Source organism: Odocoileus virginianus, chromosome 9 (genome assembly GCF_023699985.2).
Source record: "Odocoileus virginianus isolate 20LAN1187 ecotype Illinois chromosome 9, Ovbor_1.2, whole genome shotgun sequence".
Lineage (NCBI taxonomy): Eukaryota > Metazoa > Chordata > Mammalia > Artiodactyla > Cervidae > Odocoileus > Odocoileus virginianus.
The window spans coordinates 44,454,291-44,669,200 of NC_069682.1; the positions used below are offsets into that span (position 1 = coordinate 44,454,291).

At 40.5% G+C, this 214,910-nt stretch overlaps 5 protein-coding genes, 2 long non-coding RNA genes and 1 other non-coding gene across 17 annotated transcripts; 4 read left to right on the forward strand and 4 right to left on the reverse strand.

Annotated features, from left to right (window-relative positions):
- Positions 1-35,220: 35,220 nt before the first annotated feature.
- On the forward strand, positions 35,221-50,410 carry CHGB (chromogranin B). Of its 2 annotated transcripts, XM_020883690.2 has the most exons (6): positions 35,221-35,471; positions 35,553-35,619; positions 40,558-40,604; positions 41,055-41,148; positions 47,465-49,131; positions 50,023-50,410. In XM_020883690.2, the coding sequence occupies exons 2-6, from the start codon at positions 35,571-35,573 to the stop codon at positions 50,104-50,106; spliced, it is 1,941 nt and encodes a 646-aa protein (XP_020739349.2). In that variant the 5' UTR covers positions 35,221-35,471; positions 35,553-35,570; the 3' UTR covers positions 50,107-50,410. The 2 variants fall into 2 exon arrangements, with proteins under 2 accessions (XP_020739349.2, XP_070328403.1); XM_070472302.1 differs by having other exon boundaries at positions 35,222-35,619.
- Positions 50,411-70,809: 20,399 nt separating this feature from the next.
- On the reverse strand, positions 70,810-82,430 carry TRMT6 (tRNA methyltransferase 6 non-catalytic subunit). Of its 2 annotated transcripts, XM_020914485.2 has the most exons (11): positions 82,163-82,430; positions 79,319-79,446; positions 77,330-77,439; positions 76,686-76,777; positions 76,475-76,558; positions 76,084-76,208; positions 74,958-75,316; positions 74,490-74,575; positions 73,768-73,870; positions 73,590-73,676; positions 70,810-72,277 (listed from the first exon to the last, which is right to left on the reverse strand). In XM_020914485.2, exons 1-11 carry the CDS (start codon positions 82,288-82,290, stop codon positions 72,086-72,088), a joined length of 1,494 nt encoding a protein of 497 aa, XP_020770144.1. In that variant the 5' UTR covers positions 82,291-82,430; the 3' UTR covers positions 70,810-72,085. The 2 variants fall into 2 exon arrangements, with proteins under 2 accessions (XP_020770144.1, XP_020770157.1); XM_020914498.2 differs by lacking the exons at positions 77,330-77,439; positions 79,319-79,446 and having other exon boundaries at positions 82,163-82,250.
- A 98-nt stretch (positions 82,431-82,528) lies between these two features.
- MCM8 (minichromosome maintenance 8 homologous recombination repair factor) lies at positions 82,529-133,290 on the forward strand. The gene is made up of 19 exons (XM_020914473.2): positions 82,529-82,898; positions 85,475-85,621; positions 85,895-85,978; positions 88,207-88,289; positions 88,700-88,849; positions 90,105-90,208; positions 90,979-91,177; positions 95,825-95,910; positions 100,450-100,601; positions 100,850-101,045; positions 103,983-104,013; positions 104,683-104,823; positions 107,652-107,793; positions 113,256-113,451; positions 115,172-115,391; positions 115,718-115,927; positions 121,671-121,747; positions 132,122-132,311; positions 133,005-133,290. Exons 2-19 carry the CDS (start codon positions 85,477-85,479, stop codon positions 133,095-133,097), a joined length of 2,499 nt encoding a protein of 832 aa, XP_020770132.2. The 5' UTR covers positions 82,529-82,898; positions 85,475-85,476; the 3' UTR covers positions 133,098-133,290.
- Positions 108,974-159,751, reverse strand: LOC110151231 (uncharacterized). Of its 3 annotated transcripts, none has more exons than XR_002317983.2 (3): positions 159,158-159,751; positions 158,623-158,733; positions 108,974-113,415 (listed from the first exon to the last, which is right to left on the reverse strand). It is a non-coding gene; the product is annotated as an uncharacterized lncRNA (long non-coding RNA). The 3 variants fall into 3 exon arrangements; XR_011489506.1 differs by having other exon boundaries at positions 157,878-158,733; positions 159,158-159,555; XR_011489507.1 differs by lacking the exon at positions 108,974-113,415 and adding an exon at positions 135,749-136,133 and having other exon boundaries at positions 157,878-158,733; positions 159,158-159,555.
- Positions 125,327-125,433, forward strand: LOC139036886 (U6 spliceosomal RNA). The gene has a single exon (XR_011489740.1). It is a non-coding gene; the product is annotated as a U6 spliceosomal RNA (small nuclear RNA).
- LOC139036679 (uncharacterized) lies at positions 140,512-157,821 on the reverse strand. Of its 2 annotated transcripts, none has more exons than XR_011489508.1 (2): positions 145,271-157,821; positions 140,512-140,934 (listed from the first exon to the last, which is right to left on the reverse strand). It is a non-coding gene; the product is annotated as an uncharacterized lncRNA (long non-coding RNA). The 2 variants fall into 2 exon arrangements; XR_011489510.1 differs by lacking the exon at positions 145,271-157,821 and adding an exon at positions 145,181-145,264.
- On the forward strand, positions 158,295-180,784 carry CRLS1 (cardiolipin synthase 1). 4 transcript variants are annotated; one of them, XM_020914508.2, is made up of 7 exons: positions 158,295-158,614; positions 161,206-161,343; positions 165,813-165,942; positions 175,089-175,174; positions 176,137-176,205; positions 177,778-177,869; positions 179,791-180,784. In XM_020914508.2, the coding sequence occupies exons 1-7, from the start codon at positions 158,309-158,311 to the stop codon at positions 179,876-179,878; spliced, it is 909 nt and encodes a 302-aa protein (XP_020770167.2). In that variant the 5' UTR covers positions 158,295-158,308; the 3' UTR covers positions 179,879-180,784. The 4 variants fall into 4 exon arrangements, with proteins under 4 accessions (XP_020770167.2, XP_020770199.2, XP_020770176.2 ...); XM_020914540.2 differs by lacking the exon at positions 158,295-158,614 and adding an exon at positions 158,660-158,750; XM_020914517.2 differs by lacking the exon at positions 158,295-158,614 and adding an exon at positions 159,300-159,451.
- Positions 180,785-182,439: 1,655 nt separating this feature from the next.
- Positions 182,440-200,179, reverse strand: LRRN4 (leucine rich repeat neuronal 4). 2 transcript variants are annotated; one of them, XM_070472303.1, is made up of 5 exons: positions 199,998-200,179; positions 198,231-198,903; positions 196,858-197,062; positions 186,680-186,817; positions 182,440-185,309 (listed from the first exon to the last, which is right to left on the reverse strand). In XM_070472303.1, exons 2-5 carry the CDS (start codon positions 198,892-198,894, stop codon positions 184,079-184,081), a joined length of 2,238 nt encoding a protein of 745 aa, XP_070328404.1. In that variant the 5' UTR covers positions 198,895-198,903; positions 199,998-200,179; the 3' UTR covers positions 182,440-184,078. The 2 variants fall into 2 exon arrangements, with proteins under 2 accessions (XP_070328404.1, XP_020769951.2); XM_020914292.2 differs by lacking the exon at positions 199,998-200,179 and having other exon boundaries at positions 198,231-199,052.
- Positions 200,180-214,910: the final 14,731 nt, after the last annotated feature.

The window sequence follows — 214,910 nt, forward strand, 5'->3', positions numbered from 1 at the left end:
TTGTAACCTTGATTAATATCAGTGCTGTGGGTGTTCAGAAAAAAGGTAAACTCTGAAAGCAGAGAATTTAGAAGTCTAAAAGCCAGAATCACTTCAGGATTAAAAAAAATAAAAACAGTGTGGTGTGTGCTTTCTTGTATCTGAGTAAGTGCTTTTGACAGGTCAGTACAAAATATTTGTTTCCCTGCAATCTCACTCCTTAATTTGATCTTCATGCTGTGAGGATGGCCTTTTCCATTTATCTCTGTTTTCCTTTAATATAGACTAAGAGATAAGGATATTAAGACTCTGGTCTGTGGCATCATTGTCTAATTCCGCCCTACAGATCACTTCATTGACATCTTAGCCATTGAACATTCTATCTAGGATATCACCTTTGGTCCATTTCAGAAGTCTATGGGAGGATGGATTTGCTTGCAGAAACCTCCGAACTATAAGGAGGAGAAACATATTTTATTTACTTTTTTTTTCCATTTATTTTTATTAGTTGGAGGCTAATTACTTTACATCATTGCAGGGGTTTTTGTCATACATTGAAATGAATTAGCCATGGATTTACATGTATTCCCAATCCCGGTCCCCCCTCCCACCTCCCTCTCCACCCGATCCCTCTGGGTCTTCCCAATGCACCAGGCCCGAGCACTTGTCTCATGCACCCAACCTGGGCTGGTGATCTGTTTCACCCTAGATAATATACATGTTTCGATGCTGTTCTCTTGAAACATCCCACCCTCCCCTTCTCCCAGAGTCCACAAGTCTGTTCTATACATCTGAGTCTCTTTTTCTGTTTTGCATATAGGGTTATCGTTACCATCTTTCTAAATTCCATATATATGTGTTAGTATACTGTAATGGTCTTTATCTTTCTGGCTTACTTCGCTCTGTATAATGGGCTCCAGTTTCATCCATCTCATTAGAACTGATTCAAATGAATTCTTTTTAATGGCTGAGTAATATCCCATGGTGTATATGTACCACAGCTTCCTCATCCATTCATCTGCTGATGGGCATCTAGGTTGCTTCCATGTCCTGGCTATTATAAACAGTGCTGTGATGAACATTGGGGTGTACGTGTCTCTTTCAGATCTGGTTTCCTCGGTGTGTATGCCCAGAAGTGGGATTGCTGGGTCATATGGCAGTTCTATTTCCAGCTTTTTAAGAAATCTCCACACTGTTTTCCATAGTGGCTGTACTAATTTGCATTCCCACCAACAGTGTAAGAGGGTAAGAAACATATTTTAATGTATTTGTGTAACTCTTTTTCACTTTACTAGTCTGTTTCTTTGCATGACGTATGTATGTAATAGGTCATATTACCGGTAATTAACAAAAAACAATACAATGATACTTTTTAAAGTTTTCAAAATTCAGTTTTTCAATTTTTTATTGGTTTTAGTCATACAGAAGAGTGGTTATAAGTGAACATCTTGAAGATTTTTACAAACTGAACCCAGTGGTCAACCAGCATCCACTCAAGCAACAGATATTACCAGCTAGCCTTGAGTGGAGATTTTCAAAGAACTAATTAGAATTGTTTGCTCAGATCAGTGTTTCTCAAACTACTGGTAGTATACAAAAGAACTTTAGGTGCTGCTAGATGGACAATGTTTATTTTCATTGTTATCTATTCAATTTATGTTGGAAAAATAAAACTACTATGTCAGATCTATACTTTCACAGATATTGTATGTTGTTGTTCAATCACTAAGTCTTGTCTGACTCTTTGCAACCCCATGGACTATAGCACGCCAGGCTCCTCTGTCCTCCACTATCTCCTGGAGTTTGCTCAAATTCACCTCCATTGAGTTGGTGATGCTATCTAACTATCTCACCCTCGGTCACCCTCTTCTTTTGCCTTCAATCTTTCCTAGCCCCAGAGTCTTTTCCAGTGAGTCAACTCTTCACATCAGGTGGCCAAAGTAATGGAGCTTCAACTTCAGCATCACTCCTTCCAGTGAATATTCAGGGTTGGTTTCCTTTAGGATTGACTGGTTTGATCTCCCTGTAGTCCAAAACTACATGTTTTTTTGTTTGTTTTTCAGCAGAAACTCCTGTATATCCAGGCTTCTCCTTACCTCTTGGAATAGTTCCCCAGAGCTATCTGAGAGGCTGCCTTTCCAGGCTATAGTCCTCAGTAAGGTCCCTGAATAATTTTTTTTCCAGTGGTCAGTATGAATAGCTGCTTGATGTAAGTCATCACAGAAATGCAGTTTTTAAAAAGTGTTGCCGTTTTAGAGTCTTTATGGTTGGTAAGAAACTGAAAAGATCAATCCTGATAACAAAGATGTGGGGACATGGCAGTCCGGAATGAAAACACATATCACAATTTGCATTTGAGTAAGTAATGAAAAATTAGAAATATAGACCCAGTCTTGCCACATGCCCCTTCCATGCTTCTTGTTGCCCTTGGACTAGCAGCTGGTCCTGCCCATCCCATCGCTTTGCCTTTGCTACAGCCACAGTGACTTCTCAGCTGCTAAACTTGGCCACCTCCTTAACCAACAGTTTTTGGATAAGACCGTGAATTCCTTAATAAGGCTAACAGTCATTTCAAACACCCCTGTTACTGGCCCCATTTTACAGATGGGGAAACAGACACAGAAAGCTAATAGATAGTGGAACAAGTACCACAGCCCATACCTAACGCCGAGCTATCCTTCTCAGCTCCCTGCTCCAGAACGCTAACCTTCCCCCCACCCCAGGGCCATCCACAGCATGCCTTTCTCAGAGAAGCCTTCATACTCCCTCCACCTCCGACCACAGCTGAGAGGGGCTACCTTCCACGTAGTCCTACGGCACTGAGCGTCACCTTCACAGCTTGATTTCCCAAATGAACGTAATAATGTGCAATGTAGTACAAGGCTTAAGTCTCCTCCCACCTCCCCATCTCCCACCCCCACCAAAGGAATGAGAGCTCTATCTTGTTCACCCATGCCTAGCGTGTCCAGGCTGGCAAACGGTGATGCTCATTTATATTTATAAAATAAAATGTAGAAGAACATCTCTAGTGCTTAGAGATGTGTACTAAAGAACTCAGCAGTAAAATGTCATAATGGTTGTAATTTACTTCTAAATACTTAAATGGAAGCTAGATGAAGCAGGTATGATCAATTTCATTTGTATGCTGCTTTGTATACTTCCAAATAAATGACAAGCCAGTTTGCTTTTGTCTGCATTTTGACTTAAAACATTTTTTTTCCATTTTCTCTCTCTGTTCCCTTTTTCCCTAGGTCACTTTGCAGTGGTTGACTCTCTCAGACTGCACTTTCTCTCACAGAGGAAAACCACTTTCCATACCTATCAGAGAACACAATCTCCATGAGCAAGTTTACATTCAGAGAAAGCCTTTTTTTTTTCCTTTAATTTTTGTTTTTTCTTGGAGTATAGTTGATTTACAATCCACAGTATGTATATTTTTAAAACATTATACAGCTTAATAGAAAAGCAAACATACAACCCAATTAAAAAATGGGGAGAGGATATGAGTAGACATTTTTCCAAAGAAGACATGCAGATGGCCAACAAGTACAGGAAAAGATGCTTAACATCACTAGTCATCAGTGACATCACAGCTGTCACTCATCATTGCAATTTGCATTTGTAAAATGCAAGTCAAATCTACAACAAATACCACCTCACACCTATAAGAATTGTGATTACCAAGTCTGTGTGGAAAAGACGTGGAAAAAAGGGAACCCCCATGTACTACTAGCAGAAATACAAATTAGTGTAGCCACCATGGAAACAGTTAGGTGGTTCCTCAAAAACTTACAACTAGAACTACCATGTAACCCAGCAGTTCCACTTCTGTATCCATCCAAAGGAAACAATAACACTATCTTGAAATGTATCTGCACCCCAGTGCTCAATGCAGCACCACCCACAAAAGCCAAGACATGGAATCAACAAGAGTTCATAAAGAAATGAATGGATTTTTTAAAATGTGGCATACATACAATCAAATATTAGTCATAAAAAGAAGGAAATCCTGTCATTTGTGACAACATAGATGGATCTTGAGGGCATCACACTAAGTGAAATCAGAGAAAGCAAATACCAGTACTGTATAATCTCACTTGTATGTGAAATCCCCCTCCAAAAAAAATGAAACTGAAGCCATAGAAAGAATAGACTGATGGTTGCCAGAGGCAGTGGGTGAAATGCGTGAAGGTGGTCAAAAGCTATACATGTCCAATTCTAAAATAAGTCATGGGGGTGTAATGTACAGCATAGTGAGTATAGTTAATAATACTGTATTACATAATGGAAAGTTTCTGAGAGACTCTTTTTTTGCAATCTTTTACTGTTAATTCTCCATTAGGATATGAAAGGTGCCAGGGAAAGGTCATGGTCAGGAAAGCAGAGTGCACCCTCTTTAGTGGTACTAGCTTAGCTGCTCATGTTTATGGAAGATTTTTTTTTCCCTCTTTTTTTTTAATAACCAGGTTGTGGGATCTTGGGTCCCCACTCAGGGATCAAACCTGGGCCACTGGCGGTGAAACCATGGAGTCCTAACCACTGGACCACCAGGGAATTCACATGTTTAAGTTCCTTGTAAACACAGCAGTAGCTGAAAAGCACTTAAGCTGCCAGCACTATAGAAAGCCCAGCAACAATCCCTTTCTTTGTATTTAAATACTAGTAATACCAGAAATAACCTCTTCAAAATGGTCCAGTAATGTGTTTAGGGATGAAATCCTGGATTAGCATCCAGTGTGGCAGCTACCCTAATTTGACATCCAGGAGTTCCTTCTCCTTCAGGGGATGACTCATGCCATCTTGGAGTCCTGGCTGTTTGCTCCAATATGAACTCTTCCATGTTAAGCAAGGTTTGAGGAGTAAAGGCCTTCCCACATTCTTCATCTTCAAAGAGTTTCTCACACTATGAATTCTCTGATGCAGAAAAAGAGATGAATGTTTTCTATATATAAATGCTTTTCTATCTGATTATTTTATAACTTGAATCCAAATCTGTTCACCAGCTTCTTGTTTCTTTCCTCAAAATAGTCCAGGATTCTTTCCCTAGCTCCAATATCACAATTATGTCTGGCTTAGAAATGCAGTGGGCCCACTGAGACCAAGTTACTACATTTCTCCATCATCACATCGCAGTACCATTTCTTCTGAAGAGGCTCAAGAAGTTTCCACTCATGCTGACAGAACTCTATGGCCACATCTCTGAATGTTATTGATCCACAGGCCATGGTTTTAGACCTGCAGGAGCTAATCAGTCCTTGGGCCTTTCCAGAAAAACACGGAGTCCAGAAAACCCAAACTGTCCCTTGTGGGCTTGGACTATCGCTGCACAGTTGTTTCCATGGCAACCTATCCCAGTTTCTTGCTTGGATCCAGTGTATTAAGGAGACTCAAATGACAGCCCCTTTGTCATAAATGATTCTCTCAGCAAGCAGACTTGTGGACCAGAGTGGCCTGTTTACTTGCTTGCAACCCACCAGCCTTATTCTCTCATTGCTTTTTTCTTAAATACCTGAAAGCTATGCACTGGAGAAAGTGGTTTTACCAGCAGTGGAAGCAAGGAGTCTCCAAATCCACCCAAGAGAATCCTTCCCAACTGCTGTCTCACTGCATGGTGCATTCACAGAAGACATAAGAATTAGGATCCTGCCCTGGCTGTTATTTTCCCCTGGCCTCCTTCAGCATATGCAGCTTAGTGTCAGATGCCTTAAGCATTCTTCATAATTTCGTGAGAATGTAATTCATGTGTATTCAAGCTATGAAAGCGTTCTGGTTACTTTGCAATGGGATGCCCCTGGGATCCTGATTAATGCTTGCCATGCTGACTCTCTAGAAGGTGTGTGGTCCATTTGGATATAAGGTGTGGAGTTCTCAGATGTTCTGGTTCGGGAACGCCTGGGAGCTAGGTTGCAGTGGCTAACCCTCCCCTGATTTTTCACATTCTCTCTCCCCTGTCTTGTATCCTCAGCCCTCTTCTATGGCCTCTCCATCTTCCATCACATATTTATAAGTTTCCTTTACCTTAAAAAAATAACACACACTTATCCATGCACAAACAACAACAACAACAACAAAAAAACCTTTATTTAATCATTTTATCTCTGTTCAGCTCCTCTCTTCCTCTTGGGACCCAGGAAATAGCCAAGATATAAGATGCTGGAGTTTGGAAACAGAGAAGACACTGAGATGGCTCTACTGCTGTTCACCTCCAAGCATGTCCCTCAGCCTCGCTGGGCCTGAATTTACTCCTATGCCAATTATAGATAATAGGTGATTGTTATGTCTCGGAGTCTTTATGAGGCTCTCCTAAGTTAATGAATATTCAATATTAATATAAAATGTCCCTGAAAACCCTTTGTAAATTATAGAGCACAGTGAAACGGTGACACGGCCCCTTTTGCTCTGTGCTCACTGGTTCAGTATCCCTTTCTAATCTGACCTCTATCCTACTGCTGTACAACTGAAGCTCCTCTCAGCAATGACTGTAAATAGCACCTACCTCCCTTGAAAATAAGGCCATTGTCAGTCACCCCCTCAAATCCCAGCAGGGCCTCTAATGTTCCAATGTAAGGGGCCGTCCAATGATGGATTATGGCCTGTCCACATTATGGACCAATATGCAGCTGTAAAAAGAATGAGTAAGTTCTTTTCACTCAAATGTGGAAATACCTCCAAACTCTATTATTAACTGGGAAAAAGAGTATATGTAGTCAATTACCATTTCTATGGGGGAAACAAAGGCAAAAGATAAATGTTTGTGGATGCCTGAAATATCTTTGGAGACATTCAGAAGAAACATAACACTTGCTGCTTCTGTGAAGAAGAGCTGGGAGACTGGGGCATCTGTGTCCAAAAGTACATCCATTAGCTTTGTAACAAACAGAGGACTGTCAGAGAAGGAAAGGTGATGATGGAAGCCCAAGTCAGAGTGATGCCATTGCGGGAAGGAGACCACCGATAGCATTCTTTGAAAAGGCAACGAATAAATTCTCCCCCAGAGCCTCTGGAAAGAAGGCAACCTTGCTAACACCTTGATTTTCTCTATGGATTCATTATTGGACTTCTGATCTCCAATACAACAGATAATATATTTGTCTTGTTTTAAGCCACTAAGGTTGAGGTAATTTATTACAGTAGCAGTCAGCAGCCAATACAGTGGCTTAAACTAAAAACACTTGCCCAAAATCCTGAAGCAACTTCCAGTTCCAGAAGAAGATGATACAGATTTATTTTTCCTGGCTTCTCCCCTCTGAAAGCAACTAAAGGTCACAGAAAGAATTCAAAAGACAATCATACTCTTAAAGACTTTTAAAGATGGAAAGAAGAAAGTGGACTGGCTGGGGACCTCATGACTTGAGGAACAACACCACAGAGAATTCCTTGGGTGTTCTTTTATCTTCCATAGATCCTGGGTACCAGCCAGCCTGTACTTCAAACCAACAACAGATAATAGGTAAAAAAAGACAAAAGCAATAGAGAGAGGAAGAAAGAGCAAGAGAAAGGAATCAAGCAAGAAAGAAGATGGGAAGAAGGAAGGAAAAGGGAAGGAAAGAAGTAAGGAAGAAAAACCTGCTTTCTCTGGATAAAGGACCAGGAAAAGAGAACCATAGCAGGGCCTCAATAAGGAGATACATATTCAATGGTAACAGGAGGCCAAACCCACTCATAGCAATATCAAGAAGCAGAAGTTAATTTCCAACCCATCCTCACTCCACAGTCACAGACAGCAGCAAACTGAGCTACCCATAGCAGTGGCAAAAGCAAAATGCAGGCAGGCCAACCCATTGCAGACCACCCAACCCCCCAGCAGCAGTGGACTCAATCTGCCCACATCAGTGGAAACAGAGAAACAGGAACCGAGCTCATACACTGCCCAACACCAGGTTGGCAGGCAGGGCCCCACACTTGCACTAGCAGTGCCAGCAGGCTGTCTCCAGACCTCCATGCAGTGGCAGAAGGTAACCCAGGGCATCTCCCTACATCTGCCTAATGACATCCAGAAGCCCAGGGAAATACCTTTACTCACACAAGTATCACATGTAGTAAACCAGTGGGAGCTTAAGCAGAGCCAGAAGCACAGAGTGGACCAGAACAACATTGCAAGGACTCAGAAAACTAAACTATCATTGAAATGATAGCCTACAAAAGTAAGCCTCAAAAAAAACTAGAGTGCCTACTAAAATAGATTTATATAAGATCAAGGGTCTTCTAACATTATATGCAAAGTGTCCAGAATGCTATTTAAAAAATCACTTGTCATACCAAGAAGCAGAAAAATAAAAACTTGAATGAAAAAAGATAATCAGCTGACATCAATAGTGAGATGAATCAGATGCTGGAATTATCTGGCAAAGATGTTAAAGCAGTCAAATGGTTTCAGCAAGCCATTATGAAATCCCTAGAAACACGAGAAAATATAAAACCTCAGCAAAGAAATAGAAATTACAAAAAAAGAACCAAATGAAAATTATAGAACTGAAAAGTACAACCACTAAAATAAAAACTCACAGGATAGGTTTAGTGGTAGAATGAAGATGACAAAAGATGGAATCACTGGACTTGAGAACAATTCAATTAAATTCACTCAATCTGAGAAACAGCTAAAAGAGACTGGGGGTGGAGGAACGGACCTGTGGGGCAGTAGCAATAGCTCTTGGTTTTCTGACATCTGTGGACAGTAACAATAGCTCTAACAAAAAGGGCAGGGGAGCGGGGGCATAGTGGGGTTTTTTTCTTTCTTTCTTTTTTTTTTTTTTTTACTTAAAAGTCAAAATTTTCACACCTGCCTTTTCTCTCTCCTCCTTCTGCCATCACCTGCTCCACACTTTCATCTCCTTAGGCTCTCATGGTTCTCCCTGCTGCCAGACACCCTTCACAAAAGCTCACTCCTATATCATCAGGATCCTAGCAGGAGACAAGAAAGACTGTTGGACTAAATGATATTCAAAGAAATAATGGCTGAAATAAGTGGTGAAAAACAGAAACCTACAAGAGCTAAGTGAACCTGAAATAAGATGAAGTGAAAGTGAAAGTGAACTCGCTCAGTGGAGTCTGACTCTTTGCGACCCCAAGGACTGTAGCCTACCAGACTTCTCTGCCCATGGGATTTTCCAGGCAAGAGTACTGGAGTGGGTTGCCATTTCCTTCTCCAGGGGATCTTCCCGAACCAGAGATTGAACCCAGGTCTCCTGCATTGCAGGCAGACGCTTTACCCTCTGAGCCACCAGGGAAGCCCAATAAATCTAAAAAAATTCTCATCAAACACATAATTAAACTTCTGAAAACTAAGAAATGTTAACAGCAACCAGAAATAAATGATGCGTTAGTTACAAGCAAAACCGATTCAAATAATAGCAGATTTCTTATCTGATATCATGGAGGCCAGAATGAAGAGGCACATTTTTCAAGTACAGCCAGGAGGGAATTGGCAACCACGTCTCTCCCAAGTTCCTGTCCTATAGTTCTAAATTCCCATGGGACACTTTACTCAGATGTGGCCTTGTTAACTTAAAATGTATAAAAAACCGGCTACATGTATCTGCTTTCCCCCAAGCAAATATTCTCATTTAATATATCTAACTTGTCAATGGCATTAGCATTTTCTAAGTCACTTGGTCAGGATGGATTCATCATGACTTTTACCTCTAATACCTTTATTTCACTACAGTATGCAGTGGTAGTGAAGAGCTGAGAGCAGTAGACAGACTGCCTGCCTGGGTGTGATCTTGATTTTACTGTTTATCCTCGGGCATGTGATTTAACCTTCCTTGTCTCAGCTTCTTCATCTGTAAAGCAAGAATAGCAATAATACCTAATTCAGGATGTTCGGATTTGTGTGGTGTTAGAACAGCACCTGGCATGTCACATAGTCTTGGACAAGGGGTGGGAGGGTTGATGGGGCTTTTGGTTTGTCTTTTTGTTTTTTTACTTAAAAGTCAAAATTCTCACACCTGCATTTTCTCACTCTTCCCTCTGCCATCACCTGCTCCACACTTTCATCTCCTTAGGCCCTTTTCATGGTTCTCCCTGCTGCCAGACACTTCCACACACTTGGTCTGTTTAAATCCAGCCAGTATTGGATCTTACCTGGTTCCACACAGAAACCTCTCAAGCTCTTTAATATCAACAGGGTGAAGCATGAACCCAGGTCTGTGTGATTCTAACCCAGAGTTCTGCCCTCTCCTTGGTTCTCTGACCTCATGCCCAAGCGCTATGGCCTCTAAGACATTCTGTCCCTTCTCCAGCCCCCAGGGCTCTACCTAGCTAATCCTTTATGCTTTAATCCTACACAGAAAAACCACTCTCTCTTGACACGTGTACACCTGCCTTCCCCAATAGACAGAAAGTTCCTGAAGGCCAGAGGCAAAGAGCAGTGCTGGGTAAATACTAATCATGATATGACTTGTTCTGTAGTCACATCTCCTGTTTAGCCTCCTGGTAGAGTCAGCTTGACAACTTTCTCTTTCCTACATCTGAAACCAGATAATTTTAAGCCAGGAGCAAAGGGCATGGGGTGAGAGGTGGATTTGTATCTTCTGAGAAACAATATGGCAGAAGAAACAGTCCAATTGTAGGCGCTGGAGGCAATAGCTTCGCCATTAACAAGCGAGATGTCCAGCGAGGCTCATGGAACTTCTCTGGCCCTCATTTCTGTTTATAAAATGAGGACATTTTATAAAGCTCCAAGTTCCCTTCAGTCTCAAATGTTCTGTGACAAATCTCCATGAGGGCAGATTCAGGAAACTGATTCTTGAATTGAATGGTATGTTCTTATTGCAGGGAGAATTAAACCACTCTGCATCACAATTCATTTCCTGAGTTTAGCCGGTTAGCCAGGGTTTATTGGATACCATTAACTCTGCAGTACCCTGGGTTGAGTGCTGTGGAGACACAGAAATGGTATCTTACAAGATTCTTGGCCTCAAGGCATCTATTATATAATCAGTTTATTATAGTTATATAATAAAAGCTCACCAAGCTTATCATCTAGCAAATTAATTTGTTTACCTAAGAGTTCTGTAAAATGAAACTACATGTGTTATGTAAGCTATGTGAGCTATGAATTCTGTGTATCTTTCTATATTATGTGTCATTTTTATGTGTGTGAAATACACATGTATTATACTTACATACTGTATGTTTAGATATAAATATATTTATTGACAATGTGTGTTTAAAATTAGCATGTTGGGTTAATTTTAATAAACCAAATTATGTCAATTTTCAAACTTTCCCAAAAATAGAGAGAATTGTGCTATATGCCTTTCACCTAGCTTCAACAGTCACCTGATGTTTGCAATACTTTTTCATCTAACTCTACACCCTCACCCCTCTCTGTGTGTGCTAAAGCATTTCTTCTTAAGCTATCAGTGGTCAAGAACCCTTCTGTTTAATTTCCAGTTATCACGGACCACAGGCTGTTCACCATGCAAGTTCAACGATACCCAACTGGGCTCTGTGCTCGTCAATGAGACAAGTCCACTCATTGCTGCTTGGATGCCATGACAATGCGAAGTGTTATCCCAGGTTCTTGGTCTTCCCAGATGGCACTAGTGGTAAAAAATCTTCCAGCTGATGCAGGAGACACAGGAGACACAGGTTTAATCCCTGGGTTGGGACGATCCCCTGGAGCAGGAAATGGCAACCCGCTCCAGTATATCGCAGTTTCTAAACACTCATTGCCAATGTCTTCACTTATCACAAACTGATAGCACACAGTTGAAAACTGGCACTGATCTGCAGACCACACTTTCAGTAATACTGTGCTAGAGTATTTCAAACAAATCTAAGACATTCTTTTATTTCACACATAAATTCAGTATGTATCTCTAATAGTAAGGACTTGGGAAAAAAACACAGCACAATACCACTAGTACCCCCCACGATATCATCATCAATAACTCCTTAATATCATCTAGTACTCAGTTCATGTTCTTACAGTTTTAGTTGAATCAGGATTTAAGTAAGGATCTACCATTGCTTTTGGTTGACATATCTCTTAAGCCTCTTTCAGTCTATAATAGTCTCCCTTTCCTTTAAGAACTGTTTTGAACCACTCCAAATTGATTGGTTTTACCATTAACTACGGCTTCCCCGGTAGCTCAGTTGGTAAAGAGTCTGCCTGCATTGCAGGAGACCCCAGTTTGATTCCTGGGTCGAGAAGATCTGCTGGAGAAGGGACAGGCGACCCACTCCAATATTCTTGGGCTTCTCTCATGGTTCAGCTGGTAAAGAATCTGCCTGCGGTGCAGAAGACCTGGGTTTGATTCCTGAGTTGGGAAGATCCTCTGGAGAAGAGAAAGGCTACCCACTCCAGTATTCCATGGAGAATTTCAAGGACTTTTTCCATGGGGTTGCAAAGAGTCAGACACGACTGACAGACCTTCACTTTCACTTTCATCATTAACTAAGAAAGTTTCCCTGATCCATAATGTTTCAAATGGGTTTTCCCTGAAACTATTATAATGTGCCCATGGGAACAGCTTAAAAACAATCTGCTCTCCCCACCAAAGCCCATGATCTATGCATGTTATGACCACATTGCCCACTCTCCAGGCTACAAAAATCATTCAGATTACTGAGTAGGTATAAGTGCCAGTCACTCTCCCTGTCTTATCATCTCTGATTCTTTGTCGCCAATGGGGCCATTCATATAACAGACACCTATGAACATTTTTAACTGAACTGTGCATTTTCTTGGCCTTGATATGCCGCAAATATTGTTTATCAGATACAATCACCTCTTTGGGGACATATGCACAATATGGACTTGAGATACTCTGATTATTTGATTTGGACAAGATCCATCTATGGGCTTCACATAATGGCTTCCCCCCTGCCCCAGAAACCCTCTCCTTATCACTAAGGCTGCAGAAATTCAAGTAGTTTTGAGTCTTTCACTGTACAACACTACATGAAGAGTCATAGACTTTTAGAACAGGAAAGGAAACAACAATTATGCAATCAAGCTCTCTGCAGGGAAGGAGATAAGGCCCCTTTGCTAGTTACCTAGACATCTAGATGTTCCCTGGACAAGAGCCAGGTCTCTGACCTACAGGGGAGACTCTGCACACATGAGGATATTGCTGTCTGTACCCCTCAGGGTTCTGGATGGCGCATAACAGGAGTGGACACCTGCTAACTTTAGTAGAAGGATAATGGGGGCTAACAGAATTGACCGGAAGGCTGGTTAACCAGATTTTAAAGAGAGGATCTGAGAGAGGCTGGACATGAGAAACAGCTGAGATCATGCTGCAGGACAGTTTGATTTGAATGCCCCCAACTCTGGCCCTGCTTCCTTTCTGGCTGATGGACACCACCACAGCTGAGGCCCGCAGCCCAAGTGCCTCTGCTGCCGTGGAATTCTAAGCTGTCTCTGAGTCTAAATTAAAAGTCCAGGGCAAGAATGTCTGACTTGTTGAGGCTGGATCCTATGACTGTCCTCTGGCAGACAGAGATCAGAGAAAGGACCATCTGGCTTGGCTAGCTTCTACCATATGACCCACGTCATAGAGGAAAGAGTGTTAGGATGCTAACTATCCGCCCATGATAGCAGATGACCACTCTATCTTTGTGGTGGGCCTTCCCAGGTGGCTCTGTGGTAAAGAATCTGCCTGCTAATGCAGGCGACTCAAGTTCAATCCTTGTGTCAGGAAGATTCCCTGGAGAAGGAAATGGCAACCCACTCTGGTATTCTTGCCTGGAAAATCCCAAGGACAGAGAAGCTTGGCAGGCCTCAGTTCATGGGGTTGCAAAGAGTCAGACACAACTTAGTGACTGAGCACCCATGCAAACACTCTCTCTGCAACTGAACTTCTTCTAGTATAAGGACATAGACAACAATAGTTATTTTATTTCTCCAAAATATGGAGCTATTTCTTACCTCCAAAAATGGACTATGTCCCCAGACAAACAGCATTATTCTAAGAGCTGATTTTGCAAAGACTTTAACCTCACTAAAAGAAAAGCAGTTTAGTCTGTGTCCTAGTGGTTCAGTGATTGTCTCCGGGCCTAATTTTGGCGGGGGTGGAGACCAAAGATCAATCTATCCACCTGATTCACTCAGATGCTCAATGTGAACACAGTGGCTGACAAGGGCATTAAAACTTCTACAAGGATTCCATTAGTGATTAATATGCTTCATATCATGTTTTTACATATCAGATTGGGGCAGAGATGAGCTGAAATGTAGATTTGTTAAAGCAACAGCTAGGATTCTGTTACTGATCTCTCAATGTATTTTTGATGTCTCTTAAATTTGCAATGGGAGGTGCTACTGTATGGTTAAGTAATATGAAGCCAGAGCTGACACTGTGACAGCTGTTCCCAAAGGCAGAATTTTTTTGTTACAAAGAAAAGATGTCTTTGAGTTTTCTGGGCTGAAGAGAGTGCTAGGCAGTCCTGTCTTCTCTGCTTTCTGATAGCCTTAACAGATTACCGTTCAGTTCAGTTTCTCAGCCGTATCCCGACTTTTTGCGACCCCATGTACGGCAGCACACCAGGCTTCCCTGTCCATCACCATCTCCCGGAGCCTACTCAAACCTCATGTCCATCGAGTCAGTGATGCCATCCAACCATCTCATCCTCTGTTATCACCTTTTTCTCCTGCTTTCAATCTTTCCCAGCATCAGGGTCTTTGCCAGTGAATCAGTTCTTCATATCAGGTGGCCAAAGTATTGGAATTTCAGCTTCAGCATCAGTCCTTCCAATGAATATTCAGGACTGATTTCCTTTAGGATTGACTGGTTGGATCTCCTCATAGTCCAAGGGACTCTCAAGACTCCTCCAACATCACAGTTAAAAAGCATCAATTCTTCGGCACTCAGTTTTATGGTCCAATTCTCACATCCATACATGATTACTGGAAAAACCATAGCTTTGACTAGATGGACCTTTGTTGGCAAAGTAATGTCTCTGCTTTTTAATTATGCTGTCTAGGTCGGTCATAGCTTTTCTTCCAAGAAGCAAGCATCTTCTAATTTCATAGCTGTAGTCACCATCTGCGTGATTTTGGAGCCCAAGATAATAAAGTCTGTCATTGTTTCCATTGTTTCCCCATCTATTTGCCATGAAGCAATGGGACCAGATGCCTTAATCTTCGTTTTCTGAATGTTGCGTTTTAAGCCAAATTTTTCACTCTCTCTTTCACTTTCATCAAGAGGCTCTTTAGCTCTTCTTCACTTTCTGCCATAAGGGTGGTGTCATCTGCGTATCTGAGGTTATTGATATTTCTCCCAGCAATCTTGATTCCAGTTTGTGCTCCTTCCAGCCCAGCATTTTGCATGATGTATTCTGCATATAAGTCAAATCAGCAGGGTGACAATACACAGCCTTGACGTACTTTTTTCCCAATTTTGAACCAGTGTGTTGTTCCATGTTCAGTTCTAACTGTTGCTTCTTGACCTGCATACAGATTTCTCAGGAAGCAGGTAAGGTGGTCTTGTATTCTCAACTCTTTAATAATTTTCCACAGTTTATTGTGATCCACACAGTCAAAGGCTTTGGTGTAGTCAATAAAGCAGAAATAGATGTTTTTATGGAACTCTCTTGCTTTTTCTATGACCCAACAGATGTTGGCATTTTGGTCTCTGATTCCTCTGCCTTTCTAAATCCAGCTTGAACATTTGGAAGTTCATGGTATGTACCGTTGAAGCCTGGATTGGAGAATTTTAAGCATTACTTTCTAGAGTGTGAGATGAGTACGATTGTGCGGTAGTTTGAACATTCTTTGCATTGCTTTTCTTTGTGATTCGAATGAAAACTGACCTTTTCCAGTCCTGTGGCCACTGCTGAGTTTTCCAAATTTGCTGGCATATTGAATGCAGCACTTTAACAGTGTCATCTTTTAGAATTTGAGATAGCTCAACTGGAATTCCATCACCTCTACTAACTTTGTTTGTAGTGATGCTTCCTAAGGCCCACTTACCTTCACATTCCAGGATGTCTGGCTCTAGGTGAGTGATCACACCCTCTTGGTGATCTCTGTCATGAAGATCTTTTTTGTATAGTTCTTCTGTGTATTGTTGCCATCTCTTCTTAATATCTTCTGCTTCTGTTAGGTCCATACCATTTCTGTCCTATATTGTGCCCATCTTTGCATGAAATGTTCCATTCGTATCTCTAATTTTCTTGAAGAGATCTCTAGTCTTTCCCATTCTATTGTTTTCCTCTATTTCTTTTCACTGATCACTGAGGAAGGCTTTCTTATTTCTTCTTGCTATTCTTTGGAACTCTGCATTCAAATGAGTATGTCTTGCCTTTTCTCCTTTGCCTTTCACCTCTCTTCTTTTCTCAGCTATTTGTAAGGCCTCCTGAGACAACCATTTTGCCTTTTTGCATTTTTTTCTCTTGGCAGTGGTCTTGATCACCACCTCCTGTACAATGTCATGAACCTCTGTCCATAGTTCTTCAGGCACTCTGTCCATCAGATCTAATCCCTTGAATCTATTTGTCACTTCCACTGTATGATTGTAAGGGATTTGATTTAGGTCATACCTGAATGGTCTAGTGGTTTTCCCTACTTTCTTCAATTTAAGTCTGAATTTGGCAATAAAGAGTTCATGATCTGAGCCACAGTCTGGTCCCAGTCTTGTTTTTGCTGACTGTATAGAGCTTCTCCATCTTCAGCTGCAAAGAATATAATCAATCTGATTTCAGTATTGACCATCTGGTGATGCCAATGTGTAGAGTCTCCTCTTGTGTTGTTGGAAGAGGGTGTTTGCTATGACCAGTGCATTCTCTTGGCAAAACTCTGTTATCCTTTGCCCTGCTTCATTCTGTACTCCAAGGCCAATTTGCCGGTTACTCCATGTATCTCTTGACTTCCTACTTTTGCGTTCCAGCCCCTTATAATGAAAAGGACATCTTTTTTTTGGTGTTAGTTCTAGAAGGTCTTGTAGGTCTTCATAGAACTGTTCAACTTCAGCTTCTTTGGCATTACTGGTTGGGGCATAAACTTGGATTACTGTGATACTGAATGGTTTACCTTGGAAATGAATAGAGACCATTCTGTCATTTTTGAGATTTCATCCAAGTACTGCATTTTGGACTCTGCTTTTTACTATGAGGACTAGTCCATTTCTTCTAAGGGATTCTTGCCCAGAGTAGTAGATATAATGCTCATCTGAGTTAAATCCACCCATTCCAGTCCATTTTAGTTTGCTGATTCCTAAAATGTTGATGTTCACATCAACAGGAGATGATGCCATCTCCTGTTTGACCACATCCAATTTACCTTGATTCATGGACCTAACATTCCAGGTTCCTTGCAATATTGTTCTTTATAGCATCGGACTTTACTCCATCACCAGTCACATCCACAAATGGGTGTTGCTTTTGCTTTGACTCCATCTGTTCATTCTTTCTGGAGTTATGTCTCCATTCTTCTCCAATAGTATATGGAGCACCTACTGACCTGTGGTGTTCATCTTTCAGTGTCATATCTTTTTGCCTTTTCATACTGTTCATGGGGTTCTCAAGGCAAGAATACTGAATTGGTTTGCCATTCCCTTCTCCACTGGGCCACATTTTGTCAAAACTCTCCACCATGACCTGTCCATCTTGGGTGGCCCTACACGGCATGGCCCATGGTTTCATTGAGTTAGACAAGACTGTGGTCCATGTGATCAGCGTGAATAGTAGTCTGTGATTGTGATTTTCATTCTGTCTGCCCTCTGATGCCCACAGAGTTTTTCATTCTCTCTGCCCTCTTGTTCTGATGCCCTCAGAACAAGACCCAGTTTCCCCCTCATTCAGTCTCTCCCATCAGGACACTTCCATAAACCTCTTATCCTTATCCAACAGATTACAAGAGAGAAAAAAAAAAAGCCAGAGGGACCTTCAGAGCATTTGTCCACTGCTTGTGTATCTTAGTTTGGGTTCCCTCAGAACTAGACTGAGATACAAATTCAAGTGCAAGTACTTTGCCTGAGTAGGGAAGTAGGGACCTGAGACAGGAGGGACAGAAGCCTGTAGGAAGCTCATGTTTAAGGAAATTGCCACCACAATTGGAATTCAACCCTACTGGGGAACTTTAGGGGTCAGTGCAGAATGTAAGCCTCAGTTATCCTGCACAAGGAGTTAGGGAGTTGGGATATAAGAGCACCAATTCCACAGTGTTTGGTGGAAGGCTACAGCTGGGAAGGCACTAATTCTCCAGCACTTCTGGCCTGTTGCATGTCTGAAAAGAGCAAACTCAAACCACCAGATGAAGACCTTTGGTAAACAAGCAGATGCTGGCAGTTGGAAATCAGGCTGCTGTGCACAAAATGTCAAGGCCCAGGGTGATACAGGCAGGATATCCTCAGCATCTGCTACACTGTGTCCTCTCATCCTCCAGACTCATGGATAAACTTTCTGTTCCCCATCCATTCAGCCCAGAGTAAATCTTCCCAGAGTCACATCCCAGAGTCACCCAGAGGTGCACATCCTCTGTCTACTCCAAACCAGATTTCTAATTGGTACAGATTACTTATTTCACTATTTATTGTTCAGTGCATCTCCACCCATGTTACAGGGTCACTCTGTGGTTTAGTCCTCTTTCAGCCCTGCCTGGTAACATGTTAGCAGCTCAGACCCTGACCACAGCCCAGGAAATGCTGAGTAAGTCTCACTGACTGACTCACTCCCACTTCCAATTCAGCAACTACCTAGGTGTTTGGAAACTCCGTAGTCCACAAGCAATGTATTTTAGACAGGTCCCTGTTAGCTTTGGTGTGACCATTCACCTAGAGCCAGACATCCTAGATTGTGAAGTCAAGTGGGCCTTAGGAAGCATCACTACAAACAAAACTAGTAGAGGTGATGGAGTTCCCGCTGAGCTATTTAAAATCCTAAAAGACAATGCTGTGAAAGTGCTTCACTTGGTATGCCAGCAAATTTGGAAAACTCAGCAGTGGCCACAGGACTAGAAAAGGTCAGTTTTCATTCCAATCCCCAAAAACGGTAATGCCAAAGAATGTTCAAACTACCACACAATCACACTCATCTCACACGCTAGCAAAGTAATACTTAAAATTCTCCAAGCTAGGTTTCAACAGTACATAAACCAAAAACTTGCAAATGTTCAAGCTGGATTTAGAAAAGGCAGACGAACCAGAGATCAAATTGCCAACATCGACTGGATCATAGAAAAAGCAAGAGAATTAAAGAAAGACATCTGCTTCATTGACTACCCTAAAGCCTTTGACTGTGTGAATCACAACAAACTGTGGATAATTTAGAGATGGGAATGCCAGACCACCTCACCTGCCTCCTGAGAAATCTGTATGCAGGTCAAGAAGCAACAATTAGAACCAGATATGGAACAATGGACTGGTTCAAAATTGGGAAAGGAGTACATCAAGGCTGTATATTGTCACCTTGCTTATTTAACTTCTATCCTGAGCACACCATGCAAAATGCTGGGCTGGATGAAGCACAAGCTGGAGTCATGATCGCTGGGAAAAATAGCAATAACCTCAGATATGCTGATGACACCACCCTTGTGGCAGAAAATGAAGAAGAACCAAAGAGGCTCTTGATGAAAGTGAAAGAGGAGAGCGAAAAAGTTGGCTTAAAACTCAACATTCAAAAAACAAAGATCATGGATCATGGCATCTGGTCCCATCACTTCATGGCAAATAGATGGGGAAACAATGGAAACAGTGAGAGACTATTTTCTTGGGCTCCAAAATCACTGCAGATGGTGACTAGAGCCATGAAATTAAAAGACACTTGCTTCTTGGAAGAAAAGTTATGACAAACCTAGACTGTATATTAAAAAGCAGAGAAATTACTTTGCTGACAAAGGTTCGTATAATCATAGCTATGGTTTTTCCAGTAGTCATATATGGATGTGAGAGTTGGGACCATAAAGAAAGCTGAGCACCAAAGAATTGATGCTTTTGAAGTATGGTATTGGAGAAGACTCTTGAGAGTCCCTTGGATTACAAGGCGATCAAACCAGTCAGTGCTAAAGGAAATCAGTCCTGAATATTCATTGGAAGGACTGATGCTGAAGCTGAAGCTCCAATACTTTGGCCACCTGATGTGAGGAACTGACTCATTGGAAAAGATCCTGCTGCTGGCAAAGATTGAAGACTGGAGTAGAAGGGGACAACAGAGGATGAGATGGTTAAATGGCATCACCGACTCGATGGGCATGAGTTTGAGCAAGCTCCGGGATTTGGTGACAGACTCGCCTGGTGTGCTGCTGTCCATGAGGTCGCAAAGAGTCGGACACAACTGAGCTACTGATCTGAACTAAACTGTCAGCTTTGATCTTCTGAAGAGAGTTACCATTTGCTAAACATGATGATTTCGGTATGTGACCTTGAGGGGATATAGTATTTCTCATCTCCAAGGGAAAAGGTCACATTCCTTTAGGACTATGGGTAGTATCAGTGTAAACTATGAGTCAGCTAGTGGTGAGTTGGCAACTTGGCAATATCTAGAAAGAAAGGCTGGGACATTGGTAAAAGCAGAAACATATACTCAGTTGTAGTCTGGTGTATGAATATCCTGCCAAGATTTATCGAATGAGTTGAAAGGCCATTTGAGTCTTGCCATATGATTTTATATTAATAAAGGGATAGCTTGAGTCTGATGTCTTTCTAATTTTCATCCTTTTTCTACCTCTTTTACCCTGATTATTAACCTTTATTAAAAACTGAGTGATCTCAGAATCAGTTAGTTCTGTTGCAAAGGACCTTAATAGATCATCTGGGAAATTTCTCTGCCTTCAGGTAATACTGGGCTTCCCTGGTAGCTCAGCTGGTAAAGAATCCACCTGCAATGCAGGAGACCCCAGTTAAACTCCTGGGTCGGGAAGGTCCCCTGGAGAAGGGATAGACTACCTACTCCAATATTCTTAGACTTCCCCGGTGGCTCAGCTAGTAAAGAATCTGCCTGCGTTGCGGGAGATCTAGGTTTGATCCCTGGGTTGGGAAGATCCCCTGGAGAAGGAAAAGGCTACCCACTCCAGTATTCTGGCTTGGAGAATTCTATGGACTGTATAGTCCATGGGGTCGCAAAGAATCAGACATGACTGAGCAACTTTCACTTCACTTCAGGCAACACCACACTAAACCATTCCTGAAAGGAATCTACTTACCCTTGGTCTGAAAAGTCTCCCAAAAGAGGTGTGAGAAATGCCACAGCCTCCTTGATCTCAGGGTTTCTCCTTAGTAAGCTCTGGGCTTATCCTTGCTTAAATTTCAGCTTCAATTTTTTTTGAATTTTTAATTTTGTATTGGGGGATAGCAATTAACAATGTTGTGATAGTTTCAGGTAAATAGTGGAAGGGATTCAGCCACACATGTACATATATACATACATATACATACATACATACATACATACATACATATATCCCCTTTAGCTTCAAATTTTTAATAAATGTTATGACAACCTTCCCAATACTACAAAGATTTATTCAGCAGAACTCTCAAGTGGCCTATGACCATCACAAGTAAAATGATAGTATGTAATTATATGAAGTCAAAGCAGTTTTCAGGAATTTAGTCTTCTAGGAAATAAATTAAAAACATGTGCAGGATGTGCTTGAAACGCATCAACAAGTAAGATGGGGTGATGGATGGGTAGATGGTGGATAGATGGATAGACCTGAAATAAGTAAGCACAGTAAGTGTTAATGGTAAAATATAAAATGTTAATTGTAAAATGTGGTGGGTATACAGACCTTGTAAATTTGCATCAAGTTTTTTGCATGTTTGAAAATTTTCATAATAAAATGTTGGGAAAATATATGAAGGATGTTTTAAAAATGTATTTATTGTCTGTCCACATACATTTATTTATAACTCAGGGTTTTAAATTCCCACAAACTTTCCTGAAGATAATCTTTTCTTAATAGAAAGCATACATGAAATACTAAAGAGAACTTTACTGGCTCTGAAGTGGTAGAACTAATTAACCAATCAACAGATCATTAATGAACAGCTTCAAATTGCTTTTGGACATATGAATATCACCTTCAAAGAACTTAAATTCAAATTGAGAAGCATTTCTATTTTAATCTATCTAGATATCTGTCTCATCACCTACACCTAATCTATGTCATCTGTATCATTAGCATCTACATTTTCCTGCCCGGATCATAAAATTTATATTTATGCCATCTACATTGTCCATATCAAATATGTCACCTAGGGACTTCCCTGTGGTTCAGCAGTTAAAAATCTGCCTGCCAGTTCAGGGGATATGGGTTCTATTACTGGTTTGGGAAGATTCCACATGACTGCAGGGCAGCTAAGCCCGTGCCGCACAACTACTGAGCCCATGTGCCAGACAGTCAATGTGCCACAACAAGGCTCCACATGATGCATCAAAGATCCCACATGCCACAATTAAGACCTGACACAGCCAAATAAATAAATAAAAATTTAAAATTACAAAAGCATCTACATCTATGTTTAGAGTTATATAATTTATATCTACTCTTATATTATCATCTATTGATACATCCATATTTGCATATATCAATTATCTACATTGTCTACATCACTGGTTTGCAACCCCAGCAACTTGCACCCAAAAGGCATTTGGCAGCATCCAGAAACATCATTGATTGTCACAACTTGAGAGTAGGGGAGAGAGGGCCCCTGGCATCTAGGACAGCCCCTCATAGCAAAGAATTATCCAGCCCAAAATATCAATAGTGCTACAGTTGAAATTTTTAATCTACATCCATGTTTACAGCTATGTCATGCACATCTACATCTCTAACTGATATCTATCTACATCTGTATTTATATCTACAGAATCTACATATGCATTTACATCTGTGTCACTGATAGCAACTACAGTATCTACATAAACCACATAATCTATATCAGCACCTGCATCTATATAACCTACATCTTTTACATCTACATATACCTTTACATCTAATTAGCAGCTCAGAGCATGTTTGTTACATTGGAATTAGTGGTTCATTTACTCTAAAATTAAAGTTTAATCTTAATTCTCCTCTGACCATAAAGATTCTGATGAACCAATTCATGAGTTTGTTGGCGGGGTGCAAACAAATGGGGTGCAACCCCAATAAGCAACGGTAATACAACAACTAGGAGTCTTACAAGTCAACTCAATTCTGACATTATCAACCAGAGATAGCATCAGATGCCATTGCTGAGGGCTCAGTTCCACGAGGCTGCCCTCCACTTCAGGTGCCTAGGTAGGTATTGTTAGCAAATTCGCAAGTCCGTGTGCCTGACGCACAGTGAGGCCCATCAATATTAGAGTTTGGAACAGAGAAAGGCTTATCACAGATTCATACAAAGGGATGGGTGGCTCAAGCCCTAAGAACCCCAAAGTTACTGAGCGCTTTCTGCAAGTCCTTGTCAAAGGAAAAGGGGAGGGACGGGCATGGTTAATTGTTGTAGACTTCTCGGTGTCAGATCCTCTGTTCTTGAGGTAAGGTCATGGTCAGCTAACCATGTTCCTGTAAATCTCTGCCAGATAAATGTTATTCTCTGTCCTGACAAGAAACGGCAAAGTCCCAAGGCACAACTTTCACCCTCCAAGGTCCCAGTCCTGGCTAAGAGGAGGCAGATCTCAGTTGGCAGCTCCTTTGGGGCCAGATTCTCACAACGTGCCCAACTGTTATTCCTGAGGGAGCCCGGCCCCCAACTGTGATCCCTGAGGGAGCCCTGCCCCCAGCCCAACTGGTCCTCAGTCTCCTCAGGCCACCCAAATGGGAAGGCTAGGTCTCACAGATGGTGACCCAGGCAGAAGGCCACTTCTATTAGGTCTCAGAGACAGGGATAGGGGAGAGGTTCACCACTGCCTCAAGGGCTGGACCAAGGCTAGTGGAGAGCCTTAGTGAGGGCTCTGGAGACCTGCAGGACGTAGTCCCCAGTCTGTTCTCTGGGCCTTCCAGCTCACTCACTGACCCAAGGCTGGGTAAAATAGAGGGCCTCCAGGAGAAGGCCTGAATCTGCCTCTAACCTCACCTTCCACCTGATGACCACCACAACACTGATCCTTGACTCAGTCACTTCCCCTCAGTGGTCTCCCACTGAGTTACCAGTGGGCAGGGCCCACTGTGGTGCTGAACAATTGTTGAGCAGGACAATGAACAGTTGCTCGTTGACAGTTGGTTGCTTGTGGGCAGGGCCCACTGAGGCACTGAGGCACTGAGCAATGGCTGAACAAGACCTGTTGCCTAGCAACAGGGAGCAGAGGAGGCACAGCAATGGCTGCCTGCTAAGAGCTGTGCTCATCCTGCTCTGTTACAGTATCTGTTCTTCTGACTGACTATGAATGAAGGGTTTCCAAGGTGAGGTCTCAGACAAAGGGGCTTCTGTCCTCATGGAGTTTGGGGCTTGATGCGGTGGCACAAGGAAGCATTTTGGTTCACCCAACTAGAAGCTCTCCAAACTCCATGCTTTGGGATTTTTATGGAGGCTTCATTACATAGTCGTAGTTAATTACAGAGTCAAACATAGTCATTACATAGTCATGATGAATTTAACTTCCAGGCTCTGTCCCTTCCTCAGAAATGGGATGAGACTGAAAGTTCTGACTCTCCAATCATGTGGATGGTTGGTTCCCCTGGAAACCAGCTCCCATCCTTAGGTGCTTTCAGAAGTCATCTTCTTAACACAAATTCAAATCAAAAGAGATTTGTTATGAATGTCAAAGCAACTTTATCACTCTTAGGAAATTTCAAGGGTTTTAGGAGCTCTGTGCCAGAAACAGGGACAGAGACAAAAATATACATTTCTTATTACAAATCATAATATCACAGGCCACATACAAAAATGTTTGTTACATCAAAATGAGTGGTCCATTTAATCTAAAATTAAAATTTAATTTTAATTCTCCTCTTCTCTAGCCACATACTAAAATGTGAGTGGAATAGAGCATGACCATTGTTGATCACACTGGCTAAAGTATGAGTTGTGAACTCTTTGCCCGCTTTGCCCTGGCTTCAAAGGACAACTTTGGTTCCTGCTAGGAGAAGCCAAAGAGGCTTCCATTTTGATTTGGATTGAAGCAAGAAGTTAAGCATGTGCTTGATGATTTTCATTCATGCCTTCTCTTTGCTTGCCAGTCTCCAGGACCAGAGGGCATCTGCTGCAGACACAATTGTCTCCAACATAGTGATAAAGAATAATTTATTCTTAAGAGAGCAGTCACTATTCTTTGAGAACTTGATATGGTTTGATCACATCTTGTTCCACCTAAACTGGTCTGGGCTGGAAAATATGCAGTTGGCATGAGAAGCTGCAAATCTTGCTATTTGGTCCTGGGCACTTTCAGCCTCAGAGCAGTTAAGAAACTGTTGATTCTACAACCAAACAGTAGCTCAGGTTGCCACATTCTTTTAAGCCCCCATGAGCATATGAGCTGAATTGTCAGACAAAGACAAAGTAAAATTATGTTTTAAATGAAGTTGAAATCATGGGAGACAAGAAAAACAAAAGCAACTTTCTGTGTCTTCTTTAGCCTGTGACATTTAGTAAATATCTATGCTTCCTGTGGAAACCGATGCCTCATGGAGACCATCATTTGTCCTCCAGGAACAGGTCTGACCCTAGGTAAAGTTTCAAAACAGATCTCACTAACCTTTTTGTATCCTCACTGATTGTAGTGTCTCTAAATTTTCCAAAAATATTAATTTTTAGGACTTGAAAGTGAAATATTAGAAATGTTTTATTCATTATTATGAATTTCTTTAAATAGTCTAATAAATGAGAAACACAGCTTAGTAATATGTACAAAAAACTGTGGCCTAGCAAATATCCAAACATTGTAAATGCCAGTGAACATGAAAGTGAAAGTCATTCAGTCGTGTCCAACTCTGTGACCCCATAGACTCCATGCAATTCTTTGCGACCCCATGGAATTCTCCAGGCCAGAATACTGGAGTGGGTAGCTGTTTCCTTCTCTAGGGGATCTTCCAAATCCAGGAATCAAACCCAGGTCTCCTGCATTTCAGGTGGATTCCTTTCCAGCTGAGCTACCAGGGAAGTCAGTAAACATAATTAAAAGAAGGAAAGAAAGTGAAGTTGCTCAGTCGTGTCTGACTCTTTGTGGCCCATGGACTGTAAGCTACCATGCTCCTCCGTATATGGGGTTTTCCAGGCAAGAGTACTTGAGTGGGTTGCCATTTCCTTCTCCAGAGGATCTTCCCAAACCAGGGATCGAACCCAGGTCTCCCACATTGTAGGCAGATGCTTTACCATCTGAGCCACTAGGGAAGTCGAACATAATTGAGTAGTTTTTAAAAAATAATCTAACATTTGAATTTAACCCAGCAAATGCTACACAATGCCATAGTTTTAATGTTCTCAAAAATAGATCATAATAGACCAGCCCCCTATTGGTTGAATGTCCTCCCTAATAATGATTCCCCCATCTAGTTTTGCATCAGTCATTCACTCAACATGCCCTGAGCAGCCAGTATGTGCCAGACTTTTTCCTAGGTGCCAGGAAAAGTACAGAATAAAATGGGCAAAACCCCCTGATCTCATGGAGCTTGTACTCAGGTGGGAGAGGTAGGCAGTAAATAAATAAGTAAAACAAGTGTGCTGTTTTACTGGTGGTGGTAAGAGCTTTGGAGAACAAAAAATAAGGAGAAAGTATAAGGAAAGCTGGCAAAGTGGGAGGGGGTAGTTCTGGGAAGACCTCACTGAAAAGGTGGCATTGAATCCACAGAAAGCACCAAGGATCTGAGGCAGAAGGGTTCTTGGCATGTTTTAGGAAGAGTACAGAGGCCTGTATGGCTGGGGCACATGGGTGGAAAAGCCAGAGGGGTAAAGGAAGCCAGATCATGAAAGACTGGTTGAATGAGATGGAAGCCAGTTGAACATTTTCGAAGTAGAGTAGTGATATAACACAACTACACAATTCAGTCTCTTTCTGGCTGCTCTTTGGAGGATGGACTATAAAGAGACCCGAGTAGGGGCAGGAAGAGCAGTGAGGTGGACATTCATTTATCTACCTGAGGGATGCTGGTAACTTGTAGCAGCAGCGTTAGTAGTTAGAGCTGGAAACCCGCAGTTAGAGTCTCTACTTATTTTCAATCAAGAGTCTTCAGGATTTTCTAAAGATCAACTAGTGGAGTAAGAGAATAGAGGAGTTGAGGATGACCCCAAGACTTGTGGCAGAGTAGTCAGAAATAAAAAAAATCAAAAAAAGTCAGACTCCAGGTTGAGCTCAACCACATAGAAAGAAACATGGCCTGATGCTGAACTCTGTGAATCTCTCCCAACCAAGGTTGAGAGAGGTCCTGAGATTAAGGCAAGGCTGAGCTCATGGGAGCAGGTAAACTATATTAGTTGTGGATAGTTGAGATCAGCAGAGGCAGTCAAGTCACACCCCAAGATCAACACCTCCTTAATCACTGAAGTTGGATCAAATGCTGTCAAGAGAGAGAGATAAAAAAGACCCGCGCCCCTCCCAGGAGTTCTGGAAGACCCTCCCACCACCCACTTTGCAGTGTTCACAGAAAGGTCCACTTCAGCAGCCCCACCCCCACTCCAAGAATATAATTATGGGAGTTATTGTTTCCTTGTAGAGCAAGAGCACAGTTGGCCCACCAAGTGGGCCACAACCCATAGGCATGAGCTGAGGGACACTGAGAAGGCTCTTCACTGAAGTGGGTCCCTGGGGAACCTCTCATTGTGTCTGACATTCTATTCATGGATTGTCTCCCCTTGGATGTCTCTAGGACAGGTTGCTCTGAAATGGCTCCAGGAATAATATTGGTTTAGTTTGGAGCCTCCTAACATTCATTAGTGCTTTGTAATAGCACATTTTATGCAAATTATCATTTCACTTTTAGAGATAGACTCGTGGGATATTATCAGGTCCTGGGACAGGATGATGATGAAGCTGATAGTCTGGATGCATAAACTGAAGCAGAATGAAAAGGAGACAGAACATGGTCCCCAAGTTACTGCCTCCTAGCCTCCCAAAATTCTCTTTGCACCTTCCTTTCATGTAGAGGGGCAGGGAAAAATGGAAAATAGGCTATGGAAACAAGAGACTCAGGGGCTATTGACTGATTTGGTTTTTCGATGCCTTCTCTGAGGCTTTCATTACTCCTTTGTGACTTTTTCCCTCAAATCAAGATGTAGCAGCATCCAAGAACACCCATGTGTGAATTTACCTAGACCAGAGGGTAAGAACTTGTGTGTATGGCACTTGGTCTCTTAAATACTCTTGTTTTCTTTCTCCCTCCATATTTCCGCTGTTAAAATAGTGTCCAGAGTATCACAATAAAACACTGACTTATTATGCAAACAAACCATTGCTTTAGCTTTTGAAGAAATATTGTCTGTCCATTTCATGCTGTTTTGGGTGAATTCAGGAGTGGGAAGCATTCAAGTTTACTTTTCAGTGACTCAACCATTTCCCTTGAAGCAACTGCTGGCCCTCCTGCTCTGACCTTTCTTCAACCTCTCCTTGGGCTATAAATTCAGCGGGGTCTTTTAGATGCTCCTTTTACCTTCTCTTCGACCTGTAGGCTAGAACTGGCCCAAGACTCCGGTCTGATGAACCCTGAGACTTCTGCTTTAGTCTGTAGGACTCAGGTATAACTGTTCCCCTTGGGTCAAATGTCTACAAGGTTTCTTTGTACTTTCCTAAGTTAGCTCTGAAATTAGCTCTTCATTGTATTGCTGGAGAGAAAGGACCAAATACAGTAAGTCTTCCAATATTTGTTTTCATACCTGATAGGATAATATGCTTTCTGAAAGACAAAAATTCTAAGACTGTCCCATCCATTGGTAATTTACAATTTTAGGCAGTATTGTGCTTATAGGGCAGGATAACATTGTTCAGGGATGTTTTCTTAGCTTTGTGAGTGAATGCAAAAGAAAGGAAAGGCAGCTAGGAAAGTGGGGAAAAAAAGATGGAAAACAACCCTTTAATAAAACGAATAAGAAATGGCCTACTATATGTATATATACATGCTACCCAGAGCAAAAACATGGTCAATTACATCCTAGGAAGTTTCTGATTATGCGTATTTACTTAGTAGTAATGGCTCCTTGAGGACCATTATGAATTACTGAGAAATAAAATATTCATAGGTATAAACCTGAAATTAGCCTACATGGAGTTTTTCTGGAGAATACATTTTTGTAGAGGAGAGGCCTGCCTGCTTGGGAGTTGGTATGCTCTAATATTTGCCATAAATAATTAAAAATTCAGCATTAGCAAAAGAATGCCTCTTCTCAGAGAAAAGAGAACTTGTTAAGTCCAATAGATTTCTTAGAATCACAAGGTGAAACCAACTTACATTTCATGACTCCTGAGGGTGAGCACAGAGAGAAAGGCCAGAGAGAGTACCAGAGGGAGACTTCAAAACAATCAGCACAGGACTGCATCTGATTTCCAGGATCAGACACGCTGACCTGAACTTCCTGTGAGGACCACTATTTCTGGTTTGTTGATAGAAATTCCACAAATTGAAATACATATTTTCAAACGAAACCAAACTTAAAAAAAGTCCCTATGAAGAAAGCCATACAGAGCAGGAATTTTCAGGAAAAGAGAAGAGTCTCCTGGACGTTAAGACATTAGAGATGGAAAGAGGTTGCTCTCAAGAGGTAGAAAGAACCCAACAGAACAGGATGCATGTCCTGACATCTTAGTGCAAATACTGGAGGAGGGGGAAGGTCATGCAATCTATGGGCTTCCTCTAGGGACTCCACTCGAACTCCTCAACATTCACCCCAACATTCTCTGCCTGCTTTTGGGCTTGACAGAACTTCAAACCTCCTTCAATCATTGGTCCAATCTCAGGTGCCCTGTAGGAGGAAATGGCAACCCACTCAAGTATTCTTGCCTGAAAAATTCCATGGACAGGGTAACCTGGTCGTGGGGTCGCAAACAGTTGGACACGGCTGAGTGACTAAGCATGTCTTAAAAGTTGTGATTTTTCTCTTTCAGTCTGTACCCATCTGTTTTTATCTCTCAACGATTCTTCATGATTTCTGGTCCCATAAGAGCATTCCCCCTTATACTGCAGTACTCATATGTGTAAACAATGTTCAAGCATTTTTCTACGCTATGTTACACATAAACCATTTGAACATGACGAACTTGGAAGGTACACTGAGAAAACATCTTCGTTCTTTTTTTTAAGCATTTCTGTCAAGGCTCCCTTCCTGATCCTTGGACTATATCTCAGGCAGAAACAATAGCTTTTCATTAACTCTGAATCTTTACAATAGTCCAAACTTCTATTTTCACCCAATTCAAAGCCTCTCTATCTCCCAGCTGCTGCCTGACCCAGAACCAGTCATAAGGAAGAGGTAAGTACTGGCCCTTGCTTCTTTCTTTCTTACCATACTCCTCCCTTCAGCTCCTGTTGGTTTGGAATGAAGTGGAAAACGAGTGTGATAGTGGAGGTGTCAGAGATGGCCAGCATCATCTGTGGTCCTCTCTTGGTTTTCGGTGCCCTCTGTCATGCACACCTCCAGATGCTGGCTGATCCTTTCCCAAGGGACCTTTGTTGATTCTTCAGAGTCCTCCATGGCAACCTTCTTACTCCCCCAGTCCCTGACAGGTATGATGATCTCTGACCTCTCACAACACCTCTCAGCTACCATCATCAGCACATCCCAGGGATCCCCTTGCTCCTTCAAGCAGAAGCTTTGGGGGATGACTTGAGACCAGTAACATTTCACGGAGTTCACTTGGCTCAGGGAAAATCTCTGCATGTGCAGATGCTCTAGCCACTGTCCTCTCTCCCCAGCTCACCATTGAGGCTATGCCACCTGGCCTCCTGCTCACTTCACTCTCAAAATCTTGGGGCCACAAATTAAATTGCCCTATGATCTCCTTCCCATTCTCCTCTAGTGGCATTGGAGGAAGTCTATGGGTTTCTGCAGTTCAGCAAGCATCTAGCAAGGAAATGAAATGTCAGTCTCCCTTCCTGCATACAACCCCACTTTATGTGAGCTGTTTTTTTGCAGCCCCTGACTTGGCAGAAATAGGAAGAAGCATCACAAAACAGTACAGGGCTCCCTGCAAACTCTCTTCAAAAAAAGTCCTTTCTCTAACCAGTCCCTTTATAGTTTTGCATTTCTAAGTTTGTACGTGTAGTCTTCCATTACATAGTGACACCCACTCTGCTAGTTCAGTCTTGTAGAAATGTGACTGGCTCCTCTCTTTGAAACATGTGGGTACTTAAAACCCACGTTACCTACCTCTGAGGCTTCAGCCAATAATCAATCAGACATAACAAGAAGAATTCTATTTAGGTTTGTGAATATATGTGTCATTGTTCAACTTTTCCCAAAAGCAGACCTTGAAATAAAGACTTGACTTCAAATAATTTATTCTGTAGATAATTCCATGAAACAACAATGGGGAGTGGAAAAGCAAAACAGGAAAAGAAAATCACCCATATATAGCTTGCTATCAAAAACTTCCACTGTGTGTAACTAAATTCAGTCTTGCTGGGAAGCTCTCAGAGCCTATGCAGGGAGCTGAAGGAGCTGTGAGTCTGGGGATTTTATACATCTCACCTTTGGGTGAGGGCTGCTCCTGGGGGCCTCAGTTCCGCTGCATTTTCACGTTGTCATTTTCATAGAACTGTTGGCTCTGGTAACCAGAGAAAGCCATCAGGCAAAGAAATGCAGATTTTGGCCACTGGAAATCAAAGAAGTGTGCTCCAAAATGGAAAGAATGAGGGAAATCAAGGAAATGGGCAGGAAAGTAGGAGTGTCTGCTGCTGCTGTGTGTGTGTTTGGAGGAGGAACATGTGAAGACCAGCAAGCACCCTCCATTCTAAATCCCGGCCATGTGATATGTTACTAACTGTAATAGATTTGTCAAGAGCTTAATGGTCTTATCAACTCACCAGACCCAAATTGTAGTTTTCCCACCTAGTCCTCAATATCTGTTTCTTGCATACTCTTCAGTATATAGACAAATAAGTACACTTGTTCATCTAGTACATCCAATTTTCTGCAAACTCCAAATTCAAGAGGAACATTCCCTGTTCTGTCACACCTGAATGGTTGGAGCTTGGTCTCTTGACCTTTTTTGGGAAATGTTAATTCTTTAAACAGTCCTCCAAAAATTTGGTCCTTTATTTCTACAAAACTAATTATGGTTAACTCCATTCTGAAACACAGCAGTAAACAACTACACACCCATTAATTTCTATAGCTATAAAATGAACTGACATTTAATAAGAGAAGTGTTAATTTTTATTAATATGTATCTTCTTACAAGTTATATGGATTTATATTACCCATAATGTAGTGGGTTAAAAAAGTTTCTTTCTTAAGATGAGAATTTGGACTGTAATTTCTTAATTGTGTCAAAGTGTGTTAGGAATCTGACCTGACATAAGAAACCGGGTACTAAATGTGTTGTAGGATCAAATTATCTAAGGAAAACTACTTATTAACAGGGTACCCTCTATTAGGAAAAAAAAAAAACCCTTAAAGTCACAGAGATAAATGTTTATCTTATTGACCACAAACACAGGGAATTCTGTAAATGTATATCTGCAGGGCAGCAGGTTCCATGATAATGTCATTTTCACAGCATGCATGCTCTCTCCCCATCCTCTGTAGACCTGGCATCTCCCCTCCACCTCTCTCATCTTTACTCTCTGACTAGTGAACTCTGCTAGAGCTGGCAGAGGAGTGTATTTCCTTTCACCATTAATGTTGGGACCAACCCTGTAATCTGCTGTAGCCAATGGAATATGCATCTACCACAGTGCTTGATACAAGCAAATGAAATGAATTAATAAATTTTGAGAGAAAAATCAACATTCAGAACCTGAACTTCTAACCTGTGATTTTGATGCATATGCCTTTTGTTTGTGCTTTGCTTCCTGACTCCTTCCTTGCAAACTATATTTTTTAGTCTCTGTTGTCAGTCATTCCCAGTTATGTGCAGCCACTAAGAGGTACTTGCACTTAAAGAGAGGAGAAGTCAGAGGTTTTCTCCCCACTTCTCTTCTTGGGAGGAGAGGATGCATTTCTAGCAGTGGCTGCTTCTCTTCTGTTATTCTAGCTCCCACCAGACTGCCCTTCCTCCGTGATTCTGTGGCCTTCATAGCCTGTAAAGGTTTCCACTCCTACTGGGTGGTCCATGTTTTGGGGGTCTAGCAAAGACACATCCTTTCTTTATTCTACCATTCCCTAGGGGCATACCAGCTGCCTGCAGCTAACAGTCTTTGGGTTTCCTCATTTTCTCCTATTTGCTTTTCAGCTTTTCTAATCCCTATTTTTCCTAAATTAAATTCCTTCTAGTAGTTTCATTTTATTAGCTGGATCCTGATGGGTAACCTATTTCAGGAGTCATGTACCAAACTATGCTTTTTTCTAAAACCTGGTTTCTAAGGGTTTGTTTTCTTCCTTAATTTTTCTTTGAGAGCATTCCTGAGAAATGTTTTTCCATGTAGCTTCTTTTCTTTTCCTATGGTGATAGCATTTTTTACAAGTTCAGATAAAATTATATCCAGAACAATAACAGCAATCAAAAAACTATCAGTCCGTTATTGTCATTTGTCCCCAAATCAATTCACAGATTAAAGATGTCAGTTATAATCAAATTGATCTATAAATCTGATACAATTCCTATCAAAATCTTAACAGATTTTTTCATGAAAGTTGAAAACTGCTTCTATGCAAAGGGCCAAGAATAACTAATAACTTTGTAAAGAAACATAAGGGAGGAAGAACTTTTCCACCAGATATCAATGCATATTAAAAAAATATGATGAGATGGGGAGGGAGGTGGGAGTGAGGTTCAGGATGGGGAACACATGTAAATCCATGGCTGATTCATGTCAATGTACGGCAAAAACCACTACAATATTGTAATTAGCCCCCATCTAATAAAAATAAATGAAAAAAAAAAGATATGATGATAAAGAAAGTGTGGTATCGCTTCAAGAACAAACAAATAGACCCCTGAAATGGGACAGATTGATATTCTAGAGGAGTCCAGAAACATACCCATTCACATGCACATATGAATTCTAGGTTTTTTCTAAAGTTTTTTTTTTTTCCCCCACCTACACAGCAGGTGGGAAATATGGTCATTTCAGTAAAAAGAAAAAAACAAATTCCCAGAAAAATTTGGTGTTGATATGTTTTTTAAATTAATTTATTTTTTGTTGAAGGATAATTGCTTTACAGAATTTTGCTGTTTTTTGTCAAACCTCAACATGAATCAGCCATAGGTATACATATCTCCCCTCCCTTTTGACCCTCCCTCCCACCTCCCTCCCCATCCCACCCCTCTAGGTTGATACGGAGCCCAGGTTTGAGTTTCCTGAGCCACACAGCAAATTCCCATGGGCTGTTTTACATATGGTAATGTAAGTTTCTGTGTTACTGTTTCCATACATCTCACCCACTCCTACCTAGAGCCTATTATACAGAGTGAAGTGAGTCAGAAAGAGAAAGATAAATACCACATTCTAACACATATATACGGAATCTAGAAAAATGGTACTGAAGAATTTACTTACAGGGCAACAATGGAGAAACAGACATAGAAAATAGACTTATGCTTTCTTTTTTTTTTTTTTAAGTGGGAATTCGTGGAGGTCTAGAGGTTAAGACTCTGCGCTTCCTGCTCAGCCTCCCGCCCCAAAAGTGACCATTCCCCTCTCTCACAGGATGTTTCTAAAGCCCTTGTTCATAAAGAAAATACTGATTTCCTCTGTCATCCTGCTTTGAGAGAATTCATGAGAAATCTTCCGCGCCCCCCACCTCTGCCCTGTATATGTTAATCTAAATGTCAAAAGCAAAAATAATAAAAATATAAAAATTTTTAATAGGTTATAAAATAATGAGAAAAAAAGAAAACCAAGTCTGAATATAGGAACTGGCTATCGGCCAGCTACAATAATGAAAAGAGATACATAGCTTCCCTGGTAGATCAGATGGTAAAGAATCTGCCTGCAATGCGGGAGACCTGGGTTCAAACCCTCGGTCGGGAAGATCCCCTGGAGAAGGAAACGGCAACCCACTTCAGTATTCTTGCCTGGTGAATTCCATGGACAGAGGAGCCTGGCGGGGCTACAGTCCATGGGGTCGCAAAGAGTCGGACACGACTGAAGCGACTAACACTTTCATACACAGCCGCAAACACGTTTCTAGATACAGAGGTTGGCGGCTGGGGTGGGGGGAGGTTGGGAGGTTTGGAGGGGTTGGGGAAGGCGGGATGCGGGGAAGATGAGAAATATATTTGGACAATCTAAGCAGGACTCGCTCCTCTCCCCTCTGGACTCCGATTTGAGCTACCTCCCCTCACCCTTCCACCCTTTCTGCCTAACTCCCCACCCGCGCTGAAGACTCAGAGCACCGAGGCGACTGCACTGGCGTAAATTTCTTCCTACTTGCGCCGCCGCCCCTGAAGGCCGTTTCATGACGTCAGAGCTGAGCGAGGGGGCGCCGCCTCCTGGGTGCCAGCCCCTCCCAGCCCTGCGGCCCTGGCTTGCCCTTTAAAAGAGCAGGGCCTGCGCCAACCGCCCCACACCGCGGGAACCAGGATACAAGGTTGTTTCCCGGAGCATCTTCATCTCGCCCTCCGTCCCCTTCTCATTCACCGCTTCAACTGCTATCCTCTTTTCCGCGCAGATTTGGACAAGACAGGCCATGCAGCCGGCCGCCCTTCTCGGCCTTCTGGGAGCCACGGTGGTTGCAGGTGAGTGGGCGCGGCTGGCCGTTCAGCACCGCGGACAGCGCCAGCCTCTGTCTCCTTGGCGGTTCTGGGCATCTTGGCTGGTGGATACTGGGAGAGAGGGAGGGTTGAGTGGAAGGTCTCTCCCTCCTGATTGAGGGTCTTAATTTCTTCCCTTCCCTGAGTATTTCCCTTCAACTGCCCGCCCCAACATCTGACTTGGAAAAAGCTAGAGGACTTCCTAGCTCATGTCTAAAATGTCACATCCTCTCCATCTATTTAGAGAAATGCTGTTATAGTCTTTCTGTATCTGCAATTAAGTGTTTGGCTTTTTAAAGACAGATGACCACGGAGAGACAGGAGTACACCTATTATATTAGTTGGCAACTGTATAATTTCTACGACATTAATATTATTTAAACATAATGAGATAAAGGTAAGTCTCTTATGCATATATGCATATAAGATATATCTTTTTTCTTAACATATATGTTAAGAAATGACACATATGTATGTTCACATAACCACAGGCTTAATGTAATATTTTTCTGTATTTTATATTTCTGTCTCTAGGCAGAGGTAATTTCACACTCAAATTAATACATCTTTAAGTTATAAATGAAAAGTGCAATAGACATTTTGACTTTTGTGCTCCAGAAAAATAGTGTGTGTGAAATAACCACAAAAATATTCTTAGAGTAGTGAAAACAAATTGTTTTATTCAATTTGGGAGGATGCAATTTTGAGTAGTAGATATTTGACAGTTTCTTTATGTGTTGAAAATTGTGGGATTAATCTTTCAAACTGCTCTGAATCTCAATGATCTTTGGAGATTTGGGCGGGGGGAAGTGTGTGTGTGTGTGTATTTGTGTGCTGAAGTCATTATGAGTTCCACTGAAAAGTCAATATGCTGCCACCAGATTAAACTGGAGGGTTTTTTTTTTAAACTGTCTTAATGACCTCATAGAATATTGTTCTTATCTAAGACTGAGATTCCTAACTAGAATTAAAGCATTGCCATCCATGAATATGAGGGTTTCATTGACAGTATTACTGGATCCCAGATGTAAAGAGAAGACAAAAGCCCGTGGTAATTTTTTAATTGCAAATTCAGAATTTTCAAAAAATTCTTGTCACTCTTACAAATTGCCTATAAATGTTCATGATTTAATTGAAGAAAGCCAAATAAATATTTAGAGTCCTTCCTGGTGAAAAATATTTGCAGAAAGGAATTGCTTAATAGGCTAAATCTGTGCTATATACTTTGTGCTATAGACCACAAAAACAATGTCATTTCTGAGACTTATTTACCTACGTGTGTATTAGTCACTCAGTCATGTCTGACTCTTTGTGACCCCATGGACTGTAGCCCACCAGGTTCCTCTGTCCATGGAATTCTCCAGGCAGGAATACTGGAGTGGGTTGCCATTCTCTACTCCAGAGGATCTTCCCAACCCAGGGATCAAACCCAGTCTCTTGCATTGCAGGCAGTTTCTTTACCACTGAGCTACCAGGGAAGCCCCTGTAAAATATTTATGGCTCTTTTGCAAGATAATATTTTAAGAAGGGTTTATATTTTAATATCAACTAAAATCAAGATAATCTTTAAAAAAGTTTTTTGCTGAGCTATAATTCACACACCATAAAATCTATACTTTTTAAATTGCATAAATCAGTGATTTTTAGAAGACTCACATATTGTGTAACCATTATAACATTTCAGAACATTTTCTCTCACCCCAGGAAAAAAAACTCTATTCCCCATTCCCTCCTCCTTCAAATGCTTGGAAATGAGACACGGTAGCCTTCAAGCAGAGTTTGTTATTTACCAAAATCACAGGAATCCTGCAGAAAACATATGGTTTATTTCCTACCATTATGAGCTTCTGGAAGGAGATCTGTATCTTTCTACAGTAGTTACTATGTATCCTAAAAATTAATATGCATTCAGGAGCTACATGCTATTCATAGTACACTAGGTAAGATGGTTTCTGCATTCAAAAGAGCTTGCTTACTGTATTATTTTATAGCTGTTTTATTTTCACTCTGGGATCAAACCTTAGTTTGTTAGTCTTATTTGTTGTTCTTGTTCAGTCACTCAGTCATATCCAACTTCTTGCAACCCCATGGACTGCAGCACCCCAGGCTTCCCTGTCCTTCATCATCTCCCGGAGCTAACTCAAACTCATGTCCATTGAGTCAGTGATGCTATCCAACCATTTTGTCTTCTGTTATCCCCTTCTCCTACCAAAAAGATCTTAATGACCCTGATAACCACAATGGTGTGATCACTCACTTAGAGCCAGACATACTGGAATGCAAAGTCAAGGGGGCTTTAGGAAGCATCACTATGACCAAAGCTAGTGGAGGTGATGGAATTCCAGCTGAGCTATTCCAAATCCTGAAAGATGATGTTGTGAAAGTGCTGCACTCAATATGCCAGCAAACTTGGAAAACGCAGCAGTTAGTCTTATGGAATACTAATATTTTGGAAGTTATTCTCAGATTTACCATGTGATATTATTTGAAAGTTTTTCTGCCATTTTATTACTTCACTTTTATCATAATCATTGGGTTTTCTTTTGTGCCCCCTAAATCTTAACTTATACAGAAATAAAATAAGCTACATTAGAGGTATCAACATATCTTTGGTTATTACTTTGTTGTCACAGATTCTACTGAAAGAAATACAATGGAACTTAGATATCTCAGTAGATGCATAATATGTTTTCATAAGGAGATCTGAGTTCCATCAAAAAGACATCTGAAGAGCCTCAATCAGGGAAATAGGACTGTTCTATAAAAACAAACATAAGTTACAAATTGTTTAGAGTCACTAAAGAAAAATATTACTCTGCCCCAAATAGTTAATAATAGCAACTATTATACATCTGCAGGGGGAAAAAAAGAGAAAAGCTATTAGCAAGAAAATGAATTACTAAAGAAAGTTTAGTAAAGCTAGAATTTAAAAAGGCAACTTCTAGTTTATTGCAGGAGTTATTCTCTCAGTTATTTCTTTTCAGGGGATTTTCCAGATATCAGGTGGAAAGAGTAAGTGCTGAAGTAGGAATTTTCTCAAATAACAGTCATTTGGGGGATAAAATAATGGCCCAGCATACTGGACTCTGAATGTCAAAGGTGGCCATCCAGAGCTTGTCTGAACTGCATTTCAGGAATATCATGGGGTCATCCCTTGTTAGCCACCTCTCAAATATTTTACCCATGATTTTATTTTAACACATTGCATTACTTAAGTCCCTTGAAACAACTGAAGTAGATCCCAGGCTGTGCTTTGATAAGGAAAATTCACTAAGGTAAGTAAATGAAATAGGAGTTTTATTTCTAAATTGAATGCTATGGTTTGACTAGGGGGAAACAGTCAAAGAGCCTTTGAAAGCAAATATTTGGAAGGAAAGGTCAGGTTGCTGGTAATAAGCAGCTGCATTTGAATAGCTTACATCTCTGATGTCTGAGAGTTTTGCTCTTGCTCCAAATAGCTCTTCACTTGTTTCAAATTCCTAGAAGAATCTTTTGCACTGAGCTTCTCCAGCCATAATAACTGGAAGTGTCAGGAGAACTATGGAGATGGACCTATATGTAAATGCTTTGAACTCCTCCAGTGGAAAGGGCTTAGACAGAACAAAATCAAAGTGAAAGATAAAAAAATCAAAGCAACTGAAAAAGGCATTGTAAAATTAAAAACACCTGAAGCGTTTCCTAAGAAGACAAAAGCACCTCAATCATGGGTTTAAAATAAACAGAATCTCATAAAATTTAATTTAAACAAATGAAAATTTATCTTTTTGCAATATCTCATGAGTTCTTTTAAACACTTATTTGCATGTGCTATCATGGACTTGGTGCTATCTGGTAAAATTAGATACTTTCCATGTTCTTTACCTGGATGCAGACAACATGGGGGAAGGGAAGCAACACCGATACAGCCGCATAAGCATGCTTGTCTAAGAAAAGACTTGGGGTAAAACAAGGTAATTAATTATATAAAATAATCACAACCATGTTTTTGTAAAGGAAGTGAGTTTCAGGGAAAATATTTTCTTGGGGACTGAAGAGGCAGAGGGAATCACATATCTTTACCCATTTTGAGTAGGCAGAAAGGTTGCAGAGGACACCCTGGTTTCCTTTAAACTAGGTTTGCTTTTAATTTTTTTAAATTGATATATACATAGAAAACTGCATGAATCATAAGTTTACAGTTTGGGCTTCCCTGGTGGTTCTGTGCTAGAGAGTCCACCTACTAATGCAGGAGATATGGTTTTGATCCTTGATCCAGGAAGATCCCAAATGTCTCAGAGCAATGAAGCCCATGTTCTGCAACTATATTAAGCCTGTGCACCACAACTAATGTGTCCTTGTGTCCTAGAGCCCATGCTCCACAAGAGAAGCCACCACAATGGGAAGCCTGAGTACCACAAATAGACAGTAGTCCCTGCTCACTGCAACTGGAGAAAAACCTACCCAGCAACAAAGACCCAGCACAACCAAAAATAAATAAATAAACTTCTTTTCAAAAAGACTTTTTTTAAAAAAAGAAAGATCCCACATGCCACATGGCCAAAAAAATAAATAAGTATACTTCTTACTGAATTTTTCACTCATTGAACACACCTGTGTAATCAGTACCCAGATGGAAAATAGAACACTGTCAGTATCCCAGAAGGTCTCCTTCTGTGGATATGATTTATTTTGGATGTAAGATGGCATTTATTTCCAAATCTTGTCTACAACATGTAAAGGGAAAACAGCTGTGTGTGTATACTTCCAACTGGGATGATTCCGGTCCCTGAGGCAGACATCCCCAATTGTCTACACCCTGCTCAACTCTGACTCTGCTCCTCCTTCCAAGTAACATACTAGGGGTGGGGTGATTTTGTGAATTTGCAGACACACAACTTCCAAAAATCAACTCACATCATTTCCCATTCCTTTTCTCCTTCAAAGCTGTCAGCTCTATGCCAGTGGACATCAGGAACCACAAGGAAGAAATGGTAAGTTGAAATGGAATTCTGAAATCTAGACTTTTATCTAGACTCTGGATTCTCCCACTCATTAGCTCATCAAACTAAACAAAACAAAAAGGAAACAACAATGTGGAAACAGGAGTAAGTGATGTCTCTCTTGCCTTCATTTTTTTACCTTCTTCCTGGATGTGTTAGTGCCCATGAGGATAGCTGTCATCACACCATTTTCCTTCTAATCTGTTCAGAAATGGATATTTATTTCTTTCTCTGTATAGTCTTGACCCAGTGCCTTTCTGCATTGCTCTGTGGAGAGGCCTGGGAGGTTTCAGTACAGACCTTGTGAATGTACATTCCTGATCCAAGGATTCTGCATAAGTACAGGTCACATAGTCAAGCTTCTCTCAACAGCAGCTCTGGCTTAAGTAGTCCATCCCAGTGACACCAGCTTTGCCAACCTGATTTTGGGCTCCCCCCTAGGTGACTCACTGCATCATCGAGGTCCTCTCAAATGCCCTATTGAAGTCCAGCGCTCCACCCATCACTCCTGAGTGCCGACAAGTCCTGAAGAAGAGTAAGTATCCTCCACTGCAGGAAATCTTTGTCCTTTGAATAAGGACAAAGATTTGTCCTTTCTCCTGCTCCCTCCATTTCAACTTCCATTTTACTTCCCTATGACCCAGGGTTGTGATGCAATGGGACAGGTACAGGCTCAATCAGTATCTGGGGAGATAAGCTATGGCATTTAGTCCTTGCTATGCCACTTAGTAGCTGGTGTTACCATGGGGAAGACCCCTTGCCTCTCTGGGCCTATCTCCTCAAATTAAATGAGGGAGTTGAACTCAATGATAGTCTCTGAGATGTTTATCAGTTCTTAAATTCCTTGGTTTGAGAGTTTGGAATTTTAAAACAGGCTTTTATTTAGTGGAGGGACGTATGGGGAATGCTTGTTTGTGATTAGACAGAGGGGAGAAGTGTTGAAAGATGAAAGGATAGAAGAAAACAAAAGTTATGCTTCTCTTTGCTTTCTACTCTTCTGACAATGAGGAGTTAGAAACTTGGAAAGGTGACTGGGAAAATTTTGGCTGGTTATGTAACAGATTGGTTAAGCCGTTTTAGTCCATAGTTTATTAGAATGTGTGTGTGTGTGTGTGTGTGTGTGTGCATGCATGCATGCGTGCACATGTGCAACTCTTGGCAACTCCTGCCAGGCTCTTCTGTCCATGGAATTTTCCAGGCAGAAATACTGAAGTTGTTTGCCATTTCCTTCTTCAGGGGATATTCCTGAACCAGGGATAGAACCTGAGTCTCCTGCAATGGCAGGCGAATTCTTTACCACTGCACCACCTGGGAAGCCCATTGTTAGAATGAGTGGTACTACCAAATGGTGTCAGGAGTTTCAGGCCTGAGAATTGGAAAGTGTGGGGACAGACTTAGAGCATCCAAAAAGTCAGAGCGATGGCCTTCTGAGTATAGACTGGGATGTTTCTCTGCAAAACAGCTGATGCTGAAAACAAAATCTGAACAGTGATAATCATTATCTATTGGGAGTTGACTTGAAGAGACAAATTTTACAAAACTATGCATCTCTTTTATCATAAAGTCAAACTGATTAAAAAAAAATCCAAAAAGCTGTGCTCTCTTTAACACCTTTCTCTGCTTTTAAATTTTGAGTCAGGCTATGAACATAAGATTTTATTTTTCTTTTCACCTTCAAAATTTCCCATTGCAAGATAATACTCTTTCCATTGCTGCACATGAGGCCCCATGTATAAAATTATATTTAAAAAAAATATTAGTGACTAACCAAAAGAGTAACCTGGGGGTCTCTATTCACCACTGGGGGCTTCAGGATAACCATAGGAGGTGTGGGAGCTTGAGGCCTTAGGAGCCCCATGCACAGTGGAAGGAAGCTTCCCTACCACTCAAAAAGTTTGAATTAACCATTGCAGGGAATAAGTGAAAGCAGGGTGGGTCTCCTGGCAGGGACTAAAATCTGCTCCTTTGGGCCAACCCATCTTGCTCTCTCCTTTCGCCTTTCTTTGTTTACCAGATGGATGTAGAAGTTCCAAGTCTGCCAGACTAAGTCACCAAAGAGCCATCATTGCTTTTTGTCATTCAGTCACTTAGAAGAGTTATTGATTGTAGGGCAAACTGCTGTTAACTGCCAAGATCAGATTCTTAACCCTCAGGTAGGATTCTAGCTTTTGCTCATCATTGACTGTGCCCTGGGTTTTTTTGAGGTCTCTTGAGAGATCCCTAGGAAAACTGGTAAAAATCAAATGACCCATGTCTATCAGGACCTTAGAGATGTCACAGCCAGAGAGCCATTCAATACTGAGATCAGGAAAATTTGAGCTTCTCCAGGGTGGCAGAGAGGAGAAGGCAATGGTATCCCACTCCAGTACTCTCACCTGGAAAATCCCATGGACAGACGACTGAGCGACTTCACTTTCACTTTCATGTATTGGAGAAGGAAATGGCAACCCACTCCAATGTTCTTGCCTGGAGAATCCCAGGGATGGGGGAGCCTGGTCGGCTGCTGTCTATGGGGTCGCACAGAGTCGGACACGACTGAAGCGACTTAGCAGCAGCAGCAGCAGGGTGGCGGAGAGTCAAACACCAGTCAGGGCCAGATAGACAGATAACAGAAAGGAGTAAAACAGGATAGGAAGTGATTCACAAACTGGAGGATACATGCCCCTTCTAAAGGGGAGTAGACTTTTTGCAGCTTCAATACTATTGTGAGAGAAATATGGATTCTGTTGAGAGATCTTGGGATTTTTCACAAAATTTTAAAGTTGGATTTTTCTGAGCAATATCTCCTGGCATTTAAGTACTGCCTCTGAATTCAAATTTACTGAAAATGTTATTTAGCCCAAATACAACTCACCTCTGGGCTACCAGTTCATAACTTCTGTTGACTGAAAAAAAGAAAAGCACAACCTAAAAGTTGAGAATTATGTTTTATTCCATGGACATATTGAGGACTTAAGCCCAGGAAACAGCCTCTCGGATAGCTCTGAGGGACTATTTTGAATAGGTAAGGGAGGAGCCAGGATATATAGGAGTTTTTGCAACAAAAACCAGGTAATCAGAACTTCAAAAGATTACTGTTAATTGAAGATAACTAGACATCTTAAGTTCATAAATTTAGCACTTTTCTACATATGGGAAGATGCAAGAGTTGGGGATTATTGAAGTCATCCCTTGGATATGTACTTTTATTTTTTCCTTCCTAAATCCCCTCTGGGTACACAATTAGGTGTGGCTGATGGCTTGATGACCATAACATCCTTTGTTTACTGACTTGGCAGGTGACATTCTTTGTCCACACTTCTATCCTATTCTGGTTTTCTCTCTCACTGATATGTCTTATGCTTATCAGAAAACTAATGGAGTTTTCTGCCAGCTAGATGGATGAATTCCTTCATGCAGCCTCCCTCCCATCCCCAGCCCATCTCCATCTCCATTCCCACTCTCTCCAGCACATCTCTGGATGTGCTGAGCAAACGAACATTTGGGGAGTAGAGAGGAATCATTGTTTTATGGTTTGAAGAGAACTTAGGGAATTCATGGTCCGATTTAACAGGTATAAAAATCTATTTGACCTGGTTGATCTGGTCCTCTTTGCCACATGATAGTCAGGGAAGGAAGGTGCATTTTTCCCCTTCTTACTTGAAGCAAGAGTGAGCTTCACACCTTCATTTTCAGATTGACAAAACTGTACACTGCTAATCACAGTCCTCCTCATATCTCAGCTGAAGGGGCTAAAAGCTAAATTTAGGAAGAAGTGCTAAGTCTCAGGCAAGCTGCTATAGGCAGCATACATTTAACCAGGAAAAAATAAAAATAATTCTCTTCCTTACCAGCAGGTAGTAGGAAATGGGCCACACAGCCTGTGCCCAGGGAAGCTGAGATCCTGTTTGAATGATGTCAGTATCTGCTCAGATCCTCCTTGCTTATCTGTGCCTACCTGGTCAACCCTGCCTCAGTGCTGCACACACCATCACTGGCTCATAAAAGGCAGAGGCATTGGGGGGGGGGGGGAGCTAGCCCTCAGGTGTCTGGGTATGAAAGGTCAGGGACATTTCAGTTGCCTCATAAAACATGAGAATATTATTATGCCAGACTAGGCTTTTAATCAGAGAGGAATAGACTGCTTTCATGGACATTTTTACAAAACAGACCAATTTTTTCTGTTTTGCAAATGTCAATTCAAAATGACTCATCAAGAGTTGTTCAGTAGAAATACCATGTGAACCACGAATATAATTTCAAATTTTCCAGTAGCCACATTAAAAAAGTAAAAAGAATAAATAATAATAAATTTAATAAGTAAATAATAATACATTTAATTTTGTCCCATTTATTTTGTCAATATGATTTTTATACATCCAATATATTTATAATATATTATACTATACATCCAAAATATTATCATTTCAACATATAACCAATATGAACATTTGAGACATCTTACATTCTTTTTTTTAATCTGAAGTATCTGACATTTTGTCACATCTTACATTTATGGCATGTCTCAGTTTGGACCAGCCACATTTCAAGTCCTCAATAACCACAAAGGGTTGGTGGCTCTCACCATGGATGGTGCAGAGGTCAGCCCAGAGCCATGAGCGGCCTTGACTTCAGTTGTTCTATCTGAACTCAGTGACATCAGCTGAAATCCAAGCCCTCCAAGCTAACAACTCAGTGTTAACTGTATTATCTCCTTTCGTGGCATGCCCTTGAGTTAAGGGACTTCCCTGGTGGCAAGCTCAGATGGTAAAGTGTCTGCCAACAATGCAGAGACCTGGGTCCAATCCCTGGGTTGAGAAGATCCTCTAGAGAAGGAAATGGCAACCCACTCCAGTACTCTTGCCTGGAAAATCCCATAGATGGAGGAGCCTGGTAAGCTACAGTCTGTGGGGTAGCAGACAGTTGGACACAACTGAGCGACTTCACCTTACCTGACCTTATCTTAGTCAAGAAGCTGTCAACAAATAATGAATTTGAGTCAGTGTAGTGAGGCGGATGAACCTAGGGCTATGTTATATAGAATGAAGTAGGTCAGAAAGTGAAAAACAAATATTGTATATTTAACATATATATGGAATCTAGAAAAATGGTACTGATGAATCTATTTGTAGGGCAGGAATAGAGATTCAGACATAGAGAATGCACTTATGGACACAGCAGGGGAAGAAGAGGGTGGGACAAATTGAGGGAAGAGCACTGAAAGATATACATTACCAAGTGTAAAATAGATAGTTAATGGGAAGTTGCCATTTACAGCAGGGAGCTCAGCCTGGTGTTGTTTGATAATCTAGAGGGCTGGGATGGGGTAAGAGGTGGAAGGGAGGTTCAACAGGGAGGCGACATGTGTATACCTGTGGCTGATTCATGTTGATATATGGTAGAAACCAACACAACATGGTAAAGTGATTATCCTCCGATTAAAATGAAATAACTTAAAAAAAGAAGCTGTCGACATTTGGAAAACATGAGAGAAAACAATATTCAGTTGAAATATTTGTTACACCACCTACTGTTACTGTTGACTTGTGCCATACAAAGATAACTCAGTTTACTGAAGTTCATTCTCAACATTTGAGAACAGGAGGGGCAGATGGGACCTGAATGAGGGAAGGATATGGGCCCTTCCACTGCTGTACAGTTTTTTCAGGGAAGAAATATACACCCTGCTTATCACCAATTATTAAGTTATATTGTCACTTATTGCTAAGTTGCATTTATACAGTTGATTGGATAATTAAAGTCTGATAAACTAAGAGACAAGTCTGAGTGACTGAACAACAACAAACTAATAAAGAAATTTAATCCTCTGTTGAATCTGATATTTCCCATTTTGGCTATTTAACTTTACTTAGCTGGGTTCTGAAGGAGGCAATGGCACCCCACTCCAGCACTCTTGCCTGGAAAATCCCATGGACAGAGGAGTCTGGTAGGCTGCAGTCCATGGGGTCGCGAAGAGTCAGATATGACTGAGTGACTTCACTTTCACTCTTCAGCATTGGAGAAGGACGTGGCAACCCACTCCAGTGTTCTTGCCTGGAGAATCCCAGGGACAGTGGAATGCCTGGTGGGCTGCTGTCTATGGGGTCGCACAGAGTCGGACACGACTGAAGCGACTTAGCAGCAGCAGCAGCTGGGTTCTAGTGGGAGATATTTACACAATGCTAATTTTTAAAGGTTTACTTAGAGTAAATTTGGAAAGAATGGTCCTTAATTACACCTCTCTGAGCCTCAATGTCTCTGTAGTCACAAGGAGGTTGAACTACACAAATTCTAAGGTTTCTTCTGGTTCTAAATTCTAACATTTTATAGAATTTTTATAGTAGTTTATAAACCTATATTTGAGTTTCAATTTGGTCACTGAAAGATGCTCAGGTGATCCAGGGGTTAAGAATCCACCTAACAACGCAGAGGACCCAGATTTGATTCCTGGTCCTGGAAGCTCCCACCTGTCTTGGAGCAACTTAGCCCAATACACCACAACTACTGACCCTGTGCTCTGCGACAAAAGAAGCCACCGCAGTGAGACGCCTGCACACCACAAGGAAGAGTAGACCCCCCAACTCACTGCAACTAGAGAAAGGCTACAGGCAGCAAAGACCCTCCCCCCAAATGTAGCCAAGAAAAGATGCTTATTGGGTGTTATGAAAAAATAAATATGTAGAGTATTTATCAGATTTAAATACAGCTAAGAAGTTTTCATACCATTTCTTTCAAAAGTAATCTTAAAAAATTAACTTAAAAAATTACCCAAGGATTTTCAGGATCTTTAGGGTTTGTAGTGATCACGAGGCTGGTGCTTACTGAACCACAAGCAATTCTGAAGTGATACTCTTTTTTTATTTTCATTATAGATGGAAAAGAGCTCAAAGATGAAGAGAAAAGTGAAAATGAAAACACAAGGTTTGAAGTGAGATTGTTGAGAGACCCAGCTGACACCTCAGAAGCCCCCGGGCTCTCCAGTAGGGAGGACTCAGGGGAGGGGGATGCCCAAGCCCCAACAGTAGCAGACACGGAGAGCGGTGGGCATAGCCGAGAGCGGGCAGGCGAGCCCCCGGGAAGTGAAGTGGCCAAAGAAGCAAGGACACGCTATTCTAAGAGCGAGGGACAGAACAGGGAGGAAGAAATGGTAAAATATCAGAAAAGGGAACGTGGGGAAGATGGCAGTGAGGAGAGACTGTCTGAAGGGCTGGGAGAGGCACAAACGGCTTTTCTCAACCAAAGAAACCAGACTCCGGCTAAGAAAGAGGAGTTAATGTCCAGATATGATACAGAGTCTGCCGGGGGCCTTGAGAAGTCGCATAGCCGGGAGAGGAGCAGCCAGGAGAGCGGAGAGGAGACCAAGAGCCAGGAGAACTGGCCCCAAGAGCTGCAAGGCCGCCCGGAGGGCCAGGAAGCACCCGGAGAAAGCCAAGAGGATGCCAGCCCCGAGGTGGATAAACGGCGCTCGAGGCCAAGACACCACCACGGGAGGAGCAGGCCCGACAGGTCCTCTCAGGAGGGGAATCCCTCCCTCGAGGAGGAGTCACACGTGGGCACGGCCAACTCGGGGGAAGAGAAAGCCCGCCATCCAGCCCACTATAGGGCTTTGGAGGAGGGAGCCGAATATGGGGAGGAAGTGAGGAGACACTCAGCTGCCCAGGCTCCCGGGGACTTGCAGGGGGCACGATTCGGGGGCAGAGGGCGTGGAGAGCACCAGGCTCTAAGGCTTCCCAGCGAGGAGAGCCTAGAGCAGGAAAACAAGAGACACGGCCTCAGCCCGGATCTAAACATGGCGCAGGGGTACAGCGAGGAGAGCGAGGAAGAGAGGGGTCCGGCGCGGGGACCCAGCTACAGAGCCCGGGGAGGGGAGGCGGCGGCCTACTCCACGCTAGGCCAAACAGAAGAGAAACGGTTCTTGGGTGAAACGCACCACCGTTTTCAGGAAAGCCAGAGGGACAGGGCGAGGCGCCGCCTACCAGGCGAGCTGAGAAATTACCTCGACTATGGTGAGGAAAAGGGTGAGGAAGGAGCCCAAGGGAAGTGGCAGCCGCAGGGAGACCCGCGAGACGCTGAGGAGAACAGGGAAGAGGCTAGGCTTCGAGGCAAACAGTATGCTCCCCATCACATCACTGAAAAGAGATTAGGGGAGCTACTCAATCCATTCTACGACCCTCCCCAGTGGAAGAGCAGCCGTTTTGAGAGAAAAGACCACATGGATGACAGTTTTCTTGATGGTGAAGAGGAAAATGGGCTGACCTTGAATGAGAAGCATTTCTTCCCAGAATACAACTATGACTGGTGGGAGAAAAAGCCCTTTGAAGAGGATGTAAACTGGGGGTATGAAACGAGAAACCCAGTCCCCAAACTGGATCTAAAAAGGCAGTATGACCGAGTGGCCGAACTGGACCAGCTCCTTCACTACAGGAAGAAGTCAGCTGAGTTCCCAGACTTCTATGACTCCGAGGAGCAGATGAGCCCACGACACACAGCAGAAAATGAAGAGGAAAGGGCTGGACAAGGAGTTCTGACGGAGGAAGAGGTATAGTGTGGGGCTTCTGCTTAAAACTAACTTCAGATAGCTAATGTTAGTATGTTATGTACAAGATTATCTAATGTTATGGGGAAAATGATGGGAATTAATTACCATGAGACTGTAGACCTAGTAAGGGAATGGTAGAAATCTAGGTTTGATTTCTACCTGGCATCTAGCCGTTGTCCACATCCCTGTCAACTTCCTCCCACTGAAGTGCTTCTCAACCTCAGCCACACACCTTCATCACCTGGAGAGCTTGAAAAATTACTGACATTCTGGGACCCACCCTCAGAGATTCTGTCTGGTACTGGGTGCTGCCTGGGCATCAGGATGTTTTAAAGCTCCCAGGTGGTTTCAGTATTCAGCCAAAGTTGAAAACCACTGACCTAATGTTTTCTCCTCGGTCATTTGACTTTTCATCACTATTTCCTGGGGTAGGAAAGAACAGATGGTACAGAAATTAGCTGCTTTGTTCTCTCTTTATTATCTCCTAGCCTACAACATTCAGACGTCTACGTCTGGGAGAAGTAACATTACCAGAGCGTTACCTTCCTTAACAGTGTTTTTGTTTTTTTTCTCCCAGTATTGATTATGTAGGTTGGCGCTTCCCAAAGTTGAATGTTTATCAGAATCATATGGGATTTCTAGCCTTAGAGTGTCTGGTTTGGTACATAGGCCACAGGTAGGGCTCAAGAACCTGTATTTCTGATAAGTTCCCTAGTGATGCTGATGCTGCTGGTCAAGGAACTGCATTTTGAAAACCACTGATGTAGGCTATCTTCTATAGCCTCTAACATATCAAAAACTCCCTTTTCTGTTCATACTCCCTCAAACTATAAAAAGGTAGGTTGTTTTTTGATCTGGGACCTCATGCCTCCACTTTTCTGTATTTTCTAGGAAAAAGAACTTGAAAACTTGGCTGCGATGGATTTGGAACTACAGAAAATAGCTGAGAAGTTCAGTGGTAACCGAAGGGGCTAATGGTCATTAGAGTAAAGGGCAGATTTTAAGAGAGCCTTCACATGATCTGTTACCCACCACTTCACTGAAAGACCCCATTTATTTACCTAAAGGCAGAAAGTAGAATTTACTCATCCAATGTTTGACACAATTGGAAATGTCTTTAATTTTTGCCAGAATGCTATTGAAAATATGAATAGCATGACTTGTAGTATACTCTTGATCAAAAAGTAGATATATTAACATGCTTGTGACAATGACTGTGCTACTGTCCTTGAAAAAATGTCTTAGTTTGAAGTAATAAAAGATTCACCTGAGGTCAAAAGCGTCATGTTCTCAGCTTCCTTTGGGCTAATAGGAAGGAGTCTGACTTTCAGATCCATTCTTAAGTAAATTCTAAAATACAGCATTAAGATTTGTTGGTTTGTTGGTCTTTGGATGCAGAATAGAAAAGAAAAAAAAAAAAAAGGAAATGAGCAAACATCTGAAATAAAATAATCCTGTGGAGGATATAAAGAGAAAGAGATCAGGAAAAGGCATCTATTCCCCTGGGCTGGAGAAAGGTTAAATAGGCGTAAAGAACCTGTTTCAAAAATGATTATAAGACATTACTTTTAAAATCCTATTACCTGGAGAGCTCTGGGAATAGCTGGCCCAGAGTCATTTTTCAGGGCTGAGGAGAAAGTTTGGATAGTGGGAAGAACTCCTGACTGGGAATCATATCTGGGCTAGGTCAGACAGATCCTTGGAACTTCAGGGCCTGCTTGATTTCTGCTCTTTAAGAAGACAAGGCTCTGATTCTGTAGCTGTGTGACTTTGGGCGAGTTACTTTCCCTCTCTGGAGCTCAGGTACAACAGTAAAACAAGGATATCTGTTCATTGGATTGTTATGAGGATGACTGAGTTTATGCAAAACACTCAGCGTAGTGGCTGGTGTAAGGCAATGGTGTAGGAAACACTGGCAGCTAGCATTTCTATGGCTGCAGCTTCTCCCAGCAAGACTGACAGACAAGATCTATTCTTCCTTTTACTTGTCATCTCATTCCTCACATATGGTGGCTTCTGCTTGGTTTATTACTACTGTTTTGGTAGTTGAGGGAAAGAGTTGTTTTCTGGGCATCAACCATGACTTTTATTCAACTGGAAGGCCTGGTTATCCTCCTCTTGACTAAGTCAAGAATGGCCTGTGACTCAGCCAGATTATTCTGAGGTTAACTCTCAGTGACATTTTTATCATACAGAGAGCAAGCCAATCAGTGTGATGAAACTGACAGCAAATTGTTCTAAATCTGGGCACACACTTTTCAAAGGCTGCTTATTATCTCTTTAGGGTCCTTTTTTCTTGCCATGGGATCATGATAGGCTTCTTTCAGAGGCAAGTGAGAGTGCTAGGTGGCTGCTGAAGGCAGTCCTCATGAGGCAAGGAGTTGATATATAAATGTTGTACTGGTTTCCTGGGGCTGCCATAACAAAGTACCACAAACTGGGTAGTTTAAAACAACAGAAATTTCTTCTCTTGTAGCCAGAAGTTCAACATCAAGGGGCTGGCAGGGCCACACTCCTCCCAGTCAGTAGAAGAACATCTTTCCTTGCCTCTTCCAGCTTCTGGTGGTTTCAGTCATTTTGTGACTTGTGGCAGCATCACTCCAGTCTCTGCCCCCATCTTAACATAACCATCTTCTTTCTATGAGTCTCTCCTGTTCGCACAATGTTCTTTTTATAAGGATGTGAGTCATACTGGATTAAGGGCCCACCCTCCTCCAGTATGAACTCATCTTAACTGATTACATCTGCATCAATTCTATTTCCAAATAAAGTCACATTTGGAGGAACTAGGGCTTGGAACTTCAACATATCTTTTTCTGGGGGCAAAATCTAACCCATTTAAACAATTTAACAGGCAGGCCAGCTCCCACACCCCTCAGGTGGGTTAACTCTGAGCCACATATTCTATGCCTCCCAAAACTTCCTGGGGGATTGAGCCCCAGGTGCCACAGGTGACCTCACTAATGCACCCATTATGGGCTGTGTTTACCTCTCTGTCCTTCTCCTACTGGTGTTTCCTGGGATCACCTCCTAGATTAACTGATTGTCGTCAACTATTTAGTTCAGGGATTGCTCCTGGGAAACCCTAACATAAGAAAATTCAAAGGCAAGCTTATTTTATGGCAAATAATGTAACCATAGTTATAATACATTGCAGTTATAACCACCTGTCTTAATGCATCTTGATAGAAGATACTAGGAAATGCTTAACATATTGCAATATATAAAATGCAATATGTCTCTCCCTTTCTCCAGTGCAGTCCAATAAAAAATAAAATAACTTTCTAAATAAAGAGAACTCATGGGCCCAAAATGAATAGACATTTACTTACTGGATGAGAGAAACACTGCAGTGCATCAAATTCCAGCCTGGCAAGTCTCTCACAGACATGCAGTGGGCACTGCTCATGAGGGGAAGCTGCTGGTAAATGGAGCACAGCACTGCATGATGCCTCAGGCTTGGAGATGGTTCACGCAGCTTCCTTCTGGCCCACTGCCTGGTGAGGTCCTGTGCACAGCCTTTCATCTTAGTTTGCAGACACTTCAGGGCAGGGGAATATGCAGGCACAAATGCCCCATCAGGGATGCAGGAGACATCCAGAGAGTCCCACCTGAGCTGTGGTGCCCAGCAGAGTGCAGTTAGGACCTCTGTGGGGCCACTATTTCTTCAAGAAGTCCAGGACCACCCGGGTCATGTTTTCACCTCCTTTAATCAAAATAATATATGTTTATGGTAAATCATCAAGTAGTCCTAAAAGGCTTACAGTGAGTGTTATGAGTTGAATCATGTGCCTCAAAATGCTATGTGTATTTAATCACTCAGTCATGTCTTACTCTTTGCAACCCCATAGGCTGTATGTGTGAAGCCTGCCAGGCTCCTCTGTCCATAGAGTTCTCCAGGCAAAATACTGGAGTGGGTAGCTATTCCCTTCTGTGGGGATCTTCCCTACTCAGGGATCAAACCCGGGTCTCCCACATTGCAGGCAGATTTTTTACGTCTGAGCTACCAGAGAAGCCCAAAATGCTATGTTGAAGGCCTAACTCCTGGCACTTGTGAATGTGACCTTATTTGGAAATAAGAGTTTCTACAGATGCAATCTAGTTATACTGGGGTCATTAGGGTCCCCATATCCAATATGAAGAGGGAAATTTAAATATAGACACAGAGGAGAATGAATGCCATATGAAAACAGACATAGAGGGAAGATGGCCATGTGAAGACAGTGGCAGAGACTGTAGTTATGCTGACACCAGCCAAGAAACGCCTGGGTTACCAGAGAGGCAAGGAAAGATTATTGCCTAGAAGTTTCAGGAGGAGCGTGGCCCTGCTGACACCTACATTTGGGATTTCTGGCCTCTAGAGTTGTGAGAGACTGCATTTCTGTTTTAAGACACCCCGGTGTGGTACTTTGTTAGGGTACCGTAGGCACCTGATACAATGAGAAACAGATGGCCTTTGCCTCCTCCTCCCAAATCTTTGTGCAGATGCAGCCACCTGTAGTTACTTTACAGTTTTTTTTTCTTTTTCTTAGTTGAGTATTCTAATTATCACAGTTTCTAATATTTTATCAAGTGATGGGTCAGGAGGGGAGAAAGGATCCTCTTATTACAAAATGAAAATACACAACATAGTATATTGTTATAACATATAATTGGGAGATCTCAGGTACTAAATAACTAACTAAATACAATAATTACTATTTTCGCTCAGGAATTAGTCACTTGGACACATAACAGGCCTCAGTGAGAAAGTGAAGACCAAAAGGAAACAGAATGTGCCACGTGGACATCTGAGAAAAGACATATCAGGCAGAGGGAATAGCAGGTGCAAAGGCCCTGAGACAGGAATATGGTTAGAACACTTAGAGAACAAGGAGGCAGCTTGGGCACAGCCATGGAGGATGAGCATAGAGAGGTGGCAGGGTCCAAATCATGCAGGGTTTTGTAGGTCCTGGTAAGGACATTTACTTTAGCTATTGGAGAATTCTCTAGAAGACTGACATGGTTTGGTATACATCGTGATGGTTTGCAGCAGGGTGGTGGCACTAGGGATGAGGAAAAGTAGCCAAACTCAGGATATATTTTGGAGGCAGATAACGGAGGGCCAATGGCTTTGGTGTGGCAGGATGGAAAAAGAGGAGTCAAGGATGATTCCAAGGTTTCAGGCCTGAGCAACTGGGCTTAGAAATGGAGGTGGGGAAGGCTGTAGGAGGGACTGGTTTGGAAGGGAGGTGTGTGGAGCTCAGGTTGGGATTTCTTAAGTTTGAGATTGGGCAGGACACCAAGTAGGAAGGGTTGAGTTGGGTTTATGGGCCTGGGCCTCAAGGAAAAGGTCTGTTATAGACACAGTGTGGGAGTCACCATCACAGAGATGGTATGCTGCTGTTGATGCTGCTGCTGCTGCTGCGTCACATCAGTCATGTCTGACTCTGTGCGACTCCATAGACGGCAGCCCACCAGGCTCCCCCGTCCCTGGGATCCTCCAGGCAAGAATACTGGAGTGGGTTGCCATTTCCTTCTCAATGCACAAAAGTGAAAAGTGAAAGTGAAGTCGCTCAGTCGTGTCCCACTCTTAGCGACCCCAGGGACTGAAGCCTACCAGGCCCCTCCATCCATGGGATTCTTCAGGCAAAAGAGTACTGGAGTGGGGTGCCATTGCCTTCTCCCAGAGATGGTATATAAAGACTCCAAAGTAAAAAAAAAAAAAAAAAAGCCTCCAAAGTGAGTGAGATCACCAAATGTTATAAAAATGAGTCAAAGATGCCCTTTGTATATCATCCCCAAAGTTGTTTATTTCCTCAGTATAGGTTGATAACTGTTAGCTCAAAGACCTGTCAGTGGCAGACTCAAATTTTACACATCCATCCATTTTATCACCACGGAATCTGACTTTGAAGGTCAGCAGGATTTAATTACAGAACTTCCACAGGACTGGGGAAACAGAGACTCTTGGAGGGCACAAACAAAACCTTGTGCACACCAGGATGCAGGGGAAAGGAACAGTGACCCAACAAGAGACTGAGACAGACTTGTCTGTGTGTGCTTGAGAGTCTTGGTGGAGGCGTGGGTCAACAGAGGCCTGCCACAGGGTAAGGAGCACTGACTATAACAGTTCGGGGAGGCCCAGCATGCTGGCATAAGTCCTTTTGAAGGAGGTCGCTATTACTGCCATTACCCCTACCATAGTTTTGCCTCAGGCCAAATTCAGGGAGGGAGCATAATCCCATCCATCAGCAGAATATTGGATTAAAGACTTACTGAGCATGGCCTTGCCAACCAGAACAAGACCCAGTTTTCCCCACAGCCAGTCCCTCCCATCAGGAAGCTTCCACTAGCCTCTTATCCTCATCCATTAGAGGGCTGCTGCTGCTGCTAAGTCACTTCAGTCGTGTCCGACTCTGTGTGACCCCATAGACGGCAGCCCACCAGGCTACCCTGTCCCTGGGATTCTCCAGGCAAGAACACTGGAGTGGGTTGCCATTTCCTTCTCCTTTGTGTGAAAGTGAAAGTGAAATTGCTCAGTCGTGTCCGACTCTTAGCGACCCCATGGACCACAGCCTATCAGGCTCCTCCATCCATGGGATTTTCCAGGCAAGAATACTGGAGTGGGGTGCCATTGTCTTCTCCATCCATCAGAGGGCAGATAGAATGAAAACCACAAACTCCGAAAACTAACCAAGTTGATCACATGGGTCACAGCTTTGTATAACTCAATGAAACTATGAGCCATGGCATGTAGGATCACCCAAGAGAGCCAGGTCATGGTAGAAAGTTCTGACAAAAAATGGTCCACTAGAGAAGGGGATGGCAAATCACTCCATTTTTGCCTTGAGAAACCCATGAATAGTATGAAAAGGCAAAAAGATATGAAACTGAAAGATGAAACCCCCAGGTCAGTAGGTGTCCAATATGCTACTGGAGACGAGCAGAGAAACAGTTCCAGATGGAATGAAGAGGGGGAGCCAAAGTGGAAACAACACCCAGTTGTGGATGTGTCTGGTGGTGAAAGTAAAGTCCAATGCTGTAAAGAACAATATTGCACAGGAACCTGGAATGTTAGGTCCATGAATGAAAGTAAATTGTACATAGTCAAACAGGAGATAGCAAGAGTGAACATTGACATTTTAGGAATCAGTGAACTAAAATGGACAGGAATGGGAGAATTTAGTTCACGTGACCATTATATCTACTACTGTGGGCAAGTAGTAGAAGAAGCTACTCCCTTAGAAGTGGAGTTGCCTTCACAGTCAACAAAAGAGTCTGAAATGCAGTACTTAGGTGCAATCTCAAAAATGACAGAATGATCTCTGTTTGTTTCCAAGGCAAACCATTCAATATCACAGTAATCCAAGTCTATGCCCCAACCACTAATGTTGAAGAAGCTGAAATTGAATGGTCCTATGAAGACCTACAAGACCTTCTAGAACTAACACCAAAAAAAAAAAAAAAAAAAATGTCCTTTTAATCACAGGGGACTACAATGCAAAAGTAGGAAGTCAAGAGATACCTGGAGTAACAGGCAAGTTTGACCTTGGAGTACAAAATGAAGCCAGGCAAAGGTTAACAGAGTTTTGCCAAGAGAACACACTGGTCATAGCAAATGCTCTCTTCCAACAACACAAGAGATGGCTCTACTTGTGGGCATTACCAGATGGTCAATACGGAAATCAGAAAGGTTATATTCTTTGTAGCCAAAGATGGGGAAACTCTATACACTCTGTAAAAACAAGATTGGGAGCTGACTGTGGCTCAGATCATGAACTCCTTATTGCAAAATTCAGACTTAAATTGAAGAAAGGAGGGAAAATCACCAGGCCATTTAGGTATGACCTAAATCAAATCCTTTATGATTATACAGTGGAAGTGACAAGTAGATTCAAGGGATTCGAATTGATAGGCAGACTGCCTGAAGAACTATGGGTGGAGGTTCATAACACTGTACAGGAGGCAGTGATCAAAACTATCCCAAGAAGAAGAAATGCAAAAAGGCAAAACAGTTGTCTGAGGAGACCTTACGAATAGCTGAGAAAAGAAGAGATGCGAAAGGCAAAGAAGAAAAAGAAAGATATAGCCATGTGAATGCAGAGTTCCAAAGAATAGCAAATAGAGATAAGAAAGCCCAAGTGAACAATGCAAAGAAATAGAGGAAAACAATGGGAAAGACTAGAGATCTCTTAAAGAAAATTAGAGACACCTAGGGTATATTTCATGCAAAGATAGGCACAATAAAGGACAGAAACGGTATAGACCTAACAGAAGCAGAAGATATTAAGAAGAACCGGCAAGAATACACAGAAGAACTGTACTGAAAAGGTCTTAGTGACTTGGATCATCATGATTCTGTGAGACACTCTGGGGCCAGACATCCTGGAATATGAAGTCAATCAGGCCTTAGGAAGCATCACTAAGAACAAAGCTAGTGGAGGTGATGGAATTATAGCTGAGCTATTTCAAATCCTAAAAGATGACACTGTTAAATTTCTGCACTCAATATGACATCAAATTTGGAAAACTCAGCAGTGGCCACAGGAATGGAAAAGGTCAGTTTTCATTCCAATCCCAAAGAAATCAGTGCCAAAGAATGTTCAAACTACCATATAATTGCACTCACTTCACATGCTAGCAAAGTAATGCTCAAAATCTTTCAAGCTAGGCTTCAACAGTATGTGAACTGAGAACTTCCAGATTTACAAGCTGGATTTAGAAAAGACAGAGGAACCAGAGATCAAATTGCCTACATCCTCTGAATCATATAAAAAGCTAGAGAATTTCAGAAAAACATGTACTTCTGTTTCACTGACTAAAGTCTTTGACTGTGTAGATTACAACAAACTGTAAATTCTTAAAGAGATGGGAACACCAGACTACCTCACCTGTCTGCTGTGAAACCTGTATGCAGGTCAAGAAGCAACAGTTAAAACCAGACGTGGAAAAACAGACTGGTTCCAAATTGGGAAAGGAGTACATCAAGGCTGTATGTTGTCATCCTGCTTATTTAACTTATATGCAGAGTGTATAATGGGAAATGCCAGGTTGGATGAAGCCCAAGCTGTAATCAAAATTGAGGGGAGGAATATCGATAACCTCAGATATGCCAATGATACCACCCTTATGGCAGAAATCGAAGAGGAATTAGAGTCTCTTGATGAAAATGAAAGAGAAGAGTGAAAAAGTTTGGTTAAAACTCAACATTCAAAAAATAAAGATCATTGGCACTGGTCCCATCTTTTCATGGCAAACGATGGGGAAACAATGGAAACAGTGACAGACTTTATTTGCTTGGGCTCCAAAAATCACTGCAGACGATGACTGCAGCCATGAAATTGCTCCTAGGAAGAAAAGCAATGACAAAACTAGACAGCATATTAAAAGGCAGAGACATCACTTTGCCTACAAAATCTGCACAGTCAAAGCTATGGTTTTTCCAGTAGTTGTGTACAAATTTGAGAGCTGGACAATAAAAAAGGCTGAGCACCAAAGAACTAATGCATTGAAACTGGAGCTGGAGAAGACTCTTGAGAGTCCCTTGGATTACAAGGAGATCAAATCAGTCAATCCTAAAGGAAATCAACCTTAAATATTCATTGGAAGGACTGATGCTGAAGCTGAAGCTCCAGTACTTTGGCCACATGATGTCAAGAGCCGACTCATTGGAAAAGACCTTGATGCTGGGAATGATTGAATGCAGGAGGAGCACAGGATGACAGAGCATGAGATGGTTGGATGGCATCACCAACTCAGTGGATATGAGCTTGAGCAAGCTCCTGGAGTTGGTGATGGACAGGGAAGCCTGGCATGCTGCAGTCCATGGGGTTGCAGAGTTGGACATGACTAAGTGACTGAACATCAAAGTTCATTTTAAACATAGCCCAAAGAAGTACATCTTTGCACATTCAGGGCCCATCTGCTTCACATACCTACACCAAACTATACCCGGCATCTGCTGGCCATTGATAAGATAGAACCATGTGACTACAAGACAGATCTCAATCCTTATAAGCTATGAGACTCCTGCTCCTTGGAGCTTTCTGACCCAGGGACTTCCTGCTATGCTGCTGAATGGCATTACCTAGACACCAGAGGCACTCTGATTTCCCTCTCCCTGGGATTTCCCTTGCCCTCTCCCCTCCAGTAGCAACCCCCTTGGTGTAGCTTCTGGACAGATTCCTGCTGTGAGGGACACCCGTCCCTCCCTGCCCTTGCAAACCCAACAGAGTATCATTATCATCCAGTAAGTGTGTGCTCATGCCACCTCATGGTTCTATCTTTTTCTCATATCAAATCCCTTGAACTTTCTACAACCAAGGAGTGAGTGTAGACAAAAAAGGGAAAAGGTGCAGTGCTTTGCCCTGGGGCACACTAATGTTTTCCTAAACATTCATCACAGAGATGAAGAAGAACCAGAAACAGAGATGGAGGAAGAAAGGCTAAAAAGGAAGCAGGGAACCAGGAGAGGAAAACTGTCACAGAAGGGGGTCAAATGCTGCCAACAGGTTCAGAGGACTGAGAAAGGACTTTAGATTTCACTTTATATCTTTTCCCCCCTGTACATTCACTTACTGCTTTGAAGTTTTAAATTATTTCAATAGTTACAGGAATTACTTTTTACTCAGAAAGAAAAATATTTACCTTTTAAATACAAAAGAAAAATTTAAATTATTCTTGGTTTATCTCTAAAAACCCAACCACTTACATGCTCATGATTTTTTTTACCAACACATTTTATATTCAACATGTGCATCTTGTGTGCTTACTGAGCATTTATTTGCACTTGAATTTTGTGTCAGGCTTACTTTGATGTGGAGCTTCTTTTAAAAAGTTAACTGAATTTATCCAATAAAAAGTCTCACATATTTTAGAAAACCAGTGCTGCAACAGTTTCCAGATCTGCCTTCAAAGCTGAATTTAGATGTCAGTGGTTCTTTGAAAGTTCAATTCCTTCACTGAATTCACTTAGCAAAAATTCATTGATTAAATTATATGAGGTTATTAGGAAAAAATCAATCACTTTTCAACATTCTGGAAAGATCAAGCTTCATCTTCTCAATTGCACTGTCAGGATTAAGGTTTATGGCATCAATATCCCTCTGGCAATACTAATATGAAACTGAGACAGCTTTGTAAAAAGTTTCAAAAAGTTTCGCCTTTGGGATTTCCCTGGCTGTCTAGTGGTTAAGCCTCTGGGCTACCAAGGCAGGGGGTGCAGGTTCAATCCCTGGTCAGGGAACTAAGATACCACATGCAAATGGGGACCAAAAGAAAGCAGTAGTAGCATTACTCATATTAGATAAAATAGACTTTGAAATAAAGATCATGATCAGAGACAAAGGACACTACATAATGATCAAAGGATCAATCCAAAACAAAGATATAACAATTATAAATATATATGCACCCAACATAGAAGCACCTCAATACATAAGACAAATGCTAACAAGTATGAAATGGGAAATTAACAGTAACAATAATAGTGGGGGACTTTAATACCCCACTCACACCTATGGATAGATCAACCAAACAGAAAATTAGCAAGGAAACACAAGCTCTAAATGATACAATGGGCCAGTTAGACCTAATTGATATCTACAGGGCATATCACCCCAAAACAATGGAATTTACCTTTTTCTCAAGTGCACATGGTACACTCTTCAGGAAAGATCACATCCTGGGCCATAAATCTAGCCTTGGTAAATTAAAAAAAACTGAAATAATTTCAAGCGTCTTTTCTGATCACAATGAGGTTAAGATTAGATGTCAACTACAGGGGAAGAAACTACTAAAAATACAAACACATGGAGGCTAAATAACACACTTCTGAATAACCAACAGATCATGGAAGAAATAAAAAAGGAAATCAAAACATGCAGAGAAACAAATGAAAATGAAAACATGACAACCCCAAACCTATGGGATGCAGTAAAAGCAGTGCTAAGAGGGAGATTCACAGCAATACAAGCTGACCTCAAGGATCAAGAGAAACATGAAATAAACAACCTAACTTTACACCTAAAGCAACTAGAAAAAGAAAAGAAGAATCCCAAAGTTAGTAGAAGGAAAGAAATCATAAAAATCAGAGCAGAAATAAATGAAAAAGAAACGAAGGAGACTATAGCAAAAATCAACAAAACTAAAAGCTGGTTCTTTGAGAAGATAAATAAAATAGACAAACCATTAGCCAGATTCATCAAGAAAAAAAGGGAGAAGAATCAAATCAATAAAATTAGAAATGAAAATGGAGAAATCACAACAGACAACATAGAAATACAAAAGATCATAAGAGACTACTGTGAGCAATTATATGCCGATAAAATGGACAACCTGGAAGAAATGGACAAATTCTTAGAAAACTATAACCTTCCAAAACTGAACCAAGAAGAAACAGAAAATCTTAACAGACTCATCACGAGCACAGGAAATTGAAGCTGTGATAAAAAATCTTTCAAAAAACAAAAGCACAGAACCAGATGGCTTTATAGGAGAATTCTACCAAAAATTCAGAGAGGAGCTAACACCTATCCTACTCAAGCTCTTCCAGAAAATTGCAGAGGAAGGTAAACTCCCAAACTCATTCTATGAGGCCACATCACCCTAATACCAAAATCAAACAAAGATGCCACAAAAAAAGAAAACTACAGGCCATTATCACTGATGAACATAGATGCAAAAATCCTCAACAAAATTCTAGCAAACAGAATGCAACAACATATTAAAAAGATCATGCATCATGACCAAGAGGGCTTCATCCCAGGGATGCAAGGATTCTTCAATATTCACAAATCAATCAATGTGATACACCATATTAACAAACTGAAAGATAAAAATCATATGATTATCTCAATAGATGCCGAGAAAGCCTTTGACAAAATTCAACACCCATTTACAATAAAAACTCTCCAGAAAGCAAGCATAGAAAAACATACCTCAACATCATAAAAGTCATATATGACAATCCCCCAGCAAACATTATCCTCAATGGCAAAAAACTGAAAGTATTTCCTCTAAAATCAGGAACAAGACAAAGGTGCCCACTCTCACGACTACTGTTCAACATAGTTTTGGAAGTCCTAACCACAGTAATCATAGAAGAAAAAGAAATAAAAGGAATCCAGATTGGAAAAGAAGTAAAACTCTCACTGTTTGCAGATGACATGATCCTCTACATAGAAAACCTTAAAGACACCTCCAGAAAATTACTAGAGCTAATCAACGAATATAGTAAAGTTGCAGAATATAAAATTAATACACAGAAATCCCTTGCATTCTTATACACAAACAATGAGAAAACAGAAAGAGAAATTAAGGAATCAATTCCATTCACCATTGCAATGAAAAGAATAAAATACTTAGGGATAAATTTACCTAAAGAAACAAAAGACCTATATACAGAAAACTATAAAACACTGATGAAAGAAATCAAAGAGGACACAAATAGATGGAGAAATATACCATGTTCATGGATTGGAAAAATCAATGTAGTGAAAATGAGTATATTGCCCAAAGTAATGTATAGATTCGATGCAATTCCTGTCAAGCTACCAATGGTATTTTTCACAGAACTGGAACAAATAATTTCACGATTTGTATGGAAATACAAAAAATGTCAAATAGACAAAGCTATCTTGAGAAAGAAGAATGGAACTGGAGGAATCAACCTTCCTGACTTCAGACTATACTACAAAGCTGTAGTCATCAAGACAATAAGGTTCTGGCACAAAGACAGAAATACAAATCAATGGAACAAAATAGAAAGCCCAGAAATAAATCAGGTACCTATGGGCACCTTATCTTTGACAAAGGAGGCAAAAATATACAATGAAGAAAAGATAATCTCTTTTATAAGTGGTGGTGGGAAAACTGGTCAACCACTTGTAAAAGAATGAAACTAGAACATTTTCTAACACCATACACAAAAATAAACTCAAAATGGATTAAAGATCTAAATGTAAGATCAAAAACTATAAAACTCTTTAGAAAACATAGGGAGAACACTCTGACATAAATCACAGCAAGATCCTCTATGACCCACCTCCCACAGTAATGGAAATAAAAACAAAAAAACCTAAATGATACTTAATTAAACTTCAAAGCCTTTGCACAATGAAGGAAACTATAAGCAAGGTGAAAAGGCAGCCTTCAGAATGGGAGAAAATAATAGCAAATGAAATAACTGACAATCTCCAAAATATACAAGCAGCTCATGCAGTTCAATACCAGAAAAATAAATGATTCAATCAAAAAATGGGCCAAAGAACTAAACAAGATGTTTCTCCAAAGAAGACAGGCAGATGGCTAACAAACACATGAAAAGATGCTCAACATCACTCATTATCAAAGAAATGCAAATCAAAACCAAAATGTACCATCTCATGCCGGTCAGAATGACTACCATCAAAAAGTCTGCAAACAATAAATTTTGGAGAGGGTGTGGAATAAAAAGAACCCTCTTATACTGTTGGTGTGAATGCAAACTAGTACAGCCACTATGGAGAACAGTGTGGAGATTCCTTAAAAAATTGGAAATAGAACTGCCATACAACCCAGCAATCCCACTGCTGGGCATACACACCGAGGAAACCAGAACTGAAGGAGACACGTGCACCCCAGTGTTCACTGCAGCACTGCTTACAATAGCTAGGACATGGAAGCAACCTAGATGTTCATCGGCAGACAAATGGATAAGGAAATTGTGGTACATATACACAATGGAATATTATTCAGCTATAAAAAAGAATGCATTTGAGTCAGTTCTTTTTATTTTTTAAAATTAATTTATTTTAATTGGAGCCTAATTACTTTACAATATTGTGGTGATTTTTGCCATACATTGACATGAATCAGCCATGTGTATACATGAGTCAGTTCTAATGAGGTGGATGAAAGTGGAGCCTATACAAAGTAAGTCAGAAAGAGAAACACCAATACAGTATATTAACACATATATGTGGAATTTAGAAAAACAGTATCGACAACCCTATAGGCAAGAGAGCAAAAGAGATACAGATATAAATATCAGACTTTTGGACTATGTGGGAGAAGGTAAGGGTAGGACAATATGAGAGAACAGCATTGAAACATGTATATTACCATATGTAAAATAGATGACCAGTGCAAGTTTGATGCATGAAGCAGGGCACTCAAAGCTGTGGTGGTCTGGAACAACTCAAGAGGGATGGGGTGGGGAGGGAGGTGGAAGAAGGGTTCAGGATGGAGGACACAAGTACACCTGTCACTGATTCCTGTCGATGTACAGCAAAAACATCATTGTAAAGTAATTAGCCTCCAATTAAGATAAATTAATTTAAAAAAAGCACTGAAGCATCCAATGGAATCTTATTTTTACATCTACATTGGTTGAGTCATACCCTCTTCTCCAAACCAGATTAATCCTGTTATCTCCATGTTCTTGGAATGTTTGCAATTCTCTCCAGATAGCACCCCAGTACTCTTAGGTCCCCAGTTGTTGGGGCAAAGCTATCCCCTCTGGACTGCCCCCTCAGACTGTGTCTGGGGCCCTAGCACCACTGCTTTACTTGCTCCAAACCATTTCCCACCACACTCCGAAATGCTGTGCTCCTGTTGTATTCATCACTTCATTTAAATTTGTGGTCAGTACAGTCTTCCTGAAAGGGCCAGATGGCACATATTTTAGGCTTCAAGGGCCATATGGTTTCTGTCACAACTATTCAACTTGGCCATAGCACAGAAGCAGCCATGGACAGATAATACTTGAGCAAATTAGTCTACTTGTGTTCTAATAAAACTTCATTTATGGGTGCCACAATTTGAACTTTATGTAATTTTCACATATCACAAAATTATTGTTCTTTTGCTCCCCCTCAACTTTAAAAAACTATTTTAGCAAAAAAAAAAAAAAAAAAAAAAAAAAAAGGCATGCACCAGACTGGGTGCAATTTGTTAGTTTAAAGCAATCATATACTTTCTTATTTTTGCCTCCTCTCTGCCTTGGTCTGTCACTTGCAGGTGATGAAAAAGAACTAAGAGAGGACACATTACTTACACTTATTTGTTTGGGGAAAGTACTCCAGAAGGCAAAGGACTTTCCACTCTCACTTCCACCCTCTGGATTAATTTCTCTACTTTTCCAAGTGTGCTGCTTTAGAGTGATAACACAAAGCAGAACAAACAAACACCACATTGAGCCCACATTTTGAAACATTTTGAAACAAAGTTTCTTTAATGCCTTGTTAACTTTCTGGCAGTTGGAAAATGAAAGGTCCCAATCACTAGCCCAGAAGTAAAAAATAGCAGATGCAATCAGATTCCTTCTATAGAGTCCAAAATCAAGAACAGTTAGAACAAGGTAAGTCTTAGTAATCAGATTTTTAGGACATGCTTCAGTACTTGAAAGTGAAACTAGAAAGAGCACATGAAAAAGAAAAAATGTAGGGGGAGTGTAAAAATGTAGACTTTTTGTACCTGAATATGTATCTGAAGAAAATGAAATTAGTATCTTGAAGAGGTATTTGCACTCCCATGTTCATTGCAGCATTATTTGCAAGAGACAAGATACAGAAACAACCTAAATGTCTGCCAACAGATGAATGGGTAGACGTGATATGTACATACAATGGTGTATCATTCAGCAATGAGGAGAGAAATCCTGCCATTTGTGACAACAGGGATAGACCTCAAGCGCATTATGCTAACTGAAATAAGTTAGAGGTGAATATTGTCACTTTTAGGTGGAATCTAAAAATATCAAACTCATAGAAACAAAGTAAAATGGTGGTTGCTGGGGACCCTGGTGATGCAGTGGTTAAGACTTCACCTTCCAATGCAGAGGGTGGGGGGTTCAAACTCTGGTGAAGGAGCTAAGATCCTATTCCTAGTGGCCAAAAAAAAAAAAAAGAACCAAAAAAACAAAAACCAGAACATAAAAACAACAGAAGCAATAATGTAACAAATTCAATAAACTTCCCTTTAAAAAAGGTGGTTGCCAGGAGCTGGCAGGTGCAGGAGATGGGGAGATATTGGACAAAAGGCACAAACTTTTAGTTCTAAAATGAATACATTCTGGGGAATTAATGTAGAGCATGGTGACTGTCAAGATCACTGGAAGAAATAGCAACAACCTCAGATATGCAGACAATACCACTCTAATGGCAGAAAGTGAAGAGGAATTAAACAGCCTCTTGATGAGGGTGAAAGAAGAGAGTGAAAAAGCTGGCTTAAAACTCAAGATTAAAAAAACTAAGATCATGGCATCTGATTCCATCACTTCATAGCAAATAGGAGAAAAAGTGGCAGCAGTGACAGATTTCATTTTCTTGGGGTCCAAAATCACTTCACACAGTGGCTGCAGTCATAAAATTAAGACACTTGCTCCTTGGAAGGAAGGCTTTGATAAATCTAGACAGCATATTAGAAAGCAAAGACATCACTTTGCTGACAAAGATCTGTATAGTCAAAGCTATAGTTTTTCCAGTAGTCATGTACAGATGTGAGAGGTGGACCACAAAGAAGAATAAATAATTGATGCTTTAGAATTGTTGTGCTGGAGAAGATTCTTGAGAGTCCCTTGGACTGCAAGATCAAACCAGTCAATCCTAAAGGAAATCAACCCTGAATATTCATTGGAAAGACTGATGCTGAAGCTCCAATACTTTGGCCACCTGATGCGAACAGCTAACTCGCTGGAAAAGACCCTGATGCTGGAAAAGAACAAGAGCAAAAGGAAGAGAGGGCAGCAGAGGATGAGATGGTTAGACAGCATCCACTGACTCAACAGACGTGGATGCAAACTCTGGGAGACAGTGGTGGACAGGGAAGCCTGGCACGCTGCAGTCCATGGGGTTGAAAAAAGTTGGACACGACTCAGTGACTGGACAACAAAATGGTGATTATAGTTAATCATAATTATATACCTAAAAGTTGTTGAGAGTAAACTTTTTTAACCCATTACAAAGAATTTTTACTGTCTGCTTATAAAAAAGCTTAGCCTTGGACATAGATCTTTATCATCTGGCTTGCTCTGTGCCTCTGTTTACACACAGTAACTTTATTTCAATAACAAATCACAGCAGACTGTTGGAAGACATTTTAAATAGCAATTAAACTCAATAGCATGTTGTACCAACAATGTACGTAACCCAGTGACATAAGGAACAATATAAATAACCGTAACCAAACTGACATACACATGCAGGCAGTGACTACCATCATGACAGCTGCCTGGCTGACAGCACAGGTAAGAGACCAAGTCTGAGAAAACATCGTGAATGATAAGGAGACAGATTCCAGCACCCAGTTCAGCAGGATCCCCGTACATGCCCGTCATGACATACATGCACCATGGCTTGCATGATGGTAATGATTATACAAATTTCTGAGCTCCACTGAACAAGGCTCTGTCTTGTGTACTCTAATTTCAATGATTTTGTCTCCAGCTAACAACCTAGATAGCATATTAAAAAGCAGAGACATTACTTTGCCAACAAAGGACTGTCTAGTCAAGGCTATGGTTTTTCCAGTGGTCATGTATGGATGTGAGAGTTGGACTGTGAAGAAACCTGAGCACTGAAAAATTGGTGCTTTTGAACTGTGGTGTTGGAGAAGACTCTTGAGAGTCCCTTGGACTGCAAGGAGAGCCAACCAGTCCATCCTAAAGGAGTATCAGTCCTGGGTGTTCACTGGAAGGACTGATGCTGAAGCTGAAACTCCAGTACTTTGGCCACCTCATGAGAAGAGCTGACTCATTGAAAAAGACCCTGATGCTGGGGATCATGGGAAAACTGGTCAACCACTTGTAAAAGAATGAAACTAGAACACTTTCTAACACCATACACAAAAATAAACTAAAAATGGATTAAAGATCGAAATGTAAGACCAGAAACTATAAAACTCCTAGAGGAGAACATAGACAAAACACTCTCTGACATAAATCACAGCAGGATCCTCTGTGACCCACCTCCCAGAATATTGGAAATAAAAGCAAAAATAAACAAATGGGACCTAATGAAACTTAAAAGCTTTTGCACAACAAAGGAAACTATAAACAAGGTGAAAAGACAGCCCTCAGATTGGGAGAAAATAATAGCAAACGAAGCAACAGACAAAGGATTAATCTCAAAAATATACAAGCAACTCCTGCAGCTCAATTCCAGAAAAATAAATGACCCAATCCAAAAATGGGCCAGAGAACTAAACAAACATTTCTCCAAAGAAGACATACAGATGGCACAAAAACACATGAAAAGATGCTCAACATCACTTATCATCAGAGAAATGCAAATCAAAACCACAATGAGGTACCATTACACGCCAGTCAGGATGGCTGCTATCCAAAAGTCTACAAGCAATAAATGCTGGAGAGGGTGTGGAGAAAAGGGAACCCTCTTACACTGTTGGTGGGAATGCAAACTAGTACAGCCACTATGGAAAACAGTGTGATTTCTTAAAAAAACTGGAAATAGAACTGCCATATAACCCAGCAATCCCACTTCTGGGCATACACACCAAGGAAACCAGATCTGAAAGAGACACGTGCACCCCAATGTTCATCGCAGCACTGTTTATAATAGCCAGGACATGGAAGCAACCTAGATGCCCATCAGCAGACAAATGGATAAGGAAGCTGTGGTACATATACACCATGGAATATTACTCAGCCATTAAAAAGAATTCATTTGAATCAGTTCTAATGAGATGGATGAAACTGGAGCCCATTATACAGAGCAAAGTAAGCCAGAAAGATAAAGACCATTACAGTATACTAACACATATATATGGAATTTAGAGAGATGGTAATGATAACCCTATATGCAAAACAGAAAAAGAGACACAGATGTACAGAACAGACTTTTGGACTCTGTGGGAGAAGGCGAGGGGGAGATGTTTTGAGAGAACAGCATCAAAACATGTATATTATCTATGGTAAAACAGATCACCAGCCCAGGTTGGGTGCATGAGACAAGTGCTCGGGCCTGGTGCACTGGGTAGAGAGGGAGGTGGGAGGGGGGATCGGGATGGGGAATAAATGTAAATCCATGGCTGATTCATGTCAATGTATGACAAAAACCACTACAATATTGTAATTAGCCTCCAACTAACAAAAAGAAAAAGAAAAAGACCCTGATGCTGGGAGGGATTGGGGGCAGGAGGAGAAGGGGATGACAGTGGATGAGATGGCTGGATGGCATCACCGACTTGATGGACGTACGTTTGAGTAAACTCCAGGAGTTGGTGACGGACAGGGAGGCCTGGTGTGCTGCAAGGGGTCGCAAACAGTCAGACACAACTGAGTGACTGAACTGAACAACTGCATGATCAAACAGATATAACAATGGGGGAGATATCCAATTCCATTAGAGTTCCTCTTTGGATGCAATAACAACTCTCATCCAGTAGAAAGGATCTACAGAATCTGATGACATGATTCCATAGAGTGGTATCTGACAACATACTAAAAATATGAAGAGAGTTATAGCAAGCCATAGAACCTTCTCTCTAAACTGGATTTTCCTTTCAGGTTTCTGAATTTCTGGTAGAACTGCACAGAAGTTTGATAACCTCTAAAAATTTGATGTCCAAGGTAGCAGCTGGGGCCCACCGGCCTCAAAGCCCGCTCCTGACGCACTTTGGCCAGCCCTGTACAGGCTCTGAGAGTAAATTTTTAATGTTCTTCCCCCACCCCCACCAAAATGGTAATTATGTCACAGGTGGAGGTGTTAGCTAATGGTGTGGTGATAATAATTCTGCAACATATAAGTGTATTAAATTAACATACTAACACCTTAAGCTTATCAAATATTATGTCAATTATAACTCAATAAAGCTGAAAAAACTTGCTTCATACAATTTTGGTATACCTTTAAGCTAAAAAATCTAATTAGCACATTGTATTTCCAAGTACCCTAATCAAATGAAGAGTATGATGGACATTATTAATGATTGTCTTTACTTTTGGAGGCTACTCATTAAAGTGCTATTTCACATAACTCTCCTGGTGACTGGATGTCCAGTAGCCATAGAATTACCCACTTGTCTGCTCCAAAGGTGATGTCCATTTTACAAACAAGACACGTGTGATTTGGGTGTCCACACATACATGTTTCTCAAATAGCTGGTTATGGTCCAGCAGCACCAGTGTTACCTGGAAAGTTAGAAATGTGAATTTTCTGCCCCATCCCAGACTTACTTAGAAACTCAGTGGAGCCCAGCAATGTGTTTTAATAAGCCCACAAGGGGATTCTGGTGCACACTAAATCTTTGAACCACGGAATTAAATCATCAGTACCCAAAGATTAAGTAAGTTACATGAATGAGAAAAAGTAATAGGTAAAAGTTAACTTTTAACCTGGTGTGTTAAGTTCACAAGTCAACTCCAGGGTAGCTATATGGGCACACAGGGCCTTGGCAGTGCAGACCCCTAGACTGAACTGAATGAGCTGGGACTTGAAAACTGGTTGAGTTTCAAGTAGGATACGGTTCTAACAACAGTGACCAGTGGAGACCAGCCACTACTCAATCTGTCTGTGCATATATTGTGTTCTCTTTGACCAGACTTAACTGGATGCATGTGGGTGACAACTGTTTTCGTGGACATATTCAGTGAGGTGCCAATCCAGGCATGTTTTCTTACATAGACCATGTGTCACAATCAGCAGCGAGTGAAGGTGGTATCACTAACAGCATCATTAATGTAAATCAGACAGATCATAGTATGAAATGCTTTTATTCCTTAAAAGCAATTAAGAAAGAGGAATCAGAACTGTACTTGTTGGTAATCACAACTGGCCATTTTTAGAACAGAACATGCTATTAGGAAAGAGCAATTTTTTTTTTTAAATGCTCCCTGCTGGATGATCTACATCTATTTTATAATGACATTAACAACATACATGATGAACACGTTCGGCGAGCAAGACTCAGATTCTCAAAGGACAAGAGCCTTGACTTCCTCTAAACACTTTTTCTTGGCTGCAGGAGATGACCAAAATAATTTGATTACACTTTTTTTTCAGAGCTTAGAAAGGCTAACCCCCAGTCATGCCAGAGCTCAACAAACCAGCATTAATAATCACCAAAAAAGGCACTTTAAAATACATTTGACAAGGAGTGACACTACTGCAGTGAGGACTGGTCTAAGCCCTGCACTAAACTTTGCTATAGTTCTTATAGACAGTGCATTCTCTCTGTCTCCATGTGCATGTGTGTGTACATAAATATATATATGTGCATATACCAACATTCACATACATGTATCTATCTCCATGGGTCTCTGGGGAGAGAAAAAACCATTTGCTTCCTTTAATAGTACATAAAAATTCTAGTCACTTTATTTTGAACAAAAGAATGAGAGATTTGGCAAATTAATGCAAAACAGTACCCTACTACACCTATTGACAAAAACAGCAATAAAATAAATACTCAAGAGTTTTTCCAGGTCATCAATTATTAAAATAGTAAAATATTTTTTAAAAATTTATTCCATTGCAAGGAAAAGGATGGACATTTTTGGTACTGTAAATCTCACACACATTCATATTGCTTAGGTTGAAGAGAACATAATGAAGAGAGGGAATTTCTTCCACAAATTCCTTCTTTCTAGTACCCAAGTTTCACTGATGGTGTTATTCTACTTAGCTTAACATATAAACAAAATTTTGTATAAATATATTTCTTTGATCTCTAAATTCTCAAGAAATTTGCACAGAGTACTGAAAGTACTTAAAGGATTTTTGTGAAATAAACAGAATTGGCCATATACCAGACCACTGCTTATCCCAGGTTTAGGTATTTTGGCTCAAGGTTTTGACAGTCCAAACCTAGCTATGTCAGAGGTGGACAAAAGGCTTACTTGTCCTTCCTGGGAACAGGTGTATAAACACGTTCTTATTCTTAGGATACGAAAACACAATTAGTAATGGCATGTAAGGTTTACTTACTAACTGTATAATGTCTGAGAACAAAAATCAAAACAATTTTTAAAAGGTTAAGAGTCAGATTCTGGGCATTTCCGTTTTTTAGCTGCTGGCTCTTCAGTCTTGTGAGATTCTAAAGTGCTGGTGCTAGATTTGAGACTGGGGTCTGCTTTAAAGTTGTCCATGGCAACAGTGAAGCCTGAGAGAAGGTACCCCCCACCTCCGCTCATCAGTAGTTTGGGATGACTTCGATCTGGCAAAACCTAATCAAGACAGAAAGACATTCATGTTTCCCTAAGCAGATAAGGCCATGCTAACAATACACATGACAGAAATTAGAATTTAAATGACACAGATTCTCTTAAAGAGAGAACAATTTAACTGGACCAATTCCTAAGGAGGTCCTTCTTTCACATAATAGTGCAGATAAAGTACAGAAATTGGTCTGAGTGATTTTCTTTGAAAAATATAAGTGAAATAATTTCTCTTAAAACTGAAGCAAGTTCCTCGAGGTAAAAGGGCAACTGGTTTCTGTAGTGCTCTGGGCCTGGCTTTCTCCCTCTTGGCTCCAGAAAGCTTCATGGTCAACAGTGGAGCTGCGTCCATGGAGAAGTAGCTATAGACATACAGCCAGAGCCTTCCTCCTCCAGCACCCTGTTAACTCTTGTCAAGAATTCTTTTCTCCTGTTTCCAGAACTAAATAAGATGACTACCATGAAGTGCAGGGTTTTCCAGGTCTGCAGAGTGTCCTGGATTAAGTAAGATGTCCAGGAAGCAAAGCAGGGCCTGTGACAGTCATGGAGGTGCCCCGACCCACCCCCCGATCTTTAAGAGGGAACTGGCTGTGAGGTGAAGCAACAGAAAGCCTCTAGCTGCTGCTCCTTTAAGATGTGTGCATTTGAGAGTCACACCTATGGAGCCTATGGGTTATTCCAAGTTGACAGCTGAGCACGAGTGCCACAACTGTCCGATACTGCACTCCTTCAGTGGGCAATCTCTGCTCTGGGGCTCCTCATCATCCTTTCTCGGAGCCGCATGCAAGCTCTGCCTCCCGCTTCATCCTCCAACTCTGTCATAGGCTTCAGACCTGCATGATGGTCTGGCAACGCTCCCTACCTAATCCTGCTCCCTCTCTCTTTATATTTCAAAGGTGTTTCTCCAACAAATCTCTTACATGTCTACCTTTCAGAGAACCTGAACTTACAGACTCCACCAGGAAATCCTGAACACTAGCTGCAAAGACATCCCTGCAAAGAGGAAAGGGTCACCTTCTTGTTAGCTGAGGAATTTTGCCATTATCAGTTATTCACTCTACAGTGCTCTCAAAGCCTTGGGGAAACATAAGCACAGTTGTCTGCATTTTAAGTGTCTCTGGACTTGAGTTACTGACCATGACATGATAAAAGAAAAAGAAAAAAGGGTCAGGAAAGGTCAGGGCACTTTGAGTTACAGACATGAGACTCTTTCATCCCTGTAGATGGAAATACGGAGATCCCCAGCTTTTGGCACTATTGTGCAGAGCGGGCAACCCAGGAGAGTAGGTCCCAGGGACTGCCTGTAAGAACACATACATACCTGGTAATTTCTGAGCCAGGTTTCAGACAGCCTGAGGTTGATGACCCCTCCTCTTTCCCGAAGTTTTGTGTAGCACTCCAACAGAGGCTAAAGGCATAAACAGAGTTCTATTAATAATTATTTTGAGGGCTGCAATGTTTAGATGTAAGAATTGCAGTCCATTCCAATTCAGTATTACCTCTTTATACTGACAGTAGACCACGAATGGCCTTGAAGGAGCCACAAAGTCCAGCAAAGACAGCAGCAGTGGAGTGGGATGGAAACGACTCGCTACAATTAAACTGCAAGAAAATGTTAGACAAATTATTTCTCTAAGTTCCAAGGTGGGGCACAGGTTTTAAAATGCATCTAAAATATTCAGATACTTATTTGCATGACTCACACAAGGAAGAGTTTTAAATATAATATTCTAGAGATCCCAAACAGTAAAATCATGAACTATTGCTTTCTAAGGAACACAAACTGGATTATAAACTCTCATGGTGCCTGGCAACTCGAAGTGGAATTTAATGACATTCTTGATTTAAAAAAAAGATCTGGAAACAAATCCAACATTGTAATATTGGCTTTGTAGATACCCAAATCTACCTTTTCCGTCAGGTAATCCTTAGCCCTTGCCTTTAGCCAGTATCACATCAACTGGATTGTCCCACCCACCTGCAGCTAGTGGGACTACAAAGCCCCATCTGATCGTGTGCTATCATTGGAGAAATTTCAGTTTCTTATAAAACTCTGAAATGAGCATAATCAATTTCCCACCCCTGCCAGATGCAGTCTCCTTTCTTTACAAACCCAAGACAGAATCATCATGCTTGTTCCTGCTACAACCAAAGCAGACAAACAGAGAGTGCTAGAGCCCTTGAACACCAAGACATCGCCTGTGATCTTTCATCAACGCACCCATCTGCATTTCTTTCACTTAACAGAGCAGCAGCCTCTAAATGTCTTTTCTTCTGCTCTTCTTGTCTCCTCTGCTTTTCCTGAATCTTCAAGAAGAAAAATAAGAAACCAACATACTGAGTCAGGTTTTTGGAAATACTGGTCTATCCAAACATTTTAACAATAATTACCAACTTGAACTAAAGCAACAGAGGGAGATCATTTATAGGGAAGTTGAAAACACCTAAGAGCCCTGCTGTTATAAAACCATCATGGAGCTACCTATATAATGCTTCTGTATCCTAAAGTTCCATCCCAAAGATGAAATCACACATGTATACACTCACACACACTCTTTCTCTGTTTTGATACTTATTATCTTGGGAGCTGATGCTCTTAAAGTCAAATCAAATCTCAAGGCTTACATGAAGTTAACTGAAGCCTTGGGGAAGACATTATGAGGGTAGTGGGAACTCTTAACATTCTTACATAATCCTTTTTACTTCCACTCTCTTTAGGCTCCTTATAGTCTGGATCTTGAGAGACAATTTCCATTGATTCTTGTTCTTCTGGGTGATTGCTCTCTGGGGCCTCTGCTATGCTATCTTCATTCTCTTGTTCAGAAGTCTGTTTTTCCTCCAGTGTGCCATTACTTTCTTCAACTGAAGCATTGTCTTTCGGCTCTGAAGACAACATCTCGGCAGAAAATGTTCCATTTAAGAGACTGTCCACTTTGTTGAGGGGGAACTCATAAAGACCACTGAGGAAAGATTTTGGAAATCCAAAACATGCCGTTGCTGCCCGAACAGGTCCACCTCCAGGGTATAGCTGAATAATGGAGCCAAAACCTGAAAAGATAAAAGAAACAGACATCTGCTCAATGGAGGCGACTTGACTATGCAACCCTCAGGGTATGCCATGTCATGGAGACTGATGGTTTCTCTGCTTTACGCTGTTCAGAGGTTGAAGATAATGCAGCTCCTCAGGGAGGTCCATGTGGACGCTATGTATCTTCCCAATGGAGGTTACACAATTCCAAACAGGTACACAGGAGGTCTTAAAGAAGCGTACCCCAACTGACACTACAGTAAAACCCTGTGAGCCTACAAATTTGGATGTCACATGATTGGTGATTGGCTCTCAGCTTCCCTCTGGGCCAACCTTCAAACAGAGAGTTAAAAGTTCTTATCTTCAACAGGGTCAGAGAAAGGGCAGGCAAATCAGGCTGTGTTGTTTTCTTCTAGGACAGAATACATACCTAGTATTCTTCCCACTCTATCCTCTCCTCTCAATTCAGGCCAATAAAATGAGCACCAGCTACCCAAGAGTTTATTGAAATCACTGTCCTGAAGTCCTAGCCAGTCACAGGTTTCAAAACCAACCCCACTGACATGGAAGCTGGGAAGGACACTGCCATCGGGGATGCCAACACCGCTCAGGCTGGGAGACGTGGACTGTGGAGGAAGCTCCCGGAGACTGCAGCTGTGCAGGCACACCCAAGTCATTTCATTAGCTTCCAGTAACTCAACCTCACTTTCCATGAGTTTGAATTTTTTAGACCCCTCTACTCAAATCATGGTGGGGTTTTAATGAACATGAAAACATTAAATCTTACCTCCCATTCGTTCCATCATTGCACCCAGCACCAAGCCTGCACATGTCTCCATCACAATCATTTTATTGCCAGCACGGATATTTCCCAATGTCAACATCTGGGCGAGTGTATCATATCTCATGTGGCTAAGGAAAAAAGAATAATGTATTCATTTTTAGCTAAGCAAAGTCTTCTATTTTAACCATCATTTTTCAAGTTTTGTTTGTTTCATAAAAATGATGTTGATAAGATTATTGATTGCTTTGGAGGCAATAGTAAAAAAGGACTTACAATTTATGAAGTAGGAGGATACTTTACGCAGATGAGCAAGATTTTCATTTTATTTAAAATCATGACTTTCTTAAAGATATATTTTCCCCCAATTATACTTTTGAAAGGAAACAAAGCGTACTTAATTTTTCCAGGTTCTCTTGCATAATACATAACTGAAAGAATGCGGGTGGACGGCTTCACAACAGTAATCATGGCTTCATATCTGGGGGAAGAAAAACAGAACATCAGTTTTAAAAAGCTAGTTTAAAAATACTTTATTTAAATAATACATTTTATAAAGCTATAAAAATATTTTGTATTTCCACCCTTTTAAAAGCATAATTACTTACTTCTTTTTCTTCTTTTTTATATATTTATCTTGAGCAAATTCTGTCTTGTCTCGGAATGTTGTACTATTTTCAATTAATTGCTGAACTATTTCCTATAAGAAAAGGAGCAAGCAGATTTCCTGAAACTTTAATTGCATAGCACAGATAACTTCAAAGGTTTCTTACCACAGAATGTATCCAAAAGTCTGATTCTCCAGGCCCTTTTCCACAGAAGTCCAAATGGATGAACTTTGTATTTTTACACTCTATCCAGAATTTGTATTAAAATATTAGTACCTTATAACTCCATTTAAATCAAAGTAAAAGAACAGACATATACAATTTAGGGAGAAAAGAGGTAAAGTACATTGTCAGTCCTGAAGACACTGGCTGAAAACATTATTGAAAATGAACAAAGTCAAGCTCTAAGATGCAATAAGTTATCAAATTCCTTTTTGCTAACAATATTAGTAATGTCATTCACTTACATTCCTGCCTATAAGAAACAAAATCTTTGATATAGTGAATTGCATAAACACTTCAAGCTATTTCTAATAGAAATGTACTGTATTTTTACATCTTACCTTAGGAAAAGTCTGCTTTAAAAAGCAAGCAATTTCCTACATAACAAATGAAAACAAAACAAAAAATCCTTTGAATTTTACCTCGCCTTTAATGCCTTTGTCCTTTAAAGCTTTTATGTCATCTTGAGTAAGTTTCTGAGATTTCCCATCATCAATTATATTTCGATTATCAGTGCCCGCTTCTTTGGTTTCTAAGGAAGAAAATTGCTCTATGACATATATGATCTGAAATTACTTAAAAATCTTTCTTCTTCTAAGTTTATATCTATATCCAGCCCATTAGTCACTTAAATTTGGCCTTTCAGTGCTACTTCTTGTTGTTGTTCAGTTGCTAAGTCGTGTCAGACTCTTTGTGACCCCATGGACTGATCCAACAGATTCCTCTGTCCTCCACTATCTCCCAGAGTGCTCAAATTCATGTCCATTGAGTCAGTGATGCTATCTAACTATCCCATCCTGTGCTGCCCTCTTCTTTTGCCTTCAATCTTCCTCAGCATCAGGGTCTATTCCAATGAATTCCACTGCCCCCACCCCAATCCATTATCCTTTCTTGTCACAATATTCCTCTCACTCATATTCTTGCTTCCACTTTTGCCCCCTAACAATCCACCTGGACAGCAGAGTTCTCTTTTTAAAATGCAAACTGGCTCATCTATTCCAGTGCTTAAAACCACACAGTGACTTCCTATAGCAATTTAAAGGTGACCCGCAAGGTTATACATGATTTGGTACCCGGCTACCTTTTCAGGTCTCATTTCTCAAGCCCTGTACTCAGCCACTCCACTTCCTCATGTTCCTCAGACACAGCAGTGTGGTCACAATGTGGGAATTTGGCATTTGCTGCTCCCTCAACCTGGAATGCTCTTGCAATGTTTCCAAGTGGGTGGATCCTCTTTACATCACTCAGGGCTGAGCTCACAATCTTAGCCAAGCCTTATACCTCATTCAATCAGCCTTCAGTACACCTCCCTGCTCCATCATCTGTGTAGCACACATCACCACCTGAAATTATGCTGTTTGCTTGTCTACTTGATTATTTTTGGCATTTCCCACGGCTAAGTGGGCATCCCTGGTAGCTCAGATGGTAAGGAATCTGCCCTCAATGTGGGAGACCCAGGTTCAATCCCTGGGTCAGGAAGATCCTCTGGAGGAAGAAATGGCAACCCACTATAGTATTCTTACCTGGAGAATTCCACAGTCCATAGGGTTGCAAAGAGTCAGACACGACTGAGTGCCTAACACTTTCACTGCTAAATAAATTTTATGGGATGGTCTATCTAACAAACTGCTGTAACTGCAGTGCTTAGTCATGCCTGGAATGTATTTGATGCTTAATAAAAATATGAATATTTAGAAATAATATTTAATAAATATTTAATAAAGTGGTTTGAACCAGAATCTCAATAGTATTTTAATTACTTAATTTTAATAATAATTTTATTAATAAATATTTTAAGTATACTTATTTTAATAAAAATTTAAGCACTCAATTTTAATTAATGATTATACTAAACCCATGGGGCTGTTACTTTAACAGGCAAGGCATTGTTAAGAACTTTCTATGTGTCTGATGATTGAATACTCACTATAGCTTGGTCACTAAACATGTGTTATGGTCCTATTTTACAGATAAAACTTAGAGAAACCAAATAACTAGCTCGAGGTTACAAGCTAAGTGATGAAGTTGAAACTTAAACCTAGTCAGTTGAATTAAAAACCTGACATCATATCCTCTTCCCTATATGCTAACTACCTCAAAAGCTGGTAACTCCTAGACACCAACAGGGCTTTATACCTCCTCTTACACTGAAGTTGCAAGGAATCATGGGATTAAATATCTGGCCCAAGGTCAGAGGGCTGGTTAATGATGGGCTGGAGTCAAAACCCAGGTTATCTCAAAGCCAAAAGCAGACCCTAATTCATTCTACTGAGCTACAGTTCTCAGGCTGTGAGTTCAGATTCCTTTGGGAACAGCCTGGGCTAGCATTTCAGAATTAATTCAGGTTGACAGGTTTCTGACTGGATAGTTCAAGGGCATCTATTTCATTCACCCTAAGTAGTATAGTGCACCTGAAGTAGGCTCTTCCTTCTTCTTCTTAGGCTGAAGACTTCCTCCATTGGTCACTTCAAATGTGGTTCCATAACTATGGCCAATGACGTTATCCAGATAGAACCACTGTTTTTCAAAAGTTACTTTCCTGGGGGGGAAAATGCAATCAATAAGCTGAATCTCATCTGCACTCAATTTAGGAAAGATATATTTGACCTAGTTTACTTCATAATCACTCTCCCTAAAGGAAAATCGCAGCATTATCTCTGACAGTGAACTGACAAATGAATGAAAGAGAACTGGGCTATGGGCAGATAAAATTAACAAACAAGGCACAAAAACAAAGAATTTGGAATGAAAAACAGGGACAGAAGACATTACTTTTCCAAGGCATTGGTCTGGCTCCAATTTTTACTGTCTGACAGGATGTCCAAATTTGCAGATTTCAGATTTCCTAAGTAGCATAAAGTGTTGCCAAGATTGCTGTGCCACTAACACACATACTGTGACACCTCTTGACCATAAGAAAACTTCAAAACTGAACAATCATTGAGATAACAGGGATTTAACAAATACCCTGGCCTAAATGGCCATTTTCTTTGAAAATTATCCAGTAAAACCAAATGACATTTGCCTGTAAACATTACTGACCATTTACACATTTGTAAGTGATGCCTAACACTGACAAGGCTCTACTGAGGCCCAGGCAATTTTAGCTTTTCCCACTACCCAGATTTTGCTTCCCAGGTGGTGCTAGTGGTAAACTGACCCTGCCGATGCAGGAGACTTAAGAGACACCAGTTTGATCTCTAGGTGGGGAAGATCCCCTGGAGAAGGAAATGGCACCCTACTCCAGTATTCTTGCTGGAGAATCCCAGAGGAGGCTGGCAGGCTACAGTCCATAGGGTTGCAAATAGTCGGACATGACTGAAGCACAGCACAATTTAAAAAGGAAATCCCACAAAAGCCAAAAAAACTTTCCTTTCAAAAGATGAGAAATAACACCTGCTGAGTGTTGATCAGAGGTTAGGTAGTATGTGCCAGATGGTTCACACTTTTTGATTTAATTCTCAATTCAGTCATCCTAGACATAACTCTCAACAGATGAGCAATCTTGAAGCTCAGGAAAAGTGTCTTGCCCAAGATGCAGTTACATAGTAGGAGCTGGGATTCAAATCCAAGTCTGCCTGAATTCAAAGCCTGGTTCTTCCCACTACATGACATAGTCTACCCAACAAAGAACAAACGGATCTCAGGAAGTCTGTTTAGCTTCAGGACATGGCCCACACCAATAGAACTCTGAATTCCGAAAGACGTATACTGACTAGTTTTTGTGCCCCATCCCACACCTTCTCTTCCTGTGTGCCCTGAGAGGCTGACCATGACAGAATCAGATGGTACCACATCGCCCTGGCCAAAGGCTTCCCATCATTCTAAACCCCTGGATGCATCACAAGTCTCTACTGGTGCTCTAAACATTTTCATAACTCTGTATGTGTATGTGCACATCTTCAAGTCTCCTCACTAGAATCATCTGAGTGAATTTCTCCAAGATCCTAAGTATTCAGACAGGGCCAATTCGTGTTCTTTGCTGGGTCCTCAGTGACTGACACATAATAGACACTCAAAATATTTGTGGACATCAATCCCCTCAGAGAAGCTGAAACGCAGCTCAGACTAGATTGTGTGCCATCCCCTGTCTCATCCTTTGAGTAGTCCAGTGCTAGTGAAACACTGGGTCTGAGATGGGTTGGGTTTACCCTCTGGCAGCTGATCTGATATGCAAAGTACATCACTCAAACTGACCGGCCTGACAGGAGGTCGCTGTCAGGAAAGTGGGACCTAGCCAGAAGGACGTGGGCAAGAGTGAGATGTGCAGAGTCTGCTCACAGAGCCAGGACTGCTTGTGCCCAACCAGATGAGTGCAGACCTATGGAAAGAGTGAAGGGAGAGTCTGCCCTGGTATACAGTTGAGCTCAGAATCATTTTCTAAATAAAATGGCAACTAATGCTATGCTTCTGCCAAGAAAACTGATTAAAAAGTGTTGCAAAAATATGTGTCTTAAGAATACTTTTTAGAAATAAAGATGTTGCCATCTGTGTCCTTGGGAATGAAAAGCCTAGTCTAAAAGAGCATGTTTTTAAGACCCACATTCAAACAACCACATCTCGCGATAAAGCAACTTAAAAGAACAGTACAAGAAAGAAAAACCAAAGGTTCACCTGTACAGTCATTACACAGCTGTGTAACTGTGAAATCATTCATCGAACTTATAACCTAAGGACTTGGCTGTACTGCTATACTTAAATTTAAAAGCTTAACTAGTATAAGCACTTTATAAAAATTATGTACTTGGAAGCAAGCACATATTTCTAATCAGAAATTCTGGGGGGAAAAAAGGTACTGGTTGCAAGAACACAAAATAGTGATGAGGGGGTTCTAGGAGGCAAGGATGAGATTAGAGAGTGGAGGGTGGGTTCTGTGAGAAGACAAGAGAGAAGAACTCAACACTTGAGGAAAGAACCCCAGGACGTGGGAAGTGGGGTGGGGGCGGCTTGCTGAAGAGGGGCGGGGCACCCGAGCGAGGGCCAAGAATGGGGAAAGGACTCTGGTAAGATTAAGTAAGATACTTAAGATAGAGGACCAGGAATAAGGTCACGGCTCTGTTGGAAGACAGGAGGCGTGAGGGTGGTCCCGAGGGCCAAGGATGGGATCCTGGGGGCAAAGTCCTCAGTGGAAAGATCAGAGAGGAGATAACAAGGGAGAAGATAAAGAATCCAGAGAACCAAGAATGGGACCCCGGTGAGAGAGTATGTCTAGAAGGTGGGGGCGGAGAACTCCTAAGGCCAGAGACCTGACTTACTTTCTCCGCTGGACTTGCACTGCTTTAAACACATCTTCCCGTTTCAGCACCACGAAGTCGCCGTCGCGGATGCAGTGGTTCCCGGGATACTGTGGCTGTGGGCCTGGTTGCTCCTCAGAGCTCTCCATGATGCTCAGCGAGTCTCAGAGCCCCGCAGCGTCCCTTCAGTTCCTCGCACTCCGCCCCTGGCTTTAGGCCGTTGCCGCCGGCAGGATCACCTCCAAAAACCTAAAGGGACGCAAAGCCCTCCGACCGGCACCGCCCCCACGTGCTGCTTGCCGCTTCCGCTTTCCGGTCAGAACCTGGGGAGGGCTTCCGGAAGCCTCGCGGCTTCCGTCTGGCTGCTCTCCTTGATTGGCTGTCCTCCATCCCGCCCCTCACATCTCTGCGCGGTTTCGGATGGAAGTTGCGTCACAGAAGCGCCAAAAAAGAACTAGGGAAACTAGATTTTGGTTTGCATCTCTGTTGTGGCTGCCTGCGCTAGACGTTTTCCGGCTAACCTATGCGGCCTAGGTGGAGAAGTTGAGGTCCTCGAGCCGCTTCGACAGACAAGCCTCAGTCCTGCGCCGGAACGTCAGGAGAGCTAAGGGTGAAAAGTCTCCGAGGCTTGGGTAGAGTCACCTGAGGAGCTCGGACTGCCGGGTCTCCTCTCGCCTCGTCTTGCCTTCCCCATAGGGAAAGGGAGAGTCAGCCGAGCAGTGAACTGAGAGTGTTTTGGGGCCTCTGTCTTTTGCAAGTAAGAGCTTAGTCTTGAGGAGACGTAAATGAAGTGGCGTATATAGCCAAGCATAGCAGCCCGACGGTGGCTTTAACTCATTTTCCAGTCCTACCTCTTAAATTTGTGTTGGAATTTTCACTAGTTATTCTTACCATATTACCTCATTTGTAAAAGACGCGGCAGGTAGCGTTTGGAAGCAGCGCTTCAGCTTAAGAATGGCAGAGACGAAGTTTCAGCTCAGTACTGTCACCAGACAACTTTGATCTCAATTAGTTCGCTTATTTCTTCTGGTCTTCAGTTTCTTAACATATGATGTGGTCTATATTTTATCAAAGCCCTATTAGTTCCTTTACATCATGAACTTTAACTTATTTATTAATTAAACGCTTTAAATAAAGATGCGGATAGGCTCTTTTGGAATGAATTGCCCCTATAGTCTATGTTATGATAAATTCTTATTTTTATCCTTAGGATAGGAACTTTTTAAAATTGAAGTGTAGTTGATTTATGATGTTAGATTCACGTGTACAATATAATGTTTAAATTTTTATAGATTATACTTAAAGTTATACTTCAGGGAATACTTTGGGCTAAGTGCTTCCACCTCAGGGGGCGCAGGTTCCATCCTTAGTCAGGAAACTAAGATCCTGCGTGCGGTGCAGCCAAAAAAAAAAAAAAAAAAAAAACCCTAAAGAAAAGAAAATCCCAATCATAAAGTTAGTATGAAATATTGGCTCTATTCCCTGTTGTGTGCATTGCATTTTTTTCGCTTACTTTATTCTAATAGTTTGTACCTGTTAATCCCCTTTACGGATTCCACCCGCACCCCTCTCTACTAGTTTTTAAACATTTAAAAAATTTTCTTATTTACGGCTGTGTTGGGCCTTCTTGTGGTGCCCCGGCTTCTCAATGAAGTGGCTTCTCTTGTTACAAAGCGCAGGCTCTAGGGCTCTGCACCTCAGTATTTGCCCGGCTTTGAGCTCAGTCATTTGTGACACCTGGGCTTAGTTGCCCCAAAGGCATGTGGAGGCAAATTCCTAACCACTGAATCACCAGGGAAGTCTTTGTTTTATTTTTTAGATTCCACTTATAAGTGAAAATATACAGTACCTGTCTCTGACTTACTTCATTAAGCATAAAACTGTCCAGGTCTATCTATTTTGTTGCACGTGGCAGAGTTTAATTGTTTTTCATAGTTGAATAATGTTTCATTGTGTGTATATATGTGTGTACATACCACATCTTTATCCATTCAATTTAGGTTGCTTCCATATCTTAGCTGTTGTAAATAATGTCTGAATGTTGGGGTGTATATACCTTTTAAAATTAGTGTTTTTGTCTTCTTCCTGTATTCTGGAGTGGAATTGCTGAATCTTATGGTAGTTCTATTTTTAATTTCTTGAGGAAGCTCCACACTATTTTTCATAGTTGGCTACATCAATTTACATTCCCACCAATAGTGTAGTAAGCCCCTTTTTTCCACATCCTACCCAACATAAATTTGTTGTGTTTTTGACAATAGCCATTCTGACAAGTGTTAAGTGACAGCTCATTGTAGTTTTTGATTTGTGGCATGGCAAAGCTGTGACAAACCTAGACAGCATATTATAAAGTAGAGACATTACTTTGCTGAAAGAGGTCCTTATAGTCAAAGCTATGGTTTTTTCCAGTGGATTGATGTGAGAGTTGGACCATAAAGAAGGCTTAGCAGTCGAAGAATTGATGCTTTTGAACTGTGCTGATGGAGAAGACTCTTGAGAGTCCCTTGAACAGCAGGGAGATCAAATCAGTTAATCCTAAAGGAAATCAGTCCTGAATATTCATTGGAAGGACTGATGCTAAAGCTGAAGGTCTAATACTTTGGCTACCTGATGCGAAAAACTGAATCACGGAAAAAGACCCTGATGCTGGGAAAGATTGAGATGGTTGGATGGCATCACCAACTCAATGAACATGAATTTGAGCAAGCTCCAGGAGATGGTGAAGGACGGGGAAGCCTGGTGTGCTATAGTTGATGGGGTCGCAAAGAGTCGGACATGGCTGAGTGACTGAACAACAAATGACCAAAGTAAAAAATTAATTAATTAAAAAAAAGAATATCCATGTGTCTCTTATAAAAGTGGATAGAACACTGTTGGACTGACTGTAAGGAGCTATGATGATGTATTCCTAAAGTCACAGGTCAAGATAATGTTCAGCTGGTGCTGCCCTGTAATAAGTCTCACAACACTACAAAGTTATCTTACAGTTAATTACCTCTTATTTTCACTTCTACTGTGGAAATTCCTTGAAAACAAGTATGGTACTTTTTCTTACTCTTATCCCATGATAAGTATTCAGTATACTTGTTTGAGAAGCATTTAAGCATTCAGTATACTTGTTTAAACATCTGTGGTATACCTTAAAAAGAGGTGAGGATTAGAAGAGTAACTGCGGAGTGTTTGGAGTTCGTACCATTCTGTGCAAGCCTGTTTGCTGGTCTCAAACTAGAATATATATTAATATGTGCTTATTTACTGTGTTAATACATTTTTAGGAGCACAGTTTCCCCTACAGTTTTGATGAGGACTTTCCTATTCTCTATCTTTCAAAAGACATGAATGGAAATTACAGAGGCAGAGGATTTGGACAAGGAAGATTTCAAAGCTGGAAACGTGGAAGAGGTGGTGGGGGCTTCTCAGGAAAATGGAGAGAAAGAGAGCACAGACCTGACCTAAATAAAGCCACAGGAAAACATCCTGGTAGGAGAGGCCAACAGTACTTCAATTTTTTTTTCTCCTTCATGAAGGAATCTGTTCATGCCTGTTGTGAAAAGCAGTTTAACTTAAATTTGTCTTTTATTTGATGTTACCCTTAAAGGTAACATTTGGATGTTAATATCCAAAATTACTGAAACTGTAATTTAGATATTTGTTAATAACATGTCAGTGTCTCATTAAAAAGGGAAGCAAATTAGAAAAAAATGTTTCTATTAACCCAGTATTCTGTTTTTGTGGGGTTTTTTGCTTTTTCAGAACAAACCCCACGGTCTTTGCTACTGCAGTCAACATTGGATCAGTTCATACCATATAAAGGCTGGAAACTTTATTTCTCTGAAGGTAGAGTTTAAAGTGCTAAAGTACCATAAGTCTTATTTTCTTAACTTTCTTTAGATGCTACATCTCAACTTACTATAATTTATTCTGCTTACATATATATTTGTGTGTGTATGCATATTTTTATATATATATCTCCATCCCCTTTAATATTGATTCACCTTTATATTAATATTCACCTTTAATATTAATTCAAACAAATTATGTTTCAGGAGCATTATTTTTCATTTTTGTATCAGAAAAACAAACCACACTAGTTATTTCAAAAAGAGGATTTAATACAGGGAATTGGGTATACAAAGGATTAAAAGAACAAAAAGGGAACATTAAGGTAAACTGCTAGATAGTATTAACTCTGGAGGAGAGCAACCAACCTTTTGACTGAGGGAACAAAAGAAATAGTGCTGAGGTTGGACTTCCCTCTTGGCTCAGCGGTAAAGAATCCGCCTGCCGATGGATGAGACATGGGTTTGATCCCTGGGTGGGGAAGATCCCCTGGAGAAGGAAATGACAACCCACTCCAGTATTCTTGACAGGATAATCCCATGGACAGAGGAGCCTTATGGGCTACAGTCCACGGGGTTGCAAAAAGTTGGACGTGACTGAGCATGAATGCACACTGAGGTTCCAGAACCTCAGAATTCAAAGGAACCACAGCATAACTGCGGTTTCAGCCTTAGAGGGACACCCTACAAAGCTGTTTTTGGACCTTTGCAAAATATCTTTCAGAGCTGTGCTCAGACTATGAGGTGAATTAAGCTGGATGCTGCTGGTAATTCTGGCAGGAGAATGGTTGGTGTTTGGAGTTGGGGGCTAGAACTGTAGCTATCTTCTGCATCTGGAGAAATGCTGAAAAGAATTGGAAACAATAAATTCCTTTCTTCCTATCCTTCCATCTGCCAGTATCTAAAGTTGCCTTTAATTGGCAGAACCTTACAGAAATCTGGGAAATGTATTGTGCAGATCTTGATAATAGAATCACAAAGCGGAAAATAGAAGGATAGGCTTGGAACCAAGAGACAACAACCAACAAAGTTTGTGTAGAAACATAGTTAAGGAATCTCCTTATTGAAATCGAGAACATCAGTTAACTTCATATATCTGCGTATGGACTTGGAGAATTGGCTTTTCCATGGTCTGATAGTATTGTGGGCTTGTTATATCTCCCACTAGACTGCACTCGGAGAAGGCAATGGCACCCCACTTCAGTACTCTTGCCTGGAAAATCCCATGGATGGAGGAGCCTGGTGGGCTGCAGTCCATGGGGTTGCTAAGAGTCGGACATGACTGAGCGACTTCACTTTCACTTTTCACTTTTGTGCACTGGAGAAGGAAATGGCAACCCACTCCAGTGTTCTTGCCTGGAAAATCACAGGAACAGGGGAGCCTGGTGGGCTGCCGTCTGTGGGGTCGCACAGAGTCAGACACGACTGAAGCGACTTAGCAGCAGCAGCTGCAGACTGCACTGCTTAACAGCAAAGATCTTGCTTCATACCACATACTCAGTATTCATTTTGTGAATGAAGAAAGTGATGTACAAATGTTTTCCGCATTGAGTCAGGTGTTCTTTCTTTCTGTCATATGAGAAATGTTATGTTTCATAGTTGATGTGTCTTTTGTTGCTTTAGGAAGCATTAGCCACCAATACCTGCAATATTTCCTAGCAGTTAGCTCAGAAAAAGGTGTCTTTGGCCAGTTGTACTTTCAAATTCCAGTCTCCTTCATTGTACTGATCGTCTGTGGGAGACCAACTCAAAAATGTTACAGAACTTTACCATGTGGAAGATAACTTTACAGTTTTGGGACTGGAGTCAAGTTGTAACCTACCTACCCTGATCTCAGGAAGGGATTTGACAAGTGGCTATTTGGACTAGTAGGATTTTCTTTGCAAAGAAATAAGAGTTTAGTCTGTGTGCTAAACTTTGTCTCTATCATGTAAGCTATTTGAACTAGTAGGTCTTACTAGGTGTCACATTTCATTGTAAAGATTTTCAGATATTGGTGGTTTTAGAGAGAGCTACTTCCTGTCTGCATTTCAGATTATGCAGACCTGAACTTGTTTTAGAATCTTAAGTTTACATTTTATACCAGTTCTAATCTAAATGTATTCAGAATGCACAGTGATTATAAGCCATCTACCATGTATATAAATAGTATTTCTTCTGTCTCATGAAAAATATGCTTGTACATTTGTGATTATTATTAGTCTGATGTAGTATTTGTTGGATTAGTTTACAGTGACAGCATTCCTTTTATTGAGAAGATTGAAGCATTTGAAAATTTTTTCATGGAGCATATTGAGTTATATGATAAGGTAAGGTTCTTGCACAACAAAGCTACTAGTCCACCTTTATGTGTCATCTTATTGAACAGTGTATTTGAGGTGCTAGTAATTGTTACTATAGACAGTGGGCTGCCTTGGCCCAGCTACCAGCTTCCCACTTACCAGCAGTGTGGACATTGGTGAATTACTTACTTTCTTTGAGCCTTAGTTTTCTCATCTATTATTAGAGTATAATAGTATTAATACCTACCTCAAAGGGTTGTTAAGTGGCATAAATAAGTTAATATATTTTGAATACTAGAACTGTCCTTGACACAAAACATAGGATACTTATTATCACCATATTAACAATATATGCTTTCTCATAGTGTGTGATTGAATGCTCATGATAATTCACTCTGAAAAAGCAATCCTTACTTTCGTATCTTTATATTTTACAGGATGAAATAGAAAGAAAGGGAAGTATTTTGGTGGATTTTAAAGAACTGACAAATGATGCTGAAATAACTAAACTGATACCAAATATAGCAGATGAATTAAGGGATACACCTGAGAAAACCCTGGCTTGCATGGGTCTGGCAATACATCAGGTAAATGTTAATTTTGTGACTTGTCAAACTTTCAAAGGAAGATTTCACAGTAATAGTACCTTCTCATAGACTGTTAATTTTTACCAACAGACCTTTGCTAGAACTGATAGGTTGCAATCTGGTTAGAGGAAGACTTCATAGGTGTGGGGGGCTTTATAATGGGTCTTAAAGTGTTACTGAGGACTGGACATAGAGCAGAGGAGGTCAGGGTATCCGAGTGAGGGTTCATTACAAAGGTTCATCACAAAGATGTATACACTGCTAGTGACCTAAGACTGGGAACCTTGACTATTTTCAGACTCCTCTTGTTCATTAGTTCGTATCTAAATTACCACATCCTTTCACTTTTATTTCTAAAGTATCTCTTAAATCCACCTCTTTTCCATCTTTACAGTCTCTTTCATCTTTCCTTAATGGTTGCCATACACGGTAAAACATGGTTTATCCTTGGAAACCATGGTGACTGTTTCCTGCCAAATGACACTCAAACGCTCTATGTGGCATTTGAAAGCCTTCCATAATGTAGTTCAACTTCTCTTCCCACTCTCCATTTACTACCATCCAGCTAAACTGAGCTCCCTCTAGGATTCTCTGAGTTCTGCACCTCTTAAATGTGCTGTCCATTTGGCATAGAATGCCCCTTGACTCACATATCCAAATGTCTTGGGTCTAACTCAGTTATGACTCTGTGAAATCTTTTCATGACTCCTTTTCAAAACTCATATGGTTTTTTGGTCTGTATATCTTTATGGTAGCAATTACAGCTGCGTATTCACATCTCTTTTTTCAGAGATGAGCCAGTTTTTCATAGCAGCATGCTGCTCTGTACACAAGTAGATGTTAAATATTTATTTTATTTAATGTCAAATGCCAAGAAAGTAAGTATTGGTTGTTTCAGAAGTCATCTTTATTTCTTTATCTTAACATTGAATTTGAAGAAGTAGAAAATATTTTTTCACTAGAATGCATCTAGAATGTATAGCTTTGGGGGCTACTGTAAGGACTTTTAATACTAGGTTTAGTTGAGACAGAAAGTAGCAGACTTTCTGTCAGTCCAGGGACAGCAAAACCCCAGGTAAAACATAATCCACTATAAAATAATTCATCATAAATATCATAATTTTAAAGGGCAGTTAGAGTTCTCTTAATCTCTCTGAACTGTTTATATTCTAAACTTCATATTCTCTGTAAAAAAGTTCTGCTTCAAAAGGATATCTTGTTAAGTAACTCTTAAGTAAATGTCTATCTTGTCTAGGTATTAACTAAGGACCTCGAAAGGCATGCAGCTGAGTTACAAGCCCAAGAAGGATTGTCTCGAAATGGGGAAACAGTGGTTAATGTACCACACATTCATGCAAGGTGAAGAATTTGCTGGTATTAAAGTATTATCAGAATCAGGCACTGAAGCCTGTTTAAGAATGAGAACCTTATTTTATAAAGTCAAAGAAATCAGTAAAAAGGGTATGACTTTATTGCTAACTCAGTGGTTATCACACCCAAGTGAACATGCTGAATTTAAAGAGATCATGATAGAAATAAACCTTTTCTGCCCAAATAAGTTGATATGTGAGCCTGCAAATTTCTGTGTTAACTTTGGATGTGTGCCTATCAAGACTCTGCTGTTTACATTTAATAATCCCTGCAATACACTAAGTGGTGTAATTAAATTTTGTTCAAGTTATTAGATTTCTATTAAACACAGAACAAATGGACTTTTTTCTTGAATTTACCTGTACTGTATTACAAGATTTTAAATTCACATTAGAAGAGATGAAGAAGGTGATCAGGTATTTTTGTTTTGTTTTTCCCCAGAATTTAAAAAAGACACTTCCTAATACTTCTTGAAAAAGAAGTTAGAAACTCAAAAATTGCTGAATCTGAGACTTTCCCTTTGGCATTATTTTTTCCTTTTCCCATAGAGAACAGCCAGTGGGACAAGAGTAAAAGGGGAGATTTAGCTTCTTTTATTTTCAAGAATGACTTAATACTTGTAAGATACCTGATATATGGGGTGATATCGTTTGGGAATTCCATAATTGCTTCTAAAAGAAACTTGTGAAAATACAGACAACTTCAACTTTCTGCTCACTGTAAGTTCATAGTGAATATGTTCCTATTTTTGTTTTTAGGGTGTATAATTATGAGCCGCTGACACAGCTGAAGAATGTCCGAGCAAATTACTATGGCAAATACATTGCTCTGAGAGGAACAGTGGTTCGAGTCAGTAATATAAAGCCTCTTTGTACCAAGATGGCTTTTCTTTGTGCAGCATGTGGAGAAATTCAGAGTGTTTCTCTTCCAGATGGAAAATATAATCTTCCCACAAAGGTGATATCATGTTCTTTAACTACTTCATTATTTTTTAAAATATTATTTATTCATTTATTTGGCTGCATCAGTTAACTGCAGCAGTTGCGGCATGCGAGATCTTCATTGCGTCATGAATTGCATGGCGTGTAGGCTCTAGATCATGCAGGCTTAGTAGTTGTGGAGCATGGGCTTATTAGTTGCCCTGCAGCACGTGGGATCTTAGTTCCCTGACTAGGAATCGAACCCACATTCTATGCATTGCAAGGCGGACCATTGGACCACCAGGGGAGTTCCCCCTACTTCCTTCTTTATCTTGATAAAGAAGACAAGTCAGTTTACGGAAACCATTTCCCAGTGTTTCTAAATACAGAGCTTATTTTTATTATTTTTGGTTTTTAAATTATAAAATACTTCAGGGTACAGAAAATAAAGAAATAAAACATTTCTACCCACCGCTTAGAATTTACATTTTGCCAGCTCCAGATATATCTTGAAAGATACATAAAGCATTATTGGTGTAACTTTTGTCTCTTTTTTTACCCCTTGCTAGTCCTATTCCCAGAGACAGCCACTATCTTAAAGTTAACATGTATTCTTTCTGTTCATTTTTTTATATTTTGACTTGATAGGTACACATATTGTTTTCTTCCCTTTATTTTGCTGTTTGAAAGTGATGTGTTCCTTTTTTTTTTGTTAAACTATAGATTTTGAAACTACAGAAAAATATAAAGAATAATGTAATATTTGTATAGCACCATTATGAGTTGGCAAATATTTAGCTAATTTTTTTAACAAAAAATGTTAAGTATTATAAAGTCTGTTTGTTTCCCTCTGCAGTTCCATTAACCTCGTTCTACCGCTGGAGCCACTATTCTGAAATCCGCATATATTCTTCAAGTCTACATTTTCATATTTGACTATATATATGTATAGAATTTGTTTTGTTTACATAAGTGATATTCTGAAGGTAGCAAATTGCTACCTTTTTTCCACTTGGTTATTTTGGAGTTCTACCTGGTTTTTTTTTATTATTATTATTGGAGTACAGTTGCTCTATAGGGTTGTGTTTCTACTGTACAACATCATGCATCAGCTGTTTATATACATATATCCCTCCCACTCCTCACACCTGTCTTGATACATATCTAATTCTTTTCATTTACTGAGTGGAGTAAATGAATAGTCACTGTTTATCCATTCTCTTGGCAGACATGATGCTGTTTCCAGTTTTTCACAATTACAAATGATGCTGCCGAGAATGTTCTTTTACATGTCTCCTTAGCAGAGGAATTTCTCAGTTACATGATATGCTTAATTTTAACTTTTCAGGCTGTAGCCAAAGTACTTTCCAGAATGTTGGTCCCAACTTACACCCCTTCTGGTAGTATTTTCAGGCTATTATAATTTCCCCATATTTTCATTAACACTTAGTATTGTTGGGTTTTTTCATTTTTACCAGACTGATGGGTATAAAATGATATTTCATTTTTAATATGAATGTCTATGATTTCTGTTATGTTTGAGCATCTTTTCACATGTTTATTGGCCATTCAGTTACTTTATTGAATTTTGTTTTAATTTCTGTTCATTTTTCTGTTTATACTATTGATAGAAGTTTTTATGAATTCTAGATGTTAAACAGGGTTCCCTCATAGCTTAGTTGGTAAAGAATCTGCCTGCAATGCAGGAGACCTCTGTTTGATTCCTGGGTCAGGAAGATCCACTGGAGAAAGGATAGGCTACCCATTCCAGTATTCTTGGGCTTCCTTGTGGCTCAGCTGGTAAAGAATCACCTGCAATTTGGCGATTGGGAGACCTGGGTTCGATCCCTGGGGTTGGGAAGATGCCCTTTGATTTCTTACATTATAGATATTTTCTCCCAGTCTTTAGTTTATTTTTAACTTTGTGGTACATTTTTTGTTTTAGAGTTTTACATTTTGACATGGCTAGATTGATCCGTCTTTTTCCTTATGACTTTTTTACATTTTATGCATGGCTTAAGAAGGGCCCCTCACTCAAGCATCATAAGCATCTCCCTTACATTTTCTTCCAATATTTTTAAAATTTAATTTTATTCTTTTTTTAACACCGAAAACATTCTGTATTGGGGTATAGCCAATTCACAATGTTGTGATAGTTTCAGGTGAATACACACTCTCTCTCTCTCTCTCTCTCTCTCTCTCTCTCTCTCTCTCTCTCTCTCTCTCTCTCTCATCTCTCCAATCTCTCCCAGACCCCTGCTCCCATCCAGGCTGCCACATAACATTGAGTGGAGTTCCATGTGCTATACAATAGGTCTTTCTTGGTTATTCATTTTAAATACAGCAGTGTGTACATGACCTTCCCAAAGTCCCTAACTGTCACTTCCACCTGGCAACCATAAGTTTGTTTTCTAAGTCTATGAGTCTCTTTTCTGTTTTGTAAGTAAATTCATTTGTATCTTTTTAGATTCTACATATAAGGAATATCATATGATATTTCTCCTTTACTTCACTCAGTATGACACTCTTTAGGTCCATTTATGTTGCTACAAATGGCCTCATTCTTTTTAATAGCTGAGTACTATTCCATTGTATGTATGTACCACATTTTTATCCATTCCTCTGTCAATGGACATTTAGGTTGCTTCCATGTTTTAGCTATTGTAAACAGTGCTGCAATGAACCTTGAGGTGCATGTATCTTTTCAGGCCATGTTTTTCTTCTTCCAGTACTTTTAAATCTTGTATTTTCTATTTAGATCTTTCGTCCATCTGAAATTTAACTTTGTGAATGCCATTAAGCTAAGGATCTAATTTTATTCTTTTAGGTGAAAACCCAATTGTCACCATTTATACATTAATATTTCTGTTTCTATTGATGTGTAGTATGTCATGTGTAGTACACTGTACTCCTGTAGACACGTGAATCTGTTTTATATTACTGTTCCTATACCAGATCTACATGATTCTATTTACATTGACCTTATTAAAACTTTTAATAAGGTAGGGAGACTTGCCATACCTATTCTTTTCCAGAGTTGCCTTTATCATCCTTAGACTTTAATAAGTTTATCATTAATTACATTTTTACTCAAATTGAAATTCCTAAGGCTTCCTTCTTTTGTAGGAAGAATAGAATGTGTTAGATTCAGCTGTTGGTTCTGAATAGTCAATAGTGTTGATAAATGCGTGGCATCTACTATTTGGGCTTAAGATTCAGGACTGCCTTTAGGTCGGAGAGGTCAGGTGTTTTTTGTTGTTGTTGTTGTTGTTTTTATTTTATTTTGGGGGCCATGCCATGCATGTAGAATTTTAATTTCCTGAACAGGGATTGAACCCAAGACCTTGGAGTGAAAGTACAGAGTCTTAACCACTGGGCCACCAGAGAATTCCCTGGAGAGACCAGAATTTAAATCCTGATTTAAATCAGATATTTTCTGTAAATATTATATGACCAAGGAATTTCCATAACCTATAATATAGTAGGTAGAAATGCTAACTTGTTATTCGTGTGTCTGAACTGAAGTAAATCAAAGTGATCAGAAAGATGATTGTTCCAGGTGGTCTCTGTTTTAGTCACTATTGCTGCATAACTAATCACTCTGTTTTAATCACTATTGCTGCATAGTGACTCAGAATAACAATCATTTTATTATTTCACATGGTTTCTGTAGGTTGAGTTTAGAAGAACTGGTTGTCTTGGTATTTCTAGGTCTTGATCTCTTATGGAGCTGGATGGAACAGCAAGGGACTAGAGTGGCTGGGTGCTGGCCAGCATCTCGTCTCTATATTATTTTTATTTTTATTTATCTGTGTGGGCTGGTTTTGGCGTCTCACACACATTATAGTTGCTCAGGACACTCATTCTGCTCACATGACTGCCGATGGCTTCAAGAGGCAGAGTTCCAGTTGACAGCAGAAATGGCTTTGCCTCTTTTCAGGCAGCCTCAGAAGTCAAGCAGCATCACTTCTGTCACATTCAGTTGGTTTCAAAGTGAGTCACAAGCCTGTCCGCATTCCAGGAGAGGGAAATTCGACTCCAACTCTTAGTAGGGGAGTGGCAAGGTTTTGGAAAGGTTTGAGGGGAGATATTACAACCTTATATTTGGAAACTACAGTTTGCCACAGTCTCTGTATTTATAATGCATCTTGAGGTACTTAAGTGATTTATGAAAATAAATGATTCATGAAAACATGAACAGTGACTTACATGTTGAGGACTGCCTGTGTGGTACAATAAAAGTATTATGTTTAATAGTATACAAACAGTGCAGAAAGAGATTAGATAGGAGAACTGGGGATTAAAGAAGACCCAAGAAAGGCTTTTGAAAAAGAAGACTGGGGCTGGGTATGTGGGACTGGATATAAGGGAATGTTCAAGGATTGGGAGACTACTTGAATACAAAGGAAGAAATAAGTGCTTGGTGTGAGAGGCATGTAGGGAGCCTTGCATACTCGCAGCAGAAAGAATAAGAGCAGTAAGCAAGAGAGACCAGGCAAAAAAGTGTCTCAAAAAGAGAATCAGCAATAGAAGGAAATAGATCATTGTGGCTTTTAGCTCATCTTACTTTAATACTGTTCTGGGACCAACTTTTAAACATACTAAATGAAGCATTTTAACTTGAATTTTCCTGAGATATGATTATAATTTAGCAAAATTTAAGTGTGAATTAATCTTGTTGCAGTGTCCTGTACCAGCATGTCGAGGGAAGTCATTTACGGCTCTTCGTAGCTCTCCTCTCACAGTTACAATGGACTGGCAGTCAATCAAGTAAGCAATCAGACTATTAAATAAAAGGCAGGTTTTAGAGCTCTCATAATGCCAAGTAAATCTACAGTATTCCTGTATTACACTTTGATTCTTAGGTGGAGATAGTAATAAAGTATAAAAGGTTTATTTGGTGAAGCGTTATGTATTGAAGTGATAATTATCTTTATTTGAGATTTGTTTTCTATCAGATTCCAGAAGGGATTTGATGTGCAACTATTTTGTCATTTTGCTACTGAGAAATTACTTTATGTTTCATTTTATGTGACTCATTGAACTGGATTTACATACAAGCAAAGCTGTATGACAGACTACAGTCCATGGGGTCACAAAAGTCAGACATGACTTAGCAGTTAAACAACAGTGTTTCATAATGAAGATATTCTAGAAATAATATTGTTTTCAAGTTTTAAAATAGAGACTCCCTTAGAAATAGATATTTTATGTTCACACTATTCATGAGACATTTTACTGTATAGGTATTTTTAAAAACTTGGTTTTTTTTTTTTTTTGAAAGTCAGATAGTTTTCTCTCTGTGTGTATATTTTTAGTCTAACAGTTTATCCCATTTTTTTTCTGGCTATAGTCCCATAACTCATCCCTAAATATAATGTAATGGATAGCTTTGAAGTCAGAGTGCTATCCAGGAAACTTCTAAGAACATAGGGGAAATGAAGTAAATTGCTACTAAGCCCTGTCCTAGCTTGACCTCCTTCTGCCCTATAAAAACCAAGACCAATATATACAGTAATTAGCTGTGCACTATGCTGAGATGTTTACAAACAGCATTTTATAGAAGACAAAATGTTTAAAACTCTTGAGTGTGATCACATGCCTTGTGAATGGGGAAGCCTGGTTTCTAGCCTGTGTCTATAGTACTTTCACCACTGAAGAGGGTAGTGAGGGCCTCAAAGGTGCTATGAGGTCCACATAGATGCATGGAAGATCTAGTGATTTAATTATATTCTTATGGCTTTTAAGTGATTTTAAAGTCTCTTTGTTTTCAGGTAAAAATAGCAGACTAAAAATAGGCTTAAGTATTTTAACTGAATTTGAATGATCATCTCCTAATATTAGGAAATCAAACTTAGGGGGTAGACGGTTGGAAAAGGAGGACATTTAAATCCTTTTTGTGGGTTTTTAAAAGGTATTACTCAAGTTCATTTTAAATGAGTCAGTTATAGTAAAACTTTGTTAATGCAATATTAGCTTACATGATAGTTGTTTTAGTCTATTGATAAAATGATTTTTTGCCCTAGAAGAAAGGCCGCCTTCCTGCCATATATAGTAAATTCAGTTTCATTTTTACCTGAGCCTTAGCTTGGATGTCCATAAGGAATTAAGTTATAGTTTTTCAGCTAGCATTGAAACATTTGGATGCATCAGGGTGACAGTTTTATAGTGTATATCAGAATCAGAAGCAGGCCCAGTTCTAGGAGTTCATCTGATGAAGACAGTCACAACACGTGCGGAAATTACTTGCTGAAGGTACGTTTTCACAGTGTTGACCAAAAATGGAGAATAGCCTAAACATCTGAAGAAAATTTATAAGGATGGGACAGTGAATTATTGTGTAGCCACTAATTACGATGATGTAGGAGAGTGTTTTGAAATGACATCCAGAAATGTTTACACTGAATTTAGTGATAAAGCAGGTCATAGAATGTTTTCTACTATTAATATATAATATTGACTTTATTTATCTTTTTTTAAAAAACAACACTGATAAATAAAAAGACATGTTGAGAGTATACTGTTTGGGAAGTGAGATGAGGGTGATTGTTACTTTCTTCTTTTTGTTTATCTGTGTTTTTAAATTTTTCCAAAGCTGACATAGAAATAGGTGTTCTTTTAATAAGAAAAGTCTAAAATATATACTTTTTTTAAAGCAAGATGATCTTAGCATGTTTGTGTCATTCTGATACTTCTCATTGCAATTCACCAGGATTTTTTTTAATTAATTAATTAGTTTTGGCTGTTCTCGGGCTTTCTCTAGTTGTGACGAGTGGAGGCTACTCTCTAGTTGTAGTGCATGGGCTTTCCATTTTGGTGGCTTCTCTTATTGCAGAGCACGGACTCTAGGCGTGCAGGCTTAGTTGTGGAACGTGGGCTCAGTAGTTGTGGCTCATGGGCTCTAGAGCATGGGCCCAGTAGTTGAGGTCCAGGGGCTTAGTTGCCCTGTGGCATGAGGGATCTTCCTGGACCAGGGATCAAACCTGTGTCCCCTACATTAGCAGGCAAATTCTTAACCACTGGACCACCAGGGAAGTCCCAGTTTGCCAGTTTTTAAAATGTGCTTTGAAAGTTGAAGGTAGTGGGTAACTGTGCAGTAGGGTTTGTGCTTACATTCATCGTGTAAGTGATTAAAAGGTTTTAAAATAATGCATATTAAGTGTTTTAAAAAGCTTAACATAGAAGATCACAGTTCCTGCAACTTCGTGTTGCTTTATACATAATTCTAGATAGCATTATCATGTCTCTTTCTTCACTTACATGTCAGTTACTCATCCACTCTGAGCTGAGGACATTAGAGACATGGTACCTGCTTTCCCTTCTTCCCCTTCCACCTTTGGACTTTTTTGAGCTAAAATGTTATTTTTAAATTGTCAAGGTTTGCTACTGTTTCCTAATCAGAATTATCTGTCATGTTTTATTCATAGGTCATATCTGATAAACAGCACTTATATTTTTAATGATAATGTAAATATTGTTAAACAAAGAATCAAGTCAGATGATCAGATGCCAAGAGAAGCAAATGTAATTTGTGTAATTGGGTTGGGTTGTTTTGTTGAGTTTTTTCCCCCCTTAAAGGAAAATGACCCAAGCATCAAAATCAAAGTGGGTTATCTTTGGGAATTCCCTGCTGGTCCAGTGGTTAAGAATCTGCCTTCCAATGCAGGAGCGTGGGTTTGATCCCTGGTCAGAGAACTAAGATCCCACGTGCTATGGGACAGCTAAGTCCGTGGGCTGCCACTATTGAGCCCATGTGCCACAACTAAGATACAGCCAAAAAATTTTTTTTAAAAGAGAGAATGTTTTTAAAAAATGGATAATCTTTTCTCATGCTTCACTGAATTATCCCATATTTTAACACGCTTCATATTTGAACTTTAACCTTGTTTAGCACTTTTCCAACTCTGTAATCTTTTTATCCGTGGTGTTCTGGAAAAAATATTTATTTATTTAACTGCATTGGGTCTTATTTGTGGCACATAGGATCTTTGTTGTGGTGCCCAGGGTTCTCTAGGCATCACAGCTTCTCTCTAGTTGTGTTACTTGGGCTATAGAACACAGAGGCTCAGTAGTTGCAGCATGTAAGTTCTCTAGTTTCAGCATGTGGGCTTAGTTGCTCTGTGGCCTGGGATCGAACCCATGTCCCCTGAATTGCAAGGCGGATTCTTAACCACTGTACCACCTGGGAATCCCCCTACCCTTTGTTTTCTTTATGCTCTAGATTTCTTTTTTTTTGCTTCTATCCTTTCTGTAAATGTTTGCTTTTTATATATATCTTTAACTTTCCTAATTTCACACTTGTGTTTTTCAATAGTTTGTTTTTATAGCAGCTTATTCTTGTTTTATGAAGGTAATGTTTTCTTAGAAACTCTTAGCTTGTTTTGTTTTTAATGCTCTTCTCCTTTTTGAATTGTTGCCATTTCATCCTCAAATATCTGATGAGGAATAAGAAATTGAAGTAGGTAGGGTAGTGCTATTTCTTATTTCTTTGTTATTTCTTAGGTAGGAGTTTTTCTTCAAAAAGCCTCATCACTGGATAGAAGGTAGAGTTTTGACTGTCAGATTTTGCTTTATGAATGTGTTTTTTAATTTGACTTGGGCTCAAGTGCCAGAGTGAGAAGCCTTACGCTGGAGCTCTGTCTCCCCTCTGGACACTTTAGCTACCTTCACAGAGCAGATGGTCTGTTTCCTTGGAACAGTGCTCTGGTTTTGCTGGGCGGGGAGACCTGATGGCTTTGGTGGGGTGCCCTCATTCTTCTACCTTGCTGTCTATGCACCTTCCAAATAATTTCTGAATAGCTACTCAGTGACTTGCTTTCAGTTAATTATCCTGTTTTGTTTCAGCCATCTACTCCCAGTTTTCATTCCTGCCAGCTCCAACTTAGAAGGCTCTCTGGGGCTGAGAACACTGGCTCCCACTTCTCTTGTACCTGTGTAAATTTTTCCTGTGTGTGTTCTGGAATTCATCTTATTTTATCCATCAGTACATTCTCATTTTCTGTTTTCTAAAATTTCATATCTCTTTACTTGTTGATGGCACCTCCACACACCCCCGAATTTCCCTTCACTCTTTTAGTGACTGTCATCTTGGTGCACATTTTGATGGGAAGGTAGGCAAATGCATGTGCCTTTTCTGCTATCTTTAATTGGAAATTGCCAAAGTAGTTTTAGATATACTGTTGAACCTTTTTAAACTAAAGAACTGCCCTTTATCTAGCTTAGCACCATGTGGACCCTGAATAGTTAATATGTTGAAGAAATAACCTAGAGTCAGTGTAAGTACTGACTGAAAATTGTTTAACTTTTTAGAATACAGGAGTTGATGTCTGATGATCAGCGAGAAGCAGGTCGGATTCCACGAACAATAGAATGTGAGCTTGTTCATGATCTCGTGGATAGTTGTGTCCCAGGAGACACAGTGACTATCACCGGAGTTGTCAAAGTCTCCAATGCTGAGGAAGGTGTGGTATAACTTTCCTCAATTTGACTGTCTCTCTGTAGTTTGTCAGCATTCGTCTTTTCCCTTTTAAAGATATTTCTGAATTTGCAGTAATTTAAAGAACTCCTTGATTCTTATATAGGTGAAACTTTTTCTCTAAAATAAAGGTTTATTTAGTAATATAACTCACCATGCCTTTCTTTTACATTCTACTTGAATCTCTGTAGGGAAAATACCAATTACTGTATTTTTGTACTTTGAAATTTACAGGTTCTCGAAATAAGAATGACAAATGCATGTTCCTTTTGTACATTGAAGCAAATTCTGTTAGTAATAACAAAGGACAGAAAACAAAGGCTTCCGAGGATGGATGTAAGCATGGAGCATTGATGGAGTTCTCACTTAAAGACCTTTATGCCATCCAGGAGATTCAGTCTGAAGAAAACCTGTTTAAACTCATTGTCAAGTATGTATGAGATTATCTCAAGTTTTATTTTATCATGTGCATGTTAACTAGTCAAAATGGTTGCAAATTACAATTCATTAGACATCTTTAGACCTGTGCAGCCCAGTCACTGAAAGAAGGAGACTAAAGGGTGAACTGTATACATAATATTTAAAGAAGGGATAACATTTCATATTTTATTTCATATTCATATTTGAACTGAAATTCATATTCAGTTCAAAGAATTAGAATACATAAAGCCATATATGAAGTATTATGTTGAATATAAACAAGTATTTTCCATTCATCAATTGTATAATCCTATTTGTACAAAAAGGGCAGAGTGGAAGAGATATAATTTAGCTAATTACTCATTTTTGTATAGCCTGTGAGCCAAGATTGGTTTTTATGTTTTTTTCATGACTGAAGAAAATCGAAAGAAGAATATTTCATGACACACATAATTACAAGAAAGTCAGATTTTGTTGTCCAAAAATAAACTTTTATTGAAACACAGCCACACTCGTTCATTTACATAGTATCTGACTGCTTTTGAGCTACAGTGATAGAGTAGATGTGATAGAGACGGGTCACAGATATTTACTGTTTGTACCTTTACAGATAAGATTGCTGATCTCTAGTTGAAACAATAAGGAAAATTTACTATCTCACATTAACTGGTTCCTTAACAAAAGAATCATGGGGCAGTGAATTCCAAAGTAATTTCAATTAGTTATATGTAGAGGGTTTGTTTACTTTTAGAAAGCAAAAAAGAGAGTCACATAGAAGTCACTTACTATTGAGAAGTATTTCAGAATAGTTTTTATTTCTGTGTTATTGTCCTGCAATAGAGAAGAAATAATGTAGAGGTACTTTTGCTTTAGTGGTTACAAACTTTTTTAGGGAGATATAAAGCTAAGTTAGAATCTTGCTTCAGCCACTTCCAGTTGTAGTCTGGGGCACTTAATTTCTCCTTCTAAAGTAGAAGTAATAATAGCTGCCTCAAAATATTATTCTAAAGATTAAATGAGATTTCATTATATACTTAACATGGTTAACACAATGTACTGTTATTTTGACAGTTTTTTGGATAATTTTGAAGAAATAGAAAATGAGAGACTAAATAGTAGATGTACCAAACAGAGGTACAGAACTGAGATTTTGAAGTGCATTGTATTAGAAAAATTGATCTTGTCATTTAGCCTTTGGGCTCAAGGAGAATTTGACACTTTTTTCTGTCTTTAATATATTAATTAGCAAGCTGGGAAAAGTATAAATTCCTTGAGGGTTTTTTGTTCTTAAACCCTCAAAGATATCCTTTAAATAGATAGCCATCCAAACACATCCTGGTAGATAGGATGCCCTGTGCTAGGGAGACTCAGTGATCTGGTGATAAGTGGTGGAGTGGTGAGTGGTCTGTAGCAGGTGGCAGGGAACTCCCTGGTTGAGGACCAAAATGCCTCTTTGGTACCTCTTACCAATTATAATAACAGTGAACATGTGCAGTTCTCAATGAAGTATGTATGTTAGTATGAAAAACTTGGATTTCCTTCCTACAGTTTGCTTTTACCTTTTAGTTCTAAATTTAGAATTTTTCATGGCTCTCCATTTGTTAATCTTGCAGGGGTTGGTAAACTAGGCAAGCTGCCTATTTTGGTAAATAAAGTTTTATTAGAACACAGCCCCACCCATTAATTGGCAAATTATTGATCGTTCCTTTGATAAAAGTTGGGTAGTTCTGACCCACACAGTAAAAGTGAAACTATTTATTTTCTGGCCCTTTATGAAAAATGTTGTCAACCCTTGCTGGATTAACAAATGGAAGCCTTTGAGAAGAGAATGGAGAAGACAAATAGAAGGCTGTTTTAGTTTAGGTTCCTTCAGAAACAATGATTTGCATAAGTGTGGTTTATCTGGGAGATTATCCCCAGAAATACTGGGAGGGGAATGAGAAAGTGAGACAGAGAAGGGAGGTAGTCAGTGTCTGATGCCTTAATGAAGGCTTAATCTTTTCTGAGGCCTCTGGGACACTTGACTGAAGACCTAGCCTCAGTATTTTTCCATTTAAGGGTCTAGATTTGGAGCTGCTCCTGAGAACATTAGACATGCCAGTACTTCTGTTCTGCCCAGCCTGCCTTCTGCTAATGCTTCTGCAGCCATAGAAAGCCTTTTGGCACACAGGTGCAGTTGCTTGGTAGGAGGTGAGCAGTGATCTGCAGGAATGATTGCCAGGGGGAAATGGCAGGATACCAGCTTTTTGTTTACATATATTAACAGAGATAAAATGATTCAGAGTTTATTCCTGATTGTATGTCTCCCACCCTGTCCTTTTTGTTCCTGTTTATACAATTGATAGATGTGAGATACTTCTTTATATTAATATAATACTTCATATGTTCATATATGGCCTTATTTATTCTGATTCTTTGAACTGAAAAAATGAAATTTTATTCTTTCTTTAAATATTGTGTACTCAGTTCACCCTTTAGTCTCCTTCTTTCAATGACTTGGCTACACAGGTCTAAAGATGTCTGTTCATATAAAAGATAATTCTTTACCCTAAAGTATTAGGGTACTGAATAACCCATGATCATAACACATGATTATGATTTTTTTTTTTTTTTTTTGCCGTGCCACACCTCATGCAGAATCTTAGTTCCCCAACCAGGGATCGAACCCCTGATGCAGTATCTTAACCACTGAACTGCCAGGGAAGTCCCTATGATGCATTTTAAAGGCTATGTGTAAATGCTTTATAAGTATCCTGTCTCCCTTACACAGACACAATTTCTAAAGTATTCTTCCCTTTATAGATTCATTAAGAATTTTGATCAATTTGTTGGAATAAAGTTTCTTGAGCTGTTTGGTACTAAGTAAAGTAAATTAAGCAGATTGTAAAGTAGATCCTCTTTATCACCTGAAAATGTTAGAATTTATAAATCGTATTCTGTTTTTCAGCTCGCTTTGCCCTGTCATTTTTGGTCATGAAGTAAGTATTTTACTTCATTTTACTCAAAATACATAAATTTAACAAAAATAGAATATAAAGATTTTGCAAAAAAATAGTAATTTCTGTTGGCCAGTTATTCATAGTTTAATATGAATCGTTATTCTCCATAAATGAATGATGTGAGAGAGAAACCACAGTCTCTTGTAAGATAGAGCTTCCTACCAATTAGAGTTAATAGGAATGGACTTCTTTTAAAGTGACTCTGAACACAGTAGATGGTAAAGCAGAAAGTAACAAATACTTCTCAGTTTTGTGGAATTGATTCCGTGCCTGGCAAGGTAGGTCTTCACTTGGTGACTTTTTTAAAAAAAAATTATTTATTTATTTTACTTTACAACATTGTATTGGTTTTGCCATACATTGACTTGACTCCGCCATGGGTATACATGGGGAGGGAGGTGGGAGGGGGGTTCAGGATGGGGAACACATGTATACTCAGTGACTTTTATGATACCTTATTTTATATGCTTTCTAATCATTTACATTAAAGAAGTGTATTTTTACACTTTTCTTAGGAAAAGAGAAAAGCAACATGCAGTCATGTTTAAAAAAAAAAATCCACACACAAATGTAAATATAGGAGGAGCACCTCTTTTACTAGTCATCTTTGTCTTTCTTGTTTTTTCTCTCTCTCCTTTCACATTTGAGCTTGTTAAAGCGGGTTTGATATTAGCACTCTTTGGAGGAAGCCAGAAATATGCAGATGACAAAAATAGAATTCCAATTCGAGGAGACCCCCATGTCCTTGTTGTTGGAGACCCAGGCTTGGGAAAAAGTCAGATGCTACAGGTAGGAAATCAGACATTTAGGATTTGACCTTTTGCTTATAAAATGCATGAATAATTCACAAATGAATTTTCCTAAAACGTATGGTATTTGTGTTCCAGAGGATATCATTTGTCAAGTAGTGTGAGTGAGATGGGGTTTGTGTGAGTAACTTATATCTGACCATCGTTTCAAATTAAGCCAGTCTCCTGTCACACAGGCTGTACAAACATACTGCTGTGTTAAAGATGTCAACTATTGTAAAATATTAACCATTTTCCTAACCCCTATTTTTTTTAAAAAATACATTTTTTTCTTTTCTTTTTTAAAGTATTTATTTAATTTATTTGGCTGCACTGGGTCTTAGTTGTGACATTCAGGGTCTTCAGTTTTCATTGGGGTATGTGGGATCTTTAGATGCGGCATACAAGTTCTTCAGCTGCAGCATGCAGGATCCAGTTCCTTGACCAAGGATTTAACTCAGGGCCCCCGCCTCCTGCATTGGGAGGATGAAGTCTTAGCCACTGGACCACCAGGGAAGTCCCCCTAACCATTTTTTGTATCCAGCATTGCTTTACTAGTCTTTATTGTTGTGACCTTACCTATGAATAGAATAGTTCAAGAAAGTAAAGCAGGTTCACCCAATATCTCTTTATACAACTATATAAACACTGAATTAGGCTTTAAGAGTAGTCTGATAAAGGTCAATCCTATCCAACTCCACTGCTGCTCTCTCAGTCTAAAACAAGGAAATTCCCATGACCAATATGTTGTTGGTCCCCAAGATTTTAGCTCTGCCCATCAGAGCCTAGTAGTTCTCCCCATGCTGCCCTAGAAGGTGCAGCCTTTGGAATGCTTATGCTTGGAGTGACACCTGCCAAGCCAATGTAAGAATGGTTAGGTACCCTATCACTATCAGTGTTGGAGTTTTTTGAAAATACTGTGGCCTTCCCCAGTATTAAGAATTAAGAATCTCTTGAGTAAGGGTCCTAGCATTTACATGTTATAACCATAGGTGATTCTGAAGTGCAGCCAGAATTGAAAACCGGTCTCCCCATTGTATTATAAACCTACTGTCCATCAGAGCCATTATTCCCTATGGCTGAGTGTTAAATTAGTTATTTTATTTTTTTTCTATTCATTTAAAGTTTCATATAAATCACAACTAGTTTATTGTGTTACAAGTTAACTGGGTGGTGCCTGGAAAGGGACTTTGGGAATGCTAGTTATGTTGTTTCTTGATCTGGATGCCAGTTGCATGGAAATTTGTTGAACTGTACAGTTATATGTACTATAATTATGTACATTATATTTAAATAAAAAGTATACTTCAACAAATCACTCAGTTATTTTAATTTCTAATCTGACATTTTAAAAATCCCTTTGTTTTCATATTTTGTTTGTTTTGGCCACTTGGGCCAACTTGTTTTTATTCTGTTCTGAACCCTTGCTACAAGCCTGATAACTGAGACACAGAGTATCAAGTTATAGGTGAAACAGAGTAGATGGTAAAAATGAAAACAGTATACTTAGGTAAGGTATGTGGGTAAAAGTGTGTGTGGGAATCTGAATTTCATGTAAGTCTGCTAGCCCCACTAAGCCAAGGTTTTTAAAAATTAGGCTAATACTAATAGTTATGATGGAGCAGACTCTTGAGTCCCTTGGACTGCAAGGAGATCAGTCCTGGGTGTTCATTGGAAGGACTGATGTTTAAGTGGAGATTCCAATACTTTGGCCACCTGATGCGAAGAGCTGACTCATTTGAAAAGACCCTGATGCTGGGAAAGATTGAGGGCAGGAGGAGAAGGGGACGACAGAGGATGAGATGGTTGGATGGCATCACCAACTCAATGGACATGAGTTTGGGTGAACTCCAGGAGTTGGTGATGGACAGGGAGGCCTGGCGTGCTGCGGTTCATGGGGTCGCAAAGAGTTGGAGACGACTGAGCAACTAAACTGAACTGAACAGTTATGAGTTGTTTATATTTTTAAATTATTTTCCTTTGACCATTTAGTAAGCCAACATATTCTCAAACTAACAACTAAGGAATTACAAGTAACAAAAATAATGATAGCTACCATTTATTTAGCTAGGCACCAAAGCTTCACATTAGGTTGTGTGCTACATCAGTCCAGAGCACACTATTGACATAGCAGGGTAAGCACTGCCTACTAGGGCTATGAGGTACACAGAGGTGTACAGTGGCCTTGCACGAGGCACATATTATATGCCATGTACCAGGTTAAGTGCCTTGCACATACGATCTCATTTAGTCCTCAATGCAGTATGTTATAAAACATAAGGCAGCTGAGGTTTCAAGAGAGGTTCAAGAGCAGCACCGCCAGTAGGTACATGATAGAGCCAAGATTTAAACAGGTCTGCCTGACTCCAGAGGTCCGTGCTTTTAGATGTTGCACTACTTAACTACTTTTCTGTGTGCTGTTACCTTGTTTGAAGGTGAACACTATTAAGCCATTTTATTACCTGGTGTTTAAAGAAGCACTGGGGTTTCTGAAACTAAAATTAATACATACATATTTGCTATTTTAACTTGAAGCATAAGTTGCAATGGTGTATTCACATGACCACAGACTTTAGAATCAGGCTGCTCGGGTTTGATTTAATCCTAACTTCACACCTTCATAGCTGTGTGAGTTACTCTCTTCAGACCTTTGTTCTACATCAGTAACAGGTGTATAGTACTGTGTATAATACTGTATAATATTCTTACTGTGATGGTGAAGATTGTACGGGAAAGCTTTTAGAAGAATGACTAGCACACAGCTGATGTTTGTGAGCCACTACTTTATTATTTCCCTTTTACTTTCTTTTAAACTCTCCATTTCATTAGGCAGTATGCAGTGTTGCTCCACGTGGTGTGTATGTTTGTGGTAATACCACAACCACCTCTGGTTTGACTGTAACTCTTTCAAAAGATAGTTCTTCTGGAGATTTTGCTTTGGAAGCTGGTGCCCTAGTACTTGGTGATCAAGGTAAGAGGCCAAAGCACATAATAATTCTGGGGCTTTATTTCCTTTAAGTCTTTCTTTTTCAGTTACTTTCTTTACATTCTGTTCCAAGAGTCATTTGGATAGCACTTTCCAACCAGTGAGTTGAGAATGAGTGCCAAAAAAACTAGAAATACCCATCTCATTGTTTTGTGTTTTCAGGATATGACAAATAGTTTTTATAAGAAACCTAGTTGGAAGTCTCAGCAGGAAGAGATTGACAGTTGGGCTTTGCTGCCTGTTTCTCTTTGTGATGTTTTAACCCTACTGGGAAAACATATACCTATGTATGTGTCAGGCAGTGTGTACCCAGATTCTAGTCCAGCTGAGATCATTCATTCCTTCCAGTTTGCCAGCAATGTCACATTTCTAAATCCAGTAACTGTCAGCCATGTTTGGCACAGCTGATGACTGCATCAATGGAACACTTTATCTCCTTGGTTTCCAGGACACTGCAACTCTTCTGATTTTCTTCTTTCTTTATTCACTGTTCAGTCTGTCTTTACTTGTTCTTCATCTCCTCAACCTCTTAACTGGCTGGCTCCTCAGAGTACTTAGTTTTTGTAGTATTTCCTTCTTAGCCTGTACTTATCTGCTTGGTTATTTTATCTAGTTTCATGGTTCTTCACCTACCTATATGCTGAAGTTTTCCAGATTTATGTTTCTTCTCCCTTGAACTCCAGGCATATATATCCCTTTGCCTATGCAGTGTCTCTGCAACTTTCTCAAACCTAGCACATCCAAAGTCAAAATTTTGATCTTCCCCTCTCAGTAAATGACAGTTCCATCCTTCTGTTTGCTCATATCAGGAAACATGAAGATATTCTTAATTTTTTCACATACCTCACATCCAGGCTGTCAGCAGACTTTGTTTGCTCTACCTTCTGGACACCACTTAGCCACTGCTGCTGCACCATCATCTCTCGCATGGATTATTACTGTGATCTCCTAGTTGGCACTCCTGTGACCACCCTTGCTCTTTCTATTGTTTGTAACAAGGCAGAGAAATCCCATTAAAACTTAGATCACATTGTTCTGTTCAAAACCCTCCAGTGCCTTCCCATCTCACTTGGTGAAAGCCAGGTTTGATAGTGACACAGATGCCCTTTAATCACTATTTCATATTCTGGCCTTTAATCACCTCTTTTGCCTCATTATCTACGCATTTCTTCACTCTTATTTCCTCTTCCCCAGCTACCCTGGCCTCCTTGCTATACCTTGAAGTATAGTACCAGCACTCCAGGCATGTCATGTTCCCACATCACAGCCTTTGTACTTTGGAACCTTCTTACTCCAGATAGTTTGCAGGGCTCTTCAATGTTTTGTTCAAAAGACCCCAGTGTGACCTTCCCTTAACAACACATTTTACACTGTAACCCCCACCCCCACTGACCTTGTTCTCCTTATCCCACTCTGCCTCTCTTGCCGGAGCATTTTACCTGCTCATATACCATATGGTTTACTTTTTTTATTGTCTGCCTCTAACACTGAACGGAATGTAACCTTCACAACAAGTACGGAGAATTTCGTCTTTGCACTGTTACATCCACATGCCTAGAATATAGTCTTGTTTTTCAGTCGATAAATCATGTCCAATTATTTGCTACCCCATGGACTGCAGCACGCCAGGCTCCTCTGTCTTCCCCTGTCTCCAGGGGTTTGCTTAAATTCATGTCCACTGAATTGGTGTTGCTATCTAACCACCTTACCCTCTGCCGCCCACTTCTCCTCCTGCCTTCAATCCCAGCATCAGCTCTTCGCATTAGGTGGCCAGAGTATTGGAGCTTCAGCAACAATCCTTCCAATGAATATTCTGGACTGATTTCCTTTAGGATTGGCTGATTTGATCTTGCAGTCCAACGGACTTCTTGGTCTTCTCTAGCACCACAGTTTGAAAGTATCAATTCTTTGGCATTCAGCTTTCTTTATGTTCCAGCTCTCACACCTGTACATGATTACTGGAAAAACAATAGCTTTGACTATACAAACCTTTGTTGGCAAAGTGATGTCTTTGCTTTTTAATACACTGTCTAGGTTTGTCATAGCTTTCCTTCCAAGGAGCAAGGGTCTTTTAATTTCATGGCTGCAGTTACAGTCTGCAGTGACCAAGAAAATAAAATCTGTCACTCTGTGTGTGTGTTAGTCGCTCAGTTGTGTCTGACTATTTGTGACCCCATGGACTGTAGCCTGCCAGGCTCCTCTGTCCATGGGATTCTCCATGCAAGAGTACTAGAGTGGGTTGCCATTTCCTCCTCCAGGGATCTTCCAGACCCAGGGATTGAACCCATGTCTCTTAGGTCTCCTGCATTGGCAGACAGGTTATTATCTGAGCCACTGGGGAAGCGCTAACATCTGTCTCTGCTTCTACTTTTTCCCCTTCTAGTTGCCATGAAGTGATGGGACCAGATGCCATGATCTTAGTTTTTTGAATCTTGACTTTTAAGCCGGCTTTTTCACGCTCCTCTTTCACCCTCATCAGGAGGCTCTTCAGTTCCTTTCCACTCCCTGTCATTGGAGTCGTATCATCCACATATCTTGAGGTTGTTGATATTTCTCCCAGTAATCTTGATTCCAGCTTGTGAATCATCTAGCCTGGCATTTCACATGATGTACTCTGCATATAAGTTAAATAAGCAGGGTGATAGTGTACAGTCTTGTACTCCTTTCCCAATTTTGAACCAGTTCGTTGTTTGGTTCTAACTGTTGCTTCTTGACACGCATACTGGTTTCTTAGGAGACAGGTAAGGTGGTCTGGTATTCCCATCTCTTTAAGAATTTTCCACATTTTGTTGTGATCCACACAGTCAAAGGCTTCAGCTAAGTCACTGAGGCAGAAATAAATGTTTTTCTGGAACTCTCTTGCTTTTTCCATGGTCCAAGAATATTGACAGTTTGATCTCTGGTTCCTCTGCCTTTTCTAAATCCAGCTTGTACATCCGGAAGTTCTCAGTTTACGTACTACTGAAATCTACCTTGAGGGAGTTTGACCGTGACCTTGCTAGCATGTGAAATGCAGGCAATTGTACAATAGTTTGAACATTCTTTGGCATTGTGCTTCTTTGGGGTTGGAATGAAAACTGACCTTTTCCAGTCCTGTGGCCTCTGCTGAGATTTCCAAATTTGCTGACATATTGAGTGCAGCACTTTCACAGCATCATCTTTTAGGCTTTGAAACAGCTCAGCTGGAATTCCATCAGCTCCACTAGCTTTGTTTTTAGTAATTCTTTCTAAGGCCTGCTTGACTTTACACTCCAGGATGTCTGGCTCTAGGTGAGTGATAATACCATCATGGTTATCCAGGTTATTAAGACCTTTCTTGTATAATTCTTCTGTGTATTCTTGCCACCTCTTCCTATAAAAAGCATTCAGTAAATATTTGATGAATTCATAAATTCTAAAACATTTCTTTGATTATTGTATAGCTCATTAGAAGTGACAATATTTTTACTAAGTTAGCAGATGAAGAAAATAATAAGCAGGAAGAGGTTATTCAGATGGTAAAGAATGTGTTTGCAATGCAGGATACCTAGGTTCGATCCCTGGATCAGGAAGACCGCCTGGAGAAGGAAATAGCAACCCACTCCAGTATTTTTGCCTGGAAATTCCATGGACAGAAGAGCATGGTGGGCTACAGTCCACAGAGTTGCAAAGAGTCAGATACAACTGAGCAACTAACACTTTCACACTTTGTTAAACTGTCAGATCTTCCATTAAATAGAAGTTGAAGGTGATACAGTGTTTAGCTGTGCAGATTGCTAATGGGATTTAAGATGCAGAGTGTTAAAAGTCCATGGCCATCTCTTTCAAATCTATGCAGATAAGCCAAGCATTATGATGGTAAAAATGTTACTGTTAACAAAATATATATATATATATTACTGTTAAAATACAAAAGAATATTAGTCAACAGAGACCAGATTCTAGAAACAAATATAATCCTATCAAATAATAAATAGGATCCTACTAAAATCTTTACTGAAGACTTCCAAGGGAGAAAATGAGAAATAGAGCTGTTTTATATTTCTCTTCTTCAATATCTGATGAAATAACCAAAAAATTGTTTGAAAACAAGCAACAAGATATATCAATTGTAGACAAATTAGAAAGAGCTTAAAATGTTCATAATTTAAACTTTATGCTTTAAAACCAGGTATTGGCAAACTTCAGTCCACAGATCAACCCACCCTTCAGCCTGTTTTAGTGTAGTCCACAAGCTATTTCATTTTTTAAAAATCTTTTTCTACTTTTCCTTTTTTGGGGGGGCTGCATTGGGTCTTCATTGCTTCCTGAGGGCTTTCTCTAGTTGCAGCAAGTAGGGGCTACATTTTAGTTGTGGTGTGAGGGCTTCTCGTTGCAGAGCACAGGATATGTGGGTTTCAGTAGTTGTGGCGTGTGGGCACAAGCTATTTTAAAGGACTGTAAAGAACAAACAAAAAACCCAAGAATATGTGACAAGACTGTATGTGGCCCACAAAACATCAAAATCTGCCCGTTTATAGGAAAAGATTGCCAGCTCCTGCTTTAAACTTTGCAAAGTGGCAGAGAAGTAGCTTGACTTTATTCCTACCCTGTCCCCACCTCTGAAGAACTATTACTAGTAATAGTATTACTATTACTAGTATTACTAGTAATCTCAAGAATTTCCAGTAATACCATCACTTCCAGAGAGGTCTGCACTGACCTAGAATAGGTATACAGAGGATTAACCATAGCAAAGCCCTTGGGACATGACCACCAAATTATCATGGTATGAAGAAGAGAGGAAAAATATTACAAGATAATGTTAGAGGGCCTCCAATAACCTCTGGATTAGATGTAAAATACATCTGGCACATAAAGTGCCTTCATTCAGTGATGGGTCTTCATATTTAAAGAGTTTAAGTGTACAATTAACTGTACACTTCTATAGTTAACACCTGGTATTGCTGAGACCTGCACTCTAGTCTTCTGACTTTAGAGCCCATGTGTTCCTTCCCAAATCATGCTGCCCACTGTTCCCAAAAGACCCAGCTCATATAGCACCTTTTTCTTGAAACCTTTCCAGATTCCCCTTCCTCTTTTAATCCCACCCCACCCCCAGAAAATTCATATGATGATGCATATCTATTATAGTTGTTAAATACACTATCTTGAATGTGTATATCCTTATCTCATCTGTTCAGATTTAACTCTTTAAGCTTTTGAGAGTTACTCTCATATCTTCATTTTTGTAACCCTCACATGTAGTGCTTTGCCTGTGGAAAATGCTAATTAAATAACAGTTAAATAAGACCAATATTTTATTTGCTGTAAATCAAGCACAAATTTTGTACTGTATGACACTTCATAATTTTAACTGCTGGAAACTTATGGAAATATGCTTTATTGTGGAATAATTTCTTTCCTGTTAGGTTTAAAACTTGACCAAAGGAAAAATTTTTGTCTGAATTATTTTACTGTGGTTGCAGGTATCTGTGGAATAGATGAATTTGATAAAATGGGGAATCAACATCAAGCCTTGTTAGAAGCCATGGAACAGCAGAGTATTAGTCTTGCTAAGGCTGGCATGGTTTGTAGCCTCCCTGCAAGAACTTCCATCATTGCTGCTGCAAATCCAGTTGGAGGACACTACAATAAAGCCAAAACAGTTTCTGAGAATTTAAAGTAAGTCTCTTCAAATATTTATACTTTAATATATTGAATCCCTATAGATATGAAAAAGATAAAGATAATTGTCATATGGATATTTTACAGAAGTTGCAAGTTTCCAATAAATGTACAAAAATGTGTTAGAACACTCCATTAAAGCAATGAAGTGCTATTGACATCTACCAGATTGGCAAACATTTTACATATTAATCATTCTTGTCAGTGGGGTGGGGAAATGGAATCTCACATACATAGTTGAGATTTTGAAGGACAGCTTGGCATGTTTATCACTATTTTAAATGTACTTTCTTTGTTCCAGCCATTTCTTTTAGGAGTTATATTCACAGAAGTAGGCACAAGAATACACAAAGATATGTTGACAGGGTGGGTTTTACAGAATTGTTTATCACCATCACAAACTGGAAACAACTTGAAATGCTCATTGACAGGGAAGTGGTTGAACTATATAGTAAGACTATACTGTGGAAAGCAGCAGTTAGAAGAATGAAAGTAGCTTTGCATATACTCTGATAAGAAACATGTCTGTGCTTTACTGTTAAGTGATAGGAGCACGTTACCTGCTTATTTGTATGTGTGATGTGATCCTACTTTTTTCCAAAACCAGTATTTATATCTTTATGTGAGTATGCTTTCTCTTCTAATTTGTTCTGTACAGGTTGGACAAAATGTTTGGGAAGGGGAAAATAGACTCAAGTGATGCATAAGTGAAAAAAAGACAAAAAGATGCCTCAGATGAAAATTTAGAACTTTAAAACTTCTAGTGGGAAACAAAATGCTAATTTTCTAATATTTAGTAATAGCTACTTTTTCTTTTCTTTTTTTAAATCTTCTGGCTACATGTTGGATCTTACTAGGTCCCCAACCAGAAACTGAACCCTCAACCCTGCATTGGCAGGGTGGAGTCTTAACCACTGGACTGCCTGGGGAGTCCCAATAATAAATACTTTTATTGTAGAAATGGTACATAGTAACATACACAATTTTACTTTGAGATTCTGGGTATTTCTGTACTACCAGCACCAAAAAAGCCATCTTACTAGTGTTTCTTAGTATAATGACAAAGAAGATCAGAAAGATCCTATTGAACAAGGATCCAGGAGACTTAGATTCTGATTTTAGTGGTACCACTGGAATGTTAGTCAGATTCTTTAATCATTCTGGATTTCAGTTTGTTGGTCTCAAATAAAGGAGTTGTGTGATAGGTAGATTCAAAAATGATTAAGTAGGACACAGCACTTTTACTATAATGACTAATAGGCATATAGAGGTATATTTGAGAAAAAGTGGTATTTTTGCTTCTAAATGGGCATAGGTGCTTTTAGAGACTCGGTGTTTTGGTGAGACAAAAGATGTAAAGGATTAAGAATTTCTCAATCAGATAATCTTCAATGTATCATGAAGCATTCTAGCTTGTAATTTCAATGATCCTAAATCATCAGAAGTCATATAGAACATAAGAGAAGAATTTAGTTTTGATGGTGTGAGAAAAGGCATCCTTAACATATGGGTACATATAAGCCTGTGCACATGTGACCTGGTATGTCTCTGGAATTGGTGGGTACATTGAATCTAGAAGCTATTGCTTGTTTCCTTAACCTAAAGCTTCATTTTTTAAGTTCTACATGGAACTTGATTAGTAAAGAAGTGAATAAACAGCTTTCTAGGTTTTCTGTTCAATTCCAATCACTGTTTCTTCTTTCTTTCATACCTTTAGAATGGGGAGTGCCCTACTATCCAGATTTGATCTGGTCTTTATCCTGTTAGACACTCCAAATGAAGATCATGATCATTTACTCTCTGAACATGTGATTGCAATAAGGGCTGGAAAGCAGAGAGCTATTAGCAGTGCCACAGTAGCTCGTATGAATAGTCAGGATTCAAATACTTCTATACTTGAAGTGGTTTCTGATAAGCCACTATCAGAAAGACTAAAGGTAAGTTTCTTCTCTTTAATAATTTGGTTCAGTTTGAAAGTCAGAGTTCAGTGTGTTGCTTGTTGTAGAGCAGTAGTATGTAAACTTTCTTAGCAAATACCTTTTATATTATAATACTAGAGTTTATATAAAGTTCAATTGAAATAATCTAAGTCAGCTAGACCAAGAGCTAGAACTGCAGAGTTTGGTTTATTTGGAGAATATAATATTTATCTAAATATTAGAATATTTTAGAATATTATATTTATCTAAACAAGTTATTTTAGCAGAAAGATTTTATTTGCTACATATCCTTGTAATCTTGGGCCTCTTTAATCATGTTTTAGGTGGTTCCTGGAGAAACAATAGATCCAATTCCCCACCAGTTATTGAGAAAGTACATTGGCTACTCTCGGCAGTATGTCTATCCAAGGCTATCCACAGAAGCTGCTCAAATTCTTCAGGATTTTTACCTCGAGCTCCGGAAACAGAGCCAGCGGTTAAATAGCTCACCAATCACTACTAGGCAGCTGGAATCTTTGATTCGTCTAACAGAGGTTCATTTATTTTAAGTTCTTGCTCTTTTGGCTTAAAAAGGGGGTACTGGGTTATAAGATTTCTCTTAAATTTTCTGTGTAATTATTTGCTTTTCTTCCTATTGGGTAACATTAGAAATGGGTAGATAAAAAATTTTTTAAAGGTTATCGTAGAACTCAAAACCTATGGGATACAGCAAAAGCAGTTCTACGAGGGAAGTTTATAGCAATACAATCCTACCTCAAGAAACATGAAAAACATCAAATAGAGAACCTAACTTCACACCTAAAACAGTTGAAAAAGAAGAACAAAAAAGCCCCCAAAATTAGTAGAAGAAAAGAAGTCATAAAGATCAGAGCAGAAATAAATGAAAAAGAAATGAAAGAAACAATAGTAAAGATTAATAAGACTAAAAGCTAGAAATTGACAAGCCTTTAGTGAGACTCATCAAGAAAAAGAGAAGAATCAAATCAACAAAATTAGAAATGAAAAAGAGGTTAGAACAGACAATGCAGAAATACAAAGGATTATAAGAGACTATTATGAACAACTATATGGCAATAAAATGGATAACCTGGAAGAAATGGACAGATTCTTAGAAAAGTTCAATCTTCTAAGACTGAACCGGGAAGAAATACAAATTATGAACAACCCAATTACAAGCACTGAAAATTGAAGCTGTGATCAAACATCTCCCCCAAAACAAAAGCCAAGGACGAGATGGCTTCACAGGAGAATTCTGTCAAACATTTAGAGAAGAGCTAATGCCTATCCTTCTAAAATTCTTTCAAAAAATTGCAGAGGAAGGAACGCTTCCAAACTCATTCTACAAGGCCACCATCACCCTGATATCAAAACCAGACAAAGACAACACAAAAAAGAAAACTACAGGCCAATATCCCTGATGAACATAGATGCAAAAATCCTCAACAAGATTTTAGCAAACAGAATTCAGCAACACATCAAAACTTATACACCACGATCAAGTTCAGTTTATTCCAGGGATGCAAGGATTCTTCAATATATGCAAATCAATCAATGTGATATACCATATTAACAACTTGAAAGATAAAAACCATATGGTCATCTCAATAGATGCAGAAAAAGCCTTTGACAAAATTCAGCACCCATTTATGATTAAAACTCTTCAAAAAATGGGCATAGAAGGAACCTACCTCAACATAGTAAAGGCCATGTGTGATAAGCCTATGGCAAGCATTATTCTCAATGGTGAAAAACTGAAAGCATTACCCCTAAGATCAGAAATAAGAAAAGGGTGTCCACTTTCTTCACTATTATTCAACATAGTTCTGGAAGTCCTAGAAATAGCAATCAGAGAAGAAAAAGAAAGAAAAAGAATCTAGATCAGAAAAGAAGTAAAGCTCTCTCTGTTTGCAGATGACATGACACTGTACATAGAAAACCCTAAACATAGTATCAGAAAATTGCTAGAGCTAATCAGTGAATTTAGCAAAGTTGCAGGATACAAAATACACAGAAATCACTTGCATTTCTATATACTAACAATGAAAAATCAGAAAGAGCAATTAAGGAATCAATCCCATTCACCATTGCAACAAAAAGAATTAAATATCTAGGAATAAACTTACCTAAGTTAACAAAGAACTGTACACAGAAAATTATAAGACACTAGTGAAAGAAATCAAAGATGACATAAACAGATGGAGAGGTATTCCATGTTCCTGGGTAGGAAGAATCAATATTGTGAAAATGCCTAGATTACCAAATGCAATCTACAGATTCAGTGCCATCCCTATCAAATTACCAATGGCATTTTTCACAGAACTAGAACAAAAAATTTCGCAATTCATATGGAAACACAAAAGACCCAGAATAGCCAGGGCAGTCTTGAGAAAGAAGAATGAAGCTGGAGGAATCAACCTTCCTGACTTCAGATTATACTACAAAGCTACAGTCATCAAGCCAGTATTGTACTGGCACAAAAACAGAAATATAAACCAATGAAACAAGGTAGAAATACCAGAAATAAACCCATACACCTATAGGTATCTTATTTTTGACAATGGAGGCAAGAATATACAATGGGGCAAAGACAGCCTCTTCAGTAAATGATGCTGGGAAAACTGGACAGCTACATGTAAAAGAATGAAATTAGAACACTTCCTAACACCATACACAAAGATAAACTAAAAATGGATTAAAGACCTAAATGTAAGACCAGAAACTATAAAACTCTTAGAGGAAAACATAAAACACTTGATGACATAAAGCAAGATCCTCCATGACCTACCTCCGAGAGTAATGGAAATAAAAACAAAAGTAACCACGTAGGACCCGGTTAAACTTAAAAGCTTTTGCACAGCAAAGGAAACTATAAGCAGGGTGAAAAGACAAGCCTCAGAATGGGAGAAAATAAGAGCAAATAAAACAACTGACAAAGGATTAATTTCCAAAATATACAAGCAGCTCATACAACTTAATACCAGAAAAACAACCCAATCAAAAAGTTGGAAAAACACCTAAACAGACTTGTCTCCAAAGAAGACATACAGATGGCTAACGAACACATGAAAAGATGCTCAACATTGCTCATGATTAGAGAAATGCAAATCAAAACTACAATAAGATATCACCTCTCACTGGTCAGAATGGCCATCATCAAAATGTCTACAATAAATGCTGGAAAGGGTGTGGGGAAAAAGGAATGCTCTGGCACTGTTCAAGGAATGTAAATTGATACAGCCACTATGGAAGATGGTATGGAGATTCCTTAAAGAACTAGGGATAAAACCACCATATGACCTAGCAATCCCACTCCTAGGCATATACCCTGAGGAAACCAAAATTGAAAAAGACACATGTATCCCATTGTTCATTGCAACACTATTTACAATAGCTAGAACATGGAAGCAACCTAGATGTCTATCAACAGATGAATGGATAAAGAAGTTGTGCTACATATACACAATGGAATATTACTCAGCCATAAAAAGGAATGCATTTGAGTCAGTTCTAATGAGGTGGATGAACTTAGAACCTATTATACAGAGTGAAATAAGTCAGAAAGAAAAGGATAAATATTGTATTCTAAACTGTAGAAAATTCTGAAAGAGATGGGAATACCAGACCACCTGACCTACCTCTTGAGGAATCTGTATGCAGGTCAGGAAGCAACAGTTAGAACTGGACATGGAACAGACTGGTTCCACATAGGAAAAGGAGTACGTCAAGGCTGTATATTGTCATCCTACTTATTTAACTTATATGCAGAGTACATCATGAGAAATGCTGGGCTGGATGAAGCACAAGTTGGATTCAAGATTGCTGGGAGAAATGTCAATAACTTCAGATACGCAGATGACTCCACCCTTGTGGCAGAAAGTGAAGAAGAACTAAAGAGCCTTGTGATGAAAGTGAATGAGGAAAGTGAAAAAGTTGTCTTAAAACTCAACATTGAGAAAACTAAGATCATCGCATCTGGTCCCATCACTTCATGGCAAATAGATGGGGAAACATTGGCTGACTTTATTTTTTGGGGCTCCAAAGTCTGTAGATGGTGACTGCAACCATGAAATTAAAAGACACTTACTCCTTGGAAAGTTATGATCAACCTAGACCATATATTAAAAAGCAGAGGCATTACTTTGCCAACAAAGGTCCATCTAGTCAAGGCTATAGTCTTTCCAGTAGTCGTGTATGGATGTGAGAGTTGGACTATAAAGAGTTGATGTTTTTATACTGTGGTGTTGGAGAAGACTCTTGAGAGTCCCTTGGACTGCAAGGAGATCCAACCAGTCCATCCTAAAGGAGATCAATCCTGAGTGTTCATTGGAAGAACTGATGTTGAAGCTGATACTCCAATACTTTGGCCACCTGATGCAAAGAGCTGACTCATTTGAAAAGACCCTGATGCTGGGAAAGATTGAAGGCAGGAGGAGAAGGGGGTGACAAAGGATGAGATGGTTGATGGCATCTCCAACTCAGTGGGCATGAGTTTGGGTAAACTCCAGGAGTTAGTGATGGACAGGGTGGCCTGGCATGCTGTGGTCCATGGGGTTGCAAAGAGTTGCACACAACTGAGCAACTGAACTGAACTGAACACATATATATGGAATCTAGAAAAATGGTATTAGAGTTTATTAACAGGGCAGCAGTGGAAAAACAGACATAGAAAATAGACGTATGGACATGAGAGGGTAGGAGGGGATGAGATGAATGGAAAGAGTAACATGGAAACTTACCATATGTAAAATAGATAGCCAATGGGAGTTTGCTGTATGGCTCAGGAAACTCAAACATGGGCTCTGTATCAACCTAAAGGGGTGGGATGGGGAGGGAGATGGGAGGGAGTTTCAAAAGGGAGGAGATATATGTATACATATGGCTGATTCATGTTGAGGTTTGACAGAAAACAACAAAATTCCAGGAAGCAATTATCCTTCAGTTCAGTTCTGTCATTCAGTCGTGTCTGACTTTTTGCGACTGGTGGATTGCAGCACACCAGGCCTCACTGTCCATCACCAACTCCCAGAGTTTACTCAGACTCATGCCCATTGAGTTGGTGATGCCATTCAACCATCTCATCCTCTCTTGTCCCCTTCTTCTCCCGCCTTCAGTCTTTCCCAGCATCAAGGTCTTTTCAGATGAGTCAGCTCTTTACATCACGTGGCCAAAGGATTGGAGTTGCAGCTTCAACATCAGTCCTTCCAATGAATATTCAGGACTGATTTCCTTTAGGATAGACTGGTTGGATCTCCTTGCAGTCCAAGGGACTCTCAAGAGTCTTCTCCAACACCAAAATTTAAAAGCATCAATTCTTTGGCACTCAGCTTTCTTTATAGTCCAACTCTCACATCCATACGTGACTACTGGAAAAACCATAGCCTTGATTAGATGGACCTTTGTTGGCAAAGTAATGTCTCTGCTGTTTTGAATTATCCTTTGGTAAAATATAAATAAATTAAAAAAAAAAAAAAAAAGGTAGTCATAGGATTTCCCTGGCGGTCCAGTGGTTAAAACTCCCTGCTTCCAATGCAGGGGCACTGGTTTGATCCCTAGCTGGGGAACTAAGATCCTGCATGTCCCAAGGCAAGGTCTAAAAAGAAGGCTGTGGTACATTTAATATATCAAGCAATGTTTAGCCACTTTCTAAAAGCAGGACTAGTTACATACCATGTAATGGGGGTTTTTTTTTTTTTTTTGGTTTTTCCTTTAATGACACTCAGGGAACTCTTGAGGTTTGAAGATTTCTTAGGTTAAATAAGAATTTAGGTATTCAAAAATGAGCATATGGTAAGATGGAATGTGTCAAATATCTTAGTAGTATTTGATTTGATACATGACAGGTCTGTAAGTGCCTATTTTTCTAACAGCATTATATTTCTTCACAAGTATGGAATGCTAAGAGAACTCTGGCAGTTAAAATTAGCTGGGTTAGAGTTTGAGCTTTTTGCTTCTAGAATCTGATTAACTCATCTTTGTTGTTTTAACAAATTAATAGCTAGGCATGCTTTCCTGAAAGTAAAAGGCATAATCAAATCTTCTGGAATGAACATTCAGAAAGATGTGTTAATAGATAAAAATAGATTTTAAAATGAGTGATAATTGTCATATTCAAGCTTTTGATAATATTTTAAAATTCTGACTTTTTATATTGCAATCTCTCCTTCTAAAAGTTTTTGTGTAAAATTAATAAATGAAATAAGCTTATATATACTCTACTTTCTCAGTGTTAAATATATTTATCTTTTGTTATCTGAAGATGGTTGTTTTCTTTTAAAGGCACGAGCAAGGTTGGAATTGAGAGAGGAAGCAACTAAACAAGATGCTGAGGACATAGTTGAAATCATGAAATACAGGTAAGAATACATTTTAAATGCTGTTTTAAATGAAATAAAACATTCATCAAATGAAATAAAACGGTGATCATTCTGTCTCAATTTATATATTTAGTTAGGCCAAGCAAAATTATTTTTAGTTAACACATTTGATCACTTATTTTCCTCAGAACAAATTATACTTTTCTGACTTAAAATATTCCTGTGTAAATAATAGTTACATGTGAAAAAAATGTTTTTTGAATGGGTAATTTTAAAATCGGGTCATTTTTTAATATTTATTTGGCTGCCTTGGGTCTTAGTTACAGCATGTGGGATCTTTGTTGCAGCCCACAGACTCCCTACAGGCTTGGTTACCCTGAGGCATGTGGGATCTCAGTTCCCAGACCAGGTATTGAACCCGCGTCCCCTGCATTGCATAGCGGATTCTTGAGCACTGGACCACCAGGGAAGTCCCTGAATGATTATTGATACATTCACATAGTTCTAAAATGAATTTAAAAAAACACATACTTTGAGAAGGCTTGCCCCATCCTATTTACCGTCCACCCTTCCTCTTTACCAGGACACCCATTACTTTCTTATAAATAGCATATGACTTACACTGTTGTTCTGTACTTTATATATCAAAATGATTACCACACTGCACATGTCCATCACCACACAGTTACAGTTTATTTTCTTGTGATAAGAACTTTAAAGATCTCCTCTCTAGCAACTTTCAAATATATAATACAGTATTACTAACTAGTCACCATGCTTACATTACTTAAATTTATAACTGGAAGTTTGCACCTTTTGACCTCCCTTCACCCATTTTACCCACCCCACCCTTTATTATCCCCTTCCCTGCCCCCCCAGCCTCTAGCAACTGCCAATCCATTCTCTTATATCTTTTTGTTTTTTTAGTTTGACAGTATATCTAGGGATCTTTCCTTATTAGGACATATAGTTTTTTTTTTACAGCTACATAGTATTCTATTGTTTAGATATACTGTGATATACTATAGTTTATTTAATCAGTCTCCCATTGCTAGACACGTGAATATTTTCCATCTTTTGCTATTGCAAACAGTGCTACAATGAGTAATCTCTGTGAGATACTACATGTGTTATAAGTATATTCTAAGAAATGATATTTCTGGGTTCAAGGATCAATAAATGCATTAGGATTTGACAAATATTGCTAATATGTGACTTTTGCATTTTATATCATTTGGTAGATCATAGTTCTTAGGAGACAGAAAAGAAAAAATCTGTATTTTAACTGATGATACATGACTACCTTAGACATGCAGTTTTTGAAAAAATCAATTAACTTAGAAGAACACATCAAATGGTAAACTGCTTGTGGTCATGGATGCCTTTTTTTTTTTGCTTCTTGTGTTTTTTGGTTTCCTGTTTGCACATGTTAACTTTTAAGAAGTGACATATGAGAACACATCTTATTCTGATTATTTTAGATAGGCGTTTCAGTTAAAAAAATTTTTTTAATAGGTTTACACATTCATATACCTCAAAATTCCAAAGTTCAAACAGTATTTGATGGTAAAAGTTTCTTCATATACTGTTAACTAGCTCCCTTGTTCTTCCTCTTCCTAGTGACAAATCAATTTTTGTGTGATTTCAGATATAAAATATACATTACAACTCCATATTTGTATATTCTTTTCCCCCTTTTATAGACAAAAGGTAGCATACACATTCTATACCTCAGTTTTTTCACTAAGAAAATGATCTTGAAATCATTCCATGTCAGTGCCTAAAGAGTATCTTTATTTTTCACAACTGTAGTGTTTCATTGTGTGGATTTATCATAATTTAGAAATTAGTTCTTTTTAATATGCACAGTACTTAAAATATAAATCTGTTAGGAATCTGAGGATCTAAAAATACTAATTTAAAGACAAAATTATTTTGTTAAGTAATTTTTTTTTTTCCCCTAAGAGCTACTGTCTGGGCTTGCTTGGAGTCAGAACCAATCGTTTCTCTTTAGCTCTAAGTAAAAGTGGTACAGCATTGCTGCCAGAGTGTGGGCTTTAAAATCTGACCTGGAGCTGCCATGGACAGGGAAGAATGCCATGGATGGACAGGGAAGCCTGGCGTGCCGCAGTCCATGGGGTCACAAAGAGTCAGACATGACTGAGCGACTGAACTGAACTGGAGCTGCCATGGCAAGTTACACTCTGCTTTTCAGTCTCCTTTTGTGTAGAACTCAGCACAAAGGATTGTGCCCTGAGATATCATGCACTAAGGCAAAGTGACAAATGTGATTCTGACACATTAGTGGACACTCAGTAAACACTATCAATATTGCCAGCTTTGATGATATGATGATGAGACTGTGCAGATAACTTTTACTGTGACTCATCACACACATTGAAGGTTTCAAAAACTGGCAGATATCATGTCACAGATCAGAAGTTTCCAAAATTGCCCCTTTCAAAGAATTTCTTCATTCTGACCTTTAGAGCTCTCCATATATACATTGTTCAGTAGCTCTGAGCTTCAGATCCTTTTATCCCTGTCTTTATAGGGAGAGATTTACCTAGTTGTTTCTTCATCCCCGGGCTGTTACTGACTTGTCCCCAGAGGACACCCTGTTCCCTCTACTGCCTCTGGAAGCATGCTGTATGGGTAGAAGGGCACCCATGCTATCTCCCAAAGGTCTAAGCATTAAGTTGCAACTTGTTTCTTGCCCTTTTAGGTAATCTGTGCAAGAAGCAGAACTTTTCTTCTTAAATCAACATGTCAGAATTTGTTAGCAAGTGAGGTTACACTTATAGTTTTTGAAGCTTTAAGGACTCTTGAATTGGTAGCTCTTTATTTTTTACTGCTAGCACAGGAACAGCTGTCTCATAATGAGTAAAATTACTAACAATTAATGACTACCAATCCTTTCAACCAGGACCCAGGGAAGGGAGCAGTGATCCCCACAAGAGACTGAGCCAGACCTGCCTCTGAGTGTTTGAGGGTCTCTGTGGAGGCATGGGTGAACAGTGGCCTGCCATGGGGACAGGGGCACTGGCAGCAGGAGTCCTGGGAGGTGTGACATGTGTCATAAGTCCTCTTGGAGGAGGTAGTTGCCATTAGCCCCACCATATAACCTCTGGGTGGGTGATCACGAAACTGGAGAACAATTATACTGAAGAACTTGCACTATTGTTAAAGTGCTAGGCTCCACAACAGACTTCCCAACCTGAGGATACAGCAAAGGGACTGAGAATCCCCAGGGAATCTGACTTTGAAGGTCAGTGGGATTTGATTACCAAACCTCCACAGGACTGGAGAAACAGAGACTCTTGGAGGGCACAAACAAAATCTTGTGCACACCAGGTTCCAGGAGAAAGGAGCAGGGACACCACAAAAGGCTGAGCCAGCCTTGCCTGTGAGTGTTTGGGAGTCTCTGGCAGAGGTGTGGGTTCACAGTGGCCTGCTGCACTTTCAGGGACACTGGCAGCAGCAGTTCTGGGAGGTGCAGAACGCTGGCATAAATCCTTCTGGAGGAGTTCTGCCATTACCCCTGCCATAGTTTGGCTGCAGGCCAAACTACAGGGAGGGAGCACCCATCAGCAGAAAACTGGATTCAAGACTGACTGAGTGCTCGCTTCGACAGCACATATACTAAAATTGGAACAATACAGAGAAGATTAGCATGGCCCCTGCGCAAGGATGACATGCAAATTCGTGAAGCAGTCCATATTTTTTAACCCTATATGCAAAACAGAAAAAGAGACACAGATGTACAGAACAGACTTTTGGACTCTGTGGGAGAAGGCGAGGGTGGGATGTTTCAAGAGAGCAGCATCGAAACATGTGTGTTATCTAGGGTGAAACAGATCACCAGCCCAGGTTGGATGCATGAGACAAGTACTCGGGCCTGGTGCACTGGGAAAACCCAGAGGGAGCGGGTAGAGAGGGAGGTGGGAGGGGGGATTGGGATAGGGAATACATGTAAATCCATGGCTAATTCAAGTCAATGTATGACAAAAACCACTACAATATTGTAAAGTAATTAGCCTCCAACTAATAAAAATAAATGAAAAAAAAAACAAGTTACCCCCCCCCCCCAAAAAAAAGACTGAGCATGGCCATGCCCACCAGAAGAAGACCCAGTTTTCCCCACAGTCAGCCCCTCTTATCAGGAAGCTTGCACAAGTCTCCTGTTCTCATTCATTAGAGGGCAGACAGAATGAACACCACAGTCACAGAAAAACTACCAAAATGAGCACATTGATCACAGCTTTGTGTAACTCCAAGAAACTATGAGCCATGCCATGTTGGGACACCCAAGATGGCTACGTCATGGTGGAGACTCTGACAAAACTTGGTCCGCCAGAGAAAGGAATGACAAACCACTTCAGCATTCTTGTCTTGAGAATCCCGTGAACATTATGAAAAAGCAAAAAGATATGATACAGAAAGATGAATCCCCCAGGTCATTCTGTGTGAGCAAGTCGCTTCAGTCCTGTTAGACTCTTTGCAACCCTATGTACTGTAGCCCAACAGGCACCTCTGTCCATGGGATTCTCCATGCAAGAATACTGGAGTGGGTTGCCATTTCCTGCTGTAGGGGAGTTTCCTGACCCAGGGATCAACCCACATCTCATGTCTCCTGCACTGGCAGGTAGGTTCTTTGCCAGTAGCGCGACCTGGGAAGCCCAGGTGGTTAGGTGTCCAATATGCTACTGGAGAATAGTGGAGAAATAGCTCCAGAAGGAATGAAGAGGCTGAGCCAAAGCGGAAATGACACCCAGTTGTGGATGTGTCTGGTGGTGAAAGTAAAGTCCAGGGCTGTAAAGAATAGTATTGCATAGGAACCTGGAATGTTAGGTCATGATCAGGGTAAATTGAAAGTGGTCAAACAGGAGATGGCAAGAATGAATATCAACATCTTAGGAATTGGTGAACTAAAAAGGATGGGAACGGGCGAATTTAATTCAGACAATCATATGTACTACTGTGGGCAAGAATCCCTTAGAAGAAATGGAGTAGCCCTCACAGTCAAAAAAAGAATCTGAAATGTAGTACTTGGGGGTGCAGTCTCATAAACAACAGAATGATCTCAGTGTTCTTCCAAGGCAAACCATTCAACATCACAGTAATCCAAGTCTATGCCCCAACAATTAATGCCAAAGAAGTTGAATGGTTCCATGAAGACCTTCTAGAATGAACACCAAAAAAAGGATGTTCTTATCATCTTAGGGAGTTAGAATGCAAAAGTGGGAAGTCAGTAGATACGTGGAAAACAGGCAAGTTTGGCCTTGGAGTACAGAATGAAGCAGCGCAAAGACTAACGAGTTTTGCCAAGAGAATGCGCTGCACTGGGCATAGCAAACACCCTCTTGCAACAACACAAGAGATCACTCTGTATGTGGATGTCACCAGATGGTCAATACTGAAATCCGATTGATTATATTCTTTGCAGCCAAAGATGGAGAAGCTCTATACAGTCGGCAAAAACAAGACCTGGAGCTGACTGTGGCTCAGATCATGAACTCCTTATTGCCAAATTCAGACTTAAATTGAAGAAAATAGGGAAAAACACTAGACCATTCAGGTATAGCCTAAATCAAATCCCTTATGATTTTAAGTGGAAGTGACAAATGGATTCGAGGGATTAGATTTGACAGAGTTCCTGAAGAACTATGGATGGAGGTTTGTAACATTGTATAGGAGGCAGTGATCAAAACCATCCCCAAGAAGAAAAATTGCAAAAAGGCAAAATGGTTGTCTGAGAAAGCCTTACAAATAGTTGAGAAAAGAAGACATGCAAAAGGCAAAGGAGAAAAGGAAAGATATATCCATCTGAATGCAGAGTTCCAAAGAATACCAAGGAGAGATAAGAAAGCCTTCCTCAGTAATCAATGCAAAGAAATAGAGGAAAACAAAAGAATGGGAAAGACTAGAGATCTCTTCAAGAAAATTAGAGATTCCAAGGGAACATTTCATGCAAAGATGGGCACAATAAAGGACAGAAATGGTATGGACCTAACAAAAGCAGAAGATATTAAGAAGAGATGGCAAGAATACACAGACGAACTACATAAAAAAAGATCTTAATGGCCCAGATAACCATGATGGTGTGATCACTCACCTAGAGCCAGACTTTCTGGAGTGCGAAGTCAAGTGGGCCTTAGGAAGCATCACTATGAACAAAGCTAGTGGAGATGATGGAATTCCAGCTGAACTATTTCAAATCCTGAAAGATGATGTTGTGAAAGTGCTGCACTCAATATGCCAGTAAATTTGGAAAACTCAGCAGTGGCCACAAGACTGAGCGACTAAACAACAACCAGTTGCTAACTTTTACCCTCTATATCTTAATATCTTACTGGTTGAGCATCACACATTGCTTGAACTATCAATTTTCTCTTTTACATGCCTCAGAAATAGGTCTTAAAGGGTCTTGTGGTAAAAATTACCAAACTTGCTTCTTTGTGCTGGAGAACCTCCAGTTGCTATTTATAAGCAACCTTATAAATACTAGAATTACTAGACTTCCTCATACAGCATGTTGCCAGGACTCACTATAGTGAGCAGCATATGAAGTAAAGGAATGGCTACAAAAACCAGTTACCCACCTGACTTCTAGTGGGATGAGACCAATAGCAAACTGAGAATCTGACCTAACAGAGATCCAAAGTAAGTCACTGAAACCAACCAAAATTATAGAAATCTTGTTTTTTAAACTTTTTTCCTAATTAAAAACAGGGACCAACAATAGAGACTTATTGTTCAATGACAGGAAGGTGCTTCTTTGCTCACAATCTCGAGTGCATGTATCATCCTTTTTCATTCTCTTAAGGCCAGTGTATCCTGGCCTTAAGCTCTCCACCTTTGGCAGTGGACCCAGATTGCCACTCCTGGTTTTCTTTTCTTTTTATTGAACTCTTGCCCTTTCTTTGGGTCTTCTAGTGCCTGGTTCTGCTAAAGAATGTCATGTGCTCTACATCATAGACTGCTGGCAAATCAAGGGTCAGACTACCTGGGCAACTTTCCTTCACCTGTAACATTTGTTTTCTGAGGCTTTACCCTTCATCGGTTTCCCTAGACCTCAGACCCCAGACTGCCTCAAGTAGCCACTCTGGTGTTTCTCTACAGTAAATCCATGGTTCTGTGGATGCCATGGATTAGTTCTCATATCTGAGCATTATACTTAAATTTTAATTGCCTTTTCAATAAAAATGCTATAGTTCTCATTTATGAATAGTTCTACATGTCTGAATACTCATGTCAAACAATGTTTGCATGTGCTTTTCCTTATGGAAATTGTATTTGTTTCTACTTCTCAAAGTTGCCTTGATGATAAAACTAATTAACTTCAGACTGTCAGTTTTCTTCTGGGATCCTGAAAAAAAGAGGTCTCATGATTAAGTGTAAATAGCACCCACATCCGATTACTAGTTTGTGTCCCTGAATTGCCTGAATGTTTACCAACTTTTATAAAAATGTTCAGAGAAAAAAGGAGGCTAGCTTGATTCCAAGGGAGAAGGAAATGGCAACCCACTCCAGGACTCTTGCCTAGAAAATTCCACGGATGGAGGAGCCTGGTGGGCTACAGTCCATGGGGCTGCAGAGTCTAACACAAAACTGAGCGACTTCACTTTCTTCTTTCTTTCATTGATTTCAAGTGATTGATATTACCTAGCATTATTTCCATGGTAGAGATCAAGACCCAATTAAACACAACTGAGACTAGACTGGGAATTATCTGCTTTGTTATACTTAACATGCTTTCTGTCCTTCGTCTAAACTCTGAGAGAAGAGAGTTATCTGTCAGATTTACCACTGTACTCCCAGGGCCCAGACTCACGCCTCGCACACAGTAGGCTCTCAGTAAATATACTACATTGATTGTTAGGTTGATTTTAGTAATCATTTTTCATTCATTAAATCTTCCATTTCAGAGTTTCTGTCTCTTTAGCTTTTTTTTTTCCTTTATTTTTATTAGTTGGAGGCTAATTACTTTACAGTATTGTAGTGGTTTTTGCCATACATTGACATGAATCAGCCATGGATTTACATGTTCCCCATCCTGAACCCCCTCTCCCACCTCCCTCGCCATCCCATCCCTCTGGGTCATCCCAGTGCACCAGCCCCGAGCACTTGTCTCATGCATCCAACCTGGACTGGTGATCTGTTTCACACTTGATAATATACATGTTTTGATGCTGTTCTCTCAGATCATCCCACCCTAGCCTTCTTCCAGAGTCCAAAAGTCTGTTCTATACATCTATGTTTCTTTTTCTGTCTTGCATATAGGGTTATCATTACCATCTTTCTAAATTCCATATATATGTGTTAGTATACTATATTGGTGTTTATCTTTGTGTCTTTAGCTTTGAATATTTGTCCTTAACATGGTTTTGAACCTGTTAAATTATATTTTAACTAGGAAGCAGAAGCCTAAATAAGAAAAATCTAAATTAGTGACAGTACATTATAGAGCACATAGGGCAACAGTTCATATAAGCGCTCTCTGGAAATATACTAGGAAGTAGAAGAAAACAGAGACACCTTCAGAGGTTGAGAGATCATTGTGAGCTACTTCTGTGTAAGGAAAGTAACTCAAATATTTTACATACTTTTCTTCAAATCTGAAGCAGTGTAGCCAGACTCAGATCCCAGATATGACACTAATTAGCTTTGTAACCTTTGGCGAGTCACTTAACAAGACTTTGTATCTTCATCTGTAAAACGGAAATAAGAATAATCCCCAAGTAATAGGATTGCTGGAAGGGCTAAATTGGATAGCACATGGTTCAGTTCAGTTCAGTTCATTCGCTCAGTCATGTCCGACTCTATGTGACCCCATGGACTGCAGCACTCTAGGGTTCCCTGTCCTTCACCATCTCCCGGAGCTTGCTCAGACTCATGTCCATTGAGTCTTAGTAATGCCATCCAACCATCTTGTCTTCTGTTGTCCCTTTCTCTTCCTGCCTTCAGTCTTTTCCAGGATCAGGGTCTTTTCCAGTGAGTTGGCTCTTCTTATCAGGTGGCCAAAGTATTGGAGCTTCAGTTTCAGCATTAGTCCTTCCAATGAATATTCAGGGTTGATTTCCTTTAGGATTGACTGGTTTGATGCAAGGAGATCAAACCAGTGCATGGTAAATAAATATAATTACGGTAAATACTAGCTATTATAATTGACATAGTAGCCTAAAGCATTTGTGACGACTGTTCTATGAGAAATAAAAATATGGTAAATTATATGGTGTGGGCTTCCCTGGTGGCTCAGTGGTAAAGAGTTTACCTGCCAATGAAGGGAAGATCTCCTGGAGAAGGAAATGGCAACTATAGTATTCTCTCCTGGGAAATCACACGTACAGAGGAGCCTGGCAGGCTGCAGTCCATGGGGTCGCAAGAGTCGGACATGACTTAGTGATTAAACAACAACAAATAATAATATGGTAAAGTAGTTAATTATAAAAAAAATTACGCTACATTTCTAGGGAATACACATACCCATCTAATTGTTTTATTAGTTACTACAGTCTTATTTGGGTGACTCATTCCTGTATGTACAGCTTATTCTCTTTCATGAGGGCTCTTATCTGTTCAGGGAACAAAATGAAGATGTGTTTTTAATAACCCTTTAAACGCATTCCTGTGAGCTCCTTAAGGGCAGGAATTGCACCTGTTTTGTTCCACCACGAGAAGCCTACTGTCTAGTGACCAATTCATATTTGATTAATTAACTCATTAAATAACATCTTTGCCTCTGAGCCTGGCTGTGAGATTATATATAAACCGAGAATTAAGGCAGGCAATCAGCAACAGGGCTGGACTAGAGAGGATGGCTAATTTCTAACTGGTACTTTCAGACTTCTGGCTAAGATTCACTATGAATTATGTATTTCTTTCCTGATGATATTGTGAAAATCAGAAGAAAACAGCAAGAGCTGGAGAAATAGGTGTATCCTTTAATATCTAACCATCATTACTGTAACTCAGCAGAAGCTTTCTACTTCATTCCCAGAGTATTTTCCAACACATTTTATTTGCCAGATGCTACCCTAGGAAATGGGAAGACATCTTTACCAAGGAAAGCCTAAATTTAGTATGTTTAGAATTTCTTTTTTTCATGAATCAAAGAGAATGTTCCAAGTATTTATATTGTAGTCTGTCAACTTTGTATTTTTATGCAAAAATACATTTGTATTTCTGTTTGTAAATATAGGGAGTTTCTTAAAAAGTGGTAACTATGTCCAAAATATTTTTATCCCCGAATAATCCATAAATAGTTAATTCACAATCACCACTCAGTAAATACACGTTTAAATCTTTATTACCTGATCCTCCGGGCTGCTTCCACATTTTTCTTTTTATAACTGGACAAAAATTTCTATAGCTGAAACACATTGGATAACTGTTTTTCTTTCCTTCCCTAAGCATGTTAGGAACTTACTCTGATGAATTTGGGAACCTAGATTTTGAACGATCCCAGCATGGTTCTGGAATGAGCAACAGATCAGCAGCAAAAAGATTTATTTCTGCTCTCAACAATACTGCTGAAAGAACTTACAATAATTTATTTCAGTTTCATCAACTTCAGCAGATTGCCAAAGAGTTAAATATTCAGGTATGATAAATAATTAGTAAATCTTTTTATAATAATTTCAGGATGGCTTTATTAATATAGAACTTTTGAATGTCAAAAGATTTAGACTAAAATCATGGAATATGCTGTTTTGGAGTATTTAAAACACATGCTTGTTTTTTAAGATATAAAATTAGTTGCTCAGAACTTTAAAAAAACAGTTTTTATTTAAAATTCAAACTTCTTTTCAAAAGAGTTTTCAGCATCTTGATGGGAGAAACATCATAGCAAGTTTCCATGTTATTCTGACTGTCTCTGAGGGCAAGTCATCTTACGCATCATTGAACTTCAGTTTTCTCATTTGTTAAATGGACATGATTCAACTTGCTCTAACTACTTTAAAGTCTTAGTGAAAATGGGGGCAATAGCACTTTAAATATGTAAAACAGTTTCTATGGAAAATTGCTCATTCAATTTCAAAAGTTAGTCTAATTTTTGTTTTGAAGCTAAGCTAAAACACATATAAAAGATTCTGTGCATACTGGAGTTATTTTTGATTAGCTAGGTGTTATAGAATACAAGGTTCGTATGTAGGCAGCTTTCTCTCTAAGAAGTACAAATGATTTTATTTGCCCAAAAAATTTGACAATTGTATATTACTGTTTGAGAGATTAATTTTAAAAAATCACATTTTTTGCATATTATTTAACAGGCTCTTTTATTATTTTCTACTAGGTTGCTGATTTTGAAAATTTTATTGGATCACTAAATGACCAAGGTTATCTCTTGAAAAAAGGCCCAAAGGTTTACCAACTTCAAACTATATAAAACGACTACCAAGCCAGGATCTCCTGGGTTTGTTATGAAGAATATGCAAAAAAACCCCACAAAAACTGTTCTCTGAAAATGGCACCCAAACTGTAATAGGAAAAGAGAGTTGAACTAATTTAAGAAGTGATAAAATCATGTGTTAATTTTTTACTTCTCCAGAAGACTAAAAATATTTTACATTTTATCTAAATGATGTAATTAGAAGTTATAGTTTTGTTTTTGACCTTTCTTTTTCTTATAAATATTTCATGGTTGTGCATATCAAATGTCCATCTGGGTAAACAGTCACAAGGTTCCATTTAAATGTTTAAATAGTTCTGACACACAAAATGGAGCATCTTTGAAATAAATTGAAACCAACTTTCAATTCCCCCAAATTTTGGAAATATTATATATTGACTTTTTAAAATTTAAATTTTTTTCTTTTTCCTTTTTTATTAGCTGTGCCATGCAGCTCACAGGACCTTAGTTTGCTGACCAGGGATTGAACCTGGACCCTTGGCAGTGAAAGCATGGAGTCCTGACTGTTTGGGCCGCCAGGGAATTCCCTTAGCTTTATTTACTGACTTTGATTTATAACATGATATAAGCTTCATGTGTAACTAGACTTCTGTATATACTATTTCCTGCTCACCTAAAGCCATCCATAGTGGATGGTGTCCATCCATATATTGACATATTAAGCTTAACATCATAGCTAATGAAAAAAATTTAAATAGCTGTGCAAGACTGTAGCAGCCTCTGTTCCACTCTTCCACATGCCCTAATTTTCTGTTCAGTCTCAATTGTTCTCCCATTTACCTCCATTTTTCTAAAGGACATGCTACTAATGCTAATTATTTTTTTTTCTTAAAGTATACTTGATTTATAATACTGTGTTAGTTTCAGGTGTACACCAAAGTGATTTGGTTATGCATATATATGTGTATATTATATTTTTTTCTATTCTTTTCCATTATAATGTATTATAACATACTGAATATAGTTCCCTATGCTATACAGTAAATTCTTGTTATCTATCAATAGTAATGCTCATTCTTGAGTTTTCAGTTTCAAAAATTATACTGACTTTTTACCTACCTCAGAATATGAGTGTAGTTCTTTTAAACCCTTCTATGTATATACATACATATACACTTTCCCATTTCTTTCCAGTTTAGTTATATATCATAATTTTTAGTTAAACCTAGTGAAAAGGCTGGCTTAAAACTCAACATTCAAAAAACTAAGATCATGGCATCTCGTCCTATCACTTCATGGCAAATAGATGGGGAAACAATGGAAACAGTGAGACACTTTTTTTTCTTGGGCTCCAAAATCACTACAGATGGTGACTGCAGCCATGAAATTAAAGACGCTTGCTCCTTGAAGGAAAAGCTGTGACCAACCTTGATAGCATATTAAAAAGCATTGACATTACTTTGTCAACAAAGGTCCATCTAGTCAAAGCTATGGTTTTTCCAGTAGTCATGTATGGATGTGAGAGTTGGACTATAAAGAAAGCTGAGTGCTGAAGAACTGATGCTTTTGAACTCTGGTGTTGGAGAAGACTCTTGAGAATCCTTGGACTACAGGGAGATCAAAACCAGTGATTTCCTAAAGGAAATCAGTCCTGAATATTCATTGGAAAGACTGATGCTGAAGCTGAAACTCCAATACTTTGGCCACCTGATGCGAAGAACTGACTAATTGGAAAAGACCTTGATACTGGGAAAGATTGAAAGCAGGAGGAGATGGGGACAACAGGGCATGAGATGGTTAGATGGCATCACCAACTCGATGGACATGAGTTTGAGCAAGCTCCAGGAGTTGGTAATGGACAGGGAGGCCTGGTGTGCTGCAGTCCATGGGGTCGCAAACAGTTGGACACAACTGAGTGACTGAACATAGTCTTAATGTCACTGTGTCTGTTGAATAGTATTCATCTCCTTTCTGGTATACTTTTTTCCCCTTAAAATTAATAATTTGTTTTTCAACTACTTAGCTTTCTATGTACTGACCACTAATTTGAACCCAAGGCTCCACTACAAGTCTAAGTCTCCTCTCAGAATAAACCAAAGAACCTATTTTAACTGGAATTAACTGGAATTCTCTGGCCCTTTCCAATCTCAACTACACATCTGTCTGGGACTTCTCATTTTCTCTCCCATTTCCTGGCTCCCGTGTCTTTCTCTTTCTCATTTTATTCCCTCATTTTGGTGGAATCCATTTTTCAGTAGCTTCCTGAGGAAGAATTTATAAGATACATTCTACCCTTATTCCTGGACTGACAATTTGGGCATAGAATTTTAGTTTGGAAATCATCTTCACTCAGAATTTTAGATATTGCTCTATTGCTTTTACTTTTCAATGTTGCTGTTTGGAAATCCAAAGCCATTTTTATTTTTGGCATGTGACCTTTATTTCCTCTTGACAAGTTATTTGTATCTTCCCTTTTGCCATGGTGTTCTGAAATTTTGTATAGTGTTTAGTAACTATCCTGCTGATTTCTATTGCCAAAAATGTTGGAGTTATCTTAATTTTCTCTTATCCCCTAATCAGTCCATCAACAAATCCTCTTAGCACTATCTTTAGAACATCTGAAACCTGATTACTTTTCATTACTTCCAGTTCCATATTCTGGCTCAATTAATCATCTTTTCTCCAGCTTCACAGGACAAAGACTTTATTCACCACTTTGGCCCTAGCATGTAAAACAGATTTTGACTACATACCCCTGTGAGGTAAACACACATAAAGTGGGTTCAGTTCAGTTCAGTTGCTCAGTCGTGTCTGACTCTGGAACTCCATGGACTGCATCATGCCAGGTTTCCCTGTCCATCACCAACTCCCAGAGCTTGCTCAAACTCATGTCCATTGAGTCAGTGATGCCATCCAACCATCTCATCTTCTGTTGTCCCCTTCTCCTGCCTTCAATCTTTCCCAGCATCAAGGTCTTTTCCAGTGAGTCAGTTCTTTGTATCAGGTGGCCAGAGTATTGGAGCTTCAGCTTCAGCCTCAGTTCTTCCAATGAAAATAAAGTAGGTGATTATACTGTTTATAAATGAGGACACAGAGTGTTATAGAACTTAACCAGAATGCTTAAGCAACTTGACTTAAGAATATAGAAAAAGGGTTTCCCTGACTACTCAGTGGTAAAGAATCTGCCTGCCAATGCAAGAGACATGGGTTCAATCCTTGATCTGGGAAGATCCCACATGCTATAGAACAGCTAGCCCAAGTGCCACAATTACTGAAACTGCTCTAGAGCCAGGGTGCCACAGCTACTGAAGCCTGTAGGCGCTAGAGCCCATGCTCTGCAACAAGAGAAGCCACCTCAATTAGAAGCCCATGCACCACAACTAGAAAGTAGCCTCCACTTGCAGCAACCCATGCAACAATGAAGACCCAACACAGCCAAAAATATTTTTAAAAAGAATATAGAAAAAGAGAATAAAAGGAGTATCTAGTAACAAAAAGGAGGCATTCTCCTTCATTTCTCCCTGAGAGATTTCTCAAAAGCAATGAGGAAACTAAAGAATAAAAGTATATAGGCCATCTTCTGTGAACTAGGAAACAACTGAGACCCCCAAACCCCAACACTAGGAAGAACCGCCAAAAGTTTCCAGGCAGCCTTGCATGAGGGAGGCAGAGATAATAGTGCCTGTGACTGAAGATTTCTGAAGGAAGCAACAAAGTATCTCTCAAAGTGTACTTTGCACACCTATTGGAGCATAAAGTAAAACTACCATTGCAATAGTGTGAATAGAGTGTACAGATTGTCAGCAGCAGCTTCTCTGGACCTAGCTGACGTATAAGAAATAAAAGGAGAGGTTAAATGAGAAGTCATATAGATAAGCCACTTTGAAAACAAATCTAGCTGTCCTCAAATTTCTCCAAAGCAACACTCATCACGGAAGTATGTAGACTAATACCTACAAATATTTTTAACAAAGAATTTCATACCCAGATATTTTGGTCAAGTTTCTTAGTTGGAAATCTGGAGTCAATTTTTTTCTGTAAAAGACCAGATAGGAAAAATTTTAGGCTTTCTGGGCCATATATCCCGTCACAACTATTCAACTCTGCCATTGTAACATTCAAATGAGTGTAGATGTGTGCCAAAAAACTTTACTAATAGACACTGAAATTTGAATTTCATAAAATTTTCATGTGTCTAAAATGCTAAATACTCAATTTTTTTCATCCACTGAACAATAACAGGTAGTGGGTCAGATTTGGCCCATGAACTGTGGTTTGCACACACAGAAACTGACACTTGCTTAAGCAGAAAAAGGAGGGTTTTTAAACAATTTTAGTTAGCTGTCAGAACTGTTGAAAGGCTGAAGGATAAGCTTAAAGCAGCAACTTCTAAAATTGTTCTGAAGAGGAAGCCGCTACCACCCCACTGCCACACAAGGCACGAGAGGAAGGTGCTGCTGCCTCCATGTCCCATGGATGCCACTTCTGTACCAGGAACACAAGGAACCCACTGCCAGTGCAGAAAGTTAGAAGAATGTCCCCACTCACACCAAAGCAGCAAGAAAGGATTCTTCTTGGGGCCTCCTTAAATTGCCAAACCCAAAAAACAAATCTCATCCAGAAATGCCTGACTGAAGAAGCCTAGGTTATATGCCCCTTACCTAGAATGCTGAGGAGTTTTCTGGGTTCTAGGTTAGAAGGCAGCACCAGTAAAGCCAGCCTTTTCCCTATATGGTTTTTTTTCTTCTTCCTATAAGTTGAGAGTTCAAATGGTACTGGGTTGCCAGACAATTATCATTCACATATAAATGCTAGTGATCATCCACCTGCCAGTGCAGGAGACACAAGACACTTGGGTTTGATCCCTGGGTTGGGAAGATCCCCTGGAGTAGGAAATGGCACCTCACTCCAGTATTCTTGCCTGGAAAATTCTATAGGCAGAGGAGCCTGGTGGGCTACAGTCTATGGGGCCACAAAGTCAGCCACCACTGAGGTTATTTGCCCCTCAAAAAACTTCCTAACTAAAGCCAACAGATACTTCCTAACTAAGAACTTAACGTGTGAACCATTCTTGGAGAATCTTTTAAAATACAACTTAGTAGATTAAATGAATGGAAATTTAAAACTGAAAAAAAAAGGCAATTATTAAGTTCTGACTTTAAAAAAGGAAGGTAGATAGTGATGTAAATATGATGTATGTGTGGGATAGAGGGTTAAAAGTATTAATAGTATAAAAGCACATTTTACGAAAGTTAGCACAGATAACATCAAATGAAATAGTGATATGAGAGGGAAGAGGAAATATATTACATACATAGTATACACATACACTATATGTTTCTATAATATATACTTGGATGAAGCACAAACTGGAATCAAGATTGCTGGGAGAAATACCAACCTCAGCTATGCAGATGACACCACCCTTAGGGAAGAAAGTGAAGAACTAAAGAGCCTCTTGATGAAAGTGAAAAATGACAGTGAAAAAGTTTGCTTAAAGCTCAACATTCAGAAAACTACATGGCATCCGGTCCCATCACTTCATGGCAAATAGATGGGGAAACAGTGAAAACAGTGGCAGACTTAATTTTGGGGGGCTCCAAAATCACTGCAGATGGTGACTACAGCCATGAAATAAATGACACTTGCTCCTTGGAAGGGAAGTTATGACCAACATACACAGCATATTAAAAAGCATTGACATTACTTTGCCAACAAAGGTCCGTCTAGTCAAGACTATGGTTTTTCCAGTAGTCATGTATGGATGTGAGAGTTGAACTATAAAGAAAGCTGAGTGCTGAAATTGATGCTTTTGAACTGTGGTGTTGGGGAAGACTCTTGAGAGTCCCTTGGACTGCAAGGAGATCCAACCAGTCCATCCTAAAGGAGATCAGTCCTCGGTGTTCATTGGAAGGACTTATGTTGAAGCTGAAATGCCAATATTTTGGCCACTTGAGAAGAGCTGACTCATTTGAAAAGACCCTGATGCTGGGAAAGATTGAAGGCAGGGGGAGAAGTGTACAGCAGAGTATGAGATGGTTGGATGGCATCACCGACTCAATGGACATGAGTTTGGGTAAACTCCAGGAGTTGGTGATGGACAGGGAGGCCTGGCATGTTGCAATCCACGGGGTCGCAAAGAGTTGGACATGACTGAGCAACTGAACTGAACTGAATTGATGTAGTGTAAATATACCATGTTAATATACATTGTTCAAAGGGGAAAAGAACAGATGGTGTTTTAAAAGTCAAATGATAAAATTATTTTTAGATGATTTTTCATAATTAGATGAAATTATAGAAAAAAGATGATATAAATCTAAATTATAAGAAAAAACTCTTCTGTATTTCTTAGATCCTCTGTTGTCTATTTGGCATCCCTTAGTCACAAGGCCAAACTAATGTCCAAAGTTGTTTACATCTCTCCTGGTATCTGGCTTTCTCTGATTATGAATCCTCCAACCACAAATCCCAATAACTGTGTTTCACTTCCTGCTCAATATGGGATGTCCTCACCTTACCAATTCCCACTACCACAGCAATAAACGCCTAGGATTTCCCTTTGTTCCTGTCCCCTGACCAGCCTTGGTAATTCACTCTGTGGCCCTTTGTGGTATGGTATTGCCCTTTTCTCTTGGGAAGTATAAGTAATAAGTTCTTTCAATGGCAGTTGTCTCATGTCTGTCAACTTATTCCTGATTAAAATAAATTCCAGGCACAAATTTTAGAACAGAAACATACAAAGCAAAACAAGAAAACATTGTGGATTTTAGGACTAAGAAAAAAGCCTACCATATTCATGACAGAAGTAAACATAAACCCAAATATGTCAAATCAATAAATGCAAGTGGGCTAAACTCACATACTGAAACAAAAGTCTTTCAGATGGGATAACAAGCTCTTGGATGCAAGTTATACCTAAAACAAAGTCAATTACAAAGTTGAAAATAAAAATATGGACAAAGATATACCAGAAAAATACAAAAAGAAAGCAAGGGTGTCATTTTAATATAAAAGGAGATTAAAATCAAGGCAAAGCTTTATTAAAGGAAAATATAATTCTAGGCAGAGCAATTCATAATAATAATAATTATGGATATGTGCCAAATAGCAATAGGAACCAGAAACTACAAGAGATACTAGGAAATGAAGAAACCCATTAGTAAGAGATTCTGATTTGTTTCTCTCAGTTCATGGTAGTCACGTGGACAAAAATTAAGAATAAGCAGACAAACTCTAATAACACCACATACAAAAATAAACTCAAAAAGGATTAAAAATGTAAAGGTAAGACCAGAAACCTCCTAGAAGGAAACATAGGCAGTTCATTTTGACATAAATCATAGCAGTATTATTTTCTGACATGATTTCTAAAGCAAAGGAGATAAAAACCCAAATGATTGGGTTGACCAAAAAATTCCTTTGGTTTTTTAAAAGAATAAAAGACACATTTTTCATTTTCACCAAGAACTTTATTGAACAACATGTTCACTTTTTTTAACTTAAATTTCTTTTTTTCTTGTTTCTATTTTAAACTTCTTATTTTTATCGGGGTATAGGCAATTAGCAAACAATGTTGTGACAGTTTCAGGTGAACAGTGAAGGGCCTTAGCCATACTTCATTTTTTCAACTTAAATTTTTACTTTTCTTTTGAAAAAAAAAAAGAAAATTTTTTTTACTTTTCTGTGTATTCACCATTTTGTTCCACTACCTTCTGCTGTTTTTCATAGAAGACGCCTTTCCAATAGCACTGTATACACGCCACTTTCTTTGGATGAAGACCAGCCTTTGGTGTGGTTGGTGGTGGTTCATTTCACTTGCCCCATGATCTCTTCCATTCCACATTATTGTACAGAACCACTTTTTCATCACCTGTCACAATTTGTTTTAAAAATGGAACATTTTCGTTATGTTCAAGTAGACAATCACATCCAGAAATACGATCAAGAAAGGTTTTTTTTTGTTTAACTTCAGTGGAATCCAAATATCAAAGTAATTTAATAACCAAGCTGGTGCAAGTGATTTTCTTTGCTTGATTTGGTTATTTTGAGTATGTCACCCATCTCTGACATGGTACAACATTGATTGTTCTCAGTAATCAATTTGATTGCTATCTACTTCAACTGGTCTACCCAACTGTGGCACACAATCCAGCAAATCTCCAGCATGAAACTTTGCAAACCACTTTTGACATGTTCAGTCAATCACAACACCTTCTCCATAAACTGCAAAGATGTTTTTTTGTATTTCAGTTGCATTTTTATCTTTCTTGAAATAATAAAACATAATATGCTGAAAATGTTGCTTTTCTTCCCTCGTCAACATTAAACTGTCTACACAAAAATCCACCATTTTTAAAAAAAAAACTGCACGCTGATATGACAGCTGTCACAATACAGTCTAACAAAATTGTTTTGAATGAAGTTAAAGAGAACTAAGCGCTACTAGAGCCATCTTACAGGAAAAAAACAAACAAACCTTTTGACCAACCCAATACTACAGGGGACCTAGTTAAACTTAAAAGCTTTTGTGCAGCAAAGGAAACCATTGACAAAACAGAAAGACAATGTACTGAATGGAAGAAAATATTTGTAAATGATATGACTGATAGAGATTAGTGTCCAACATATAGAAACAACACATACAACCCAACATCACAAACACAATCCAATTAAAAAATGGGAATAAGACATGACTAGACAGTTTTCCAAAGAGGACACACAGATGGCCAACAGGGACATGAAAGAATGTTCAACATTGCTAATGATTAGAGAAATGCAAGTTGTAGAATCACAATGATATATCACCTCACACCTGTCAGAATTGCTACCATCAAAAAACACAACAAATGTTGGCAAGGATGTGGAGAAAAGAACCCTCGTACTCTGTTGGGGGGGAATGTAAATTGGTACAGCCACTATGGAAAACAGTATGGAGGTGTCTCAGAAAACGACCACATAACCAAGCAATTTCAATCCTGGGTGTGGATATTTATATATATATATAAATGCCCCACTAATTCAAATACCCCAATACACACACACACACACACACACACACACACTGGAATACCACTTAGCCATAAAAAGAATGAAATTTTGCCAATTGTAACAACATGGATGGATTTCAACAATATTAAGCAAATCAGAGAAAGTCAAATACTGTATGTCACATATATGTGGAATATAAAAAACAAAATGTGGCCACAACATAAAAGGAAGAGATATTAAAAAAAACTAATGGTTACCAGTGAGGAGGGGGAAGACAGAGTTAGGGAATTAAGAGGTACAAACTATTATGCATAAAATAAATGAGCCCCAAGGATGTATTGTACAGCATAGGGAATATAACCAATATTTTGTAGTACCTATAAATGGAATATAACCTTTAAAAATTGTGAATCACTATGTTGTACACCTGTAATTCATGCAATATTGCATGTCAAGTATATTCATTTTTTTAATGAAAAAGAATAAGGAAGAAATGAGTAACATAGTTATTGAGATGAATCCAACTGATAAATCAAAATCTGCACCCTGGAGAGAGAGTATACCTTCTTTTCAAATAAGCATAGAAGTTGCAGATAAACCTTAAATTCTAAAAAGTAAAAATATTAGCCAATAATCTCTCATCACAAAGCAATAAAGCCATAAATTTAAAATTAATTAATATGTAAATAGCTCTTATGTCTAGAATCAAAAAAAATTTGATATATTACCGATGAGCTAACACTAGTCCTGGGAAATTCAGAACATCATTGCAGATTACAGTTGGATGGAGGGTGGGGTGGAACTATGGGAATCAGGTAACAAATGAAATTAGGCCTAAATCCATCTTACAGTGGGTGTTGCCAAAATCTTGCCTCTCTGTGCACCAGTTACAAACAGAAATATGGAGACACAGTTACGGAGGAGAAAGAGCAGCTTTATTATTTTGCCAGGCAAAGGGGGAACACAGTAGGCTAGCACCTCAGGAACTGTGCCCCCCTCCCTGGTGAATAGAGAGAGGTGATATAGTCAGGCAGGGGAATGGGCTTCCCAGGTGGCTCAGTGGTAAAGAATCCACCTGCCAATGCAGGAGACACAGGAGACATGGGTTTGACCCCTGGGTGGGGAAGATCCCCTGGAGGAGGAAATGGCATCTCACTCCAGTATTCTTGCTGGAAAATCCCATGGACAGAGGAGCCTGGCGAGCTACAGTCCGTGGGGTTGCAGGGTCAGACCCGACTTAGCAACTAAAGAACAACAACAATGAAGTCTCCACTAAAGACCAAAAGGAGAGGGTTGGGGGAGCTTCTGGGTTGGTGAACATGTGGAGATTTGGGGCAAGGGTGTAGAAGCTCTACATCCTTTCACTGTAACTTACCCTATGCATCTCGTTCACCTGGCTTTCCCTGAGTTACATCCTTTTACAATAAATAACTATTCTAGTGAGTAAATGGGTTTCTGAAGTTCTGTGAGGTTCTCTAGCAAATTACTGAAATCCACTGAGGGGATTTGTGGGAATCTCTGATGTACAGTCAATTAGAAGCACAGACAACAACCTGGGTTTGGGATCTGCATTTGAAGTGGAGGGCAGTTACACAGGCCTGAGCCCTTCACATGTAGAATCTGATACTATCTCCAAGTTGATAGTGTTAGAACTGAGTCAAATTGTAGGACATCCAGCTCATGTCCAGAGATTTGCTTGGTGGCTTGGGAAAATTCCACCCCACACACTGGAATTGGGTCAAGGACCCAAATAGGCTCAGAGCAAGAGAACACCCTCTAGTTGGTCCAGGCTGCAGTGCAAACATCTTTGTGATGTTGGTGCCCTAAGGTTCTGTGTCAGATTACTCTACAGAGACTGGACCAGGCAGTTCCTCATAGGCCAATCATGACACAGGCTTCCTGGGTTGGCATAAGGCCAGGTACTCTTCAGCAAACAACTATACCTCCTTTTCAGAAATAGCTCCAGGCTTTCTACTGAGCTCTCATCTACTAGCCACGGACACTAAGAGGTATTCTCTGATCCATAAGTCATAACATTGAGTGGGTGTGGCGGCATCCATCATAAAGTGAAAGGTGTATATGGAAGAACAGGCCCGAGTTGGTCCCAAAGGCCCAGTATGTTTTCAGAAATGTGACTTGCATTCCCAGTGTGTCTGATCCTGCCCTCTCCCTTCTGTATCTGGGGCCTCATGTAGGAGTTAGCTGACTGAAAGGGAAACAATTTGAGCCTGGCTTACACATGGCTGCATTAAATCTGGTGCTAGCTAAAAGTGATCTGCTGGCATATTAGGGATTCTAAGGAGAATGCAGTGCTCTGAAGAACACTGAGAAAAGGATTTTTTTCCCAGTGGGCACAACTGCAAGCATACACCATATGGATTAGCCAGTCAGGACAGATAAGAAACAAGCTGGTCATGGCTGCACTTAACTCACACTCTAATTTCAACTACTGTTCTCACCTCCCTCACACTCTCCGCTTCAGTCACACTGGTCTCCTTGCTGGTCCTTGTACAAACCAGGCACATTCTTACCCAAAAACCTTTGCATATGCTGTTTCTTCAATCTGATATGCTTTTCAACCAGAGGGCCACATGGATTGTCCCCTCATTTCCTTTGGGTCATTATTCAAATATTACCTTCTTAGTGACATCTTCCCTGGACATTCTGTTTAGAATTGCACTCCCCTCAACCCTTTCTTCCTTCTGTATTGACAATCTAATATACTATATAGTTTATTCATCTTGTTTATGTCTGTTTCTTTATCCCACTAGAATGTAAGTCCCATGGGGATAGGGACTTTAAACTATTATCTTCACTTTTAAGCTCTCTGTTCCTATAACAGTATTTTGCATTGACAGGCACTCAATAAATACTTGCTCAATGCATGAAAGTCAGTCTGGGGAAGAGGCTTGTGAAAAAGCTTCTCAGAATGTACTCCTGAGTTTGAGAACACCTGTATCCACGTGAATGTGCACCAAAGGAGCTTCACAGCTGAACGGATGTCCCCCAGTCTCTTCCTCTAGCCACCCCAGCCCTTGCCAATGAGTTAATAAACAACAGACTACGTGACCAAGGGTTGCAGTTAGGCATCTGCTCAACAACATCAATATCCCTTTAACAAAACTGACCTAGACTTCACCATTGCTGAGGGTCTAGCTTGACAGCAGAGCTGCTCATCTGAGACAATGCAGCACCGAACTTCAGGGGGATGAGCTTACCACTTGGTGACAGGTCAGTTACACTGGACCCAAGAGGGCAGCAACTTGTTCTCTTTGGAAGTAAGATGAGAGCTTACTTTGGATAGTTCTCTTCTTGCTGCCTTACTTCTTACAGCAATGCCATATGTGACGTTACTGAACTTATTTACCACCAGGATATCCCACATACTATTTCTCACTAAGGAAGTCATTTTACAACTGAAAAAGTAAGGCAATGAGTTGAAGTTCATAGGTACTGTTTTTATCATGTGCCCCATCATCTAAGAGCACCTGGTCTTAACAAACACTGGAATGAAAAATGGAAAATCTGCTATGCGGCCAGCTAGTTGATCATATCTAGCAAGTCTGGGTACTGTCCTACAGGATGAATTATCTTCTCCAGGCCAGTGGCTTCTTTAGGTGCGTCCGACATCCAGAATACATGCATTTAGGAACCAAGGTTAATCTAGGAAGATGAACCCCCGAGGTAGGTAGATGTCCAATATGCTACTGGGGAAGAGTGGTGAAATAGCTCCAGAATGAGAGCTGGGCTGAAGCAGAAACAATATTAAGTTGTGGATGTGTCTGGTGGTGAAAATAAAGTCGTGTTATAAAGATTATTGTGTAGGAACCTGGAATGTTAGGTCCATAAATCAAGGTAAATTGGAGGTGGTCAAGCAGGAGATGGCAAGAGTGAACACTGACATCTTAGGAATCAGTGAACTGAAATGGATAGGGATGGGCGAATTTAATTCAGATGACCATTATATCTACTACTGTGGGCAAGAATCCCTTAGAAGAAATGGAGTAGGCCTCACAGTCAATAAAACAGTCTGAAATGCAGTAATGGGGTACAGTCTCAAAAACTAAGAATGATCTCAGTTCGTCTCCAAGGCAAATCATTCAGTATCAAAGTAATTCAAGTCTCTGCCCCAACCACTAATGCCAAAGAACCTGAACAGTTCTATGAAGACCTACAAGACCTTCTGGAACTAACATCAAAAAAGGATGTCCTTTTCATCACAGGGGACTGGAATGCAAAAGTGGGAAGTCAAGAGATGCCTGGACAACAGGCAAGTTTGCCCTTGGAGTACAAAATGAAGCAGGGCAAAGGCTAACAGAGTTTTGCCAAGAGAACATACTGGTCACAGCAAACACCCTCTTGCAACAACACAAGAGAAGACTCTACACATGGACATCACCAGATGGTCAACACTGAAATCAGATTGATTATATTGTTTGCAGCCAAAGATGGAGAAGTTCTATATAGTCAGCAAAAATGAGACTGAGAGCTGACTGTGGCTCAGATCATGAACTCCTTCTTGCAAAATTCAGACTTAAATTGAAGAAGGTAAGGAAAACCACTAGGCCATTCAGATATGACCTAAGTCAAATCCCTTATGATTCTACAGTGGAGGTGACAAATTTAAGGGATTAGATCTGGTAGACAGAGTGCCTGAAGAACTATGCACAGAGGTTCATAACATTGTACAGGAGGTGGTGACTAGAACTATCCAAAGAAAAAGAAATGCAAAAAGGCAAAGTGGTAGTCTGAGGAGGCCTTACAAATAGCTGAGAAAAGAAGAGAGACCAAAGGCAAAGGAGAAAAGCAAAAATATATCCAACTGAATGCAGAGTTCCAGGGACTAGCAAGGAGAGATAAGAAGGCCTTCTTAAATGAACAATGAAAAGAAATAGAGAAAAACAACAGAATGGGAAATACTGGAGATCTTTTCAAGAAAATTGGAGATACCAAGGGAATATTTCATGTAAAGATGTGCACAGTAAAGGAGAGGCACCGTAAGGATCTAACAGAAGCAGAAGAGATTAAGAATACATGCGAAGAATACACAGAAGAACTATATAAAAAAGGTCTTAATGACATGGATAACCACGATGGTTTGGTCACTCAACTAGAGTCAGAGATCCTGGAGTGTGAAGGCAAGTGGGCCTTGTGGTCAGTCACTTCAGTCATGTCCAACTCTCTGCAACCCCATGGACTATGGCCCACCAGGCACCTCTGTCCATGGGATTCTCCAGGCAAGAATACTGGAGTGGGTTGCCATTTCCTTCTCCAGTGATAAAGTATGAAGTGAATGAAGTGAAGTTGCTCAGTTGTGTCCGACTCTCTGCGACCCCTTGGACTGTAGCCTTCCAGGCTCCTTTATCCATGGGATTTTCCAGGCAAGAGTACTGGAGTGGGTTGCAATTTCTTTCTCCAAAGTGGGCCTTAGGAAGCATTACTATGAACAAAGCTAGTGGAGGTGATGAAATTCTGAGTTATTTCAAATCCTAAAAGATAATGCTGGTGAAGTGCTGCACTCAATATGTCAGCAAATTTGGAAAACTCAGCAGTGGCCACAGGACTGGAAAAGGTCAGTTTTCATTCCAATCCCAAAGAAGGGCATTACCAAACAATGTTCACACTAGTGTGCAGCTGCAGTCATTTCACATGTTAGCAAGGTAATGCTTAAGATCCTTCAAGCTAGGCTTCAGCAGTATGTGGACCAAGAACTTAACAGGTGTACAAGCTGGGTTTCGAAGAGGCAGAGGAATCAGAGATCAAATTGCCAACATTCATAGGATTGTGGAGAAAGCAAGGGACTTCCAGAAAAACATCTACTTTTCATTCATTGACTGTGCTAAAGCCTTTGACTGTGAGAATGGCAACAAACTATCAAACATTCTTAAGGAGATGGGAATACCAGACCACTTTACCTGTCTCCTGAGAAACCTGTATGCAGGTCAAGAAGCAACAGTTACAAACAGTCACGGAACAACAAACTGGTTCAAAATTGGGAAAGGAGTGTGTTAAGGCTATACTTTGTCACCTTGCTTATTTAATTTATATGCAGAATACATCATGTGAAATGCTGGGCTGGATGAAGCTCAAGCTGGAATCAAGAATGCTGGGAGAAATATCAACAACCTCAGATATGCGCAGATGATACCACTCTAATGGCACAAAGCGAAGAGGAACTAAAAAGCCTCTGGATGAGGGTGAAATAGAGTGAGAAAGCTGGCTTAAAATTCAACATTCAGACAACTAAGATCATGGCATCTGGTTCCATCACTTCATGGCAAATAGAAGGGGAAAAAGTAGAAGCAGAGACAGATATTTCCTTGGGCTCCAAAAAATCACTGCAGATGGTAACTGCAGCCATGAAATTCAAAGATGCTTGCTTCTTGGAAGGAAAGCTATGACCAACCTAGACAGCACATTAAAAAGCAGAGACACCACTTTGCCTACAAAGGTCCATATACTCTAAGCTATGGTTTTTCCACTAGTCATGTATGGATGTGAGATTTGGACCTTAAAGAAGGCTGAGCACCCAAGAATTGACGCTTTTGAATTGTGGTGCTGGAGAAGATTCTTGAGACTGCAAAGAGATCAAACCAGTCAATCCTAAAGGAAATCAACCCTGAATATTCATTGGAAGGACTGATGCTGAAGCTGCAATACTTGGCCACTGATGGGAAGAGCCAACTCACTGGAAAAGACCCTGATTCTGGGAAAGATTGAGGGCAGAAGGAGAAGGGGGCAACAGAGGATGAAATGGATGGATAGCATCACACAATGGACATGATTTTGAGCAAACTCCAAGAGATAGTGAAGGACAAGGGAAGCCTAGCATAATGCGGTCCATGGGGTTGCAGAGAGTCAGACACGGCTCAGTGACTGCACAGCAACAACAATTTTACAAATGGGCCTCCCCGGTGGCTCAGTGGTAAAGAATCCACCTGTCAATGCAGGAGACTCAGATTCTATCCCTGGGCCAGGAAGATCCTCTGGAAAAGGAAACCCACTCCAGTATTGTTGCCTCGAAAATCCCAGGGATAGAGAAGCCCGACAGCCCGACAGTCCATGGGGTCACAAAAGAGTTGGACATGACTTAGCAAGTAAACAACAACAACAAATCTTACAAATATCTCCTGGAATGGCTAGCCTCGGGGAGGGTATGTATTAATTTCTTCTCTCCTGTAGCCACTCACATGTGAACAAGGTCCTGAATAAGGCATTTTGGTTTAACATTCAAGCAGAGGGCAGGGTTCCCCTTGGCCATTATGTGTGGACAGTATCCTTTTAGTAAACAAAAGCAATGAGGAGGAAATGTTCAAGTAAAAAAACAGATCCAACATAGAGTCAGTTCTTCTCTGTAACCATTTCCCACTGTCAACGTCCATTTCACAATCTTGTGGAAAAAGGAGCAATGACGGTTCTAATTGTTTCCTATTGTGTCTTGTCATATGGATCTCTCTGGGCATGTCTGCCATCAGTGCCAATGCTCCAAATATTGCTTCTTGGAGTACCCTGGTGGTGCAGTGAAGAATAATCTGTCTGCCAGTACAGGGGACATGGGTTCAATCCCTGGTCCAGGAAGATTCCACATGCTGTGAAGCAAGTAAGCCTGTGCGTCACAACTACCGAGCCTTTGTGCCACAAGAGAAACCACCATGATGAGAAGCCCTTGCACTGCAGTGAAGACCCAGTGCAGCCAAAAAAGAAAAAAAAAAAGCAAACGGTTGCTTGTTTTATTCCTATATGGGAAGTGTCTCATTTACACCTGCAGAAATAAAAAATATTTACAACTTAAAAGTTAAGAGTTATATTTTATTTGGCAGGAATTTTGAGGACTTCAAACCTGGGAGGCAGCACATCAATTTTAAACAATTTAGCACTGTTCTATGTATGGGAAGATGCAAGAATCTGGGCTCACTGAAATCATTTCCTCAATATGTGCACCCCAGCTCTTTGGGAGCCTGTATCACATATCTCAAGTTTCCTCAGGGCTCACCATAGGATGTAGCTGCAGTCTGATGGCTGCTAGATGTCAGGTATTTTTCTCCTTCTGGAGTTTCCTCAGGACTCACCAGCTTACACTGGAGGGCTATAAACACTGATTACATTTTTAAGGTCCTCCTCTCTTGGTAAGGAATTTGACCAATATTTGGGAGACATTTCATGATCAAAGCTTTTCCCAAAGAGCTGGAAGATTCATCCCAGATTCTTGATATGTCACTCTAGGTGCTAAATTTTGGACCGGACCCCATTAATAAAGATTCTCTGGATTTTGTCTGCTTGTGATCCAGGAGACACCTAGAATCACACTATTACAACTACTTCATATTATAAATGTGATCTATTTTCTAAAGGTGTTTAGCCATATAAGTTTTGTGGGAGGCCTGGTTACACTGAGTACTGTAAAAGATAACAGTCTTATAAATTAGACAGGATATAAGTAATACAGCTAGTTACACTGACAATGACTCAGTGCAGCAAGGAGACACAAAACAAACAATTTGAAAACAAAAAACAAATTAAAAGAATGATTAGTATAATGAGTTGTATTAACTATTATTATAATCTAGTTTCAATAACTGAGCGACAAAGGCGCCATCACTGATCTGATGAACTATCCGCAGTTTCACTCTATCAGCCGCACATCTCAAAGCTCAATCTTTGAGACAAGCATATGCTACTGGTAGGATCAACCAGGTAGAGATAAAAAGTTAAATGTTTCAATTCTGCTTCCCCAAATTACTGCAAGTCATAATTGGTTTAAGGAGAAGCTTTTCTTTACACCTGGAAAACACAGATTTAAATCAGTAGTTTTTTTTAAGATAGAAACCATAAAAATTATAACCATATTTACCAGTTCACTTAGTGCCATGTAACTAATTCTTTCTGTTAACAGTTTTATGAAGCCTTCAGGTTTCCCACTAGAATTCTTCAATTTCTTACCCAGTTCAGCATCATAGTTGGAAAGCCAGAAACCTGTATTTATCCAACAGCCCTTTTTACAAATCTTCTTGAAGAGGAGGCATTTTTGCAAAAACATGGGAGTGAAACCGTAACTGTAACTGATAAAAGACGTAAGGCCGTTTAAATCTGATTAAAATGCAACTAACAAAGTAACTTGGTTACTGCTATGACATACAACAAATTCAAGCTATTTCTGGAGCCACACTTCTGGTCCCCTAAAGACTATAACAATAAAACAAGTACTTTTTTCTTTTTTCAAAAATTGTGTGGCTATTTCAATGATATTGAGGGACTGAGATATCCATTTACCTATGTTGGAAAGTTTTACTCATTTAGCTTAGAGGAGAAGGCCTCTTCCAAAATTTTTATCAGGCTTTGAATGTTGCAGTGAAGAAGCAATTCTGACTCCAGCAAGTCTTTTTAACTTGTTTTTTTCGCTGCCTCTGTTATTACAATCATACATAATGGCCTGCCTCAGAGGACCCTGCCCCTCCGCCTGAACTTTAAACTAAAGTACCTTTGTTCCGTTCTTTGAGAGACAATCTGACCCTGCCCACCTGTGAGTGACTGCAAGCAAGAAGAGATTAACACATCCTTTTCCTGATTCTGGCCATTCCCAGATGCACCTTGTAAGACTGAAGGCTCTTTTTACTTTACTTTCTCATTGCCTCTCTCTAATATTCCCTGATTGGCTGGCTAGCCAGGAGTAGCAAGGCTCCTGGCTGGCTAAGCCAAATTTATTCCTGAGTCCAAGCTTTCTTTGCTCACCACATGACAGGCCAATTAACCAAGAGATGAGATGCTGAGGCAAGGAATACGACTTTATTTAGAAAGCCAGCAGATACAGAAGACATTAGGCTAACATCTCAAAGTGAGTGAATGATAGTTGCTCATTCTGTTCGACTCTTTCCAACCCCATGGACTATAGCTTGCCAGGCTCCTCTGTCCATGGGATTCTCCCAGGAAAGAATACTGGATTGAGTTGCCATTTCTTTCTCAAAATAACTATCTTATCAGAGTCTGGATGCCAGGTTCTTTTATAGAACGGGGAGGAAAAGAAAAAGAGACCATTAATCTCACAAATATCTCTGGGAATGGGTAGCTCTGGGGAGGGAATGTCTTAATTTCTTCCCTCCTGTAGCTATCCATAGGTAGACAGAGTCCTGAACAAAGGCATTTTGGTTTACCATTCAAGCAGAAGGGCAGCATTCCCAGAGGAAGACCATTATGTATGGATAGTATCCATACATACAAAGCATACATACATCCATATAAAGCAACGGGGAAGCAAAGGTTAAAGTAAAAGAAACAGATCCAGTTAAAGGTTAAAGAAACAACATAGAGTCAGTTCTTCCCTATAACAGAGACGTGGTTTCTAAAAATATGAGGACTAACAAACCATTAAGTTTTTAAGGAAATGAAGTATGTATGTTGTTTAGTTTCTAAGTCATATCTGACTCTTCTGTGACCCCACAGGATGTAGTCTGCCAGGCTCCTCTGTCCATGGCATTTCTCAGGCAAGAATACTGGAATGACTTGCCATTTCCTTCTCCAGGGGATCTTCATGACCCAGGGATCAAACTCATCTCCTGCACTGCAGGCAGATTCTTTACTACTGAGCCACCTGGGAAGTCCCATGAAGTATGAAATTAGAAGGTGAAGAATATTTACCACTTTCAAAACACTTTAAAAAACAAAATTCTCACACTGTATTCAATTTGAAGGTATTATATAACCCTTTTAATATTAACTGAAGTGCTGAGTATTCTGTGAAGGCAAAATTATCTTGTTCTCACATCTGAAGGTTTCTCTCAGAAGTAGACCACTAAAGGAGCCTATAGTATTGGTTTAAATTTTTTTCCACTGGAGAAGGGAGTATGAAGGAGGTGTTTATCATCTTTCAAAATTCAGTCACGGGCTTCCCTGGTGTGTGTGCTCAGTTGCCTCGTCATGTCCCACTCATTGCGACCCCAAGGACTGTGGCCCGCCAGCCTCCTCTGTCCATGGAATTTTCCATGCAAGGACACTGGAGAGGGTAGCCATTCCCTTCTCCAGGAGATCTTCCTGACTCAGGGACAGAACTGAGGTCCCCTGAATTGCAGGCAGATTCTCTACTGTCCAGAGGAGCCCTGGTGACTCAGTCGTAAAGAATCGCCTGCTAATGCAGGAGACCTGGGTTTGATCCCTGGTCTAGCAAGATCTCGCATGCTGTGGAGCCTGTGTTCACACTAAGCCTATGTTCACAACCAGTGAGCCTATGCTTTAGAGCCTGGAACCTGCAACTACTAAGCACACATGCCACAACTAGTGAAGCTAGCACACCGTGCAGTCCGTGCTCCACAACAAGACAAGCCATGGCAATGAGAAGCCCGTGCACCAGAAGTAGAGAGTAGCCCCAGGTTACCACAGCTAAAGAAAAGAGCACACAGCAACAAAGACCCAGCACAGCCAAACATAAATAAATAAAATTATTAAAAAAAAAAATTCCGTCACTTGTCCTGAAATGGATTGAATAGATGATAACATTAAAATAGGTCTCTCTACTCTACAGGAAAGAAAAACAAGATTCTTAAATATTTGACAAGGAGAAATGGAACAACAACAAAAAAATAAAGCAAGTCATACATTGCTACTGCTGCTACTGCTAAGTCACTTCAGTCGTGTCCGACTCTGTGCGACCCCATATACGGCAGCCCACCAGGCTTCGCCGTCCCTGGGATTCTCCAGGCAAGAACACTGGAGTGGGTTGCCATTTCCTTCTCCAATGCATGCATTATATAATGTTAAAAATCTCGCTATTACTTTAAAGATGTTTTACTACTGGAAGTTCCCAGGCAGCCCAGTGGTTAGGATTAGTGCATGTATGTAGTGAGAATACTTCAGGGCTACTCACCAAGCAACTTTGAAGTATATAATACAGTACTGCTCACTACAGTCACATGTTGCACTTTAGAGCCCCAGAATTTACTCATCTTATAACTGGAAACTCGCCAGGCTGGTAGGTACTCAATAGCCCCTGGAGAAGAGTGGAGAAATAACTCCAGGAAGAATGAAGAGGCAAATTACCACACAATTGCACTCATGTCACATGCTAGCAAAGTAATGCTCAAAATTCTCCAAGCTAGGCTTCAACAGTACGTGAACTCAGAACTTCCGGATATTCAAGCTGGATTTAGAAAAGGCAGATCAAATTGTCAACATTTGTTGGATCATAGGAAAAGCATGAGAATTCCAGAAAAACATCTACTTCTGCTTCATTGACTACACTGAAGTCTTTGTATGGATCACAACAAACTGTGGAAAATTCTTACAGATGGGAATATCATACCACCTCCTTGTATCTTGAGAAATCTGTATGCAGGTGAAGAAGCAACAGTTAGAACTGGACATGGAAAATGGACTGGTTCCAAACTGGGAAAGGAGTACGTCAAGGCTATATATTATCATGTTGCTTATTTAACTTATATGCAGAGTACATCATGTGAAATGCTGGATTAGATGAACCATAAGCTGGAATCACGATTCCTGGGAAAAATATCAATAACATCAGATAGGCAGATGACACCACCCTTATGGCAGAAAGCAAAGAGGAACTAAAGAGCCTCTAGATGAAAGTGAAAGAGGAGTGAAAAAGCTGGCTTAAAACTCAACATTCAAAAACTAAGATCATGGCATCTAGTTCCATCACTTCATGGCAAGTAGATGGGGAAACAATGGAAACAGTGAGACACTTTTTATTTTCTTGGGCTCCCAAGTCACTGCAGATGGTGACTGCAGCCATGAAATTAAAAGACGCTTGCTCCTTGGAAGAAAAGGTATGACCAACCTTGATAGCATATTAAAAAGCAGAGATATTACTTTACTGACAAAGATCCATATAGTCAAAGCCATGGATTTTCCAGTAGTCATGTATGGATGTGATATATGGACCATAAAGAAAGCTGAGCACTGAAGAATTGATGCTTTTGAATTGTGGTGATGGAGAAGACTCTTGAGAGTCCCTTGGACAGCAAGGAGATCAAATCAGTTAATCCTAAAGGAAATCAGTCCTGAATATTCATTGGAAGAACTGATGCTGAAGCTGAAACTCCAATACTTTGGCCAACTGATGGGAAGAACTGACTCACTGAAAAAGACCCTGATACTGGGAAAGATAGAAGGCAGGAGAAGGGGATAACAGAGGATGAGATGGTTAGGTAGCATCACTGACTCAATGGACATGAATTTGAGCAAACTCCAGGAGATGGTGAAGGACAGAGAAGCCTGGTGTGCTGCAGTCCATGTGGTTGAAAAGAGCTGGATATGACTGAGCAACTGAACTGAACTGTACCCTTTGACTGACACTTCCCCATTTCCTAGTTCGCTACATTTAATGTGTTAGTTTTATTTTATTTGGGCGCTAACTTTTTCTCTAATTTTATATTGAAGTGAAAAACAGAAGAATAATGAAATTACAGGGTTTCTGGTTGCTCATATCTTAGTGACTAAACAACAATGAAATCACTACACAGACAAAAGACAAAAGTTCTATTTTAAAAACTTACAATTCAGTATAAAGTAATTCCATACATGGAACTATACAAGAATACATATAAAGAAATTGTATTTTAACAATACAATAAAAAAGAAAATACAAAACACAAGAAATTGGATTGTAAAGAAAACCATGAATAATTTCACAGTTTAATTTTTGTGACTATTTTTGCCTATTAAGCAAAAGGCTATATTTCCAAATAATAAGGCATTAAATGAAAAGCTCAGGTGTTATTCTTGATGGTATCATTCTTGATGGCCTGGAATAAAACCAGATAGCCATAAATTGATAGTACTGTACTGAAGTGGAATAAATAAACATTAAAATAGAATTCAGAAAAATAAGAAAAGATTAGAGAAATACTGAAGATCAGAAAGATGTCTAAGGTTAGATGGGTGGCTCAGACAGTAAAGAATCTGCCTGCAACGCAGGAGATGCAAGAGACCTAGGTTCAATCCTTGGTTTGGGATGATCCTCTGGAAGAGGAAATGCAACCCACTCCAGTATTCTTGCCTGGAGAACTCCATGGACAGAGGAGCCAGGTGGGCTACAGTTCATGGGGTAGCAAAGAGTGGGACATGACTGAGCAACTAACACTCTCACTTTAAGATTAGATATGGAAAAGGAAATGGCAACCCACTCCAGTATCCTTGCCTGGGAAATCCCATGGATAGAAGAGCCTAGTGGGGTGAAAAGAGTTGGACATGACTTAGGGACTATACAACAACAAACAAGATTAGATAAGAAAAGGATTAGATAAGATCAGATAGACTGACAGTACTGTATAAAGGTTAAACTAGAATTAAACATTAAACATTAATTAAACATTAAACTAGAATTCAGAAAAGTGAGATGAGATAAATACTAAAAGGAGTAGAAATAAAACCTATCACAGCAAGAAAGAGGAAAAAAATATGAAGAGAAAAGCAAGTAAGATCATGTTTGGGACTTCCTTGATGGTCCAGTGGTTAAGAATCTTCCTTGCAACGCAATGGGTATGGATGGGTTAGAACCCTGGTAGGGGAACTAAGATCCCACATGCCACAGAGCAACTAAGTCCGCGCCTTCTGGAGCTTGTCACAGGACACAACTGGATTCTGGAGCTTGTCACAGGACACAACTGGATTCTGGAGCTTGTCACAGGACACAACTGGAGTTGCTGGGTGGCAATGAAAGATCCCACAAAACCAAAGAAGATCCCACGTGCCATAATTAAGACCCAACACACACACACACACACACACACACACACACACACACGAAAAGATCATGTTCTCATGGCATCTACTAGAGGCATAAACAGTGGGACTGAACTTCATGGAGCATAGAGAAGAAAAAAATCTCCAGACAACTAGAAAGTCTCCTAAATAAGGACAAGGTGTAAAAAGTAAAGGCAATTCACCCAATGGAAAGGATAGGAGACTGAAACACTGCCCACTTCCCCTTGACAGGATTGTCCAGAAAGTCTATATATGGTATTTGATTCTAATTCTATTGTTTTTTAATAATCCTTTTTACATTTCTAGTATGTACATTTTCATTTTTTCTCTCAATATCAGCATTTCAATACCTATGTAAGAAGCTGAAGATTTCTTTTTATAAATACACAGATCTACAATGATGTTCAAATTCCTAGAAGTGTTAGTTGTTCAGTCGTGCCCAACTCTCTGCGACCCATGGACTGTAGCCCACCAGGCTCCTCTGTCCATGGGATTTTCCAGGCAAGGATACTGGAGTGGGTTGCCATTTCCTTCTCTAGGGGATCTTCCCGACCCAGGAATCGAACCCAGGTCTCCCGCACTGCAGGCAGATTCTTTACCCACTGAGCTATAAGGGAAGCCCCTCAAATTCCTAAGCCACTCTGAACTAAGTTTAATATGAACTTCAATGTGGGTCTGTCATCACAGAGCGGAAGGGAATGGTTCAGAGGCCACAACAACCAAATTCACTTTGACATAGAACTCAACAAGAAGACAGTCCTGTAACGCTGCAAAATTAATAAATACCAATAATGTAATAATATATCAATAATCAGTATAATTTTTATATTAACTAGTAATTAATGCCATCCTAAAGTTGTTGAATTAAACAGGATGATGCACTCTAGCTTGGCTACAATAAATACTCTTTTTCAGGAAACGATCAATAATTGCTATTATTGACAGTTTCTAATACCCGTATCTTTGACATATGGAAAGCTCAAAAGAGGGAAAAGAAAAGAGAGCTAGTATTAAATACTTCCTCCGTACTAGGTATTTCAGTAATACTTAAAACCTCTCAACGAAGTGCACCCCCCGCCCCGCCCCGCCTCCTCCCAGAGCCGCGCACACCTTTGGTTTCGCGCCAGGACCGGAGACGACTTCCGCGCTACACCGGCCACAGCTGCCGCGCCGTCGTCCGGTTTGCGCGCTCCTCCCCTCGCCTTCCCACCGACCCAGAAGCCGGTGGGCGGGCAGACAGCGGCTACGCGAGAGACCTACTTTGCAGCCCGCGGGGCCTAACGGTGCGCGAGTGCCGCCGCCGCCGCCGCCGGGGGCGCTGGTAAACCCAGCGGCGACGGTGTCGCAAAAGCGTCGCGAAGGCTTCCGTCCTTGGCGATCCGAGGCCACCTGTATAAGACAGCGTGTTGGGGTTTGAGAACCAGTAATGGAGGCCGTCGAGCTTCCCCAATGTTGCGGGGAGTTGATGAGGAAGCGGTTCGCCAGTGCCCTGGATTGCTGAGCTCTCGCCGACTGCGTCTCCCTCTAGCGCCAGCAGGATCATGCTGGCTTCGCGGATGGCGCGCGCCTCTTGGGGGGCCCTGCGCGTCGCCGCGTGGGCACCGGGAGCGCGGCCGGGAAAGGGGCGCGCCCGCGGGGCTCTGCTCCCGCCCGCGCCCGGCTGCCTAGGTTTCCTGGCTGAGCGCTGGTGGCTGCGCCCGGCCGCGCTCGGCTTGCGGCTGCTTGGGGCTAGCCCGCGAGCCCACTGCTCGGGCGCGGAGAAGGCAGCCCCCGGGCCCGCGACCGGCGAGGACGCTGCTGTTGAGGCCCGACGCGGCCAGTGGAGCCCGACGAGCGCCTCCAACCTGGTACGTACCGAGGAGGCGGCGGAAGGGCGACGGCTGCGGCGGGCTCGGTCCCGGACACGAATAACGTGCCCTGGCTGGTCAGGTCCGACGCTTCCATTTCAGAGCTTTTAAACCGCTCCCTGAAGAGAAGTTACGGGTAGGTCATTCGGTCGGGACGAATGTCAGCGTTACCAGCCTGATCCTCTTTGCGTCTCGGCGGTCAAGTTAGGACCCTCTCCTCCCCCCTCTATCCTCACCTGTAGCAGGATATTGCATTGGTAAAAATAGCCTTCACTTATCTTTTTAAAAGCCCATTTTAAATTTTATGAAGCGAATCTCCAGTGTTTAGGACAAGTCTGTGAGCGTCTTCAGAAATATATACAGGCCTTTCTGTTTGCTTGTGCAGGTTTGGTTAACTACCATTTGACCTTTGGTAACTTTTTACGCATTGTATAGGATGAAGGGTAACTAATTGAGATCGTAATTAAAAGATCTTTTAACCTCTAATTATAGAAAAAGATTAAGACTTTCTGAGGTAACGGAGGAAAATGTTTGTCTGCTTACCTGTTGAAATACTGACCAAACAGAAGAAATCGGAGCATGAGTGTGGGAGAGCTTTTGATGTCATGTAGCAAGACTCATGCAATTATTACATCTTCAATTGTTATGTCTTCAGTGGGGCCCTGTGCCGCTTTCATCAGTTGTACAGCATGGGTTGGGTTGGCCACATCCTGGCAGGGGTCTCAGCTCCATTAATAGCTAAAGCATGTTGGGGTTTGAATGCTGGATGCTTTGAAGTTGCCATATCCTGGCTGAAGTCCTTCCCAGAACGGCAGTAGTTGGTCGAGTATGCCACAGGTTATCTGGTTGGGTAATCTGAGATTAGCTCTCTTAATTTTAGTTTAGAAACGTTTACAAATGTAATAATTAGAGATTAATGAGGTATTTTAACTGAAATATTTTGTGTAGAGCTCAAAAGAATCCTTTTCATTGTTCTGGGAACATTCAGTCTGGTTTATTAATTCACCAAATGAAACGATGTGGTTGTTTGCAGCTGTGTCTTTAATTTTGTCCCACGGGCATCTGTTATGAATTTTGGCCCTCTGTATTCTGACCTTTTGCTTTGCGTTTCCCTTTTCTCAATCATGAACTGTACTCTCCCCTTCCCGCCTCAGTGAGTTGCTGTTATACTGGATCAGTGTTTGATTTCTCTGTGCTGCAGTATGGTCAACAGACTTATCTTTTTTTTCTGAACTCTGAACACTTGTACCTTGAACTTGAGTTTGGAGTGTTCCAAGAATGAGTCCATTTAATTAATATTGTGGTTTACCTTCATAAAAGGTAGAGGTTTGTAGTGCTGATTGTTTCCCAGAAAATTTGAATTTTTCTGTAGCTTTAGTGACAGTATTCTGCTCCCTGACCCCCAAAACCCCATTATCCTTCCAGGCTGAGGTGAACATTTCTTGCCTGGTTCTGTTTATAAACACAAGCTTAGTATCTTAGAGAACTGCCTTTTCTTACAGAATGGTTCAAGATATTTTAAAAGAGGTCTTTCGAAATGGATGCTGTTACTTTTCTAAAAGATTAAGATTCAGACAAATTGGTTACCGATTGAGAAAGAGGTTAAATAGGGTTATCTTGTGAGGAGATAGTCCCATGAGGTAGAACTGGCAGTCTTGACTCAGTGGAGAAACTAACCTTTAGGAAATGACATTTTCTCTGTATTATTTCTGTACCCAGTTTTGTGCAATGTGTCTTAGTTCTTTAAAGTTGAAATACCCTCTCGTGAAACAGATTTTGTTTTGGCAAGGAAGGAATGTTCTTCAGAGCAGCTGCCACGGTGCCCTTTTGTTGGTGCCAACTTCAGACACCTTGCCTCCCAATGAAGTTTAAAGGAATCATAAAGTTCCCATAGGGAAGCTGTGAAAGCCTTCAGCTTCTGGTTGGGGATCTTAACATTGCTGTGGCTGTTTTGAACAGATTTCCCAAGGATTTAAATCACTATTCGTTGTTCCATTTTCTTCCAGCAGTTCTCCAGTTTAGTGATGACGTTATGGAGTTAGGTGTTTTTAATCCCTCTTCATTCGTATCTGCAAACGCTGTGTATGGCATTTAGCATTCTTTTGATGGGTATGTATAGAAGAGTGAGGAGAGGTTATTTGCAATAAATGTTTTTTAGCCAGAATGCCCATGGTTGATAGTTTGGCTTTTTTTCTGACCCTTTCTAGACTGTTTGTCTACTTGAAGTATAAGATTTTCCTGAAGTTTCACTTCTAAACATTTTTTATTTTGTATAAAGGGAAAGTAATTCTTTTAAAAAATTTTTTATTGAATATAGTTGGTTTGCAATGTTGAAGTTTCATTTTTAAAAGCAGTATGTTTTTAGTTTTGAATTCTAATTGTGAAGTCATGTATTACAGTCTTGACTTATATGGTAATACATATTTATTTCTTCTCTCTAATGAGAAAATCTATATATAGTCAGTACTTTAGTCTGTGTTTGGGTACATGACATACCTATAAGTTGATGGAGTGTGTTTTCCTGCGTATATAGTTATTTAAAGTATGAATTTATAGTATTTAATTTAAATTTTGTTGTCTTTATGTTTCAGTATGAAAACCCATGGACAATCCCAAATATGTTGTCAATGACAAGGATTGGCTTGGCCCCAGTTTTGGGCTATTTGATTATTGAAGAAGATTTTAATATTGCATTAGGAGTTTTTGCTTTAGCTGGGCTAACTGACTTGGTAAGTTGTAAAGGCACTCCACTTGTTCTGTTCCCTTTCTAAATCCCAGTCTCCACTACACTGAAATAATGCAGCTTCAGTTTGCTTTTCCTTGGAAGAAAATCGTCAAAGATGCATTTCACCTAGTACTTTTATAAAGGCTTGTCATTAGCATCTATGTGGGACTCTATTATTCTTTGTATTATCTAAGGAAGGAAGTAGAGGTTGTAGGAAGGCATTGGAGAACTTCTTCATGAAAGGAAAAAGCCTTAGATATTCTCAAAGGGCCAACTACTTGCTTTAACTTGCTTTAAGGATAGAAATAAAGGAGAGAAGCTGAGACCGTTTTTTCCTGCTTATGTAGTAGAGAGAAATATCTGATCTGCAACAACAGTTGGTTTTACTGATGGAGAAGGAAGTAGTGGGCCAGTTGTTGTGACCAGGAGCTTGTAGAGGCCAGATCTCTGCTCAGGTTTATGCTGGCAGGATGCCATAGGCACCCTACACGTTTGCTCCTTGATTCCTGCTCCATACCCCTCTGACCATCTTCCAAAAGACCTTGCCCTAGGTGGGCATTAGGCATCCTTCCTTCCACTCTCCCAGCAGATGGACAGAGGAGAAGAGAATACCTTGACACCACTATCTCAGTTTAGAGGGAGGGAAAGATTAATTCAGGTTATTTCAAATTTGAACTTGGGAAATAATTTTAATAACAGAAAGCTGCACTATGTGTTTTATAGGCTTTTGTGAACTGGCCAGTCATTGGCATGTATGACGTTATTTGTATCTGTCACCCACCTTGTTGCATAAAGAATTGAAATAGCTTATAAAACTATATGTCCTTTAAAAACAAAATTGAAGGAAATGGGGAAATGGTAGAGGAAAAATTTTAAATCAGGACAAAAGCATGTAGAAACAGATATTGTGTATATGTATTATGTATTCTTGTACAAGGCTGGTCTGAGATCCAAGTAAGCACCCAGACAAACAATAGTAATTTGGTGCCTCTTTAAACTGATGTATGTTTGAAAAGTTATGCTCAGTATTTAGCAAGAATAAAGAGAAATTTATTTTCTATTAATGCAGTTTATATAACATCTTCCTTTGTAACATCAGCTATTCCCTTTGAGATTCATAGAAACAAAATTGCACCTGCCCAGCACCACTGTTGAGCAGTGTAGAATTAGCTGAAGGTTTTGCAGGGTAAACAAAGGAGGGTGTTTGCATTGTTATATGACGTTTCCAAATGTGCATCAAATACGGTCTCTCAAAGTGGCTACTTTTTCCAGAATTTAGCTCCTATTTGTCACAATTTCTCCCCATTCACACAACCCCTTCGTTTGTCCCTACTTTTATCTCTGAAGTGTGAAGGCCTCTACTTATGAAAATGGTCTGCAGGTCTGTCAAAGACCATTATACTGATAATGGAATTTTTTTTTTTTTGGTAATAGACAAGATCTTTTTCGGTTACCATATTTGCAATTTTTTTTAGTTTGTAGGTTTTCTTTAGTTGCCACATGAGATTGAGATGTTCATTAAGTGGAAGAGGCCTCATTTACACTTTTCTAAATATAGAAGACAATGTGTGTGGAAATCTAAGTTAACTGGCATGGTTTTACACTTATACTCCATGGAGGTTTTGATGCCTCTAGAATGGCCACTGAGCAGATGGCTAGACTCATGGAGGGTTTAAGCAGGGTAATGACAAAGCCTGATTTCTGTTGTGTATGGGAAGGGAATTACAGGAATGCAAGAGTAGAAACAGAGGCTGGTTAGAGGGCATATAATAATCTAGGGTAGTGGGTTGAGAGTATGTTTTGAAAATAGAATTAATAGATTAATGGATTGGATATGTGGGATGAAAGAAAGGAATTAAATATGAGTGCTAGGCAGTTTCTTTTTTCTTTTCAACAAGCAGATGCATGGAGGTTTACATTTTCTATGATGGTTAACACTCAGAGTAGGACAGGGTTTGTGGGAAGAGCTGTTATGCCTGTTCAGATGGAGGTAACAGTTGGGTATTTGAATACAATAGTTTGAAGTTGGAGGAAGTCATGGTTAGAGACAGATTTAAGAGTTATTATGTAGATGGTCAAGTCTGGATGAAATCATCTAAGCTGTGGTAAAAGAAGAGAATGGGTCAGAGAAAAGAGCAGTAAGTGGAGCAGTGGAGAAGGAGCTGGTAAAGGACACTGAAAAGGAAAAACTGGTTAGAAAGGAAGAAAATTGAGCAGTAAGTTGTCTCGGATCTTAAGAAGGTGGTTCAGTTGTGTTGAGGATAGGTTGGTGACCTTTATGAGTACAATCTCTAGAGGATGGGGCAGGCAGAGTGAGTTGGTGAGCATATGTGAGATAGTGATGGCAATAGATGTCACTTTGAGGAAGTTTTGCTTCACAGGGGAATAAAGTTAAGGAAGGGTAGTTTATAAAGAAATATGTACTGGGGAAATTTTTGTTGTTAGTTAACTAATTAATTAAATGACTGAGTAGGAAGAGAGAGATTGATGATGCTTGGGAGGTGGGGGAAACTCACAGAAGGTAAGAGGACCTGGGGTCAGGGATCAGGATAATAGAGATAAATGTGCCTGGATACTGGTGGGTGGTGGAATTCAGAGGTGAGAATATGAGGGAGTGCTGACAACTTGCTTTTACCATTCAAGGAAATATAGACATGGTCATGAGCTAGAGAGAGGCTTTGAGAGGGATGGAGTCAGTCTGTGGCAAAAGCAGGCTGAAAAGAGAAGGTAAACATAGTAAGCAGGTGTAGGTTTACCAGGCAGTATTGAGTGCCCACAGGAGATTTGTGGTCATGTAAAAGTGAGACTGATCAGCTCATTTAGGTGTTTTCCAGTGTTCAGCTGTTTGGGTGTCGGCTTAGAGTACATGACAGATGTATTTAAGTAGTATTGAGAGAGAGTGGAATAGGGAGTTACAGAGATTTACAAAGGAAAAGTGGTCTTGATGACCTTGGAATCCAGTGTGGGTAGAGGAGCAATGAGGGTGAGAAGATGATGGTGAAAAAATGGGAGGTTGAGATCAGAAACTGAACTGACACCTGAATCTTCCGAGGCCCTAACTCCCAGTTCTAGGCACTTTCTGTTAGTGTTACCTCTAGTATACTTAAGAAAATAGATTTTTTTTCAGTTGAGGTAGTAATAGTTGATAACTGATGTTTTTGAGGATTTACTGAGTGCTAAATAGATTTTAATCATATTGTGTACTGAGACAACCTACCCTTTGAGGTAGTAGCATTATCTCTATTTTACAGGAAGGAAGGAAAGGAAAGGCCTAAGCCTCAGTTTCGGCTTAGGCCAAATGTTGTGCCCAGAGTTACACAGTTAAGTGAGTAGGAGAGCAAGTGCTTGAACCACCACTTACATTCTGCTGTGAAGACTTAAGTTCTTAACCATTATCCTGTATGACAACTGTCTCTAAGTTATTGGAATATTTGAGATATGGAGGACTTACTTATCCTTTAAAATGTACCATGTTAAATTGTGTCTAAAGTAATTTGATCTTTTTCCTTGGAAATAGAACTAGAAAATTCAAACATTTGTTGAAACTTGAAGTTAAATAAAATGAATAAAAGCCAGGTAGGGACTTGGAAAATCAGAAAATATCTACATTGTTTAATGAAAATAGGCAGTACTTGGTTTCAGTCAATTTTCTTCCCGTTCCTCGAGTGAGCTTCGAGATGTGGATTTTTTGAGGTAAGACTTTGAATATTTAAATATTGGCAACTAATTTATATTGTAAAAACCTCTGGGCAGTTCAAACAAAACCAGCCTGTAGGCCCCTTGGCTCCCAGGAAACCAAGTATGACCTCTGCTTTAAAATATAATTTATTTCCAAGAATAGTAAAAATCAAATTTTAAGTAGGCCAAATACAAAGGATTGAATATTTTATTCAGGTACAAGTCATGCAAATGTAGTCAGCCATGGAATTAACAGTGGCACTAGACAAAAAATATTGATGATAACAGTTAAAAATGGTAACAGCTAAAGCTTAGAGAATTGGATACTGTTATAGAAAAGTAGGTAGGAATGTGAGTTAGGAAATCTTGCAGTTAAAGAGTAGCCCTTGCAAGTAAAAGCAGCTATTTTGGATGTAGTGAAATAGCCCAGGATTTGAGAGTGGGTGGTGCCTGATCTATGCTCTGGCAGTCATGCTTCCTTTGAGTTTTATTTGGGTTCTTTACATCTCTAAATTTGTGTCTGGGTTCATCCCTCAAAGGGGCATTGTGGAAACATTGAGAAATAGCTGAAGGCCTTGAAAAAGAAAAGTACTGTAGGAAAGTGAAATTATTTTCTGACCAATTGGTAATTTAAAAGTTAAATGTATACCAGTAAAACAGGAGGTTTGGGAGTAAGAAACAGAAGAGGTTTTATCTACATTTTATGAAAGTATAGTTATTCTGGTACCTTTTAATCTTCAGGATATCTACTCTCTACCCATTGTGACATTTATTAAAAAAAACTTCTATTTTCAGTTGGATGGATTTATTGCTCGAAACTGGGCCAGTCAGAAATCAGCTTTGGGAAGTGCTCTTGATCCACTTGCTGATAAAATACTTATCAGTATCTTATATATTAGCTTGACCTATGCAGATCTTATTCCAGGTAAGAGTGCCATCATGTGTGCTTTTAAATAGTACAGGGAAGAGTGACATTAGTTAGCTTAGGATTTCTCTTGATTGAGAGACAAATAATTTTTGTTCCACAAATATGCTTTTCAACTTTAAAGTGTTTCCCTAATTTTTTTTTTTTGTTTCCCTAATTTTAAACTATTGAACTGTTTTGCTTGCTAAGCTGTTTGTTTTACTTTCAAATTTATGACTTTGTATATACTAATAGAATCTGTTTTCTTAGTAAAATTGTTTAAAATTGAGCACATATTTCACAGTGCTAACTTAGATTATCCTAGAATCTTTTGAAACTATTTTATTTTCTTAGTGCGTAGCTTTTTAAAAGCAATTTAAAGTTTCCTGAGTCGTCTTATTTACTAAGTACAATTTAATAAATGAGAGCTCTGAAGACCTAGAGATGTCTATAAAATTTCACTTTGTTATTATTACTTAGACACTATTATGCAATTTTGATTATCATGTAGTTTGTACATTGTCTGAATACTCTTTGTAACAATATTTTATGATCTTTTGTATTTTGTACTGCTTTTTGAGTTGTTCATTTTCTACTTTAGCTGTGTTTCTCAGTTTTTATCCTTTGTTGCAGATTCTTTCTGAGTTAGAAATAGAATTGAAAACAAAGAAACTGCCACTTGCTCCTTCAGTACCATGCTGTTACTGATATTTGATAGGAAGAAGTGTAGTGGTGTTTCAGTCTAGTACATTCTTCTCAATCTAGAGATTCTTTTTCTCCTCTATCTTTAGGCTTTTAAATCTGCATGGTCAAATTTAAAAATGAATTAAACTACTGTTTGTGTGCTTCTTTGAAAGTCATGATTATGGTGTGTATATGATTGGGGGTATTGAATGGGCAGAAGTATGCTATATGTAATATAGATAATTTATAGGAAAAAAGATCCTAAGGAGCATTCTGTTAACATTCACAATTAAGATTATTGTGTGGTGTGTGCATTTTCATGCTTCCCTTGAAGCTTTTTCAGAGTTACTTTGTATTTTGTTGTATTGTTTTACACAAAGGTTAGCCAGGTATTTTCCTGTTGAACATAGAAATTGTTTCTAGGTTTTGGCATTATGGATAATGTTGATATAATTGGTGTAGGTTGCTTTTTAAGCTTTCATTATCACTCACTATCATTCTGGGCACTTCCGTTTTCTGTCTTGGGTCTGTTTTTCCCATGCCTTCCATGTGGGGTGCAATCTCCAGTTGTTTCCTGTGCTTGGATGCAGCATGGCAGCAAGTTTTTAGAGGTATACAGTGTCTATTCTACAGATGTCTACAATGTCTTTATTCTACCCTCCATACTTGATTGAGATTCAAAAGGGGCTTACTTTTCAGTTGCAGATTGTTTCCACTCAGAATTTTGAAGACTTTGTTCTATAGGTTTCCAGATTCCATCTTGCTGTTGAGAAGTCTCATGCCATTCTGATACCTTTTCCTTTATATGTGATTATGTTTTGTATTAGAAAGCTTTTAAGATTTTTTTTTTTTACAGTAGTCTAGTTGGTTTAAAAAAATTCTCTCTTAGAGATTAATTTTCTAACTGCTTCTTTGGACACTCAATTATCCATCCCAGCACTTTTTATTAAAAAACCATGTGCATATATACATGAGTCCTTTTCTGGGTTGTCTAGTTTATTCCCCATTGATTTATCTGTCTATGTATCAGGACTGTCACTAATTACTACTACTTTGCTAAAAGTCTTGATATATGATAGAACAAGTTCTTCTGTCTTGATATTCTTACCTCTTGGCATTTGTAGGTAGATTTAGAATCAACTTTCAAGTTTCCCAGAAAAAACTTGTTGGGATTTTATTGGGATACATTGAATTTACAGATTTATTTGGAAGAATTGACATTTTTATAATATTGTCTTCCAGTCCACAAACCTGTTGTATATACTCTATTTAGGTTTGTTAAAATGTCAAAATGTTAGTTATTTCTAGAAAGGTAATAAAATTATTAGATTTATTCCTAGGTAACTGATACTTCTTGATTCTTTTATAAATGAGACTCTGTTAATATTTCATTTTGTCATAGCTGCTTATTGTTTATGAGATCCATTTCTAATGTTAATTTTTATGTCTTGCAAAACTTACTGAACTCTTATTCTGATAATATAAATGTATATTCTCTTGGAGTTTCTGCATCCTCAATTATGTATTGTCTATAATTCATGACAGTGTGTTTCTTCATCAATACTTTTACCTTTTTATAATTTTGCCTCACTATAGTACACAGTGCAGTGTTGACTAAGAGTAGTGTTTGTGTCTTATTTTCAGTCTCAGAAGGAAAGATTTCAATATTTCAGTACTAAATATGACATTTCCTATAGAGTTTCGTTGCACCCCTTTGTAAGGGTAAAGTTCACTTCTACAGGGAGTTTGCTCAGAAGTTTTTTTACATTGGATATTGAATTTTATGAAATTTCTTTTTATTCATGTATTATGGTAGTTATATTTTTTCCCTTTAAGCTTAATGTATGGTAAATTACATTATTGATTTTCTAAATTAAATTAACCTGATGACATTCCTGTTATAAATCCAACTTGATCATGATATATTTTGAAGATATTGCTGTATGTGGTTTACTACTAATATTTTGTCAGTTCACATCTAGATTCACAAAATTGGCTTAAATTTCTTTTCTAAAAATGCCCTTGTTAGGTTTTAATATCAAGTTTTGTACTAATATCATAAAATGAATTTTAGGGAGTGTACTTCCTCCCTGACCCCCCATTCTTGCGAGATGTTTGTGTGAGATTTCAGTTATTTCTTTGAATGTTGGTAGAACTTGTTGAAGCCATTGATTCCTGGAGTTTTCTTTGGGAAAACATTTTAAAATAATTGATTCACTTTTAAATATATATATATATATATTTAAATATATATATGTTCACTTTTTTCTGGTTCATCTTTTGTCTGTTTTGTGAGTTACGATGTTTTTTCTAGGAACTTGATTCATTTCAGCTACATTAAAAAAAATTACCGTAAGCTATTTATAAGCTAAAGTTATCCACGTTTACTTTTTGATGTCTGTAGGGTATGTAGTGTCCCCCCTTTCATCCTAATTATTAGTTATTTGTCCTTTTTTTCTTTGACTTGTCTTGCCAGAGGTTTGTGAATCTTTACAAAGAACCAACTTTGAGCTTTGTCAAACTTCTCTGATATGTTTACTGTTTCATTAAATCTTGCTCTTTTATTTCTGTGTCATCCTTTGGCTTTTCTCCGATGTTCTTTTCTAAATCCTTTAGATCAGTCCTGTCTCGTAGAGATATAATGGGAACCATAGATTTAATTTAAATTTTTTTAGCGGTCATATTCATAGTGAAGGGAAACAGGTGAAATATGTATGTGTGTGTGTGTGTGTGTGAGACATTGTTCTCCTGCTGCAGTGGAGACAGCATGTTCTGAGCCTGCATTGCTGCCTGTGCTACCCCCTCCCCTTAATAACATTTTATTCAGTCCACTAGATCAAAAATAGCCACTTCTTTGTATAATCAATAACAATCATTAATGAGATTTTTTTTCGATGCTCTGTCTTCAAAAGCCAGCATGCAGTTTGCATTTACAACATCTCAGTTCAGACTAGCCACATTTCAAGTGCTTTATCTTTACATGTAGCTGGTGGCTATTCTGTTGAATAGTGCAGCTGTAGATGAATGTTTAACTCATTTCTTTTTTTGACCATGCTGTGTGGCTGGTGGGATCTTTGTTCCCTAATTAGGGATCGAACTTGTCCCCCCTAAGTGGAAGCGTGGAGTGCTAACCACTGGACTACCAGGGAATTCTCTCAGCTTTACTTTTTTAATGTTTGCATTTAAGGCATTTTGCATTTTCCTTTTCACTGTTTCTCATATGTTGGTATTTGTGTTCTTATCATTATCTGAATTCAGAGTAATCTATTTCTATTATTATTTTTCTTTGGCTTATAGAGTTAATAAGAATTTATTTCTCAATTTGTGGGATTTTCTAACAATTTTTTTTGTTACTGATTTTGGGCATAATTACCTATATTCAAAGAACATGCTCTGTGATTTTCAGCCCTTCAGTCCAGAATACAGTCAAATTTTATGAACAAAATTTTTAGGCATTTTTCAAGTGAATTCGTATTCTGTGATCATTGGGTGTGATGGTCTATGTGTGTCCATTTTATCAAATTTTTAGTCCTAATAAATTACTTTTATGTACTTTTATTTCTTTTTTTTTTTTTACTTTTGTTTCTTTACTGACTTATTTTTTACATTTAGTCTGCTTTTCTGTCAGTTACTGAGAGAGTGAAGTTTCCTGCTGTGTCCAGTTTTCCATTACTTTTTCTTTTTCGCTCTGATTTTTGCTTTGTGTCTCTTGAAGTTATGCTGTTAAGTACATATAAAGTAAAATTGTTATGTCTTCTTGGTGAATTGAATATTTTATTTTGAAGTGACCTCTGTATCTTTAGAAATGATTTTTGCTTTTGTCTGTTTTTTTTTAATATTACTTTATCTACACTAGCTTATCTCTGGCCAGTGTTTGCATGATAAATAAATCTTTGACTTTCAACTTGTCTACATCTATTTTAGGTATTGCTTGTAAATAACATATAATAGGTTTTTAATGTAGCCAGTCTAAAAATATTTTCTCTCTCAACTGAAACATTTAATCCATTTACTATGATTACTGATATTTGTGTAGCAGTCTTCCATTTTACTTTGTGTTTTATTTGACCTGTATGTTCTATTCTACTTTTGCCTTTATAAAGTCTGAATGTTTATTTATTTGGTTGTGTCACGTTAGTTGCGTCATGCGGGATCTTATGTTGCAGCACATGGACTCTGGTTCTGGCGTATGGGCTCAGTAGTGGCATCTGGGCTTAGTTGCTCCATGGCATGTAGGATCTTACTTTCCCCACAAGAATACCATGCAATTGTCTACTCATTTCTGTTGTTGGCAATAAGAAATCAACTGTTAACTCATTTCATTTTCTAAGGTATTCTTTTACTCTGGCTGCTTTAAAGATTTCTTCTTTCTCTTTGGTTTTCCATAGTTTCATAGTATTTGGTGTGATTTTTCTCTTTTATTTATCCTGCTTGTGATTTGTTGGGCTTTTTAATATATAGATTGATATCTTTAATCAGTTATAAAAAATTCTAAGCCGCAATCTTCAGGTATTGTTGCCTGTTTTTCTCCTTTTGGGACTACAATTTATCTGTGTTAAATCTCACTGTATCCTTTAAGTGTCTTAGCCTCTTTTCTGCATGTTACTTACTAATTTTATCTTTCTGGACTCCCTTCTAGGTGATGACTAATGAAGCTGAAGCACACTCTTTCATTTCACTGCTTCTCTCTTCAGCTGAGCCAAATTCATTTAAATCTTCTATTGTATTTTTTGTTATAGAATTTCTATTTTATTTTTCAAACTTAGCAAATCATCTTTATAGTTTTCAGTTTCCTGCTGAAATTTTCATGTATATCCCTTTAATTGTTATATATATATAGTCCTCTGAACATAGTAAGCTTTAGTTTTATAAGCACTGATATTTCTGAAATATCTTTTGAGGGTCTCTTTCATGTGTCTGTTTCTATTGATTTTTACTCATGGTATCTTATGTCTTTGGTGTGTTTTAACTGTTTAGACACTATTAATATTTTAAAATAATTTGGAGAAATATTTTGATGTATAGGATGATGGCATCATTCTCTGGAAGAGATTTTTTGTTCAGTTCTGCCAGGTATCTAGGAATGCTAATAGTCTGAGACTACCTAGATGGCCAGATATAACATTCTTCTAAGGTTTAGTTTACTTAGGGCCAACTCCTCTCTCAACCCTGTGGAAATATTTGTTCAGATCCTAGCTTAAAGCTAGGAAGTGGTTTGTCACTGCCGAACCTGAGGACTCTGGGCTTTGACTATGGTTCTGCTGTCCCATAAGGCTGCCAAAACCCCTTTGTTTTATTCAGCTTTGTTGCTTATTTCTCTAGGGTCACGGACAGTGGCTCTGAGTGCCTAGGCTTATTTTCCCAAGTTCTCATTCTGATACCTTCTTAGCATCTTATAAGCTTTTCACTTTCAAGTTTTGTTTTTTTTTAATGGTCTTTAATTGTGTTAGCAGGAGAATTATTACCTACTCAGCTATTAACGGAAGCTGAACCTGAGGATCTTTTTTTTAACCTTGTTGGCCTGAGAGTTTACAATAGTTTATGTTCTAGAGTCTGTTTCCATTGTGCTGGGTAATGAGAAGGCCCCTTCAGTCTGAAAACTAGTTCTAAACATTTCTTTCTAGATTCTCTTCTTATTGGAAACTCTCTTTTGTTCTCTTTCTGAGAGATTTCCTCAACTTTGTCATTTATCCCTTTATTGACATTTTTATTGCTGTCATTTTTAATTTCCAAATGCTCTTGTTCTATGTGTTCTTTTTTTTTTTTAAGTCTTTTACTTACATCATAGGTGAATATCATCATTTCAGGATATCTTCTGTTTGTGTGTGTGTGTGTGTGTGTGTGTACTTTTTTCCTGTTTGTTTTGGTCTTTCATGATGGAGACTTTGTTAAAATGCCTAGTGATCCTTGGCTACTCACTTTGTAAAATGTTCTGGGTGCTCTGAGCATTGGTGGAATTCACGGAGTGGTATCATTCCCTCTAGGGTGAACAGACAGGGAAGGAACAGACATGGCCCTGAATTTGCAGTACTTGTAAGTCTGTTCTGTAGATAGGAGCTCTCTATCTGCTCCTTAGAGGTTGTGGAGGTCCTGATTTAGAGGTTGGGATATAGAACAAATGTTGGCAGACTATTTCAGTCAAGGCCAGATAGTAAATAAATATTTCCAGTTTTGTGGGTCATGTGGTCTTTGTTGCAGCTGCTCAAGCCTGTTATTGTAGTGTGAAAATAGCCATAGAAAATGCATAAACAAATGAGTGTGGCTGTGTGTTAAATTTTCAATGCAACAGTGTATGCTATTGATAGTGATCACTTTGTGTGTAAAAGTGACTTATTTTATTACTTCCCCTTTAACACTAATAAAATTTGCCCATGATATACTTCCTTGTTGCAGAAACTATATTTCAGACAGAATTAGCAATTATAGAAGAAAACCTTGGAGCATTCCCTGACACATTTTACACTTCCACTAACACGCTGTTGTACTCTAATAGACAGAAAGAAAGCTGCTTTAGCCCTGGAAGAAAAGGCAAGGGAAGACAGAGAGAAGGCAGGAACAGTTAGAAGATTCAAAATCCAGGGAACTGGACAAAGTTGCCCCTCAAATGAAAGTTAAGAGCCTGTATGTACTGTATACAGGCTGTCAGTTGGCAGAGGCCTTGCAGCCCTGGTCCCAGTCTGGCTGTATTGTGAACCACCAGGGAGCTTTCATCTGTGCTTTTACAAAACTTTTATGAGGTGATTCTGTGATGAGTAGTTAGTTTGGGGAACACCTGATTTTTTAAACAGTCTTTTCCTCTATCAAACAGATTGACAGTTGGTGAACTGAGTCCAGAGATGCATTTTGCAGTACCACTGACTAACTGGTGACCTTGGCCAGGATATATAATCTGCCTGAGGCTTGTTTTCCTATTGGTAAAATGGAGATAATGATGGTTCACATTTCATGGTGATAATACATAGATTAAATGACATTATATGTATATAATGCTTAAATTGTGCCAGATGCTCAATAAGTGGTAATTTTGGTAGTTAAGAGAACTAGAACCCACTGCTTTGCAGTATATTGAATCACCTCATCTGTTCTTCTGTAGAAACCTCTTATTTATATTCTTTTCCACCTGTGGTGATGAACTGCAATAGCAGATGTTTATTTTCCTGTAATGTTGTATTTACTATATATAATTTGCATGAGTTGCTCCATTTTAAACTCTGATTGTTATTTGATTTTGCAGCTGATTATTGCTGTATAGAAAAGTTGGGTTTACAGGCACAAAAATCCTGCTAAAAATCATTACTGGATTGTTTTGTTATTTGGCTCATACAGTGGAGTCTTTTTTATGCTCCAAATGCCGTGATTTGAGTGGATAAGCATTTTCTCTTTGGAATCATCTTGTCATGAAGTACTACGCCATAGATCAACACTTATATATATATAACAGCCACAACCAGCAGAGATTTAAGTTTTAAGTCTGTAATTAATTAGTGAGATTGTTCTTAAGTTGCTGAACCAATAGAATGTCGAAATTGGAGCAGATCATAAGGATAGCCTTAAAAGTAATTCAGGAAGAGCTGTTTGAAGGTGTTATGGAAGAGCTATGCATGATCCTTTTAGTAACTGAAACAATTTGAATTGAGTGTTAACCTTAAGATTTTTTCCTTTAAAGAATATTTCTTTCTAATAAAATGTGATTTATAGTCGTGGTTAAAACTTCCTTAGATATGGAAGGATGTTAAGTGAAACAAGACCTCTGCCCTCCCATTCTCACTGAACAAGGGAGCAGGAGTTCCTTGGGTGTCCATTTAAAATGTCCTTCTTCTGGCTGTGGGGCCATCCTGTAGGATCTTAGGAATAATGAGAAAACTATCAACAAGTTGAGTTCATGTTTAGTTAGGATTCATTGACTGAATGAGCAGAAGGAACAATGGAAATTGCTTGGATAGGAACTGGCCAGGCAAAATTGAAGATATTGTTTCTCCACAAGTGGTACACATAGCAAAATTTGCTGTTCATAAAATAATCTAGACTACAGAAGCAAGCAGTCAATTCTTGAAAGTCAGAATGGCTTGAGTCCTGACATCTTTTCCAACATCTTTACAATCTCATTCCATGCAATTATAGCGAGGTTATCTTTTTCCCAAACTTATAAAGCTGAGAAGTAACAAGGAAATAGTGGTGGCTGAGTAGAGCTGACACTGATAACTACAACTTAAAAACATATGCAAGGAAAAAAATTAAAAGAAGTGAGGGTCAACATTCTGAAATGTGTTTTTAAAAGCCATAGTCTGTCTTTCGCCTTGTTTTGAAGGCAGGTAAAAGAAGAATATAAAAATTACTGGTTTATGGTAAGGACCCTAGACAGGCATCAATAAATATTTATTTACTTAGGTGAAACACCAATTTATGGTAAGGCTTTATGTTATGTGTAATGTCTAAATAATTTTCAAAATTCCAATCAAAATTATCTTATATTTGATTTTCAGTTCCACTTACTTATATGATAATTTCAAGAGATGTAATGTTGATTGCTGCTGTTTTTTATGTCAGATATCGAACTCTTCCAACACCGGTGAGTTTGTTTTAAAAAAAAAAAGTTTTTTAGTAGTATTTGTAACTTAAGGCAAAAGGAAAAAAACACTATTGTGTACTGATTTTCACTTTATGGGAATAATTTATGACAATCATGTATTTAATCCATTTACTCGGAATTTAAAGAAAACAGACTATCATCTTGCTTTTGAATCACCATTATAGTAGCTATTCAGTGAACATGTGAATAATTTTTTAAAAGCATGTTTTTATTTTAAGTCAAAATTGTTTTAGTTGATAGTCCATAAAACTCAGGCCAACTAGCCCTGTCCCTAGCAGCAAACTCTGTTAGGAATGTTTTTGTTTTTTAATATTTATTTGGTTGTGCTGCCTCTTAGTTGTAGTGTGCAGGATCTTCAATCTTCATTGCAGCTTGTGGGCTCAGTTGTGGCATGTGGGATCTAGTTCCCTGACCAGGGATTGAACCCCGACCCCTTGCATTGGGAGCTCAGAGTCTCAGCCACTGGACCACCAGGGAAGTCCCTTCTTAAGAGTGTTTTGTATGACTAAGCACCCTTTCCTGTGTAACTTAGCTTCTACTATGGATTCTCTAGAACTGGTTTTTAAAAATTACAGTTTTATGAGCATAGGGTAATTTATTTGCACTTTTGTTCATTGGTTCTACAAATATTTGAGCAGTTAAGCAAACTTAGCTAATAATCACTACATGAGCATAACAGCCTCATCTTTTGATTCTGAGTCCAGTGAAAATGTCAACATTTTATTCATTTTGATTTTTTAGCCTATAAAGGAAAAATAGTGATGGGGGAGATTAGTTAAAAAGATGTCGTCAGCCAGACTTTATGATAGATCTAGCATATAGCCAGGCATGTGGTATACACTCAGTAACTGTTACATATGTTAATAATAGCTAAATATTTATTTTAAACTTAATAAATTGAGTAAAGTTTATCTTTTTTTTTTTTTTTTGTCCTCTGCCAGAGAACACTTTCTAAGTATTTCAATCCTTGTTATGCCACTGCTAGGTTAAAACCAACCTTCATCAGTAAGGTAAGAGACACACAACATCCTTTTACGTTATTATTCCCTTGTGGATTATTATAATGACTATAAACCTCAGTCTGGAGCAGCTGAAAATAAGATAAATCTTAATGCATTGACCTAGTGGATAGAGTGGAGTCATCAACCCAGTTCTTTTGTCCTCCAGGCTCTCTGGAGCTCTAGTATGCATGTGTGTTTTGTGTTGGTGGTCTGGTGGTCTAAGAATTTAAGTCTCTGAATGAAGTATTAGGGCCATCACTTAGGGGAGGTGGACAAAGTAGAAGTATAATTGCATATTGATTGTGACACAGAGAGAGTATGAAGATTTCTTTCTGCTTTCACTACCCACCCCTCCCTGTAATGAAAACACCATACAATAAGGTCTCTTTCAGGTGCAGTAGCCATGCAATTACATGGAAAGGATAGGAGAAAGTTTTATTCACTAATAAACAACTCCTGCTCTTAGTTATCCATCTGTTTTCCTGAGCCCTTTTCAGGACAATACCTGCATGCTATCTTTGCGCAGAGAGGACACTGTTAATGCCTATTGAGGCACATAAATTTGCTCTATTTGCTCCATCCCTTGTGACAGAGGTTTAAAAGGTTAGGAATGCCAATCATCTTTGGGACAAAAGGATGATTACTCTTAAACCAGAGACTCCCTGGGGTTAATTTTTACCTACAAATATGGATTGGTTGGTTGGTTATTTGTTTTTTTACCTATTTATTTATTTCTGTGACTTTTATATGTATCAAGTATAGTAATTGGAGTATAGCACCATATGGAAAGTGGCTTAAAGAGGTGCTAGGAACAAATGCCTCAACTCCTTGGTCTTGCAGGAAGTTCTTCAGACAATTTTTATTACTTCTTTTTAAAAATGGAGTGGGATCCTTGTAATCTGGCTGCAGAATGGATGAGAGAACATTGGTGCTTCCTTCAACATATCACTACTTTCCCAGAATGCTTATCTAGATGAGTAGAGAAAATCTCCAGTGGTTTTGTCGTCTTCCTTTTCTCCACCATACTGTCTTTTAGGGTAGGGAAACCTACTCATTTCCTCCTGAGAGCCTTTCTCATGGAGATGAATGCATTTCAACTTTCTAACTTGCGTATCTAACCTAATGCTAGTGAAAGGAGCATTAAATGAAGTGCCAGGAAATCTGGGTTCTCAGTTTGGATCTGTAACCTGCTAGACTGTGGACAAGTCACTTAACTCATTACCTTTTCACCTGTGAAGAGTAGCCTCACTGTTTCCATATTCACAGGTCTGTTTTAATGGGTAGCTGAGAAAAAGGCAAAGAACTTTGCAATATTACTGAATTGCTGTGGAAATTCAAGATAATGGTGTTCTCTGATAGTTGTCCTTCCTCACCTTCCCTACAAGGGCAGCTGTGCAGACAGATGAGCCAGTTAGTGAAGTTCAGCCTTTTGTGTGAATGCCAGCTTTTTTAGCAGAGATGTTACAACGTCAGGCATGCTGAGAGTCTGTTGTGTTATACTGTGATGGGTTATGCCTTTCTCTCGTGAGCTTGAAACACGACTGGGTTCGCACTGTTCATTTGTGACTTCTCTTTTTAAAGGTAAACACAGCAGTTCAGTTAATCTTGGTGGCAGCTTCTTTGGCAGCTCCAGTTTTCAATTATGCTGACAGCATTTACCTTCAGATCCTGTGGTAAGTTTAACTTAGAATTACTCTGAGGACGGCAACAAAATGGCTTATTGTGACAATCCTAGAATTACATTGTCCTTAATCATGTTTATTAAACACTGGGTAAAGCTGTAGGGGCTATATTTTTTGATTGATACCATTTTTAAGAAGCTTACTATCAATTATAGGATGTAGAAGTTATAGGGGCTTTCATGCAAGTTATAGGGATGAGAGATACTGTGTTGGGGTTTTGGAGGAGAGAAAAATATTCCAAGTAGGAAGAAGAGGAAAAGCTTCAGGGAGGAGTGGCATTTGAGCCATGAAGTCTAGATGGAGAGAGACGGAGGGGAAGCCTTTCTGGTGAAGGACAGACCTTGAGCAAACTCAGATGTATAGGAGAGTGGGTAAAAGGAGGTGCACCCAGCCTAATGAAGGAGGCAAAGTGGGGAAGAAACTTGGAGAAAGGAGTTTGAATTTTATTTTGTTAAGATTATGTGTAGCCTTGAAAATGTGTCAGGTTCATACTTTGAGCCCACATACATCACACCGATACTAAAGCTCTATATTTTACTATATTTTTAACTTGATAATTAAAGCATTGCTTGATGCAGTCTGAGCCAGAAAATGGTTAACTAAAGTCAGCTAAGAATCTTTAAAAATGATACACGTGCTGAACATTTTATTTCCTAAAATATGAATTGTACACTCATTTGTCCTATATCTTCTGGTATAAGCCCAACTCATTTTCTTTGATTATAGGCTCATCAGTAGGATATTTTTTCTTTCTTGAAAAAAACTGCATCCATAATACAAACTCTGATTTTCATTCTCTTTTCTTTTAAAATGATATAAGAATGTAAGACATTTATGAAGCAGAGTATAGACACTTTGTAGATTTTTATTATTTTCTCCAGTATTTTAGCAATTATATTGTCTACTTGTTGTTTAGTCACTAAGTTGCATTGAACTCCTTTACCACCCCGTGGACTGTAGTAGTCTGCTAGGTTCCTTCTGTCCATGGGATTTCCCAGGCAAGAGTACTAGAGTGGGTTGCCATTTCCTTCGCCAGGGGATCTTCCCGACTCAGGGATCAAACCTGTGTCTCCTGCATTGGTAGGCAGATTCTTTACACTGAGCTACCAGGGAAGCCCATATTGTCTACTTACTTCAACAGTAGTGTTTAGCAGATTGTCTTGCCTTTCCAAGGTTCTAGCTTAATTCTCAGAAATAGCAATTCTTCCCACATGGATATTTCATTAAATTTATGTGTGAATTTAGGATATTAAGCTGGCATAAATAGGTTTGGGGTCAAATAAAAATGGTCTGGATGAGCCTGCACCTCACCTGACAGAAGCAGAAGCTCATGTGTGCACAAAAATGAACCTGTTAGCTGCATACAATCAGCGAGCCCTGAGCATCACACATGTCATTTCAAAGAGAATCTGATTAATTTTAAGTAAAGAAAGCTGAATTGTATTTAAAATGACTCAGATTATTAGAATTCCCCAAATCTGCAAGAAATAGCTTCTAATACTAATACTCTAAGCAGCATGGAACAGTGGGAGGAGCACAAGGGCTCTAGAGTTGGAACCAGGCCAGACTCATAGTTCTGTGGCCCTGAGCAAGCTCTCTGGGGCAGTGTTTCCTCAGTAAGGTGAGGCTGTGAAAATAAAATTACCTATCATAGAATAATGTCTGGGTAAAAATGACAATTGCTATTTTTTTCAAATTTGTTAACTAGATTAATTCTGTTTGACATTATTGATTCAAATGAAGTCTTACAGAAAAGCGATATATTTAGATTCCTGTTAAAAAAAATTACACTAACAGCCTTTTTTACTTTTAAACAACTCTTTTAAATGTATTCTTTAGTATATATTATGTGTATTCTTTATGTATATTTATAGTTACCATTTAAACTAAATTTTCTTTTCTTCCATAAAAGGTGTTTTACAGCTTTTACCACAGCTGCATCAGCTTACAGTTATTATCATTATGGCCGGAAAACTGTCCAGGTGATAAAAGGCAGATGAAAAGTCATCCATTATCATTAACAAGGAAGCGGTACATATCAACAATGGCAGGGCCAGTGGAAGTCTACAGGAGTTCCCTTATTTTGGTGTTCAGCTTGAAGGAGGACTTGTCAGAACAAACCATGTCATCAAAATTTTAAGTAATGTGCATTGACAATAAGCTTGATCATGGGCATATGCAGAATTTCCAACATATTTTTAAATACAAATAAAATTATAATTTAGGATTTTTTTATCTTAGGTTTCTTGATTAATTTGTAAGTAGCAATTATTCTAATTATTGTCAGTCTTTTTTTTTAAGCCATTTTTAAAAATACATTCAAAAAGCCAGTTGAGAGCATGGAAACTGAAGAGTTGGCACTTTAATAAATTTGGATTCCTCACAGAGCACTAGGGAGTGTCCTGGGGTTAAATATAAAATCCTGTATAACTTAGCTGCACAATTGTATGTTTGACTTTTAGATCTGTGTACATATTAACAGTACATGTGATATTTGATTATTTAGGATGACTATAAAGGTAGCTTAGTTTTGGATAAAGTAAACTTGTAAAGAGATTTAAAATGTAGTCAGTTTTGAAATCAATTAAGATCAAAATAGAAGCTATTGAAGTTCACATTCAGAAGTCTTCCAACCTCTCAGGTGCCTTGCATCAGGATAAGAAGCGATAAAGGTAGTTGGAAAATGCAAACATGTCTGTCACCCCAGCCATTCAGGAGGCAGTGAGTTAGAGCGTACCTTCCCACTACATCTAACATGTTTGTATGATACTGGGACCTGTACTTGTATGTTATGTAAATAATATGAAACTGTATATTTTTCAAAGTTTTTTTTTTTTTTTAAACTTGAGGAATGTCCTTTTGTTAAGATGTTAAAGGAATAAAAGCTGGGAAAAAATGACCTTCAACTTGGGTTGTTTGTATAGCATCCTATGGTCATCTGCTGTTGTGGAAGTTTTATGATTCATAAAGTCCATTTAGCTGTGTCACTTGCACTTACATTGTAAAAATAATTGATTTAGGATCATCTGACTTAAAAGTCCTTTTCTTACTACACTATCATGTTTAAGAGAATGGAAGGTACAAGGAGAGGAAGACATGTGGCTAGTGCTGGCTGCTTCCTCTTCAGACTGGAGGCCTGTTGTTGCTCATTCTCCCAGGTTCTAACCCAAGTGTAACATAGCCTCTTACTGTGAGGTTATCTAAATGTAGCCTGTTAAGCTGTGTTAAAAATTATAAGGAGTTATAAGCAAAATCCATGACTGTCAGTTGTGGCATGCTTGGACCAGTGTGTCCTTTGTTGCCTGCTGGCCCTGGCTTCCTTGTTCCCAAATTAGCTACTGAGTCACCCCTGGCTTGAGAAGTACTGAATCCTGCAGCCAGGGTCACTGCTGTGGACTCCGGTGGAAGTGGGTGAGAGAAGGGCTGTGTGAAGCTAGTCATTTTCCCCTTCTGGAACCTCCTTTAATGTCTCATAATGGCCTGGGTCGCAGTGAGAGGTGAAAGTCACATTGCTGGACTACCCAAGAGGCACATTGAACATGTCTCAGTACTAGCAAAGTATGAGCACATGAAAATGTTTTTAAAAGGGAGAACTTGAAATAAAGTTGGGGGAAAATTAGAATTTTCTGTTTCGTTAGGCTCACTTGTGGTCTAGCGTTATTACTATATGGAGTGACTTATAGTTGGATCCATAGTCTCTTTAGTAGTCAAGTGTTAATCTGATTCTTGTTAATAATATACTTCCCCCCTCCCCAACCTGTAGGTTTTTGCCATAAAACAAATTCTGCTGGTTTAAAAAACATTGGAATTGTATTAGGTATATTTGAGTCATGCATACAGACTCCAAGCATGACATTCATTTTGGTGCCTCTATATAACAGAGTCAATCTTGATATTAAACTTAAAAAGGCACTGGGATAATTTAATTACATGCCTGAGGGCTTTTATATTAGTCACATTTTGGGCTTTTGCCTTGCAGCTTTAAATTTGGAGCTGGTAGATCTTTTAAATCAGTCCATTTTTCTTGGTTATATGTGATAAAACTAGAGATCCACCTTAGAATTTTGGGAAGCTTTTTCAAAACTTCAAACATCTAGAAATATGTAGCACAGTCCCATCATCCAGATCAAACTTGGATAGGCTTAGTTTCTGCAGCATGGTTTCTGTGCTGCAGCATGTTGTAGAAACAAAAGATACCATGAGAATCAAATCTAATTTTTTTTTCTTAGAAGTAAATGCTGTTTTGGGTTGAACTGTGCCTCAGAAAGATATTTTTCATGTTCTAACCCCCAGTACCTGTGAAAGTGACTTTATTTGGGTATAGAGTCTTTGCAGATGTAATCAAAATTAGGATGGTCATACTGGATTTGGGTAGGCCTTAAGCCAGTGCCTGGTGTTCTTACAAGAAGAGGGAAATTTGACTTCTGGGTACATATCCAAAGGAAATAAGATCATTATCTCAAGATATCTTCACTCCCCATGTTCACTGTAGTGTTATTTACAGTAATTAAGACATGGAAATAACGTAAATGTCAATGGATGAGTGGCTAAAGGAAAAAAAAAAAAAAAAAATATATATATATATATATATATAATGGAACATTATTCAACCATAAAAAGAGGGAAGTCCTGCAATTTGGAACAAAATGAATGGATCCTGAGGCCATTATATCAACTGAAATAAGACAAAGGCAAATTCAGCATGATCTCATATGTGAAATCTAACAAAACCAATTCAAGAGTTAGATCATTGGTTCCTAGAGGTGGGAGGTGGGATGGGGAATGGGTTGAAGGTGGTCAAATGGTACAAGAAAGTCCATAATGACTACAGTTAATGATACTGTATATTGGAAAGTAGCTAAGATCTTAAAAGTTCTTATCGCACATGTACACAAAGATAACTGTATGAAGTGGCAGATGTATTCACTAACCTCATTGTAATTATCTCTCAATATATAGGAGTCTCAAATCATTGCATGGTACACCTTAATGTTATATGTCCGTTATATCTCAAGACTGGAGAAAAGATAATGGAAAGGGGTGGGGGGCAGGATTTAGAGACTGTCAGAAGACAAGGAGGCATGGATAAGGAACCTGCAAGCCCAGGAACCCAAGGATTGCTGGCTCCCTGCCACCCCTCCCCACACCCTCCCAGGGCGGAGGTGGGGAATGGAACAGTTTTCCCTTAGTCTCTAGAAGGAACCAACCTTGATACCTTGACTGTGGACTTCTAGCCTAATCTGTAAGAGAATAAACTTAAGTTGTTTGAAGCAACCAAGTTTGTGGTACTCTGTTACGGCTGCCACAGAACTTACATAAATGATAATGTAGAAAACTAAAATCTAGAAATATGACCCCATTTTAATTTAATAAAATCACTTTCTTCCTAAGTTTGTATAGAAGTAAAATAAGAGAAAGTTTGATGCAATTTGAGCAGAGAAGTGCTTTGGCGTTTAACTAGAGCCTTGAGGGTTTTCTTTTGTTCATTTCTTTCTCTCAGAAAAGTTCTTGAACGTGAGCTCATCAATTATTATGCTTCCTTCAAAAAGCAGTTCACGGTTCCTTTACCCATCTGGTCTTAAGTGAAATGCATTAAGTGAGTTTGAAAGGACAGCCTACCCCCTGCCTGTGTTTCACAGATGTTCTGGGAAGACTGCAGTTTAAAGCCAGAAGTACACATGCTGCCATACCCTGAAATCAACAGAAGGCTTCAGGGAGCATAACTGGTTCTCAGGTTAAGAATCCCCTGGCAGGGGTCCAGGGGGAGGGGGAGTATTGTTGGGGCGGGGGGTGGGGGGACTCAGGGTGTGTGAAACAGGGAGCCGGGGAGAGAATCCGCTGGAGTCGATCTCCTAGCCAGAGAGCCTTAGCCAGAGCTGGACCTTGAGGGAGCTTTACTGAAATGACTTGAAGATGTCGCGTCCAACAGGACAATAGCGGCTGACACAATTCTATTCTACTGGATGCTGTGGGACACCGGCTTCCGGAAAAACCGAAGGGTGCCCGGCAAGGTGACCCTTAACTTTTCTGGGAACAGAGAGAAGCAGCAAGAAGGGAAGGCAGAGGCTCCAGGGGCTGAGGATCCCAGCTCGGCCAGGGCCACATGTGCCCAAGGAGCGCAAGCCTCGAGGAAGCAGTAGGCAGACGGGTCTTTCCAGACCCCGGGACCGCCTTCTCCGCACTGGAGGTGGGTTCTCAGTCTACACCTGCCCCGAGAGCGGGGTCGCGGGCACAGCGACGAAGGCGGGGTTGCGGTAGGCCAGCAGCTGCGCGTGACAGGGCGGGGTGCGTGGCGTCCGGCCCCGGCGGCAGAGGCCGGTGGCCAGCAGCGCTGTACTGACTAGCAGCAGGCCGCCCGCGGAGCCCAGCCCCGCGGCGACGAGCCCGGGGCTGCGCCCGGTGGTGAAGGCGGCGCACGCCCCGCGCTGGCTCAGCCCCGCGCCATTGGCCGCCAGGACGCACACCCGGTAGGCGGTGGCCGGGGACAGCCCATGCAGGGCGTGCTGGCGCGCGGTGGCACACAAGTCCCCCACCACCGACTGGTTCCCTGGCCAGCCCTCCGGCGCGTAGCGGATTTGGTAGGCGCGCACCACTGAGTTGGGGGCGCACCAGCGCACGAGTGCCGACGTGTCGGTGGTCTCCGCCACCGCCTGCAGCTTGGGAGGGTCTGGCAGGGTGTCTTCTCCGCTGAGGCCCGGGCACCGGCACCGCCAGCGCCGCTGGAGCTCTGCGCACGGTGTCTGGAGGTGCCTGCAGGGGTGGTAATCGCAGGGTACATCCCAGGCTGGTGCCCCTACCTCCTCCTTTCCGCTCTCCTCTTCCTCCTCCTCCCTGGAGTCGTCCAGCAGCAGGACAGGAATCCCGCGCTCGGAAGGAGGCGGGTGGCGAGCCTGCCGGGTGGCTCGAGTCTCCCAGGAGGGCTGGGGCAGGCTCACCGAGTCCCGGGAGGCAGGGGAGAGACCAGGGTGTCTGCTGGCCCATGGGGTGGAGGCCGCTGAGATGTTAGGCTCCAGGATAAGCCCGGGAGCATATTCTTGGTGCTCTGTCCAGGCCATGCTCACAGCCTTAGGTGGTTTGCCAGAGTTGCTCGAACCTGTTGGAGAGACAGTAGTGGAGGGAGCGGCCCCATCCTTCGCAAGGCGGTGCCTCAGCCCGGCAGTGGCTCGTGTGCGGGAATCCACAGGGAGAAAGGGAAACTTGGTGATGCTCTGTTGGCTTCCCGCAGGTGTAGTGGAGGATGTTGTGCTCCGCAAGGTGGAGGAACCCTGAGCAGATGGTGTGTGGGTGGAGATGACCGAGGAGGGTGGGTTGGAATCAAGGAGGGTGGTGTTTTGGTCCGAATGGCACACACTTGGCAGCTGGGACAGCAAAAGAGGGGCTGAGAAGGTGCCACTGGATCTTGCAGCTGGTTTGCACACAATGTCAGCCTCCCTAGAGGAGAGGTTGGTCAGTTACAGCGTCTGCTTCTGTGCTCGGCTTTGAGTCCTTAGGGCAGATAACCCCTCTCCCAAGCCTTGTAACACATCTGCCAGGTACCACATGGTACACACTCAACATGGGTCACCTCGGTGACCTTCAGGACAACCCATCAAGGAGGCTCCCCTTGCAAGTCCCATTGGACAGAGAAGGAAATGGGAATTCAGAAAGAGGAGTTAACTGCCCAAGATAGCATGGCTAGCAAATGCAGAGCCTAAACCCAGGGTGAGCATGGTGAAGGGCAGTCCAGATGCTCTAAGTGTGGTCTGTCATTTTATTCTCACCTCTCTGCTTCCTGGTGGTGAGTACTAGTAACAGCATTCATACTAGCTAACATTTTTTTGAGTGCTTTGCCACATGCTAGGGACTATTGCTAACACTTTTCTGTATAAACCAATTTAATCTCCACTACCTCATGAGATAGGCACTATTATACCCATTTTACAGATGAGGGGGTAGAGGCACAAAGAGTTTAAGTAACAGCCAAAATCAATAGTAGTAAGTGGTGTGAAGAGCTTGAACCCTCAACCTTTTCATTCACTGCAAAGAACCTGGTGCTATAGGCAAGAAGAAGGGGTGAGGGGTGGCAGACTGAGCCCCACTGATATTCAGGCTCCTGTCCCATGGGAGCTCTATAAGACCATGGACACTGGACTGAATGCCACAGAAGGTCAGGCTCTGTTCTGGGGACTCAGTGGAACACGTTTTTGTGTCCTTTTTTTTTGGCCACACATGAGAACTTAGTTCACCAACAAGGGATGGAACCGGGGTCCCCTGCATTGGAAGCAGCAGAGTCTTAATGACCAGACAGCCAGGGAAGTCCCAAGAGCAGAATTTTGGAAGACAGTAGATCCTGCCTCCTCCACCCAGCGGCTGCATGAATTTAAGCAAGTACCTTCCTCTTTTTGCCCCAGTTCGCTCATTTCTAAAATGAGCAATAACTCCGCTTTAGCAGAAAGAGCTGTTTACTTAGCCCATTTTCTTTTCCTAGCGGGCACACAGCTACACTACATTTCCCAGCCTCCATTGCAGTAGGCATGACCTGCTAAGTTAATCTGACCAATGGGATATGGGTGAAAGTGATGGCCTGGCCCTTAAAACCTCCCGAGTGGGATCCTCCAGCTCTTTGCTCCTCAGGCTTGCTGGGATGGAGGCAGAGTCTTCATCTCCTGGGTCCCTGACTGTGACTACATGGGGAACAGTTGCCACACCCAGCACTGCCAATCTGCCCAGCATTGTTACATGAGCAAGATACAAATTGTGAGAACTTCAGCTCCAGAGATTTGATCCTCACCCCTCAGTCATCTGCTTTTTTAATGTGTTACCTGCTTAGGACAATCCTCTTTGCATCCATGAGGAGCCAGGACAACTCACAACTGCAAGTGAGAGGGTTGCCAAAGAGGTTGATGGACAGGACCTGGGAGGAATGCAAGTTCCAAGGATGGAAGGAACTCAAGTTACAGCTGAAACACACAAAATTACAATTAGGTCAACACTAAACCCCGAGAGCCACAATGGTGTCACGGGAAAACCATTCTGTTAGGTGCTAGTTTGCTTTGAGAAAACTATTAATGACCTTGGATTTTTTTTTTTTTTTAACCTGTGGAGATACTCACCTAACCTAGTCAGTATCACCTCTCATAACAAATGGAGACAATTCTCCCTGCTGGCTATATAAAAAAGAGTCTGCGATTATAAAAGTTCTTCTAAATGTAGATCTCTACATAAAAGTATGATATTGTTATTATAGACCAGTGAAGAAAGGGCAGATTTTTTAATTGAAGGATAATTGCTTTACAAACATCAACATGAATCAGCCATAGGTATACATATATTCTTAATGAGAACACTCTATACTACAGCAGTTGGACTGTAGCTGATGGCATTCCACACCAGTCCTTTGGAAGATGCCTCACTGAAGTGTATCAGTTAGCTCTTACTAGCTTAACTTAAAACAATAAATATTTATCCTTTTTCACGAAGCTGTGGGTTGACTCAGTGGTTCTTATGGTCTGGGCCGGCTCACCTGGGCCAGAGAGATCTAGGATTGCCTCACTTATATGGAGTCTCAACTGGTTTGCCAGGGCCTCTCTCTGTGTGTCTTCATCACCCAGGAGGCTTGTGCACATGGTGGTGTGCCAGTCTCTACCAGCAAGAGAGGGTGAGCCCCAATTTGCTTAACTACTTCCAAGTCTCTGCTTACATCAAATTTGCTAATGTCCCTCTTGCCTAAACATGTCACATGGCTATGCCCAGCTTTAAGAGGTGGAGAATAGACTCTACTTCTTAGTGGGAAGAGGGGCAAAGTCACATTTGCAAAGGGCTGTGTATACAGGGATGATGGGAGGAATTACTGGGGCCATTTTTGCCAACAATGTACCACGCCTAGCAATGGCAGGCTCCCTCCTGGTTTTCTGCTCTTTCTGCCCAAAGTCTTTGGCCTCAACTGTCTCAACTCCTAGAGTCTCCCAGCCTCTTGTACACATTCTAGTTATAATCTGAGAATCGTGAGCAACAGGAACTGCATTGTATCCATAAGCCTCTTCCAACTGAAGACTGGCTTTTCTCCATCTACCTGGGAACCTTCTTCTGTTGCTCTGGGGGAGATGTAGATGTTCTGGGCAAGGAAGGACCCACCACCCAGATCTGCTCTAACACTCCTGGCTGGTGGGCACCTGACAGTTGTCCCCTGGGGAGCACTGAACATATGTGTGTGCCATTATATTGAAACATAAGCATAACCCACATATATGTGTATGCATGAGTGCATGCTAAGTCACTTCAGTCGTGTCTGACTCTTTGCAAACCTATAGACCCCCCACCAGTCTCCTCTGTCCATGGGATTCTCCAGGCAAGAACACTGGAATGGCTTGCCAGGCCCTTCTCCAGGGTATCTTCTGAACTCAGGGATTAAACTTGCATCTTTTATGTCTCTTGCATTGACAAGTGGGTTCTTTACTTCTAGCACCACCTGGGAAGACCCATATATGTGTGTGTATGAATGTATGTATGTGTATACACACACACACACACACATATATGCAAATGCTTGCTTTTAGCAGATTTCACAGAGCTAGAGTGGAAATCTTAGAAAGGAGTTTACTTAGCACTTCATTTTGCAAAGGAATTTTTTTTTTTTTGCCTGAAGTGGGAGAAGAAAAGGATAACCATATTTTGGGGTAAGTAATATTGCTTAGGAGAAGGAAATATTAACCTATTCCAATATTCTTTCCTGGAAAATCCCATGGACAGAGGAGCCTGGTGGGTTACAGTCCAGAGGGTTGCAAAGAGTTGGACACAACTGATGGCTGAACACATACAACATTGCTTAGTATTTCAGATAATAACATTATCTCATTGATATCATTATGTCAGATCATGAGGCAGGTAATATTTCACTCACTTAATATTTATTGTTTTTGGCCAAACCAGCAGCTTACGGGATTTTAGTTTCCTGACCAGGGACTCAACCTGGGACCCTGGGAATGAAACTGCTGAGTAACTACTGGAATTTCCAATATTCCATCCATTTTTATAGATAAGGAAAAGGAGCCTATTCCTTCTCTGGTGGCCCTTTCTGCCACACACTGCAACTTGCACATGATAAAGACAAGTTGCATTCCCATCATATGCCAAGGATGGAAGAGCCTGCTTCATGTCCTGAGGCGTGTCTGCATCTGGGTATTCTCTGCATCTGAACTGACAGGGTCTTAGCATGGAAGAAGTTTCTACTTATCTTCTAAATAACCCTTGTTTTATTTTTTTGCTGAAATATTGCCAAAGGCCTCTCCCTCCCACATGTAGCATTGTCAGAGAGGATGGTGGAGGACATTGGGCATGGCAGGTTGGCAGAGAAGCCAGGAGGGTGCTATCCCCTCTCCAGAGAGTGCTGGCTGTACCAAGGAACCCACATGTTGCCAGCATCCATCACAGATAATGTCCCAGGGGAGGATTTGGGTGAGGGAAGGAGAGTCAAGAGCAAGGCGGGCTTGAGAAAAAGGGAAGAGGGTGCCACAGGGGAGATGACATCTAATGAGCTTCGGAGGCTTGAGAGCTCCCAAAGAGGAAGTGGCTCCTTCCCCAGCTGGAGCACGGGGCTGGGGTGGGGTTGATGGTGCAGTAGAGTCCAGGGATGAGCCAGCCAAAGAGGTAAACCTTCTCCTCCAGCCATGGAAGAGTTTTCATTTGTCTTAAAACTCAATCAGATTATAATTTAGACAGATCTCCTGGCTGAATATGGTGACTGTAATCCATTACAAGGGTTCTCAACCAGAGGTCCTTGGAGACAGGGTATATGAACTTGGATGGAGGTCTCTTTCACAAATTTCTAACTGAAATTCACCATTTGTTTCAGTGACGAATTAAGGCAACAAACCACAGGTGAACCACCAACAAAACACAGATATTTCCAAACCACTTTTCATAGTTTTCTGTCACTTATGATCACCAAAGGGCTTCGCTGATAGCTCAGTTAGCAAAGAATCTGCCTGCAATGCAGGAGATCCTGGTTCGATCCCTGGGTTGGGAAGATTCCCTGGAGAAGGGAAAGGCTACCTACTCCAGTATCCTGCCTTGGAGAATTCCATGGACTGTACAGTTCATGGGGTCACAAACAGTAGGACACAACTAAGTGACTTTCACTTTAATCACTTTAATGATCTGTGGCTCAGATCATGAACTCCTTATCGCAAAATTGAGACTTAAATTGAAGAAAGTAGGGAAAACCACTAAACATTCAGTTATGACCTAAATCAAATACCTTACAGTTATACAGTGGAAATGACAAACAGATTCAAGGGATTATATCTGATAGAGTGCCTAAAGAACTATGGACAGAGGTTCATGACATTGTATAGGAGGCAGTGATCAAGACCACTCCTAAAGAAAAAACAATGCAAAAAGGCAAAAAGGTTGTCTGAGGAGGCCTTACAAATAACTGAGAAGAGAAGAGAAGCTAAAGGCAAAGAAGAAAAGGAAAGATATACTCACTTGAATGCATAGTTCCATAGAACAGCAAAGAGATATAAGAAAGCCTTCCTCAGTGATCAGTGCAAAGAAATAGAAGAAACCAATAGAATGGGAAAGACTAGAGATCTCTTCAAGAAAATTAGAGATACCAAGGGAACATTTCATGCAAAGAAGGCCACAATAAAGCACAGAAATAGTATGGACCTAACAGAAGCAGAAGCTATTAAGAAGAGGTGGCAACAACACACAGAAGAACTATAGAAAAAAGATCTTCATGACCCAGATAACCACAATGATGTGATTACTCACCTAAAGCCAGACCTCCTAGAATGTGAAGTCAAGTGCTAGTGGAGGCGATGGAATTCCAATTGAGCTATTTCAAATCCTAAAAGATGATGCTGGCAAAGTATAGCACTCAACATGTCAGCAAATTTTGAAAACTCAGCAGTGGCCACAGGACTGGAAAAGGTCAGTTTTCATTCCACTCCCAAAGAAAGCAATCCCAAAGAATGTTCAAACTACCTCACAATTGCCCTCATCTCACACATTAGCAAAGAAATGCTGAAAATTCTCCATGCCAGGCTTCAACAGTACATGAACCATGAACTTCCAGATATTCAAGCTAGATTCAGAAAAGGAAGAGGAACCAGAGATCAAATTGCCAACATCCATTGGATCATAGAAAAAGCAAGAGAGTTCCAGAAAAACATCTACTTCTGCTATATTGACTATGCCAAAGTTACTGCATGGATCACAACAAACTGTGGGAAATTCTTAAAGAGATGAGAATACCAGACCACCTGACCTACTTCTTGAGAAATCTGTATGCTGGTCAAGAAGCAACAGTTAGAACTGGACATGGAACAACAGACTGGTTCCAAATCGGGAGAGGAATACATCAAGGCTGTATATTGTCACCTTGTTTATTTAACTTACATACAGATTACATCATGCAAAATGCTGGGCTGGATGAAGCACAACCTGGAATCAAGATTGCCAGGAGAAATATCAATAACCTCAGATATGCAGATGACACCACCCTTATGGCAGAAAGCATGAAGAGGAACTGAAGAGTCTCTTGATGAAAGTGAAAGAGGAGAGTGAAAGGTGGCTTAAAGCTCAGGATTCAGAAAACTAAGATCATGGCATCCAGTCCCATCATTTAATGGCAAATAGATGGGGAAGCAATGGAAACAGTGGCAGACTTTATTTTGGGGGACTCCAAAATCACTGCAGATGGTGACTGCAGCCATGAAATTAAAAGAAGCTTGCTCCTTGGAAGAAAAGCTATGACTAACCTAGACAGCATATTAAAAAGCAGAGACATTACTTTGTCAACAAAGGTCTGTCTAGTCAAGGCTATAGTTTTCCCAGTAATCATGTATGGATGTGAGAGTTGGACTATAAAGAAAGCTGAGTGCCAAAGATTTGATGATTTTGAACTGTGGTGTTGGAGGAGACTCTTGAGAGCCCCTTGGACTGCAAGGAGATCCAACCAGTCCATCCTAAAGGAAATCAGTCCTGAATATTCATTGGAAGGACTTATGCTGAAGCTGAAACTGCCAATACTTTGGCCACCTGATGCAAAGAACTGACTCACTGGGAAAAACCTTGATGCTGGGGAAGATTGAAGGCAGGAGGAGAAGGGGATGACAGAGGATGAGATGGTTGGATAGCATCACCGACTCGATGGACAGGAGTTTGAGTAAGCCCCAGGAGTTGGTGATGGACAGGGAAGCCTGGCATGCGGCATGCAGTCCATGGGGTCACAAAGAGTTGGTCATGACTGAGTGACTGAACTGAACTTAATGATCATCAAAATTATTGAAGTTGTTGGACCTCCTGCTGGATTTTTTAAATTTAAGGAGTGGCTGCAGGACTGGAAAAGGTTAGTTTTTATTCCAGCCCCGAAGAAGGGCAATGCCAAAGAATGTGCAAATTACCTCACGATTGCACTCATGTTGCATGCTAGCAAGGTTATGCTCAAAATCCTTCAAGCTAGGCTTCAACAGTACAGGAACCCAGAACTTCCAGATATACAAGCAATGTTTAGAAAAGGCAGAGGAGTCAAAGAGCAAATTGCCAACATCCGTTGGATCATAGAAAAAGCAAGTAAATTCCAGGAAAACATGTACTTCTTCTTCATTGACTATGCTAAATCCTGTGACTGTGTGGATCATAACAAACTGTGGAAAATTCTTAAAGATATGGAAATAGCAGACCACCTTACCTGTCTCCTAAGAAATTTGTATGCAGATCAAGAAGCAACAGTTAGAACTGGACGTGGAACAATGAATTGGCTCAAATTGGGAAAGGAGTACATCAAGGCTGTATATTGTCACTTTGCTTATTTAATTTATATGCAGAGTACATCATGAGAAATATCAGCCTGAATGAAGGTCAAGCCAGAATCAAGATTGCCAGGAGAAATATCAATAACCTCAGATATGCAGATAACACCACCCTTATGGCAGAAAGCATAGAGGAACTGAAGAGTCTCTTGATGAAGGTAAAAGAAGAGAGTGAAAAACTGACTTAAAACTCAACATTCAAAAAATGAAGATCATATCATCTGGTCCTATCACTTCAAATAGATGGCAAATAGATGGGGAAAGTGTGGAAACAGGGAGAGACTCTATTTTACTGGGCTCCAAAATCACTGCAGATGGTGACTGCAGCCACGAAATTAAAAGATGGTTGCTCCTAGGAAGAAAAGCTATGACAAACCTATATAGTGTATTAAAAAGCAGAGACATCACTTTGCTGACAAAGGTCAGCATAGTCACAACTATGGTTTTTTCAGTAGTCACGTATGGATGTGAGAGTTGGACCGTAAAGAAGGTTGAGCACCCAACAATTGATGTTTTTGAACTGTGGTGCTGTAGAAGACTCTTGAGAGCCCCTTGGACAGCAAGAAGATAAAACCAGGCAATCCTAAAGGAAGGAAATCAACCCTGAATTGCTAAAACTTGAGCTCCAATTTTTTGGCCACTTGATGCAAAGAGCCAACTCACTGGAAAAGACCCTGATGCTTGGAAAGATTGAAGGCAGCAGAAGGGGGCCACAGAGGATGAGATGGTTGCATGGCATCTCTGACTCAATGGACATAAGTTTGAGCAAACTCTGGGAGATAGTAAAGGACAGGGAGACCATGGGGTCTCTAAGATTCGGACATGACTGAGCGACTGAACAACAACAACAACAACAAAATAAAGAAGCACACCACACATACATAGTCCTAAAATACACATTTAAAAATATTTTGATAACTATAATTGGTTTCTTTGGGATCCTACATTTGTTCATTTGTTGCTCAGTCACTCACTCATGTCCAACTCTTTTCGACCCCATGGACTGCAGCACACCAGGCTTCCCTGTCCTTCACCATCTCCTGGAGCTTACTCAAACTCACATCCATTGAGTAAGTGAAAAGTGTTAGTCAGTCAGTCATGTCCAACTCTTTTCGACCCCATGGACTATTGCCCATCAGGCTCCTATGTCTATGGGATTCTCCAGGCAACAATACTGGAGTGGGTTGTCATTCCCTTCTCCAGGGGATCTTCCCAATCCAGGGATCAAATGCAAATCTCCTGCACTGTAGGCAGATTGTTTACTGCCTGAGCCAGGGAACCTCTCTGAGTCAGTGATGCCATACAACCATCTCATCCTCTGTCGTCCCCTTCTCCTCCTGTCCTCAATCTTTCCCACCAGTAGGGTTTTATCTAATGAGTTGGCTCTTTGCATCAGGTGGCCAAAGCACTGAAGCATCAGCTTCAGCATCACCACTTTAAATGAATATTCAGGATTGATTTCCTCTAGGATGGACTGGTTTGATCTCCTTGCTGTCCAAGGGACTCTCAAGAGTCTTCTCCAACACCACTGTTGAAAAGCATCAATTCTTTGGCACGTAGCCTTCTTTGTGGTCAAACTCTCACATCCATACATGACTACTGGAAAAACTGTAACTTTGACTATATGGACCTTTGTCAGCAAAGTAAATGCCTCTGCTTTTTAATACATTGTCTAGGTTTGTCACAGCTTTTCTTCCAAGGAACATCTTTTAATTTCATGACTGCAGTCACCATCTGCAGTGATTTTTGAGCCTCAAAAAGTAAAATCTGTCACTGTTTCCACATTTTCCCCATCTATTTGCCATGAAGTGATGGGACTGGATATTATGTATATAAGAATGTTCTTCTGAGGAAGGCCCATAGGCTTCACAGACTGCCACAGAAGTCCATGGCACAAAAGTGTTTAAGACTCCCTGCACTGACCTGTGCATTCCTGAAGGTCATGGGTTAGAAGGCTTTTGGTTAGCTGGGTAGGGAATGATGAGAACTTGACCTCAAACTGCCCTGCAGGGTGGGTGGGAAGGGCTGGCGCAGAGTCATTGGGAATGAAGACCAGGCTGGACCTGGTGACCAGGGAGCCAAACTTCAGAGCTGTCTGTACCTGCACTGACTCTTCATCCCACTCCATTCTGGCTCCATTGGGAATGAACATCACCAACACCCCACATTTTGCCAAATCCTATGGCATTGGAAAAGTGGGTGGAAACAGTGCTAGAGGAAGCCTGTAGGGTGAGTAATGACATGCAGAAAAGTTTGAAGAAGAGGAAATAGTCAAGGGCCTTAAGAAAATCCAGAAAATCTGGAGAAGCACCAGAGCAGAAAATCCAGAAAATCTGGAGAAGCACCAGAGCAGCATCCTAAGGATGAGAAGAGAGAGTGTCAAGAGGGAGGAAGGACTCAAGAAGGGGCTCGGGGGATAGAGAAGTGTCCACTGGACATAGCAGCTGAAATGCCTCTGGTTCCATTCAATCATGAAGCTGAAGTGGGTGGTCAGATTGCAGCAAACTGAGAAGTGTAGGGATAAGAGGAAGCAGCCCCCACTTCTGATCCAGGAATGCCTGCTTTTCTTGGAGTCTAGGTTGCCTTTCTCCCCCTGGGGAGTTTAGATTCACCTTTGAAGATATGGAACAATTATGTTCTTCTTCCAGCCTGCTGAAACTGATCACTGACCCCACTTGCCTTATGACATGGTACGTGGCATGTGCCTCTGTTGCTGATCCCAATATATCATGACAATTGACAGATGTCTTCTCCCTATAGAACTGTGCGCTCCCTGAAAGCAGAGGCCATGCTTTCATCATCACCATCACCATCTCATGGCCATCAACACCATTACTGTTACTGGTGTCTTCACTACTGTCCCCATCAGCATCATCACTGTCATCACCTCATGCTTTCTCAACTACCTCTGTGCTGAGGATGCTCATTTAGGAATCTCCAGCCCAGGCTCCAGGCTCATGTTTCTAGGTATGTCCTAGATGCTGAAAGACCTGTGAGACATCCAGCGGAGATGCCCAGTAGTGATTACACAAACCTCCTGTTCTGTGCCAGGCACTGTTCTAGACACATATCAAAGCATTTCCTCTTACAACAATGCAGTAGGGGGGGGATCTGATCATTACTCCCATTTTACAGATGAGGAACCTGAGCCGCAAAAGCATAGGGTAACTAGCCCTAACTCACATAGCCAGAAAGTGGTGAGTGGAGTCAGGATTGAGTCCAAGCAGTTTGGTTCCACATCTGATAAACAATGCTTCATCAGTCTGAAACTCAAAAGAGGAGTCTAAGCCAGAGACGATATCCCTCTCATCCATGTCATCACCACCATCATCATCATCACTATGACTATCCTGTCATCATTCATTACCGCCACCACCATCATCATCATGAGACACCATTATCACCATCCTGTGTCAACATAATATCACCATCATCATAACCACCATGATCTTCACTAATGTTACAGAGTTACACAATGTTACACAATGTGCCAGGCACTGAGCTAAGTGCTCTGTGTTCTAGCCTCCTTTCCCCTCATGATAAGCCCCAAAGTGAGTAGTCTGGAGCTAGTCCAGAAAAAAGAGAAGTGGCTACATTGAGTGATGGCAGGGCAATGGTGCTTGCTTCCCAGGGCCTAGCTGTGGGCTCCCAGGAAAGCAGGTGGCCCGGGATCATCTTCAAAGGTATGCTGCCCTTCCTGCTAGAAGTCACGATAGTAGTTGCTCTTGGAAAGGAGTCTGGATATGGTGAGACTCGGGATAACCCCTTTCCCAGAGGGAACTACCCCTGGGTCCCAGTGCAAGTAGGAGCTGCTCAAGCCCTGGAAGGGGCTGCTGACTTGCATAACTACATAGGGAAGCAGGTGGATGGAGAAATAGAGAAGACCCTGATGCCCTCTTCCCACTGCAGATTTCTCATCCTGGACTTGAAGGAAACTTGACATGTGTGAGAGTTTGAAGTTTTAACATTACTCTGGACAGCACTGAGTTGGTTGGTTTTTAGGCCGGTGAGCACTGGGATGTGCTCACCATATCACCCCAAGGATAAGGAAGAACAAGACTCCAGCAAGGACTTGAAAGAGCAATGGGAGGAAAAGGAAGGTCTAGTTTATTCTATAAAATAGTTATAACTATTTAATTTAGTGTAATGGGCAAAAATCAGTCATGCGTTTTAGTAACACTTACTTCTGGAAATGAAGGACCCGTAGGTGAGGCGTGTCTTGAAAGATGTATGTATGGACAGAGGTAAGTGCTGGTGAATCTTGACAATCCAGATGCTGTAGGTCAGGGGTCATCTTGAAAACGTCCCCCTCTAGGCTCTTCAGCCTTGGCATCTTCCTCAGGTAGAGGGATGTGAGCCGCGGCAGGTTTCTGATCCATCCTGACTGAACTGAAATACAGATGGGACACTGCCCACTATCCTGGAAGGCATGAACCCATGAGGCTGGCACAGCATTAAGGAAACAATGAGAGTGACAAGGTGAGTGGTGAAGGTCATTGCTGAGCATGGGGACAGTGGGCAGCTTCAGGAATCTCAGAAGCATGGGTCATTTCAGCTGGAAGGGCCCTCAGAGAAGACCAGTCCTTCCCTTTCAGCCCCAGACAGCTGAGGTCCCAGAGGATGATGACTGGCTAAAGGCCACACAACAAGGAAGGAACAAGGCCGACCTTGACTCTAGGACAGTCTCCAAGTACACTGTTTTCCCACCCTCTGTTAAACCCCACACAGGAGTACCCCAGCCTTCAATGTGATGGCTACCAGGAGCAGGGGAAATCTTTGAGGAATGTAAGGAAGGAGGCTCAGAGGAGGAGTGGGACAGGAGGAGGCTGGGAAATCTCATTTCATCACTCTCCTAGTAAATGGACAACGTGCCCCTTCTCCTCTGTTTCCCATTCTTGCTCTCTGTTCTCTTGTTGGTGGTGGAACAGGTGATTATCAATATGTGAAGTGTTTTTAAACAATAAAACCAACCTTGTAAATCAGAGTCAGAATACCCAAGTACAGCAGAACAGGTATTCTCACCTCCCTCCTGTGTCTTGTTTGAAGGATTTAACATTCACAGAAAGAATTTTAGCCAACGAAGTATTAATAGAAATCAATGAAAGCATCCTCTGAACATCAGGTGCTTCATGTTAAAATGTTTGATACCAAGTTTGTCCATTCATCAGCCCTAAAGCACTGCATCCACTCCCCATTCTCTGTTCTGCTGGGGAGCAGAACAGAGGCTAAACCTGTGGGCTCTGGACCCAGAACGCCACAGTTCAGACGTGGAGGCAACCGCTAAGGAGTTGGGAGGCTGCAGGCCGGCCATTCTCCTTTCCTTGCCCCGGTTTCCTCACAAGAAGAGCGGAGGTAATAGTCCCCAGCTCTTGGGACTCAAGGAGTGCAGACCAGTGAGGCGCTTCGAACAGGGAGCCCTAGGCTCAGGGAATCTTTGGGGTGTCTTTGAGCCTTCCTTTAAGAGGGCGCCCAGGGCAGCGCCCCTCGAGGAAGTTCACAGCCCTCCCTCCCGGGATCGTCCAGCCCGCCGGCTTAGACACCCCGCGCCGGCACTCACCGCGGGGGAGGAATGTGCCACTGAGATCCAGCACCTGGAGGGCGGCCAGGGGCGCGCCGCCCACCCCGGCGAAGGCAGCGTCGGCGATGTCCTCGTGGTCACCGCTGCCCAGCTCGGTGTAGGACAGGTTGAGCAGGCGCAGCTCGGGGAAACAGGCGAAGGCCCCGGGCTGCAGGGCCCGCAGCGGGTTCCCGGCCAGCGCGAGCGCGCGGAGACCCGGCAGCGCGGGCCCGGTGCACGGCGGCAGGGTGGCCAGCAGGTTGTAGCTGAGGTCGAGGGAGTGCAGCCCCGCGGGCGCTCCGGGGCCCCAGCGCAGCGCCGCGATGCGGTTGTGGCGCAGTGTCAGCACCTGTAACTGCGGCAGGTGGGCCAACTCCGGAGCGCTCAAGGCGCGCAGCAGGTTGTGGCTGCCGTCGAGGCTGCGCAGCGCGCGGGGCAGGCAACCGGGCAGGCGCTCTAGGCCACGGTTCACGAAAGTTAGGGTCGTGACCCCCGCCACTGGGAGCCACTCGCAGGGGGAGACCGTGGAGTTACCGGCCCCGCTCCCCCAGGGGCCCTGCTGAGTGAGCCAGAAAACAAGGGTCTTCTGGAGCGGCCCCGCCTGGCTGGGTCGCGGCGCTATCGGGAAAGGCAGCAGCAGCAGCAGGAACAGGGCCCACCACATGGCGAGTGGCTGGAAAGAAGTGCGGGACAGCCCATTAAACGCAGCGGAAACCCCGAAAAAAGGGGCAAATGTCCCCACCTCGCTGCCCCTTTCCCAGGAGAACCTAGCCCTGGATGTTCCCTGAAGGACGGGGTTGATCCCTGCGTCGGGGATGTGTAGTGACTTGGCCCCTGCCTGCTTCCCCCATCATTTCCCGCATGTACACCCGGGCACCTCCTGCCCTTCCTTCCCCAATCTTTGCCCTTCCCTCTAATTCACTGAAGGGTTACTACCCATAGGTGATCTTTTGCTGAAGGCCGCCCTCATCTGTCCCTGAACCCAGTAAGCCTCTCCCTTTGCTCGTCTTCATCCCATGAGCTTCTGGAGAGAATGGAACGTGGCCTTTTTGTAAATTCTCCCCAAGTGCCCAGATGTTGCTGCATAAACATATATTAATAACACTCTAGTGGGAGGCTTCCTAGGGAGGAAGCTCCACTGGGGTAAAAACATGGGACTTGAGGGAGATTTTGTTAGTTTCAAAGACATTGGTTGTCCCAGTTTTTATCCTTAGAACTGCCCAGCTACAGGTGAGTCTGGCTTGCCTCTGATCTGGTTTGTAGGTCACACTTCAAGTTCTGGGATCTCTTTCTTGGGAAGGCTCAGGGTCACCTTCAGGGAAGAAAGGAGCCTCCAGACAGTTGTAGGGCTTGGGAACCTGGAGTCAAGCATTTCCTCATGCCATGCTGGTCCCAACAAAAACTCCTGAAGTCAACCCTGCCAGCAAGGGATGGCCGAGAGCTGCTCAGTGTGGAGTTTCTGGAGTATCCAGGATTACACAGGCAGCTGGGAGATCAACTTGGGGTAGATAAGGCAGCAATGGGCTGGTGTGGGAGTGGCAAAGCTATTTCCAACTAGGTCCTGGCCTTGAGGTCACTGCTTGACATCCCCTCATTTCTGCAGGTGTGTGTTTCTGCTCTGCTGTCTCTGTTGACTGCTAAGTCCCTGAGCAACCACCCTGGATCCAGGGAAAGGCCCTCCTCTTGCTAACTGGGGGTCTAGGCAATGGCAAAAATCCTGGAAACTGAGGCTAGGAGTCCGTGTATCCAGCAGTATGTCATACTCACCCAGAACCTGTCCTTTCGGAGTGTGGCAGCCCTGGGTGCCCCTGTCTGCAGTCTTCAATTTTGTCTTGTAGATTCCAGGAGCCAGTGGCTAGCAGCTCAACTTTGAATTTCAGAAGGTCTGTTTCCCAGATGCCCCTGGCCCTGGCCCCACCCACCAGGGAACCACGGACACCCCAGCTCCTACAGCCCCCCTTCCCTACTGAGACATTGTGGTCTTCAGCCAACACCCTCACTGCCTGTCTCCTTCTCCTACTCTGGACCTGGGCCCGCCCCTGCCCCTTTCTAGGCATGGCACCTCCTTTCAGCCCTCCCCCATCTTCACCTGGCCTCATGCCAGCCATTTAGCTACCAAGCCAACCACCTTTCTGGGGCCTGAGCTGGAGGGAGTCAGCTCTTCCGGGCCAACGTGAGCGCTGAGAGCTGACAGCTGCAGAGGGGCAGAGGCAGCCCCGTCACCTCCCAGGAATCTGATCCTCCTGCCAGGCGGTTCCCATTTCCTGGAGGCTGCATGGTGAGTTGGTATGAGGAGGAAGCCCCCTTCCCAGAAGAGGAAGGTACCCCAGTCCTCAGGAAAGAAAAAACGGCAGGAGGGGCGTCCTCAGAGGAATGTGAGAGCAGGGGCAGGCATGGGGCAAATCGAGAAGGACTGGTTTCGTTTCCTTTTTAAAAAAAATAATTTTATTCATTTATTTTTGGATGTGCTGGGGCTTTGTTGTTGGGCTTTTCTCTAGTTGTGGTAAGTGGGGGCTACTCTTCGTTGAGGTACGTGGGCTTCTCATTGCGGTGACTTCTCTTGTTACTGAGCACAGGCTCTAGGGCACGCAGGCTTCCGTAGTTGTGACTCCCGAGCTCTAGACCACAGGCTCAATAGTTATGGCTCAGGGGCTTAGTTGCTCCTCAGCATGTGGGATCTTCCTGGCTCAGGGATCAAACCCGCGTCTCCTGCATTGGCAGGCAGATTCTTTACCACTGAGCCACCAGGAAAGCTCCAAGGCTCGGTTCCTCTGGGACCCAGTTTGGTGAAAGTACGAATGTTTGTGTCTCATAAGGGGTGGGAATCAATAAAGAGGGCAGAAGTGCAGAAAGATCATTCCTACCCCATGGTTGGGGTGATCAGTCCTGGTTACCACAGGCCCAGGTCTCCCTGAAGCTGTGGGGATATCAAGTGTGCGTTCCTTCGAATGTATTTGTTTAGAGCAGTCAGTGCCTTTCTTCTCCAGAATTCCAAGACTGTTCGTTCATCTAGGGTCTTTGATCTGCACACCCCCGCTACCCCTGGCCAGCGGTTAATCATTCCCAGTGTTGTGTACACAGACTTCTGAGACCAGAACTTCATCCTTCCTCCTGTCAGTCCTTATCTGAACAGCCCTGAGGAACTCCAGGACCTCTGGGGATTGGCATGTTTAATTGGATAATTGCAAATTCCTGGGCATCTCTTTTGAGGCCTTCTCTACCTAAAGCCTCAAAAATATCCTTTCAGCTAAGTGCTAGCTCGGAGCCTTGCTGCTCAGAAGTATACCTCCTTCAGCCACACGAGAGGGCAGGGAGATGCCTGTTCTGTGCGGCGCTGTTTGGGGTATTGCATTCACTACCCAAGGAGCCTGAGGAAGCCCCAGAGGTAGAAATGCTGTGTCACAAGTGACATGAGGTCGAGAGGGAGGAGGGGTCAGGGAGAGATGGGAAGAGTGAAAGGACCAGTGTGGGGTTGTGGGCAGCCTGAGGTGAGGCCCTTACCTCTGCCTTTGCTTGGTTCTCATGCCAGAGAGCAACCAGCAGGTCAACCACAACCTCAGCTTCTTTCAGAGAATAACCAGCTGGGTCTGCTCTCAAGGTGACCAACAACCTGAGGGCAGCAGAGGTTTGGGGCGTTCAGGCTGGGGTGTCCAGATGAGAGGGAGCTGAATTCACTGAACAGGTTTGAACAGAGGCCCTGAGGAGGAAGTGGCTGTCCATGGAGGCCTATAAAGAGGACCCCAGAGAGTGACATTGGCCTGCTCCTCTGGACACCAGTGGGGCAAGAGGTCGGGACAGGCCCTGTTCGAGGAGCCCCCTGAGGTCATCGTCTGGCACTTGCCGGAGCCCCAGGCCCTCTGAGCCACCTTCTCTTTCCTGCTCTTGCTGGGTAACCCACCAGGGGCAGCAAGGGCCTGGCCAGGTGAGGTGGACCCGATGCCTGAGCTCGGCCCTCTGACTTTGGTCACACCCAACCCAAGCAGACACGCTCTTGCTGGGCTGCCCAGTTGGGCCTTTAAGCCGGGGAGTCTGGAGGCAGATCCTTCATGGCAGCATTTGTTCAGGGGTCTCACCCAGGTGGTAGGTTGGCCTTGCCTCCGTGGGTGCACTTTGCTTGTTACCAGCATCCCGGGCCCCTCCCTCCGCCTTTTAAAATTGAGCACTTACTATACTCAGAGCCCAATGCCCTATGTGTTATCTTTTTGAATCCTCACTGGGTAAGATTTTCCCCATGCTACAGGTAAGGAAACTGAGGCTCTCAGAGGCTTTCTAGGCTTTGGAGCACACTCCTAGTTTCTGCTTGGCTTACCCACTGCTTTATATTGCCTTCCACAAGCTTCAGGATTTCACACTGTAATATCCTTTGTAAGCACAAGAGAAACTCTTCCAAATACTTGGACCCAAATCACTCTAGAAGCCAGGACAGATGGGGTTTTTCCTTTCATAGTTGAGCAGCTCATTCTCCAAAGAAACAGAGCTGATTTTCTGGGCCCTTGTGGTCCCAGGACTGAGGCAGATGGCTGGGCAGGGTCACTGAGCACCTCTCAGGAAGACCCTGGTCATCTTCTCCTGCCCTTTCTCCCCCCCCCACCCCCCAGCACCACATGTGAAAAAGATGACTCAAGTGTTTGCCCTCTTTGGACAAGGGTGCTAAGGTCCAATGACAAAGTCCTGGGGCCAACAAGTGTGCCAGGCTGCATGCCACCCCAGGGGATCTTCCCAAGTGGGCTTTCTCTCTGGGTGCCCTCCTCTGGACACCTTACTCTCCAATCCAGCTCACTCTTCCAGACCTCCCGTGGCTTCCCTCAGAAGTTGGCCTTTAGGTAAGGACTTGCATGCAGGTAGTTTACTCGAGAGACCATCCTGAGAGACATGAGAGGGAGTAAGGAAGTGAGACCCGGAAGGGCAGGTACTGCAGCTGTGTTATCTACAAGCAGGTCACTCAGCCCTCCTGGGATCCCCTAGGAACCTGTGTCCAGCTGCCTCGGGATTATTTCATCCCGTGGCGAGGAGGTGGGGTGTTTACCCCCCAGCCTCTGCTACTTGTTGGCTCAAGGGTTCTTCCTACGGCTCTAACTGCCCAGCACGTCTGCTTTGCCCTGAGAACTCTAAGAAGGTCTATGGGGATGGGTGGGCACTGACTGCATCTGCCTAGCACTTTCAGGGTTTTGCCCAGGCAGGCTTTCACTTGATGTTCTTTCCCAGGTGGGCCTGGGGTTAACTGCTGTCACGTGGACTGATGTGGCTCCTCCCTAATTTAAGAGTCAACTCCCTGAGTATGGGTCACATCATTCTTCTTTTGAGCCCAGATGCTCAGGATATAGGCTGGCACACAGGATGAGAAATGAGTTAGAATTCACTCCAAGGGTTCCAGGAGTGGATGGGGAAGGACTCAAAACAGCGAATGTTAAATGCAGGTGCCTGGGACTTCCCTAGTGGTCTAGTGGCTAAGACTCTGCACTCACAATGCAGGGGCCCAGGGTTCAATCCCTGGTCATGGGACTGTATCTCAAACGCTGCAACTGAGAGTTCACATGCTATAAATAAAAGATCCTACATGCTGCAACTAAGACCCAGCACAGCCAAATAAATAATATTTTAAAAAATGCAAGTGCCTGAGATTTACATCCCTGGTCAGCCAGCATCCCAGCCTTGAGAAGAGCTCAGGTGAAAGCTGAAGTGGGCATGGTGGGTACAGGTGGAGGTGGGAATGGAAGGAGAGAACTGAGTCCCAAAGAAGTTTCCAATCCTTTTCCCCAGTACAGCTAGGGATATTTGGGGGAAAGTTCTCTTGGAAGAAGATCACAAGGTTAGATGTTAGTAAACCCAGAGCCTTCAGAAGAAAAACAGTAAATCAGTAATTACACACCTGGCTACACGTTTTTCTGGATTTAGATTGAAATCAGAGTCATGAGTCCTTGGCCTTAGCTGTGACTTGTCTGGTTCCACCCCTCCCTGTCTTTTTAGAGGGAGAGAACTGAGCCCCTTTGAGGGACACTGGCTTGTCTGGGGTCACATAGTTGAGTCCCAATAGTCCAGTGAGAAGGAAGGGTTGACCTAAATCTCACTGTTCTGTTTTGGGCTCTGGGCTCATTTGCATAGCCAGCCAGGTCTCACCTGCCCTGGCATTAGCACAGTGGGCCTTTCTCCATAGGCGTGACTGCTGGAACATGCCTGATGAGAGTCAGGTGACTGGCAGAGTTTCTAGGGGCACTGACCCCTGTGGTTCTGATACCACCCCCAGGACCCCAGAGAAAATTAGCCCGAGACTATATGAGGCTGCCCCAGAGACTCAGATTTGGTGCTTTCCAAAGGGACCCTGTCTAGCTCTGTGCACGGTTCTGCCAGCCTGGGTGCAGTGAGGGGGCCTGGCTTAAGTGACGGGTGACTGGGCAGCCGGTTGCCCCATCCTGCCTCCAGATGCCAAATGGCTGTGCCGAGTGTTCTTCACCTAAGGGCTGGAGTTGGAATGTACAGGTTTGAGGCTCATTCTTCTCTGACACCAGAGATAAGCTGGAGGGATGGGAGGGTGATTGTGGGAGGAGATGGTACCAGGTTGTCAAGTCTCCAGGCAGCAGCTCTCACGGAATGGTATGCAGAGCAGAGGTGGGGGCTCCGCTCACGCGGCCGATCTGAACTTGACAGAATGAAATAGTAATGGGTTGAGACTCACGTTTATTTTTCTATTGACACATCACTCAATATTTTAACATGAAATTTTAACGTGAGGATTTGTAGGATATTTAGAATGAAAAAAAATTACCATTTGAGATCTCGTTAAAATTTGTAGTGGAAGAGAAAAAATTGAAAAGTGAGACTCTAATCTGCCACTTTATCTTGTGTGTGGCTGTAGGAAGTGGGATAAGGTAGTACATAGGCTGTTTTTTTTTTTTTTTTTCCATTTATTTTTATTAGTTGGAGGCTAATTACTTTACATCATTGCAGTGGTTTTTGTCATACATTGAAATGAATTAGCCATGGATTTACATGTATTCCCCATCCCGGTTCCCCCTCCCACCTCCCTCTCTACTCATCCCTCTGGGTCTTCCCAGCGCATCAGGCCCGAGCACTTGTCTCATGCACCCAACCTGGGCTGGTGATCTGTTTCACCCTAGATAATATACATGTTTCAATGCTGTTCTCTTGAAACATCCCACCCTTGCCTTCTCCCAGAGTCCACAAGTCTGTTCTATACATCTGAGTCTCTTTTTCTGTTTTGCATATAGGGTTATCGTTACCATCTTTCTAAAGTCCATATATATGTGTTAGTATACTGTAATGGTCTTTATCTTTCTGACTTACTTCGCTCTGTATAATGGGCTCCAGTTTCATCCATCTCATTAGAACTGATTCAAATGAATTCTTTTTAATGGCTGAGTAATATTCCATGGTGTATATGTACCACAGCTTCCTCATCCATTTGTCTGCTGGTGGGCATCTGGGTTGCTTCCATGTCCTGGCTATGATAAACAGTGCTGCGATGAACATTGGGGTGCACGTGTCTCTTTCAGATCTGGTTTCCTTGGTGTGTATGCCCAGAAGTGGGATTGCTGGGTCATATGGCAGTTCTATTTCCAGCTTTTTAAGAAATCTCCACACTGTTTTCCATAGTGGCTGTACTAATTTGCATTCCCACCAACAGTGTAAGAGGGTTCCCTTTTCTCCACACCCTCTCCAGCATTTATTGCTTGTAGATTTTTGGATAGCAGCCATCCTGACTGGCATATAATGGTACCTCATTGTGGTTTTGATTTGCATTTCTCTGATAATGAGTGATGTTGAGCATCTTTTCATGTGTTTGTTAGCCATCTGTATGTCTTCCTTGGAGAAATGTCTGTTGAGTTCTTTGGCCCATTTTTTGATTGGGTCATTTATTTTTCTGGAGTTGAGCTGGAGGAGTTGCTTGTATATTTTTGAGATTAATCCTTTGTCGGTTGCTTCGTTTGCCATTATTTTCTCCCAATCTGAGGGCTGTCTTTTCACCTTACTTATAGTTTCCTTTGTTGTGCAAAAGCTTTTAAGTTTCATTAGGTCCCATTTGTTTATTTTTGCTTTTATTTCTGAAATTCTGGGATGTGGGTCATAGAGGATCCTGCTGTGATTTATGTCGGAGAGTGTTTTGCCTATGTTCTCCTCTAGGAGTTTTATAGTCTCTGGTCTTACATTTAGATCTTTAATCCATTTGGAGTTTATTTTTGTGTATGGTGTTAGAAAGTGTTCTAGTTTCATTCTTTTACAGGTGGTTGACCAGTTTTCCCAGCACCACTTGTTAAAGAGGTTATTTTTTTTCCATTGTATATCCTTGCCTCCTTTTATCGAAGTTTTTTAATGTGCCCCAAGGGTTTTCGGGGATTTTATCTCTGGGCCTTTCTTTTCTTTTCCCATTGATCTATATTTTGTTTTTTGTCCCCCCCAAAAATTTAAACCCCAAAAAACCTGGCCCCCCTGATTGACTGTGGTTTTTGTAGTAGATTTTCGGGAAGTCAGAAGATTGATTCCTCCTTCCTTTCTTCTTTCTCAGGATTATTTTGGGCCCTATTGAGGTTTTTTGTTTTTTCCACCCCAAGTTGTGAAATTTTTTTGTTCTAGTTCTTAAAAAATCCCCTTTTGGTAGTTTGATGGGGATTGAAATTGAATCTTTTAGTTTTTAACCTTTGGGTAGTTTTGCCTTTTTTGACAAATTGATTTTTCCCAACCCATGAAAAGGTATATTTTTCCCATCTGTTTGTGTCCCTCTTTGTTTTCTTTCTTTCATTTTTTTTATAGTTTTTTCTTTGTATGGGGTCTTTTTTTTTCTTTGGGTAGATATACTCCAAAAGAATTTTTTCCCTTTTTGTTGCAATGGGGAATGGTATTTTTTCCTTTAATTTCTCTTTTGTTTTTCTTTGTTAGTGTAAAAGGAATGAAAAGAGATTTCTGTTTTGTTTTTAATTTTATATCCTGCAATTTTAAACTGTATTCGTTGATTAGCTCTAGTAATTTTTTCGGGTAGAGTCTTTGGGGTTTTTCTATGTAGGGGAAATCGTGTCATCTGCAAAAAAGGGGTTTTTTAAATTTTTTTTTTCCAAATCGGGATTCCTTTTACTTCTTTTTTTTGCCCGGGTTGTTTTGGTTGCCCAACATTTTCCCAAAAACTATGTTGAATATATTGGGAAGAGGGGGGCCCCCTTTGTCTTTTTCCCTTAATTTGGGGGAAATGTTTTTAAATTTTTCCCACCATTGGGGGTGATGTTTTCCCTTGTGGGTTTGTCATTTTAATAGTTTTATTATTTTGAGGTATTTTCCCTTTTCTTTTCCTGCTTTCGGGAGGGGTTTTAATCAAAAATGGATGTTGGGAATTTTGTAAAAGGGCCCTTTTTCTGCACTATTGATTTTAACCCAAAAGATTTTTTTTCTTAAAATTTGTTAATTTGGTGAAATTACATTGATTGATTTCCCGGATATTAAAAAATTTTCCTTTGCATTCCTTGGATAAACCCCAAATTTGGGTCTTTAGGTTGTTTTTTTTTTTTTAATATTTTTGTTGGATTCTTTTTTTGCTAAGTTTTTTTGTTAAAGGATTTTTGAAACTATGTTCATCATGATTTTGGGGGCCTGTAGTTTTCTTTTTTTTTTTGACATCTTAGCCCCGGGTTTTTGGGAAATTTAGGGTGATGGGGGCCTCTTTAAAAATATTTTGGGAAATTTAACCTTCTTCTGCAATTTTTTTTGGAAGATTTTGATTAAGAAAAAGGGGGGTTTAGCTTTTCTCAAATTTTTGGTAGGAATTTCCCCCAACTGTGAAGCCATCTGGTCCTGAGCTTTTTGTTTGTGGAAGATTTCTGATTTCATTTTCGTTTTCCTTGTTTGTGAGGGTTTTTTTGTTAAGATCTTCTATTTTTTTCCGGTCCTTTTTTAAAAAATTTAAAAGTTTCTCATAAGAACTTGTCCATTTCTTCCAAATTTCCCCTTTTTATTGCATAGAGTTTGCTGGTATATCTTTATGATCCTTTGTATTTCAGTTTTTTGGTCTTTGTAAATCTCTCCATTTTCGTTTTTAATTTTTTTTTAAATTTGGTTTTCCCCCCCTTTTTTTCTTAATGAGTCTTGCAAAATGGTTTGTAAATTTTTGTTTATTTTTTAAAAAAAAAATCCCTTTTAATTTTTAAATTTTTTTGCTAATAAAACTTTTTTAGTTTTTCTTTTGCTTTTAAATTTCTGCCAAATTTTTTAAAGATTTCTTTTCTTCAAACAAAACCCTGGGGTTATTTTTTTCTTCCCCCCTCTATTTGCTTTAAAGGTGAAAGGGGGTTGGTTTTTTTGACTTTTTTCTTGTTTCTTGGGGGTGGGCCCTTAAGTATAAAATTTTCCCTTTTTGCACTGCTTTTAACATTTTCCCCAAAAGGGTTTTGGGTTTGTTTTTTTTTTCATTTTCTTTCCTTTTTTATGATTTTTTATTTTTTTTTAAATTTCTTCTTTTTTTTTTGGGGTTTTATTTAAAAGGGGCGGTTGTTTTACCCTCCATTTGTTTGAAATTTTTTTAGTAAAATTTTTTTCCTGTTTTTTGAAAAAACTAATCTTATTAAAAACTGGGGGTCAAAAAGATGACGGGAATATTTCAATCTTTTTGAATTTCCCCCGCCCAAGTTTTATGGCCCAGGATGTGTTTCAAATTCGGGAAAAAGGGTTCCTTTGTGCATTGAGAAAAAAGGGTGAATTTGATTGTTTTGGGGTGAAACCCCCTACAGATTTTCAATTTGGGTTCTAGGTTTCCATTGGGGCCCGGGTTAAAGTTTGTTTTTTCCCTTGGGTTCTTTTTTCTGTTTATTTGATCAATCCATTTTGTGAGGGGAAAATATTAAAGTCTCCTATATTTTGTGTTACTTTTCAATTTCCTCTTTAAAACTTTAGTTTTTGCATTTTAACATTTTTTGGGGGTGCTCCTATTTTGGGGTGCATATATATTTATAATTTTTAAAATTTTTTCCCTTCTTGGTTTTGACCCTTTGTCATTATGTAGTTTTCCAAATCTTTTCCTTTTTCACAGCCTTTATTTTAAAAGTCTATTTTATTGAAAAGAGAAAATTGCGACCTCCTGCGTTTCTTTTGGTTTTCCTTTTTGCGTGGAATTTTTTTTTCCAGCCCTTTCACTTTTAGTCTGTATTTTGCCCTTTCCCTTTTGGCGGGCCTTTGTAACAGCATATAAAAGGGGGTTTTGTTTTTGAAATCCTTTTCAGAAAGCCTTTGTTTTTTGGGTTTGGGGCTTCAAGCTTTTAAAATTTTAAAGGGAAAATTTTATTGATGGGGTATGGTCCTTTTGGGCCATTTATTTTGTTGTTTGGGGTTCCGTTTATCCCACCTTTTGTGTTTCCCCTGTCTAAAAGAAGACCCTTTTATTTGTTAAAGGGGCTGGTTTGGTGGGGGCCGAATTCCTCACTTTTGTTTTTCTGAAAAAGTTTTTTGAGTTTCTCCTTGTATTTTAATGAGACCCCTTGCGGGTAAAAAAAAACTGGGTTTGTAGGTTTATTCTCTTTCTTTATTTTAAAGTAGTCCTCCCTTTTTCCCTTTCCCGGCCTGAAGGTTTTCCCTATTGATTGATAAGCTTTTTTAACCTTAGGGGAATTCCCCTTTGTGTTTTATTTTGTTTCCCCCTTGTGCTTTTTTATTTGTTCTTTGTTTTTGATCTTTTTTTTAATTTGATTTTTATATGTCTTGGGGGTTTCGCCTTGGGTTTATCCTGTTTGGGACTCTCTGGGTTTTTGGATTTGGGGTGTTTTTTTCCCCTTTCCCCCCCTTTTTGGGGAATTTTCCCAGCTATTAATTTTCCTCGATATTTTTACTCATGGCCTTTCTTTTTGTCTTTCTTTTTTTGGGAATTCCTATGATTTAAATTTTGGGGGCGTTTCACATTGCCCCCAGAGGTCCCTGAGGTTTTTCCCCTCTTTTCTTTTGATTTTTTTTTTTTTTTCCCTTTTCTGCCTTCCCATTTATATCCACCTTTTTCTTATTTTCCTAACTAAACTTATCCTATTTCCTGTCTCTGTTATTTTTACCCCTTGGTTCCCTCCAGATGTTTTTGTTCTCATTTATTTCATTTTTAAATTTTTTAATTTTTTTTTAAAAAATTTCTTTTTGGTTTCCCTTTTTAAACATTTCTTCCCCTTCTTCTAAATCTTTTTCCCCAAAGGCTTTTATTTGTAACTCCATTTTTTTTTTAAAGTTTTTGGTCATTTTTATTATCATTATTTTTAAAATTTTTTTTCCCGGTTTAGTTTCCCCTTTTTCCCTTTCTCTTTTGTTTAAACTTGGTGGGCTTTTTTCATGTTCCTTTACGGGTTTGGGGTTTCCGGGCCTTTTCATCTTGTTTAGATTGCTTTTGTCTGGAAATGGGCTTTTCCCGGATTCTTGTGGGGCTGAGGTTCATTTTTATTTTGGAAATTTTTTAATCCAGTTGGGGGGGGTTTTTGGCGATTGGGTTTTTCAAAGGTTTCCCCGGGTTTGGGAAGCTTGTGTCACAATCTGGTGCGTGGAATTGGATTTCTTCTCTTGGATCAATTTTAGTGTCCCCTAATTGGGGTTTTTTTGGGTGGGTCTAGTGTTAGTGTACTTTTGGGAAACCCCGTATTTGGGCAAATTTAGGTCTATGTTCCTTTCATTTCTTTTTTAAAAATTTTCGGGGGGTATGTTTTTAGGGAAACTTATTGGTCTTGGGGGGTGGTTTTTTTTTTTGGGGAGGGAGGGGAAACTTTTGGATGGTCTCTTATTACCCCTTTAAAGTTTTGGTGTAGTCAGGGAGTTTTTGGTTTTTCCCCAAAATTTTGGGGTTAAATTCCTGCCTTTGGATTTCAGTTTTAAATTTTTCAAATTTGTCCCCCAAAACTTCTCCAACTATACGGGACTGATAATAAAACTTCTAGGGTTTAAAAGGGGAAAAGATTTCTCCACCATGAGAGGCAACCAAGATTTTTCACAGAGTTACCTTAAGAATAGGAGAGGGAGGAAGGAGATAAGGTGAGCGGAAGGGGGGAAAAAAGGGGGCTCAAAGGGAGAGACAGATCTACCCCAGTTTATCTTTCCCCCCAAAATGTTCTCCGTTTTCCCCGCACCCCCCAAAGATTTTTCCGAGTTTGGGTTGGGGAAAAGGGAAGGGGAAAAAGGGGAAAAAAAAGGTGTTCGAGGGAAGAAAACAAAAGGGGGTCCCAAAAATGGGAAAAGTAACCCCAATCCCCGAATAAAATAATGAATAAATTTTTTTCTTAAATGCCAAAAAATTTTTAAAAAAAAAACCCACTGAAAAAAAAAAATTAAAAATCTAGTTTAGAGGTTAGACTTTTGAAATACAATTTTTTTAAAAAAAAAAAACAACAAAAAAATTTTAAAAACTGTTTTATGAAGTTTGGTTTTTAAAAAAAGGGTTTTTTCCCCCTTTCCTCTCATTTTTTTTTGGGGAAAAGGGTTTTAGTGAAATGAAAATGAAAAATTTAAGGGGAAAAATAGAGGAGTTTTTAGAGGACTTAAAGGAAATAGGAGAGAAAAAACAAGAAAAAGGGAAAAAAAAAAAAAAAAAAATTTTTTTCCCTAATTAAAAAAAAACGTTAAAAAAATATAAAATGAAGGTTTAGGGAGTAATGGGGGAAATAATAGGGAATTTTAAAAGAAAAAAAAGAGAAAAAATAAAAAATTTAAAAAAAAAGGGAAAAAAAAAAAATTTTTTTTAAAATTTAAAAAAAAATTATACATTTTTATTAGGAATTTCTTTTGGATTTTTTGCGGTCACGTTGTTTTAGTTTTAATTTCAAAAGCTCCTTTTTTCCCCAAAACTTACACTTCTCAAAATTGTAGGCCCCTTTCCCCCTGTATTTGGTTTTTACCTTCAGGGGTTTTAAATTTTGTTTTTCACACCGGGCCTTTCTGAAGCGGTTCCCTTTGTTTAAATTTTGGGTTCTGTTTGCCGTTTTCCCTTTGGGGGGCCAAAATTTCCCCCCCCCGACACAGGGGGGCGGAAATTTATCTCTTATTTGGTTCGCTAGTTCAGTTTTAGTCCTCTACGGGAGGGTTTGGGGGGCTGCAGACAATTAAAAGCTCGGTGTGGATAGCATCGCCGGTTCCGGCCACACTGGGTTTGGGCCCCCCCACGGGTGTCTGTTTCTTTGCCGTTCCCCCTTAACCACTGCTCAGGGTCCCGGTGTCAAAAAACCGGGCCCGCGTTGAGTGCGTTTCTAGTTTTGGGTAACCCAAACCCCCCCAAAAAGCGCGGAAAATTCCCGGTTTTCGCCCCCCGCGGGTTTTTTTCCCCTTCCCCTTTCCCTTTAAGGGGGTTCAGGGGGCCCCGAGGCTTTGGGGGTACTCCCCCCCGGGGCAGCACGCCCTTTTTCCCTCCCTTCCCACGGCCCCGGGGAGCCAGGGGGTTTTGGGGGCCCTCTCTCCCCCCCTACGGCCCCGCTTTTTCCCCCCCCCGGCCCCCGGGGGCCCCCCCCAGTTTCCCCGGGGGCTCAGGAACTTTAGGGTAGGAAAAACCCGGGGGGGGTTTGCCCGTTGGGAAGAGGTGGCTTCTCAAGGGGCTGGGGTTGCCCTTTTTCCCCCCCCCCCTGCCCCCCCCTAAAACCCCCCTTCCCCCAACGGGGATGGGCCACTCTTCTCTGGGATTTTCTCAGTCCCTTTTGTTTTGCAAACCCCGGCCCGGCAGTGTGTTGGGCCATTAAATTTGACCCTTGGGTATCCCCGTTTAAAAAAGCTCCCTCCCATTGCTCTCAGGGTCTTCGGGCCATTTCCCTTTCCCTTAAAAAAAACCCAAAATGCCCGCCTCCTTTCCCCTTCCCGCCCCCTCTTGGGTTTCTGGCGGGTACGGGCTTGGGGGGCATTTTTGGGTGGGAATTGCTTTTAAAACAGGCTAATCTGTGGGGTTGTTTTAAAATTTTTTCCCCCCCAGTTAATTTTCCGAAAACTTTCCCCCCGTCCCGCCCAGTGCGAGGGTTTCCCGGGTGATTTTGGGAAAAATTCCTCTAATTTTAAGACTTTTCCCTTCCCCCACGGGTTTTTTCCCCCCGTAGCTTTTTTTGACCCCCCTTTTTATCTTTTTTAAAATTTTTTCCCTTTCCTTTTCCCCTTTGAAGGGCAATGGGCGCTTTTTCTGGGGGCCCTGGGTGTCCTCTGCTAGCGATCAAGAAATTGTTTTGTGAAATTTTTTCCAGCCCTTCAAATGTTCTTTCGATGAATTTGTAGGGGAGAAAGTGGTCTCCCCGTCCTATTCCTCCACCATCTTGGCTCCTCCCCCCTGTTTGTTTTTTAAATTCATTTATTTGTCTGCACTAGGGTCTTTGTTGCAGCACATGGATGTTCTTTGCAGCGCACAGACGCTAGTTGTGATGTGTGGGCTTGGTTGCTCCAAGGCATGTGTGATGTTAGTTTCTCCTTCGGGGATTGAACCTGTGTCCTCTGCATTGCAAGGTGAATTCTTAACCACTGGACCACCAGGGAAGTCCTTAGGCTGTTTTTATAAAACACATTCTGGAACTTACCACAGCTTAGAGGCATGAGCTTCCCTGGTAACTCAGATAGTAAAGAATCTGCCTGCAATACAGGAGACCTGGGTTCGATCCCTGGGCAGGGAGATCCCCTGGAGAAGGGAATGGTTACCCATTCCAGTATTCTTGCCTGGAGAATTCCATGGATAGCCTGACAGGCTACAGTCCTTGAGATTGCAAAGAGTTGGACATGACTGAGTGACTAACATTTTCACTTTTTTCACTTTGAGAGGCAGTACACAAGTAAAAAGTTCTTTAAAGTGGGACAGGATACTGGGTTTGCATCATAACAGTTCTAATCTTTGATTGGGTACAATGTCTGCATCCTTAAGCTTCCACTTGTCTCATATATTTTCTTTCTACTCCCAGTGCTGACTTTTATTTATTTATTTTTGGTTGTGCTGGCTTTTTGTTGCTGCACAGGCTTTCTCTAGTTGCCAGGGCTACTGTTCATTACAGTGCGCAGGCTTCTTATTGCAGTGGTTTCTCTTGTTGCAGAGCACAGGCTCTAGGGATATGGGCTCAGTTGAGGCTCCCAGGCTCTAGAGCACGTGCTCAATAGTTGCGGTACACAGGATTAGTTGCTCTGTGGCATGTGGGATCTTTTGGGATCAGGGATCAAACCCATGTCCCATGCACTGGCAGGAGGATTCTTTACCAGGGTCACCAGGGAAGACCCTGTCTCATATTTTTAAGTAAATTAATTTGCTCAGGCTTAGCAATTCAACACATGTTTGAGATAGTGAAGGACAGGGAAGCCTGGTGTGCTGCAGTCCATGGGGTCGTAAAGAGTCAGACTCCACTTAGTGACTGAACAACAAAACCATCCTCAGAACATGGCAGCACTTGCCCAAGGTGCTCAGGATATAAAATGGTGACTCAGAGATGAACAGGACATGGGACTCGGTCCTCACGCAGTTCCGACTAGAAAGGGCAGAGGACAGAATACAATCCTTCATAATGTGAGTGCACCATCCCGTCACAAAGGGTTGAATTGCAAGCTCTGTTAGCTCTGGAGGTGTCCAGTCTGTTCCTTGCTGTTTTCAGGGTCTGGCAGTACCTGCACACATATATGCTTAAGAAATATTTGCAGAATGAATAAGGATTTATTAACTGCATCTCCTTCTGTTTCTGATCAGTTATATTTCCTAATTTAGGATTTTTCATAGAAGGACTG

Coding starts and splice junctions, on each gene's coding strand:
- CHGB (XM_020883690.2), top strand. CDS start 35,571: ATGCAGCCGGCCGCCCTTCTCGGCCTTCTGGGAGCCACGGTGGTTGCA. Junction 35,620..40,557: donor GGGAGCCACGGTGGTTGCAG/GTGAGTGGGCGC, acceptor TCTCCTTCAAAG/CTGTCAGCTCTATGCCAGTG. Junction 41,149..47,464: donor CCGACAAGTCCTGAAGAAGA/GTAAGTATCCTC, acceptor TTTTCATTATAG/ATGGAAAAGAGCTCAAAGAT.
- TRMT6 (XM_020914485.2), bottom strand. CDS start 82,290: ATGGAGAGCTCTGAGGAGCAACCAGGCCCACAGCCACAGTATCCCGGG. Junction 79,447..82,162: donor GTGCAAGTCCAGCGGAGAAA/GTAAGTCAGGTC, acceptor TTTCCCCCCCAG/GAAAGTAACTTTTGAAAAAC. Junction 76,209..76,474: donor AGAGAACCTGGAAAAATTAA/GTACGCTTTGTT, acceptor TTTTTTCCTTAG/CCACATGAGATATGATACAC.
- MCM8 (XM_020914473.2), top strand. CDS start 85,477: ATGAATGGAAATTACAGAGGCAGAGGATTTGGACAAGGAAGATTTCAA. Junction 91,178..95,824: donor AATATAATCTTCCCACAAAG/GTGATATCATGT, acceptor ATCTTGTTGCAG/TGTCCTGTACCAGCATGTCG. Junction 107,794..113,255: donor CCTAGTACTTGGTGATCAAG/GTAAGAGGCCAA, acceptor CTGTGGTTGCAG/GTATCTGTGGAATAGATGAA.
- CRLS1 (XM_020914508.2), top strand. CDS start 158,309: ATGCTGGCTTCGCGGATGGCGCGCGCCTCTTGGGGGGCCCTGCGCGTC. Junction 176,206..177,777: donor AACCAACCTTCATCAGTAAG/GTAAGAGACACA, acceptor CTCTTTTTAAAG/GTAAACACAGCAGTTCAGTT. Junction 177,870..179,790: donor ATTTACCTTCAGATCCTGTG/GTAAGTTTAACT, acceptor CTTCCATAAAAG/GTGTTTTACAGCTTTTACCA.
- LRRN4 (XM_070472303.1), bottom strand. CDS start 198,894: ATGTGGTGGGCCCTGTTCCTGCTGCTGCTGCTGCCTTTCCCGATAGCG. Junction 197,063..198,230: donor TGGCACATTCCTCCCCCGCG/GTGAGTGCCGGC, acceptor TCTGTATTTCAG/TTCAGTCAGGATGGATCAGA. Junction 186,818..196,857: donor CGGGTCCTTCATTTCCAGAA/GTAAGTGTTACT, acceptor TGTGTGTTTCAG/CTGTAACTTGAGTTCCTTCC.